The 243,793-nt window shown below is 46.3% G+C and overlaps 3 protein-coding genes, 1 long non-coding RNA gene and 1 pseudogene across 13 annotated transcripts; 3 read left to right on the top strand and 2 right to left on the bottom strand.

Moving 5' to 3' along the window:
* Window positions 1-446: 446 nt before the first annotated feature.
* R3HCC1 (R3H domain and coiled-coil containing 1) lies at window positions 447-12,033 on the top strand (the record flags this gene model as incomplete). Its single annotated transcript, XM_082403044.1, has 9 exons — window positions 447-458; window positions 1,520-1,633; window positions 2,709-3,154; window positions 4,974-5,111; window positions 5,838-6,435; window positions 7,389-7,561; window positions 8,811-8,881; window positions 10,679-10,774; window positions 11,708-12,033. 9 exons carry the CDS (start codon window positions 447-449, stop codon window positions 11,842-11,844), a joined length of 1,785 nt encoding a protein of 594 aa, XP_082259170.1. The 3' UTR covers window positions 11,845-12,033.
* Window positions 12,034-12,985: 952 nt separating this feature from the next.
* On the bottom strand, window positions 12,986-117,648 carry LOXL2 (lysyl oxidase like 2). The gene is made up of 14 exons (XM_082401959.1): window positions 117,233-117,648; window positions 87,574-87,997; window positions 80,205-80,380; window positions 65,401-65,612; window positions 57,454-57,676; window positions 53,895-54,078; window positions 46,384-46,535; window positions 33,469-33,636; window positions 31,486-31,651; window positions 26,266-26,509; window positions 19,859-19,974; window positions 18,549-18,685; window positions 14,673-14,784; window positions 12,986-13,927 (listed from the first exon to the last, which is right to left on the bottom strand). The coding sequence occupies exons 2-14, from the start codon at window positions 87,926-87,928 to the stop codon at window positions 13,848-13,850; spliced, it is 2,325 nt and encodes a 774-aa protein (XP_082258085.1). The 5' UTR covers window positions 87,929-87,997; window positions 117,233-117,648; the 3' UTR covers window positions 12,986-13,847.
* Window positions 117,649-117,721: 73 nt separating this feature from the next.
* On the top strand, window positions 117,722-131,086 carry LOC309633320. 3 transcript variants are annotated; one of them, XR_014247417.1, is made up of 4 exons: window positions 117,722-120,722; window positions 126,446-126,555; window positions 127,004-127,113; window positions 128,612-131,086. It is a non-coding gene; the product is annotated as an uncharacterized lncRNA (long non-coding RNA). The 3 variants fall into 3 exon arrangements; XR_014247418.1 differs by having other exon boundaries at window positions 128,487-131,086; XR_014247419.1 differs by having other exon boundaries at window positions 127,004-128,748; window positions 130,184-131,086.
* An 8,621-nt stretch (window positions 131,087-139,707) lies between these two features.
* ENTPD4 (ectonucleoside triphosphate diphosphohydrolase 4) lies at window positions 139,708-180,644 on the bottom strand. Of its 7 annotated transcripts, XM_082401961.1 has the most exons (16): window positions 180,424-180,643; window positions 175,488-175,652; window positions 174,294-174,389; window positions 173,856-173,891; window positions 169,813-169,903; window positions 168,425-168,622; window positions 167,729-167,934; window positions 162,218-162,368; window positions 161,369-161,472; window positions 153,193-153,252; window positions 152,756-152,910; window positions 150,974-151,140; window positions 147,672-147,996; window positions 145,929-146,014; window positions 144,852-145,013; window positions 139,708-143,667 (listed from the first exon to the last, which is right to left on the bottom strand). In XM_082401961.1, the coding sequence occupies exons 5-16, from the start codon at window positions 169,818-169,820 to the stop codon at window positions 143,439-143,441; spliced, it is 1,851 nt and encodes a 616-aa protein (XP_082258087.1). In that variant the 5' UTR covers window positions 169,821-169,903; window positions 173,856-173,891; window positions 174,294-174,389; window positions 175,488-175,652; window positions 180,424-180,643; the 3' UTR covers window positions 139,708-143,438. The 7 variants fall into 7 exon arrangements, with proteins under 7 accessions (XP_082258087.1, XP_082258088.1, XP_082258090.1 ...); XM_082401962.1 differs by lacking the exon at window positions 173,856-173,891; XM_082401964.1 differs by lacking the exon at window positions 175,488-175,652.
* Window positions 180,645-227,433: 46,789 nt separating this feature from the next.
* On the top strand, window positions 227,434-233,725 carry LOC309633684 (alpha/beta hydrolase domain-containing protein 17B pseudogene; annotated as a pseudogene). The gene has a single exon. The product of its transcript is annotated as an alpha/beta hydrolase domain-containing protein 17B pseudogene (transcript).
* Window positions 233,726-243,793: the final 10,068 nt, after the last annotated feature.

Genomic DNA, 243,793 nt, shown 5'->3' with positions numbered 1-243,793 from the left:
AAGCTGAGGTTACTGGTAGACGGTTTAATACCATCAAATACATTACACAGATGTAATGCCATCTCAGGTTGCTTAGAGTGAGGAGATGTGAAATTGGGACGTAGACTCCAGAGCTGTGGGTGACCCCGGTGATCCTACCCATAGCAAGGAAAGGCGCACTGGATGGTAATTTAGGGTCACTATGGTAGCAGGGGACTCTAGGTCCTTCCCTTCAAGATGGGACTGTTTGCAACCCCCTGTCCCCTGCATGCAGTCCTTTCATCATCACTCAATCATTCCTCCTGTTTGAGGTAAAACTCTACAGCACACACATAGCATGCTTTTCGAACTGATTGGATTCGTCTAGTTTGTTTAATGCCTGACTTCTGTGTCTGGCTATTGGCCACAGCATCAATTCTCATGACATTCTAAAGATGGAAGATCTTAGTCAGGGGGTGTTCAGGAGCATGGACGTGACGGTCAGGCTAGATCTGGATTAGAGTGAGTTCCAACTCTGCGCGCAGTAGCTGGTTCCTTGGCTAAACCTCAGGTTATTCCCCTACAATAAGGGTAACAATCGCCATCTGAAGGGGCTGCTGCAAAGATTAAATTCATGCCATTTATATGGCAAACTTTGTGTAAATAGTCGTTACCTTCATTTTCATAAGGCTTTACTCTTTGTCACTGATTTGTTTTCAACTTTGTTGACTCCAGTTTTTGCTGCTTCTGTGATGAACACGATTGCCTCTTTTATGTCTTTCCATGCCTCTGACAGTTCGCTTTCATGTCATTGTTGGTTTATCCATTGCGACATGGAAATCAGACTTTCTTTGATTTCCTTGAGAATGTGAAGTAGTTATTAACTGAAATTTCTTCTCTTTTCTCAAGAGAACTTTCCAATATACCCTTGTCCTCTCTTTCCTATTATGCTTTCTTTGTTGTTGTTTGTTTTTGCTGTAGAAATTCTGCATATCCTGCTGCTTTTTGTTCTGCTTGTTTATCTCGGACTGGGCCCATTCAACGCTCACCTGGTATTTGTCCCCAAAGTGTGTGGGTAGATGTGCCTTGATTTCCTTCCCCATTTATCTTGGCATCTCTTGGTAACCTCCACCCACAAGTGGAGGCCTTCGTGCTGATACTTTTTTTTCTGTTCAGCCTCCAAGTTACCTGAAGAGGGTGTGGTGGAAACTGGGTTCATGGGCAGCCTTCCTCTGAGAGCTTTGTTTCTGAGCCTCTCTGAATGTGCTGAAGTCCTCTCTCACGGACCAGCAGCTCTCAAGAGGTGGAGGTATGGCTTGTGTCCTGGGTTTTTGGTTGGTTCCTTCATTTTGGGGAGAGATGGCCACTCTGCTGAGAAAGTTGGGCCTTTGTTTTCTAAGTAGCAAGCATATCCTTCCAGGTCGTGTGTGGTCCATAGCTGCTAGGTGGTCTTGCCTCTCAGCCTCACCCTAACCCTAACCGCCCATCATGGAAGCCTGGTCAGAGAAATGGTACCATTGTGTGGCCCCTAAGCGTTCTCTCGGGCCTAATTCCACTTCAGTTAAGCCAGTGTGGAGTGTGGGTGGGGCTGGTGGAGTCAGAATCCAAATGGGTGTCCCTATTCTTCCTGCTGCCTTTTGCCCTCTACATCCCCAGGGGCCGGATGCCCCGCCAGGCCGGAGGCTGGGGCAGGGGACCTGTTAGGCCTTCAGAATCTCTTCTTAACAACCAGGGCTGAAAAGGAGACCCATGACTCACCTCCCTGAGTTCTCTTTGCACTTGGTGCTGTCTTTATTCTAGATCCTTTTTGTTCTTGAAAAACTATCCAGAAAGATAGTTTTTGTAAATGTGATATAATACCACCATCCTTTTAAAGAAATACTCTGGAAGAAACTGCAAGAGAGCAAAATGCATCTTAATTTTTCTTCATTTTTCTGTTCCCAGCTTTTCCTACCTGGCCTTTTGAGGGACACTCTCCCTGTGACCTTGCCCATAGCCTACTGCAGGGCCCACTCAGACTGTCCTACCCCTGTACTAAAACCTGGGTCTTCAATGCTGTTAACTCAGGGGCCCGCTTGATTCAGAATGATCAAAGGCTTACATTTCAGCACCTTTCAGGGAAGAGGAGGATTTCAACCCTGGTCTCCTAGATTATAATAGCTCATCCTACACTGTCTGATGGGAAGAATTTCAAACCCTATTTAAGGTGGGTGCTGGAGTTATTTTTAGATGTAGCAAGATAGTATAATTTGATGGCCTGCAAATCACCATTCTAGTGTCTACCCCGCCCTGTTACCCAAAGGCTAGTACACCTTGTCAGTGGCCTTTTGGTGTGAGTTGGACCTCTTTGCAGGTTCCATCAATAAGGGTCAAGGAAGGGCAGCGGTGGTCAAAGGGTGATGAAATTCTTGGTGTCCAGAAACTTCCTATTTATTCCTCTTTTACGTTCCTAGGGAGGGGAACAATGAACCGGAAAATCTGGTATCCCCACGACCTAGCATATAGGAGCCACCTCAAAGTATTTGCCAAACATAATTGATCCTAGGAGACAGTGTGCTCTCAGGGTCAAAACAATCAAGAACACGCCTCTGCCGTTGCTGCCATGCCTCCTCCGGGCCGCATGGTGGCGCTGCGGCTCCGCCGAGGCCCGGGTGGTTCTCGGGCTCCTAGGCGCGCAGGCTTCTGGGAACCCTCAGAGCTGCGGCGGCGACGCGCGGGGCGGCTGCGGTGAGTGCGGCGGGCGGGCCTAGGGGTGGGTCGCCCCGCTCGCTGGCTCGCGGCAGGCCTCGCGCTCCCCCCGGACCTCTCGCTTCCGGGCCGGGGAGTGTCGGTCGAGCCGGCTCAGCAGGCCCGAGGCGGCGACGCGCGAGCCCGGGGACAGCGAAAGCGAGCGCAGCAGGGGCCGGGAGACCCCTTGCTGCCCCGCTACTGCCCTGCCTGGCGACCCTGGCCACGTCCCTTCCCCGCCTCGGAGCCCGGCTCCTCTGCGATCGGAGGAGAGACCTTGGCCTTGGTCGAGGGTGGGCCCGGGGCGCGTTCTGATCGCGGCCGTGTCCGTTGCCCCGCAGGTTCTCCCACCTGTCACCCTGGCCCTTCTCTGCTTGGACGGCGTCTTCCTCTCCTCAGCCGAGAATGACTTCGTGCACCGCATCCAGGAGGAGCTGGACCGCTTCCTGCTGCAGAAGCAGCTGTCAAAGTAAGCTGGTGTGATGGTGGCGTCGGGCCCTGGGCTGCCTGCGCCCACTCTGCTGCTGAAAAGGCCAGGGTTCGCCCGGAGCCTCTTGTGCCCCTTTGCCCAGTGGTGCATCCAAAGTAACGGGCTCGCAGCTGGTTCTGACCTTGGCCTTTAGGTTTAATAATCTGCTCTCAGGCCTCTCCCAGCTGCATCTTTCTTTTTCTTAAATTTTTTAATTATTTATTTTGTACATATTAGTGTATATATGTTAATCCCAATCTCCCAGTTCGTATCCCGCACCCCCCTCCCCCCTTGGTGTCCATACGTTTGTTCTCTACATCTGTGTCTCTATTTCTGCCTTGTAAACCGGTTCATCTGTACCATTTTTCTAGATTACACATATATACGTTAATATACGATATTTGTTTTTCTCTTTCTGACTTACTTAACTCTGTATGACAGTCTCTAGATCCATCCACGTCTCTACAAATGACCCAATTTCATTCCTTTTTATGGCTGAGTAATATTCCATTGCATATATGTACCACATCTTCTTTATCCATTCGTCTGTCGATGGGCATTTAGGTTGCTTCCATGACCTGGTAAATGGTGCTGCAATGAACATTGGGGTGCATGTGTCTTTTTGAATTATGGTTTTCTCAGGGTATATGCCCAGTAGTGGGATTGCTGGGTCATATGGTAATTCTATTCTTAGTTTTTTAAGGAACCTCCATACCGTTCTCCATAGTGGCTGTACCAATTTACATTCCCACCAACAGTGCAAGAGGGTTCCCTTTTCTCCACTCCCTCTCCAGCATTTGCTGTTTGTAGATTTTCTGATGATGCCCATTCTAACTGGTGTGAGGTGATACCTCGTTGTAGTTTTGATTTGCATTTCTCTAATAATTAGTGATGTTGAGCAGCTTTTCATGTGTTTTTTGGGCATTTGTATGTCTTCTTTGGAGAAATGCCTGTTTAGGTCTTCTGCCCATTTTTTGATTGGGTTGTTTGTTTTTTTAATACTGAGCTGCATGAGCTGTTTATATATTTTGGAGATTAATCCTTTGTCAGTTGCTTCATTTGCAAATATTTTCTCCCATTCTGAGGGTTGTCTTTTCGTCTTGTTTATAGTTTCCTTTGCTTTGCAAAAGCTTTTAAGTTTCATTAGGTCCCATATGTTTATTATTGTTTTTATTTCCATTACTCTAGGAGATGGGTCAAAAAAGATCTTGCTGTGATTTATGTCAAAGAGTGATCTGCCTATGTTTTCCTCTAAGAGTTTTATAGTGTCTGGTGTTACATTTAGGTCTTTAATCCATTTTGAGTTTATTTTTGTGTATGGTGTTAGGGAGTGTTCTAATTTCATTCTTTTACATGTAGCTGTCCAGTTTTCCCAGCACCACTTATTGAAGAGACTGTCTTTTCTCCATTGTATATCCTTGCCTCCTTTGTCATAGATTAGTTGACCACAGGTGTGTGGATTTATGTCTGGGCTTTCTCTCCTGTTCCATTGATTTATATTTCTGTTTTTGTGCCAAGACACCAATATTGTCTGGATTACTGTAGCTTTGTAGTATAGTCTGAAGCCAGCTGCACCTTTCACTTGTAACCCTGAGCATCACCCGAGACCGAAGGGGCCCAGCACTGGAAGGGGAGTGGGGCCAGTAGCTCCCTGTCGTAACCTCTATTGGCAGGTCCTTTGCAGTCAGCCTGGGACCCGAGGGGGCAGAGGGAGCCTAGTGTTTAAGCCACCGTTAAACTGGGAGTGGACTCGGTGGGGCTCAGGCCTGGGGGCTGCACCTGGAGCCCCTGCTCAGCACCCCTTCCCGTTGCTCCCCAGGGTCCTTCTCTTCCCCCCACTCTCCAGTCGCCTCCGGTACTTGATTCACAGGACAGCAGAGAATTTTGATCTTTTGAGCAGCTTCTCTGTTGGGGAGGGCTGGAGGAGGAGGACAGTCATCTGTCACCTGGACATCAGGTGTGTATCCTGCCGCCTTGGAGGCCCCTCAGCAGTTCTTTGAGCGGGGGGCAGGGGGTTGGGGAGTGGTCGGGCGAGCTGGTCAGTGTCTGAGAGGGAACCAGGGCCGGGAGCCCCCAGGCCGCCACCTCTATCCCCAGCTGCAGTTGCTTAGAGTCAGTGCTGCTTTCTGCTCCAGCAGCGGAGTAGATGTGCCTTGTTTGTGGAATTCCTTTAGCAAATTCAGCTTATGCACGTCGGGCCAAAAGAGAGAAAGAGAGAGTGGTTTAAACAGTGAAGGTGTCTGCCCAGCCGTGCTCTCAGTGAGCTTGTGCCCCGCAGAGGCCACGGAACGCGAGAGTACATCTGGGCTTTCACTCACCTGTTTCCACGTGCATCTTGCAGGATCGTATCATGATGACTATGATCCTAGCTTTTAAAGTTACATATTTTTTTAATAACGCAGTTCCTAAGTGCTAGTACTCACCTTACCCTGTGAGTAAGCGAAGACTCGGCGGCCTCATATTCGCTTTACAACGCTGGAGGGAGAGCTGACTGCTTTGGTCTTGTTCAGCGCATCCAGCCTCCACTCTGATGCCTCGTTAAGGTGTTTCTGAGGGTCATTTTGGCTTTGGTTTTTGCCCAAGGCCGACTTGAGAGCCTCGTGCCTGAATGGCAGGTCGCTCCAGTAAACCATTTTCCTTGGGGCCCAGACACCGCCCTGATGACCGCCTGCTCCTGCTCCAGGTTACCCGGTTCAGATGGGCCCTCTGGCCCCTGCCGCCCTCCTGCTTCCCACCCTAGCAAGTACCGCGGTCCGAGGTCCACCTCAAGCCAGGGAGCGGCTTCTGGTCCCCGAGGAGCACGGGCCGGCTGGTGGCATCGTGGACGCAAGCCGGACCAGGCTTTGTATGTGCCCCGGGCGCTGCGCAGGCGAGAAGAATGGGCGCCCCTCCCGGCCCCAGGGCTTCAGGGAGGTGCTCCAGCTGGCGGGCTCCCAGAAGAGCCCGATGATATCCGTGCTGGGGACCCCACCTCCGATCAGGAACTTCCTGTGTTGGCGACGCAGGCAGCAGAGGTCCGAAAAGGCCGTAGCAAAAGTGAGAAAGAGTCACTGCCAGACCCAGTGGCCACTGAGTCCCCAGGGCCAGAGGATCACTCAGGGACGGGAGACAGGTCGGAGTCAGCCACACGGCCGGGGCCCGGTCTGCAGCCAGACTTGGAAGACGGGAGTGGGAGTGAGCTGGAGAGGAGCCTGGCGGCAGAGAAGGAAGAGGACGAGGTGGAAGAGGAGGGGCCGGGCAGCTGCTCCGAGGAGGACGATTACAGTGAGCTGCTGCAGGAGGTGATGAGGCTCTTAAGCCCGGAAAAGGGAGGGCGGAAGTGAGGTGGGTGTAGTCGAGGGTGGATGGGGGCCGAGGGTCATGGTGTGGAGGGGTGGGGGGCGGGTGCTGGCTGAGCAGGCCTGGGTGTTGGGTGATAGGGATCCCTTAGCAGATGTGCGGGGAGGGACACAGGGGCCTTGCCCCCAGGAGTCAGGACTGACACTGCAGAGGGCAGGAGGCTCAGGGTCTGGGATCAGGGGTGTGGATTTGGGTCCCAGCTCAATCATGTAGGAGCTGTTCGACTGTGGGCAAGTCATTTTCTTAGTCTCAGTTTCCTCATCTGAAAAAATAGCAGGTAATGATACGCACTGCCCAAGGTAACATAGATGTGCACATGCTTCAGAATGCACTGCAGATGTTGGTCATGAAAATCACTCTTCTGCCTGAAGCTTTGTCTTACAGATCTTGTACCCTTGGAACTGTGTGTCATGTGTCCGCCCCTGAGCCTGGCTGCAGTGTCAGTTGGGAGAGCGGGCATCCTGTATCGCTATTTTACAGATGAAGGATGGACGCCAGAAAGCCTTGCTTATTATCACATCATTAATGAGAGAAGGAAAGATCCTGGGCCTGCCCAGCTCTGTGACTTACTGATGGCAACTTGGGGCAAAATTACTTAATTCTTTTGACTGTTTACCCATCTGTAAAGTGGGCCTATAGAATAGGGTTTTCGGGATTCTGTGAAACATAATGTGTGTCCATGCCAGTCACCCAGTGGGGACTCCCCTAAAACTCATGCTTCTCCATCTTCTGGCCCAGTCCGCCATCCTGCTGTCTTTCCCAGACTCCTGCCCGGGATGCTCACCTCCCTATCTACCCAGAAGCCTGCAGGACTCTCAGCGTGTGATTTTGAGGGCAGTCATTTGGAGTCATGTGTGTCAGAGCTCCCCTCGCTAAAGGGTCTGATCTCTCCCAGATAACGGACAACCTGACCGAGAAGGAGATTCAGGTAGAGAAGATCCACGTGGACACATCCTCCTTCGCAGAGGAGCTGCCTGGAGAGAAGGATTTTGCGCACGTGGTGGAGATCTACGACTTTGAGCCGGCGCTCAAGACCGAGGACCTGCTGGCAGCCTTTTCCGAGTTCCAGTGAGAGGCTTCGGGGAGGTGGGGAGGAGGGGGTGCCCAACTTCTGGAGAGGAGCTAGGACACCCCTTTGTTGTGGGGGACAGTTGCCTGCCCCTCCCCCGGTGCCCAGCGATCTAGAAAGAAAGGCAGAAAGTAGATGTGGTTGCTCTGGGCTCCATCCTCCTGGGCAGTTGGCTTGCTGGCTGTGACTTTGTGGAGGAGGAGAGCTGAGGTTTCGGTTGCAGACACTCTCCAGAGGCCCGAGACCTGGTCCTGCTGGCACCGGGCAGCAGATCTCCGTCCCGGCCCCCACACACCCACATGGTGGCCAGGACCCGGCGGGGCCCCTGCCTCCCCTGCTCCACGAGCAGCCACCCGTCGGTCAGTCAGCAGAATGGGGCCGTTTCCAAGCAGGAACTATTTCTGGGGTGAACTGGGCTTGAGTGGCCCTGGGGCAGGGTCTGGTGGAGATAGGAGATGGGGATTTAGTGAGAGAAAGATTTCTCTTGTTTCCCCAAATTCCTTGGATCCAAATCCAATCTTTTCTCCTTTTTTCTTTTTCTTTTTCCAAATGCTCATTTTCTTCTCTCCAGTCCCCCTTCTCTTTTCCTGCTTAGGCTTTGAAAACATCCCTTTCTTCAGGGCCCCCTTTCTGACCGCTTCCCGAGCAGCCTCCCCTTCCCTCCCCGAGCCTGAGCTGGTGGAAAGCTCGAGGGGCTCATTAGCTCTCCACCCGTGCGGGCGGAGCCAGACCGGGGCCACTGGTGGCTTCCTTGGCCGGCGTGGCAGTGCCACGGAGAAGCCGTGGGCCCCGGGACTGCTCTGGCTTCCCATGGGGCCCAGACTCGGAGTGCTTTCCTGAGCAGCAGAAAGAAAGTCGAACAGGGGCAGTTGCATTGACACGCTTGTATTAGGTCCTGTGCCCACCACACAAACCCTTTGCCTCCAGCCTCAGACCCCACGCCCTTGGCCTGGCGTGACGGCACCTGTGAGGAGCCCCCTTCGCCCTTGGCATCGTGTGCTACGAGCTTTGTGTCCTGGCTTCCTCAGTTCTAGGAGTGGGGGGCCCATCCAGCCACGGGGGTGGTGTCTCTTTCTGAGGCTGACTGGTCTTCAGAGAAAGTCTGCGCCCGATGGTCGTCTCCTTCCCAGAGGAGACGGAACTAGTCTTGGGCTCAGTGTTTGAGGGTTGGCGGTGGGAGGGGACTTCCTGTAGCAGGAGGGGTTTTGCCCATTTGCTCGCCTCGTCACTCTGTCTCTTCCCCGGCAGAGAGAAGGGGTTCAAGATCCAGTGGGTGGACGACACGCACGCGCTCGGGGTCTTTCCCTGCCTGGCTTCAGGTGAGGCGGCTGCACGGTGGGCTCGGCCCCCCCTCTGATCGCCGTTGGGGAGGGCGGGAGCCTAGGGTTCCCTGGGCGGGGGTCCCCCAGGTCAGGGTGCAGGCTTCCTTGAGCCGGCGGACTGGCAGGGTGTCTCCCAGCCCCTCCAGAAGTCCTGGGGGTTGCAGAGCAGGAGCCGGGCCAGGAAGCTCACGGCCTCGCCTGTTCATCTTCGTGCCTTCAGTTCAGAGGTTTCAGATTCAGGTGACCTTTACTGAGCACGTAGGGCCAAGCCCTACGGACTTCCACATACTAAATGAAAACATATGAAGGCACCATTTTTGTTTTATAAATTTATTTATTTTATTTATTTTATTTTTGGCTGTGTTGGGTCTTCGTTGCTGCGTGTGGGCTTTCTCTGGTTGCGGTGAGCGGGGGCTACTCTTTGTTGCGGTGCGTGGGCTTCTCACTGCGGTGGCTTCTCTTGTTGCGGAGCACGGGCTCTAGGCGCATGGGCTTCAGTAGTTGTGGCGAGCGGGCTCAGTAGTTGTGGCTCGTGGGCTCTAGAGCGCAGGCTCAGTAGTTGTGGCGCACGGGCTTAGTTGCTCTGCGGCATGTGGGATCTTCCCGGACCAGGGCTCGAACCCATGTCCACTGCATTGGCAGGCGGATTCTTAACCACTGTGCCACCAGGGAAGTCCCGAAGGTGCCATTTTTATAGGTCAAAAGCATTCAAATACTGGCAGTTTCATACAGTTTGAGCAGATGCATCTCATTCCGTTTTCATTACAGTGCCAAGAAGTAGGTCAGGTGACCCCTATTTTACAGATGGGGAGACTGAGTTCCCTGGATGTCAGTGTCTGGTCAGGATTACTAAGACTCTTGGCGTCAGAGCTGGGGAGGCCAGCCAGCCTCCTGGCTGTAGCTCTGGACGGTGCCCATCCTCCATCTCGGCCACTTTCCTGAGCTGCCCCTGCCACCCCACTGCTCAGTTTGGGTGTATTTGTAAAGAGTTGGTACCCGGCTGCCCTTGGCTGGGCTTCTCACAACAAGAGCTTCTGAACACAGAGCTGGGAGTGACCGTGGCCGGGGTGGGCCCAGTTCTCAGGAGAGCCTGGGGTTTCAGGGACGGGGGGCAGTGTCTAGGCAGCAAGAGGACTGGGGCGAGGTAGGGGCTTCAACCCCAGGGAGGGAGCCACTGAAAGAGAGGCGGGGGCAGGGGGAGGCCCAGAGGCTTTCTGGTCCTCGGAAAGGAGGAACAGTGGGCTAGGCGTGGCCATGGCTGCCTTCCGGGCTCCACCTAGCTGTGTGGCACGGGCAGGCCACGTCCTGGCCCCAGTTTCCTCATCCGTACAGTGGCTTGGACCCGAAGCCCCTCCCAGCTCTGACGTGCCGTGTCTGTTAAGTGGCCTGAGTGCTCCATGGCCTGGCACAGCTTGGGGCAGTGAGGGCACGTGCCCTGGGAGGGTCTTGAGTTGGGGAAGGGTGGCGTTTGTTTTAAGCTCCCGGGCTTTGGAAGGCGGGGGCCTGCCTCTCCTGACGTCAGAACCGTAGGCTCACGTGGCTCCCGACCAGCCCGGGGCAGGAACGTGGAAGCTGGGCTCTGAGCGGGCTCTGCATCTGAGAGCATGGGTGGCCCCGTGCAGGACTGCGGGCTCTGGGGGTGAGGCAAGCTCATGGGGCAGCCCTGTCCCTGAGCTCTGAATGGGAGTAAAAAGCACCTGCGTGGGCCTCGGGGTGACACTCGTGCTCCTGGGTCCTGTGGAGGCCTCAGCAGGAGGAAGAGGGCATGGCTCCAGATCTGTTGTCTTTCCATAGCTGCTGAGGCCCTGACCAGGGATTTCTCCACGCTCAAGATCCGGCCCCTGACGCAGGGAACCAAGCAGTCCAAGCTGAAGGCCCTGCAGAGGCCAAGTAAGGGAGCCGGGGGTCTGGGTGGGAGGGCTGTGTGAGTGTTCGGTTGGGCGGGGCGGGGCCTTCCCTCCGATTCCCTCCCCTCTTCAGTTCTCTGCTTTAGGGCTCCTGGGCTGCTGCGGCCAGTGGGGTGCTTCTCCCCACCCCAGGGGGGCCCATCAGCAGTGCTGTCTGCCAGCTGCTACGGCCCAGGCTTGCCCTCCGCTCACACCTCTTGCGGTGTGGCTCAGGGGGAAGCTTGGTCTTTCTGTACGGCCGTGGAAGCCATGTTTTGCTGTAGGGTAAAAAGCTTGGGCTTCGGTGTGATCCTGGCTCTGGCACTTATTTAAGTTGGCCTTGAGCAAGTCACCTAACGTCTGTGAGTTGGTCTCTTTCTCTGTGAGATAAGCACTGGAGTGAATAAGAAAGCCTGGCACACATGCCCACAGCGGTGAGGGGCACACAAAAGATGCCGTATAAATGACATCTCCTCCCCTTTCCTCTCCTCCTTCCAGAAGGCACGAGGGGGGCTTTTAGAGGCCAGTTTTCCATGGCTGCAAAGCAGCGGCTGGCAAAACTGGCCTGGGAGAAGCCTGCTGAGGCGGTCCACATTCTTGTGGATTACGTGGTCTTTGTCCCAGACTTCTTGGGGACAATAAACATCCTGTCTGTTGATCCAAGAGCTCCAGGTGTCCCATCCTGATTTGCTTTCCCTCTCAAAGGGCCCTACAAAGCAGGGGGTAGACAGGATTAACACTGCCGCCACAGAGAAACAGGGAGGGCGCAGAGGGGTGATAGGGTTAGTCAGGACCCCACGGGGGGCCTGGAGCCCTAGGTGGCCCCCTCTCACCAGCATCTGGCCGTGCACTAATGGCCTCTGAGGCCGCTGTGTTGCTGGGAGGAGAGGCCATAGCCTTGAATTCAAGTCCCCACGCCATGGGGCTTTCCTTTTAGAGCTTCTGCGCCTGGCAAAGGAGAGGCCACAGACAAACACAGCCGTGGCCCGGAGGCTGGTGGCCCGGGCCCTGGGGCTCCAACACAGAAAGAAAGAGCGGCCTGCAGTGGAGCCTCCCCCGACCCTGGGGCCCTGAGAGGCCCAGGCGGCCTGGATCGGCGCCCCCCCCCCCGACCCCGTCCTCAGCTGGGGCCCCAACACCGCAAGCCTTTACACACACCAGAGCAGCCCTGAGCCATCCTTGGAGCGTCACTGTGGGGCATGGGGGCTTTACCTTGGTCTAGTTCCAGAAGTTGAGAAAAAATAAAAATGTAAGAATTGTTAACGTGATTGCGTCAAAATGGGATGGTCTGCCGCGGGACACTAGGGGGCGCTGTTCGCCTCCCATTTGAGACCTGGGGCTGCTGAAGAAGCTCCCGTCACTCTAGTTGACTGGGCTCGAGGATCCAGCTGGGCCTCGGAGGCATTTCTGCGCAGAGCCTGCCGGTTTGGGGGTGCAGGGTACACCTGTTGTGTGACACCTGCCCAGTCTCCCGCAGAGCAGCTGGGGGCTGTTGGCAGTGCTGCAGGCCCCCCTCTTTGGACTGGTCCCAGTGTTACCAGTGGTGCGGGTTACACGGGGGGGTCCTTGTGGAAATAAACATGAACAAGCCAAGAGGCGAAATCTGAAATGCCCGCCGAGTTCTCCCCCCTCACAGGAACGGCGGGGAGGGCAGCTTTGTGCGGACAAGGTCCCAGCGCACTCATCTTTACGGTTTGGGCGGAGTTGGTGCCGAGTGGTCCTGCCTGGCGCTCTGAGGTCATCGTGGACCCCTCGATTTGCTGGGCCACAGTGTGCTGTGACACAGAGGTCCCGCACCTGTGGGGAGACTGATTGGCTCGGGGTCCACCCTCACTGCACCCCGGGGACCCATGATCTACTTCACTGCCCTCCCCCAGAGCCTGAGACTTAAGTCTAGATGTCCCAATCTGGTCCTCACACAACCACTGTGCCCCCGGCACATTTCACTAAAAAACAAGAGCTGAAGAAAGGCTGAGGCCTGTGTTTCTGTTGATTTTCCTGACCTCCTTAGACTGCGGCTCTCGGCAGGAGTCGCCCCTCCTCTGTGGTGTGCGTTGAAGGAGGCCCCCGTGGCCACGCCGGACGGGAGGGGCCCAGGAGCTCACGTCTCTGCAGGAGAGCACATGTAAGGGTGCCAAGCTCCCTGACTGCCCACTAGGGAAAGGAGCCCTGCTGCTCAGGGGCTGCGTGCAGAGGCCCAAATGAAACACACGTGCAGGTCATAAATCTTTTATTCCAAGTTTCAAGTATGTGTAAGTGTCCGTGGTGACACATGGCGATCGGTAAGTGTCCTCATCACCCAGGACCCTGGTTATAGCACCGTTGAATCAGTTACAGAACTGGAAGGACAGAAAGAGGAGTCACTTACACAGCGGGGCTGGTTTTTCTTTCGAGCTATACTTTCAAAGTCCCAGATGCCCAATATGAAATGCCACTAAATTTGTGTTTCAAAGTCTGTGAAAATAGAATATAATAATAGTATCTTGAAAAATAAGAGGACACGGGGGTGTGGGGGGGAGAGAAGCACCAGCTCTGAGCTCACTGAATCAGAAGACGTGTGGCAGCATTATTTATATGTGTGGATAGAAGAGGGTGGAGGCAGTTTGTTTAACTGGAAGAGAAGTCTAGATACTCCAGTTGGCTGGAAACGACCCAAGAGGAGGAGAAATGGGATTCAGCCAGACCTCCTCGGGTTGATCACTCACGTTGCCAGCATGTAACTTGAGAAGAAAATGGCCCCGTGTTATCTGTGCTGAGCCGAGCAGGTGGTGAGACTCGGACCGGACTGTGCTTGGGGTGGGACAAGCTGGTGACAACCTGTGCGCTGGGGTCCTGGTCAGGGTGGCTCTCTGTTGGAACTGCTCCCACAGCCCCGTGGACGAGCCCCAGCCCCAGAGGCCTTCCCAGCCTGCAGGTGTCAGGAACATGCCTTCCTCGCCTTCCTCCTGAGCTTGGCCGGGGCTGCAGGGCATTGAGACAGGCGGGGCCAGGCTGGATGAGGGGGAGCAGGGCGATCCGATCAGTCGTTGGGGAAGACGCGCTGTGGCCCGAAGGCAGGAGGTGACCATGTCACTGCTTTACCGCGTGGAGAGCTGGTTATTTATGAGTCCGCTGAAGTGTTCAAACTTCTTTTCTGTCTCTTCACTGAAGGAACCACCTGAGGGGTGGGCATCAGGGAGACAGGGTTTGGCAAACCAGATGCACAGGTCACAGGGTCCCTGGAGCCACCACCCTCCTCAGGCGGCCACCTCTATGTGACACCCCCGGGGCAGCGACAGGTGCCGGCCATCTCTAGGGCCAGGCCCATGTCAGCTGCTCTGTCAAAGTCGAGTGAAGGAGCGACTAAATCTAGTGCTTTTCGTTTTCTCCTCCACCGAGAGCGAGGCCATCACTTTTCCTGCGGAAGAGAAAGCTCAGCCTCCCCTTTTGGAACCCGGGTTGTATAACGCAAGGAAAAGCTTCTTTACTGGCAACCAGTAGCCACAGTGGTTGACTAGCTTCTAGCTCTCGACAGGAAAACGATACACAGAGCCCGCAAATTGCTGACGCCCCCATTTTTGAGGTCTCATGCGTAATGAGGTCGTGGCCTCAGCTCCGGCCCTGAAATAGCTTTGGGGTCTACGCTGGGCTGGCCCGGTTTCTGTCCCGTCCTTTCTCCTTAGCCAGAGCTGGCTGTGAAAACCCGGTCTCCATCCAGGCCTGTGGTGTCTACAGTGTCCTTCCTGTGTGTGGAAACGCGAGGCTGGCCCCATTCCCTGAAGTCTTTACCCAAGTTAGGAAGCTGCTCTGGTTCCTCGAGAAAGTGGGGCAGCTCTTGCCTGTCTCCTGGAGTTGGGCTGCGGCGTGGGGGGACCTGGCAGGCCTGAGGCGCTGTGCTCCCCAGGAGGGCCCGGGGGCCTTACCTATGTGGCAGTTGTACATCCAGATGCGGTGGCCGTCATAGCGGGTCCTGCACTTCATGACGTTATTGGTGTAGTCAGACTCTGCCACCTCGTAGTTGGGGTTGATGACGACCTGCGGGAGAGTCAGGTCGGAGGGGGTCCTGCCTCGGCCACCCTCCGTCCCAGGCCCAGCTGAGATGCTGAGACCAGGCCTGCCCCCAGAGCCGGGCTGACCTCACGAAAGGGAGCAAGCATGGCCGGTGCTGTGTTCCAAGAGCAGCTGGGTGGGCGCAGAGCTGGTCGGAGATGAGGTCGGGGAGGCAGAGGGGGGTGAGGCCTGGAGGAATGAGACCTCCGCGCACTCTGTCTCGGTGTAATTCACACACACAGGCACACACACACAATCGTACCCTCTCCTGGGTGCGCTGGGGGTTTGGTACAGAGGCAGGAACTGGGGCCTGGGGAGGCCACGGAACGGCTGTTGAGGGCGCCAGAAGGGAGCCGGGGAGCAGGATGTGCTGGGAGGGGTGGGGGCAAGGCCCGGGCGCTGTGGGGAGTTGGAGGGGGGCTGCCCTGGGTGCTGGAGACGACACTGCTCCCGGCGGTGTGACATTGGACATGTCCCTTCCACTCTCCAGGCCTTGGTTTGCTCTAGGGGATCCCGAAGCCTTTCCTGCTCACCAGTGCAGGGCCTGGGCTCTGGGGGAGACTGGGCCCGCCTTGCACCCCTTTCCTCTGCATCATCCCAGGTAAGAGGGCATAGCCCAAAGGAGCAGGGGCAGGAAGACCATCATTCTGAGGGGGCTTCTGAGAGCGGACAGAAAAGGGAGATTTGGGGTGAGGAACCCAGAGGAGAAAGGGGAGGGAGGGGGAGGGGGAAGGGACAGAAGCTGGGCCTGGGGCTGTGGGCGAAGGTATGGAGGACACAAACGAGACTTTTCCCGAGGGCCCTGCCACATGTGGAAGGGCTGAGAGCCCAGGGAGACAAGGGGGGCAGAGCTGCCCTAGGTCAGTGTGATGGGGGAGGGGTAGCCTGCTAGTTAAGGCACATTCTGTAGGTTTGGGGCCCTCAGGACCTTTCCCTCCAGAAGGGCCTGGGCGTGACCCTTTAGTAGGCTGGTTGGGCCCTGCCAGAGCTGCTGTGGCAAACGGGCCAGTGGGGCCCCCAGCCCTGCATCCTGGCCAGTGCAGGCCATTCTGGGGGCCCTAGGCTACCACCGTGACTCTGTGTCTCTAGGTAAGGCAGGTCGATGTCCCACTCTGGGGTGACCTTACTTTTCTTTGATCTCTTTTCTACCCGACAACCTTAGCTGTCCCCTGCCCCAGCCCATGCATGGCTCATAGACCAGGACAGACAAACCCCCTGTACCAAGGCCCGGGCAGCCCCTTGCCCATGGACAGCCGTGCCCCGAGGGAGCCCACCCAGGTGTCCCTGCGGGGTGACCGTGTGGGCAGTAGGGGCTATCAGGGCCTGCTTGACCCACTTGGGTGCAGGGGTGGGGACTGAAAAGAATGGTCTCCACAATCCCATCAGACTCTCAGATGTATGGTTTCCAATCTCGTGAGGATCAGTGGGCAGTAGCTTTAGTTCCTTAGACAAAAGATCTGCTGTGGTTTACAACAGCGAAGATGTGGAAGCAACCTAAGTGTTCATCAACAGATGACTGGATAGAGATGCGATACATATATACACAATGGAATACTACTCTGCCAGAAAAAAGAATGAAATTTTGCAACTTTCAACAACATGGGTGGAGTTGGTGGGTATTATGCTTAGTGAAATAAGTCAGAGAAAGAAAAATACTGCATGTTATCACTTATACGTGGAATCTAAAAAAATGAAACAAACTAGTGAATGTAACAAAAAAGAAACAGACTCACAGATACAGACAGCAAGCTAGTGGTTACCAATAGGGAGAGGGAAAGGGAAAGATAGGGGTACAAACTACCATGTATGAAATAAATAAGCTACAAGGAAGGATACATTGTACAGCATGGGGAATCGAGCCAATATTTTCTAGTAACTATAAATGGAGTATAAGCTAGAAAAATACTGAATCACTATGTTGGACACCTGAAACTAATATAATACGGTAAATCAACTATACCTCAATTTTTAAAAACTTGAAAAAAAAACCCACAAACAAACGAAAAATAAATAAATTGGCAGTGGCAGTGGCAGTGGCAACCTTGTGTTGAAAAAAAGTAAAAAGATCTGCTGTGGATCCAGGAACCTAGTAACGCAGTGAGCCCTGCCTCTGAGCCTCTGTGCACAGGCCCCTCCGGATGGGATGCCACCTCCTCCTCGGCCTGGCTTTCTCCCGCTGGTGCAGCATTACTGGTGCCTGAACTTGGGTCCACATGGGAATGGAGAGAACCGTTGACACAGGCCGGGGCTCTCACACATCTAAAGCTCCACGTCTATCACAAGGGACAGTCTTTTCCATGAACATGCCCCTAATGAGTTAATTTGCTACGTGTATAGTTTAGGAGTTGAGAACACAGAATATGGAGTCAATGTGACCTGGGTTGGCCTGGCTGTGAAATGCGGGTAATGGTAACACCCATCCCTGGGGGATTACATGAGACCATGGGTTCACAGGGCGTAGGCAGGTTCTGGCCCATCGCTGATCTTCAAGGAGCCGCAGTTATTAAATAGACATTGTCAGAATACACGATGCTACCCGTCCCCCAGGCAAAGGGATAGCAGACCTCAAACCTACACCACCACGCATGGAGTACGTGCCCAGAGACATGGATATTCAAGTTTTTAAATAAAGAGCTCTCTGCTCTTCGGTTGGTCCTCTCCAAGTCTGCGGTTCTGGGCTTGTGGGTGGAAAAGCGCTTGGCTGTCTGATTTTCAGTCTCTGAAATTGACCAGGGAAACTTTCAAAACCCCTCTGCGGTCACTTCCCTGCAGGTGTCGGTTCCTCCCAGGACTGTCTATAGGGTGGGGACCGTGACTGGGCCCTGCGCTGGCTGAACGCCCCCTCAGGAAAGCTTTCAGCACAGAATGACACATTTCTGGTCGCCCACCTGCCACCCAACCATCAAGCTTGAAAGCAAGACGGGTGGGGATGTGGGAAAAATGAGAAGGCGAAAGGAAGCCTCCACAGGCAGGAGTGCACCTGTGCACCAGAAGGGGAGACGGTGGGGATACAGTGCCCCTTGGCTCCTCCAGCAGTCAGGGCCCTGGCTGGAGCACGCAGCTATTTGCGGGAAGGTGGGAGGCCAAGCCCTCTTAGTTCCTCCTCAGGGCGGGCCTTCCCCCTGGACAGCGTATGTGGAAGTCCTGGGAAGTCTCCACACAAACAGTCACCGGAAAGGCTGTCTCTAGTCCCTAACAGCCTACCATTATAGATTCATTTCTTCACATTGAAAATTGCCCCCTCTGCAGATCCTCTTCTATGAGGCAAACGTTTCTGGGAGAGGCAAGTCACAAACACTTGGGAGTGAATGGCTCTTTGTGGGATTGCTTTTAGCCTTGACAGCACAGAGCAAGGCAGGGTGACGGCACTGGGAGAGATGGGGTGGAGGTGAAAGTATAGCTCCAAAGGACACAAGAGGTGTAGGTCGCCGTAGAGTCTGTGCACAAATTCCTGGCCTGAGGACCAAATCTGGCCTTCAGATGCATCTTGATTTGCAAGCACCAGGTGTTAACTGAATTGATGTCTCAGGAGGTCTGCAGTTCCCCAGGGGCCTGCATGTCTCACATACCTAGGTTATCTGGGTGACAGTGACAGCCTCCGGGTGTAGGACTCTGTGCACTTCAGGTGGCCTGGCCTCCATGCGTTTTCTGCCTGGGCACCATCAGAAGGAGGCTACCCACCCACTTGCTAAGGCAGAGACACCCCCTCCCATCAGCGGGGGCCTGGAGCCCCTTCTCATGCCCCTCACCTGGAACAGGTAGTCTCCAGGGGGCACGTCGGTGATGTCGACCCACTGGCAGTCGATATCATGGCGGTACATGTCCCAGCAGCCCATGGTGATGCCCTGCTCGCCGAAGTTGGCACACTCATAACTCTTCTGAATGTCTGAAGGCAGGGGCAGAGGGAAGCCCAGTCACCACGCACCCACGACCCCTCTGCCGGAAGAGGCTTCCTCTGCCATCTGTGCCACCCTGCCCACAAAGGGCCCCGGGCAGCCCTGCTGGGTGCGTGACATCCCCAGACCCCACCCTCAGCATCTCTCCGTTCTCCCAAGCCGACAACCTTGGCTTCATCTGGGCTCGGCAGCCCATCCCTTCTGTGCTCTCCTTTTGATGGAATCCCTCCCTCTTTCCCTACCCACAACCCATTGCTCCCTCCTCCACGAAGCCTTCCCTGGCCACTCTGGCCCACCTTGGCCTTTCCAAGGAGTATCAGCCTAGGAATGAAGCGTATGCTTATCTGGGTAAGTTTTTGGTGTTTATTGTTGAGCTTGATGCTGGGGTCACCTTGTCTCCCTCTGGGGAATCTGTACTTGGATGTGGACTCAGGTCTGGCTTGTTTCTCTGACCCTTCCTGGGTCGGTCCATTGTCTGGCATATGGTAGGTGCTCAAAACCTATCTGCTGTGTGATTTCCTGGCATGTCAGGGGCCACGTCAACCACTGACAATTCGCACCCATTTATCGAGAGGCTGCCTCGTCTGGGCGCTACTCTGAGCTCCGGCCATGCTGACAAGGGTCATCGAGTCTCCCCTGGGAGAGCCTGGTCGGGCCAGGATGGCAGGTGCGCGCACAGGTGGTCACGGTGCAGGCGTGGCAGCTGACTAGGGGTGTGAGCGCGGTGCTGCCTCTGCCTGGGGCAGTCGAGAGGGTCTGGGAACCTCCGAGTGAGGGTTTAACTTGAACCTGGAGGTAAGAACCAGTGTGGCGGGGGCACTTGTGTTGGGACCCAGGGAGAAGAGGCTGTGGCAGCCAGCGTGGGAGGGGACTGCGTGTCAGGTTCAAGGCTTTGGGCCTTACCCGGGAGGCCACGTGGACCCAGCCGTGCCCGTCAGCATAACTCTGGGGACCCAGGTGCCTCTATGGCCAGGCTTTGCCTACCCCCCAGCCCCAGGCTATAGTCATGGGATCCCCAGTGAGGACGGTCACGGGGAGAGTCAGCAGTGGCCGGGGTGACACAGAGACCTGCGCCAGGCCTGGGCTTCCAGCCGGGTGGGCGCACACGGGAGCACCTGAGTCCCTCCGGAGCTCCCCAGCACCACCTGCCCCGCCAGAGATACCTCCTTCACATTCCGTGTCCTCCAAGCAGAAGCTGGCCTTGTGGCCCTCTGCCACCTTGGTGCCATTGAGGTTCAGCAGGTCGTAGTGGGTGAACACCTCCATGCTGTGGTAGTGCCTGGGGGCGAGAGAGGGGGCCTGGATGTCAGTCTCTGGAGTGGCGGCCGCCTGCCAGCGATGGCCCAGCCGGCGCTTTCCCACTGGGGACACCATGAGCAGAGCAGCGTGGTCCAAAGTGGCGGCCAGTGGGAGAGGAGTGGGCAGCGACAGGGCCTTCGGAACGGGGGGATGGAGCCAGTAACCGTGGTGCTTCCGTGGGCTCCGGAGGGGCACAGCCCGCTCACCTCCCCAGGCCTCAGCTCTCCCGTCACCTGAATGGGAATGATGATGCACATAACGCGCAGGGTGTTGTGGGGACGAGTAAGATAAACTGATGAGCAGAGGGCCCGGCGTCAGTGATAAGCTCAGCGCATTAGGACGTTTTTGCTAAATGTGTGTAACATCTTCCTGGGTGCTAAAGTGGCTATCACAGCCCTTGCCTACTTGACACATTTTCTGCAGACAAATGCAAGTCACTCTTCCATGTCTTTTGAAAACTTTTAAGGTGGGAGTGTGGTCGGGAGGGAGAGAGGCCGCAGAGGGGGAGGAGGGGTGGGAAGGGCAGGCGCTGATGAGTGGGACCCACGCGTGTCCCGAACCAGGTGACGGAGGCAGAAGTCTGTGCTCCTGGCATGGAGTAAATAGAAAAGGAGGCGAAAAGAGGGCCCTTAGGCCCTGTGGGAGGGAGAGGATGGCAGGCACATCCTGAGGGCCCTGCAAAGGAGTAGAGGGGGAGAGAGCTTGTACACCCCCGTGGCTCTTCCCTCAGCTGAGTGTTTACCTAATGGTGTGCCATCCGGTCACTTGGGAGGAATTGAGAACAGATGCAGATTCTTGGAAAGGCCTGCGTTAGGTGCAGAATAAACAAGGGAAATACGACTGCCACGTGTTGCCGTGGGGCCTTCCTATAGCTCTTGGTGGCCAGGCCCGTCCTAAGCTGCTACACATGTATCACAAGCGGCTGCAACGCACTTATCTCTGTCATTACAGGGACATTTGGAAAATGGGGAGAAACTGAGGAACAAGGTACCAAGGCTTGGGGAACAGAATCACATGTTTCGTTGCCATGCGAGCTGAGTTCCCCCTGCAGGAAAGAGGGCATGATAGCATGACCCCCCTGTCAGGGGTTCTGTAAGGATGCAGTAGGAGAAATCACAGAAATACCTAACGTGGGGCTTGGAACAGAGCAGCACTTAGTACCTGTCAACTCTCTGCTTACTGCTATTACTCCCAGGAGCGATGGAGTCGTGTTTTATTACTGCCACCACCACTACCATTGCTACGGTTATTCCCAGGCCCGGACAGCAGCTCGCCCGCCTCCCGGGCCTCAGGTGGTTGGCCTCAGGCTCCCTCCGCTGGATCAGGAGCAGAAGAGGGGAATTAAAAGGACAGGTTTTCAGAGAGGAAATCAGAGGCTCTTTTCCCTTCTTCCTGTGTTGGGCTTGTGCTAAAAAAAAACGTCAGAAGTTCCTAAGTTGGGCTTTTCCCAGGTCACTCATGTTTCTGGGTAAAAGAATGCTGAGCCAGGGGCCCACAGGGAACAGTCACAAGGATGCATTCTGTGGCAGCTGAAGGGATGACTTTGAAAGAGTCTATTTTGGCTTCTTGAAGGAGCAAGATGAGACAGGAGGTCTGACTCATTGCCTAAAACATGTCTGCCTCTTTCAGAGCCGGGTTTATGTTGTCATGTTTACCGGCTGGAAAGACTGAAGAGGGATAGGTTTATGTTCCGTTGTCTAAACAAAATTCAGACAGAGTCCCCAGATGGACTCTTGTAAGGCTGACCTTCTCCCGCTCCCCCTGCTTCCTGCAGACTCGAGTTAAGAGTCTTTCTCAGTTTTTCCCCTGTGGATATCAGGAGGGAAGCAGCTGGTTGGAGCCTCCCAATGTTAGCTAGCTGAGGGCCGGGAGCCTCTGTGCTTTACCACTGGGGCATACGTGGACATCAGCCCCGGGGCCACGTTTCCCTCCCAGCGGGTTGGCCGTGGAGCCCAGGGGCACCCACCTTCCACCACCCACACACGCATCCCAGGGGATATGGATCGTGGCTGCTGGGAAGGCCCCTGGTGATCAGGGGAAATTTCCTCTTTTCAGGCTGAGTGTCCTGAACTTTGGAAGTCTAAGAGGGGGCCTGATCCATGGGATAAAGATAGGGAAACTCCGATTCGCAAAGAAATTCCGGAAGTCTAAGGCGGGTACCTGACACTAGAGGGAGGTCACTGTAATCTGGATGAGAGGAAGGACAGTCTCCTACCGTGAGACTCCAGATCACAGTATTCTAGGACACGGTACTAGCCGAGGCAGGAGGTGCTGGGTGAACACGTGGATGACAGACAAAGCTAGTCCAGAGCAAGAAGGGAGGTTTGGGTATATTCTCTGTTACCCTAGGTCATCTCGGGCCCAGATAAAACTTTTGATCTAGCATCAGTGCGCGTTGTAGAGATGTTTCACTCTTTTTCGTTTCCCACACCAGCCACGAGTCCTCCGGTGCCTCCAGGATGGAGAGTCCTGGCCGGCACTCAGTCGTGGTTGGGAAAAGGCTCCCATCCCCATTTCAGAGAATTTGGGGGTGTGTTCCAGCCTCAGGAGGTGCGACCACAAAGGGCAGGGTCCCTCCTCCTTGCTCTTCCCTGCCCTCCTCAGGTGCTAGGCAGCCCCTGGCTGGAACAAAGCCCCACGGATAGGACGAGGGCCTAAAATTGGCTCACAGAGGCCGCACTGAATCTGTGGGGCTTTGACCTGATACGGGGGCTGCTCCGCACATGGTAGGGGGTGGGGCGGAATGAAGGAAAGTCCCCCCTTTGTACCCGGGCCATCCCTGACTGGAGGGCTGGCACCTGTGCTGGATGTCACCTCCCAGCTCCTCTCCCGGGCTTCCCCAAGGTGTGAGGGGCAGGGAGGCTGAGCCCTGGGACAGAGCAGGGGCTGAGAACCGGGAGAGGCCGGGTTGCTCTGTGCCCAGCTGTCAAAGCTGTGACATCACGTGCCAGGGGAGCAGGTGTGGTCCCACTCCCTGGGACACAAGAAGCAGGAGGGGGACCCCCATCAAGATCATCAGCCAAGGGCCATGTACATGAGAGAGAATGGTGCAGGCCATTTCCCTCTAGGGCTGGCTGGGGAGGAGACTCCTAAGGGGCCCGTTCTTCGTTTCATCTTAGGGCTTTCAAAGAACATACCTCTGTTCCTCATCATAGCATCAACTACACTGGGAGCTGTAGTTTCCCCCATACACACTGATCTGAGCCAGGGTTCTCAATTTTGGCTCCACAGATGGGCTTCAGTGTCTGTAAATCTGCTGAAATAGGACGTTAAATCTAGAAATAATTTTTTTGAGTGGAGGACGGGCCAGCTTTCATCACACTCCCAAAGGGACCCAGTGGAGATTCAGGCCAGGATTCCTGTTGAAAGGTCCTCCCACAGAGCCTGGAGAACGCCCCTGGAGCTCTGGAGGCCAGGGATGGGGAGTTTCTTATACTCTCTGGGGTCTTATGGTCATAGGTTCTCAGCCATGGTCCAGGAGGTCGAGGCCTGAAGGAACATATGCTTAGCCAGTATGTTCTTTCCCACCCATCCCTCCCAAACCATTGATTGCAACATCTATAAACAAAGAAAGAAAATAGAACACAGGAAAAGCTGGGGTAGGGGTGGGGAGGAAGGGGCCAGGGTCACTGGAACACCAGATCAGAAGGAACACTTCCATGATGTCGTCACGTGTATTCTTAGGAAAAAGACCATTCCTTTGAGGGCAAGCCTAGGTCACAGGGAGACTCCTACCGTGTGATGTCTGGGTGAAGTGCCACATGCAGGGCAGAGATGCAATTACCTTCTACTTGTAGGCCCACAGGGCACCACTTCCTCCATGTATTCTCCGAAGGAAATCAGGCACCCATATGTCATGGCTTTAATTTTACTCTCTGACTTCCTCCCTGCAGAAGACCTCCATGCTTCTATATAAAGACCAAAACTTCTTTGGCTAATTAGGGCTTTTAGGACATACGGATAGTAATTACAGTTGACCTTTGAACAATGGGGCACGGACCCCCGTGAAGCTGAAAATCCAAGTACTGCTATCGCTGCCTCAGAAACAAAGGAGTTGATAAATGACTCACCCGAGGGCAGGAAGCGGAAACCGTTTGGGTAGATTCGGGACTCAAACTCTAATTCTTTTGATTCCACGTATTGTAATCTCTAATCAGACATAAACTTTTCCCCACACTGAGTTAATTTAAAAGCTGTATAGGACTTCCCTGGTGGCGCAGTGGTTAAGAACCTGCTTGCCAGCTCTGGGGACATGGGTTCGAGCCCGGTTCGGCAAGATCCCACATGTCGTGGAGCAACTAAGCCCATGCACCGCAACTACCGAGCCTGCGTTCTAGAGCCTGCAAGCCACAACTACTGAGCCCGCGTGCCACAACTACTGAAGCCCGCACGCCTAGAGCCCATGCTCTGCAATAAGAGAAGCCACCGCAGTGAGAAGCCTGCGCACCGCAACGAAGAGTAGCCCCTGCTCGCCGCAACTAGAGAAAGCCTGCGTGCAGCAATAAAGACCCAACGCAGCCAAAAATAAATTAATTAAATAAATTCTTTTAAAAAGCTGTAAAGTGAAAATGCATATAGTGAGGTACAATATGTATTGAAAAAAATCCACGTATAAGTGGACCCGTGCAGTTCAAACCCATGTTGTTCAAGGGTCAAATATAAAGGAATATCAGCACCCCTGAGTTCTACCATACTCCATTTATTTATTTATTTATTTGGCTGCACCTGGTCTTAGTTGCAGCGTGCGGGATCTTTAGTTGTGACATGCATGTGGGATCTTCCCCGACCAGGGATTGAACCCGGGCCCCCAGCATTGGGAGCACAGAGTCTTGGCCACTGGACCACCAGGGAAGTCCTCCACAGTCCTTTCTTTTGAAATGGGTTAAACAACTCTATCCCCAGACTTGAATGTGACTAGGCCGTAAGTTATGACATGAAAAAGCAGCACAACACAGATTTCTGATGAAGACTGGGCGGAGGTACCAGGAAGAACGCACGCTTGGGAGTCAGAGAGGCCCCCAGTCGGGGTCCCTGCTCCACGACTTCACCTTGGGCTAGTCCCGTGAACGCAGAGCCGCCGTTTCCAGACTCAGGAAAACGAGGGTTCCCCGCTCTGGCACTTAGAAGGGGGTCAGTAAATGTTAGTTCATATGCCCCTAACTGTGATCATCACATTTTAGAGCTGGAAGGATGCCTGGTGGTCAGCCAGACTGGGGCCTCTCAGACTGCTGTGCACACAGTGTCCTGGTGACCTGTTAACACGCAGATTCTGCTGTGAATCTGCCAAGGACCCTGGATTCAGCGCTAACTGCAGATGCTGCCAGCCCGTCGGCCCCTCTCTGAGAAGCAGGGACCTGGTGCAAAAGCTCCTGTGCGGATGGGATTCTGAGCATAGAGACCACACTCCCCGTGCCCAGGTCTGTGGCCCCTCACGGTGGGGGGTGGGGGGGGGCTGCCGGGTTGAATGGCAGGGGTCTCCCTCCCTTCATTTGCAAAATTGTGCTCCCTCTACCTGCCCAGCTCAGGTCTGAGCAGGAAAATGAGAACCATCAGTGGCAGCCGGTTCAGGATTAGGGTAGGAATCAAGGCAAAGGGACAGAAAGAAGGGAGATGAACAGGGAGGCTTGTGTTGGCTCCAGCTAGGGCTGGCTCTGGGACTGCGCTCTGTCCTTGTCCGTGATTTACACAGCACTGGGAACAGAGCCACAGACTGAGGGCTGGAAGGGGTATTAGCAGTCCTGGCTGATGTGGCCCAGCTGGCCTGACATCATGCAACTGGTTAGAGGCACAGCTGGGTCGAGAGACCAGGCCTCATGACTCCCGGGCCTTGAACTCTTGTCTCCACACCCACCGCCTTAGTAGAGATGTTTAAAACTTATACTGGTATTTAAAGTACATTCCTAAACGAACTCAGAATCCAACAACTGCAAAACCCCAAGCACCCTGCAGAGCACGAACTTGCTGTGGACACACTTGAAAACTGTCGACTGAAGGTCAATGGAAGGGCACTGGGTTCTCAAAACAAAGTTTGTCGACGTTGGAGCCAAGAAAGAGAATGGGCTCGGGGAAGAGGAGGTGGACCAGGGCCCCCTGGGAAGAGAGAATGGCGTCTGCAAATGTGGGAGGCCAGTGGGCCGTCCCTCCAGCTGGGGAGAACCCCGCCCCCGGGACCGTGTGGCCTCTCAGCTATCCCTAAGTGACCCTGCGATCCTGGACCCCATCTGGGTGCCTAGGGCTGGTGCAGCCTATGGCGCTGGCAGGGAGGGTTCACCTGTGGCAGTCATGCCAGATCCACGCGTGGCGGCCGTTCTTGGGTCGGAAGTCAGACTGGCCATTGTTGTGGATCTGGGAGGAGAAGCGCAAGAGCCGCCGGTAGCCCGTGGTGGGGTTGGTGTTGGCAGCCGAGGCCGCGAGGCAGTTCTCCTCCATGGCGCACTGAAGCATGAACATGGGTCGGTCCTCCAGGTAGGTGCTCTGCTGCACGATCTCTGCGTTGAGGACCAGGTCGGGGGCAGCTGGGAAGGCAGACACAGGATTCAGACAAGGCCAGAGACCCCTCACCCCTTCCCGAGTAGGTTCCTTCTGATTCCTGAGCTGGCACTAGCCTCCATCCCTGCCGAGCCTCACTGTCTAGAACCGGCTTGTGGTGTCCCCCCTCCAGGTCACCTTCCTTGTGAATCGCTGCCCCCAATTCCTCTCCCCCTTCTCTGAGAGTCCTCCTGGACGCCTCTGCAGATCCCAGTGCATGTGCGCAAAATATTGACAGTTGTTCAACGTGGGTAATGGGTGCACGAGGCTTCGTTATATTATTTTCTCTCCTTTTGAGTGGCTTGAGATTTTCCATAATAAAAAGCATACAAAAACAATGAAATTGTGCTATGCAGAGAGAGAACACTCTTAATACCTTGGTCTTATTCTTCCGGGAATGATACAAATGTATTTTCCACCATGTGTAATATTGTACGTAGATTTATAGTCTGCTAATACTGTTTCCTTTAAAACATAACTTGACATATTCCTTTGTTAATAAATATCTGTCACAACATCCATTTCATGGCTCCATAATATTTAATTCATAACCCTATCCCATACTTTTAGATACAAGGGTTGCCTGGAACCTTTCAGTTAAAGATGAAGCTGTGATAAACATCCTCTAGTAAATCTGTGTATGTAACTTTAATTATTTCTTTAGAATATATTTCTATAAATGAAACTGCTGGGGGGCAGGGTGCATACATTCAAGGCTCTGATGTATATCAGGTTCTACCAGTTTCCACTCGCACTGTTGCTCTACATGAGAGTTCTCGCCCAGGTACCTCTTTTAAAACAAGCTGGGGACTTCCCTGGTGGCACAGTGGTTAAGAATCCACCTGCCAATGCAGGGGACACGGCTTTGATCCCTGGTCCGGGAACATCCCACACACCGCAGAGCAACTAAGCCCGTGTGCCACGACTACTGAGCCTGAGCTCTAGAGCCTGCGAGCCACAACTAATGAGCCCGTGCACCACAGCTACTGAAGCCTGCGTGCTTAGAGCCTGTGCTATGCATCAAGAAAAGCCACTCAATGAGAAGCCCACACACCGCAACTAACAGTAGCCCCCGCTTGCCGCAACTAGAGAAAGCCTGCACGCAGCAACAAAGACCCAATGCAGTCAAAAATTAATTAAGGGCTTCCCTGGTGGCGCAGTGGTTGAGAATCTGCCTGCCAATGCAGGGGACACGGGTTCGAGCCCTGGTCTGGGAAGATCCCACATGCCGTGGAGCAACTCGGCCCGTGAGCCACAATTGCTGAGCCTGCGCGTCTGGAGCCTGTGCTCGGCAACGAGAGGCCGTGATGGTGAGAGGCCCGCGCACCGCGATGAAGAGTGGCCCCTGCTTGCCACAACTAGAGAAAGCCCTTGCACAGAAACGAAGACCCAACACAGCCATACATACATACATACATACATACATACATACATAAAAAGAATGTAAGCAGACAAGAATAGCATTAAAAAAAAAAAAAAAAAAAGTTAAAAAAAAAAAATTAATTAAATTAAAAAAAAAAAAACAAGCCTGACTTACTCAATTAGTGCATTGCACATAGCAGGTGTTAAAAAAAAATCACCAATGGCTATAATCTATGTTTGCTAAACAATTGTATTAGAAGGATTAGCTTCTTTACCAAAGGATTAACTGTAAATTTCCCTTTAAAAGTGAGACTGTATTGACCAAAGGATTAACTGTAAATTTCCCTTTAAAAGTGAGATTGCATTGAACATTTCTAGTGTACTTCAATTCACAAAAATGTTGTATGTGCATCATTTACAAGACCCATCCATCTTTTATTTCCTGACAGGTTGCTTGTAAATTTCTGAAGTGGGTGCCATCTGTGAGCTTTGCTTCACTCAAGTTCACCAATGCCCCGAGCACTCCTCGCTTGTCTGCATCTCCTTCCCACGGTCCCCAGGCTGCACGTGGAGCCCAGTAGATTTTCAGTGATGGGGCCCCGCCGCCTCTAGAGAGCAAATCCACCTGCAGGGACTGGGTGTGGAACCGCAGGGGAGTGAAAGGGCACTCAAATGGGATGAGGGGTAGGGAGGCTCCCATCTGCTGAGAACGATTTCCTCTTGGAGGGCACAGACCGGGATGCAGCACTGCTGGCACTGAGCGTCCTGGGCACACCTTTTTTGAGGGTGTTGTGGTCTCTTATTCATTGTCTGTACACCAGTCAGTACTCACTGGACAGCCCCTCAGCTTCCCTCTGAGCTGGGCAGAGGGGTCTCCACCGGACCCTCCTCTTTCCGAGAGGAGGCCAGCCCTCCCTCCAGCTCAGGAGTCTTAAGGTAACACGGCCTGACTTAGCCGGTAGCTCGCCTTCAGCACCTGCCATGGAATGGGGCCTTGACCTCCCTAACACCCAAAACATCCCCCAGAATCTCATCCGAGGCACGCACTCATCCACCCGTCTATCAAGTATTACAATGAGCACCGCGCTAGCCTCTCTGGACAGTGCTAACAAGGAAGGTCCTATATTACGGCAGGAGAGACAGATAGAGCACATATTCATTACTTAATTATAATTGTGACCAGAGCTTGAGGGAGAAATATGCGGTGTTTTGGGAATTATAACAGGGGACCCAATCTGGGGAGAGGGGTCAGGAAAGACTTCCTTGGAGGTAGTTGCATTTTAGTTGTTCCATGGAGGACGAGCAGAGGTTAGAGGGAACTGTTCTAAGATGCTAATCTCAGTGGCACGTGCCGGGCCCCTGAGGCATGAAGGAGGACCAAGGCCTGCGTGTACTGAGGAGGGGTGGGCAGGGAAGGCGGCCTGATATGAGGCCGGACAACACGTGCCTGTGCAAGACCCTGCGTTCACTTAAGTCGGTGGGAAAGCTTGGACGGGGTTGGAACATGAGGCAGCACAAGCGGGGCACCAGCACTGACTCTGGCTTCAGGGAAGGGAAGCAATGGGAGGTCCCAGGGAGGAGGCTCTGTGGTAACACGGTGTAGAGGATGGACGGTGGGATGGAAGAAGGTAAAGGGAGTTGAGAAGCTATGGAAAGGTAAAAATCCAGATGGCTCGACTCTGGGGGGTATGATGAGGAAGACAGAGTGATATCAGGGAGAACCTCCAGGTTTAGGATGTAATTGGTTGGATGAGAAAAAGCAATTACAAAGGGTTGCCTGAAGAATATACTTTCTCTTTCTGAATAAAGTATTAAGCCAGATCAGTGTTCCTGGCCCCAGTAAACTTTGCCCCCCTGCAGACTCTGACTGATACCTTCAGTCCAAGCTGAGGGGTTCTCTGAGCAATAGCCCCATGAAGGTCAAATTTTGTCTGCCGTGAGGGTATGACGGGCATTGTTGATCTCATAACTCTCAGTCCTCAAAATGAGAAGTTCCTTTTGATCTCAGTATCTAGAATAGTGGACTTCTCTTTGACTCATGGGTTTGTTTCTATTGCATACTGTGAATTATATTAATGACCAGGTTTCCCTCTTCCCTTTGGCTGCTAGGAAGCTCACTGTATGATTACAATAGTAAATGTATATGAGTCTATAGCAGTAAATGTATAGGACTGTATAGTACATATTTTTTATTAACCTCTCTTGGCTCCATTTTGAGCCACTACCTTTTTGCCAATACCTACTTTTTTTTTAATCTGCTTTAATCTTATGCTACCTTGAATCTTATTTAGGTTTACATTATCTTAATTTCCTTTTGGAAAAAATGATATATTATAAATATAAATAAATTATTAAGCTAAGAAAAGTCTCCTGATGAGGGTGAGACCACTTTGCTTGGATGCTCTCCCCTTGGAGGGCTGGTCATCTCGCTCTCTCCTCTCAGGCAGGATACGATAGCTTGTGATGTCTGCCCAGAGAAGCTCGCACTGGAGTTGAGAGTCCTGCCTTACAAGGGTTAGGAGATGCTGAGTGGGTCTAAAAGGGGTTGATGGGAGAAGTGACTGAGTTCAAGTTTAATCTTCTCTCTAGTTCTCCGTGATGGTAAACAACAGTGCATCACTGTTTCTTAAGTGCTTGTGTGTATTTGTTGTCACATCTAATTTCCAGTTTCTAGGAAAAACAACAAAGACTGTGGATTACAGCAGTTAACTAACTTTGCCAAGATCAGCTAATAGTGGCAGGCAGGGTCTGGTCTGGAGTTCTCTGGCCAGACTCCAGGCCTCTCCTACCTCCCAGGTTCACAAGGGAATCATATGATAAGGCAAGGACAGGGGGATCCAGAGAATAACATGCCTGCAGTGCTGTCAATGGGTCCTCTCAGCATGGAAGGGAACATACTGAGATGGTCATTCTGAATCCTGGCTGGGGTGGGGGAGGGGTGGGATGGGATTCCCTTCTATATTGTCAAGCTCTCTAGGATTCCCAGGGAGTCACCAGGAGGCTAAATCACCCCCAGGGTGTGAAAACAGACAGGAAATGATCTTTCTTTTTCTTTTTCTGTTTTTTTGGCCACACCGCACACAGCATGCGGGATCTTAGTTCCCCGACCAGGGATCGAACCCGTGCCCCTTGCATTGGGAGCATGGAGTCTTAACCACTGAACCGCCAGGGAAGTCCCAGGAAATGATGTATGGAGCAGGGTGGAAGGAAGGAAGCTGACACTCACCAAGCACTTAGCTTGTGCTTCACCTGTTAACCCAGAAGCATGCTCCCCAGAAGAACAAGTTCTTAGTCACTAAATTCGCCCTACAGCCACTTAAATAATCTACAGTGACCCGGCCTTTGAACCCAAGGCTCCCAGACTCCCAAGTCCTCCCTCCTGCCTTCCTCTCCACTGTCATCGGGCAAGATTCCAGGCTGCGGGTGCGGGTAGTTCCTCCTGCCCCCGACTCTTCCACTTAACACGAATCCATCTCTGCTTTCCTCTTTTGCTCGGCTCATAGCAGATGCCTCAGAGCCTTGCAAAGAATCATCAGTGACACTCTGATCCCCTACTGGAGCCTGGCAGGGAGGGTGGGCTATGACACCCAGGAGCTCTCACTTTCTGAGCAGGCAACTCCAGCCCCGTGCTGCACCCCGCCCTCGGGGCAGGCCAAGTCCTCTCCGTCGTGGCGGCAGTGCGCCAGGGACAGCTCTGTTCCTGAGCACTTCACTCCGCTCATGACCACCTTGTTGGCGTTGATATTTCCGTGCCAATACCAGGTCTCCTGGATGAATCAACAACAGCAACAAAATGGGCAGTACGTCACCTAGAATCGTCATTTTCCCATAGTCTATCAAATTTCAGCCTCACAAAAGTCCCAAGCCTTTATGATCCCATTATTCAGATGGAGACAGCCAAGGCACAAAGAGTCACTTACCCAAGTCATGCAGCTTGTTGGTGGCAGTGCGAGTGAGACCCTCACGCTGGATTCTGCCCCTCCCCCCTTCTGGAAAGCACAGCTAAGGGTGTGTTCAATGCTGTGTGTCAGGAATGGCAGCTCATGCTTCCCACTCCCTCCCCCTGAGCCCGGGGCAGACATTACTAATCAATCACAGCACTCTCCTCTAAGCCTGACTGTGCTCTCAGAATCCTTCTCAACACAGTGCTCCAGGAATACACTGCCAATTGATCAGAACTGGCAGGAGAGAAGAAATCTATTCACATATGTCAATAGTTAGTTCCATGTTCAGAAATCTCATTGGTTCTGTTTCTCTAAAGAACCTGACTACACACCCTGATCCTCTAGAGAGAAAACTGGGGCCTCGGGAAGGGATAGGGCTTGCAATCAGGGGCGGATTTGGGACTGATATCAGGGGCAGGCCCGTTCACAGCCTCAGCTGTGAGGCCCAGGTGTCTTAGGAACGAGCTGACGGGGAACAGAAATAGCCAGACAGCCACTCTGTTGTAATGAGCACTGTTTTTCGACTCTTCTTGAAGAACCAGAGAGCACCCTGGCTTGTCATAAGCAGTATTAGCAGAAACATTACATGGCCCTGTGAAGCCAGGCTCCCAGAGGGCCCCGGGTACCGGAGGTCTGCCCCTTCTGGATGCTGGTCGGGGGGAGCCACAGGGCAGTGCCTGCTCAGGACTCAGCACCTACCCTGGGCCCTGGGCGGCCCGCAGGCGGCAGTCAGGCTCAGCGAGGCTGCCTGAGTCCTCCCACGTCCCTTCCTAAGAAACCCCTTCCCCGAGCAGGCCACCTGGGCACAGGGGCTGAAGTCAGGGTTAGCAAAGCAAGATGGGGGAGCTTCAGACATTTTCTGGTTCTGGGAGAAGCTGAAGGAAAGCGTTTAGAGCCAGGATATTGAGGACCTGGGACTATTCATTCCACGTCATGGGGAGGAGTAGAAGGGTGGCTGCTTTGCCCCAGATTATTGCGCAGCTGGCTGGTAGGGCTCTGGTTGGGAATAGACCCGGAGCCTCCGGGCTCCCTCTCCTCCGGCCCCCAGCCTCTCTCTGACAATGTTCCCTCGTAGGATGGGGTCCAGAAAGCAATGACTTTTGAAGCCGAAGCGCTACTTGTCTTTCTTCTGACAGGGGCAGGAGCTTAACTGCCCTCAGCTGAGTCCCTCTCTTTAGGGAAGGGCCTGCGGGGAGGAGGGTGCAGCGGCTGTGAAGGGGCCCTGGACGAGGCTTGGGGATTTACCAGCCAACCAAGGAGAGGATGCGTGGATGTGGTCACCGTGGGGAAGCATGTTCTGGGTGAGCTAAGGCGTCTGGGGGGTTGGGCTGGGTGGGCTCCCCTGCCCCACAGGACTGAGTGGCTTCCGTCTGCAAGAGGCACATCAGGACGGCCCGGGAGGAGCCCTTGGTACAGTGTGAATCCCAGCGCGCAGAGCTGAGACCGTGAAACCAGCGTCCAGAGAGCACGTGACCCACCCAAGGACTCGGGGCTGTGGAGAGCGGCGTGGGAGCCAGGATGAGGCTCTTCCTCCGAGCCCATGGCTCTCTGTCTCCTGGGGTTCGTGGAAGATGGGGGCTGACGAGAGATGGGCAGGATCAGACTGGATGGAGGGTTCAAGGCCCTCGGGGATTTCTCACCTGGAAGGCGTTGCTGGCAAACCCCAGGCCCAGCTGCCGGCAGACCACCATGGCCTCCACGATGCCCCAGTTCTCGCCGCACACTGTCCCCCACACGAGGGACCCGTTCCTCTCCACCAGCACCTCCACTCGGCCCTCGTAGGGGTTTCGGCCCCCGTTCAGGCGCAGCTGTGGAGAGAAAGGAAGGCAAGATCGCCACGAGGGGAAGGCAGGTTGACGCCCCGCCGTGCTGCCCTCAGTCCCAGTTTCCCCAAGGCAGGGGGTCCTGCCTGCGACACAGATCCCGCAGCATCGCTGAGAGCCTACTGTGTGCCGCAGGCATCGTGCCCAGCGTGGTCTTCTGTATTCGGTCCCCCGCCCCCGCCCCACCGCAGGCATCCTGGGGCCCTAGAAGCCTGTGCAGCGGGGGAGGCCCACTCACCCCTCTGAGCAGCCAGCAGAGTCTGCTTCTGCTGCCCATGCGCCCACCAGGGGGGCTGCTCTTAGATCAGACACTTGGAAGGATGCAGCAAGAGGCCTTAAAATGGTAGAATCCCCTGACTCTTTCCTGGACCCTTTTCTCCTCGCCACACCTCCTGCCCCCACGTTCCAGCTCCTGATCCCGTCTCCTCCCACAGCGTCCCCTGCTGTCCTCTCCCGCAGAACTCTCTTCTGAGACCCATACAGACAACTGCCTGTCCCACCCGGCACCACGGAGACCCCAAATCTAACTTGTCCTCTTTTCTCTCTCCACCTAAAGCTGTGCTCTACCTCCCCCTCGTTCCCTATTTCAGCTAAAGCCACTACCATCTGTCCCAGGGGCAGCAAACCGTGTAGCATGAAAGCAGGCATCACAATATGTAAATGATGGGGCACAGCTGTGTGCCCATAAACCCATATATACAAAAATAGGCAGAGGGATGGGTTTGGACTGCAAGCTGTAGTTTGCCGATCCCGAATCTATTCTGTTAGACAAGCCAGAAATCTGGGTGCAATCCTCAGCATCGTCTTCTCTCTCATTCCCCCCACATCCCGTCAAAATCTTCCTCCGTAGATTTTATCTCCCAAGTCTCTCTCCGACGCGCCCTCCTCCCTCCAGCTCCATCCTTACCCTCTCGTCCCAGGCACCATCACCTCTCACCTGAACCAGCCCTCCTCACCTCCTGTTGCCTCTCCTCTTGCCTTCACTGACCCATTCTCCACACAGACGCCAGAGTCACATTTGAAAAACACCCAACCGCATTCCTCCCCTAGAACACATCCATGGTTTCCCACTGCTCCACTACTCCCCTCCTCATCCTAATCACATGTCTCTCTCCTCCCTGTTCTCTGACCTCCAAGTGCATGGCCTTCTTTCAGTTTCCATGGCTACCTAACTTTCTTGACCATGTCACACAGTAAGTCTCATTTCACACTGAAGCCTATTATATACAGAGGCCCTTTTGCCTGGCTGGTCCCACTCATCTTTCCAATCCTATACCCAATGGCACTTCCCTGCGATGGGGGTCAGTGCCCACTTACACAGTCTATCACTCCCTCTACATCTCCTTCTTCGCATTCTTGACAATTATAATTAAGCTAATTCACAATTTAACATCTATCTCCTCTGCTAGATTATAAGTGCCAAAGAGCAGAGCTGTATTTGTCTGGTTTACTGGATGATCAATAACTAAGACAGTGCCTCCCACATGTTAGGTATATGCCAAGACTATTTTTGGAATGGATGAATACACGATCAGTCTTACGGAATGAAAGCGTGGACCAACTTAAGTGAGCCCAAGCAGGGAGATCTGGAATTTGGGGAAGGGTTCTGAAACTGCAGCCTTTAATCCAGATACCTTACCCTGCTTTCCTTTATGCTTCTAACAATTCATTCCTTTGAGATAAGGCATAACACTTCCAGGAGTCCTCAGCTGTTTGTTTGCCAGTCCTTAGCAATGGCACGACCCCTAAGTCACAGGTCTTAATTCTTATGGACTTAGGGGCTGGGAGGGTCACTGAGGTCAGCCGACAAACAGACAAGCCGAGGGCAGACATGATGCTCGATCTACCTGCCACGGTTGTTGAGTGGATGCATAAATGAGGTAGTTCATGTAAAGTGCTCAAAGAGGTCCTGGCACCAAGTGAGTGCCGAGAACTATCAGACATCCTCACAGCACTGATCATCGTTAGGGTGGGAGTCCCAGCAGAAAGCAAACCTCTCTTCAGAGGAGCTAGAGGAGGTCAGAGCAGGCAGGAAGAGGGCTGCTGGCCTTCGGGAGGCTGACATTTGTCTTCCTGGGTGTCTCTGGGCTGAAGGAAACCCCGATGAAGCTGGACACTGGACACTGGATATGCATTGTACATCAGCCATGACTAACATATCTTTGGATCTATGTAAAAACACAAACAGATAAGATGGGCAGAGCCATCAAGAAAGTCCTAGAAGGGCCTGAACCTCAGCAGGAGGCGAGTCACCCAGCTCCAACATGCAGGGGAAGGCCAGCAGCCCTTGGACAGGGTGCGCCTTCAACCCATCCGGGATGTCTCTAGAGGTAACTTCAAGCCATCCCCTCTGCTTATTTGAGACCTAATAAAGGCCTGTATTTTACCATATACTTCCTTTATGTGCTTACTGAACTCTGCCGGTAATGCTGGCACCTCCCGAGAGATGAAATGAATTGTGCATAATTCACAGGATCCATTCATTCATCCGGTATTTATTGAGCTTTTACTATATGACAGGCCCAATGCTCAGTGCTGGGAAATTCACAGGCAGACTTTCAGAACACTTAACGTGTCTCAGGCCCTGTGCAAGCTCTTTATGGACATTCGTTCCTCACAGCACCCCTAGGAGGCAGCAGTACCATGTCATCCAAATTTCACAGATGAGAAAGTAGAGTCTCAGATACAGTAAGTGTCTCTTAACTACCATGCTAGACCACCTCCAAACCATGCACATAAGCCCCCTTCTCCAGGGATGCTTTTGTCCCAAAGCAGGGACCACCAAGCCAGAACTGAGGACCGACTCACACTCAGGTTAGAGGATGGAGCACTCCTGCTGGGAGGTTGGGGCCCTGGAGCCTGGGCTTATGTTCTGAGGCTTTTCCTGTCCACTGGGGTCAGACTGAGCCCTAAGGTTTAGGATACTCACTAAGGCACCTAATTTTGTGCCTTGTGAAAGCCAACTCCGGTCACCTCTGAGCGGCTACAGCCTTGGCAAGGAGCAGTCTGCCAGCACCCCACGCATGTCCCCTCTCCCGACCCGCCTGGCCCCCTGAGTCTCCGGCCTTCTGGCCCGAGGACACTCTGTGTCCTGGATAGACAGACAGTGGGGACGTGATGGCGACTGCAGGCCTCTCCTCTAGGCCTCGGGCTGAGCCCTCTAACAGCTTGTGTCCTGATTTAGGAGCCTGGAGCCTCCCTTCTCTTTGGGAGGTCCAAGTCCTTTCCCCTTCCCCTCGGTGTGGTTTCTAGAATCTCACCGCAGAGCCTGGTGGAGCTGCAGGCCAGCACAGGGGCGCACCCTGGGGAGGTGGAGGCCGTGAGTGAGGACCCCTCCCGTGGGCCAGGTTGGCACTGAAGTTTGGAACGCCAGTGGGCGGTGATGATTAAAAGCAGAATGGCGATCGGTTCAAGATGGCAGAGTAGAAGGATGTGCTCTCACTCCCTCTTCTGAGAGCACCGGAATCACAACTAACTGCTGAACAATCATCGACAGGAAGACGCTGTATCTCACCAAAAAAGATACCCCACATCCAAAGACAAAGGAGAAGCCCCATTGAGATGGTAGGAGGGGCGCAATCACAATAAAATCAAATCCCATAACTGCTGGATGGGTGACCACAAACTTGCGAACAATTATACCACAGAAGTCCACCCACTGGAGTTAAGGTTCTGAGCCCCACGTCAGGCTTCCCAACCCGGGGGTCCGGTAACGGGAGGAGGAATTCCTAGGGATTCAGACTTCAAAGTCTAGCGGGACTTGATTGCAGGACTTTGACAGGACTGGGGGAAACAGAGACTTCACTCTTGGAGGGCACACACAAAGTAGTGTGCACATCGGGACCCAGGGAAAGGAGCGGTGACCCCATAGGAGACTGAACCAGACCTAACTGCTAGAGTTGGAGGGTCTCGTGCAGAGGCAGGGGGGTGGCTCTGTCTCACTCTGAGGACAAGGACACTGGCAGCAGAAGTTCTGGGAAGTACTCCTTGGTGTAAGCCCTCCCAGAGTCCACCATTAGGCCCACCAAAGAGCTGTGTAGGCTCCAGTGTTGGGTCGCCTCAGGCCAAACAACAAACAGGGAGGGAACCCAGCCCCACCCATTAGCAGACAAGCAGATTAAAGTTTTACTGAGCTCTTCCCACCAGAGCAACAGTCAGCTCTACCCACCGCCAGTCCCTCCCATCAGCAAACTTGCACAAGCCTCTTAGATAGCCTCATCCACCAGAGGGCAGACAGCAGAAGCAAGAAGAACTACAATCCTGCAGCCTGTGGAACAAAAACCACATTCACAGAAATATAGACAAGATGAAAAGGCAGACGGCTATGTACCAGATGAAGGAACAAGATAAAACCCCAGAAAAACAACTAAATGAAGCAGAGACAGGAAACCTTACAGAAAAAGAATTCAGAATAATGATAGTGAAGATGATCCAGGACCTTGGAAAAAGCATGGAGGCAAAGATCGAGAAGATGCAAGAAATGTTTAACAAAGACCTAGAAGAATTAAAAAAACAAACACCTAGAAGAATTAAAGAACAAACAGAGATGAACAATACAATAACTGAAATGAAAAATACACTAGAAGGAATCAACAGCAGAATAACTGAGGCAGAAGAACAGATAAGTGACCTGGAGACAGAATGGTGGAATTCACTGCCGCGGAACAGAATAAAAAAAAAAAAGAATGAAAAGAAATGAAGACAGCCTAAGAGACCTCTGGGACAACATTAAACGCAACAACATTCACATTATAGGGGTCCCTTAAGGAGAAGAGAGAGAGAAAGGACGTGAGAAAATATTTGAAGAGATTATAGTCGAAAACTTCCCTAACATGGGAAAGGAAATAGCCACCCAAGTCCAGGAAGCGCAGAGAGTCCCATACAGGATAAACCCACGGAGAAACATGCCGAGACACATAGCAATCAAACTGACAGAAATTAAAGACAAAGAAAAATTATTGAAAGCAGCAAGGGAAAAACAACAAATAACATACAAGGTAACTCCCTTAAGGTTAACAGCTGATTTCTCAGCAGAAACTCTACAAGCCAGAAGGGAGTGGCATGATATATTTAAAGTGATGAAAGGGAAGAACCTACAACCAAGATTACTCTACCCCACAAGGATCTCATTTAGATTCCACGGAGAAATCAAAAGCTTTACAGACAAGCAAAAGCTAAGAGAATTCAGCACCACCAAACCAGCTCTTCAACAAATGCAAAAGGAACTTCACTAAGTGGGAAACACAAGAGAAGAAAAGGACCTACAAAAACAAACCCATAACAATTAAGAAAATGGTAATAGGAACATACATATCGATAATTACCTTAAACGTGAATGGATTCAATGCTCCAACCAAAAGACACAGGCTTGCTGAATGGATACAGAAACAAGACCCATATATATGCTGTCTACAAGAAACACACTTCAGACCTAGGGACACATACAGACTGAAAGTGAGGGGATGGAAAAAGATATTCCATGCAAATGGAAATCAAAAGAAAGCTGGAGTAGCAGTACTCATATCAGATAAAATAGATTTTAAAATAAAGAATGTTACAAGAGACAAGGAAGGACACTACATAATGATCAAGGGATCAATCCAAGAAGAAGATATAACAATTATAAATATACATGCACCCAACATAGGAGCACCTCAATACATAAGGCAACTGCTAACAGCCATAAAAGGGGAAATCGACAGTAACACAGTAATAGTGGGGGACTGTAACACCTCACTTACACCAATGGACAGATCATCCAGACAGAAAATTAATAAGGAAAAACAAGCTTTAAGTGACACAATAGACCAGACAGATTTAATTGATATTTAGAGGACATTCCATCCAAAAACAGCAGATTACACTTTCTTCTCAAGTGCGCACAGAACATTCTCCAGGATAGATCACATCTCGGGTCACAAATCAAGCCTCAGTAAATTTAAGAAAATTGAAATCGTATGAAGCATCTTCTCTGACCACAATGCTATGAGATTAGAAATGAATTATAGGGAAAAATACGTAAAAAACATAAACACATGGAGGCTAAACAATACGTTACTAAATAACCAAGAGATCACTGAAGAAATCAAAGAGGAAATCAAAAATACCTAGAGACAAATGACAATGAAAACACGACGATCCAAAACCTATGGGATGCAGCAAAAGCAGTTCTAAGGGGAAGTTTACAGCAATACAAGCCTATCTCAAGAAACAAGAAAAATCTCAAATAAACAATCTAACCTTACACGTAAAGGAACTAGAGAAAGAAGAACAAACAAAACCCAAAGTTAGTAGAAGGAAAGTAATCATAAATATCAGAGCAGAAATAAATGAAATAGCAACAAAGAAAACAATAGCAAAGATCAATAAAACTAAAAGCTGGTTCTTTGAGAAGGTAAACAAAATTGATAAACCATTAGCCAGACTCATCAAGAAAAAGAGGGAAAGGACTCAAATCAATAAAATTAGAAATGAAAAAGGAGAAGTTACAACAGACACCTCAGAAATACAAAGCATCCTAAGAGACTACTACAAGCAACTCTATGCCAATAAAATGGACAACCTGGAAGAAATGGACAAATTCTTAGAAAGTTATAACCTTCCAAGACTGAACCAGGAAGAAATAGAAAATATGAACAGACCAATCACAAGTAATGAAATTGAAACTGTGATTAAAAATCTTCCAACAAACAAAAGTCCAGGACCAGATGGCTTCACAGTTGAATTCTATCAAACATTTAGAGAAGAGCTAGCACCCATCCTTCTCAAATGCTTCCAAAGAATTGCAGAGGAAGGAAAACTCCCAAACTCACTGTATGAGGCCACCATCACCCTGATACCAAAACCAGACAAAGACACTACAAAAAAAGAAAATTACAGACCAGTATCACTGATGAACAAAGATGCAAAAATCCTCACCAAAATACTAGCAAACAGAATCCAACAACACATTAAAAGGATTATACACCATGATCAAGTGGGATTTATCCCAGGGATGCAAGGATTCTTCAATATATGCAAATCAATCAATGTGATATACCATATTAACAAATGGAAGAATAAAACCCATATGATCATCTCAGTACATGCAGAAAAAGCTTTTGACAAAATTCAACACCCATTTATGATAAAAACTCTCCAGAAAGTGGGCATAGAGGGAACCTCCCTCAACATAATAAAGGCCATATATGACAAACCCACAGCAAACACCATTCTCAATGGTGAAAAACTGGAAGCATTTCCTCGAAGATCAGGAACCAGACAAGGACATCCATTATAGCCACTATTATTCAACATAGTTTTGGAAGTCCTAGCCATGGCAATCAGAGAAGGAAAGAAATAAAAGGAATACAATTTGGAAAAGAAGAAGTAAAACTGTCACTGTGTGCAGATGACATGATACTATATATAGAGAATCCTAAAGATGCCACCAGAAAACTACTAGAGCTAATCAATGAATTTGGTAAAGTTGCAGGATACAAAATTAATGCACAGAAATCTCTTGCATTCCTATACACTAATGATGAAAAATCTGAAAGAGAAATTAAGGAAACACTCCCATTTACCATTGCAACAAAAAGAATAAAATACCTAGGAATAAACCTACCTAGGGAGACAAAAGACTTGTGTGCAGAAAACTATAAGACACTGATGAAAGAAATTAAAGATGATATAAACAGATGGAGAGATATACCATGTTCCTGGATTGGAAGAATCAATATTGTGAAAATGACTATACTATCCAAAGCAATCTACACATTCAATGCAATCCTTATCAAATTACCAATGACATTTTTTACAGAACTAGAACAAAAAATCTTGAAATTTGTATGGAGACACAAAAGACCCCGAATAGCCAAAGCAGCCTTGAGGGAGAAAAACGGAGCTGGAGGAATCAGACTCCCTGACTTCAGACTATACTACAAAACTACCGTAATCAAGACAATATGGTACTGGCACAAAAACAGAAATATAGATCAATGGAACAGGATAGAAAGCCCAGAGATAAACCCACACACTTATGGTCAACTAATCTATGACAAAGGAGGCAAGGATATACAATGGAGAAAAGACAGTCTCTTCAATAAGTGGTGCTGGGAAAAGCTGGACAGCTACATGTAAAAGAATGAAATTTTGTGTATGCTCCCTAACACCATACACAAAAATAAACTCAAAATGGATTAGAGACCTAAATGTAAGACTGGACACTATAAAACTCTTAGAGGAAAACATAGGAAGAACATTCTTTGACATAAATCACAGCAAGATCTTTTTTGATCCACCTCCTAGAGTAATGGAAGTAAAAACAAAAATAAACAAATGGGACCTAATGAAACTTAAAAGTTTTTGCAAAGCAAAGGAAACTGTAAAGAAGGTGAAAAGACAACCCTCAGAATGGGAGAAAATATTTGCAAACGAATCAACGGACAAAGGATTAATCTCCAAAATACATAAACAGCTCATGCAGCTCAATATTAAAAAACCAAACAACCCAATCAAAAAATGGGCAGAAGACCTAAATAGACATTTCTCTAAAGAAGACATACAGATGGCCAAGAAGCACATGAAAAGATGCTCAACACCACTAATTATTAGAGAAATACAAATCAAAACTACAATGAGGTATCACCTCACACCAGTTATTATGGGCATCGTTAGAAAATCTACAAACAACAAATGCTGGAGAGGATGTGGAGAAAAGGGAACCCTCTTGCACTGTCGGTGCAAATGTAAATTGATACAGCCACTATGGAGAACAGTATGGAGGGTCATTAGAAAACTAAAAATAGAATTACCATATGACCCAGCAATCCCACTACTGGGCATATACCCAGAGGAAACCATAATTCAGCAAGACACATGCATCCCAATGTTCATTGCAGCACTATTTACAATAGCCAGGTCATGGAAGCAACCTACATGCCCATCAACAGATGAATGGATAAAGAAGATGTGGTACATATATACAATGGACTATTACACAGCCATAAAAAGGAACGAAATTGGGTCATTTGTAGAGACGTGGATGGATCTAGAGACTGTCATACAGAATGAAGTAAGTCAGAAAGAGAAAAACAAATATTGTCTACTAACGCATATATGTGGAACTCAGAAAAATGGTACAGATGAACTGGTTTGCAAGGCAGAAATAGAGACACAGATGTAGAAAACAAACGTATGGACACCAAGGTGGGGGAATGGTGGGGCGGGGTGAGGAGATTGGGACTGACATATATACACTAATATGTATAAAATGGGTAACTAATAAGAACGTGCTGTACAAAAAATAAAATAAAATTCAAAAATTCAAAAAAAAAAAAGCAGAATGACTTTTAATTGGGTTTATCATTATTTTTTATCTCCCTACGGACTGTGCCCTGTCTTACTGACTGCACTGGGGGCTGATAGCTACCTCCGCTACCCCCTTCATAGGCCACTGCCCCCCAAAACTGACTTCATTTTGTTGCCCCAAGGTCAGTGAAAGATGAAGATGGGGGAGCCTAAAGAACCCACAGTTCACACTTTGTCCCACTACCAGAGAGCAGTGGGGCCCCAAGATTAAGTCTCAGTGTGAAGGCTCCTGTCTCAAGCGCTCTCTCTGGGAGGGTCCCTGTCCTTTGTCCTCCACTGCCTGTGCAGCCAAAGTTTGTTGGCCATGTGTTCCTGTCCTAGGTTCTAGAGCCAACAGAAGTCTGATAGGCTCTGGCTGAAGAATGTGCCTGCACACTGACTCTGGGGCAAGGAAAACTCGGGATCACCAGTGGGGAGCTGGGGCTTCTCCTTGAAGCACTTCCCAAAGCTCCAAGCTGTGGCCGTGCGTCCAAGGCTAAGCAATCCTGGAGCAGCCTCCGTAACAGGGAGCAGGGTTCCATCACTCCAGGAGGAATCCAGGCACCTCAAGATGCATTGGGGGCCTTTTCTCATTTTCTAGAAAACTCTGGAGGGAACAAAAGAGGCCAGCCATGAAGTTCAAACTCAGCCCAGGACATAGTTCTCTATTTCCAGGGCCCCCCTCCTGGGTGCCCCATTCTGGAAGTCAGGCTCAATGCTCTGACTCTACCAGCATTGGTGGAACCCCAAGAGGCCTCGGGGTCAACCAGGAGCCTCTGGCCTGCACCCTCTCCACCTCATTACCCTTCAAGGATGCCAGGAGAGGTCAATCCTCCTCCACTGTTTTTTTTAAAACAACCCAAGGCATTTCTTTTTTCCTATTCCCTTGATTCTTGGTGGCAGCAGTATGGGGTTTGAAAGAAGGGAGTGAAGTGCAGGCAGCTGAAGTTTTCTGAGCATGAATAGGGAAAACAAAACACCCACTTCCAGCCAGTGGGGCATGGCGAGGCCGCCCTGTGTTTTGATAACGTTGTGGTTCACCAGTCCCACACCTATTTTTGGAGGTGGCGGGTAGGAAGCGAGGTAACACAACCCAGATGTTAACATGAAAGCAAGCAGGGGCATTCTACAACTCACATTCCACATGTGGGCTTGGTCCTGCTACCCAGTCAGGGCCAGGCTCACAGTTCAGAGGGGAGCTAGAGGTCAGCAAAGGTGCCAGGGCCCCTGCGTGGATTAGCTCGCCTGGTAAACCCACCTGCCAGTCCCAGAGCCTCCCTGCCTTGGCGTCTCACCCCAGCAATGAAAGAAACGCAGCTCTGCTGTGGCTGGATGGACAAAACCACCTGGTTCCAAGTCTCTGAGTTTTATTAGTCATTCAATAGAAAAGTCAATTTCCTAATGAAATGCAGGCTGGAAGGGAAGCTAGGAATCACCTCTCTCACCTCTTTATTTTCTGAGGAGAAACTGAAACCTTAAAGAGATTAATTAAGGAATCAGCTAGTGCATGATTGCTATGAACTGACTTGTGTCCCCCCCCAAATTCATATGCTGAAGCCCTAACCCCCATGTTAGTTCAAATGTGACTCACTTGGAGATAGGGCCTTTCAAGAGGTAACTAAGGTTAAATGAGATCATATGGATGGGCCCTAATCCAATAGGACTGGTTTCCTTAGAAGAGAAAGAGACACCAGGGATGTGTGTGTACAGAGGAAAGGCCATGTGAGGACACAGTGAGAAGGCGGCCGTCTACAAGCCAAGGGGAGAGGCCTCAAGAGAAACCAACCCTGCCGACACCTTGATCTTGGACTTCCAGCCTCCAGACTATGAGAATATAAATTTTTACTGTTTAAGCCACCCAGCCTGTGGTACTTTGCTATGGCAGCCCCAGCAAACTAACACAGTGATAAAGCTTGGGAGTCTTGATTTTTCTGCTCAGCGGTGTTACCAATGTCCTTGGGAGCCCCAAGGCAGGCCCCGCAGAAGCCTGGCCCACTGCCATGGGAGACGGCTCATACAGCCCACAGGGATTTCTTTCAGAGGTGACATCCTTCTTTTCCTTCCCGGGGGATAGAAATGGCAGATCCAGGCGTAAAACTCTCCCACGCCCTATGCTTGAGCAAGGGCTCATCTTTTAGAGCCTAGAGGGCCCATGAAAGGGTGAGGGCTGTTTGTGCTGGGAGTGTGGTGCCCCCACTGGCATGACCGGGCACATGGGCAAGCTCAGCTCCACCCACCATAAAACCCTTCTGGAAAACTTCACTTTCTTTGGTGTAGGTCTTTCCTTTGGGTTGAAAACCCCATTCCACCCAAGTCCAATCTGTCTGAAGAGAATGGTGCCCCAGCATACTGGGACTCTTGGCACGTCAGCTTTGATAGCTCTGTTATGGCTTTCTTGGAAGGCTGCTCAGCAATTACAGGTGGCAAGCCCTCCTTGCAGCTGTGGGGCTGTGGCCCACGCTCCTGCTCACCCCCAAGCAAATGCCTGGCTTGGCTGAGGGCTGTTGGGTTCACATTTTTGGCCCCATTGGGCGGTGAACTGTTGTGGCTGACCAGTTCAGTAGTGCCTTTGACATGCTGGTGCCAAGGTCAAGAATCACTGTCAGAGCAGGCACCTGGCTGGGGAGCCATTCTGTACCCTGATGTGTCTGCATTTGCTCATTTTAAAAATAAGCCTTCAAGAAGTTCTTCCAATGTGCCAGCCCTGTACCAAATTCACAGTTTAGTGAAGAGCATTAAATAGGGTTTACTGGGCCTTTTTATAGGATTGGATAGACGACCTCCTGGCAAAGAGGAGTTCATCCTGTTGGCTACCCCTGTGGGAAAGGTCACCCACACGAGGGGACACGATGCAGGTTTTTAGAGACCCCATCTCAGGAAGGGAGGGATGTGTCTCGGACATAACCCTGTAAAGGTTCCCTTTTCTTTCCCTCTGGAAGCCAAAATACAGTCTTCAGTCCCCAGATATTACCTGTATTGTGCTTAGATCTGTGTGATTTGCAGACCTGCTGTAATGTGGTTCCTCTGAGTTCTTGGAAAGGGCTTTTGCCAAGGGCACCACAGATGCTGTAGACTTTGAATCCCTCGCAGGAAGGATTGAGTTACAATCACCCTGTATGTCCAGCCCCAGTGCAGGGCGTGGCGCACAGTGGATCCCCAACATCTGCCAGTAAGGCCAGTAGAGCTTATCCATGTGTCTTTTCATTTGGCTCCTCCACCAAGGCCAGGTGACGGTCACCAACAGTGAGAGCAGCAGAGCCTGACAACTTTCTGAGCTCATCATCAGAGCACCCTACGACTACCTGTTGGAAAGCTTTAGCCTGAGGCCACCTGGTCTACATTTTCTGGGGCTTCAGTGACCAAAATAGAACACAGTTCCCTCTGGGTGTCCGGGCTCCTTACCCTTTTCTGGAAGCCCATGGCAGGGATGTTACATCTCACACCAGCATCTTCTTCATGGTTGCAGCCCTGAGACTCAGCATTGAACTTGCAGTCTATGATGGACTTCTCGTTCCCGGTGCACTCGATTTCATTGAGGTGGATGGGTCCTATCCCTGGGGATGGAAAATGCACAGAGGCTATGAAAGCTTCTCGGATGGGAAAGAAAGTTCCAGACAATAAGAACATGCCTCTCCCATCCTCAAAACCCTCCCAACCACCTCCTATAATCAGCTCGATGACCCAGGCCTCTTCTACCTGGAGAGAATTTTTTCTTGTCTTGGGAATCATTTCTTCCATGAGAAGAAACAAAAGTTGCTACTAACTTGTGTGACCTTGACCAACTCACTCAGCCTCTCTGAATATCGTTTTCTCACTGAAATAAAGGGGTTGGACTACGGGACAACATTCCAGGCACTGATGAATCTGAAAGGGGTGACTGTCGCTGTGTGGTCAGGCTCCCTGCAGGAAAGAGATGGCATTCTCAAATTGGATGATCTGAGTTAGAGAAAGAGATTTTAAAAATAAAGGTATGGACAGAGCGTGGGGAAATCACAAAATCACAGTGGATAGCCCAGTACTTGTGGGCTGATAACCCTGGGGCACAGAGGCCACCCCCAGGCCTGCAGGAGTAAAGGGAGGGTGCCAATATCTGGCCCAGGAGAGCAAAAAAGCCATGTGGGGAGGCCACCTTTGAAGAGCCGTTACCCTCGGTGGAGGGACACAGTGGCCCACAAGGAGAATAAAGACCTGGTCCCTCCACTCTCCCCACCTCCAGTCTCCCCCAGGGCTCTCAGCTGGCCACACCCAAGTCTGCCTCCCAGGACCCTGGACCATGTGGGCAAGGTGGAGAGTGGAGCTGTAAGGGCAGACGGAAGACGTTCAGCAAGGACCTCTAGGGTGCATGCGGGAAGCTTCCCTTACAGGCACCGGGAATGACAAGGGGGGAACCTCCCACTGCTGGGGAGAGGGAATTCTGTCTGTCCAGCATTCAGCTCAGCTCAGCTCACAGACCCACCTCTCCTCTGTCTAGCCCATCAAGATGGACCCAAGTCCAGTTCTTTCCGGGAGCTCCTGACTGCCTCGAAGCCCGCCTTGGACCCTGTCTTGCCCTGCGTTCCCCTGTCTCTCCTGATTCTCACCATCCCCCTCTGGTTCGGGTCGGTCCCCCAGCACCCAAACATGCTAAAATCTCCCATGTTTACAACGACCCTCCCCTGACCCTACACCTCCCTCTGGCCTGTCACTTTCCTCCCCTTCAGGGCAAACTTCTTGAAAGACTCATCTGCTTTTGTCCTTTCTAATTCCAGCAGGAGGGCCTTCTCCAATCTGTTTTTCCGCCCGCACCGCCCCATCTCAGGGAGTGGCACCTCCATCCACCTGGCCGTTCTCACCAGAACCCGGAAGCACCACCTCCTCCTCCTTTATCACAGGCAAGCAATCCTTCACCATGTTCTGTTCGCTCCCCCCAAATCTCAGTGCTTTTCACTTCTGCCACCACGACACTAGTCCAACCCTGTCATCTCCCAGTAGGACGAATGGAATAGTCTCTAGTCTCCCTCCGGCTTTCTTAGTCCAAAATATTTGCCACGCACAGCCCAAGAGATTTTTTAATGCACATTGAATCACGTCACCCCCTGTCTTAAATCCCTGTGATGGCTTCTCACTGCACTTCAGGGTAAAATCCACAGTCCCCAGATGGTCCAACCAGGGATAGGCCTCCACTTAGCGTTCCAGCTCTGCCTGCACCTCCCCAGCTCGGCCACACCAGTCTCCCTTTGGCTGTTCCACTGAGCCAAGCATTTCCCTCTGCCTGGACTTTCTTCCTCCCTCTCCTCAGCAGCGAACTCCTGCTCATCCTTCAGGGCTCAGCTTTGATGGCACAACCTTTCTGAGCCGCATCTAAGCTGGGTCCCCTCGGGTAGCCTCCACTGAGCGCTTTGCTTCACACTGCACTCAAGTGCCTCCCTGTTCAACGTCTGTCTGCTTCCCCACTGGGTTGGAGGTCCCATGAGGGCAGGCACTATGTCTGTGTGCCTTGTGAATTCCCAACAAGAGCCTGGCAAATAGGAAGTGTTGCAAGCAGCATCTGGATGGATGTCCTTGACTTCACTAAGTGCCTGCTGATGTCAGCCTCTGTGCCAGGTGTTGGGGACTCACAGAGGAATCAAGGCAGGCCCTGCCATGACAAGCTCACAGTTAGTGCCTGGGGGAGGCAGACACTTACTTACACAAAGACTTGTAATATCATGTGGTAAATGAGAAAGATGGAGGTGACTTCCTGTGCTTTGGAGTCCAAAGGAGGGACCCTTGGCTCTTGGTTTCTGGAGACACCTGGTATCTAGGCTCACTGAGCCCAAAAATTAACTTCCAGGAGCAACCCACTGTAATAGGTAAGAGCCAAGTTTCCGTTTCCTTGGAAATTCATAAATGATGAAGCTTCCAATTCCTTGGAATTTTATAAAACTTATAAAAACACATCAGTCACTATGGCTGGAAATATCCAAGGACTCAGAGCGGAAAGGCTATGCAAAATACAGATCCCAAACAGAGACTCTGAAGCAAGCAGGGCCACAGCTCATGAATTAAGATGGGCTCAGAAACACAGAGCAACCTTGGATTTGAGTATCCAGTTAGAGCAGTGGCTTGTTTGATGATTGTGAGAATAGTGATGATGGCGATAATGGCAATGATGACAGTGATGATGGTACTGGTGGTAAAGATGATGGTGTTGGTGGTGGTGGTGATGATGATGGTGGTGGTGATGATGATGATGATGATGATGATGGCAATGATGGTGATGATGGTGATAATGGCAATGATGACAGTGATGATGGTACTGGTGGTAATGATGATGGTGTTGGTGGTGGTGGTGATGATGGTGGTGATGGTGATGGTGATGATGATGATGATGGTGATGATGGTGATGATGGTGATAATGGCAATGATGACAGTGATGATGGTACTGGTGGTAATGATGATGGTGTTGGTGGTGGTGGTGATGATGGTGGTGATGGTGATGGTGATAATGGCAATGATGACGGTACTGGTGGTAATGATGATGGTGTTGGTGGTGGTGGTGATGGTGATGATGATGATGGTGATGATGATGATTACGATGATTATGGTGATGGAGATGGTACCTAATATTTATTGAGCACTCACTATGTGTTGGATTCTGTCCTAAACACATTGTTTATATTAACTCATTTAATAACCCCAACAAAATGGTCCCCACAGGGGACCAAAGATGAAGTAACTGGGCTGATGGAGGAACCAGTATTCAAACCAGGCAGTCTGACCCCACAGCACGATCTTCCTGAGTTTCTGAAGCTCATTCAGGAGAGTCAGGAGAGGAAACCCTCAGCTGGAAAAGAGCAGAGGGTTGCTGTGGGAAAGAGCTGAGCTGTTGGAAGCGCTTATGTTCCCCTTCATCTAGGGGTGCTGCCTCTGCCTCCTGCCCCCTGGAACCCCTCCTCCTTTCTGCCCATCTAAGCAGAGGCCTGCCTTCAAGGATCACTGTGAGTCCTTCCTCCTTTGTGGCTCAGCTTGAACAACCTCACCCTCGTCTGCAGCATTTACTTTTTACGCCCCTCCCTGGCTCACAAGGCAATGGAGCTGGGCGCTCAGCCTGAGAGTGGATGCAGCCTGTGTCTCCTTGGGCAGTGATGGAACCTTTAGGAACTCCACTTTCCTCATCTGTAAAGGGCAATGACAATATCTATCTTGCACGGTTGGGATTATTAGGACTGAATGAGACCAAGTATGTCAAGTTACCAGGGACTCAGTAAATAGTAAGAATTATTATCAGGATTATTTCTTATATACCATCACCTACTTGTTAGTGTAAAAGTGCTTTGATTGGGGTTATTTCTTATTTCTCTCACTTGATGTGACCTCCTGGAGAGCAGAAACCATTACTATAAATGTTTGTGGAATAAATGAATTCTCTGTTCCAGGCTCCAGCCCAAACAGTACTCAATGAACGCGTACGGATTGCTAGACTACAGGACTGGACAGGAGAAAAAAGATTCACGCAAGGGCCTAACACGCTTTAGACTCCAACTAACAACTGGTTAGTCTCCTTCTGGCCTAACTTATGTAAACCAACATCTGTGGCTGTCTCAGACATCTGGGGATGAGGCCCCAGAGGGCAGGGCCCACTTTCCTGAAGCATGCACATTCGTGGCACACCAGGGCAGAGCACAGAGGTGGGAGGACCAGGGTTTCTTACCCTCTTCCCCACACCACCCAGTTCTGCGGTGGGTTGGGCAGGGTGTGAGGTGTCGCTGAAGGACACTGGCCTGGGTGTCCAGCCCAGCCCTCGTCCAGTGGTGTCTCTGGGCTCTTGGCTCCTTTTGTCAAGCTGGGTTTGACCTGCTGCATCCTGACTCCAGCTTTCCCCTCCTCCTGGGTTCTGTACTGTCCTCTGAATTCCTCCCAGTCATGATGCCTCCCCCACCTTCACCTTGGCCTTGCTCTTCCCTCATGTGCAAACCCTGGCCCTGGTGACCACAGGCCTGGGGCAGGAGCAGGATGTTGGGGAGAAGCCCAATGCTAGAACAATGTTATGGACTTGGGACCCACAAACAACTCTGCAGGTTGCCATCAGATTTTGAAGATCACAGTAGAATAGACTAGGACAACGCACAGTGTTTTGCATGTTAAAAAGGTAAGCATTGTTTCCAGAGACTTATGTTTCGGCTTTACTTGCACGTGCTGTCAGTATTTCTGATGGGCGGTTTCAAGCAAAAGGGTCTGAAAGGCACTGCTCTGGAGCTGCCCCATCCAGCGCAGCAGCTGCCACCTCGCCGAGCACTTGGCATGTGGCCAGTCCAGACCCAGATGGGCTGTAAGTGCAAAACGCATCCTGCATTTCAGAGAGTCAGTACCCTACCTGTGAACTATCTCATCAAGAGCATTTATATTGATTACATGTTGAAATCATAATATTTTGGAAATATTATATATAATATTAAGGAAAATAGATTATTAAAATGAAGTTCACCTGTTTCTTTTTATTTGTTCTTTACGTGGCTACTAGAAAATGTTAACATTACATATGTGGCTCACATTATATGTCTGTTGGACAGCGTGGGTCTGGAGTGCTGGCACTTCTTTACCAAGTGTTTGTTCAGCTCACACTACTTATGCAACTGGAACTAATTCATTCATTCATTCCTTTTCTTTGTTGTTGGCCACACCGCGAGGCTTGTGGGATCTTTTAGTTCCCCGACCAGGGATCCAACCCGTGCCCCCTGCAGTGGAAGCGTGGAGTCCTAACCCCTGGACTGCCAGGGAAGTCCCTCATTCATTCATTCTTGATAAAACGAATGTCTCCAGAGCACTATGAGGCAGGCGTGGTGGGAGCCAGGTGTGTGAACAGACAGCTGGAGTTCAGATGTGTACAGGGGATCTCAGCACACAAAGCACAGTGCCTGACTCTGACCTAACATCCATGCTGGTGATAAGAGCAGGTCTCAGAATCCCAGGAGGCTGGACAGACAGAACCTCAGACACCGTGAATCCAGTGAAGGATCTGAGACCCAGAAGGTTGGTTGCTCAAGCTCACCGAGCATGTAGGTGGCAGGGCCAGGGCCAGGACGCAGACTGCCCGCCCCTCAGCCCTTGCCCTTTCACTACCCTCGCTGTGGGTGTGGTCACTTGGTCCACCAGCTAGAGGCAGGGCTGAGGATGGACCCTGGCTGCTCGGTGGCTTGACAGCAAATGTGGACTTTTCCCTTTCTGCCTACCAGAGTTGACCTGGCCAACGTGGCAGAAGATGATAAATCATCCAATGGTTCTTTCAAGGACAGCACTGAAAATGCCAAATGTCTCTTTCTCCCAGAGTCCCGTGGGCCCTGGGAAAACTTTGGCTGCTCTGGGCAGTGAAATAATTAGGTCAAATAGCACACGCCCATGATAAATGGAATGTTTATGTCATCCAGTGCTTGTTTCTTCCTCAGGATGAGTGGTCTTTGTCCTGTAGGCCTGGGGAGACCACAAACCAACACATTAGCCAATTAGTACAATGGACTGTGGGAATATTCGAGATCCAAGGGAACCGCAAAGAGCTCACCACAACAGGGGAGGAGAAAGATCGTCACTGGGGTCACTGACAGCTGGCACGAAGCAACGTTCTAGCCCACGCTAGGCCCTCAAACTTCAGGAGACCCCAGGACGCTTGCAGGGATTGGAGGTCGAGATACTCTGAATGTGAGCGGGCTGAGACGGGTGGGTAGAAGGGAGAAGCCCACAGCTGAGAGTTAGAAGAATTGAGTTTCAATCTTTCTCTGCCACTAACTATAGGTGTGACCTCCGGATCGCTCTCCAGAGCCTCAGATTCCTCATCTGTTGGACGAGATGACCTCTGAGTTCTTCTGTAGCAGCGCCATCTATGATTCCAAGACTGTCTCTCGGGTCCACTGGGCTATTATTCCCTCCAGGTTGGGGCCAATGACCTCACCACACTCCTTTCTGTGGGGCGGTGGTGTTATTTCTGACAGTGTGGAAGCATCCTCTCCTCATGGGATAGGACGGCCCACCCTCGTCTGCAGCCCACTCTCCTCCCTCCCCACCCCCTCCCCACCACGGCAGCCCCCGGTCTGCAGCAGCCTCCCCGGGGGTCGACACTGAAAAGATTCCTGCAGATGACTGGTTTCCTTTGCTCAACACACAAAGTCCCCCTGGGGCGGGGGGGCTGGACGCTCGCTGGGCTGCAGAGTCTGTTTGGGGCAAAGACTCCACCCTCTGCAGGACCAGGGCTGGCCCAGAGCAGTGGTCTTCATGGGGGTCAGGAGGGGAAGTTATCTGTTGTGTTGCCATGTCATGTTTACAACACTCCTCTCAACAGGGTGACCTGCTTGAAAGCCTCCTATACTCTTGTGCTTTGCTCAAAGGAAAGATTTGTTTGAGACACTTAATAAAAACCAGGCCTCTTCTTTTGTTAGCATCTCATGACACTGGGAGCAGCGCATCCTGTTCCCAGTCTCCGGCGGCAGGGACAGAATGTTTGTGGTGCTAACTCAGGGTGGAAAAGTAAGATGACATTCAGGATTCTTTTGTGCCCGGGGTGGTCCATAGCCTCATGAATTCTGAGGTCTTCTCCTGGGGGAAGGACCTGGAAATTCCAGTTTTCTCAGTGGGGCTGTGGGGAGCACTGGGTTAGGAGTTGGGTAGACCTCCATTAGAATATCCATTGGGTGCTAATATGTTGTCTCATCTTGGTCGTTTACTTCCTTCTCTGGGTCTCAGCTTCCAAATCCATAAAATGGGCACTCAGTATTCCCTAAGGCCCTTCCAGCTCCAACTGCCTGGGGAGAGGCCTGGGATTGTCTAATAGAGCAGCAGCTGCTGGAGGGAGGAGGCAAAGCAAGAAGAGCCTGGAAAGGATGAGGCCAGCCAGCCCCGGCTGGGCTCCCTTATGTGACACTTTCCGTGAAGAGAGGCCACAGAACCTCCTCCCCATGCCTTACCTTGCCCCAGCCGGGAGCCTGTGATGGCCTCTTTGGCGCTCCCGAAGCCCAGCTCTCTGCAGACCACGCTGGCGGACACCAGGTCCCACTTGTCGTCGCAGACGGTACCCCATTCTCCGTTCTTGAGCACCTCCACGCGGCCCTCCCCGACGTTGGCACCTCCTCTCAACCGCACCAGGGGTTGCTGAAGAGACACATGGTCCTGCTGAGTGCAGCTCACTCCCCTCCTTTCCCAACCCCTCCCCGCTCCAAACCCGGGCACCAAGCTAGGAGCTGACAGCGCTTGATCTGTGCGTGCGCCCCCCGAAGGGGTGGGGAGGAACGCATGCTCACTCTGCATGGTCGGCTCTGCCGTGCGCTCCCTTTGCAGCCTTCTCGTGGACCTTTCGTCCTGGACCACTGGGGAGCCCATCAGGGACCCTCATCAGCCCAGCACCCCACCCCATACTTGCTCGAGGGCCTTAACGCCAACACTTCCCTCCACCCCCTCACTCCAGAACCTCAAGCTTCAGAGCTACAGAAAGAAGCTCCTACCCCCAAAGTCTGCAGATTCCAAATGGATCATAATTCTATCCTGCTCGTAACAGAGTGCTGTGGTCTAGCCCCGGGGGAGATTCCAGGGCGCTAAACGGACCACACCGCAAGGATCCTGCTCTGCAGGCAGATGAGAGGCAGGAGAGAGAAGACAGAGAGTGAGAGGGCGGGGACCCCCTGAGGCGGCCAAGACTTGGAGATTGGCCGTGGCAAGGGGATGGGGAGCCTCCCACTGGTTACGTCCAACATCGGTCCTGCAGCTGGGCTCATGACCAGTCACCACTCCAGCTCCTGCCACCCCGATTCTACTCCACGTCCAGATCAGCCCAACTCTTCAGAAGACGCAGCCCCACCAGATAAGCAGAGAGAGTAGGTGGTTATAGTTTAGTTACGCCTACTTGCTCACTGACAGCCTGGAAGCCTTAATCACCTTATGGGGCTTATTTAATTGCACAGGAGTAAGACCTACTCTCCACCAGCATCTTAATCCCGTTGGATTACACCTTTCAAGATGGGAGACGGGTCGTTTGACTCCACCCACATACCCTGCTTTGCATCCGTTTCTGTGCATGTGTGTGTGTGTGCATGTGTGTGTGTGTATGTGTGTGTGTGTGTGTGCTGGGGTGGGGAACTCAGAAGGCTGTGAGGCTCTGAGTTATTGCTGATGCCATTTGATTCAACACAGAAGGAGTAAGGGGTGACTGTGCAGCCCTTCTATGTGTGCTGGATCAGACCAGAGTCATTGTTCTGCTCTGGCCTGTGCAGTCCTCAGCCCCGGACTCCCTTCCTCCCACCCACGGATGGTCTGAACGAGGCAGCTCTGGTTGGAGGTGGTGTTTTTCAAGCATTAACATACAGCAGTCATCTCGAGGGCCAAGGCATCCAACAAGAGCTTGTGTCTCCATCCTCCAGCCAAGGTCCCCACCCAGATTTACAGACCTCAGGGACAGACCCTGGCATGAGAGGGAGAAGAAAAGAGGGACAGGGAGGGGTGCAAAACCCACACTGGCTTCAAGAAACTTTAGTCTAGCTTTAGAAAACATGACAAATACAATTGCTGGCCCCAGCCCCTGACAGTTGTAGAACCGTGACCTCTCCCTTCCCCCATTTCCTTTCCCAAGCTCTCTAGCTGGATGTCAGGGTCCCCTTCCCATGGAGCGGACCATCCGTGACTCAAGCGTAAGGCAGAGTCCCAGATAACCCTACCCTATCTGGCAGAGGCCAGGCAGAGTCAGCTGGCCCTGGAGGAAAGAAAGAAACCAAGGGAAAATGTGATGTAAGCCTTGCTTGCTCTTTTTTTTTGAATTGGTTTGGTATGAACTTGATTCCTTTGCTTTCAACCACACAGAGGAATTCCAGAACAGTAGGACCTGGTATTCTGGATGACACATGAGGAAAGCTCAGAGGCTCAGGCTGAGGCTGTAGAAAGGATGTGGCTGTCAAGTCACGCGGCAGAGGCGGGGAGTGAGGGGCTGCAGGCGTGCCTGTGTGGCCTTGCTGCACACGTGTGATGTGCGGTCAGGTCTGTGCAGCTTGGTGGCCCTGGTGGGGATGGAGGGGGACAGGGCTGGCTGCCAGCCGGAAGTGCCAGGAAGACACCCCAAAGAGTTCCCACACCCTCCGGTTGATGCCTGGGCTTGCTGTGTTCACTTCACTCCTTTTGTTTAAGGGTTCTTCTTTTGTCCAAATATGCCACCCCAGCCTGGGAGGGGGCACCCAGTGTGGCTTATCGGCTCCTGCCCAGGTTTCTCGTTTCCAGTGGATGAGTGTTATCAGCCCCTGTCCAAGAGCAGGTCATTAGATGTTGACGGAGAGGAGAGATTGGAGAGGGCAGAGGGGGTAGACAGGGGGAGAGACATGGAGAAGGGACAGTAGACACAGAATGAGGCTGCCTCGGCTTGGGGAGGGGTTGCGACTCCTGCCCTCCACTTCACCCCCCCCACCCGGACCCGCCTGACACACCATCTGCCCCCATCAGAGTTTACTCTCTCGTCTTACCCCTAATGCGATCAGAGCTGACTTGGAACCTGTCCTGGCCCAGGGGACCGATTCCCAAGTAATTAGGTTTCGTCTGATACAGGGAATCAATCCCTACTAAGTGATTAGCTCTCTTTCCTACCCATCCCTCTCCTCTTCCCAGGCGCTCTTCCCACCCACCGGCCCGTATTAGCAGTTTCCAGAGTATGCAAATCACAGAGACCTTTTGTGGATATATGAAAAGAGGAGCGTAGGAAATAGAAAAGCTGCCTAATGATTTTCAAGGGAAGACAGAAGAGTGCACTTTCTCGTCTTCAGAGGAAGTGTCAAGCCTGCCAATGGTTGGGATAGTTCGCTTGTCCTAAGGAATCAGTCAGTTGAAGTGGGGATGTAATTGACGTGAACAGACGTACATTGACATCCCTTGAATACACCCACACGCACACACACTGGCTGGTTCACAAACGTATAACGTGATAACGGGTACAGATAACACAGACGTGGTGATGGCACGTTTCCATTTACTATCACAGTGACAGCTTTTAAAAATTGTTACCCTTTCTGTTGCAGAATAAACCAAAACTTGTTGGAAAGTTGCTGATCTCACGTGCTTTTGACGGTTGGATTGTGTTTCCAAAGGGTCCAGGATGCTTGATTCCTCTAGGAATTGTGCAGGAGCCCCAGGTGGCCACTCCCACCCTTCATGCTGGTCCACAGATAGCACACGGAGCCTGTGACATCAGTAATGAGGCATGTTCCTCTCCAGTGTATCTGTCCCCCGCAAAGGGGACACTGGCCTCAGAACAGAGCAGCAGTGGAAGGACAGGTAGGGGTGCTAATGATTAGGGGCAGGGGCTCAGCTTCTTGTCACACCCTAGAGGTGGCATCTATCGGAGAGGCTGGCCCTGACAGGTGTCCTCTGCCTTCCTGCCCTCTAGAAAAGTGGTCTGCATTTCCTTGCTTTCTCTTGGGGGTCCCTCTCTGCTCCCTTAACCACCAGCCCTCCCCCTCAGGTGCCAAGTGGCCAAATCACCTGCCCCATCCTCACCTCTGGCTTGTAGGCTTTCCGGAATCTTGAAGGTCCATCAGGGCTGAAGACCTGGCCAGGCACACAACTCACCACGGCCGGCAGCCCATTCTCACAGGTGACATTCTTTACGGGGTCCAGCGACACCTGAGGGCCCAGCTTGCAGCTGGAGATGTGGGCCTCCATGCCTGTGCACTCCATGGAGAATGGCCAATAGCGCTGCTTCTTGCGGGCGGCAAACATTCTGCAGAAGGTAAGACGGGGCAGGTGACCAAGGCATCATGGTGCCCACGCCTCCCTCTTCCACAAGTGGGCATTGGACCCCTGCCCGGGGTCAGCCATTGTGCCAGCTGCTGGGGATCTGGTGGTGGAACCAGAGAGGCACGGTCCCTGCTCTTAGGGTTCAGTCCTACTCCAGACACAGCTCTGCAGGGTGCATCTGCCAGCACTCACTGAGCCCTTGGTCATGCTGGGCCTGTGATGGGCACTGGGGAGCAGGACCCGGAAGGGCAGTGGTGGCCTCCTGCCCCCAGGAAGCTCACATTCTAGAAGACAAGGGACTAACTGATTGTAGTGAGATAATACTAAAGCCTACAAATACAAAATGCAGAAAGGGATCTAAGAGAGACAAATACAATGGAATATGAGCCATAAAAAAAGAAAGAAATATTGCCATTTGCAGCAACATGGATGGACCTAGAGATTATCACACTAAGTGAAGTAAGTCAGACAGAAAAAGACAAGATGTTATGGAAAAACCCAAACGAAATTTTTGGCCAACCCAATATTATATGGTATCACTTATATGTGGAATCTAAAAAAATAATACAAATGAACTCATATACAAGACAGAAACAGACTCAACAGACATAGAAAACAAACTTATGGTTACCGAAGGGGAAAGGGGGGGAGGGATAAATTACGATTTGGGATTAACAGATACACACGACTATATATAAAGTAGATAAAGAACAAGGACCTACTGTATAGCACAGGGAACTATATTCAATATGCTGTAATAACCTATAATGGAAAATAATCTTCAGTTTTATATGTATATATGAAGAAAAGAAAAGTTATATATAAATATATATAAAAGTATATATAACTGAACCACTTTGTTGTATACCTGAAACTAACACAATTTTGTAAATCAACTATACTTCAGTAGATAAATAAATAAATAAATAAATAAATAAATAAAAGAGATGGGACCCCTGGTCCCAGGAAACCCCTCAGTCCTGGGCAATCAGCATGGTTGGTCACCCAAACTCTTCAGATATCTTCAACATGCTGTCTTGTTTCCCTTTGTTTCCCTGCCTTTATTTCCCTTTGTCAATGAGCAGGACAAGTTGAGTGTAAAACTCTCTCCCATTGATAGACAAAATTAAAGATGTGAATCCAATGAGAAGCAATGAGAACAGACTTAAATTACCCCCCTCTGCTGAATCAAAGTAGACTTGGTTTCGTCATGGAAATTATAATGGTGATGAAACTCAGCTACAGACCACATCAAATCTTCACCCAGTTTGATCTGCTCTTCTTTTTCTAGTTTCTTAGAGTGAAAGCTGATGTCATTGATTTGATACCTTTCTTCTTTTCCGATATAGGAGTATAAATTTCCCTCTAAGTACTACTTCAGCTATATTCCACATATTTTGAGATACTGTGTTTTCATTTTAATTCAGGCCAAAATACTTTTTAATTTACCTTTTGATTACTTTTATGACAGAAGGGTTATTTAGAACTGGGTATACAGTTTCCAGTACTTGGGAATTTTCTAGATATCTTTCTGTTATTGATTTCTAACATAATTCCATCATGTTCACAGAATATGCTTTGTATGACTTTAATTATTTTAAATTTATTGAGACATAATTTATGGTCCAGGCATATTTTATGTTCTAGCTAGGTTATGTTTTGTTTTAATGTGTACTGGAAAAAATTTTGCATAGTGCTGTTGTTGAGTGGGGTGTTCTCTAAAAGCCAAATAGGTCAAATTGGGTGATAGCGTCGTTCAAGTCTTCTATATCCTTACTTGTTCTATAAATTATTGAGAGAGTAGAACTGAAATCACCAGCTATAATTGTGGATTTGTCTATTTCTCCTTGCAGTTCTGTCAGTTTTTACTTCATGTATTTTGAAGATCTGTTATTTGGTGCATAAACATTTCAGATTGTTATGTCCTCTTGATGAGTTAACCCCTTTATCATTATTAAATTACCTTTATCCTTTATCCTTTAAAAAAAAATTCTTCACCCAGGAGTCCGTGAGGCTGAGGTTGTCTCCATACCATATCCTAGGTAAGCTCTTAGCCTGTCTTGTGTGTTTTTATGTTTTTTTTTTTTGGAAGGCAGAATATGGATCAAGGTGAGTCAAAGTTTTTTCTAAAATGATAACCAACCAGTAAGTAATGAATTGTTTAACAGAAAGGTCACTGTGCCTCAGTTTCCCCATCTCCAGATCAGATGTAGCAATGGGATCTACCTCATCAGATTGTTAGAATAGTTAAATGAGTTTATTCTTATAAAGCGCTTAACCACAGTGCCCAGCACTTGGAAGGGCTACCTAAGTGTCTGTAAAATAAATAAATAAAAACTGTACTGGTTAAAGGAAAAAAAGAAAGATGAGAGGAGAGAGATGGTGGATGACTTCAAGGAAGAGTAGGTTTGAACTGGGTCTTGAATGATGGCGGGATTTGAAAAGGAGGAGGGCGGGGAGGACACCCTGTCCTCTCATGCTGTCCCAGGTCTTTGGGGTCTATGTGCTCATCCCTGATTGGCGGAATCCAGTGAGATGCCAGGGAGAGCCGGACAGCATCACTGCCGGACTGCTCAGAGGAGGGGCCGCCCAGGGCAAGTTGGCCCCAGATGGGCAGAAGCAGGGTCCTGTCCCTGCTGGTCCAGCAGCCCTGGAAGTTTCTGCTTTGTCTCAGAGTGAATGGGATATGAACAGAGAGGAAGGAAAAACCCTACAGATGCTGCTGATATCTTTCCTTAATCAAAAATTGCTACTGGTAGTAATTCTACTGTACCTGTGGGGGCAATGACACAGAATCTTTGGGAAAAAAAAAAAAAAGGACTATCTTGGGAGTTCCCTGGTGGTCCAGTGGTTAGGACTCGGTGCTTTCACTGCCGTGGCCCAGGTTCAATCCCTGGTTAGGGAACTAAGATCCCACAAGCCACACGGAGAGGTCCCCCCCCCAATTTTTCTTTTTCAAAAAAGGACTGTCTTGGAAAATTCAGGATGTGTGCTCAACATAGCTACAGACAGAGCACAGGACTACGCAGGAGGACTGTTAATAATTCCAAGAGCCACTGCCCCTCCCCACTCCCTGGAAGGCCCCTGCACTTGGAAACACAGCCTCCAGCTTCTTTCCCATGACACTCCCACATCAGACTGGAGAACGTGCTCGGTGGGGGGAGGTTACAGCTTGCTATGACACCCCTACCATCGGGTGAGCAAATACACCCAGGGGATATCAGCTGCACAAGGAGTGGGCAGATCCCACTGGACTGGAACATCTTCTAGCTCCCAGCTTTCCAAGACCACCAGCTTCTCCCAGGAACAGATGTACTGAGCTCTTAATATAGAGCGAAGCACCCTCGGCAGACACAGAGCTGCTCCTCTGTCCCCAGACAGCCCCACTGCCCTCTTACATCAGCTCACAGGAACTTGCCCGTGATCCTCCACAGGCTTCCACCACCAGAGCCCACCCCGCCCCCATGATTCACTCCCACAGGCCCCCCGGGACGCAGATAGGGGGATGCAGATATGAGGCGCTGGGGAGGATGCGTGGACAGCTCACTCCAGGCCTGCTGATTGGTGGGCGACTGGAGTTACAGGACAGAGCCGTTGGCCAAGCGGGAAGCCTACTTAAGAAAGAGGTATCTAGCCCGATGGCTGGGTGGCTAGAAAAACACTGAGCTGAACTGATTCAACTAAAAAATGAGAAGTCCTCCTCGCTCTCCCCCAGCCAAGGAGAAAGCCAGACTTCGTAGAGATTCTGCCTGCTATGTGGTTATGTCTATTCCAACTGTGCATTCTGGACCTAGGGAAATAACCACCGGATGGGTTCAGGGGCCCACTGGGCTCACTATGAGTGGACCTGAGCCTAAACTCCATTGATCACCCGACATCCTTACTCTGACTGTGGGCCACAGGGATGTTTGGGCCCCTGGAATCAGTGTCAGTTCAGAGTCCGTGTCCAGTGGTTCCTGAAAGTTCTGATTATTTCCTTGTGCCCAACATACAGTGATCTTCTCCTTCTGAGAAGGCTGGGCCAATGATTAACAGTACACATTTTTGTCAGTATGCCACAGTCCTTCTTCAAGGGGACCTGGCCTCCTCTTCATTCAAGGGCTTCTGGGCCTGTAAACTGGCTCAAGTCTGGATATTGATTGAGAGGCTGGGACTGTTTCTATGATTCAGGTTAGATTTTTGTTCTCTTGACCTAGAACTTTTCTGCTTTTACAGATTAAGAATTGAGTAGGGAATTCCCTGGCGGTCCAGTGGTTAGGACTCTGTGCTCTCACTGCCGAGGGCCAGGGTTCAATCCCTGGCCAGGGAAATAAAATTCCACAAGACTCACAGTGTGCCCCCCGCCCAAAGAACGGAATTGAGGAGGCTTCCTATTTCACTTCTAGGAACACCACGATCCAGCCAACTAGATCAACTGGTCAATACCACAGGTCTGCAGGAGTCAGAGTATTCTGATCTGCTGGCCATTCAGTAGCCACGCCCACCTTGCTTTTGGCGTTGAATGCTGTCCCTTGGCCCCTGCCACCCCCGATCCAATTACCCCCATTGCATTTAGGTTTCCCAACCTGTGGTGACTGTAGCTCCCACCCAGAGGTCTGGCTGACAGAGAAGAGCAATCAGGGAGCTCTTAAGAACGCCAGGGCTCCCCTCACAAACATTCCTCACAGTCATGGTGAGAAGTCTGTCTTCTGGACCCTCCCAGGTTGGAGAGTAGGTCTTTTAGATGTCAAATCCACTCCAACATTCCAGTCTCCCCAAGCCTCTGAACCCCTTTCTCTACATGAAACCAAAGTGGATCCGGCATTTCTAGAATTTGCTGTGGAGGGCCTCCTTTTGGTCCCTGCTTCAGCCAACTCACCAAAGCCTTAGAGCTCTTCCTAACTCGCAGGATGCAACATTAGATGCAGAATCTCTGCTCAGTAAGCTTGTATCAATAAATCAATAACAATATTGCGATCCTGCTTTAAGAAAGAGAAAATGACTACAAAATGTTCCTGGCCCCAGGGATGGGGCCCTGAAGCTTCAGCTTTATCAATTTTGAGGTATATGCACGGCTTCCCAGTCCAGCATAGAAGTCAGCCCACGGCAAAGCAGCCCTTGGTGGGAGCCCCTGACTTCCCTCTGGGGAGAGCCTGTGAGGGCAGAGGCCTCCGGGGGACCTGCAGGCAACCCCGCCAGACTCTTCTGACTTGGCCAGGGGTGTCGAGGCTGGATGGCCAGCAGAGGTTCTGATGAAGAGCTGCAGTCCCGGCCTTGGGGATAATTCTAAGGCCACCAGACCTGCAGGTTAGCAGAGGAAGGCAGGGTGGAGAGGCCATAGATGCTGCCCAGGTGAATTTCCAAGGCTGCAAAGTCCCTTAGGGGCCTGGTGGATGCCTGGAGATTACTAACCCCACCCCAGATAGAATTACTTTGAGAACAATTTCCTTCCTGGGGTGAAGGGCCACCTTCACCTGCCTTGGGGGTGTGGTCAGCAACAGCAGTGACAGACAGGCTGCTGCAGGAAAGGTGAAAGGGAGGTGGGGAAAGATGCTACCAGAAGGCCCAGATGCAGGGACCGTGCAGGGTGTGGCCCTTACTCTGGCTCCCAGGCCTCTGTTGTCCTCAGTCTCTGAGCAGGGCTCACAGATAGCCCTGTGTCCAGGCCAGTGCTGCCCCAGCTCTCAGACTTACCAGCCCGCCGGTGGTGGCGGCCTGTGCAGCGTGGCCAGGCCCCGCCTCTAGGGTGGAGCAAAGCAGGAGCAGGTCTGAGGGTGGAGGCAGCAGTGTGGAGAGCTCCCCTGGGCTGTCCTGCATCTCTGGCAGGAGTGGCTTTGTGACCCCCGACTCCACCGCCCTTCAGGCCTGGGTCTCCTCCTGTGCAGCCCGAGGGCTTGGGCCGGGTGACCTCTGAGGACCCCACATGCCCTGGGACGCCCCGTTTTTCGCTAACAGCTTCCTTCCACCAGCTACCATCTCAACCCCTAACAGCACCACCGAAGCACGGAAACTCTCCCCAACACGCTTTTCTCTTTTGGGGCCCAAATGTCAGCTGCGTCCCAGGGACTAACATACCACGTCAGATACAAGCTGGGACGGAGAAGGTTTTAGCCTAGCCGCCCTCCCATCCCCCAGCCCCGCCCCTCTATACCATCTCCAGCGAGAGGGCTGGACCAGGAGCAGGTTTCCAGTGTCTGCTAATCATCTCCCATCTGGGCTGAGACTACTACTCACCTCCCACCACCTTGGAAGCCTCCCAGACTTAGCAGCCTTTTTCCTGCCCGCATATGAAAAAGCAAAGCCACAGACACAGAGTAGGAGGAGCAGGGAGGGGGTTTTCAAACCCAGCTCGTGAGAGGATCATGTGCGGCCCAGCTGCCAAAACAGATCTGAGATCTGAGATCCTTCCTCAAAAGCCAGAAGAGGACTCCGGTCCATCCGCAGTTGAGGAGGTGGCTTTCAAATGCCCTCTGAACAAGCCACGTGTTGCCTGGCCTCAGGCACCCCATCCTGCTCCGGGCGGGGCTCATGGCAGCCTTCCGGCTCCCGGGACTGGACTCAGACCTACGACAGGCTGGGCGCTCTGGTGGGTCCAGCAGGTAGGAGGCCTCTCAGGGGAGGGGATTTGCTTTTCTTGGCTCCAGTTGGAAGGAAAAGCTGAGAAGGTGTCTCCAGGGAAGGAGATGGCCAGCTGGAGGGACTTCTCCAAACTGTTTAGAAGATGGGGACCACCCTGCATGCCCCCATCCCACCCTGTGCAAACAGGAAGGTCTGGGCCGTGTCTGAGGGCCGCTGGGGGTGGGAATCACCACCATGCTCACCCGCCCAGCCGGGCAGCTCGCCTCCAGCACTCACCCTCCTGGTGGACCGGGGGCTCTGACCGGAGGCGGCCAGGACGAGCCCAGGGAGGGACGCAGCCTACACTGACCCTAGGGATCTGGAAGAAGAGCTGGGGCTGGGACCCCTGTCTCCTGGCTTGGAAGCCACCTCTCTCCTTGGCTTGAAAGGAAAGAGGTAGTGAGTCCATACTCTTAAGGAGTGTGGACCCTGTCGCTGGAGACCTGGGTTTGGATCCTGGATCTGCCACTTCCTAGGTTTTTTTTTTTTTTTTTGGCCACGCCGCACGGCATGTGGGATCTTAGTTCCCCGACCAGGGATCGAATCCGTGCCCCCTGCAGTGGAAGCGGGGAGTCTTAACCACTGGACCGCCAGGGAAGTCCCATCCACTTCCGAGATTTATCACCCCTCTCTGACTTCATTCCCTTAACTCTGAAACAGACCGCTGCTTCCTAGTGTTGTGAAGCTTAAGAGACTAAGAACAGAGCTGCGTGGCATGTAGTAAGCACTCAGTAAAGCCGATTATTATCCTTATTAGAGGAACTAGGAAGACCCCACGACCAGCCAATACACCAGCCTGTCCTGAGCTGAAAATCCTTCACTGGACACCCCCTTGGGCAAATTACTCTGAGTCTCCTTATGATCCACTCCTTTTCCCCCTGGGAGATATTAACTTTGGAAATCCTAACAGCATTGCAAGATTTACTCAGGATGGATATAACCGAATCGAAGCGATCGGTTTCTCAATTTCCTAACAGTTGCTGCAAGGTCCAGATTTCTCAGAATAATCACCTGCTGGGGAGACAGCAGCGGCCCAGGCCACTGCAGAGCTAACTCTACAGCAAGGCAGGGCCGGAGCCCAGCCAGCTGCACTCCCCACAGCCTCCTTACTTGTACACTTTGGCGTTGTAGCTCCTCTCCCCAGGGAAGCCAAACATGCCGCAGACCACGCGGGAATTCTTGGCTGTCCAGTGCCTGTCGCAGATCTGCTTCCATGTCTTGCCCTCCTTCACCTCCACGTAGCCCTCCGTCACCGGCGTGCGCTTGCGGTAGGCGGAGAGGATGGCTCGGATCCGGATGTCCTCCACCTGGATATGCATGTTCTGGGAGGGAGGAGGCGTGGAAGGAGAGGGGTTACTTTCCTGGTCTGGCCGTGGAGAGGTGACGGCAGACTGGGCACTCTGCTGGAACCCCTGCCTCTCCCCTCGGGCCCCCGGGGGCCCCTGGGTGCTCTCCGCGAGCACACAGCACGTGTGTGTGGGAGATGGTCTGGCCGAGGGGACTGAAGGAGGGGGAGCAGGTGTGACCTGGGCAATCAGAGACTTGGAGGACCCCAACGCTCCTCCTCTGTCTTATCAAAATCAGCAGAGGGCGGCAGCCCCCTCCTGCAGGGGTCTCAAAATGAGAGCAGAAGAGAGACCGTGTTCCTTGAATTTCATGCTCTATAGTAAAAATAATTTGGATGCGTGCATTGTACTCCAAAGCATATGTGTTCATGCGTGGGAGTGAGTGTGTGTGTCTCCCCACTAATGTTTCAGTAAAACTGAAGTTTCAGGCAGATAAGCCTCAGATACCCTGAGGCTGGTGGGGCCGTCTTGCACACTACCTCACAGCCCCCAGGCTGGCAGCCTTTAGGGCGAAAATCCCAGGAGAGAAGGGGAGGGCTTGCAGAGAAGAGGGGAGGGGAGGGAGGAGTGGTGGGCAGAGACCCAGGCCGGCCAAGCAGGGAGGAGCATCCTGGGGCCCGGGAGGTAGGGACCACGCAGTCATTCACTGTGCAAAGGAAAGGAAAGGGAAGATTCTGAACGTCTTGAGGCCCTTGGAAAGCCCCCTCCTCAGCCCTCTGCCCACCCTGTTTCTGTGGCAGTGAGAAAAAAGGCAGGACCCTGCTGGGAGGACATGGAGGAGGCTGCGGGTCCAGGGTGGGCTCCCCTCCCCAACCCCTGACACTGAGCTGCAGTGTCCCTGCCCCAAGCCCACACCCGAGCCCCGGGGATTTGGTTGGATAGGGGGCCCCGAGAAGTCAGGGTGGGTGGAGGAACACGGGCCTACCTGGGATTTCCAGTGATACCTCTTATGTTTTTCCAAGGCTCATGCAATCTGCCCCCAAACACTATGGAATCTCCAGAATCTCTCACTTCCAGCCCCTCTTCTTTCTGGCCCAATAGAATGAGGTCATTACAGCTACTGTCATCCCCATTTTCCAGATAAGAAAATTGGTTGACTCCAGTGATCTCCCCAAGACCACGTAGAGGCAGGGAGCGTCCGAGGTGCAGTGTGAGATGCTCTCTGAGCTAGGCCAGGTGGGGCTGGGCAGGGGTGCTGGCAGAGAGGAACCCGGCGCCCCGAGTGCCCAAACCCCCGTCCAGCCAGGATGCAAATGAACCACCAGTTTGAACAGGACCATTATTTGGGTGCCCAGGGATTTAGGTCTCCTTGCCACTGGCTTCAGGGTGCAAAGCCAGGCCCTGCTTCCCCAGTCCTGCGAGGCAGCAGAAAGTATGTGGGCCGGGAGTGGTGGCATTTGGCCCTGGTTCCTTTCCATGCAGAGCGGAAGGAAGGCCGCCAGGGGCAGGATTATGTTTGCCTGCCTGCATCCTGGATCCTTTACAGCCCCCATTCAGGCCACAGGACCCGTGCCATCAAGACACATGGATGGGGGTGAGCAAGAAAGGGCCTGAGGTCTACACTGGCCCATGGGCCAGCTCCCTCCTCTGTCCTCCCACCTCGGGAGGCCAGGCTGGAATTTCAGCATGTAAGGAACACGTGACGCCCAGAAGGAAAGTTACCGCGGTGGCACCAGCCCTGCGGGCTTCACGGGGCAAGCAGGCTAGGCTGACTTTATTAAATTCACAGATCCTCCACCCGCCCCTGCCCTCCTCCACTTCCCCCGACCCCTGGCCTCTCTCCCCGCCCCCGCCCGGCCCCCGTAGAGCATCAGTGCAGCCTCACTAAGGGGAGATATGGAGCGTGAACCCAGAGGGAGGAAGGCCTGGGGGCGGGGGACGCTCAGCAGACCCTTGTCTTGATACAGGTCAGCATCCCCTCAGCAGAAGTATGACAGGTGGGCAAGCCCGGTGGGCTCTCGGATGTGGGAAATGAGGCTCAAAGAAGAGAAAGCGCTAGAACTGATGTCCCTGTCCTTGCTCTCCCACTGACTCACTGCATGTGCGTGCGTGTGTACGAGCGTGTGTGTCTGAGTGTCACGAGTATGTCTGTGTGTGTGTGTCTCTGCACGTGTCTGTGCGCCTGTCTACGTGTCCCTGTGGGAGTGCACTGCTCGTGTGTGTCCGCGTGCAGGATGCTGTGCCAGTGACAGGCCTGTGTGTCTGTGCGCTGTGTGGAGTGTATGTCTGTGCACCTATGTGGCAGAGGAGGATGCAGAGAGTTTTCCTCCAAAGCCCTGGGAGAGCAGTCAGTCAAGCTTCTCATCTGTCATTCCTTCTCCTCTTCTCCCTCCACAGAACCAATTCCTTCCCATCCTCTTGGGCTCAGATCCACCTCATTCATTCATTCATTCCAGAAAATACGGTCTCTCACCTCCATGGGCCCTGCCAGCCTCCCCCTTACACCCCAATCCTGGGGCCCTCTGCTCTGAATCATAACGACTATGAGGGCTCTCATTTATCAAATACGAGCCAATTACACGTCAGGCTCTGCACTCAGAACTTTACTTTCACTCCCTTCCTCAATTCCCATGACAACCGGTGAGAGGGCCAATGGTGTGCCCGTGCTACAGGTGAAAAACGAGAAAACTTGGTGAGGTTTTGCACCTTCTCCAAGCTCACACAGCCAATAAGTAGATAAACAAGGATGAAAACCAAATTCTGACTCCAAGCCTGTGCCCCAGGCTCGTAACCCCGGGCCTCTGAACGGTCCACACCCTCCCACCCTCGCCCCATCCCTTGCCCGGTATTGAGTTGCCCCACAAGGGGCAGGGCCTGGGGCCCAGCCTTCTGGGGGGGGTCCCTTCGGGCTCTGCCCATTCGAAGTCCATATGTGAAGTCCACCCTGCGACCCGCCCGGAGGAGCCGTGAGTCAGGCCAGAGTGTACGTGAGGGGAGAGAGCCACCTCCCAGCTGCCCCTGGACTCAGGCCAGGGGGCGGCAGGGAAACCCTCGTTGGCACGCATTCAGGGCTTGCTGCTGGCTCAGGAGCTCACTGGGACTGCTCAGAGACCTCTGTGTAGGAAAACACACACGTACACACAGAACGGCCCTCCTGACCTCACTGCTGTGGGATCCCTTCCACAACCACAAGGGTTAGGACTTTTTTTCCCCCAGAAGTTCAACTTCAAAAGAGAAGTGAAGATTTGAAACCCTAAAACATATACACATTCTTCTTTTCTAACAAAAGTCTCTCTACACTTGTGAGCTTTACATTAAGCCCAATAGCCCAGAAGCCAGCGATGCACCTGGCACTTTTTAAAATTCAAAGGGAAGTCTGAATGCTGGTCCTCTTGCCTCCCTCCAAGGAATTCACAGAACCTTCTTGACTTGTCCTACTCAAAACTCATCATATCCCCCAGGAGTGATTATCACCGGCTTCCAAGGGGGAAAATAAAGGTGCCTTGAGGCCATGCCCTGCCCTCCCGTAACTAGTGGGTTGGTGGAAAGAAGGGCTAGTGAAGAAGCACCAGGGCTGGTCTCCCAGTCTTGTGCTTGAATGGCATTTCACATTTGCCGCATCTGTGAATGACCTGCAAATTCCACAATGTGACAGCCTGGGGCTGTCGCCAATGAGGAAAAATCACCAGTTTTGAAAGTCTCGTTGGAGATTGCATCAGGGAAAGATACAGGGGGAGGCAAGGCAAGCAAGCCTCTGAGAGTGCACTTCACAGTTTCTCTGAAAGTCGGCACTAAGCTCATGGCCTCCCCGGGGAGGGCACATTTGCAAGGGCCAGATCTTAGCCCAACTATCCCCCTTCCTTCCCTCTAGAAGTCGTAATTTAGTTACATAATTAATTACATAATTTATCAGCCCAGGTCTTCCCACCTGAGAAGTCATCCTTGGAGTGGTGTCGGGTGGGGGCACCGTGATGGAGATATACTAGTCTGCCATCATCCCAACTAGACACGTGGCTGGTTAGCACTGCACAATTGCTGCTCACTTAGCAAGCTCCTTCCCTCTACAGCTAACAGGTTCCTGCATCTTGCTCTCAAAGCCCTTAGCTTTCTTTATTTGGCTGTTTTTAAAAACTGGCCTTCCCGATAGAGATCCGTTTTCCCAGGTGCCATCTTGGCACCTTCCTCAGCACCTCAAACCAAACGCACCCAGGATGCCCTCAGTCTTTCCTTCTTGCAAGTTGGAAGGTGACGCCCTTCCAGCTTGCAGCCCTCAAGCCTCGCATGCCTCCTGCTCCCTCTCTCTTCCTCACTCTTATGGCCCATTCTGCCCCAGAAGTGCTTTTCCTACCCTTCAGTCACCTTCTCATTCCCACTTCTATTGTCCAGGCAGGTATGTAGTGGAAGTAAGAGAACAGCATCACAATTCTGTCATTTCACGGGACCCTGTATCTCTCCCCGGTCCGGATGAATGGCTGACCCAGTCCATCTCACACATGGCTGGCATATCCATCCAACTGACCGCTGTGCCTTCGTGGGTTTGGCTCAAAACCTTCCCGTGGCTCCCCCAGGTCTTATGCTCCTAGTCAAGAGCCTTCCTGATAGGACCCACCTCATCCCCTCCTTGCCCTTTTTCCAGTCTCAAGATGCCAGGCTGACATCACTTTTTTAACCCCAGCATCAAGCTGCTCCCTGCAATCCTTTTTTCCTTCCTCTCTACCGGTCAGAATTCTCCTGACCTTCAGGAACAACCTTGTTCATTCAATCGTTTGAAAAATACCTGTTGAGGGCTATGACGTCCTAGGACGTCCCTCCCCCAGATATCTCATCCACATAGATACGACTTCTTTATTCCTCTAGCATTTGCTTTCTGGGTCCCTCAATTCATTCTTGGCTTATACTGACTATCTTGTACTATCTATCTTTTCATTTTGCCTCCTCATCGGACTGTGAGTCTCTCAAGGACAGAACTGTGCTTTATTCATTCTTGCATTCCCCACGGCAACGAGTGCCAGACACGAGACATCGTGGGTCCTCACATATTCTTGGAACAAACTAATAATCATTTTAAAAAATCCAGTTACAGGAATTCAGCTTAACTAGAAATGTTGGGCTCTCCAGCCAAAAATGTAATAAAGACTCCCTTTATTCTTGGTTTAATGCAAAATAAACAGAGAGGCTTGTTTTTTTTCACAGCATAAGCACTACTTGTGTGACTTACCGATGGACAAGATTGTCTGCACTTTATCCATGCGATCTCTTGTCATCTGAGCTATTTAACACCCTCCCCTTTCCCCTTGAAATCTGAGGCTAATAAATAAACTGAATTAAAAGCTGTTCTGACCCTCAGCACACATTTAGATGGTTTAGCTACGTGGGTATCATCTGTAAACAGTACAAGACATGTTGTACTGGAAGAAGCTGGCTACACTGTAATTATCCCCTTTTGATGATCAAATCAGAAATTCACAGCCTAAGAAACTGCTGGGAATATTCTCTAGCCGGTGATTCCTACTGGGCTACACAGACGAAAGGGAAGTGGGAAGGCAGTGCGGCGATCCCTGTTGCTCAGCTCTACGTGATGGAGACCAGTCTGGGCGGAGGGGGTCGGGGTGGGAGTGGTTTGAGAACTGAGGTCATGCTGAGGCACCAGAGGAAAAAGCCGGCAGTCAGTCTGGGCCCTCCTCCTATAAACCAAGAGCTTTGCAACGCTGCTGGAGAATCAAACGCTCTGTGTTTCATTTTCCAACCTGAAAGCAGTGGGGTGGGTAACAGAGGCTGCTTCTTTGGAGAACAGTCAAGACCTGCGGTCTGCAGGAAGCTGGCAGGACACCTGCCCCAGCAACCAGTCCCTCTGGCCCAGCAGGGGTGCTGAGGCCACAAACCAGGCAAGTCCGTGGGCCTGGCCAAACGGTCCACCACGCTCCCAGGTAGGGCACCTGACCTGATGCTTCTCCTCCCAGCAACCATCACCATGGTGACAAAGTAATGACTTGGGAAATCGTCTTTCTCCACTACGGGACAGCAAATTTCGGGAGGGCAAGACTGTCCTTTCATTTCATCGATCCCTTGATTCCCAGTGCCCAGCATAGAGTCTGGTGCCCGATTAAAATGTAGTGGATGAACGAACGAACAGACACAGCATCCAGTTGCCTTAGCAACAGCCTCATGGGGATGGGGCCGGGGGGAGTCGTTGTCGCTGACCCCTCCAGCATGGCTGAGGTGACTCGAATGAACCACCTGGGCCCTTTGCCACCACCTTCACCCCAGTCACATCAGGAGCCCCACCCTACAGAACAGATCTGCCCAACCAGGGCAGAGAGAGGCTTTCTCCAGCCCAGCTCAAGCCCCTACTTCCTCCATAGAGCCTCCTTCCCACTGATCTCTCCCCACGAACCTCTCCCTTTCCAAACTGCCACAGAATTTACTATCCAATCCACACTGTTCAACGTTGGAGTACATACTGCCATTTATTTATTTCTTCTATAACAAATTATAAGGCTACTTATTTGTTGATTTCATCTAATGAGTGAGTATAACATTACTTATTTCTTCCAACTCACAAACAATTATAATATTTATAATTTTCAGAGGGTTGTGTGTACAGCACCTCGGCCAGGGATAGGGTTCCCAGATCTGCCAGGATGTGCACAATTTCAAATATTCTGTTCTGTTAGCTGCGTAAATGCCCTTTTGCTTTTCAGATGCTGTGACCTATTTTTCGTTGGGAAAACAGGTCACCCTAGAACTACTTCTCTTGTTCCCCTTAGGGTTGGTGGCTGGTGAACCCAGACCACATAGAGGCTCTCAATAAATAGAATCATGGAATGTTAGCACCGGACAGGATCTAATACCTCTTCTTGCCCAAGCTCTCTGTAGGCTGGGAGAGAAAACCCAGGAGAGCTACATGCGATGGCCCAGCTTGACAGTTCGGCAAGTCTGGGGACTGAGATGCTGTGGGCTCCCATTGTGGCCCTTTACTCCCTTGCTGAAGGGTCCGACACAAACTGCCCACTTGCTACCATCTCTCCTCCTGCCACAGAGGGAAGCCGGCCAGCTACCCTGTGGCCTTCGGGGCAAGCAGGGCTATATTTAGCTTGGAGGGACCACCGCCTTCCGAACTCCACAGAGATGAAAACAGGCCCCCTTTCTTTAAACCACCCAGTGTAACACACTGAACATCCTCTTGGGGGGTGTGGTTGTCGAAACTCCTGGCCGGGAAGTGTTTGGACCTTTCTAGAGTTAATTACTCCCTTTCAGGCTTCATGCCTCCACCCCTAAGAGCCCCCCCAGATGCTGGGGCGATAAGGCTGCTGCTGAGGGGAAAACCTTGAAGCATTTGGCAGCTAACTGTGGCTAATAAAAACCTGGACTTCTGGAATTTAAAAAATTCACAGCAGCCTCCATCCCTGTGGTTAAGAGGAGAAGAAAGAGCTTTTTCAGGTCTCAGCGCCCCTCCAGAAGGAGGTGAGGGAGCAGAGGGGAGGGGTACCGGATTCTCCCCACCGTTGGAAGTGAATACCCTTCTCCTGGCTCCACCCTCATCTTCCCTCTCCTGGTCCCTCCAGACTGCCTGGGCTGCCTGCTGTCACAAAGGAGAAATTGGGGCTCCGGGGCCCCTCGGGGGATAGGCCACCCCTAAATCTCACAGCCGGGGGATTTCCAATCAAGTCTGGGAACCTAACTGCTTTTGCAAAAGAGCCTTTAAAAAAATGGGTAGAGTAGAAGGTGGGGGGAGAAGGTGAAGAAAGGAAAAGACCCATATGTTCCCTGACCTGACAGTACACGGCCTCAGCCACGAGCCTTTCTATGAGCACATGACTTAGCAATGTGCAAAAGAGCCAGTGCAGAGAGGGCTGTTCACAGGGGCATCTGGATTTGTAATCTCTCCTTATCTAATGCTTTTTCCAACTTGTCCACCGCCACAGACAGGAAACAAAGTCTCTTGATTTAAGAGCCTCTGAACTCCTGGGAGGTTTGGTTGGAGCTCTGTTTTCTAGGTTTAAAAAAGATCTATTCACTTGAAACTAACAATATTTTACATTTTATTATTTGCTCCTGTTTCCCTCTTTTGAAGAAGGTTTTGAGAATTGGCCCAAGACTCATTTTCCTGCGGAAAATGCTGTTCTACAGTGAGGTGTCCAGAGACCCAAGAAGGGTCAGTCCCTCTGGACATACAGCTGCAAGTCTCAGGCTCCGAGGGGACCAGAACTCAGGGGTCCCGCCTTCCACTCTGGGGTCTAAAACTTAGACCACAGAAAAGGGGAGAAAGGAGACCCTGCTCGGTTAATTTTCTGGATGAAATGAACCCAGGTTGGTGAATCAGCGGTAAGGCGAATCTCTTGTAACACTTTATAGTCTGCAAAGCACTTTTCCAGAAATCGTCTGATTTTCCCCCTTACAGAATGAGTGTGTGCCGTGCCATTCTGATGGAGAAACCACTGCCACTCTGGATTACAGACTTCATAGCTGGAAGGGATTGAATTCAACCCACTCATCTTAAAGAAAAGAGTGGACTCCCTCTGTGCTCTGGCCAACGGGGAGCTCAGGGGCCAAACCTGTGAACTCTTCTTTGGTGGGGTCATTCATCTGAAGAAGAGGCACTTTTTCCCTCCTCTAGAAGGGAATTTATGAAGTGTCAAGGGGCCCCCGAGGATGCCCCAAGCAGATGTAGGAGTCCACGGAAGCACAGTTACCTCATCCAGTGAAATTCCATCATTCAGGCCCCAGGGTTTAGTGACTCATGCCTCTGGCATCCCAGAGTGGGATGAACTTGGTCTAGACGGATGCAGTTTTCTTCCACTCTCTGCTTGGGGAATTCCAGTGTGCTCCGGAGAAGGCACAAGCCTGTGAGGGTCATCTATAATGGTCTGTGATCTGTTCCCAGTCTCCAGGCGTCAACGAGGGTGGATATTATAGAACCCGGCTTCACCTTTTCAAAATAAGGGTGAGAAGAGATGGGGTGTCTCTTCATGACCTTCATTAGCCTAATTGTTTATATCTGGGGTCACAAGACACAGAGAAGGTATTAACTGACACTTCACTCTTGGCTGCTTTTGAATTTATGGGCCCCCAACCGGGGGAAGTTGAGAGGAGTGGGGCTTGAATTTTCACTTTGATGTGGAAGAGTGCGGGTGAAAAGTGTCTTCTTTCAAGGCCAAAGTCATGACGGGCCAGAGACGCGGTAGAGAGAGATCCCGAGCACACACACTAGCTGGCATCCCTTCTGTGTGTGTGTGTGTGTGTGTGTGTGTGTGTGTGTGTGTGTGTGTAAGATGCATGACCCCAATTCACACAATGGTGGGCACTGCCAATAGTCAGCTAGTGTGCACCCCCTGTGTGGGCTGGGTGCGTTTTCATAGATGCAGAGAAACAAGGGATCTTAGAACTTGGTAATCACCTCGTCCTGTGTCCTTCCCATGTTGGGATCTGGCTGTGATATTCCTGGCAGGAGGTCATCCAGTTCCTGCTTGAGCTACTCCAGTGACAAGGAGCTCACCTCTAACAGGTAAGCCCCATCCCCTGTGTTATAGAGTCTTCGGACTGTGTTGAAATGTGTAGCCCCATCACTCAGCCTTAAAGAGTTTTCACACGGAGCTGAAATCTACATCCCAATCCCTTCCCATCCATCTCAGTTCTGGAAGTTAGCATTAATCACACTCTTCTCCATGGTAGCACTTCAATAGTTGAAGAGAACGGACATGTCTCCCCCCACCCCCATATCTCTTTTCTTGACACAGTATCTTCATTTCTTCATATGATGTGGCTTCCAGACCTGTCTCCACTCAGCTTGTCCCTCCTCTGGGAGACACAGTTAAGAGATGACCCCAGAACTGCACTTAGTTCTTGGTCCAAAAAGCAAGGAGTTTAGGGAAATAAGTCTTCCCCCTGTGTATCAGTTTACATTCACTTTTCTAGCAGCCATACCATACCTTTGGCTTATACTGAGCTTTTAGGCAACCAGTTCCCTTCAGGGATCTTTTAAATATAATCAGTGCTTTCAGTCACTCTCCCTGGCTTTTACTCTTTAGCTATTCCCCGCTCCCGCCCCCCGCCCCCGCCATGAACCTTGATATAGGACCTTATATTCATCCCTAACATGTACCAGTTTGGGTCTATTATTTCAACCTCCTGAGGTTTTTCTGAATCTCACTCCATGATGTTTTATCCCAGCAATCTCTCCTAGTTTTGTGTCTCCTATAAATATTATCAGTATACATTTTAATCTCCACGCAAATTTCTGATACATGGCGGAAAGGCAGAGCGGAGCCCTGGGCTACGCCAGTAGAGACCATCCACTGTGTTCACGCGAATTAATCAGCAGTTCTGGGTATCGTGAGTCACGACTCCCCCCCTAGCTGCATGTCCACCAAACCTACATGTCTTCCTGTGGTCCACACACATCTAACAGGGGACATTTCTCTAGCCAAGACGAGTGATTCCATGACTTAAGCTACTGACACGGCTATTACACGAGGTATTTCGGAGAAACTTCTCACATCCCACAAATATTCCTGGTAGGTGGTCTGGGTGGCTCCCTACGCATCGGGCCAACCCTGCCCGTACGCATGCGCTTGAGCCACAAAGTCCTGGATGGAAGAATCTTCTGGCAACTCTCCAAGGTTCTCGTCAGACACCCTGAGATCTAGGCCTGTTGATGACCTACTTTTAGCAGATACCAAAGGGCAGAGATTACAGGGCACTACTCATCAACTGAAAAATTTCCACAGCATCCCTGGCTAGACAGGAAAGCTTCTAGTCTGGTCCATGGTAACCAGTCTGATTCGTATGACAGCAAGAGGGAGGCCTTCTAGGAAAATACAAAGCTTAGAGGCTGCGGAAGTTATCCAGCCCTTTAAACCAGACTCCCCTCAGCTAGTCCTCTCTGGGCTACTGTAATCTCATTTAGGACCTAGGCTCCTTGCCTTGGAATGATCTTCCAACTTTCCCCGAGGCATGCATCTTGTCTTCTTGGGTTATAAGGGTTAGAGGACAAGGGTCATGTTTACTTTCCCCAGTGGTGTCCCAGACCATGATGTGTGTACAGCAGGCCTCCAACAAATGTCTAGAATAAAGGTAGATACTAAGCTTTCCTATCACAGAATCTCAGCCCTTCCAGAATAAGAAAGTTCTCGCCAACATATTTTTTTCCAGTCATTTTTCTGCCTATTCCACCCAATTAAGGTTCTGCTTTCTCTATGACCCATCTTATTTCCCCTTTAAATGCTAAGCAGTAGAACTGGCCCATAGAGCTATTCCATAAACATTTCTCTGTTGAAGTGCCCTTCACAGAGTCCTTTGCCAGAACCTTTTTTTTTTTTTTCTAGTGACAGATGAACCTTTTCATTTTCCCAATCCAAAACCCACAAACATTTTGGCCCACCTTCCTTTGATTCAAGCTATCAGTGACTTTCTGATGCCCAGAAGCCTGGATCTTTGCTTGACAATCCATGTGGATTATCCTGAGGTTGTAGGATGAGCAAAAGCCCATTAACAATGACACACATTTGGCCCTGAATCAAGGCCAGCAGTTTGCTGAAGCTGTTGGTTTCAAGCAGGAGCCTAAAGAAGTGTCTTTCTATGGTCTGTTGGCCGTTTCAGAACTTTGGAAATGTAATGGTCAATTCATTAGAGAGAAACATCTCAGTCATTGGTGATAGATATGGGCTAATATTTATTTGTAGTTGATTAATACTGGGATTCCAAAATTTAGAGATCCCTGATTTAACTTGTTCAGTAGAATTATAATACTGTTAGATCCAATTACTACTAAAAAATTTCTGTGGACTCCCCCCGCCAAAAAAAACCCTCAAAGATGTCACACATATGTTCATTAGGCAGGGCAATACTATGAAGGAATGATTTGCTTCTACGCATTTCTCATCACTGTTTAGTTTGATATTCTATCCTAGGATGTTCTTCACCCAAGTAGAGAATGATCTTTGGTTTTGATATCTGGGAAGAAGAAAATTTGGGAATTGGAGATATTGTTCCCATTAGATACCCAGCATTATTTTTATTGGATACGATGGTGAATTAGATGTAAGCCCTGCCCTTTGGAGCTTCCAACATTGGAAAGATGAGATACCTATGAGTGGGTGCTAATTATTTCATATGAGGTTATAAAGAGTGGCAATGGAAGGTGTGAAACTGGACTGGATAAGGCTACCCTCCAAATTATAAGCTTCATGGTAAAGCAAAGTTGTCATCAGGAACTGGAAGACTAAATAAAGTACATCAACTCTGTAACCATCTCTTGTAGTTATCCCAAATAAAATAGCAGCATTTGAAGAGTGTCAACTAGAGGTGGTCTCATGCTGCCAGCTGAGAGAAGGCTGGGAATCCTTTTCCACACTATCATGCAGGCTTGGATCAGTTCCCAGCATACTCAGTGTGCTCTTGGAGCATATGAGAAAGACTGGGACAGAGTGAGTCATGGGAGGAAAATGTAAAGACCACAGTCTGGGGAGAACTTCCTCTGGAGCCCAAATAGGGCAATTTCAAGAGTCACCTCTCCTCAGCATTAGTCCTGAGGTCAGCTGGAGGCTAAAGAACAGTGAAGGCTCCTTGGCCTGGATTCATGGCAGATCCAACATCCCCTTGGGGCTTGGAGTCCCCTTGAGGAGGGAGTCTTGGTTGCCTCATCTCCCTGTCCTAAGCCCCACATATGTTGCACGCAAGAGGAGTGCATTATATGTTTGTTCATTTTGTTCTCTGGCTGGAGAACTTGTTGAAAAGATCAATCTGAAATTTAGCCATAAATGTACGAGGGTCACAAGTCCTTTTGCCATTCCCAAATGCTGACTTGGGTCAGGCTGGCAACATCAGAATCATCTGAGAGAGCTTAAAAAAAATAACCTGGTCCCAGAGTGGGAGACTCTCATTCAGGAGGTCTGGGACGAAGTGCCAGTGCATTTTAAAAGTGATTCTGGAGACTTCTCTGGTGGCGTAGTGGTTAAGAATCTGCCTGCAAATGCAGGGGACACAGGTTTGTTCCCTAGTCCAGGAAGATCCCACATGCTGCGGAGCAACTAAGCCCGTGTGCCACAAGTACTGAGCCTGCGCCCTAGAGCCCACGAGCCACAAGTACTGAAGCCTGCGCGCCTAGAGCCCGTGCTCTGCAACAAGTGAAGCCACTGCAATGAGAAGTCTGCGCACCGCAACAAAGAGTAGCCCCTACTCACTGCAACTAGAGAAAAGCCCGCATACAGCAACGAAGACCCAACACGGCCATAAATGAATGAATAAATAAATAAATAAAAATTAATAAATAAATAATAAATAAATAAATAATAAATTAATTAATTAAAAAAAAATAAAAGTGATTCTGATCCCCAGCTAGATCTGGGACAACTGTCCTATGGCAGCCAGTCCCCAGGATGAACCCAAATGACCACTACCTTCTGTAGTCACACCTCTGGGTAATCTCCTCCCACAATGGATACTGTTTGTCTGAGTGACCAATAGAATACAGCAGAAATGATGGCCCATCACTTCCAAGATGAGGTTATGAAAGATGCAGCTTCCATGTTTTGCTCCCTCTCTCTTTCTCTTTTGAGTCACTCACTCTAGAGAAAGACAACTGCCATGTCTTAAGGACACTCAAGCAGCCTATTGGGAGGTTGTGTGGAGAGGACCAGAGGCCTCCAGCTGACAGCCAGAAGGAAGCAAAAACCTGTCGACAACCACAGGAGTCAACTTGGGAGAGGAGTCCCCAGCTCCAGTTGACAGCATGACTGCAACCTCATAAGATGTTCTGAGCAGAGTGAACTGGCTGACCACTCCTGGATTCCTGACCCTCAGAAGCTATTCAAGATAATCCATGTTTGTTGCAAAATATGAGGGGGGTGGGATAATTTGTTACACTGCCGCTGCTAGCTGATACACCTTCCTAGTCCAAAGGGCAAGCTCCTGTACATAGCACAGGCCTTTCTAGCTTCATTTCATACTATTTCCACATTCATAGTTTACAGTCTTGAGTGGTACCGACCTGCTCATCCCCAGTTCACACCTCCGTGCCTTTGTGTCTTTGTCCAAGTCGTTCTCTGTGTCTGGAATGCCCTTTCCCCACTGATAGCAGCCTCTTCTCCAGAAATCCTTCCTCAACTGCCCTGGCACCAAATGAAATTGGTTTAGGTCCCCCCACCTGCCACAAAAGTGATCACACACACTTCTCGGAATCATAGGTGAGAAGTGAGATACATGGAAGAAGGAAAACATTCACATGAAGGAGTCATCAAGAGCACATGAACTTGTCAGAAGAGAAAGATAAGTACCACATGATATCACTTATATGTGGAATCTAAAATATGACACAAATGAACCTACCTACGAAACAGAAACAGACTCACAGACTTGTGGTTGCCAAGGGAGAGGGAGGGTGAGGCAGGGATGGAGTGGGAGTTTGGGATTAGCAGATGCAGACTGTTACATATGGGATGGATAAGCAACAAGGTCCTACTGTATAGCACAGGGAACTATATTCAATATCCTGTGATAAACCATATGGAAAAGAATATACAAAAGAATGTATATATGTATAACTGAATCACTTTGCTGTACAGCAGGAATTAATACAACACTGTAAATCAACTACACTTCAATTAAAAAAAAAAAGAGCACATGACTTGCCTCTATGTTGTTGATCAGCGAATTATCAAACTTGAACCCAGGAATTCTTTTGTCACTGCACACCACACCCACATCTTCTGTGTGCTTGCAGTCAGTGACACCCCAGCCATTGGAGGAGCAGGCTGCGAGGGTCCCCTCATTGCCGGTGCAGTAGACGTTGTCCAACCAGATGGGCCCTAAGGAAGCAGAGAAGAGAGAAGCCAAGCTCCATGTCAGAGTAGGTTTGAGTCTTTGGGGGCACCAAGGGCGTACACAGAAAGAGAGTTTTTCCCTAATTTTGGCAGCTGTGTGTGGTCATCAATTGGTCAGTGTGTTGAGATATTGCATACATTTCTAGACCATCTGGATTCCCTTGCCAGAGGGATGTGATTTAGGGATGTGGCAGATTGAACATGATTAGAGCAGAAATCAGATTTAAGCCCGGAAGGCACGTGATATAATGGGAAGAACAGGGACTTTGGATACTAAGCTGTTTGATACGAATTCTGGCTCAGCCACTTAGCTGTATGACCCTGATCAAAGCTCCCTTTTCTCATGGGTAAAATGGGGGATAATAATGACACTCGAATGACAGGGGCGTGTGCAGATTAGAGATAATACATGACATGTGCCTAATTTATCATTGGTCCATAGTTACTCAAAAAATGGTAACGATGATGATGATGGTGATGATTTTACTTATGTTGACTATGGCACACGCTCAGAGAAGGCAACTCATCGTGCAAGGCCACCTTCCTGAACCCAGAACCCTGGTCCTTTCAGCGCTCCTTCCACTTCCTGATGTCTCCCATCCACTGATTCAGAGATGGCCCAGCTAGGCTAACCCACAGAGCCTCCTCCTCACATCAGGTGAAGGCAGGGCTGGTTTCTAGCTGGGCAGTCTGCCTGGGAGGCTGTGGGACTCTGCTCACCTCCTGTGCATTTACCTGATTTGCAGTAAGTGGGGAATTCTGAGTGCAAAGTGCTAGAGGGTTAACCACAATGAGACACGATCTCACACCCATTAGGATGGCTACTATCAAAACAGAAACAACAACAGAAAATAGTAAGTGTTGGCAAGGATGTGGAGAAATTGGAACCCTTGTGCACTGTTGGCAGGAATGTAACACTGAAACCACAGACCACGTCTCAGGGCTCGGTGGAGCTCAGGTTCTTTATGTCTTGGCACAGAAGGAATTCAGCAAGAGGCAAAGTGATAGGTAAGAGGTGGATTTAATAATATAGGACGCTTGTGAGACATACAAGCAGGTAGGCAAGGCAGCGCTGCCCCAAGAGCTGGGTGAACTACATTTTTATAATCAAAGGAAAAGTGGGGAGGGGTAGAAGACCACCTTCTTCCTCATTCTCGAGTAGACATTAGGCTTCCATCATCAGCTCCTCCTCCCCATCGGGGGGTTGGGGGGAGTTTTTTGTCCCTCTGTGGCCCAACCAGGACTGTCATGGCACTATGGAAATTAGCAAAAAAGGTGGCAATCTATGCTAAAATAAGGTAAATCATCTCAGGTTTCAGTATAATGAGGGTCTTCTACTTTGGAATGTCATCTTTCTCCTGTATTTTTGTTTTTAGTGTGTGCAGAGGAACATGTCCTAGGAATCGTTAACTTACTGACCTCAATGGCAGGATACAGGTGTCATTTTCCTACCATTGTTTTATTGTCTTGAGGCCTGTCTCGTGCTTCTATTGCGTGGTTTTATTGCTAAGCAAGCCTGCTTTCTTGAGTGATCATTAACTTACAGGGGTCTCCCAAAGTTCCCTCTCTGTCCATGATCTCTTAGTGGGATTTTTAAACTATTGGATTATCTTACTCTATCCCTATCAAAATGGTGCAGCCCCTGTAGAACACAGTAGGGTGGTTCCTCAAAAAATTAAAAATAGAATTACCATATGACCCAGCAATTCCCACTTCTGGGTATATATCCAAAAGAATTGAAAGCAGGGTCTCAAAGAGATATCAGTACACCCATATGCATTACAGCATCATTCACAATAGCCAAAATGTAGAAGCAACCTAGGTGTCCATTGACTAATTGTGGTCTATACATACACTGGAATATTATTCAGCCTTAAATAGGAATGGCATTCTGACACATGCTACAACATGGATGAAACTTGAGTTCACTATGCTAAGTGAAATAGTCCCGAAAAGGCAAATACTGTATGAATCCACATATATAAAGTACTGAGAGTAGTCAAAATCATAGAGACGGAGAGTAGAATGATGTTTACCAGGGGCTGGGGGAGGGGGGTTGGGGAGCGGTTATTTAATGGGTATAGAGTTTTAGATCTGCAAGATGGAAACGTGTTCTGGAGATGGGTTGCCCAACAGTGTGAATGTACTTAACATTACTGAACTCTACACTGAAAAATGGTTAAGATGGCACACTTTATGTTACGTGTATTTTACCACAATTAAAAATTTTTTTAAATGTTAAGTGCTAGAGGGTTTTCAAGTAGTGAGTTTTATTAGTATTACTACACAATGAAAGGAAACAAAGTCAAAGCTCTCCTTTTCCTCAGGACTCCAGGAGGACTCTAGTACTGCGGTCCCCAACCTTCTTGGCAACAGGGACTGGTTTCGTGGAAGACAATTTTTCCGGGGGGGGGGGGATGGTTCAGGCGGTAATGCAAGTGATGGGGAGCACGCGTAGCAGCGGATGAAGCTTCACTCGCGCACCTGCCGCTCACCTCCTGCTGTGTGGCCCGGTTCCGAAGAGGACACGGACCAGTACCGGTGCATGGCCTGGGGGCTGGGGACCCCTGCTCTATAGTATAATGGAGTCAGAAAACCTAGGTTCAAATTCTGTCTGCCTCAGGCTTGGGCACCACGTGACTGGGTCAACTACTTCACCAAGCCCATTCTCAAGTGAAAATAATGATACCAACAAATAGGTCGCCATGGAGATTCAATGAGATAACATATGTGCCTAGTATGTGCTCACCTTCCCTTTCTCCTTCCTCCTTCCAGTAAGTCAGAAAAACAATGAATTCTGTCGTTTCCATGATGCAAGGAAAAAGCAGATAAAAACACTCCCATTGTAAAGATGAGAAAAACCAAGGAGAATCTGAGGTTCTTCAAGGTCAGAGGGGACCCGGGGCCAGTCTCCTGACTTCGAGGCCCCGCTGAGACATGTCTGCTGCAACAGATGGCTGCTCAGGGCTCAAAGGAGAGCATCTCAGACGCACTGAGGGGAACAAAGGGCTTATTGAAAACATCTGGGCTGAGGTTTTCCAACTGGTTTCTCAGTTTGGCCTCGTTTCCAAGCCATCAAGCTCCACTGAAACATATGCTCCCTAATCGATTGCTGTTTCAACAACAAACCAATGTTTGTCTTGCTAAGTACTAGCAACGGAAAAGACTCTCCATGTTTGAAGCGGGGCCTCTTCTTTGGAACATTCTGTAGCAAAGCTGTTGAATGGACAGAGATGGTGAAAAGAAACAGAGCCCTATTTCCATCTGCAGTGAGAGAAACCACCCTGGCTAAGGAGATGGCAAACAGGACAGCACACAGCTAAAAGCAGCAGGGAGAGCTGCAAAACAGATGCCCCAGGGCCTGCTTTGCTTTCTGATAAGGAAGATTTGAAATTAGCACCCTGGAACGCTAATGGGAACTATTATCCCAAAGAGGTGCTTTCTTAAGAAGCTTCAATTCACCCCCAATAATTCTACCCTCTAGGCATTCCCACCAGTTACTTTCTTAGATAGTGGAAATGTAAATTTCTACTTAGCCCCAGATGCAGGCATGATACACTAACTTGGCCCGATTTCGTGACATTTTTTTTTCCTGTATGCTTAATGCCTAACAACTAGACGGTTCTGATTCCAAAGCAACCAGCTTTTATTCTGCTGTTGGAATGCAGGGTGGTTCTGGACACAGTTCAGTACATGCCGTTTCAGAGCTGCTAGGAAAGTTGCACTAGGGACACAGATGGGGCTCAAACTTTGGATGCAATATGCCAATCCGAAGCAAAACTTCATTTTTACTCTTTCCACTCATTTAGTCCAAGAAATGCTTCCTCTGATGAAAGGAGAAGAGATGTACAAACAAGTTAACAGGCCATTTGGAGGATAAACATCATAAATAAAATTCTATTTGAATGCCAGTATTCCCCAGGGCTGTTGGGGCAATGGAAATCATTCAACTTAGGAGCTTCAGGACCCCACTGTGGTCATCTGCTGGCTTTGTCACTCTGATCTGAAGAACGAGGGGGTGAGGGGGAATCACATCTAACCTCAGATCTGAGGACAGGCAAAGGAGAGCAACCATCTGAGGTTCGGGTGCCCGTGAGTCCATCCAGAAGGTGAGAAATGGGGCAGTTGTCCCCTCTAGAATCTTCTAAAAGGGCCCATGACTTCTCTGAGCTCAGAGATGTTTTGGGAGAAAAGATCTATTGAAAGGCTAGGCTGGAAAACCTAGAAGGTCCATGGATGTTCTCCCCAGCTTCATTACTACAGCCTGAACTTCAGAGGAGTTGATGACGGTGGCACTCCTGGGCGGGTGGTCTCTCACAGGTTCACCTCCAGTGTTTCCAGTTCAGCCACAGAGCTGACTAAACCCCATCGGAGCACACCCCAGGGCACTGGTCACTATGCCAACTGTTTTTAATATTCTTCAAAGTCAAACTGAATCAGCGTCGGTGGTATCGTGGTGAGCATAGCTGCCTTCCAAATCAAACTGAATCAGTTGACTAACATTTACTGAGGGCCCCCCTTGTACCCAGTGTTAAGAATCCTAAACTGATGCTGATGAGATTCAAATACATTTTACATTTAAAGGGTCTCTCATGATAAACCAAGTACCACTTTACATAGACAGCATAATCCTTAAAGTCCTAGAGACATGACAGTTAAAATTTTTAGCATCAGTTTCTCCCTTCCTCTCTTTGGTACTTATTCTCTCCTAAGTCTCGATGGTCTCAATAGCCCCAGAGGGGACCCTTCCAATACTCTAAGTTACTATACCTCCTCCCTCCAATGACTCTCCTCCACCCTACATCAGCTAGCATCCCATGGTCATAGCTTAGACCTTGACATTACAAACAATTGCACTCCCTCCCCAATCTCCATTTCAACACTTCTGCTGTGCATCTGCACCTACAACTCCATCTTTCTAGCACATTCATTCTAGTACTGCAATCTCAACCCACAATCCATCGATCCTAGCAGCTTTCCCCAGTCCTTCAACGGCTCCATGGAGTACCTTCCTACTTACCCAGTGTGGACTTCATGGACGGCGATTTTAATCATTCCCTTGAAAATTCCCTCTACTCCTGTGAACTTTTCTCCCTTCATCATCCTTGGATGGCAAAGTTTGAGCCAGGCTAACTCACCTCTCCAGCCCCCCCATGCCTGCTCCTGAGCAGGTGAACCTGCGATGGGGAAAAACCATATCCATCTTACCTGATGACAGGTAAATTTTAAGTTTGGGTGGAAAGAAAATAAAGATGTCACTAGAAAAACCCCAAAGTCATTGGGAAAAACTTGTTATAAAATAATTAGGCTTAGAGAGCCTGGAATAGAAAACATAAATCTGATGTTACCCCCAGAACACTCAGCTAGCAGAATAAAGGAAGATGTGAAAGGATGGAGAAGTGTCCAGAGTTTTTGTAACAAAGACAGCAAATGGGTTTTAAAACAGCGTATGCTAACTCATCTGTGCTGCTTTTACTCATGTCATAGTAAGGAACTCAGAGCCAGCTTCAGAGAACATTTTACTTTAATTGCCGTGTCTTGATCCTGTTATTCCAAAAAGACGTATTCAATTACACAGAGGTGAGACATGTATGAGATGCTATTTCCTTCTCCTATAATTTCTAGAATAACCAAAAGCAAGGGTTGGAAGGGACCATAAGAATGATCTATTTCAGTGACTCCCAAACCTGGCTACATGTACAACCACTTGGGAGGCTTCCAAAAGTTACAGAGTCCTAGATTCCAGTGCAGACCTTAATTCTGAACATCATGGGATAGCACCCCAGGGGATTCTATGCCGTTGGTGTGGCACTAATCCGTTTATCCAGGATGAGAGTTTGGGCACCTCTGCTTGATTCCAGCAGCCAGGCCTACGCTGACACCTGTGCAGCTGCTTGGCCAGGTGGAAGAGCTGCTTTTGCTTTACTAACCCAAGGAGGGGCACTCCAGCTGGAGATTTTATTTTATTTTATTTTATTTTATTTTATTTTATTTTATTTTATTTTATTTATTTATTTATGGCTGCATTGGGTCTTTGTTGCTGCGCACAGGCTTTCTCTAGTTGTGGCGACTGGGGGCTACTCTTCATTGTGGTGCATGGGCTTCTCATTGCGGTGGCTTCTCTTGTTGCGGAGCACGGACTCTAGGCACCGGGGCTTCAGCAGTTGTGGCATGCGTGCTTCAGTTGTTGTGGCTCGCGGGGTCTAGAGTGCAGGCTCAGTAGTTGTGGCGCATGAGCTCAGTTGCTCCGCGGCATATGGGATCTTCCCGGACCAGGGATCGAACCCATGTCCCCTGCATTGGCAGGCAGATTCTTAACCACTGCACCACCAGGGAAGTCCAGATTTTATTTTTAAATAATGTCCTTGACCCTTATCTACTTTCTCATTTAAAACCACAGACTATGACAGTTTCAAGAGTTCTTAGAGAGCCTAATTTCCAGATTAGGAAACTGAGGGCAAGGAGGATAAATGTATTCCCACAAAGCATATAGTTAGTTAGGTTAACACAGGACTAAGCCCAAGGTTCTGGGCTCCAACACCTGCCCTCCCTCAAAATTACCACCCCCCCAATTTTTTTTCAGTGTATTGACTTAAAAAAGGAGGAAAGAAGAAGCCAATCAAAGTGAAAAACCCAAAGCAACTCAGTTCCTGTCCTGGCCAAGCCTGGAACAGCATGTTGGTATTAAAAGCGTGAACTCTACCGGGACAGAAGGGTGGAAGAGTCAGGGGACACTAGCCTCTGGGCAGCCTTTGTGACAAAGAGCAAAAGGCACTCCTTCCAGGAGGCGGAAGAAAGGCACCGTCTCCCTCTGGCTGACGCAGCCCCAGGCAGGGCACAGGGCTCAAGAGGTGACCACAGACTGACTTCAGCCGCTCCCAAGGGTCACTAACCAGCCTGGTTTCCCAGGACGAGGAGCTTCCCAGGCTGCCAGGCTTTGTGTGCTAAAACCAGGAGAGTCCTGGGCAACGCAGGACCGGTGGTCACTGCCCCCCTCCCTGGCACCCCTCCGCTCCCACCTTCCAGCACAGGCACGGAGGCTGCCCAGGTGACGTATGATCAGGAATTGCCACTTGACAGTAACTGCAGCTCCGTTTGCCAGGCTATCCCCCTAGAAGCCTGTGCCCGGGCTCTCCAGGTGACCCCAGTGCTCCGTTCCCGAGCGCGGAGCGGTTTACCTTCCCCTTTGCCGTAGGAAGAGCTGGCGGTCCAGGACTTGGCTTCCACGTAGCCCAGCTCCCGGCAGACGACGTGGGCAGCATGGATGGAGAAGTCGTCGTCACACACGGTGCCCCACTGCCCGTCGTAGTACACCTCCACGCGGCCCTCGCTGTGCTTCCTCTTCTGGCCCGCCAGGCGCAGCTGGATCTTGACCATGTCGGAGGGCACCTGAGGCCGGTGGTACTCCGGGGCGGGCTGCTGGAAGTACTCGGGGTAGTGGGGCCAGCTCTCGTACTGCGCCAGGCTCAGGGCGGGCAGGAGGGCGAGCACAGACAGACAGCGGCAAAGGCGGGAGCCTCCGTGCCTCCCCATCCCTGTCCTCGGGCTGGAAGACCTGATGGAGGGGGCCACTTGGCGCTCAGGAGGGACGGCAGGAGTTTCCTGGAAGAGAGGAGAGGTTCGGGTTACAGACATCTGGGAAACGGCCAGTGATTTCGTACTCTTTTGCTTAGGATTGAAAGCTCATTCTGGATTCCAACCTCTTCTCTTCTCTCATCTTATGCTTCAGCTAGACAGGTCTGGGAAGTCCTACCTCTTTGCCCACCACCTTCCCAGATCTTTGAAATGCTTTTTTCCAGGATGACTCCTGGCAGGAAACAGAGCACACTTAGACTTCATTTGAGTAGAGTTTTTTTGTTTGTTTGTTTTGTTTTGTTAAATATTTATTTATTTATTTGGCTGTGCTGGGTCTTAGTTGTGGCACATGGGATCTAGGCTGCAGTATGTGGGGCCTTTAGTTGCGGCACGTGGGATCTAGTTCCCTGACCAGGGATTGAACCCGGGCCTCCTGCATTGAGAGCACGGAGTCTTAGCCACTGTACCACCAGGGAAGCCCCCATTTGAGCAGAGTTTTTTTTAAAAAGACTATGTACATTAATGGATAAAGAAGATGTGGTACATATATACAATGGAGTATTACTCAGCCCTAAAAAATAACGGAATAATGCCATTTGCAGCAACATGGATGGACCTAGAGATTGCCCTCCAGTGGGCTACTGAAGCAGCCCCCAGGGACTTCCTTCCAAGGCGGGCTTATAATCTAGACCTTCTCCTCACCTCTCCCAGACACCTTTATATCCCCAAAGAGGTTACAGACTGCTTAGGGGCAGGACTTGTTTCTCATCCTTCTTTGGTTCCTCCAGAGTAAGCATGATAGGTGGGAAGACATGTTTATGGAATGAAAAGGTGATTTGGTTCCAGGTACCCAGTGGCTGGAGAAATGCAGATGTGACAGTGTATGTTGAGGAGGGCTCGGGTACTCCCAGGTAAGGTGGCCTTCCTCCCTCTGGACGTTAGTTGACCTGGATGGAAACGGCATCTTCTGGGTGCTGAGAATAACACTACAAGGCTTTGAGTCTCCACCTTTACTTGCTCACGGGCTGCGCACATACCTGAACCTTCCTATAGCTCTGCTTTCAGGCTCCAGGCCTCCAGACACCCCGACATGCTGCCCACCCACACCCCAGATCTCATTATGTTTTATACTCTGGACCTCAAGACGGCTGAGACCACTGAATGAGGAGGTCAGAGGTAAAGCCCCTTAAACAGCTCTTACGCAGGGCCTGTCCTTAGCTGAACTGTGGAGTAGCCCCAGAGAGCAGTCCTGAGGCACTGCTCTAGCGCTTGGGGAAGCCAACGATACCCAGGCGACAATTCCATCCCTTTACATAGTTTACGTCCCTGAGGGCTGCTGGGGGTTGAGTCCCGCCCGCTCTGTGCACAGAGGGGAGGCATAAAGCCCTTTGTACCAAACAGGAGAGGGGCTGAGTGGCCCATATCAGGCAAGGGAGAGCAGGACAGCAGAGTGAGGGGGAGGGGACCACAGGCTCTGGAGCCAGACAGTCTGGGTTTGCATTCTCATTCTCATACTGACTAGCTGTGTGACCTTGGGCAAAATACTTAACTTCTCTCTGCTGTTTGATGTTTCGTATCTATAAAATGGGTATGATAATTATATCTAGCTCGCAGAATTGTTATGAGGATTAAATGAATGGTACATCATAAGCCCTACAGGAGCATTTGCTAAATAAATTTTTTTAATTTTTCTATTTTCAAGATTGTGGTCACCGTAGCCAGGTGGAGCCTACCTCTAAGAATTCCAGGATGAGGTCCTAGAGCGGGAAATAAAGACTTAGTTCATGTACCTCGATCCTTCCATAATTTAGAGAGCTGGGAAGACTGTCTTAAAGGACTGCAGGTGTGTTTCATGGAAGAGGAAGTAGACTTGGAAGACGGGGCCCCCAAAGGAAACCGGGACCAGGAGGTGAAAGCTACAGCAGCGCAGCATACATTCTCTATTAACCAGGTACACAGGGTTAGGCCAATTGCAGGCCTCAGTTCACGGCACATCACCAACAAGGAAGGACCAGGTAAGTGCCCAGAACACCTGGGAGGGATGATCTAACTTGGACAGAGGCAGTTCCACATCCGTCGGGATGGCCAGGCAGTGCCTGGTCCCATCCTGGGTTTTGGGGCAGAGATGCCACAGCGTTGGGGGGCAGTCAGGACCGAGGACTTCGGAAGGCCCTCTGGTTCACTGGAGATCCAGCCATCCTCATCCTGTGACTCACAAACAAGGCCAGAAAGTTGTGGGGTTCCTGCAACGGCCCTCTTCAGACCACAGCCTGACAGGCTAGTACGTGGCTCTGAAGGGACCCCTCATCGCCTCCTCCGCCCTGGCCACGTTTCATTCCTGTCCCAGCACATTGGTGTCCACGAGCTCATCTATGCCTCACTAGAACCTTGAGACATGGGTGGAGTAGCCAGGGATGAGGATTCTTACTCTACGAGGGAGAAGATCAAGAAGCAGAGAGAGAGGACTTTTCTGCTAGACTTCACCGGGGTTGCACAGTTCGTGCGGGCAGAGCCAGAAGTAGTCAACCCCAAGCTACCAAAACATCAATGATCCACTATCACATATTAAAAATGTCCAAATTCCACCTGGGACACAGATGCCTTTATAAGGTGGAACATACCTACGTTCCTGGCTTCAGTTCCAACACTTCTCTCCTTGCCCTCACTCCAGCCCTTCACGTGTCACCCATCCAACCGTATCAGCCTAGACTGGCTTAAGTTTTCCCACCTCGATCAATGTGCTCCATCCCCACGCCTCCCCTTCCCTCCAAAAAGTGTATGTCACAATCCTTCCTGTTCTTCAAGGAAAGCTTCCCAGATGCTCCTAATCAGAATCAATGTCTTCTCTGATTCTCTTTAAAATAGCATCCTGCTTGTGCTTTACACCAGTGTCATATCAGGCTTCAATGGACCCTCAGTCCCAGGGGCAGAAGTCATCTCTTGTCATTTCCACACAGTACCATGTGTTTTTGGCTACGGCAGGCTAGCTTGTAACAGATAAACCTTCCCACCAAGGACAACTGGAAAAGGTAGGTAAAACACTAAAAGCATGTACTTGAAGACACTGGAGAGCTATCGAGGCAGCAAGGACGCAAGAATCCAGAGAGATGGGAAGTACAGCGAGGTGAGCCTGACACTTGTGTCTCCTTTTCCCCTTAAGCCACTTGCCAATTCCAAGGCAGTTGCCAACAGGCTGGGAAGCTAAGCAAAACTTCAGGCATCCTCCCAGGATTGAGGACACAAAAATTGTAGTTCAGAACCTGCGAAGGAGGAAGGGTCCTGTTAAATAGCCCCAGGCTTTCAGATAGGGGTCCCTGAAGGGCTAAGCTCTAGAAGTTAGGACAGAGTTACGTTCTACGTGTTAGAAAGATCTAACATCTGTATAATTGAAATTCCAAAAGAGGAGAGAGGGAATGTCTGGAAGAAATATTTGAAAAGATAATGGCCAAGAATTATATGAAACTGATGAAAGATATCAAGCCCAAGAAGTACAGTTTACAAAAAAAACCATACCAGGGCACATCAAAATCAGACCATGGAAAATCCAAGACAAAGAGGAAAGCTTACAAGCAGCCAGAGTATAAAAGGAGCATTACCTTCAAAGGAGCAGCAATAAGGTTAACAGTTGGCCTCTCAACAAAAAACAAGGAAACAAAGAAGATAATCACATGACAGTTTCAAAGGGTTGAAAAAAAAAGTCAGCCTAGAATTCTGTACCCCCTGGAGAGAATAAAGGTTTTCACAAAAGTGGAGAGAGGACTTCCCTGGTGGTGTAGTGGTTAAGAATCTGCCTGCCAATGCAGGGGACAGAGGTTTGAGCCCCGGTCAGGGAAGATCCCACATGCCGCGGAGCAACTAAGCCCGTGCACCACAACTACTGAGCCTGCGCTCTAGAGCCTGCAAGTCACAACTGCTGAGCCCACGTGCCGCAACTACTGAGCCCACGCGCCTAGAGCCCGTGCTCCACAACAAGAGAAGCCACCGCAATGAGAAGCCCGCACACTGCAACGAAGAGTAGCCCCTGCTCGCCACAACTAGGGAAAGCTCATGCGCAGCAACGAAGACCCAACGCAGCCAAAAATAAATAAATAAATACATAAATTTATTAAAAAAAAAAAAGTGGATAGACTTTGTCATCAGAGTTCTCCAAGATGAAAATACTAAAGGGAGTTCTTCAGACCACAGGACAAATCATCCTAGATGTGGAATGAAGGAAATGGAAGGGGGAGCTATGCAGGTAAATCTGAATGAAGATCAACTGTGTAAAATAATAATGTCTTATGGGGTTTAAAATACATGTGTCATTAAAATACCATGGTGAGGGCTTCCCTGGTGGCACAGTGGTTGAGAATCTGCCTGCCAATGCAGGGGACACGGGTTCGAGCCCTGGTCCGGGAAGATCCCACGTACCGCGGAGCAGCTGGGCCCGTGAGCCACAACTACTGAGCCTGCGCGTCTGGAGCCTGTGCTCCGCAACAAGAGAGGCCGCGATAGTGAGAGGCCCGCGCACCGCGATGAAGAGTGGCCCCCGCTCGCCACAACTAGAGAAAGCCCTCGCACGGAAATGAAGACCCAACACAGCCGTAAATAAATAAATAAATAAAAATACCATGGTGAAAACAGCACAAAAGGTAGAAGGGGATTAAATGGAAGTGTTCCAAGGTTTTTGCACTATCTGGGAAGTGATGAAAGTACTCTTTTCTATTAGACTTCAGCAAATCGTAATAGTCTTAGCTAGAGGCATACTGTAGTTGTTATATAATCAGCATAAGAAGAGAAAAAAAGTAGAATGAACATGGCAATAAAGGGGAGAAATGATGGAAGTATTTTTTTTAAAAACCCTGATTAATCCAAAGTTAGAGCAATAAAGCAGAGAAAAAGTAACATAGAAGAGCTGTCACAAACAGAAAAAATAGTAAGATGGTGGATTTAAAACCAGATATATCAGTAATTTCATTAGATGAAAAAAAATACTGCAATGAAAAGACAAAGATTGTCATAATGGATTTAACAAAACAATATTTTCTATTTCCTATGGAAGACCAAGAGGTTTAAAGTAAAAGGGTGGAAAACGATTTACCACACACACATTCATCCAAAAAAAGTTGGTACAAAGTAAGATAAAGTCAACTTTAAGACAAAAAATGTTACTGAAGACAAAAACTTATGATGATCAAAGAGTCAGTCCATCAGGAAGATATTAACTAACTCTTCTCAGTTTGTATGTGCAGACTCCACATGTATGAAATAAATATTGACAGAACTAATAGGAAAAAAATGACAAATCTGTAATCAGAGTGGGAGATATTACACACTGTTCATCAGGAGAAGCAGACAAAAAATCCTTGTACTAAAGAAGTGAACAATATGATAAACAAATATGACCTAATTGACAAGTTTCTATCAAGTGGACTCAGAAGACAGACTTGCTTCAAGTCCACATGCAAGATTTACCCAAATGGACCCTAAGCTGGGTCATAAAGCAAGTCTCACCACATCTAATGAAATCACACACAATGTGTTCCCTGACTACAGTAGAACTAAGCTATACACCAATCATAAAAGAATAACCAGAAAATCCCCCAATATTTGGAAATGATGTAAAAGGAAAAAAAGTCTATTTCTATTAATTTCCATTGAGGTCACAGAATCAAACTGATTTACTCATTCAACAAACATTCACTGAGCTGCTGCTACACATTAGGCCTCATGTGGGTAAAGCAGACATGCTCTTGCTGTTGTTCTAATAGGAACTGACAGGGCATTCATGTTCTAGCTGTGGTTTGCCTACGGGAAATCAGTGAATATTCATGGATTGAACCACCTGAGCCAGGTGGCCTGACTTTGAACTTAGGAAAGTTTTTCCTCTTGTAGCCAGTGTCTATATCCTCATCTGGCAGAAGTTTAAGACAGAAAGTCCATGACTTGCCAAAGGTCCCACAGAGTGACAGAGCTACAACCAATATGAAGCTAACATTATAAAGTGCCTCCTCTGTGCAGGCACTGTGTATGAATCATGCCTTTTTATTTTCTGTATTTCTGCTGATTTGATATCTGGGGTCTATGCTGACTCTGGAGAAAGACTACTCAGAAACTATGCTACCCACCTTCTGGTTAATTCTTAGAGATGATAAAGGACTCACCCACAACTGTACTCTGCATGTGCAAACCAATCAGTCCAGAGCTATACATTCCCAACTACTTCCATTCTCAAGATCTCACACTCTGGGCCACTAACCCCCAGCCCTAATCACTCTAAGACCAGGTACCAGATAAGTAGAGATGGTCCCTATGCCCCAGAGAGGGGTGAAATTATTCAACTAACCAATCCTTAACCTGATTAGCCTGCTGACTGTGACAGTCATAGTAGATGCTCTTGCCCACATTTTCCTCTCACTCCTGCCTCTGACCAACCCTGGTGCTTCTTCATGTGGCCCTGCATGATGTGCCAGACCTCCTTGTTTCTAGGGATCTGTGACTATAATCTGCTTCCTCCATGACAGTCATTTCTGTGTCTGTGTCTTTCCACACCTGATTAAAACAAATCTTGGGTACATTTTTAAATGTACACATGATTTAATGTTTAAACACATGATTCTCAACATTCTGCTGTATTAATTCACTTAATGGGGCAAACACCATTATTATCAAGGCACAGAGAGTTTCAGCAAGTTGCCTCAGGTTGCACTCTTGGTTAAGTGGCAAGGCAGGCTCTGAACGAGGGCAGCAGGCTGACCTGTGTCCTTCACCTTCACCTCTGTGCTCTAACAGCCCCAGTGCAGCATTTTCTTACCATGTCCCAAGCTCCCCCTCACGCGAGAGCTTACAGAGGCCTGCAGATTGTCTATTCACATCTCAAAAAGAAATGGAAAAAGTATGTGGTTCTGTAATTTTTTAAGAAGAAATCGTAATCTCTGGATTTGCATATCTATAAACTGCTCCACCCATCTTCTTGGACTCTCCAATCTGTGGGAATGGCTAGTGTTCAACTCTTAAATCTTTCCTACAAAAGTGCTCCTGAATTTTTGCTTCCTTTGTGGGGCTTCTACTGCTCTCTACTCTGGGGAATTGTAAAATATTAGACCCAGATGCTTCTCTTTTCTTTTTAAAAATAACTTTTATGGTTTTTTCTTTCTTATTGCAAAAGTTATACAACCTGGTGATACAAATCTGGAGAACACAAACAAGTGAAAAGTAGAAAAGAATGTGCAAGACCCCTATTGGAGAGAATGATTGTCAACACTCTGGTGTACACCCCCTTTCCAGCCTTTTTTCTGTACATATATATTTCCTCTTAAAACTTAGAATAATGTTCTACATACTGCTTTGTAAACTGCTTTTCACATTTACCAGTGTATTGCAAACATCATGCCTCACTGACTTTTACAAGATTTTTATTACATAGTATTCAATCTTATGTATGCACCATAAGATTGAATAATCTTACCAGAAAATTTTTTACTGCTATTCACATAGTTGAAATGAATATCCTTGTAGCTAAAATTTTCCACAGTCTTGGGATAAATTCCTAAAGGCAAAATTGCTGGGTCAAAGGGCTGGTAAAAAGTGAACGCTTCTGCAAAACTACATTAACTGCCTCCAGAAGGACTGTGCTAGGGTACAGGTCAGGCTGAAGTATGTAGATTTCCCCACAACCTCAAAATTCTAGCTATGACCATGCTTTCAGACCTTTCTCCATCTGATAAGCAGGGGGGAAAAGAGGTATTCTGTTTTAACCAACGTTTCTTTTGCTACTAGTGAGGTTGACCTTTTTTTTCTTCAGGCTCTATTGGCCACCTGTATTTCTTTTTTTTGGAAATTATCTCTACATGTTTTGTTTTGTTTTGTTTTGTTTTTTAATTTTCATCTCCTTTTATTGAAGGAAATAAAACTTGTGCTGCAGAGGCAGTAGTACCTCAAAGTATGACAAGGTAGCCATTGGGGCTGACATGACAAGCCATAATGCTGGCCAGGGATCCTACCATAATGGGAGGACCAAAATCACAAAAATAGCAGGAGGTAGCAAACATCCGCAACACCCAGTGCAGGCATTTCCATTTGCAGAGAGCTTGGCCATGTATTGTAAAAACGGGGTCCCCTCACAGGTGGCAGACTATCATCTCAGGCCAACAAATCCATCCAAAACTAACACGTAGTCTCAGATTTGGAGATCTTTCCCTTTGACCCAAAGATTCAGGCCATCAGAAGATCTGAGTTAAACTTTTAGCTCCTTATTACTGATTGAAAAAGAGGCTGAGTTCTTGAAACATCACATAGGTATAGCTGGACAGGTGCTGATGCCCAGCCTTGTTCTAAAAGCAGCTAAAGTTTTTTGTCCTGACTTTTCACACTGCTCTCACCCAGCATGTGCCCTAGGAAACCTCTCAATGTTCTAAACAAGGACAGAATGAGGGCAGCAGCCTAGGGGGATTTAGGGAGTCGAAAGCTGCTACATAGCCAAGACCATTTCACAAGAAATAGTGTGGGGAACACTATTGGGTCAAGATCCTCCCAAACAGCTGCTAGAAGCATACACAAAGAAAAATGTGGTAGCTCTCCCTCCCATATCAGGATCAGCTGTGCCAAAGTCATGGTCCAGAAAAAAGAGTCATTTCATGTCCCTGGAAGAATATCAACCCCCATGGCATTCCTCAAGCTATTCCAATTTTCAAGTACAACAGTGTGTTTGGGCAGTTTTGAAATAGAAAAGCAGGTGCTAAAGAAAAAGGAAAAATCTCAACCGACTGCAAATTGGATAATGTTATAAAGCCAAAAATTTATACAGTCAAGAACTGATTGGTGGGCGGAAGGATTTTGCTACGTAGAATAGCATTTTTCACATTGGCATCCATCCAGCCCTCAGGAGGGAAAAATTGCCAACGTCCAAAGCAGAGCTGCGGAGGATGGAGAGCAAAATGCCCTGCGGCTCCACCCACCGCCGACCCCCTGACCCGAGGCGGGCTGCCACCCCCTGCAGACCAGAGGCCTCGCCCGCTCCTCCCAGGCGCCGGTTTCCGTTCTGCACTTGAACTCGAGTTCAGCCCTTTCTCCGCAGGAGACTCTAGCTGCTGGGGGCGAGGGTGGCCTGGAGGGGAACCCGTCCAGGGTGGTCCCCCTGCTTGTGGCCCCCGCTGCAGCGCGTCCCGTGACAAGACTGTCGGCAGCCTGGTGATCCGGTTTAGAACCGAGCCCCACCGGGCGTCCCCAGTTGCGGGGACGGGGACCGGCGCCCCTCCCGGGAGCAGGCAAGTGACTCCGGGCTGGCGGTCCCTTCGCGATCCGGCCGCCGCGGCGCTCTGCGGCCCCGCTCCCCGCCCTTCCCAGCGCCGGCGGCCGCGGAGCCGGGGTGTCCTCAAGCCCAGGCGGCGGCCGCACGCGGCCCGGGGTGGGGTGGGCGGCACACGTGAGCCCGCGAGGGCGTTTCGGGTGACCAGGGTCCCTGAGCGGGGACCGTGCGCTGACTCGTCCGCCTAGGCTTCCCGGCCCCGCTGCAGCGGCGCTGGAGCCGGCGCCTGGGGCCCCGCGGCCTCCCCTTGAAGCAGGCCAGGCTCCGTAGGAGCGGATGTCCCCTCTCTGCTCACATCGCTCACGCGGAGCCGGTGCTGTCGGTGATGGGGGTCTCGGCTGGGCCCCGGGCCTAGCACGGTGCCTGGCACATGTGGGCGCTTATTAAAAACCGGTTGGACAATAACAAGGTAGGATAGCTCAAAGAACACCCATCCTCAGGATGGTTTAAAATAAGCTCTACTGCTTGATCACAGGTCAAAGGGCTATTAAAAGAGAAGTGGATGGATGGAGGAGGCCCTTGGCTTCCTCATCTTCCATTGTATAGGTCTTCTTGCCTCTCAGCAACCCTTCCTCCGGGTACCTATTGGCACCATTGGTTCCCTGGAGAGATGATGTTGGGTATCTTGGAGTCAGAACATAAGGGCCTGAATCCTGACTTCACCACTTCCAAGCTCTACAGATTTGGGGGTACTTTTGGAGCCTGGATTTCCTCTTCTGATCATGGAAATAACCTTCCTTGCAGATGTATATGTGATGATTAAATGAGATAACGTGGAAATCCCTGGCACACAGCACGGCTTCCTTCACATTCGTTTTCTTCTTTCCTTCCTGCCACTTCTGAACCCCTGAGCCCTGTTCTCAGTAGGTACTCAGCAAATATTAATTGAATGAATAAATATAAATTCCTATTCAAATCATCACACCTTCTCAAAACTGCCTTTTCTTTCTGACCTAATTGCATAAGAAAGCGAGCTGAGGGCTTCCCTGGTGGCGCAGTGGTTGAGAATCTGCCTGCCAATGCAGGGGACATGGGTTCGAGCCCTGGTCTGGGAAGATCCCACATGCCGCGGAGCAACTAGGCCCGTGAGCACAATTGCTGAGCCTGCGCGTCTGGAGCCTGTGCTCCGCAACAAGAGAGGCCACGATAGTGAGAGGCCTGCGCACCGCGATGAAGAGTGGCCCCCACTTGCCACAACTAGAGAAAGCCCTCGCACAGAAACGAAGACCCAACACAGCCATAAATAAATAAATAAATAAATAATTAAAAAAAAAAAAAAGCGAGCTGATAAATCCATTCCTTATTAATTTATTGTATTAAGAAATTTAACACATGAAGGAGTAAACTTGTGACTTTTCTATGAAGAGGGAACTTTTATGTTTTAGCAGGGAAATTCCTAGATATGAACTTTAATAGTTGAATTTTACATATTGTGCAATGTTGGAAGTAAGGGCAATAGGGTTTTGGTGAGTAGGTGGACCTTCCACATGCCCTTCAACTCTGCTGACCTGGGTGCCTCTGAAATGCACTCTGTGTTGTAAAGGGGGTAGGCAGAAACTGGGGTACTTTATGGGAAGTGAAGATCCCCTGGGATCATAAAATCTCACCCCAACACAGAATCAATGCTTGTGTCTAGACAAGAGTCATGGGTTATAAGGTTGGACCTAGTAGAGGCAGAGTGAGGCATGATCCCAGCCCAACACAGCTGATTTCCTGGGAGATGCGCCATCTCGCGACACACGCCAGTGTGTGCCCAAAAGGATGAGCCCCTAAACCCGGGCTGGACACTGCCTAAGGGCCCATCAAGGCCCAAGGCAGTGAGCACTGCTGCTACTCAGGGGGGAGAATGGGGGCCCTGCGGTGTCTGCAAGGTCCACAGGGCAAACCCACAGGGAACAGGGGTTCCTCAAGTCCCACTTCCTCTGAGAAGCCCGATCCAGCGACTTCTGCCCTCTCGGCTCCCCTCCGACAATGCCTGCAGCTGTGCTCAGGAGGCTACAGGGGCTGGTCATCTCCTCCTGCTGCAGGTGCACAGGCAGCCTCGGCATACTCCACTGCCCCTCTGAGGCCATTTCCAAACAGACACCGGCCGCAGGAGGGCAGAAGGAAGGCTTGCGGCTTAAGAGGCTCCATCTTTCAGCAGAACAGTATCTTAGAAGGTGCTGGGAGGCAAATGTGCTTTACTTTTGGGGGTCTGGTAGTTTTATGATGCGAGAACTGTGGTGAGCCCTTCCACATAATTCCCCCCACCTAGGACGTAGAGACTTTCTTATTCTATACCTAATTTATGTATTCAACTCCCCTCCCCTCCCCCATTCTAAAAGGATGACCTGTGCTTTTATGCCACAGCCTGGATACCACATGAGCTGGCCATGAAGGTGGGATTCTGTTCATGAGAAAGTTAGATTTTTTAAAAATCCTATATTTATTGATTACTCATTCTGTATCAATGACTGTGTGAAAAGTGCTTTACAGGTATGAACTCGTTTAATCCTCTAGTCTAGAGTAGCGTTTCCCAATAGAAACATAATTCAAGCCACATATGTAATTTAAACTTTTCTGATAGCCACATTAAAAAAGTAAAATGAAATGGGAGAAACTAAGGCTAAAGATATATTTTGTTTAACCCAATATATCCCAAATATTATCATTTCAGTATGTAATCGATTTAAAATTATGAATGAGATATTTTTCATTCTTGTACGAAATCTTTGCAATCTGGGGTGTACTTTACACTGACGGCACATCTCAATTTGGACTAACACATTTCAAGTGCTCAGTGGCCCCATGTGGTCGTGGCTGCCATACTGGATGGTAACAGCTCCAGGCAACCCTCTGAGAGAGGTACTATCAGCATCTGTATTTCCCTGAGGGAAACCCAAGGGACAGAAAAGCTATAGCTAAAAAGTAATCAAGCTGGGATTTGCACCCAGGCAGCCAGATACCAGAACTGCTACCTTTATTGACTAATTGTTCTTATCTCTGTCGCTGAGCAAGCACACTCTGGTATATCAAGTGTTGCCCAGGACCAATTTCCTTGAGAAAACTGCTTTGGGTCAAAGGATTTGAGTTTCATTAAGGTATGTACTAGGATCCAAAAGATTAAAAACAAAAGCAAAGAAAAGCTTGAATCTTAATTTGAATAAAACAAAAAAAAACCAAAACAAACAAACAGAAGTGTGCTATGTCTCTTATCTTTTTTGGTGCCTATTCATAAACAAATATGGTAAATTCTCCCTCTACTCTTCGGGACATTTGATGACATTTGGATTGATGGAAGTCACATTTCCCCTCTTCACACCTGCTCTATCAGTTCTCAGTCAGCGATTTTCATTTCACTAAAGAAATCAAAAATTCTGGTGGAGACATCTAACTGATACCATAGTTGGGAGAGTTTTTAGATGATGGGGAGATCTATTCTCAGCTTTCACCTATGAACACCTCCAAGGTCATCAACAGCCCAAGAGTCTACGCCAGTGAGGTTGCATCACCATCCAACACAGAAACTCTGGGAACATCCTCTACCCTGAACACAAGCCAACTGGGTCAGCAGAACATTTCTGTAGCTGGTTCACACATACCAAACGAAGCCCAGGTTTCACCAACCCTCTGCAGGCATGCAGAGTTCCACAAGAGGATGACCAATCTTGCAGAGTCTTCTGTTAAAACTGCATGTCAGTGAAGTCCAGGAAGGACTGCGGCAGATGGACTTAATCCTTCACATGGTTTAGCTGAGGAGTGGGTCATGATTACAGGGGTCAAGGCAAGATGCCCAAGGACCTCAGTATTTGACTAACAAGAATAAGAGTGCTAGAAGGAATCAGCTGTGACCGTGGCTTATCAGAAAGTGGTAAGTTATCTCTCCTGATATTTTCTCACTGGGCTCTTGCTAAGCAGTTGAGGACATTCTTACGTTCAATTCAATCCATTTAAGGATACAAGTTCACACAGTTGATATTAGTGTAAGCTTTGCCGACAAGAAGCCCTGTGGCACCCAGGGGGTGTCTGGGAGACATGGGGAAAGAATTCCTTCACATCCCCAGGACTTAAATACCAGGCATTCCTGAAAACCATCAGCCAGAATCAGCTCACCTTCCCCAAGGTCCTCGAGCACCCCCTACATTCAGCGTCCCCTTCAGGCAGCTTGCACATTGATCCTCTACAAAGAATGGGCTGGACGTGCCATCACCTCCCATTGCCACTAAGCAGCGTGGCTCAGTGGTTTAGAGTCACACAGAACTGGGTTCAGATCCCTCTTCTATCAGCTATTAGCTCTGTGACCTCAGGCACACTTAGATTTTCTAAGTATCAGTATTTCATCTATAAAATGGAAACGATACATACTTAAAAGCAACTTTTTAAAGGAAAAAACAAGAAACACCTTCATTTCAGGACTCTCTCAAAAAACGAAGATCATGTTTCTTAAGTTCCTGAACCACAGTAGGCGGTCCCCCCAAAATCAGGTAAAATATTTGGGTTCCAACAGGTGCTGCCTGCTAGATTTGAGTCAGGCTGTTCAAGTGCCAACTACAGTTCTGGTTGATGCTAAGTTGTATAATGTAAGTGGTTGTATTTAATTTTGTACTTCGGATTTCCCCAAGTGTTATTTGGGGAACTGGGAACTCCCGAGGATGAGCTTAGGTACTTCTTCCTGGATCTAGCTCTTGCAAGAACTGACTTGAAAACTAGAGACAGACATTTGCTCCAAAGAATATACAATATTGGAGAAAAGTTTAGTTACCTAGATCTAAAAGTGTGTTCACATGTGCTATGTAAACTATGCAGGTGCTAAATTGTGCCAAGTTCCATGGGAGGGTGGGCTCCAGGGAGTCTGCAATGCCTGCAAATAAGACTTTTAAGCAGGGCTGATGTCAATTCTCTTGGTCTTGCTGGGAGTTGGGGCTGAGGGTGTGGTCAGAGGCAGAGAAAGAGTTCTAAGCCTGGATCTTGCTCGAGTTTCTCAGTTCATCATGAACAGTGCTCCTTCAGTTGTCTGATACACCTCATTTGTTGGAGGACATCTTTAACTCCAAAACATATGTCACCCCTGAAACTTTCCAGTATATTCTAGAAACACTGATTTTTATATTTTATTGAGATATAGTTGACTTACAATGTTGTGTTAATTTCTGCTGTATAGCAAAGTGACTCAGTTATACACACACATACACATTCTTTTTTATATTATTTTCCATTATGGTTTATCCCAAGATATTAAATATAGTTCCCTGTGCTATACCATAGGACCTTGTTGTTTAGCCACTCTATATGTAATAGTTTGCATCTATTAACCCCAAACTCCCACTCAATCCTTCCCCCATCCCCTCTCCCACTTGGTGACCATAAGTTTGTAGAAACACTGATTTCTATGATTCTAGGCATGGCATTGTACTGATAATGGATGAATATTTGAAAATACTTTACTTAATTTTGACCCAACAGGGCTCCAAAAGGAAAAGGAGAAAAGCTGTAACTAGAATTTCCAGGGCCCTTTTCTTTTTTCTTTTTCTTTTTTTTTTAATATTTTGCCTTCTTTTCTTTTTTAATAAATTTACTTATTTATTTTTGGCTGCGTTGGGTCTTCGTTGCTGCATGCGGGCTTTCTCTAGTTGCAGCGAGCGGGGGCTACTCTTCGTTGCGGTGCGTGGGCTTCCCATTGCGGTGGCTTCTCTTGTTGCGGAGCACGGGCTCTAGGCAAGCGGGCTTTGGTAGTTGTGGCATACGGGCTCAGTAGTTGTGGCACACGGGCTTAGTTGCTCTGCGGCATGTGGGATCTTCCCGGACCAAGGCTCGAACCCGTGTCCCCTGCATTGGCAGGCGGATTCCTAACCACTGCGCCACCAGGGAAGTCCCCAGGGCCCTTTTCTTAAGCTGCTCTTTTGACAGCTGAATTATTCTGCTTGGGAAAGAACATCAAAGGCCTACTCCAAAAAAATCTCTGAGTCTCAAGATTTCCTTGGGGCTACTTAAATGTTTCTCTTCCCCCCAAAGCAATCCCATTCGAATGACTTCATCGTCTACCTGAGAAAAGGCATTCTGTGTTGTAGAACTTGCCGGTGCAAGAATATTTTCTGAAAAGCCAAGTGGCTTTGGACTACCCCAATGCATTCTTAAAGAATACGACAGACCTCGGCCTCTTACCACTGACACCTGAGTGTCAAAAAATGCCCAATATGACCAACTATTTCCTAGTCAATAACAAAGACATGCATAAGGGGGGGAAAACACATTGTAAAAATTGTACACCATTTGTGCATTTAGCGCCTTTAGCAAAAAGCACTGCTCTGGCCAAAAGCTGATCTCCTTAACTCCTCCCATCCACCCGCCAACATGACTGTCCCGAGCACAGAACCTCCTAAAGCGGGCCTCCCTCAGGCTCCAGCTTTGCGTGACTGGCCTCACCCTTTCTGAGGGCCCTGGTAGGTAGGGAAATGATTCCTTCTGCCCAGAACTTGCTCCACATCTTGTGCTCTGGAGCCCCCAGTAACTGGCCTGCTGACCCAAATGAGAAGCATCACATCAGCGACCATGCGGCTCCCCAGCCAGGAGCAGTGGCCCTGGATGCAAAAGCCACTCGCTTAGTGTCATAGAACCGTGGAGCGTAGAATTCAGCTGGATTCTTTCACCCAGACAGAATGATCCCCTTGATGTCTCTGCCAGATGTCAGCATTCAGCTATGGGGTCAGGGGAGGGATGGGGGCTCTCTCCTCCATCAGACACTCCCCCTGCCGCCTGCCAGGGGATTCCTGCTCGACCAGCAGGAGTGATGAATGGTCCTCATTCACGGCCCAGAGCACACGGGAGAGGCTACCCCAGCTGTGGTTGGACGCTGCTTGTGGCCGCACACGGAACACATTCCTTTTTGGAGGAAGGCTGTCTTGGGTGGATGGGTTTGGTGCTCAGAGAATGAGGGAAGCGGGTGGAGACAAGGGGGCCCTTCTGAACCACCTCAGACAAGAATGCAGACTCTGACACCACACTTGGCCAGGGCTGGTCCATTTGGCCCCTGGCCAAAGATTCCACCTTGGTCCTGTCTATTTCTGGCCACAGAGTGGGAATGTTCAGGGCACGGTGAAATGGCCAGACGTAGACATACAAAACTGAATTTTTTTCAGCCTCCAGAAAGAGACCTTTGTCAGGCATAATTTGTTGTGACCGATTGGGGTTCCCCACGGTCCATCGCTGCCTCTGGGTGGAATCTCATTCTGACCAGGCTGTTTCCTGGGGAGGATGAAGGTACAGTTTCAAACACTTTAAAATGTGCCACTGGAGACTCTCAGATTGAATGGGAAAGCAAAAGCCAAATAAATATATAGTGTCTGTAAGAGACACATCTTTTTTTTTTTTTTAATTTTATTTATTTATTTATTTATTTTTGGTTGCATTGGGTCTTTGTTGCTGTGCGCGGGCTTTCTCCAGTTGCGGTGAGCGGGGGCTACTCTTTGTGGCGGTGCACGGACTTCTCATTGCGGTGGCTTCTCTTGTTGCGGAGCACAGGCTCTAGGCACGCGGACTTCGGTAGTTGTGGCATACGGGCTCAGTAGTTGTGACTCATGGGCTCCAGAGCGCAGGCTCAGTAGTTGTGGTGCACAGGCTTTGTTGCTCCGCGGCATGTGGGATCTTCCCGGACCAGGGCTCGAACCCGTGTCCCCTGCATTGGCAGGTGGATTCTTAACCACTACACCACCAGGGAAGTCCCCAGGGCCCCCAAGAGACACATCTTATCTCTACAGCCTGTAGCCCATAAAGAAGGGGCAGGGGAAATCCAAAATCAGTGCTACTGCTTGAAGGCAGAGGAAGCACAGTGAGGCAGGGATGCCCATCGGGTTCAAATTAGCCACCCCCTCCCCAAGCCCTAAAAAAATGGAGCTTATGGTTTGACTACAGGATAACATATAGTAATTGAAAGAACATGGTGCTGGTATCTGAGAGTGGTCCCAGGTTCAAATCTGGCTTCTGCAAATACAGAAGGGTCTCAGGGTTTTAGAGCAGCAGTCCCCAACCTTTTTGGCACCAGGCACCAGTTTCATGGAAGACAATTTCTCCACAGACCGGGAGTGTGGGGGATGACTTCAGGATGATTCAAGCGCATTACATTTATTGTGCACTTTATTTCTATTATTATTACATTGTAATATACAATGAAATAATTATACAACTCACCATAACGCAGAGTCAGTGGGAGCCCTGAGCTTGTTTTCACTTGCCACTCACTGATAGGGTTTTGATATGAGTCTGCAAGCAACTGATTTATTACGGTCTCTGTGCAGTCAAACCTCTCTGCTAATGATGATCTGTATTTGCAGCCACTCCCCAGCGCTAGCATCACCGCCTCAGCCCCACCTCAGATCATCAGGCATTAAAGTCTCATAAGGAGCGTGCAACCTAGATCCCTTGCATGCGCCGTTCACGGTAGGGCTCGTGCTCCTATGAGAATCTAATGCCACTGCTGATCTGACAGGAGGTGGAGCTCAGGTGGTAATGCGAGCGATGGGGAGCGGCTGTAAATACAGATGAAGCTTCGCTCACTCGCCTGCCGCTCACCTCCTGCTGTGCAGCCTGGTTCCTAACAGGTACCAGTCGGTGGCCCAGGGGTTGGGGACCCCTGTTTTAGTGGGTTCCATAAAATGTATCAAGTGCCCAGGACAGTCAGTGACTGGCTCAGCCGTGTTCAATGAGTGTTAAGTATTATAGTTATAAAATCCGCAACAACCTGGAAAAATACCAGGAGGAGTGTCACTTAACCCATCAACCACTCTTCAACCACTCTTTTTTTTTTTTTTTGGCCACACCAGGAGGCTTGTGGGATCCCCAATCAGGGATCGAACCCTAGGCCCCCTGCAATGGAAACTTGGAGTCCTAACCAGTGGCCCACCAGGGAATTCCCACCCATCGACCACTCTTAACATGGCACTTGGGTAACAGGTTTTAACCATCCTCCCACCCCTCCCTGACCCCCAACACATACACAGTCTCAGACACACTGTTTCTCAGAGCTAACAGTCGGTAGCCAAATTGGTCCGAATTTCTGTGCCACTTTGAAGGCGATATTAAAATTCATAAAAGGCAGGCAGGGGAGGAGAACAGAAGTCAGGGCCAGAATGGTGTACAAATTTGTCAAGTAATCCAATCACTGCATTGTCTTGTTTCCAGGGGAGGAACTGTACTTGGGGATGGGGCCACTGCATGCAGGTCTCTGGAGGGGGGGAGTGTTGAGGGCTGGTCCAGGCATAGACACTGAGGTAGAGAGGGGCTCAGACAGTTGGGGGTAAGAGGAGCATACGAGGGGGGGGAAGTGGGGGGAGTCCTGGGATGGAGGGAATGTACAAACCAGCTTTTCTTTAAATTTTTTTTTTTGGCTACGTGGTGCAGCTTGTGGGATCTTAGTTCCCAAACCAGGGATTGAACCTGCAGAGTGGAAGCACAGAATCCTAACCACTGGGCCACCAGGGAGTTCCCCAAACTAGCTGTTCTAAGAGATGGATCCTCAAAACGGCCAAGGAGCTCAGTTCTTAAGAGACATCCTCCCCAAGCCCTCCCTATTTAGCTTCCTTCATGCCTCAGGGAGCGCTAGTCACAGCAGGACTCAACCATGGCTTTAGACACCTTCTGTATCTCCAGAAGCTTCCAGGCCAAGCTCCCATCCAAGCAATGCAACCTGAACCAACAGCCAGTTCTTCAGGCCTGAGCCCCTTCAATGAGAAATAGACCCCAGGGCCCAGTGAAGGAAGGAGCAGCTGGTACAGAGCCCACGGCCACATCTTTGGCTTGTCTAGAAATGTCTGGTGACCCAGGGGAGGGGGCAGGAGTGCTGTTCTAAAGTTTGTTAAGAGCCTATGATCTGGGGTTCAGCTGTCCATAGAAGCATTGGAAGCCCTTCCAGAAGCCCAGTGAGTAATAGCAGCAGGTAACAACTGCCACCTCACCAACACTGGCCAGGCTCAGCTCACAGTGCCAGCTGGTACTGTGTGAGGATACTAACATCCAGGGGCTTCCCTGCTGGCGCAGTGGTTAAGAATCCGCCTGCCAAGGCAGGGGACACGGGTTCGAGCCCTGGTCCGGGAAGATCCCACATGCCGCAGAGCAACTAAGCCTGTGCGCCACAACTACTGAGCCTGCGTGCCACAACTACTGAAGCCAGCGTGCCTAGAGCCCACGCTCTGCAACAAGAGAAGCCACCGCAATGAGAAGCCCGTGCACTGCAATGAAGAGTAGCCCCTGCTTGCTTCAACTAGAGAAAGCCCGCACGCAGCAACGAAGACCCAACACAGCCAAAAGTAAAAATAAATAAAATAAATAAATTAAAAAAAAAAGATACTGACATCCACAGAGTAGTGGCATATACACAGAGAGCTTCAAGTTCTTGCTCTTACTGAGGAGGCAGACTTTCTCAGCTACGTTTGGAGCTGATCCATGTCATTGGTGCTGATCGCAAGCCTTTTCTGGACCTCCTTCTAGAATGATTCTAGTATTTTATTGCATCTCCAAACACGGCATGGCTCCCACTGGCAATTACAGGGTGCCTCCACTTTCCTTATCATGACATCCACTAGCTTCAACCCTGTGTTTAAGCATCTACTCATATGTATATATAAAAAATCCTAAGGAATATATTAAAAGACTATTAGAACTGATAAAAGAATTCAGCAAGGTTATAGGACACCAGATCAATATACAAAGATTAACTGTGTGGACACACCTTCAAAGAACAATCCAAAAATTAAATTAAGAAAATAATGCCATTCACGATAGCATCAAAAAGAATAAAATACTTAGGAATAAACTTAACAAAAGACGTGCAAAATTTATACTCAGTGAATGATAAAACATTGTTGAAAGAAATTAAAGAGGATTTAAATAAATTTTTCAAATTCCATGTTCATGGATTGGAAGACTTAATATTGTTAAGATGAGAATACAAATTGATCTACAGATTCATCACAATCCTTATCAGAATCCCAACTGACTTTGCCATGGAAATGGACAAGCTGATTCTAAAATTCATACGGAATTGTAAGGGAGCCAGAACAGCCAAGACAATTCTGAGAAAGGAGAACAAAGTGGGAGGACTCACGCTTCCCGATTTCAAAAGGTACTACAAAGCAATGGTAATCAAGACAGGGTGATACTGGCACAAAAACAGGCATATAGATCAATGGAATAGAATTGAGAGTCCAGTAATAAACTCATATATCTATGATCAATTGATTTGGACATGGGTACCAAGACCATTCAATGGGGAAAGAACAGTCTTTTCAAAAAATAATGCTGGAGTAACTGCATAGCCACATGTAAAAGAAAGAAGTTAGACCCTTACCTCCCACCATTTACAAAAATTAATTCAAAATGGACCAAAGACCTAAATATAAAAGCTAAAATTGTAAAACTCTTAGAATAAAACACAGGGGTAAATATTCATGACGTTGGGTTTGGCAATGGCTTCTAAGATACGACACCAAAAGCACAGGCAACAAATTGAAAAATACCTATATTGGACTTAATACAAATTACAAACTTTTGTGCATCAAAGGACACTATCAAGATGCTTCATGAACTAGAGCAGCAGCAGTGGAGGGCAGATACGTCTCTGGATCCCCTGAGCCCAGCACAGAATAAATGTTGAGTAAATGTGATGTGAACCGAGAAAAAAAAATATCAAGAAAGTGAAAAGACAACCCATAGATGTGACAAAATATTTGTAAATCATATATCTGACAAAGGTCTAGTATCCAGGATATATAAAAAGTCTTAAAATTCAATAACAAAAAAAAAAAGAAAAAAAAAAAGAAAAAAAAATTCAATAACAGAAGACAAGCAGTCCAATTTAAAAATGGGCATAAGACTTGAATAGACATTTCCCCAAAGAAGACATACAAATAACTGACAAGCACATGAAAACATGCTTAAAATTATTAGTCACTAGGGAAATGCAAATTAAAACCACAATGAGCTACCTCTTCACACACACTAGGATGGCTATAATTTTTTTTTTAAGTGGGGAAAAGTAGGTGTTGGTGAAGATGTGGAGAAATTGGCAGCCTCATACAGTGCTGGATGGAATATAATGGTGCAGCCACTGTGGAAAACAGTTTGGCAGTTCCTCAAAAAGTTAAACAAAGTATTATCATATGATCCAGCAATTCCACTCCTACTTATATACCCAAGAGAAGTGAAAACAAATGTTCAACCAGAAATTTGTACACAAATATTCATAACAGTGCTGTTCATTATCATCAAAAGGTAGAAACCACCCAGATGTCCATCAACAGTGAACAGATAAACAAAATGTGGTGTATCCTCACAATGGAATATTATCGGGTCATAAAAGGGAATGCAGTGTGGATACATGCCACTACATGGGTGAAACTTCAAAACATCATATGAATTAAAGAAGCGAGACAAAAAAGACCATATATCATATAGTTCCTTTATATAAAATATCCAGAATTGGCAATGTAGAGACAGAAAGTAGATTAGTGGCTGTTTAGGGGTGGGAGTAGGGGGAGGGGAGGAGGAAGAGGCAATGGCCAAAGTATACAGGTTTCTCTTTGTGATGGTTGCATATATCTGTGAATATACCAACACCCATTGACTTGAACACTTTAAATGGGTGAACTGTATAGTATGTGAATTATATCTCAATTAAGCTATTAAAAAAAGCATCTATTTAACTGACACTTCAGTTTAGTAGTATCTACTTACTAAGCATCTGTTACATGGCAAGCATTGTATTAGGCACTGGAATTCAAAGATGAATCTGACATGGGTTCTGCCCTCCAGGAGTTCACAGTATATTTAGAGAAGCAAAAAGAGTACAGAAATAGGTACAGAAATAGAACTGGGAAGGCAGTGATTACAATTAGAGATGAGGAACAGGGAAAGCTTTAGAGAGTTGACACCCGGGCAGGTTTCGAAGGGAAGTAGGAGTTTGACAGGTCGCTGGTGGGGAAGGGAGATCATTCCAGGCAGGTCTGAAATAACACAGGATGTTCTGAGACCTGTGTGGGGTTCAGAGTTGCAAGATGAAAAGTGGAAGGGCTGGCAGAGTGGGTGGGGTGAGGAGAGGTGGAAGAGGTGAGCTTGGAGAAGCAAGGAGAGGGCCATGAGGAAACTTGAATACCATGCCAACAAATGTTGAGTTTTCATTTTGGGGATGAGGAGCCAACAATAGGTAAGTGGGAGGGCAAGGGGGGAAGATTTGTGATTGAAAGCAGGAGTCAGTGAACTACAGCCCTTGGGCCAAATCTGTGAAGTTTTTAGAAATAAACTTTTATTGGAACACAGCCATGCTCATTTCTTGTTGTCTATGGCTGCTTTCCCACTAAAACAGCCAAGTTGAGACAAAGATCGTGTGGACCCATTAAGTCTGAAATATTGGCTATCTGGCTCTTAGAGAAAAAAGTTTACCAACCTCTGCACTAGAAAGATCACTGTGCCTATTGGATAAAGGATGGCTTCCCATGGGTTAAGACCAAGGGAAAAGAGTCCAGATAGGAAACTAGCAACTCTCCAGGCAAAGAAGATGCTGGGGTACCATGACGTTGCAACATCATGACGTTGGGGTAACAGATGACATAGGGGGTTGATAGTGGGGTGGGGAGGTGGGCGTGGCTTTGAGAGCCTCCTGAAGAAAAAACACCTGGGGAATATCAATTTAAGAAAATTAACAGTGAAAAGGATAAGAGAACTCACGGGGTTTCATGGACGTCTGAATTTTAGTTTTTTCTTCTTAAATCATTAAAATGGTCCCTAAACCTCACGTTTAGTTGAGGGCTCTCAGACAGAGCATCTGAACTCAAGGCAGCTTACAAGTTTTAAAAAATGATTCTTACAATTTGGTTATGGGCATGCTAGAGCAATTCCAGATCACCTGATGGGCTGTCTTCCCCGCTTTGTGTGTTGCAACAAGCCCAAACTCCACACATTCTTTGGCTATGCTCTGAGGCTGCTGTTGGCACCAGGTAGGCACCATGGAGTTGGTTGCCAGGAATCAGAATATCATTCTTGACTGATGATTTATTTGTAAATGCACATGTCAAATATCATGTCTTACTCATTTTTGTCTCTTACAGAGACTGGCAGAGTGTCTGGCAACTAGAAAGTCACCCATAAATCATTTTAGTTAAGAGAGAGCACCAGGTGGGAAGGGAAGGAGGAAGGAAGGAAAGGAGGGCAGGAGGGCAGGACGTGGCCACAGAATTTTTCACTCATGGATTGAAACTTGTGATCCACGGAGTTCCCTGGTGGCTTAGTGGTTAGGATCCCAGGCTTTCACTGCCGTGGCCCGGGTTCAATCCCTAGTCGGGGAACTGAGATCCCACAAGCCATGTGGCAAGGCCAAAAGAAAAGAAAAAAAGAAACTCATGATCCAGCAGAAGCTGACAAAAGAGTAGGAGTTCTCCAGGTGGATGCAAACCTCTTCAGCCCAGGGAGAGCCTGGAAGAATAATACTTAGTGGTGATGTCCTAATATAGCTGCAACTGCAAACCCCAAATATGTTGTATTATCTTCCCTAGACATTTTAAGGAAAGAGGTTGCTTAAATCTCACAACTAATCTTGCTGCCTCTCAGATTATAAATTGTGTTTTTCAAAAATCTCTTCTAAACCATCTCACGGTAGACAAAATGAACATCCACTCCCAAGACCCTGAGGTGTAGTGGAAGCAGCCACATGCAGGCATGAAAGGTATTTGTAATCTCCTGCTTTGCCTTTAATTCCGTGCCCTCTAGGTAATGTCCTATTCTTGATCTAGGTGCTTGTTACAAGGGCATGTTCATCTTGTAAAAGTTCATCCAGAACAGGTATTTGTACACCTACGTTCATAGCAACGTATTTCCAATAGCCAAAAGTGGAAGCAACCCAAGTGGACAGATGAACGAATAAACAAAATGTGGTATATACACACAATGGGATATCATTCAGCCTTAAAAAGGAAGGAAATTCGGACACATGCTACAACACAAAGTTGAAGACGATATGTTAAGTGAAATAAGCAAGTCACAAAAAGACAAACAGTGTATGATTCCATTTATATGAGGTATTTAGAGTTATCCAAATCATAGAGACAGAAAGTAGAATGGGGCTTGCCAAGGTGGTGGGAGAATGGAGGGTCAGTGTTTAATGGGTGCAGAGTTTCATTTTTGGAAGATGAAAAAATTCTGGAACAGACAGTGGTGATGGTTGCACAACAATGTGAATGTATGTAACACCCCTGAACTGTGCACTTAAAAATGGTTAAAACGGTGAGTGTTATGTTACGTATATTTTACCACAATAAAGCGAAACGAAAGTTCATCCAGTGTCGTATACTTAGGCTTGGTGCCATTTTACTTACGTCTGTTATTCTGGGGAGAGGGGTACTTTAAAAAGGTACTTTACTCAAATTTATCTTTGTGTTTGTTTTAGAAGAGTTTTACGTTTATGTTTAGAAAAATATCCTCCTTACTAGGTCATGAGTCATGCAGGCACTCTGGAAAGCTGTGCTATGTTTATCTCGGGACATCCGTGGTGCCCCAGGGACAAGGCTGGGGGTGGGGGATGTTCATGGACCCAAGTTCAAGAAGAACAAAGAAACGGAGCAAATTAGAGCTGTCCGCAAGTCGTCGACAAAAGTTATCTTCTCATAAGGCATATGCTATATAGGAAAGTGGCATTATTTTTTCAGAAGATGCTCTTAGCATCATGTTGGCGACGCATCAAAAAAGACATATGGGAGCCATTGCCATGGGACAGCCCTGGGTGCAGCTGCGTCTGCTTGTCTATCAAGTTCCGACACGAAAAAACTAAAAAGAAAATGTTATCATCATTCGCGTACCATATTATAATACTATAGGTGTTTCAAGTGAAGGGATCAAAAAGCCTTGGGCAAGGAGAACTTAGTAACTGTGATTCTAATCACATCATCATCTGCTGACTTCGTTCTCACTCTACACCCATATGTACCACACACACTTATCTGGGTATACTCTTTCTGCCAAGGGAAGTGCAAAAGAGTTTTTAAAACTCTGGATGGACGTCTTATCTGAACTGTCACCATCATGCTTTATCACCCTTGAACAAGTGCCTATTCTGAAAGGCTGGTTCTGGTGCCTAAAGACATCTCTGATGCTGGTGGCGGGGGGAAGATGGGCCAGCACACCTGGCTGGGCTGGGCTCCTGGCGGGTCACACACACCTCCTGCAGGAGGACAGCTCGAATGCCTAGGATGAGAAGGTCTGAAGACTTGCTTCAACCTAGACAGGGCAGAGGCTTAGAAGGTAAGTAGTGCATTGCTGCGGATCTGTCTCTCTGGGCATCGAGTTGGCTCTCCTTTTGCTGGCCCACGATTGCCATTCCTGCTGGTTCTATGGGTCTGGAGCAGGACAGGCTGCAGCTACTTCATCTGAGGTCTCATGGCCCCCGGGTCTGGAGTACAGGTGGGACTGTGTGACACTGACATGCAGACTGACCACAATGCCCTTCTCCAGAGGGAAATGAACAATAGTCATTACAAGCTGTCCTTCTGAACCCAGGCAACCCCAGGAGAGGGAAACTATACCTCCTAAAGCTCCCAAAACTGTAAAAGGAAGAAAGCCACAGCAGCTGCTGACATGGAATCACCTAGAAATTCTACCCCCATGGAGACAGCCTTTTAGCTGAGGGGGAAGAGAATTCATGGATGCCAGAGGATGGTGTGGTTAAAGGGTAATGCTTTGTCCCTTTGGAGTTCCTACGGTTGAATAATGGGTTTGGAGCAAACAGTTTCTCTCTCCCTAACTGGCTGTTTTGTGGAAGGTCTGTTTATTCGATATCTGTTTCAGGGCAATGAACATGAGAGCAGAAAATCTAGGCATCAAGAAATAAGAGATTCCTTTTTCCCACACAGCCAGCCAAGGAAGGAGAATTCCAATTCATGAGTCTCATTAATAAGATGTAAAAACGACTTCGTTATCACCCCTTTCCAAAGCAAATAAACACAAGTAGTAAAAATGCTAAAAGTAAAAAGTTCTGGTGTCCTATATCCTCATCAGACAACAGCAGAATAAACAAAGTTGTCCATAAATGAAGAACCTCAGAGGGGAGCCTCTCCTCTGCTATAGAATTTAGCTGCCTCCAACTAAAGATGCCAGCTGCCAGAATACTTGGGCAATGATCAGTGAGAGGTAATTGTTCTCAGTGAGATTTCTTTCTGGGCCCTTTGTCTCTTCCAGGAATTCCAACTCCAGTCATTTGGCTCACCCTACTTTCAGAACTAGGAGCCAGAGAATGGAGAAGGATGACGGCTCCTAGTTCAGAGAGGGGCACCCTGAGTTCTCGAGAGGTGAGTTGCTTTCCTACAGTTTTACAAGAAGCTGGGAAATAAGCCCAGGTTTCCTGACTTTGCAGCTGATTTACCTCCAGCACCAAATGGCCAATTACTCAGTATTTACACTGGGATTTCTGATAGCAGGTGTATAGGAAGTGATAAGCCCAGGATGAAGCCAGAGCCAGGATGAATGCGTCAGAGCACAGCTTATATTCCATGACAGCACCGAGAAACAGAACCACCATTGCCCAGGAATAAGGCTGCTGGGTCAAGTCCTGGCTAGGCCAGTCACCAACTGTGCCATCTGGACAGCTTATCTGTTGGCCAGTTTACTCAACTGTAAAATGAATTCAACAAAACCCACCTCGCTCTTTAGTGGGAAGTTGTAAGAATCAAATAACACAGTGACAGAAAAGTGGTTTGAAAAGAATAACATACAATGAACATAAATTATACAAATCAACAGAACTCCGGTCAACTGTAAAAAGACATTTGGGGGAAAATTGGGAAAAAAAATTTGAATATGGACTAGGTATTAGATGATACCAAAGAATTATTGTTTATTTTCTTAAGTATATTAATGGCATAATGGTTATTTAATATTTTTAGAGGTCACACTGAAATATGTAAGAATGAAATGATTTTATGTCTCGGATTTGCTTTAAAATACTTCCCTGAAAAAGAAATAAGAAAGGGGTAGATGAAGCAAGTGTGGCAACATGTCAATAACTGTTGAAGCTGAGTGAGAAGTATATGGGGGCCTTCTCCCTACTATTGTTTATATTTGAAATTTTTCCGAATAAAAAAATGATGTTTAAATAAACAGTGTAGAATTTTCTAGGACACTAGAAAGCTTCACTAATGGTCACCGCCAGAAGCACAGAAAATCTGTCTCGTTCACAAGGCCCTTGTACATTGGTCATCCAGGGGTCAGAGGACAAGAATTTGGGAAAAGGCCAGGAGAGGCCAGGCAAGGAGCACAGCTGTAAAGGAGGTAGATGAAAACATCTTCGTAGACTCTCCCGTCTGCCATGCACCAAAATGTCAGCCAACCTGTACGTCAAGTGGATGCTTTGTCTTCAGGCTTAAGTTTCCTATTCAACTTTGCCACTTAATGGCTAAGTGGCCTTAGACCAAATCACTTTTTAGCACAAAGTCACGGAGAGGCACACACATGGGTTTGATGGTCACTCCAGGGACAGATACTAGGGACCAGGAAGGAGAACAGGACAAAGGGGGGGGCGGGAGATGAATAATTTAGCTAAGGGAGAGTCCAGGGAGTCAGTCGTTCATCTGGGAACTGATCAGGGAAATGAGCACTTCGACTTCGTCCTAAGCCCCATCCCTGACCATTAAGTACACAATACACCATAAATAACGAAATAATTCCACCAATGGTGAAGAACGGCCTTTTGGGGGTCCGGGACAGACAGGCTAGCGGTGGGGTAGGAGCGGGGTCTGGAGGAGGGGATACGGATTCGAGTCTCCACCCCGACTAACCTAGAAGCCTTGAGCTTCAGCACTTTTCCCTTTTCGCAAAAAGAATCCCTTGGACCGATTTGAAGATCTCCGCAGTTCCAAGATTTCAGGGGACGAAATTAATTTGGGGCATGTTTCTGACTTTCATTCCTCTCTCTCCTCTCATCAAGACTCGAGGTTTCCTAGCCAGGAGTTCAGTCCCCTCCCCCGTGGTGTTTCGCCGCGTCCCCTCGCCCCACCCTCGCTGGCTTTTGGTGGTCTTTCCCGGGCTGGGTGAGGGATGACGAAGTAGGAATCTCGCCTGTTTCTTCCAATCATTTCTATTCCGGCGCTGATTTACAGCGACACCTCTGGCAGGCAGCTACTCCAGAGGGCTCCAGATGGGGGGTTGGCTGGGCGGCGGGTTGGGGGGTGGGGCGGGGCGGAAGCGCGGTGTTCAAAGCGCCTGCGTAAAAGTTGCGGGCACTGAAGACAGAAGGAGTATCTGCGTAAAACCAGGATTAGCCCCGGGGCGATCCTGCGTGGACAATCCATGGGTTCGCCTTTGCTGGCTCTTTTCTACTCCAGGACCTCCCCTTGATAATCGGCGGGAGAGGTTTCCTGGTACCCTGACCAGCCAGGAATGAATACCTGAGGTGCGGACCGCGCCTCTCCGCCCACCGGACTCAGGGCGCTCCTACATTCACTAGCCCCCATTCCCCACCCCCAGCCCCGTGCGCTCCACATCCCCAAAGCCACAGCTCCGGAGATACCCCAATGCGCCCTCGTCCCCCGCGCGCTCCGCATCCTCAAAAGCCAGAACTCCTGGCACCAGCGCAGCCCCCGGTGTCCGTGGCTCCACGCTGTACCCTCCTAGGCACCTAGCACGCACCGGGTCTCGTCTGACTCTGTCTTGTCTGGTCGCAGGCGTCCCTGGCGAGCCACGAACTGAGCGCCCAGCTCCCGGGGGCGCCCCTGCTCCGTGCGCTCTCCGGATTCAGGCGAGGTGGGGCTGGGTGGGTCCGCCCGAGTCGGGAGCGGGACCCGTTAGCCTGCACGTCCTCGCGTCTCCGAGCAAGGAGCCTTCGCTCTGTATGCCCGCCTCTCAGCTCCCGGGAACCCCAAGCACTGCTGAGAGGCGACGCGCGGGGAGCGGAGCCTGGAGAGCCCACCGGGACCCCCGCTTTCCCGCGAACCGCCGTGGGGAGGGGGAGGCGCAGGCATTGCTCTTACTTGTCAGCAGGGGTGCGCACTCGTTCGGCTGGGGCCAGGCTCTCCACGGTGGCCCCTCTCTGCGCCCGTCGCCGCGGAGCCCCTTTCCCGAGCAGAGGGGGGCGAGCCGACTTCTCCGGCCGTTGGAGAAATCTGTCTCCAAGTTTAGGAAGCCGCCGGCTGGAGTCGCTCCCCAACCCTTTTCCCGGCACTTTTAACCAGCGTCGGACCGCAAACCCCTCCCCGGACCCACCCCCTTCCCTGAAGGCGGCCACCGCAGCAGGCCCGGCCTCCTGCCCCTTTTGTTGTAATTCGAGAGCGGCAGCTCCCCTGCCCGGGGGGGCTGTGCGGGGGAGGCTGCGTGCCTGCGGGGCAGCCCTTCCCAGGCTTTTCTCGCCCAGGTTTCCGGCGCCTGAGAAGCTACGGAGAGGGCTTTTCCTCTGAGAGATTCCTCTACACGCCCCCCCACCCCCAACCACCATTCCCGCCCCGCCGCCGAGCTCCCGGAATTTAACCCTTCGGTGTCCTTATCCACCAGCAATAGGGTTCGTGCCTAACCCATCTCCGTATCCAGAGAGCCCAGCACTGCCTGGCACGTAGTAGACGCTCAATAAAAACTGATGACTGAAAGAGTTCAGATACTTTCATCTACCTCTCCTGGGTTTCTCCTCTACGGGCAAAGCATTTTCTGGAGGCGACTACAAACAGCCCCCTTTCTTCCAGCAGATCGAGCCTCTCTCTCTGAGAATCCGTTTTCTCCTTTGTAAATTAAAGGCTTTGGATTCAGTGACCTCTAAGGTCCTTCCCCACCTGGCAGGGCCGGGGTTAGCAAGCCCTGCGATCAGGGGCCTGAACCCGATACAGCTAAGGGTGCATGTCGTGCAGAAGGACATTCCATGCCTGGCTCTGAGGCTCACACTGGGGGCAAAGTGAGGGGGTCATGCGGGCTGGGGGAGCCCTCTAAGGAGATTCCCAGGGCTTCCTAAGCAAGAGCAAGGTTTGGCCGGGCAGGAGGCAGCCAGCTGTAAAACAAGGCACCCGTCTGTGGGCCTTTGGGCAGGCAGAACCCTGAAGAGGACTTACGTTAAGGATGGCGATCCTCCTCCGGGTCCTTCCTCAGTGCCCTCCTCCCACTCCGCTCCCTTCCTACAAACCGGCAGCTCCAGCCCTGATAGGTGGGGACTCCCAGTCTCAGCCTCCAGCTCAGACTTCTCTCCTCATCCCTGGGCTTGTAAATCCATTGGTCTCTAGGACGTTCCCATAGCCACAGCTAACCTAGCGAGCCCCAAACTTGGCACCCCAACCCCTGGGACCCCTCTTCAGCCCTCCTCCCTACCCTCCACACTGAATCAGTCCCCTGGTCTGGTAGGCAGTGGAGGGAAGGGCCAGGAGGGAGGTGGGTGTGATTCTAAAAGGGCAACAGGAGGGATCCCTGTGGTGTGGAACTGTTCAGTATCTTGACTGCGATGGTGGATACAAGAAGCTACACAGGTGATAAAATTGTATAGAACTTAATATACACAAGCACACACACACTACACACACACAAAGTATAAGTAAAACTGAGGAAATCTGAATAAGATCAGAGGATTGCATCAATGTCTCCTTGTGATATTGTCCTAGAGTTTTGCAAAATGTTGTGGGAAACTGTGCAAAGTGAATGAGGGCTCTCTCTCTATTATTTTTTACAATGACATGTGAATCTACAATTACTTCAATAAAACTTTCAACTGAAAATAAAAGCTCAAAGTAACTCCAGGGCCCTCAGGATGCGGCCTGAACCCCTTGATACAGCTGACAGGGCCCCTCTCAAGGGCATTTCCAGCCTTCCCATCTCCCAGCCACACTCTCCCCTCTCCCCCATAGACCTTACTAACTGTTCTCCATGACTGTTTCTCACCCCAGGGCCTTTGCACATGCCATTCCCTTGCCTGTCTGCTGAGCAACACCTAGTTCTTTGAGATCTCACTTAGCTCTCACAGTGAGCACCCTACACAGTGCCTGCACACAGCAGATGCTCAATAAATGCCAGTGGAACTGAGCTCTCTCCTCTTCCCCTCACACTTTCTCTGATCCTTCTTCGAATCCTACCCTTCCTATAAAGAATTAACCAATAAGGTATAAAATGAAACACTTCATAAATGCTGTTTTGCCTGATTATGAAAATAATGCAACCTCCCTGTGGAACATTCAGAAAATATGAGAAAGTATAATGAAAAAAACTTTCACCCTGGTGTCCTCTCACCCACAGAGAAACGTTTAACATTTTGGACTATTTCTTTCATCATATCTTTTAAAACCAAATTGTGCAAGAATTTTTGTATCCAGCTTTTTTTTTTGTTAACTATATTATTTTGTGCACATTTTTCAATGTCCTTCTAAATGGCTTTAGACTATTTCAGTCTCTAAAACGACCATGTCCCCAGTGTCATTTCTCTACTCTTAGACATCAAGGTGTTTACGATTGTTACTAGCGTGAATTACACCAAGACAATATTGAGCAGCTACTATGCGGTTCCTGCTAATTGTTACAAATGAGAAGGCCAAGGCTCAGAGAGGCTAGGTGATTTCCCCAGAGTCACAGAGCTGATAAGTGGTCAGGCTGGGATCACTAAAGGGTACATGACCCCCCTTGAAAGTTCTAAGTGGCTGCACACCGGAGGCTTCAACAAATCCACCTGTGCTTCACTCACCAACCCACATTCCCAAGAGAAAGTGAGTATTTGAAGCTTGCACAGAGTAGTTCACTGATGCACTTCTGTTGAATTGGACCAAAGACCTGGGAGGCCACTTCAGGAAGAGAGTAGACCCTTGCTCTAGATGAAATATGAAGGCTATGTGCTTTATGGCTCTAAGTCAGTATGTGCCACCCTCATGTCTCTGGCTCTGTGCTGCCCCACAGGCAGAGCCACCCAACAGATTCTGAGTGCGTTTCTGCAGTCAGAGGACCTGGGTTCCAATCCTGACTCCGCCACTTCCTGCCCTGGACGGGTGACTCCTTTGCTTCGCTTACCTCATTTGTAGGAAACACTTCACTCAACACCTCCTAGAGGAATGAAAGGTCTGGATGCACAGTGGGTGCAGAACAGTCCCTGCCGCGTGACGCTGCACCACAAGTCGCTGTGCGCCACGCACTCCCGCCGGGCTGCAAGGCTGCAGGCGGGAGGGCACCGCACTGCGCAGACTCCCTGCCTGAGCCAATCTGTGAGGCAGCGCCTCCCGCCAGACCGCACCCCGCAGGCGCCACGGGAATCACGTTCCCAGGGCGTGATGAGGAGTCCAAGGGCGTGGACTGTTTTCTCTTTTTTGTTGGCTCTCGAGTTCTGTTGCCAAATCACCTTCCTAATCATCTGGGCGTGTCCCATCCCGGAAGCACAGCCTGAGACTCAGTGGAGGCCCGGCTGATGTGCTGGCCAGTGCGGGGAGGCTGGCAAGACACACACTGCTACATCGAAACAATGAAATATGGGAGTCAGGAGGTGGCCAATGCTCCGGAGAAAACCGAAGCTGAGTAAGGAGGAGAAAATGTGAGGGAAGCACGGGTGCTCTTTCCGCCCAGGGCGGGGGAGAGGGGGGCCGGGGGGCCCAGGAAGACGCTGCCCTGCGAGGTGGCACAGGCAGAGGTTCAGAGGCGGGAACGAGGAGCCCTGTGGGGTGGAAAACTCGCATTCCTCTGGGCTCGATAGCACTTAACTTGCATCATTCCTGTGCTATGCATCACTTCCTATTTGTGTTATAGTTATTTGTATATTCCATTTATCTCTCTTAGAAGACTGTTACAAGCACAGATACCTTGTGCACAGATACCACGGGTCCGTGTCCTCTTAACCTCTGTGATCAGCAGCGCATATCACGGGCCATCACTGATTGTTGAAGTGAATCAGATTGAACCGAAACCACTTGAAAACCTATAAGGCATAATTAAAGTAGAAATAATTTTAGTGGATATTATTCGTGATTACCCATACTAGTAAGAATGGAGAAACCAGTAGTTTTAATCTATAGAACTGAAGAGGCTCCACCTTGCCTATTTGTTAAGTCACAAGGGAAGCCAGCAATCAATCAGGCAAACACTGGTCCAGCCATTTGAGAAAGTGATTTGGAATGTGTGTCAGGGGGCCAGGATGTGGGTCTGGATCTGGCCCTCCAGGAGGAGATTGTGGTTAAAGTAGTCAGGTTGGTCAAATATTTCACGTATTCCAGTGGTCCTATGTTGGCCAGATATCTATCAGGCCCTCCTATCTGGCTTTCTCAGATTCGGAAATCCGCAGTGTTCTATCACAACCACTTTTGTTTTATTTTATTTTTTTAAATTAAGGTATGGTATAGGAAATTCCCTGGCAGTCCAGTGGTTAGGACTCTGCGCTTTCACTGCCAAGGGCACAGGTTCGATTCCTGGTCGGTAAACTAAGATCCCCGCAAGCCCCCATGGAATGGCTGAAAAATAAGTAAATAAATTAGTTAATTAATTAAGGTATGGTTGATTTACAATATTATATAAGTTTCAGGTGTACAACATACTGACTCACAATTTTTAAAGATTATACTCCACCTATAGTTAGTATAAAAGACTGGCTATATTCCCTGTGCTGTACAATATATCCTTGTAGCTTATTTTATATGTAGTAGTTTGTACCTCTTAATCCCCTACCCCTATCTTGCCCCTCCCCCCTTTCCTCTCCCCACTGGTAACCACTAGTTTGCTCTCTATATCTGTGAGTCTGTTTCTTTTTCGTTATTTCACTAGTTTGTTTTATTTTTTAGATTCCACATATAAGTGATGTCACACAGTATTTGTTTTTCTCTGTCTGACTTATTTCACTAAGCATAATACCTTCCAAGTTTATCCTTGCTGTTGCAAATGGCAAAATTTTGTTCTGTTTTTTGGCTGAGTAGTATTCCATTATATGTAGTAGTATTCCATATATATATATCTACATATAGAGAGAGATATATATAGATAGATAGATAGATATTTATTTATATATGCCACATCTTCTCTATCCATTCATTCATCTGCTGATGGACACTTAGGTTGCTTCCGTATCTTGGCAATTGTAAATAATGCTGCTATGAACATTGGGATGCATGTATCTTTTTAAATTAGTGTTTTTGTTTTCTTCATATATATACCCAGGAGTGGAACTGCTGGATCATATGGTAGTTCTATTTTTAGTTTTTGGAGGAACCTCCATACTGTTTTCCACAGTGGTTGTACCAATTTACATACCCATCGACAGTGTACAAGGGTTCCCTTTTCTCCCCATCCTAGCCAATATTTGTTATTTGTGTTCTTTTTGATGATAGCCGTTCTGACAGGTGATATCTCATTGTGGTTTTGATTTGCATTTCCCTGATGATTAGGGATGTTGAGTATCTTTTCATGTGCCTGTCGGCCATCTGTATGTCTTCTTTGGAACAATGTGTCTTCGGGTCTTCTGATCATTTTTTAATCAGGTTGTTTGTTTGTTTGATTTTGAGTTTGTATGAGCTATTTATATATTTTGGATATTCATTCTTTATCAGTCATATTTGCAAATATTTTCTCTCATTCAGTAGGTTGTCTTTCAGTTTTGTGGGTGGTTTCCTTTGCTCTACAAAATATTTTAAGTTTAATTGGGTCCCATTTATTTATTTTTTTGCCTTTGTTTCCTTTGCCTTAGGAGAAAGATCCAAAGAAATATTGCTACTATTTATGTCAAAGAGTGTTCCACCTATGTTTTCTTCTAGGAGTTTAATGGTTTATGGTCTTACATTTAGGTCTTTAATCAATTTTGAGTTTATTTTTGTATATGGTATGAGAAAATGTTCGAATTTCATTCTTTTACATGTAGTTGTCCAGTTTTCCCAGCATCATTTGTTGAAGAGACTGTCTTTTATCCGTTGTATATTCTTGCCTACTTTGTCATAGATTAATTGACCATAAGTGCATGCGTTTATTTCTAGGCTCTCTATTCTGTTCCACTGATCTGTGTATCACCACCACTTTTCATGAATGTGGACACTTTATAGGCAAGAAGGTGGGGAACACCTTCTGCTTCCTCCTAGGAGGCAGCGCCCCCTAGTGGTTCACATCTCGCACCGCCTTGAGCTTTTGCAGTCTCCAGCGCCAAGTTGTAAAGCCAAAGGGTTTTAGAGAACATCTGGCCCAAGCATCTTGATTTCAGACATGGAACCAAAAACCCAGAGAGCTGTCAATGGGATCACCGTCCCTCGGCAGGTTAGCAGCAGCGCTGAAACCGGATCCAGATTGAGGTCTTCTGAGCCCTAGAGTCACAAATCTGCTCAGAAAGCACAATTGTCAAGAGTGGCTGGGATACTTCTGCCTTTTCTCCAGGGTGCACATATTCACATATTCCGGTGGTCCTGTGTTGGCTGGATATCTATCAGGCCCTCCTATCCTGGCTTTCTCAGATCCAGTAGTTTTCTATCCATATACTGGTTTTATATTTTAAAAGTATAATTTCATTCATATAATCTATTTTCTAGGATGAATAATCATTCTTTGTCCCACGCTATGGACTAATCCCTCCCTCTCCTCTAACCCCTGGCAACCACTGATCCTTTTACTGTCTCTATGGTTTCTCCTTCTTCAGAATGTCCTATAGCTGGAATCAGATAATATGTAACCTCTTCAGATTGGCTTCTTTCATGTAGTAATATGCATTGAACATTTCCCCGTGTCTTTTCATGGCTCGATAGCTCATTTTTCTTTTATTGCTGAATAATATTCCATTGTCTGGATGTATCACAGTTTATTTATCCATTCACCTGTTGAAGGACATCTTGGCTGCTTCCAAGTTTTGGCATCTATGAATAAAGCTGCCGTAAACGTGTGTGTGCAGGTTTTTGTGTGGACATAAGTTTTCAGCTCACTTGGGTAAATACCAAGGAGCACAATTGCTGGATCACGTGGTAATAGTATGTTTAGTTTAATTGGTTTATACTTACAGTGGAATATTACTCTGTCTTAAAAGAAAGGAAATTCTCGCATATGCTACAACATGGATGAATCTTGAGGACGTTATGCTAAATGAATAAGCTAGTCACAAAAAGACAAATACTATATGATTCTACTGTATGAGATGCTTAGAGTGGTCAAAATCATAGAAACGGAGTCTAGAATGGTGGTTGCCAGGGGCTTGGAGGATGGGGAACAGGAGCCATTGTTTAAAGGGTATAGAATTTCAGCTTTACAAGATGAAGGAGATGGAGTTATGAGATCTTATAAGGGAGTTATGAAGATGGATGGTGGTGAAGGTTGTACAACATTATGAATGTATTTAATACCACTGGACCGTACACTTCAATGTAAGTGTAAATTTTGTGTTAGATGGTAAATTTTGTGTTATGTGTATTTTACCACAATAAAACACAATTGCGGGAAAAAGTCACATAAAGCACAGTAATTGTGGGGAAAAAAAAGAGTACGTTTAGTTTTGTAAGAAACTGCCAAACTGTCTTCCAAAGTGGCTGTACTATTTCACATTCCCTCAGGCAATGATGAATGGGAGTTCCTGTTGCTTCACACCCTCACCAGCATTTGGTGTCAGTGTTCCAGATTTTGGCCATTTAAATAAGTATGCAGTGGTGTCTCATTGTTGTTTTAATTTTTATTTCTCTGATGACTTATGATGTGGAGCATCTTTTCATGGGCTTATTTGCCATCTGCCTATCTTTTTTGGTGGGGCGTCTTTTCAGGTATTTCCTCCACTTTTTAATTGGGTTGTTTGTTTTCTTATTGTTGAATTTTGAGTTTTTTGTATATTCTGGAAACAGTCCTTTATCAGATATGTGTTTTGCAAAGATTTTTCTCCCAGTCTATGGCTTGTCTTTTTATTTTCTGAACAGTTTTCATAAAGCACCTAGAGTTCCATCATACCTTCCTATCTCATGTGTGTGTGTGTGTGTGTGTGTGTGTGTGTGTGTGTATGTGTGTAAAATGGCTAGGATTTGGAAGAGGGATGGTTACTAGGAATAAATAACATTCGATGCAGTTCTTGTACTGGGCTTATATTGTGATTTGGAGCTTATGTTGTGATTTGGGAGTGAAAATCACATAAACATTAAATAACCAGACAAAACAGTATGAGATTCAGGTCAAAATGCCTGGCACTATGTAGTGAGCAGAGATCAGAGAGATTGGAGAGTCCCAGGCAGGGTGGGGGCATGGAGTCTGGAGGGGCTGCACAGGTGGGGCAGGGGCATAGGAAGAGAGTAAGGACTAGACAGGCAGGGAAGAGGCTGGTCCAGGTGGGAGTGGCAAGAGAAAGACACAGACCTGGGAAACCAGCTTAATCCTTGTTCAGGGAGGAGCCTCGGGACATCTGGGAACAGGTGGGGTAGGGCTGGGCATAGACTGGACCCTGGGAATTTGGCAAAGCCACAGAACATGGGGTGACAGGTTCTGAAGACCAGCTTCTCCCACATTATAGTTTTGCTGCTCCGCTCACTTCCCACATGCCCCCTCCACCCGAAAGTCTCCTACTGAGAGAAGATGGAGACTTTCACCTCACCCAGTCATTTAGAGGAAAAAAAAGTTAAAAAAAAAAAAATTGGTCCAAAACTCATTCCCAGACACCTGGCTTCTGCCAGCTCAGACCACCTTGTCTCAAAGGTGCAGCTAAAACAGGGAGCGGAAGGGCCAGACAGAAATGGGAGCTCTTCTGCCCCACGATGGGCTGGCATCTGGCAGGGCCCCTCCTCTGGCCGCAGCCCAGCAAAGCCCTGCCAGCTCCCGGAGAGCTCGGAGTGGCCTGCCCAGGTTGCTCAGGGTTGGTTGAGGACACAGCCTGACTCCGTTCCATTCCAGCCACTGGTATTTATAAGGCTCTTGCATGCCCAGACCCAGTTCAGCACCCCAGGGGAGGGAGAGGAGGTGAGAATCCAGCTGCCGCCAGCCCCCCACCCCTGGGGAGAAGGTCCCCACGAGCCCGCAAGGGCAGTTGCTTATTTGAAATATCTGGGGAGGGTGGGAAGTCATGGTTCAGAAAAAAGGCCCAAACCCCAAGGGCTAGCTTGTCACCACGATGGCAGGAACACTGCTGCGGACTGAACTACATCCCCCTAAACTCATATGTTGAAACCTAACACCCAGTGTGATTGTATTTGGAGATGGGCTTTGGGAGGTGATGAGGGTTCAATGAGGTCACAAGGGCGGAGCCCTCAGGGTGGGATTCATGGCTTGATGAGAAAAGGAAGACCAAAGCCCTCTCTTTTTCTCCTCCCACCGAGTTAAGGACAGCAAGAAGGCTGCCGTCTGCAAGCCAGGACGGGGGTTCTCACCAGGAACGGAATCTGCCAGCACCTTGAGCTTGGACTTCCAGCCTCCAGAACTCTGAGAGGTAAATACCTGTTGTTTAAGACCCCAGTCTGTGGTATTTTGTTACAGCAGCCTGAGCTGACTAAGACAGCCTCCTGGTCGCAGCTGGCATTGGTAACACCGTGACCCTGGGGGTTTTGTCTCCATCCTCTCCGCTGCAGTTACATTCCACATGTTACTCTGAGCCCCCGCTGCCCTCCCACCAAAGGGATCTGCCCAGTAAATCGAGGCACCCTAAAGATGTGGGAAGAGTGTTGTGTCTCCCCAACACCACCTTCCCCAGGTCACTGCCCTGCCTTTCCTCCAGGTGACACCCATCCCCCACTTGGCCACTAGTGCTCTAGGCTAGCTGTGTTTCTCAGAGTGTGGGCTGGGGACCCCTGGGGGTTCCCAAGACCCTTTCAGGGGGTCCATGAGGTCAAACTATTTTCATAATAAAACTAAGATCTTATTTTCCTTTTTATTCTTAGTCTCTGGAGCTGGCGATGTGCCAGCAGCAGCCAGAGCACTTCCTCCAGGCTGATGGACGTGTACGGTGGAGACCTCCAGGAACATCAGGCAACTTGGACCCCAGCCCCAGGTTTTCTCCTCAGAAAACGAGGGGTTGAATTAGATAACAAAGGCTACTTGTTCTTTTTTCTCTGAATCTTGGTGGAGGAGCAACACAGGGAAAATCAGTGCAGTCAGAGGCCCGTCTCCCGCTACTGCCCTCCTTGGTTGCTAAGAGACCATAGCAGAGATGCTTAAGCCAGTGCAGCACCAGTCTTTGAACATGGCCCCTCGCTCCTTGCAGTTTCTACCTTGGGAATTGGAATTATTTTCCTTTAAAGGATCCCTCGAGCTCCTGAGCTGTTGTAAGAAAAGAAAAAAAAAAAGAAAAAAGAAAATGCAGCTCCCTATGGCTCAATATAAATAATTTATGGCCATTCAGTCTCATTCTCCTAGTTTTTCCTTATTAGTCCAATATCTATCTGCCTACCTATATATCTATTTATCTATCTATCTATCTATCATCTGAAAACTTTTCAAATTATGGAATATAACCTAGTTAAAAATTTATATTTTATACACAAAAGTACATAAAATATAAATATGAGCATAATAACTAATACAAAGCAAACACCCATATAATTACCATCCAACTCAAGAACTGGAATATTACTGGCATCCCAGAAACATCCCCACAACCCACAGGCTCCTTCCCCAAACTGCCTCCCTGCCCTGAAGGTAAACGCTACCCCCCCACCCTTTTAATGGTAATGACTTGCCTGCTTGTCTCTCTCCGACCTCTTAATGCTTAATGTCATTGGAGGGCTCCAGGGCTCAGATTTGGGGGATCCCATCCAGGCTCCTCGCCTTAACTACTTCTATGTGCTGCCCATTCTAGAATGTATATCAGTAGCCTGCCCCTCTCCAAAACTCATCAGACTCCTGTGTACAACTCACCACTGGGTATCCAAGTGACACCTCAACTGGGTTGTGTCCCAAACTATGCCCCTGATCGTCTCCCCAAATCTGCCCATGTCTCTTTTCCTTTTAACCCCCAAATTCACTCCAAGTCCTGTTGTCTGCCTTCTCTGGATCTCCAGAAGCTGATCACTCTTCACCTCCTCTACTTGTCACTTCTCATTTAGATGATTGAAATAGCCCAGCTGATCACTTTGCTTCTACCTTGGCCCCAACAGGCAATTTTTGAGCCCACAGGCCAAGTAATGCTTTTAAAATATCATTCAGATCCTGTCACTCCTCTGTTCAGCATCTTGCAGTGGCTTCCCGTCACCTCGAGGGTGAAAGCCAAAGTTCTTACAACAGCCCAGGAGCTGAGGCACACAGAGGTTATTTGGCAGAGACTTAAATATGTATACTCCCTTTCTCAAATTAACAGAAACCATCCTTTTTAGGTGGTAGAACGCTACCTGGCGAAAATACTACATTTCCCACCTTCCTTTGCAGATAAGCACAGCCACACAACTAAGTTCTGGCCAATGAGATGAAAGCAGAAGTTTGCAAGGCATTTCCTTTGGAAGTCTCCTTAAAAGGAAAGGAGAGTGTCCTTCTTCATTTTCTCCATTCTGCAGCTTGGGATCTGGATGTGAAGGCTGGAGCTCTAGCAACCATTTTGGATCATAGAGATGAGGGCCACACTCTAGGAATGGTGGAGGAGACAACCTGAAGGAAGCAACCTAGGCTGCTCACCTCCAAACTGCTTTTAAGTGTGAGAGAAATACACTTCGATTTTGTTTAAGCAAAGACTTAGGGGGTGTCTGTTAGTGGTAGCTGTATTGGGTCATTGCTGATACAAGTAAACTATTCAAAGTCAAATAGCTCAGAAATGGCTGAGTCAGAATAAACCTGGTGGTTTAAGTCTGGAGCCTGGGGTCTTTACCACTCTGCACCCCTCTGGTGAGCACTTGAGAAACATGAGATGATATCATTACCATCATCATTACATAGTAGCAGAGAAGGCTCCTTCTTAGGTTACCATATGTTAATTGGTCATAAAATCAATTTAGTGTGTCATAACTATCATTAAAAAAAAAAGAAATCTAGTAGAATGAAACAGAAAATACTAGGGTGAAAACTCTAAGACATTGATGAAAGAAACTGAAAATGACACAAATAAATGGAAAGATATTCCATGGTCATGAATTGAAGAATTAATATTGTTAAAATTTCCATACTACCCAAAGCAATCTACAGATTCAATGCAATCCCTATCAAAATTCCAATGGAATTTTTCACAGAAACAGGACAATCCTAAAATTTGTGTGGAACCACAACAAACCCCCAATAGCCAAAGCAATCTTGAGAAAGAATAACAAAGCTGGAGTCATCATGTTCCCTAAATTCAAACCACAAAGCTATAGGAATCAAAACAGTATGGTACTGGCATAAAAACAGACCCTCTGCCCACCAACCCCATGCCTCTCTGACCTTGTCTCCCCTTTGATCTCTCTGCTCCAGTCCCACTGCTGTTCCTCAAATGCCCCAGACCTGCTCCTACCCCAGGGCCTTTGCACAGGTTTCCTTGTGCTAGAACTGTCTTTCCCTGGGTCTCCTTGCCTTCTTTTAGGCTTTGCTCCAATGCCATCTTCTCTGGGAGAACTTTCTTGACTGTAATATTTTCACTTCCATCCCCCACCCCTCTGGCATTTCCAATTCACCTTCTCCATGTTTTATTTCTACATTTAGCCTTTAAACCTTGGAGCATACTGTGGTACATTATTCATTTGTTTTCTTCTCCACTGGAATGTAAGCTCCACAGCAGCAGAGCTTGCTTTTTTATTTTCCTTGTTTTTTTCCACTGCTATTTCAATACCTTTGTTTAATAAATATTTGTGGAATGAATGGCTGGATTTCTCTGAGGCCAGAGAGTCCTGAGAGCAGGCACAAAGCTGGCCCTGCTGCCCTGCGTGGCTCCCCAACCCAGCATTCTCTCTCACCGTCAGTTCCTGACTTCTCTCCTTTTGGAAAATCAGAAGTTCATACCTCTCTCAGTTTTCACATTTTTACAAACACTTTCACTTGTTCCCTACGAAGTCAGGGACAGTTCTGTCAGTTTAGTTGAGGAGCAGAGAGAGTAGAGAGAGTACAGATGCTATTCAGGGATTGGCTGTATTGCGGTAACTGCAGATTTTTTTTTTTTTCAGAGTCTGTGTGTCAGGGGTTGTTTCATAAAGAATTTGTCTGGTCTTTGTCCCTGGTTCTGGACAGGAAGCCTCTAAACCCTTGGAATCTCCCCAGTGATAGGAGTGTCTTTGTTGTTTATAGTCGGTCCCTCGGCCACACCTGAGTTTATGCTAATAAAGTGACTCATGGTTTGCCCCTGGCTAGTTTCAGGATGGGGGCTGGCCATGCCAGAAAGACCAGTTATGTGATTAGAAGATTGGGGTTTGGGGCTACATGATATCAGTCTGACTTCCCAACCTCTGGAGAAAGGGGCTGGAGATTGAGTCCAGTTATGTAGCCAATGATTCAACCAATCATGCTGATATAATGAAACCCCGATAAAAACTCTGGACACCAAGACTTGGTGGCACTTCCTGGTTAGTGATGCACATCTAGTTGCCTGGAGTGTGGTGTGTCCTGAGGACAGGAAAGCTGCTTGTTTAGGACCTTCCCAGACATTGCCTTATATGTTTCTTCATTTGGCTGGTCCTGATGTGTATCCTTTATAATAAAACTGTAATTGTAAGTATTGTGCTTTCCTTAGTTCTTTGAGTCATTCCAGAGAATTATTGAACCTGAGGGTATTGTGAGAAGCCCAGAATTTGTAGCCAGTTGGTCAGAAATGCAAGGGCCTGGGGACTTCAGAACTTGCAGCTGGTGTTTGAAGTGACGGTAGTCTTGTGAGGGGGACTGTGCCCTCAACCTGTGAAGTGTGGCCTAATTCTGGGGAGGTAGAATCAGAATTGCATTGCAGGGACTTCCCTGGCGGTGCAGTGGTTAGGACTCCACGCTTCCACTGCAGGGGGCACGGGTTCGATCCCTGGTCGGGTAACTAAGATCCCGCATACCAAGTGGCACGGCCAAAATGAAAACAAAACAAACTTTTTTTTAAAATAAAAAAATTAAAAAAAAAAAAGAATTGCATTGCAAGGGGGAAACTCTATAGTCATCAGTGCTCTTTTAATTGCAAGTGGAAATGGCAAGCTCATCAACTTGAGCTCTCTTAGGCACAAAAGGAAGCATCATGGCTCATGAAATGGGGGGAGTCCAAGGGTAGAGTGAATTGAAGCCCGGATGGATCCAGGGACCCAGATGGTCAGGCAGGGCTCCTTCTCACTGAGGCTTTTCTCTACAGCCTTAGTGGGGAGCCTGGCCCTGCCGACTCCTTTGGACTTCTGGCCTCCAGAACACTGAGGCCAACAAACAAATGTCTGTTGTTTTAAGCTACCCAGATGTGTGGTAATTTGCTATGGCAGCCACAGGAAATCCATCTACCTGCGATTCCAATGTGTGGGTTTGAAGGGAATTTCTCCCTACCTGCCACTCACGCCTCACCACCCCAGCTTAGGACCCACGTGTGAGAGTGAGGGGTGAGTCTGCCCTGCTAGACCTCAGCTCTCCAGGCCTCAGGCCACCCTCTGCTCTGGCGAGCGGGCAGTGGAGACGCCCAGAGGAGGCGCCCGGGGAGACACAGGTGTGTCCTCCAGGGAGCACCTCTGGTTTCCCACTAACAGTGGACTTAGGTCTCTCTCACTTTGTACAGTTCACATGACATTTCTGGACTTACACGGATAAAATGACTCCTTTTAGCTTGTGATTCTGTTGCAAAGGATACATTGCTTCTTCAGACGGGCAGTTCAGGTCCTGAGAGAGCAAAAGAGAGAGAGAGAGAGCGAGAGAGAGCGAGAGAGAGAGGGCGAGAGAGAGAGAGCAAGCGAGCGAGAAAGAAAGAGAGCGAGAGCGAGAGAGAGCGAGCGAGAGAGAGAGAGCGAGAGAGAGAGAGAGAGCGAGCGAGAAAGAAAGAGAGAGAGAGAGAGAGAGAGCGAGAGAGAGAGAGCGAGAGAGAGCGAGAGAGAGCAAGAGCGAGAGAGAGATGAGGGTTAGAGCATCCACCAGGTGGCGACATCTCTTTCCGCAGCGGGACAGCAGGTGGACTTCAGCTCCTGCTGGGGCGGGGGGGTGGGGGGGGGATGCCCCAGACCTGCCAGTGGGGCCCCTGATCGAGCTCGCAGGGGAAGGTATCGAGATAGGATGACCGAGGCTGCGCCTGGAAACTTATATCCAAGAAAAATGATGAGTCTGATACTTGACTGGTGAATATTATATGGAGAGAGAGGGTGATAAGAAAGAAGTCTAGAATGCCACGCAGGGTTCTGGCCTGAGTTACCAGGTAGTGCTCAGAGGAAGGAGGTCTGGGGGAGGGTGCTATGGGGCATCTAAGTAGCAGCTGCTAGGACGTGGAAATGATGGTAACTCTTGAGCGGAAGGAAATGAAAGGCGGAGGATGGTATCTGGAGGCCGGACAACCCTCCCTAACATGAGGCCCAGCACAGTGTAGTGGTCTAGAGGAGGGGCTCGCAGACACTGCCCATGGAATTGGCCTGCCACCCACCTTCTGCAAAGAAAAATTGTTTTATCGGAACAAAGCCACACCTCTGCATTTACGTATTGTCTATGACTCATTGCACACTGCAAAAGCAGAGCAAAGTCAGTTTTGGACAGAAGTCATATGGGCTGTGAAGCTAAAATATTTCCTGTCTGGCCCTTTGGAGAACAATTCTGCTGATTCCTGGTCTAGAGCAGCACTGCTTAACTTTCAGTGTGAATTATGACTGACCTGGAGATGGTGTGAGATGAAGAATCTGCTTCAGGAGGTCTGAGACCAGTCCTGAGATTCAGAGCTTCCATCGGGCCCCGGTGCTACTCACGCTGCTGGTCCAGGGACCACACTTTGAGAAGCAAGGACTTAGAGCAGCGCTGTCCAGTGGAAATAAAATGTGAGCACGCAAGTAATTTGCAAGTTTCTAGTGTCCACGTCAAAGAGGTAAAAAGAAACATATGACATTTAAATCTACTATTTTATTTAACTCAATATAGCCCAAATATATTATGTCTTATGTAACCAATACAAATTGAGATATTTTATTTATTTTGTGGGGGATACAAAGTCTTTGAAATCTGGTGTGTACTTTGCAGCCCATCTCACTTAGGACTGGCCACATTTCCTGTGGCCGGCAGCTGCCATACTGGACAGCCAGCTCTGGAGTAGACTGGGGCCAGGCTGCCCGACGCCAAGTCCCAGCCCCACCACTGACTAGCTGTGTAGCTGTGGGCAAGTGGTATCACCTCTCCATGTGTGTTTCCCCACCCTATAAAGTGAGAATAATAAATGCATCTCCTCAAGATGTTGTCTTCAGGATTACGCGAGGTGATAAAGTGCAGCCTGCCTTGCACGTCATGATCTGTTCCTATCAGGATGATTCTGTCCAGGAGGTACTTTCCATCCAGTAAAGGAAGTCCTCTGAGCCTGCTTTCCCTCCCCCATGCCCCAGGGACAGAGGGTAGAGTTAAGCATACACACTTCTCAGTTCTTAGCCCAACCCCTTCCTGCAGGGATCTTCTTTTCCTTCATCCCACAAATGTTTATTGAGCCTTTTTTGTGTATTAGACCCTGTGCCGGACACTGGGGATCCAGCACTGCAAGAAACACATGAGACCCTCCTGCCCCTGTGGATTACATTCCAGTAGAGGCCTCACAAAGAACATAATGAATAAAGAATATGCTAGGAGGTAGTACCTTGGGGAGAAATTAGAGCAGGGTAAGGGGCACGGAGAGTGCTGAGGAGGGGTAGATGTGTCAGCTTTAAGTAGGTGGCCAGGTGGACATCCACAGGACAGGAAGTCAGGGAAGGTCCTGAGGCCAGTGGGGCTGGAGCAGAGTGAGTGGGGAGAGAAACAGATGTGGTTAGAGAGGTCTGGAGTCGGCGGAGGCATATTGCGTAGGGCCTTACAGGCCATTTTAAACACTTTGGTTCTTCCTTGGAGTGAAATAGCCAACTGGATGGGTTTTGCCAAACAAATGTCATGATATGAATTGCATTTTTCACGGCTGTCATGTTGAAGAGAGACTGGGTAGGGATGGGGCAAGAACGATCCGTGCGGGCCCGGAACTGAGGCTTCACTGGGATGTGAGAACCAGGGCAGACCTGGGCGAGTGGGTGTGGTTGGTCAGCCTAAAACCAGAAGACCAGTTTTTCTTTTTTTAATTTTTATTTTCGATTGGAATGCAGCTGATTAGCAGTGTGGTGTTAGTTTCAGGTGTACAGCAAAGTGATTCAGATATACCTATACCTGTATCTATTCTTTTTCAAATTCTTGTCCCATTTAGGTTGTTACAGAATATTGAGCAGAGTTCCCTGTGCTCTACAGTAGGTCCTCGTTGGTTTTCTGTTTTAAATATAGCGGTGTGTATGTGTCAATCCCAAACTCCCAATCTATCCCTCCCCCCGCTTCTCCCCTGCTAACCATAAGTTCATTCTCTAGGTCTGTGAGTCTGTTTCTGTTTTGTAAACAAGTTCATTTGTATCACTTTTTTTAAGATTCCGCATATAAGCAATATCGTATGATATTTGTCTTTGTCTGACTTACTTCCCTTAGTATGATAATCTCCAGGTCCATCCATGTTGGTGTAAACGGCATTATTTCATTCTTTTTAATGGCTGGGTAATATTCCATTGTATATATACCACATCTTCTTCATCCATTCATCTGTCGATGGGCATTTAGGTTGCTTCCATGTCTTGGCTATTGTAAAGAGTGCTGCAATGAACACTGAGGTTCATGTATCCTTTCAAACCATGTTTTTCTCCAGATATACGCCCAGGAGAGGGATTGCTGGATCATATGGTAGTTCTATTTTTAGTTTTTTAAGGACCTCCATACTGTTCTCCATAGTGGCTGCACCAACTTACATTCCCACCAACAGTGTAGGAGGGTCCCCTTTTCTCCACACCCTCTCCAGCATTTATTATTTGTAGACTTTTTGATGATGGCCATTCTGACAGGTGTGAGGTGATACTTCATTGTAGTTTTGATTTGCATTTGTCTAATAATTAGCGATATTGAACATCTTTTCATGTGCCTCTTGGCCATCTGTATGTCTTCTTTGGAAAAATGTCTATTTAGGTCTTCTGCCCGTTATTTTTTTTTTAACTTTTTATTTTATATTGGAGTATTGTTGCTTAAAATGATGTGTTAGTTTCAGGTGCATAGCAAAGTGATTCAGTTATACATATGCATGTATCTATTCTTTTTCAAATTCTTTTCCCATTTAGGTTGTTACAGAATATTGAGCAGAATTCCCTGTGCTATACAGTAGGTCCCTGTTGGTTATCCATTTTAAATATAGCAGTGTGTACATGTCAATCCCAAACTCCCTAACTATCCTTCCCCTCCACCCTTCCCCCTGGTAACCATTTTTTGATTGGGTTGTTTGTTTTTTTTTGATATTGAGCCACATGAGCTGTTTGTAAATTTGGGGGATTAATCCCTTGTCAGTCTCATCGTTTGCAAATATTTTCTCCCATTCTGTGGGTTGTCTTTTAGTTTTGTTTGTGGTTTCCTTTGCTGTGCAAAAGTTTTTGAGTTTAATTAGGTACCATTTGTTTATTTTTGTTTTAATTTCCATTACTCTAGGAGATGGATCGAAAAAGATATTGCTGCAATTTATGTCAAAGAGTGTTCTGCCTATGTTTTCCTCTAAGAGTTTTTATAGTATCTGGTTTTACATTTAGGTCTTTAATCCATCTTGATTTTATTTTTGTGTATGGTGTTAAAGAATGTTCTAATTTCATTTTTTTTACATGTAGCTGTCCAGTTTTCCCAGCACCATTTATTGAAGAGACAGTCTTTCCTCCATTGTATAGTCTTGCCTCACAAGGAGACCAGTTTTATCTGCTGTCCTCCTTTCGTAGCCCATCTGTGTCCCCCATCACATCCATTTCAATGTATAATAGTCGAAACATGCACACCCTCGTAAGACATATAGTGTTGTGGGCCTCCCATTTCCGTAAATGGCGTTATGCTACCAATCTCGTATCTTTCTTCAGTATTCAGCACTGTCTTTAAGATCCATCCACCCTGCTGTACTTACCTCGAGTTGTTCCTAACGGCTGCACAGTGCTCACGGCACACACCTGCCACCTTGTACTTAAATAACACTGCTGAGAGCGTCCTCCTGGAGTTCCCTCGTGGACCCAGGTAGGAATGTCTCTGGGGAACGCTGGGTCTTGGACGCGTGCACAGCTAACTTTAAAGTGCTGCCAGCTTGCTTCCCAGAGCGCCTGAAGTAGTTTCCACCACTACCAGCAATACTGAAGCGACTGTCCCCACGTCACTGCCGACACTTGAAGTTTGTCAATTCCAGGGGCGCAAGGTAGCAGCTCTTTATTTCCATTTGCACATCTCTGGCTCCTTCAGTTTCTTCCTTGTTAGTCATTCAGGTTCACCCTTCTGTGGATCACCCATAAACCATTTTTCTTTTTTTTGTTTGCACCGCTTGGCTTGCGGGAGCTTAGTTCCCTGACCAGGGATTGACTGAACCTGGGGCCCCGGCAGTGAAAGAGCCGAGTCCTAACCCCTGGACCGCCAGGGAACTCCCCCCATAGCCCATTTTTCTTTTGGATTTCCTTTTTCTTGCTGATTTACGAGAAACCTTGCATAACATATATTAATTCCTTTTCAATTTTAGTCACTGCAAATACCGTCTTGGTCTGCCGCCTGTTAGCTTTGACTGTGATGGCTGTTAACAGAAATTGTTACTTTTGATGCAGCTAAATCCATCCTTCCCCTCTCCTTGCATTTGGTGGGGTTGGGGTTTAAAAGGTGACTAACTTTAGGACGATTTAGAAGGAAAAACAATTCTAAAGCTATGCTTGAATAAGATCATATACAGAGATGATTATTTTCTCCAAGCTGGGCTCGGAGAAAATCCCCATCTTATTTTGCCTCTACACATCACTACCTAATTTGGGGGGTTCTTTTTCCTTTTTTTCCCCCAGACTAAATGGTTAAGAAGTAAGGAAACCACTTGAAGTAAATTTGGTTCTCCTAAGTTTTTCTACATAAAGCTTTAAAATGCTTCACTCCCTTAACAAACTTTACGGTGAGAGGGAAGAGAGAGAGAGGCCTGGGATTCCACCTCACCCTTCACACCACACTGCACGTGGTTTTAAATCTGCACAAAGCTCTGCCATCTGGAAAGAAGAAAGAAGATTGAGAATAAACGATTTGTAAAATATGTGTTTCCCAAACCCTCGGGACCTAAAGAGTTAGTGACTTGACAAAGCAACTAGCTTTTTTTTTATTAGACTACAGATATTTATGAAACACTGGGCGCTATGTGGTGTTTCCTTTGTTGGATTAGTTATAAATGTCATGATCCATGTTCAAAGGGATTCAGGGATGGAACAGACAGACCGATGGACAACAGGGCCACAGAAGGTTGAAGAGGATTTTAAAATGTAATTTGAACGTTATGGAGAACGGTCAGGAGCTTCCAGAAAATTCTGTTTCGCTGCCATGACCCAAATAAAGAACTTTACAAGGCTGGGTGGAGCCCATTGAACGTTGAAGTGACTCAATCTTTTTGAATCTAAAATCTAGGTAATAAATCAAGCTTGTGCCAGGTGGAGAAGATGGACTCTTAGGAGGAGAAAGTGCTTGAGTCTGGTTCCTGGAGTTTAAGTCATGTGCAATCACAGGCAAGAAGAGGATGATTAATCCTTCCAAAATGGCCCACTTCAAACTCTGATTATCAGGAAAAGGGTGGAAGGTGGTTATCAAAATTATCAATTATAAACCTGGGAGGACAGCGAGAAGAGCCAGCCTGGGACTTTTACCGAAATAATACAGTGAAAGAGTACGTCCCACACTGGGAATTAGGAATGCACTCTGTCTTCTGGTGACCTGGCCACAGAGCAACTTTTCCCCCTTCTCCTTTTTTCAGGAGAAAAAAAAAAAAAATCTCCTTTTCCTTCCCTCGAGTTGAGTTTCTGTGTTTATACAAGAAGCCCGTCTTCTGTGCTCATCACCACCACGTTCTGTGAGAAGCTTTCAGCAGTTTTCTCAGGGTGGAAATCTTAAGGCCGGCCTTTCTTGTTTGGGCTTCTTGTTTGGGTCTCTGACACACAACGGGGCTGTTGACAGAACTGGTTAAGTGGCCGTGAAGTCTGGAGCCCAGATGCAATCCACCTGCCAAACAGGATCAAGGGTGATGGCGGAGATGGAAGGCCAAGCAAGCTCTTCGGCCTCAATGGAAGTGTTAACAGAAAGCAGGAGGGGGAGCTAAGCTTGCTGAGGACAAAGGAAAACGCAACAGATCAATCAACTCTCCTTTGTTAAGAGGCAGCAGATCACAGGCTGAGGCCATCAGGCTCCCAGACGAGACGGGGCTGGGAGGACCCTTCGGGGTGTAGCATTTCCTCGGGTGGGACGCGCAGCTCCAGGCAAATCCCCAATCTGCACGTTGGGCTTTGTAAAGGGTGCTCCTGTGTCTTTGATGACTTTCCATGAGAAGACAGTCTGTCTCGGCCAGAGACGACGTTCACTTCCCTGCTCCCAGGCCAGTGAGAGCACCGCAAACCCCTCTGTGCAAACTATTAGCATTTCAGGATCTCAGGAAAAAAAAAAAAAAAAAAAAAAAGATCCACTTGTGCATTCCAGACTCATGGCGCAAATGGAAACAGATGAAAAACAAACCAAAACCCAGAACTGCTGCCTTGCGGATCTGTTAACAGGGGCAACCACTGAAAGCAGGTACTTAACGTCTTCTCTAAGAAATGGAATAAAATGTAGACATCTTTAGATGCCTTTGGTATATTTTAATGTATTTACCCTTAGACACAGAGGCCTATATATTTATTGCATTGCCTCAAAAATTATTTAAGCAGGTTTTCTTTTAACATTATTATTCTTTCCTTCCTGTGGTCACAGGCTGGGGCTCCGCGCTCCTGCGCTCACCGCACACCCACATTCCCATTTGGTTCTGCCTCCCCCGAACCTCCCCTGCTTTTATTTTTGTTGTTCTTAACAGCCAGTCCCCTTCGCTTTCCATCTGTCTCTATCATCTATTTTCAGGTTATGGCTCAGGCCCTTCCTCCTGCAGGAAAAGCTCTATTTATATATTCTCAAATAGCTGAAGAAGAGGGGCAGCGTCTAACGGTTGTTAGCAACACGAACAACGGGATTCATGTTTCTCTAGAAATAAGCCAACGGCTTTAAGCTTAGATCTAATTGCAAAACTGGCAGCAATGCTTTTACTATTTATAAGACAAAATACGTAAGGTTGGATAATTTCTTTTCTTTTCCTTGTACGTATATATATAGTTAACGGGTACTTTAAAATGATAACCTTATAAACAACAGTCTCAGAATGGCCTTTATTGTTGATGAAGGGGTTGCTATTACACCATGGTATATATTTCTCCTTGTGAGATACTTGGTTTCCCTGCTGCAGGACGCCTGGACCCCTCCTTCCACCCCACACACAGCAGACCTTCACTACACGCACGCCAGATACAGCAAAGGCATGGAGTGCGCAGTCAGACTCAGACAATTTATTTGACTGAATGTAGATTCAAGTTCAACTAAGCATTCTAACAGGTAACACGATTCAAACATCAGAGAAAAATCTCTTTAAATCCCAAGAAAGCGAGCTCACACAGAGTCTGTGGGCCACCGAATGAACTTTTTATTCTCGACACTCATCCGTGTGGAGTGTGGCAATGTGAGGTTGCCAAATATAGAAAGTGATAGATACCACAACCATCTCCCGAAGACAATTATTCTTTGAATGGAAAACATCATTTAAATAAAAAACATTTAAAGATGCTCCCTTAGTTTGTATAATTCCTAAACGCAAAATATAATCTCAGTAACAGAACAAAGAATTCTCCTTGGTTGGTCACATCATTCATTACGGAAGGGGAAAATCAATAAAAATCATAAAAAACAAAACCCTGAAATAGAAATAAATAACTGAATAATTTACTCCTAGGTAGTTTTGCTGCATTGCACGTTACCACACAAAATTCTAAAGCTGACTTTTTTTAAAAGCTTGGAAAACACATTTGCCTGTTGGAGTTTCTTGCTAAGTGGTGCATGCTTCTCAGAAGGAAAAGTATTCTATGTAGGCCTGAGTTTCAAATTTAAACACTGGGTAATCTAGAGCTTGCCTTCCTGGGTGCACAGCTGTGATGATGGGAGAGCAAGCGTCTCCCCAGCCCCTGAGGTGGGGAGTGCTGCAGAAAGCCAGCAGTTTAGGGTGAAAATGGGCGGAAACCATCGGTACAGATCAGTCTGTTTGTACTTTTAAATGGATTGTAAAATCTTCGAGAACGTCCTCTGGAGGTTCAGAAAAGAGCAGCACAGATCTGACGATGGAACAGAAGCGTTTACTGGAGGAGTCTTGCCACCAAGAGTTAACACAGAACACTGTTCTTTGTGAGGCTTTTAGCAAGTTCCCACCAGTCCAATTTCTCTTGCTTTCTGTTGCTAAAAGTGTTCAGAGTTTACCGCCTTCTTGGCCAGCCCTTAATTGATATTCTTTGCTTCCTGAGCTAAGCCCCTCTGGTGCTTGCCTCTCACCCCAGCCTGCGCCTGCATCGCTGAGAGAAAGTTCCTGGCCGTCTTCTCGGCCCTGGTGCAGGGCGGGGAGAAGCTACTGAGCCCTCCTCAGGACTGCAGACATCTCAGCACAACACTGGGAGCCCTCCTGAACAGCACGTTTTAAACTTGGGCGGGGGGAAGGAGAAGTATGTTACTTGGTTTATTAGAAAACCGATCTTGAAAAGAATCCAGAGGCAAAGATAAGTGAAATTCTGGTGCATAAACAGCTATTTTGAGATTGAAGTTTGGTCACTTCTCTTGCCCCTCTTTTCGTGCTCACGGGTGGTAACTACCTTCCTGAATGAAGAGGACAGGGCTGTATATCTGTTCTGGAACGGGACTCTCCATGCAGGGTCAGCAGACGTCTTCTGTAAAGGGACACTTAGTAAATATTTGAGGCTCTACAGGCCACATGCAGTCTCTGTTGTGTATCCATCACTTTTTTTTCTTTAATGGCCCTTTAAAAATTGAAAAACCATTCTTAGCTCGAGTGTCTCCTAGATTTTCCCTGTGGGCAAGTTTGCCAGGCCTGCTCCGGGAGTTCTTTGGCAGGGGACACGGCACCGAACTGTGCAAAGTACAAGGCCACTGGGCCTTGGAACCCTAATTTGGGGACTTCTTTTGGAGAGTGAGTTAGGTCCTTGCAGATGGATGCTCCGGCTTGGATCCTCCATGCTGGTCTGTACTGCGCTCCCCCAATGGTACAGAGCTGGACCACGTTAGCATTCTTTATTTAAAAAGTGGCTATTTATCGTAGGAGGTCTTAATTTAGGCCTATTTAGATCTGTGCCTATGCTAGCTTATCCTTGCCTTGATTTGAAAGGCCAAATCACATATTATAGGCATTGGAAAATTTTCATTCTGCAGGTTAGGGCCTTACTACTCCAAATGGCTGGCAGTAGAAAAGCTAACATGTAAACTTACTTCTTCTTCACCACTAATGCCACCCACAGTCCACAGGGTAAACCTCCTTTAAGAAGTCAAGGAGAAGCACGCCAGCTCACTATGCCCCTGGGGTACCCATGACACAGCTCGTGTGTGGCTGCGTCTTGAAAAGGAACAGTGTTTACCAGGGACCAAGCATTTAAATAGCTGGAGACCAGCATTTCAGAAGCTGGATTTTTCAAGAGACATCTGTCTCCATCCTCTCTGAAACAAGTCTCTCTACACATCAGATGCTATACCACCATACAGCTCCTCTAACCTTCTTTATATTTGAGAGGCAAACTTTCTACCAATAATTTTTCCGTTGTTAGAATATTCACTTTGAAGAGCAGAATCACAGGATTTGCATTTCTTTCATAAATTTGTAATTTTAAGTCATCAATATACTGTATGCCACGTTTTTAAGTAATAGACGAGATGAAAATCTAAAAATTTTTTCTAAATTAAATAAGGGCTTCAGAACCTGAATTCTTTCTCTCATCACTGATTTTTTAAAAAAGTAGCTGATGATTCTCGAAATATACGTTTGTTACCAACTAGACGAATTTAGCTGTTCTGGAGTTAAGAAACAGCTTGTTTGTGCGCACACACACACACAAAGAACATCGCCTAAAAAACTATGTATGAGAATTCCCAAAGCTTCTAAACTAAACGAATAGGTGAAAAACCACTAATCTCATACATGCCAATCCAGCTGTCCTTTTTAGGTTTTTGTGTAAAACGTCAAACTTGTTTTCTTCAAAATGTGAGTTGATTTCCTGTGTTCAGTTCTTCTCTTCATTTGGATTTACAGCGGCCCTGCCAGCACCGCCTCAACCGCGACAGTCAAGCTAGGTCTCTAAAATACGAGGGCAGGGGGATACCAGCTTGAAGATGGAAGAAACCGGAGCACGATTAAACAAGCACAAACGAACTACTGAGAAATAAGGACGTGCCTGTCGACAAGCACCAGCTCCAGTTCTAACAACACCGAAACCAGTGAACTATGAAATTTCCAACTCAAAAACGTAGTGTTCTCAGGCCGCTGAAAGATGGCATGAAGAAAGTAACGACCTGTGGTCAGAAGAAGTAACGGTAACGGGGAATGATTTTTCTAAATGAAATGAAACAGTGCATTCTGAAGTGTGTGCTTTTAAAAGTGAAAGCCCTGCACTCCCTCCCTCTCTCCCATCAGTGGTTTTCATACACACACGCGCACACGCACTCTCACCCTCACACACACAAAGCACTCTGGTCATCATTTCACATTTTTCAGGTCTCTTCACTGTCAATTTTAAAAACTGTTACCTCCTGGTGCCTATACCTCTCTATTTTGGATATAAACAGTTTTGATTTTCTAAACCTGCAAAGAAAACAAACAGCAACAGCCCTGAACAATAAATAAAACTGAACATCTCCCTCTTTAGGTTAGTGCTTTCAAGACAGAGAGAAAAAGGGGATGATCAGTCCAGTCGGTATGTGTTCTGGTTCTTCGAACGCGTCACCCCTCGGTCCCACCTCCCCTGACAGAGAACAGCCTGCCGTTTCCCTCCAATATTAAAGTGCATCTGTTTAAAATCAAATATACCTTAGAGAACAACCAAAAACCTTAGTAATTTTTGGCAGATATCCTATGCAGCAAAAATGAAGTGATGTTCCCTTTTCCCTATTCCGCAACTTAAAGCTGGACACAGAACGGCTAAATGCATTGCTTCTAGGACAGCAGAGTTCACGAACAGTGGATTTTGGTTTTGTCTCAAGGAACAAAAAGGGAAAGGAAAAACAAAACAAATGAGAATGAAGAGGAGAAACCCTGAGGCAAAAATGGCTTTTCCTTTAGAGTCTTTCTGGGGCTCGAACTCCGGTTCATAAGGTACCGGCGATCTTCTGGGACGGAAGGCCGTCCTCCAGCCAGACGGCGGTGGCCGGGCCACTGCGCGGGGCCCGCCGGTGAATGCGCCGCAGCCGCAGCAGGTAGAGGAGGATGGCGAGCAGGACCACCAGGAAGCAGCCCGAGAACAGGTAGTGGTTGTACACAAAGGAGAAGCCCCGCCAGTGCGCGTGGCTGGCCCGGAAGGTCTCCTGCTGGATGTCTCTGCCCACGCGGGAACAAGAGCAAACGTGAGAACTAGGCAGGCGGGAAGTGTGATGTAATGATGCGCAGGGCCGGGTGGGAGGGACTCAGCTCTGCAGACAGAAGCTGTAACCTCAGTCTGCCAGACTCAGTTTCCCCTCCTCTAAAACGTAGGATAATGTGGCCCAGCAGAGGGTGGTTGTAAGTATGAACACGATAACGTGTGAAAGGGTATTCTTAAGTCTGTAGCTGTTACCAGCATTATAATTTGGGTAACAAAAGTCAGAGAAAGTGAGCACTGTGAGTGTTTCACTAATACACAGAAGCTAATGTGGAATCAAAGCACATGTTTATGATCAGTAACACCCACTACTCACAAGTTTTGCAGTTAACCCAGCTAAATGTGCTGCTGGGAGATGCTTAATTAAATGAAGGGAAAAAACAAAAACAAAAACAGCTAATACCTCATTTGTTAGTGAACCAGGGTTCTTATGGGGGGGTCAGCTGACAGCTAAGTCTGTGAACTTGAGTGGGAAAAAAGGCGCATCCTTATGTTACCAATCTCTGGTTGTAATGCAGTATTTTCACTGAACGTGAATGCCGACAAAAAAACTATTGCTACTATAGTATCAGCAGAACTAGTGACTCTGCTCCTAGTGAAACTCACAGATCTTTTACATCACATTGTGGTGTTTTGCAGATGCCTCAGAATATCATCAACAGGCATCATTACACTGAACTTACAGGAAGTACGAATTCTGCTGCCAGGTCTTGCTAGTTAAGGTGCTAATAAAGAAGAACGTGTATCACTATATCACAAATTTGTCTTCTGTAATATTTTGATAAATGTACTGCAATACAATGGTTTCCTCTATAGCCTATGTGTTTATATTATGCATTAAAAACAAGATTTTGAGAAGGGGTCCAAGGCCATAAAGGTTAAGGGCCCTGGAATGGACCCTTCTGTGCAGGGGCTAGGGAACAGGCAGCTGAGAATAAGCACTTCTGTGACGCCTCTGCTGGGATGGTGGGCTGGGAAGGGAGGAGGCTCCGGTGGGGAGACCAAGTCAGACCTCCCCGACTCTCCCACTCTGCCCACGGCCAGCGCTAACAGCGCCCCAAACACCCACCGCCACCGCCCACCATGCCTCGGGCGCAGGGAAGCATCTCCTGTTGGGCTCTCGTTACCAAATGCCCAGCCATACCTTAAGGGTAAAAAGCGGGTCCTGTAGAGGATTGCTCCGAGGGTCCACTGAACCTCCTTGTCGTAAACTTGCAAAGCTGTCTTTAAATTTCTGTAGTTGACGGGAAACGAGAAGCCCCTGTGGAACACCTCAAACATCCAGGCGGATTTGAAGCACTGATACCTACAAACAGCACAAACGTGTGAGTGGGACTGAGTCACTGGGTGGGTCCAAAGGCACGTTCGCGGAGTCGGCCTTGCCCTCTGTGAACAACGGGGGTGCACAGGCTTCATGAGGCCTGTGCTCCGAGGGCGAAACCATCCGTATGCATCTCCAGCTGATGTGCTTGCTTTACGCCCTCTGTCCCACACCATTCACCTGTTAAAATCAATTTGCTCATGAAGCTTGGCCTCCGTGTCATTTAATACGTGGCCGCGGGAGATTTTTCCCCTCAGGCCTTCCATCACTTACTCAATTCAGTTCTGAACAAATACTGAGCAAGTTCCACCTTCTCTGGACCTCAGTTTCTTTGTTATAAAATGACAAGCTAGGCGGGTCCTTTTCAGCTCTGATAACCTATGATTTTAAATATTTATCAGAGGGTTGCTTTTTGCAAAGCACTGGGCTAAGCAAGTAATAAGACATCATTATAAATAATGAGATAGCCAATGTGCTTAAATGACTTATAATGAAAGAGGATTTTTAAAAAGTTACAAATAACTATAAAAACAGAATATGATAAACGCCGCAAGAGGGACATAATGAGTGCTCTGGAGACTCGCAGAGAGGGATGGAGCCTAGCTAAGTGGACAGAGGAAGACTCGGAAGGGACAGCATCTGACCTCTGATGTCTGGGCAGGACGTCAACGAGGAGAGGGTGCACAGGGGAATTCCAGGTGGAAGGAAGAGCAAAACTGAGCCCAAAACTGCAAGATACGTTTGAGCACGAGTATTTGCCGTCCATCTGAAAGGAGCCTGGAGGAGATGAGGAGGAGTAGGGACTGATGAGGACGAAAAGGTAGATTGGGGCCATGGTATGGCCAAGACTGGACACACACTTTCTTCAACACACCCTGGGCTCAGCTGTCTACGACTTACTTGAGCCTGTGGAGGTCGGCGTGAGAAGCATACAGTCCTCGGTCAAAGCGTTCCCGCAAGATCGACCACTTTGTTGCGCAATAATCCTGAAAGAAATTTCACCCCAAATAAATCACTAGGAAAGGTTTATTAAATTTTTTTCATTTTAAAAGTTTTTACCAAATTCATATTCATAACAAACATATCCTTCCAATTAGGAAACACAAGCTTGTGTCTGCGTCCCATGAGGACGAGACACACAAACACTCTGTGAATGCTTACTGATGAGCTGAGACAATGCTTGTTCTTTGTCTTAAAATTCAGCCAAAGTTATCGTTAAAGAGAATCTCACTGCCCACAACCGACCTCTTCAAAGCTGCTAAGTTTCTCCCTGCCCGTGACTGCATGTGACAGGCACAGACTACTGGAAAAGTGAAGCGGTCCTTCAGCCAGTTCAGACTGAAAACCTATGTCTGTGGCTATATGGTGCAAGGTTCTGGGAACACAAAGATGATTATGAAAGGCTTTGTCTTTAAGAGAAGGGAAAGAGGTGCCACCTTTTCCTGAAGTTATTTGTAATGTTTATATTAACAGCTAACACTTACTGAACCCTGTGTTGGCACCTTTTCTAAATGTAATGCTTCAAACAACTCCTTGACATAGCTGCTATTCCAACCTCTATTTAAAGGATGAAGAAACTGAGGCTCACAGAGGCAGTGAAACTCACAACAGGGGATACAGAGAATGGCACTCAGCCTGGGGTGAGAGGGTGGGGATGCATGTCAGGCAGAGGAAACACGACGGACGAAGACAGGATGGGAGGGAAACGAACAGCTGTCTGATACGATTAGAGTATCAAGTGCTAGGTGGGGAGATGAGGCTACAGGGTGGGAAGGACACACTAAGGTGTTTGAAATTCATCCCGGAAGCAAGAGAAAGCCACTGAAGACTTGCGGTAGGAGAGCAGGTGGCTGCACTTGGGTTTCAGACAGAACACCTGGGAGTGGTGCGGAGGATGAACTCCAGAAGGGGGACCAGACGCAGGAGGACCACTGGGAGGCTCCTGCATAGTGCAGGTGACAGGGAGAGGCCAGCACTGCGGCAGAGAGGGTAGGACAGAAAGCAGGGAGGGCAGGGCTCTGGGAAAATTCATGACATACAATAACACGCTTGATGACTGCTATTATGGGGTGTACAGCGAGGGATGGATGAGTGACAGGGAGAAGTCTGTAACTCCTGGGTTTGGGGGAGGTTTAGTGATGCCATGACCGAGACACCATAGCAGAACAGAACGGGGAGAAAGGGCAGTTGTCTGGAGTCGTGAAATCTAGCAGGCGCTGGGCAGGCAGATGCAGAGCCTCCTCCTGAGAGGCAGCAGCAAACCACGAACACGGATGAGACCATCCAAGAACCTGAAGGTCAGAGGACCAAGGGAGGAAGTCCGGGATCACCAAGGCTGAGAGCCTAGGAAAGTGTCAGGAAGGCAGGGAGAACAAGAGAAAAGGCGTCCTGAAAACAAAGGGTTGGAAGCTGCGAGGAACTGTCAGATCAGAATTACACTCTTACACATAAAAGACTGTCATCTGGGAGCCACTGATGGCCAGTGCAGTCTCACAGGGGACTTTCTGCTTCTGCTGTGACTATTCCTCTGGCCCAACCAAGGGAGCAGGGTTGCCCAGGTGCCGCAAACAGCCTTCGCCCTCCCCCTTGTCCTGCTCTGGACTTGGGCCCGTCGCCATCTACCCTGGCTTCCTGGGTGGTTACCTTCGCAGCTCTCGTAAACGCGGCAGCGCTGTAGTCTCCCCCCATCCGTAGCACATCCTCAGTGCAGTAGTAGAATTCAGAAAAGCCGTAGAATTCACTGTTCTGGAAGTGAATCGGGGGCTGGTAGACCCCATTGAGGGAGGTCTGCGTCTCGTTCGTTTTGTTCATGAAAGGCTGGATGGTCTCTCGGCACAGGTCAAAGTCTCCCATCCCCCGCAGGTACAGTGTCTGTCCATTCTGCTGGATTTCATCTTTAATGTCCAGGGGTAGGCAGGGGTCCAGGTACGGAGTATCAGGAGTCAGCCCAGTCTGTTTCCCCAGGAGCCTACAGGACAAAGAGAAACTTCGTCATGAGACCAACAGAAAACTGTGTGAAGAAGAAAGTGGCTGCAAGTCAGTGTTTCTCAAACTCTGCCCTATGGAACACAAAAGGGTTCCGGAAAAATTAAGTTGGGAAAACACGGACTCAAGCCCCTCCTGGAGATTCATGATACACACATGCGTACAGCAGACGGCTGAACGGGGTCCAGTGAAACTATGACTTGGTCAGATTACTGGCGCTTTCCGCGCCCTGTGACACAGCCCGGTGCCCATGGCTGCTGAGGGTCCACGGTTAATAAGCACCTGCCGGTCTCCTTCTCACTGCAGCCCAACGCCACCCACTGTGTTGTCCCCAGCCCCGTTTCTGCCACTAGTGCTGGTGATTTTTATTATATACAGATGAAATGCGACTGTGAAAAGAAGTCACTGGTCCAGTTAAAGCTAAGGTTAGATGGCTTAGAAAAATATGATAAAGGCAGATCGCTAGAAAACCAGTGTCAAATTAGGTGTTAGCAAGAGTAAAAGAAAAAAAAAGTTGGGAAAAATTAATAAAAATCTAGACGAAATTGGTATCAAATTGTTTCACAGATGTCTTTAAGGCCTTGGTATCCTTTAAAGAAAGCCAAAATGACATCAAGATGAGTGGGTACAGTGCCTGCCAGAGAAATAGCCTAAGAAATAGCGTAAGAAAAGCCTTTAGTCCAGAGCAAGAGATTCGCAAATGAATACATAAGTTAAAACAAAAGGCTTGGGGTTGATTCTATTTTTATGATTCTCTGTTTTAACTGAATTTTTAAGTTAACCAACTATTGATCCCAACTGCAGCAAATAACAGTTTCTATTGTACTACAGGCTCTGAGAAGTCCTGTAGAAATCTTAACTTGTTCACTGAAATGCCCTATGCTTACTACCTGCCGATGAAATGTCCAGATCTGTCATCCTACTACGTGTCCTCACCATTAAGCAACTGAGAAGTAGAAAAGAGCATACAACAGCTGGAGTTATGTTACTGTTTGATACCAGGAAATCCCATGGGCCTAAAAGGTGTTTAACCATTAGGAAGGCGCCTGAATTTGATATTCAGTCACTGACATTAAGTCAAGTTTTTACCTGCCACTCAACTGACAAGTTGTTTATTCCTAAGATCAGGGCAACTCAAAATGCACTGAAAATGTTTAAATAATTTAAAAAAATCAATCATCATTACTAATGGCAAAGGGATAAATATGCATTTCAAGGCTCAATTCATGACATATGTAAAAAGTGATGACTAACATTTATAATTATTATAAAAGTCCAAGATAAGTCAAATGTATACTTCATGTTACAGTTTTTAGTTGCTCTACATCTAAATTAAAAAGTACCACTGCAATGTCCATTATATAACCTTCCTGACATTAAAACCAATTAGTAAAAATTAGGGTTGCAGAAGAAGTTGTTTCTCCAAACTTCTAATTTAAACATCACTTATAAAATATTTCTATTTTAAGACTATTACTAAAAATAATTATACTAAAGTGTGCTATATAACATACTATTTTTAAAAAGAAACGGGGACTAGTTAATCTCTCTTAACTAACGCTATTGAGTTAACGTCTGGAGCAGACAAAGAACAAGTTTTTATTGCTTCTCCTATTCACACGTGTGAGTTTCTGGAAAATGAGGTATTGAATGGCTCTGACTTGGCCTTTCTTAAAGTTCAGGCCTCCACAGGTTTATTAAGATTAAATTGTAGCCATTATTTTATAATAACTATAAATGGAATATAACCTTTAAAAACTGTGAATCACTATGTTGTACACCTGCAACTTATATAATATTGTACATCAACTATACCTCAACAACAAAAAAGATTAAAATGGATCCAGGAAATACACTATCATTTATTTCTATGAATCAGGATTTTTCTCCTCAAAATTGTTTCGTCAAAACAAAACAAAGGGGCTTCCCTGGTGGCGCAGTGGTTGGGAGCCCGCCTGCCAACGCAGGGGACGCGGGTTTCAGCCCTGGTCCGGGAGGCTCCCACGTGCTGCAGAGCAACTGGGCCCGTGCGCCACAACTGCTGAGCCTGCGCTCTGGAGCCTGCGAGCCACAACTACGGAGCCCGCGCGCCTAGAGCCCGTGCTCTGAAGCAAGAGAAGTCACCGCAATGAGAAGACCATGCACCGCAATGAAGAGTAGCCCCCGCTCACTGCAACTAGAGAAAGCCCACGTGCAGCAACAAAGACCCAGCGCAGTCAAAAACAAAACAAAATAAAACAAAGCACAGTAATTAATAACATTTTACAGAACCCCAGATTTCAGATTTTTTATTCATCCATATGGCTTTTCTGTTCTTATGGACTAATTTCAAATAAATAACTGGTATACACTTAAACTTATAAAATAAATTTAAACTGTTAAAGTGTTTTTGCATATTTTCTATACCAGAATTCTTCATGAACTCATTTTTTAAAAGTTTCACTGCTAAAGAGGTTTAAAATCACTAACTTTGACTTCTAGATCATTTCTTTCTCATGAATAACTTCCTTCACTATGGTCTTATTCACTAAATAACTGCCAGGCTGGTTTCCCACGACACCGCCAGGACATCCCGTAACTCAATGCTATCAGCGCTTCCTGGGGGCCTCCAGGACATCTGAGTGGCCCAGGTGCTGAGTTTCCGCAGGACTTTGCAATCTGGAATAGCATCACCCAGGGTTCAAAAGTATTTTAATATCCTGAAAGTGAAACCTCTAATCCAGCAGGGGAGCCATGGGTCTGAGAGAACGAGCCTTCTTTGGAGGCTGGTGAGCTTGGGGCCAAAGGCAGGACCCTGCTGCCCTTTCATTTCTTCTTCAGCTCAGCGGGCGGGGCAATAAACAGCTAACCGTGCTGATATGCTTCTGCTGACTGAGGTCTCCCTGCTTGGCCTGGATACGTCCTCTGTGAGGACAAACCGTGGTTTCAAAGCGACGGCCGAGCGATGGAAGGTGCTTTACCTGTTCTTTTGAACTGTGCTGGCAAATATTCTGTCCTCGTATCTCTGTCGAGCAGCATTACCACCAAACCCAAGAAACGTGGCCACGTAGACGCGGTACACGTGCTCAGTTTGGTGAACGTCACATCCCAAGTTAAATTCGGCCAATAAGTTCTTAGCTACTTCTTCCTACAGACGTAAGGATCACAAACTTTAGTATTTTAAGCAATACAAAAACAATTACCTCCTGTTAAAAAGAGGGATCTACAAAAATTTTCATCAAAAAGGAGCAAAAATTTCTGCATCTGCATTTCTCAAGGGTCCTTCTAAGCCTCCCTCCTAATTCAATACGACAATCCTGACTTACGAAATTTCAGATGGGCTGCACATTTGTGATACTGATATGACTTTTTGAAAAGGGACGTTAGCAATGTGGTTTCATATCCTCTGATCTAGTAAATCTACTTATGGAATCCTGTGCTTTGAAAATAATCCTAAACACTGAAAAGTCTCTATACACAAAGATGTCCTTTGCAATTCTGTGACAGAAAAAACTGGATGTCATCTATATATACAATTCCAAGTAGGGGTTAGTTAATAATGGTAATAAAGTTTATGGAGGAATATGCTTATGCACTGATAAATAAAGGACAAAAACTGTACAAACAGGAAGATTATAACAACCATATTTTTAAACACTATAAACAGTTAAAAAAGAATGAAAAGAAATATGCCAAAATGCTAACAATAATTTTTTTGGATGATGCATCCATGGGAAATTTTTATTCCTGATTTTTCAGTATTTTTTTTCCAAACTTACTTTTCTATGAGTTTCTTACTTTATTTGAGGGGAAAACATGACTTTGTACAAAGAGTGTAATAGTTTCTAGAGGCATGTCTGGATGGGAAGCAGGAAACACAAATTGTAATACTCGAATTTACAAAGCATTGTCTAAGGAGCTTAATAAATACTTCAATAATGTTTACTGAGCTGACACGAGGTGCCCAGCAGGCCATTAGATATACTATACGCACTACCTCAATCAGCCTTATGCTAACCCTCTGTTAGAGGCACTTGCAGTCACACTTATAGCTGAAGAGGCTTGCTCAAAAAAGCTAAGTGACTTGCATAAGGTCCCAGAACTAGTGAGGGCAGGGTGACGATGCAGCTCGGGCTTGTCCAGCTCCACTCTTTTCTAACCACTCACTCCGCTAGGTATTAATCTAGAGCTGAATGGAAACAGTAATAAAGACACAGAGCAATTCAGGGATGCATCTGGACACCCTCTACAGAAGGCCACCCAGTCTACTGGGCAACTACAGTACCGAGGGGATGTGCAGAAATGACAGAGTAAACCATGAGTTCAGAAACGTGGAAGCAGTGGATACAAACCTCTATCCTTTCCAGAAAAATCAAAAGCTGTCCGAGCCACACACAAGAGTATTTCTCCCAATTATAACTTAAGAAATCTGATACTATTATATTGAGTTTTACAATACCTGTTGAGAAAAGAAGTGACCGGAAACAGAAACAAAAACTCAAGTGTGTGGCTGACATATACACCAAAGGAAAATTCTAGGTAAGTTCAGAAAACAAACCAGCTGACTTCAATGAACAAACACAAACGGCTTAGTGGAGGTTTGCCTTGGTTTCCTCCTGTCTCCTTTCTCCTGGGCTGAGAAGGTGGTACCCTCAGCAAGCACAGTAAAGACGCGTTCAGACTCAGAAAACAAAACAAAAATGGATGGAGACATGTTAAATGAAAATCAAACCAAACAGAAGGAAATTTGTACAGATAATAACCTGCTGTGAGGAGGCAAAGCTTACAGTTTTGGGGACTTCGTATGCTATCTGGGTTGAGACGCCTCCCATGTCGAGAATACCAGCTGTTCTTTTACGGAGAATGGCTTTGCTGCTTTCGCTACCAGGGATGTTAACTTCCACAACTGCCTCATCATCTGGAAAGAACAAGAAACAGCCACTGGAATGGAACAAATGCAGAGAAGCAGGATCTTGTGAAGAGTCACCCTGCTTTGATGGTGGGCTCAAGGCTGTCTAGGCAGACCCAGCTTGCTCCTCCCCACTAAGATCAAGTTTACTGTGTGACACAGCAGCACCTCCCACTCTGCTCCTACACACCCAGCTGTGTCACAACACTCAGTTCCTTTTTTATGCTTTGCATGAAATAGGAAAAGCCATAATTTCCACTTAGATACATCTGTTGGAAACACGATACTTACCATCTTCAATGTGCTCGAATCGTCCAAGGACAAAATTAATGCCGATCCAAGCATACACACCTAGAGACGTTGTAAGAAGAGTAAAGTTTTAAAATATTCTATATAATCCCAGTCATTGCAGTCAGTGCAAACATTTACTTCATTCCCTGATAAGCTGTGAAAACATTATCTGAAAAACTACATTTCTATTGATGTATTACCTTTTCCTAGTGGTTTTCCAAGAACTCTCAGCTTTTAATTTTGTAGTTTCATACCATTTGCGTGGGTTGAAAATATAATTCCCTAGGCACTCCTGTTCCTTTGAAATTTATAGGTTGTTTTGAAATACCGGAGTTTTCACTTTTTATGAGGTTAAACCTATCAAGTACAAGGTTTTAAAGACAAGTGAACTCTCACCCTTCCTTTCTTTTATCTCACACTTTCACCCAGTTCCCAAGTCTGATTCTCTTTTTACAACATTTTCTACATCAGATCTTCACCCATTTTCATTACTGTCTTGATTTAAGCTGGTACAGAGATCTAATTGACTTTCCTGCCGCTACTCTCCCACTCCAACCCATGCTATCCTCTGCTGGGCTGATCCACAGAGCAAAGTCCAAACTCCAAAGCCCGACGATTCAAGACCTGTCCAACTTGTTTTTAATTGAATAAATTTGGCATGTAACATCGTGTAAATTAAGGGATACAGTGTGTTACTTTGATACGTTTATATATCGTAATATGATTGCCCTTGTAGCGATATTATCACATTACATCATTATAGTACAGTATTATTGTCTATATTCACTACGCTGTGCATTAACTCTCTATGGCTTATTTACCCACTGTTACAAGTTTCTACCCTTGAACACCATCGATCTTATCTCCTGACCCCATCCCCTAGTAACCAACATTTTACTGTCTTTTTACACGTTGGACTTTTTCAGATTCCACAAATAAGTGATATCATACAGTACTTGTCTTTCTCTGACTTATCTCGCTCAGCATAATGTGCTCAAGGTCCATCCATGTTGTCAAAAATAGCAGGATATCCTTCCTCCTTTCTCATGGTTGAATAAGATTCCATTGTGTATATCTACCACATCTTTTTTTATCCATCTGTCTGTTGATGAACATTTGGGTTGTTTCCGTATCTTGGCTATTGTGAATAATGCTTCAATAAACATGGGAGTACATGCATCTTGTCAAAATTCTATTTTCATTCCCTTTGGGCATATACCCAGAAATGGAATTGCTGGATCGTATGGTAGCCCTATTTTTATTGAGAACTTATTTTATTGAGGAACCTCCATACTGTTTTCCATAGTGTTGGACAAATTTTCATTCTCACCAACAATGTATAAGGTTCCCTTTTCATCACATTCTCACCAGCACCTGTTGTCTCTTATCTTCTTAAGGATAGCCATTCTAACAGGTGTGAGGTGATAGCTCACTGTGGTTTTGATTTGTGTTTCCCTGATGATTAGTGATGTTAAGCATCTTTTCATGTGCCTGTTGGCCATTTTGACATCCTCTTTTGAAAATGTCTTAGTTCTTCTGCCCATTTTTAAATCAGATTTTTGGGGTTGTTGTTATTAAATTGTATAAGTTCTCTATATATTTTGGATATTAACCACTTACATGATAGATGGTTTGTAAAAAGTTTCTATTCTGTAGGTTGTCTTTTCATTTTGTTAATTATTTCTTTTGCTGTACAGAAGTTTCTGAGTTTGATGTAGCCCATTTGTTGATTTTTGCTTTTGTTGTTTGTGCTTTTGGTGTCATATCCAAAAAAACATTGCCATGACCAATTGATGAGCTTCCTCCTTTCTTATTGAAGTTGTATGGTATTGAGTCTTATGTTTAAGTCTTTGATCCATTTTGGGTTAATTTTTGTGAATGGTGTGAGACAGGGGTCCAATTTCATTGCTCTGCATGTGTTTCTCCAGTTTTCCCAGCATCATCTGTTGAAGAGACTGTCTTTTATCCATTGAGCTTTATTGGCTCCCTTGTCAAATATTAGTTGACCATATATGACAGAATTTAATTCCAGGCTCTGTACTGTTCCATTGGTTGCTATGTCTATTTTTGTGCCAGCACCATACTATTTTTATTACTATGTCTTTGTAGTATAGTTTGAAACCCCGATGCCTGATCGGCTTTGTTCTTTTTTCTCAGGATTGCTTTGGCTATTCGGGGTCCTCTGTGGTTCCACACAAATTTTAGGATTGTTTCTTCTATTTCTGTGAAGAATGTCTTTGGTATTTTCATGGGGATTGCACTCAATCTGTGGATGGCTTTGAGTAGTATGGCCATTTTAACAATATCAATTCTTCTGATCCATGAACACGGGACATCTTTCCATTTGTTTATGGCTTTGATTTCTTTCAGCAAAGTCTTGTAGTTTTCATTGTACAGATCTTTCACTTCCTTGGTTAAATTTATTCCTAAGTATTTTACATTTTTAGTGCTTCTGTGAGTGCGATCATCTTCTAGATTTCTTTTTTAGATGTTTCATCACTGGCATAAAGGAATGCAACTAATTTCTGTATGTTGATTTTGCATCCTGCCACTTTATTGAAATAGTTGATTAACGCAACAATTAATCAATATTTTTGACTGAGTCTTTAGGATTTTCTTTATATATGAACATATCATCAGCAAATAGTGATGATTTTACTTCTTTCCTAATTTAGATGTATTTCTTTGCTTTGCCTAACTGCTGTAGCTAGGACTTCCAATATTATATTGAATAGGAGTAATGAGAGTGGGCATCTTTGTCTTATTCCTGATCTTGGAGGAAATACTTTTGGTTTTTCTCCATTGAGTATAATGTTAGCTGTGAGTTTGTCATATATGGCCCTTATTATGTTGAGGTATGTTCCTTCTACACCCAATTTATTAAGGGTTTTTGCTTGTTTGTTTGTTTTACCATGAAAGGATGCTGTATTTTGTCAAATGCTTTTTCTGCATCTGTTGAGATGAAGTGATTTTTATCTTTCATTTTATTGATGTATTAACATTTATTGATTTGCATATGTTGAATCATCCTTGTATCCCAGGGATAAATCCCACTTGGTCGTGGTGTATAATCCTTTTAAGGTGTTCTTGAATTCAGTTTGCTAATATTTTGTTGATTTGTTGAGAATTTTTGCAGCTGTATTTATCAGGATGTTCGTCTATAGTTTTCTTTTCTTGTGGTATCTTTATGTGGTTTTGGTGTCAAGGTAATGCTGGCTTTGTAGAATGAGTTTGGAGTGTTCGCTGCTCCTTTCTGGAAGAGTTTGAGGAGGATTGATGTTTTCTTTAAATGCTTGGTAGAATTTTCCAGTGAAGCCATCTGGTCCTGGAATGTCTTCTCTTTCATTTCTAACTTGGAGTCTTTTTTTTTTCTTAGTCTGGCTAAAGGTTTGTCAATTTTGTTTATCTTTTCAAAGAACCAGCTCTTAGTTTCGTTAATCCTTTCTATTGTTTCTCTGGTCTCTGTTTCACTTATTTCTGCTCTAACCTTTATTATTTCTTTCCTTCTGCTAACTTCGGGCTTAATTTGGTCTTCATTTTCTAGTTCCTTAAGGTGCAAAGTTAGGTTGTTTGAACTCTTTCTAATTTCTTAATATATGCATTTATCGCTATAAATTCTCCTCTTAGAACTGCCTTTGCTGCATCCCACAATATTTGATACGTTGTATTTCCATTTTCATTTGTTTTGAGATACAGTAAGTCCCCTACCTACAAACCTTCAAGTTGTGAACTTTCAAAGATGCGAGCATGCGTTCGCATGTCCAATCACATAAGTTAATTCACATGTCTGGCATACACTGCCACCTGTGTGCGTCCTTTACAAGTAGCTGTGCTTTTGTGCACTTTACTGTACAGTACTGTATGGAACACAGTAGTGCAGTATCTTTATTTCAAGCCCAGAACCTGTGCCATCAATGTCAGATGTGAGTGAAATTGTAGCTTGCCCTCCGTCTCCTACTGCTGACGATCCTTCAGCTCTACCATCTCCCACCTCCTCTCCGTCCTCCAGTCAGTAACTCTTCTTGCCTGTTCACTCCATGCCAGCCCCTGGATGCCAGCTGTTGTACCATACTACTGCTTTTCAAGGTACTATATTGTAAGATTAAAAATGTTCTTTATTTTTTGTGTTTGTTTTTTATGTATTATTTGTGTGAAAAGTATTATAAACCTATTACAGTACAGTACTATATAGCTGATTGTGTTAGTTGGGTACCTGTGCTAACTTCGTTGGACTTATGAACAAACTGGACTTACGAACATGCTCTCGGAATGGAACTCGTTCATATGTAGGGGACTTACTGTAATTTTTAAATTTCTCTTTTGATTTTGATTTCTTCTTTGACACACTGGTTGTTGAGAAGTATGCTGTTTAGTTTTCACATATTTGTAGATTTTCCAGCTTCCTTCATGTTGTCGATTTTTTGTTTCATACCATTGTGGTCAGAAAAGATAGTTGGTATGATTTCAATCTTCTTAAGTTTGCTAACATTTGTTTTGTGTCCTATCACATGATCTATCCTGGAGAATGTTCCATGTGCACTTGAGAAGAATGTGTATTCGGTTGCTGTTGGATGGATTGTTTTGTGTATGTCTGTTAAGTTTGCTTGTCCTGGTTCAATTCCAATGTTTCCTTGTTGATTTTCTGTGTGGACAATCTATCCATTGATGATAGCAAGGTACTGAAGCCCTTACTACTGTTGTATTTTTGTCAACTTCTCCCCTAAGACCTGTCAGTATTTGCTTAATATATTTCGGTGCTCAGGTGTTGGGAGCATATACATTTACAATTGTTATATCTCCTTGATGTATTGACCTCTTTGTCATTATATAAGGATCTTCTTTGATCCTTGTTATCCTTTTTGTCTAGAAGTCTATTTTGTCTGATATAACTATGCCAGCTTTCTTTTGGTTTCTATTTGCTTGGAATATCATAGTTTATCCTTCCACTTTGAGCCTGTGTGTGTCTGTAGAGATGAAATGAGTCTCCTGTAGACACTGTATAGTTGGGTCATTTTTTTTTTTTTTTGCTCCATCCAGTCATTCTGTGCCTTTTGATAGGTGAGCCCAATCTATTTACATTTAGAGTAACTACTTATGTGTAAGGATTTACTACTGCCATTTAATCTTTTGCTTTCTGGTTGTCTCTCCATTGTTTCTTTTTCCTTCTGTTTCTGTCTACTTTTGAAAGTTCATGGTTTTCCATGGTGATTTGCTTAGTTTCCCCCTTTTTTATGTTACTTATCTCTGTTTGGCTTTTTACTCTGTGGTTACCAAGAGGTTTACATAAAATATCTCACAAATAGTCCTTTTTCTGCTGATAACAATTTTCATTCGCCTGTAAAGGTCCCATCCTTTTACTTTTCCCCTTTTATATTTTTCATGTCACAAATTCTCTCTTTTTATGCTGCAATTTTGTTACCAAGTTGTAGTACCTATAGTTATTCTTAATGCTCTTTTCCTTTAACCTTTATGCTATAATTGTTTAATACACTATTCTAAAAAAGATTTAGTTTTCTAATTCCATTTATCACCTTAATCAGAGTTTTGTGTACTTTCATCCTTTCACTTCAGCTTGAAGAGCTCCTTTCCACATTTTTTGTAGTCTAGTGGTGGTGAACTCCCTCAGCTTTCGTTTATCTGGAAAAGCCTTTACTTCTCCTTCATATCTGAAGGATAACTTTACTGGATAGAGTATTCTTGGTTGGCAATTTTTATCTTTCAATACTTTGAATATGTCATTCCACTCCTGGCCTATGGCGTTTCTCCAGAGAACGCTGGTGATAGCCTAATGGGGTTTTTTTTGTAGGTTATTGTCTTTTTTTCCCTGGCTGCATCTAAAATTTTTTCATCACTGGCTTTGGACAGTTTTAATATAATGTGTCTTGGATAAGGTCTTTTGTGTTGAAATAACGAAGTGTTCCATTAGCTTTTGGACTTGTATATCCAGTTCCTTCCTCAGGTTTGGGAAGTTCTCAGCTATTATATCTCTGAATTCTCTCTGCTCCCTTCTCTCTCTCTTCTCCTTCTAGGATATCCATTCATCTTACATTGGCTTTTCTAATGAAGCCTGATAGTTCTCATAGGGTTTCTCCACTTTTTAAAAATCTTAGTTCTCTCTCCTCTTCCACCTGAAACGTTTCTATATTCCTACCCTTGAGCTCACTTATTCTCTCTTCATCTGGTATGCTCTACTTTCAATGCTTTTTAATGCATTCTTCATCTCATTTATTGAGTTCTTCAGCTCTAGAATTTCTGTTTGGTTCTTTCTTAGAATTTCAATCTCTTTGCTAAATTATTCTGTTTGATAATTTTATTCCTGAGATCACTGTACTGCCTTTCTGAGTTTTCTCGTACCTCGTTGAATTTCTTCCTAATAGCTATTTTGAATTCTTTACCAGTTAGATTGCAATATTCCACGTCTTTAAGTTCAGTTGCTAGAAAAGTGTTTTTCTTCTTTTTGTGATACCACATTGCTTTGATTTTTCATAGTGTTTGATGAAAAGTGCCTCTGTCACTGCATTTGAAGTAGCAAATGACTTTCCTATTTAAGTAAAGCTTTGTTTACTATCATTCTAACAATTCAACACACTGGTCACTAGAAGCCTTTGTTTTGTTTTCTAGAAGGTGGCGCTACAGCACAAGTTTTTGGTTTTTCTTACCTGAGCTGACTCATCACTAAGGTTGGGAGTATGAACATAAAAAAAGCCAGTGGAAAGGGAAAAAAATGGATGGTGACAGAGTTGGGGAGATGTGTGCTTAGCACCTGGGGCTTTGGGTGTGCCATAGTCCAGAAGAGGATCCTTGAGTGGAAGAGGGGGAGTCCCAGAGGTCTGTGGGCTGTCCTCTTGCTAGAATCCCAGGGCAGACAGCAAGAAACTCATTCCTTCAGCTCTCTCTGCCTTCTTCTCTTTTCTTTCTCTGCCCCCAGTTTCTGTGGTCTCTCCTCACAGAGTCCTCCAGCTGCACTACTCAGCCAGGTAAACTCCCCACCCCAGCTTACCACCTTCACCCTCCACTTCTTCTGCCAGAGGTCGTGCTGGCCCACTGCCACCCCTGCTGCTCCTGGCCTGGCTCTGTAGCCTCCTCTGAGGTCCAATCCACCCACTTTCTTGGGCACTGATGAGTTGATCTGTTGGGTGTCCTAGTGTGCTGTGCAGAGGCACTTTTTTTTGGTTATGGGTGTCCAATTAGTTGTAAATCAAAGGGGAGAGAGAAAAGGAACCATGCACGCCACCATGATGCTGACATCACCAAGACCTGTCCAACTTTTAATATTACCACAACCTTTTGAAAGGGCCATCATTCCACCAAATTAAAATACTTTTATTCCTCTGTCCATAGTGCAGCTTTTCCGACCTGTGTTGACTCGAATCATTTCTTCTGCCTAGAATGAGCTTCCTATCCCTCTCTCAGAGTCCTAGCCTTACCATGATTTGGCATGCTGTGTTTATAATTATCCCTTGAGGCCCAGTTCAAACATCACTTTCTCCATGATGCCCCTAGTTAGGAAAAAAAAAGTCTCCTTCTTTCAAATTTCCATGATAGTTTTTCCTTGTCTTCCTTATGGCATCTAAAACTCTGCCTTATATAAGCAGCTAACTGTGTACCTTACTTGTCTATAAACAGCTTGATGGCAATATGTGAATTTTGCCCAATTTTTGGCGAAATGATAGATGATTTTGAAATAAATGCTTTTTGGTCTCCATTTCCAGCAAGCTATTCCCCAAATAATTTCAGTGACTTGCCCTTTCATTCTCAAGTAGAATTATTTCTTTGAAAACAGAACATTTCTTCAGTGTATCAAAGTCAAGAATAATTTCCCCTTCCTAACAAGTAAATCAGTAGAAGGTTCCAACAGTTCAGTCATTATCATAATTCCAGAAAGCTGTATAACTTAGGCAAGGAACACAAAGCTTTTCTATCAAAACAAGTCCAAAATATACTTCCTAAATGTGATGAAGACAAACCAAGTTATTTTTTAATGGCTTAACGTCTGGATTATAAAGACCAGTCAGGTAAGAAACTGATTTTTCCATTTAAAAATTATAATATTTGAAGGCATGGTTTCCCAAATTTTAAGATGTTAAGAGTAATTTAATAAAGTGTACATGAGGAAGATTGGGAGGACTTAAAGGAATAGCTTCCCAAATTTCAAGTTGAAGACTAACATACCAACCTTCTTGTTTCCCTGAAATTACTTCTGCATGAGAGTCAGAAAACAGAAAGTCGAAGTGCACGGGGATGTCGGTCAGAAGGTCTTCTAGAATGGCTTTCTGTTGACTGTAAGACAATTCAAAAATTTACATATCAATAAATTATATCCTGAATTTTTCTGTTTTACAAAGAAAAAAAAAAACCCTATGGCTCTGGTATATCTTATGTGAAAAAAATAAATTTTAAAACCAAAGCAGTTCATTGAAAAGACTGTTAATTTTAAGAAGGAATATTCATGTAAAATAGACAGCTAGTGGGAAGCAGCCGCACAGCACAGGGAGATCAGCTCAGTGCTTTGTGACCACCTAGAGGGGTGGGATAGGGAGGGTGGGAGGGAGACGCAAGAGGGAGGAGATATGGGGATATATGTATACATATAGCTGATTCACTTTGTTATACAGCAGAAACTAACACAACACCATACAGCAATTATACTCCAATAAAGATGTTTAAAAAAAAAGGAATTTTCAGAAGTTGTGTAAATTATGTGATTCCGAGATGTAAAACTACAACTGCAAACAATCCTTAAACTAATAAAATAGAAAATCAGTTTTTTTTATGACAACTTTACAGTTTACTATTTATAGTCATAAATACGTACATTAAAAGATATTTGGTGAGTTCTGACTAAGGGAATAGGTCTGGTACTACCCCAGATTTGAAAAAAGAATTTTTAATGTCTTCCTTTTGATGATGATGATGGAAGAGGAAGACAAGGAGGAGGGAGATGAGGGGGATGAAGAGGGAGAAAACCCACCACAGCCAATACCACCACCAGGCTGGCTGGCCCTGCCCTCGTGGGAAGGATCACCTTTCGGGAAGGATTCTCATTCCAGCTGTGCAGAGAATGTAGAGAGGGGTCTCTTTGTGTTTTGCCCGTGGTACATGCTCTGCAGCGAAGTTCAACAGCGGAGAAATGTAATCACTGACTTTCTCTGGAGAGGTAGCAAACTCCGAAATGCCTACAGAAAAAGGACACTCATGTTAACAAGTAGATACTTTAGCTTATAAGGTATGCTTCTTCATAAACTGTCACTGTTTGCAGATGACATGATACTACACATAGAAAATCCTAAAGACGCCACCAAAAAACTACTAGAGCTCATCAATGAATTTGATAAAGTTGCCGGATACAAAATAAACATACAGAAATCCGTTGCATTTCTATACACTAACAACGAACTATCAGGAAGAGAAATTAAGGAAACAATTCCATTTACCATCACATCAAAAAGAACAAAATACCTAGGAATAAACCTACTTAAGGAGGTAAAAGACCTGTATTCTGAAAACTGTAAGACACTGATGAAAGAAACTGAAGACAACACAAACAGATGGAAAGATATACTGTGTTCTTGGACTGGAAGAATTAATACTGTTAAAATGACCATACTGCCTAAGGCAATCTACAGATTCAATGCAATTCCTATCATTTTTCACAGAACTAGAACAAGTAATTTAAAAATTGGTATGGAAACACAAAAGAATCTGAACAGCCAAAACAAACCTGAGAAAGAAAAGAACTGGTGGTATTACACTCCCTGACTTCAGACTATATTACAAAGCTACAGTAATCAAAACAGCATGGTACCGGCACAAAAACAGACATATAGATCAATGGAACAGAATAGAGAGCTCAGAAATAAACCCACGCACTTACAGTCACCTAATCTACAACAAAGGAGGAAAGAATATACAATGGAGAAAAGACAGTCTCGTCAGTGAATGGTGCTGGGAAAACTGGACAGCTACATGTAAAAGAATGAAATTAGAACATTTTCTCACACCATATACAAAAATAAACTCAAAATTGATTAAAGACCTAAATGTCAGACCAGAAACCATAAAACTCCTAGAGAAAACATAGGCAGAACACTCTTTGACATAAAAAGTAGCAATATTTTTTTGGATCTGTCTCCTAAGGCAGAGGAAAGGAAAGCAAAAATAAACAAATGCAACCTAATTAAACATAAAAGCTCTTGCACAGAAAAGGAAACCATCGACAAAACAAAAAAGACAACCTACTGAATGGGAGAAAATATTTGCAAGTGATATGGCCAATAAGGAGTTAATATCCAACATATATAAACAGCTCATACAACTCAATATCAAAAAAAGCAAACAACCCGATTAACAAATGGTCAGAAGACCTGAAGAGACATTTTTCCAAAGAAGACATACAGATAGATGGCCAACAGACACATGAAAAGATGATCAACAACCCTAATCATCAGGGAAATGCAAATCAAAACCACAATGAGATATCACCTCACACCTGTCAGAATGGATATCATCAAAAAGACCATAAATAAAAAATACTGGCAAGGATTTGGAGATAAGAGAACCCTTGTACACTGTTGGTGGGAATGTAAATTGGTGTTGCCACTGCGGAAAACAGTATGGAGGTTCCTCAAAATACTAGAAACAGAACTACCATATGATCCAGCAATTCCACTCCTGGGTATATATCTGAAGGAAACAAAAACACTATTAGAAAAGATACATGCACCCCAATTTTCACAGCAGCATTATTTACAATTGCCATGATATGGAAGCAACCTAAGTGTCAATCAACAGATAAAGATGTGGTATGTGTATGCAATGGAATACTACTCAGCCAGAAAAAAGAATAAAATTTTGCCATTTGCAACAACATGGGTGCACCTGTAGGGTATCATGCTTAGTGAAATAAGTCAGACAGAGAAAGACAAATACTGTTTATTATCACTTATATGTGGAATCTAAAAAATACAACAAACTAGTGAATATAAAAAAAAAGAAACAGACTCACAGATATAGAGAACAAACTAGTGGTTACCAGTGGGGAGAGGGGAGGGGGAGGGGCAAGATAAGGGTAGGGGATTAAGAGGTACAAAAGAAAAAAAAGTTTTGCTTCTTCAATGAGGCTAATTTGAGAGCAATTCACACTACACACCATACACTCCTAGTTTTTCCCTATCCCTCTGGCAACTCCTTCCACAGTGTCTCGGCTGTAAGTGATGGTGGTGCTACCTGTTCAGTCCTATGCTCTCTTCTCAGTCATCACAGACCTAATTGAGCAACTACTGTGTGTCAGACACTTGGGGTCAACTGCACATGAGCTCGTCCCTGCCCTTGAGAAACATGCCCCCACTGTCCTCAGCAAGTTCACTCACTCCCATGGCGGCCATCACCATCTATCTATGCCTCAGATCTCCAAATCTTAATCACAGCCATCCAGCTCTCTTCCCCAACCTCCAGATCAGTAGGTAGTAACTGTCCACTGGACACAGCCATGTGCTTGTCCTCCCAGCAACATATGCAAACCCACACTCAGCTTCCACTATAAACCTGGCTCTTACTGCTCGTGACCTACCTTAGCAGCCCCAGCCAGTATCCCGGGTAAAGTCCCTCTCCCTCACCCCACATGTGTTCTGGGTTTCACCGATCGCCCATCCTTGGTTCTGCTCACATTATTTCACTTCTCATCTCTGCTGGACACCACCAGCCTCTGCCAGCCTGCTGCAGCACATCCTACTCTCCAGTCCTGGCAACCCCCAACCACTCTCTGTGAAGAGGGTGTCTCTTCCTGGCCTGAGATCCTCTGGTGGCTCCTCAATGCCCCCGAGATAAAGCTCAGCTCTAGAACAGCATAACGTGCCCTGAGCACTCACCTATCCCATCTCTTGCCACATGCCTTCCATTTGGCTTCAACTAGACCACATAAAATTTCTGTAAGGCATCATACTCTGGCCTTAGGGCCCCTGCAGCTCCACCAGGAAGAGGCTTCTCTTTGACTGCCTCCCTCCCCCCACCCCCTTCACCTGGCTGACTCCCGCTCACCCACTGAGCTATGCTCTCTCTGGAAGTCCTCCCTAACAGGACCCTGAAGGCGAGCTCTCATTACATTCCATGCTTACCCCTACCTCTCGGTGGAGCACTCATTCCACCTCATCGAAACTACCTATTTACTTGCCTGTCTCATTTCAACTGGAAGTTTCTTGAGGGCACAAACTGTGTCTTGTTCAAATTTATTCTCAGCACCTGACACAGTCTCTTGGCAAATAGCAGGTGCTCAACAAATATTTGTTGAATGAGTACATAAGTGCATAAGTGAATGACTATTTCCAGCTGTCATTTAGCCTACAACATTAAAGCTGAGGGGGATTTTAGAAGTCCAAAATTTATTTCACAGATTAGGAAACTGTGGACTCAGAAAGATTAAGCGATCTGTCAAAGCAATCAGCATCAAGCAAACTAAAAGCCACATTTTGTGGACTCCACATACAATGCCATTTCAATGGACACCAAGCCCAAAACTATCCAGAATCTATTAAGTAAGGAAATTTCTAGAGCTTTGCTATAATGCTATACACAAGAGCCCATGCTTCAGGACAGAGAAGTACTATAAAAAGGTACCTGAATTTCCACTTCAAACATTTCCTGTAGCATCAAAGAGAATGATATTCAGCCTGATTTTAATGAGATTCTGGTGTGTACCCTGGGATGCTGTCGTAGCTGCCCCTTGTTCTCAGGGGACAACTCCAAGGCGTGAAAGTTTTCACCTTATTCCATGAGAGCAGGTAATCACTGATGGAACCTGGGACGTGAAGCCAGACGAAATGCAAAGTGCTTTACAGAGTTTTATTTTTTAATTTTCTGGTGAATTTATTTGGTCAATATTGCTTTAACTCTGAAAATGTTTCTAGATTTAGAGACACATAAAAATGTAGGAAATGGGAAAATAGAAAACTAAAACTTAAAAGTCATTCACTAAGACTTACAGAGAAAATGATCTTCTATGAATAACTTTTAAAAAATGTTCACGGGGGCTTCCCTGGTGGCGCAGTGGTTAAGAATCCGTCTGCCAATGCAGGGGACACAGGTTCAAGCCCTGGTCCCGGAAGATCCCACATGCCACGGAACAACTAAGCCTGTGCACCACAACTAGTGAGCCTGCGCTCTAGAGCCCGCGCGCCACAACTACTGAAGTCTGTGCACCCTAGAGCCCGTGCTCCGCAACAAGAGAAGCCACTGCAATGAGAAGCCCGCGCACCGCAACGAAGAGAAGCCCCCGCTCGCCGCAGCTAGAGAAAGCCCGCACGCATCAACAAAGACCCAACTCAGCCAAATATAAATTAATTAATTAAAAAAAAAATGTTCATGGAAATGCACTCTGGTATCAAAATAATGCTTATACAAGAGACTCAGAGTAAGTTCCCTCTCTTTAACCTGAAAAATGAGGTAGAGATTTTGAATTTTCTGAGCTATATGCTGGTGCCAAGCTGCCCAAACTTCAAAGAACAGTCAACCTGTCGAGTGTTGCCTGAAGAAAGAAGTGGGACTGACTTATTCACTGAAGAATGAGTAGGATGCAAAAGGTCTACAGTCCTGGTAGACCGTTTTATGAGGACAGGTTTTCTTATCAGTTAAAACTAATCTCTTTTTCACTTATATTTTTGAAATGGGAGATAATAAGCTATGACAGCTATTTTTTGTCAACATTCTCTAATATATTCAAAGATAAATTCTTCAGATTTTTTATTTAATATTTTACTATTTAACACGTTAACTAAATGAAATAAAAGTGCTGAAACTCCATTAAGATCTATGGTCCAATCACATCAGTGATTATCAACCATCAAGACATAAGATGCCTATTTCAAGGTACTCCTGAGATCTTCCATTCCTAACACTCCTGACAGAAGGGTGCTGCCCGTGGAAATGATACAGATAGAGAAAAAGGTTGAGAACCACTGATTTAAATTGTCTAATGAGGAAGGCAAATCCCAATTTTTACATAACACACTGACTTAGAAATTACAGTATCTTTAAAACTAAACATAGTGATATCAGCTCTTCTAAGTTCTATTGTCACTCTTCTTAAATAAGCTAGGTGATTAGAAATGCACTGGGGTAGCAATTTTTAAAAATAACAAATACATACCAATGTATTCCAGTACAGACATCCATGAGTTATCTGAAATTACCTTGTCATTAAGGATAGAGACCAACGGCTACCAACTAGAAAACAATCCCTCCATAATTAACGTCAACTAGCAAACATTTGAGCAGACACCATAAGTAAAGGCACTATGGTAAATGCTGCAGGAGACAAAAAAGACAGACAAGGGTTTAGGCTATTTTATGAAGGTATTAGTCAGCTTATGCAAGATGAACAGAAAAGGGAAAACAGAGGGAAACAAGGAGACCAACTGGGTCCTGGTGTGAGCTCTGAATGAGGGTGGTGACTGCAAGGAGAGCAGGGGAAGGACGTGAAAGCCAGCACAGAGAACGAAAAGGCAGAACCTGGTTACCAATCAGACACTTATCCTTTACATACCGGGTTTTATTTTCATCACCACAGGCTTGCGGTTTTTATCCCGCATCTGCCTGATATCCAGCAGATCATGAGGATTGCCATTGTGCCTTGGCCAGCAATAGACAAATATCCGAGACCCGCTGCTGCCGCAGTCCACCACGATACCATAGTGCACGTTGGGGTTGTTGGTGTCTGTAGCTTCAGTGTCAGTAACGCGTGCCAAGTACCTTGTTTGGAGAAACAAACATATACTTTTAATGAGACAGAGACTATCAATCAGTGATCTCTAAGCTGTGTGGTAGCACCACCGTTAACACTTTTACAACTGCCAAATGATTAAAAAGTCAAAAGAAAACAAAAAAGTGATCGTGATAAAAGTAATCTAGAGCAGATACACATTCATCATTCCTTTAAATAAGTTCAAATAAGCTCTGAAAAGCAAAACTCTATTTCCAAACTATCAACATTAACTGAAAAATCAGCTTAAAAGATATCACTGGAGAAGCTTATGCTTAAATCCTCTTATGATGTGGATTTGGTGGCTAATGACTAAAACCATTTCAAACAGTTCAATTTTTCATGCTATGCTGTATTCGGTACAAAATCTGTTTCCTCCAGCCACCTGCTCCTTAAATTCCATCCAAATCCCCAAAGTCTGGAAGTCAGAACATGAAGGTATGGCATCCCGTCTAGAAAACAAATGTTTTTTCCTCCTACCTTTGAAACTTCTTATCTCTGGAGAGCCGCCCATACTTATTTCGGATTATGACAACAGAAAAGTATAAAAGTGAAACAGCAGCAGCCAGAATGCTAATGACGATAATTTGGCGCAAGTTGGTGTTCAGAATTCGGGGACACCCCACTGGAGAGATGCTGAAATGCCAGGACGCCGGAAAAAGACAGGAGATGCCGATCCTGAAATTGCAAAAGACAGCTTTAGCTAAAGCAGTCTGCTCCAGAGAGGCCTCCCCTCACCTCCACTGATCTGAAAGTTAAGACATTCAGCTTGAGCTGCCCCTACTTCCCTGCCGGTAGGTTATCGGTATACCGGCATCTTCCACATTGCTATTTTGCTATGTAACTCGTTATTATAAAATTACATGAATGAGAATTAAGCCCTGACGACACTTCTGTGTTCCCCCTTTCTGGAGAGTATTAAGTAGTTTTATTTGTGTCCTGCTTTGTTCCAAAAATAGAATTATAGACAGCTTATAAGAATAAGTTCAATAAGATAAATAAGTAAATCTATAATGAAACCAGGTTTAAGGATGCTGAATTTAGAGCCCAGAAACACATGTAATAAGGGAAGCCTGCAAAGGTGGCTGAGCATGACCGCGACCAAAACCCCGCCTGTTACGGCAGAAACATACAAACAGCCCAGGAGGAATGAGACTTTCTAACACTGAATCCCAAGGCCAACCTCTCCCGTGCTGACTGCGTGAGAAAAAGGGAAAAAACAGTATCTTTAACAACATCCCCGCAACAGTCAATAAATACATTTTGTATATCCTGTGTTTTTAGAAATATTCCTGAGATATTTTTGCAAATAAACTTTCTTCTCAGTCTGTCAGGAATGAGAGACTATTATTAGGCTTAAAAAACAAAACAAAACAAACCTTGCTGCCTCTGGGATAAATTCTATTGTTTACTGTTAATTTCTACTCTCTTCTCTTTAAAGAGTGTTTCATGGACTAAAACATCTCGCAGAAGGGGGAGGTATCCCGCTAACCCAATGGGATTTTCTATGTAGTTTCTGGTCTCCGTGTGGGTTCTTGGGCCACGCCATGGAGTTTATCACGCTTCCCACACCTCCGAGGCTTACAGACGGTTATCCTGTGCTTAATACAACTCCTCCCAGATTCCAACATGTGTGCCCCTTTCAGTAAACTACATGAACCCCTGTAGAATCCGCCTGGCATTACCACTTTCCTTCTGTGACAGGCACCCCACTGGGGCCCTGGAAGAACAAAGGTGTTAAACAGAAGTGTAGCACAACTTTGAACACTTTTCACTTGGGATTTAGATTCCTCCCCCCTCTCGAGACCCGCTTCTGTGGCACCAAATCTCGGGTTTTACAGTGCCGGTGATTCGGCACCATCACTCACCTCCCCATGCTGGCAGGTCAGAGGTCAGGCGAGGCTCTGGGAGTCAGTCCTCACACACCATTACAGAAGGCCTCCCGGTGCCAGAGCCCTCCTGTTCCAGGAAGCGACAAAAGTCACAAAGACAGCACAAGCCAAGGAGATGCTATGTTCTTTATCAAGTGCCTGCTTAAATCCAAGCACACATAATCTGGTCTGTGATCCTTGCAGCGGAGCTCTTAGCTCGGTTTATTTTGAGCAACACACTTCAAAGTTAATTTCGTGCTATCAGAGACATAGGCCTAAATCAAAAGAGATAATAACAGTCTGGCATTTTACCTAAATGCGAATCAGTGACGCCAAAATACAGGTCACCAAATAGGTCTTAACCACCTTGCGGTGCTGAATGTTAAGGAAGATTGGGGGTGGGAGTAGGAGGCAGGCAGAATGAATAACCGAATGGGAATGTGAACTCTCCGTTCACCTGATAAATACCTACTAGACCGCTCTTTTATGTACAAAGTACCACGTAAGGCACCATGTTCCTAGTGAGCTCTGTCACCTTCACCGTGGCTGCCACTCCTCCAGCTCCCAGACCTCAAATCACAGGACAAGAGGAGGCCGGGGCCTCCTTCCAACCTGCCGGATCCGAAGGACGCGTGATCCTGGGTCTCTTTCTCGGTCTTGTGGCACCGCTGTACCTCTTCCAGGCCTCTCAGGACAGCTGTCTCCCCTAGTCTGCTTCTTAGCTCTTGAGTGATTCCTTCTCAGGACCCTCCACGTCTAGGCGTTTCTGCACATCCTGTCTGCTCTGTTCCCCAGGTTCCCTGTCTTGGCTCCAATCTCTTCTAACTCTAATCTCTGTTCCTGGTCAACTTCACTTACTGCTTCAATGATCCGATAGCTCAAACTTTCTTTCTCCACCCCAGGCTTCTCCTCTGAGCTACAGACACGTATCTCCAAGCACCTACCAACACCGCCATCTGAACATCGCACGGGCCCACGAGAAACACTTCTAAAGCTGAACCCTTCCACTGTAAGCCTCACCCTGCTCCTGCCACGCTCCTCCTCTCAATCTCAATCCCACCGACTGCTCAAGCAGAAACTAGGGAGTCGTGCCTGACCCCTCCCTCCTCTTCATCCTCCCCCTCCCTCCTCTTCATCCTCCAGAGCCAATTTCTTACCGAGTCCTTCCATTTCGAGTCCTTCCATTTCTTCAACCTCCGTTTCTCTAAAGTCTGTCCCTTTTCTTATCACTTTTGCCTGAGGTGAGCTTCTTATCTCTTACTCTTACCTGGCCTATCAGGACAGCAGCCTAACTCGTCAGTCTCCCACCTGCAGTCTCAAACCAGCAGCTCTCCAGTTCCTCAACCCATAGCTTCAGGCAGATTCTTCAACAGAAACTGACATCCACCCTATCCCTGCTCAGGTCCAGGATCCTGTTAATCTTGTGCTGGAAACCCTCCAACGGCTCCCCTCGCAAGTAAGTAAAGGCCAAAGGCTGTACCGTGAACTCCCCGTCCTACGGGATCCGGACACCTGTTACTGCTCTGACCTCACCGTCCCTCTCCCTTTCTCACTTCACTCCAGCCACACTGGTGTCCACACTGTCTTCACACACGCCAGGCACTGTCCGGTCTCAGAGCCTCTGAATGTGCTGCTCCCTCTGCTTGGAAATAATCCACATGGCTTATTTTTTCACTCCCTTCAGATCTTTACTCAATGTCACCTTCTCAGGGAGGCCTGCCCTGGCCACGCAATCTATAACTGCAAGCTCTCCCCTCCATCCAGCTCCCTTCCCTGGGTTATTTCTTCTCCTTAGCATTTATGTATTTATTAACTTCTTTTTTTTTGCCACACCACATGCATGCAGGTTCCCAGTTCCCCAACCAGGGATCAAACCCATGCCCTCTGCAGTGGAAGCTCGGAGTCTTAACCGCTGGACCACCAGAGAAGTCCCTTTCTGAACTTCTTATATAGTGCTTATTATGTGCCAGGCCCTGCTTAAATGCTTTACAAATACTAATCTATTCTAATCTATTCCTCCTATCAACCACCAAGGTTGGTACTATTTGCATAATATTTTATAGATGAAGCAGAGAGGCTAAGCAATGTGCCTGAGGTCACACAGCTAATGAAACGTGACTAAATAAAAGAGCTGGGATTCAAGCATGTGAATCCATACTCCTATCCTGTCCTCTGACACACTCTGTGTGTGTGTGTGTGTGTGTGTGTGTGTGTGTGTGTGTGTGTGTGTGTGTGTGCATTTCTCTTGCTCATGTGTCTCCTCCTCCAGAATGCCAGCCCCACAAGGGGCCAGATTTAGGTCTGCTTGGCTGCATTCCCAGCGTGGCAGCCCCTAGGAAAGGGCCTGGCAAGAAGTCAAGTTTCAGAGTTCTGGGACCCAAAAGGGTTACAAACTTATACACTAGCGTAATCTTTCCAAAACAAACAGTAATCATGACACCTCCCCACCTCCCAATTTTTTGCTCTCACTCAGGAAAAAGTCCTAACTCCTTAGGATGGTAAAGGAGGTTCTTCTTGATCTAGTCTTGCGCTATTCCATATGGTAGCCATTGCCACGTGCGGCTAAAGTAATTAAAATTAAAAATTCAGTTTCTCCAGACTCACAGATATAGAGAACAAACTAAATGGTTACCAGTGGGGAGAGGAAAGGACAGAGGGTCAAGTGAGGGGTAGGGAATTAAGATGTACAAACTAAATATGTATAAATTAGATAAGCTACAAGGATATATTGTACAGCACAAGGAATGTAGCCAATATCTTATAACTATAAATGGAGTGTAATCTTTAGAAACTGTGAATCACTATGTTGCACACCTGAAACTTATATAATTGTAAATCAACTATACCTCAATAAAAAAAAGAACTGTGAACTGGATAAATAATGATTCTTGTATGTATGTAACAATCTTTATGTATACAGATGTTGTTTTAATGAATGAAATAAAATTTATTTAAAAGGGAGGGAAAAAGTTCAGTCTGTCAGTTGCACAAGCATTTCAAGTGCTCCAGGGCCACACGCAGCTTCTGCATCAGACAGGATTGATCTGGCCCCTGTCAATCTTTCTAGTCTTATCCCCTGACAGACAGACTAGACAGGTCTGTACCCTATACCCCAGCCGTACTAAACACGAGCTGCAAGTCACTGGAGTGCCCCACATCCCTCCTCATTTGTAGAATGGCTCTCTCACTTGGGTCCATCTGTTGGCGCGCCTATGTGTTCCGCATGATGTAAGGCCAGCATGATCCCTCTGGGAGGACTTCCCTAACCTCATGTCGCCAGAGTATTGGCTCAGCACAGTAGTCAGCTATAGGTTACGCTTGTGCTTGACTTTGTCATTACATGGCAAGCCCCTCACTGGCAGGGACAGCCTCTTATCCTTCTGTTTCCCCAGTGACTAGTGCCTGTCACACAAGTGACAAGCAGTTATTGTTGGTTTCATGGGTGGCTGGGAACACGAGATATAAAGATGAGTCAAATATGGACCCAGCCCTTAAAGAATTTACAATGAGGTAGAAGGGACAAAACACACATACACACACAAAGATGTTATTAAGTAAAAAGGATTACCAATGCCTACCTGACAATGGGGAAAAAAATCGCTGTAATTAGTTCAGGTTTTAATATGGTGTACATATTGTACCATGTACCCCAAACTTAGGACAAACAATATTTGTGATTTAAAAGTTCACACAAAAAGGAAAAAAATGTCAATTACCTAGATGTTTAAATATATTTTAATGTGTTTTAATTTCTACCTTTCTTAAGAGAAACACTGGAACAGAGAAATGAGCACGGATAATTGGAGATTAACAGAATAAGAAATTCGAATGGCTGATAAAATCTAACTTCATTGGTATTCAGAGAAATATAAATAAAAACAAGACTTCACCACTATCAGTTGGCAGAGACTAAAGTCTGACAATACTTTGCTAACCAGTGGGAGGGAAAAGGTCAAGAGCACCGTTGGAGAGAATGTAAATATGTACTAACCCTCTGGGGGCATATGGGTAGCACATATGAAAATTTTAAACACGCTTACCCTCTGCTCTACCCATCACACTTCCAGCAATTCGTCCTTAGGAAATAATAAGATAAATTCACTAAATCACATATAAAGATGTTCATCATAGTATTATGTATAATAGCAAAACACTGTTCTAAACTAATGTGCCTTATAGGGGGGTGGGTTACATTAAACATGGTCCATGTATGCAGTGGGCTACGGTGTGACTGTTAAAGGTGCTGACACAGATCTACATTTATTGGCATGGAAAGATACTCATGATAGGTTAAGTAAAAAAACTAACATCATGCGTAGAGAGGAGAAAAACCAAAATGTTAACAGTGGTTAGTTATTTCTGAGTAGTGAGATAACGGATCATCTCTATTCTCTTCCCTAGGCTTGCCTAGATTGCTTAAAGGGCATATATTAATTTTACCATCAGAAGAAACAACAGAACTGTCTTTAACAAGCTACCTTTGACTGATATCTCCAGTTTCCGGCATCCAATCCTCTTCTGGATATATCAAGAAAGCCTATCTTCAAAACCCTTCATGGCACAGGAATTCCAGTCTGAACATTTTAAAAAATCGATAATTATGTGATAGCTGAACTAAGAACAAAAGAAAAGAATGTTTAATTAACAGCTTGAAGTCAAGGTCCTTGGGGGAAGAAAGGCCTTTCATGATTCAACGATTTGTATTACAAAGTGACATGAAGGGCACAGAGGAGTAATAAGACTGACTCCAATCTCAAGGCTTTTGCAGATTGGTAATGGAGAAAATACCAATACCCAAGAAATAATCAAGAGAGTAACAGAAGGCAATGTTAAATTATCTGGACTCTTGCTGTACCAGTTCAAAGAGCACGGTGAAGCCTACATGTTAACAGAAAGATTCCTGCAGGTGGGAAGTAGGCTTTGGATGGGGGAGGAGAAAAGAGAGTACCTTTCAAAGAAGAGGCACTGTTGGGGTGCACCATAGCAAACTTAGTAAATGTTATTTAATCTGGTGTTTGTCTTTTTTTTTTTTTTTTTTTTGAGATATGAGATGACTTTGACAATGAGGATAAATAGATATTTTTTGTAAGTTACAAAATTTGTGTTTAAAGACAGACAGAAGATAGGACAGCTTGTAAGTTGCTAAAATAATTACTTTCATTTAGGACAAAAGTATGGCTGAATATCACCCAGCAGACAACAATACGGTAATGTGATCTTAAAATGTAAACTCCAGCTGTATTTGCAGCTGAGAGTCTTGGCACCAGGGTTTAGGGTGGCAAACTCTTAGCAATATTACATAAAACTGCCATGTTGGACTTCCCAGGTGGCGCAGTGGTTAAGAATCTGCCTGCCAATGCAGGGGACACGGGTTCAATCCCCCGTCCGGGAAGATCCCACATGCCGCGGAGCAACTAAGCCCATGCGCCACAACTACTGAGCCTGCGCTCTAAAGCCTGCGAGCCACAACTACTGAGCCCACGTGCCGCAACTACTGAAGCCCGCGCGCCTAGAGCCCGTGCTCCACAACAAGAGAAGCCACCGCAATGAGAAGCCCACGCACCACATGAAGAGTAGCCCCCGCTTGTCGCAACTAGAGAAAGCCCGCGCGCAGCAACGAAGACCCAACGCAGCCAAAAATAAATTAATTTAAAAAAAAAAAAAAAACCTGCCATGTTTTTAAAAGGCCTAAGTTGTGTGAGGCCCATCACCAGAGAGATGCATTAACTCGAATTCTTTCAGCTGATGGGGCCCCCCTCAGCTGAACATTCTTTAGCAGTGTGAGGTCCACTGGGTCCTGAGTTAAAGTCTTTTCAGTCAGTTTCTCATTGACAGTCCTAAGGAAAACAGTGAAAACAACACAAGTCAACTGCAAAGTGAAATGGCTCCCACGGTGAAAAATGCAGGATGCAGTGATACAGACATTAGCAAATTCTGAAATTACAGGCAAACCAAATCACAGACAAATGAGACTCTGCAAGGGCTAGACCTGAGTAAGGACAGGTAAGATGCCACGAAGGGTGCTTCAAAAAAGAACAATATGAATATCGAAAGATTACAAGAGAACCTGGAAAAATCAAAAGAAGCCCACAAGCAGGCAGAATTCTGCAAGAAATGACCGTCGTGGTGAGAGTGAGAGGCCAAAGTGAAGTGAAGGATGCTGTGTGGCACTCAGTTGTGGGAAAAATACATCAGAACAACTTGATTCGTTTGTTGTTTTAAGAAGAATGCATGGTAACACGTGTTGGCAAGGATGTGGAAAAAGAGGAACCTTGAGCATTGTTGGTGGGAATGTAAACTGGTGCAACCACTAAGGAAGACATTATGGAGGTTCTTCAAAAAATTAAAAATGGATCTACCATATGATCCAGCAATTCCATTTCTGGGTATTTTTCTGAAGAAAACAAAAACGTTAATTTGAAGAGATATATGCACCCCTGTGTTCATAGCAGGATTATTTGCAATAGCCAAGATATGGAAGCAACCAAAGTGCCCAGCAACAGATGGATAAAAAAATTGTGGTGTATGTATACAATGAAATATTACTCAGCCACAAGAAAAGAATGAAATCTTGCCATTTGTGACAACATGGATGGGCCTGGAGGGCATTATGCTAAGTGGAATAAGTTGACAGAGAAAGACAAATACTGTATGATTTCACTTATATGTGAAGTCTAAAAAACAAATGAGCAAACATAACAAAACAGAAACAGACACAAACATACAGAGAACAAACTGGTGGTTGCCAGAGGGGTAGGAAATGGGAGGAGGAGAGAAATAGGTGAGAGAGATTAAGAGGTACAAAATTCCAGTTACAAAATAAATGAGTCACAGGGATGAAATTTACATATGGAATATAGTCAATATTGTAATAACTTTGTATGGTGACAGATGGTAACTAGACTTATGGTGGTGATCTTTTTCGTAATGTACAGGATTATTGAATCCCTATGTTGTGCACCTGGAACTAACATAGTGTTGTAGGTCAATTACGTTTCAATTTTTTAAAATAAGAAAAAAGAAGAATGCATGTAGTTGCATTTATGATCGACATTTTCTTAATATATAAATTTTAAAAGTTTTATTTATTTATTTTAATTAATTTATTAATTTATTAATTTTTTGGCTGTGTTGGGTCTTCACTGCTGTGTGTGGGCTTTCTCTAGTTGCAGCGAGTGGGGGCTACTCTTTGTTGTGGTGGCTTCTCTTGTTGCGGAGCACGGGCTCTAGGCACGCGGGCTTCAGTAGCTGTGGCTCGTGGGCTCAGTAGTTGTGGCTCGCGGGCTCTAGAGCACAGGCTCAGCAGCTGTGGCACACGGGCTTAGATGCTCCGCGGCATATGGGATCTTCCCGGACCAGGGCTCGAACCCGTGTCTCCTGCATTGGCAGGCGGATTCTTAACCACTGCGCCACCAGGTAAGTCTCTAAATTTTATTTTTCAATAGCAAGTCCTAATCAAACCTCTTCCCTACCTCTTACTGTTCATTTGCAAACTTTTGGTCCCCATTTTAAATGATCTTTTTCTGGTCACACTTTTCCCTGCATCCCCTCTGTAGTTTCCCAGATCTGCAACTCTGACTTCCCTCAAGTTTCAGTTCCACATCCTGAGCTTACCCAGTTACCACAAGCTCATTTAGTCTAAGAATGGGCTCCCAAATCTTTTGACACAAACTAATACCACCTTCCAAACTCCCCAGGTCTAAGAGGAGTAACCACGGACTGGGGTCACCTGGTTCTTAACCTTGATTCCCAATTATCTGTGTGTTGCTACTTTATGTCATTCATCAGGTCTTGTCAATTCTTCCTCAAAAAGTCCACACATCTAAAATGACCACAGCAGACATCCTTACCTCAGGATAGGTCTCTAGGCGGGTCACTGACCTTCCGCCTTCACCGTGAACACCATTCTTTGGAAACATTTCTTTGTAAAATGTTACCTTCACAATACAACCAGCTCAAGAAAAAATCTAGAAACAATAAATGCTGGAGAGAGTGTGGAGAAAAGGAAATCCTCTTGCACTGTTGGTGGTAATGTAAATTGATACAGCCACTATGGAGAACAGTACGGAGGTTCCTTAGAAAACTAAAAATAAAACTACCATACAATCCAGCAATCCCACTACTGGGCATATACCCTGAGAAAACCATAATTCAAAAAGAGTCATGTACCACAGTGTTCACTGCAGCACTATTTACAATAGCCAGGACATGGAAGCAACCTAAGTGTCCATCGACAGATGAATGGATAAAGAAGACGTGGCACATATATACAATGGAATATTACTCAGCCATACGAAGACACAAAATTGAGTTATTTGTAGTAAGGTGGATGGACCTAGAGTCTGTCATACAGAGTGAAGTAAGTCAGAAAGAGAAAAACAAATACTGTATGCTAACGCATATATATGGAATCTAAAAAAAAAAAAAAATGGTACTGATGAACCTAGTTGCAGGGCAGGAATAAAGTTGTAGACATAGAGGATGGACTTGAGGACACAGGGTGGGAGGTGGAAGCTGGGTCGAAGTGAGAGTAACATCGACATATATACACTACGTAATGCAAAATAGTTAGCTAGTGGGAAGCACCAGCATACCACAGGGAGATCAGCTCGGTGCTTTGCGTTGACCTAGAGGGGGGGATAGGGAGGGTGGGAGGAAGGCTCTAGAGGGAGGGGATATGGGGACATATGTATGCATATGGCTGATTCATTTTGTTGTACAACAAAAACTAACACAGTATTGTGAATCAATTATACTCCAATAAAGATCTATTGGGGCTTCCCTGGTGGCGCAGTGGTTAAGAATCCGCCTGCCAACGCAGGGGACACGGGTTCAAGCCCTGGTCTGGGAAGATCCCACATGCCGTGGAGCAACTAAGCCTGTGCGCCACAACTACTGAGCCTGCGCTCTAGAGCATGTGAGCCACAACTACTGAGCCCGTGTGCCGCAACTGAAGCCCGCATGCCTAGAGCCCATGCTCCGCAACAAGAGAAGCCACCGCAATGAGAAGCCCGCGCACCGCAACGAAGAGTAGCCTCCGCTCGCCACAACTAGAGAAAACCCGTGTGCAGCAACGAAGACCCAACACAGCCAAAAAATTAGAAAAAAAAAAAGATCTATTAAAAAAAAAAGAACCTTCCAGAGCCTACGGGTCAACAACAGCGTCCCTGTGTGGCATCTGAGACCTTCCATCCGTCAAACGGTCCCATCTTATTTTACTAAACTGTTCTCTGCTCAGCCCCAGATAACATCTCTCTGCTCTAGTGAGGTGGGTCTCTCCTCTCCCACACAAGCTGTTCTCGTTCTTGTCTTGGGCCATTACTTAAGTCACTTCCTACTAAGTAATATGTCCTGTTCACAATATTACACTTCTTTCAAGGCACAGGTCAAGATTTTTCTTTGCCAAGATTTAACTTGTTATATTTCCCAATGTTTCTCCACACTCTGAATCTTCTCCTTATTCATGTGTAGTTGATTTAAAATAAACATGCTGAATAAATATGTAGAGAATATAAATACCTAGATAACTTTCATTTTGTTTCTTCTTTCTAGACTATATACGTAAGGGTTGAGATCATGCATTCCTATTAGGCCTGGAAGGATGTAAACCACAGATTCAATATGCAACAAATAAATCAATGTTAAGGTTAACAATGGAATAAACAAACTACTTACACAAATTAATACTCCATTTTATAATTCTGCTAATGTGTCAAACAGAATGAACAGACCTGATACAAAGACACAATAACATCAAATATAACATAATACAAAGAATATAATTCTTTTAGGCCTCTCCAAGGCTGGAAAATTATTTTCATTACACAAAGCAGAACACAGTAAAGGCTGTAATGTGAAATTAAACTAGGGATCTGAGTCTCTAATTTAGAATTCTTTAATAACCTAGTTTATCTTCCAGCATGGAAGCATTTCTTTTCTTTCCTAAACAGTCTACACCAGCGTTCGTCTAACTGGGGTCTGAGAACCCCTGCGGGTTCTGAGTCAAATTCCAGAGAATGAGCGAACTGTCCCTTTAAGAGGTGTCCACGCATTACTCGAGTTTGTGAAACACTGCTCTTACCATCACTTTATTGCCCAACTAGCTCTATTTTTCCAATGGAGCTAATCAGATTTAGATCTTAGAGAAACCTAAACCATGAAACTTGGTAAAAGCAGAGTAAAGCAAAAACGATGCTGACTTGTAAATGTCACGACAAGGTGGCAGGTAAGATCCGCAAGGTCCTCGGTGCAGCATCCTTCTCCCCGGCCAGGTCCCTCCCCATGCGGTCCAGACCCGCGCCCACTACGTGTCAGAGGGGAAATCCAATGCGGTCACCGGAGCGGGCGCGACAGCACGACTGCCAGCTTTCTCCCGCCAGGGGCTGGGGGACAGCACCTGCCGCCCGGGGTCACGGGCGCTGACGGCGGGCGCCCGGATGCGGCCACGCGGCCCGGGCGGCGGGGAGGCAACGGCGCGGGAAGGGCCCCCGGGGCCGAGCGGCTCGTCCGCGGCCTCGCTGCGCCGTCGGGCCCCGTCGGGCCCCGCTCCAACCGTCCCCGCTTCGGCCGCCCACCCTCCCCTCGTCCGCGCCGGAAAGGCCGCCTCACCTGCTCGGCAGCGTCCGACTCGGCGGTCGAGGTTCCCGGGAGCGGGGACCCGCGAGCGGAGCGCATCACGGCCACCGCGGCGAGGCGGCGCCGGCAACGCAGTCGCGGCTTCCCGGCAGCAGCTTCCCAGTAGCTCCGCTCCTTTCCCGCAGCCGTACCGCCAAAACACCACCCCGTAGCCACCCGCGTCGCGTCACCGGGAGCGGCGGGAGCGCGCACGCCGAGGGGCGGGGCCTGCGCCGCCGTGACTGGCATCCGAGCGCAGCGCTGTTCCGCGGAGCCACGCGGGTGCAGCTGCGCTCAGTGAATGCCGAAAGTGAAAGTGGCATCACGGAAATAACCAGTACTGTGGCTTGGTTACCGCCGATCCTAGGCTGTCCCGCTGGCAGCGAGGCGCAAAGTGCTTAGGACACCGCAGTTCATCTTTTATTTGTGTTCTTTAGTATTATGGAAAACAGCACTTGAAAACTTAAGAACTAGGCATTTGTGCTCGACTCGACATTTCATTTTGCAACTTTGCCAGTAGCTATCCCTATTTTACAAGCGGGGAAACGAAGCTCAAACTCATTCAGTGACTCTCTTAAGGTCCACATAATTAGTAAAAGCCAGGATTTCATCCTTACCAAAAGTTGCATGTTTCAGAGCCTACTCTGGGTTAGAGCACCTCCAACACAGGCAATGGTTATGAGAAGAAATAGTGAGGTGAACAGCACTAGTTCCGGAGAGTGACCCCAAGACCTGATACTTAGCTCAAAGCCCCACTCTAGCTTGACAAAAAAAAGTGCCTTGAAGTCACAGAGCTGGAAGAGATCTTGAGAACCACAGCTTTTTATCCTTTTTTCTTTTCTTTTTTCTTTTTCTAAACAGGTGAATACACTGCTTCCCAGAGATAGAAAGTGACCAGCCAGCCTAGCCAGTTTAAAATATTTTTAAAAATGAGAGTCCTGGGGCTTCCCTGGTGGCGCAGTGGTTGAGAATCTGCCTGCCAATGCAGGGGACACGGGTTCGAGCCCTGGTCTGGGAAGATCCCACATGCCACGGAGCAACTGGGCCCGTGAGCCACAACTACTGAGCCTGCGCGTCTGGAGCCTGTGCTCCGCAACAGGGGAGGCCGCGACAGTGAGAGGCCCGCGCACTGCGATGAAGAGTGGCCCCCACTCGCCGCAACTAGAGAAAGCCCTCGCACAGAAACGAAGACCCAACACAGCAAAAATAAATAAATAAATTAATAAATTAAAAAAAAAAAAAAATGAGAGTCCTGGAAACGTCTACTCCATTACTTGTGTCAAGTAAAACAAGCTTGGACAAAACTAGTAGTTATAAATTTTAAGCAGAATCCTTGGTCCAGCACCAGCTTGGGTTAAATCTCCTTGTGGTAGCATTTCATCCTTGGATTCAGATACTGTTCATGGAAGAAGGCTAGCAGTGACCAAGGAGTCTTGTGCTTTAGAAGTAAATACTGTCTTAACTATTGCTTCATACTAGAATCATAAAGCCACAGAATGTTCGAACAAAGAGACCATAGTTACTATCTAGACCAAACCAGTCCTTTGACTGTTAAGGAACCTGGAAGGAGGAGAGACTGAATGTCTTGCCCAAATGCCCTAGAGGCAGAAGGGGAAGCAGAACCTCTGGTTCTGACTCCTACTTGAGTGCCCTTTTATGGCAATCTGTTGCTATTTTTAAAAAATGACCAGTTTGGATAGCTTACACATTAGAAACCTCTGTGACTTATACCTAAGGTTAGCTTTGAGAAGCTGAAGTAGTTGGCCACTGACATGCTATGATTTTTAGGGCCAGGACCCCTCAAAATTACGTGTGTTTCAAAGTCCTTACCACCTGTGATACTGGTTCATATTATGGTAGTCTCTCTCTCAAGGAGGCCTCTACCAAAATGCCAGACTAGAATTATCACACCATCAGTGTTTCCTGATAATTCATATACAACAATTTTCTGATAAGAGCTACGGAAAAAAAGTATAAAGTATGAAAGCACGGAATATGCTGCATTAGTTTCCTAGAACTGTCATAACAAATTACCCCAAACTGGGTGGCTTAAAACAACAGAAATTTATTCTTTCACAGAATGGGAGGCTCGAAGTCTGAAATCAAGGTGTTGGCAGGGCCATGCTCTCTCCAAAGAGTCTAGGAGATGATTCTTCCTTGCCTGTCAGTTTCTGGTTGTTGCTGGCAATCTTTGGCATTTCTTGGTTTGTAGATGCATCACTCCAATCTCTGCCTTTATTGTCACATGGTGTTCTCCTGTGTGTCTCTGTGTCCAAATTCACCTCTTCTTAAAAGGACAGCAGCATATTGGATTTAGCCACACCCCCTCCCCTCCCAACCAATACAATATGATTTCTTCTTAACATGATTATATCTGTAAAGACCCTGTTTCCTAATAAGGTCACATTCACAGGTTCTGGGTGGACATGAATTTTGGGGGGACACTATTCAACCCAGTACATGAGAGGACCAGCCCGGTTTTGGTCATCAGGGAAGGCTTCTCTGAAGAAGTGATGTTTGAGGTCACACCCGCAAGATGAATAGGAATTAACCAGAAGATAGATGAAGTCTGGGCCTATATGAAGGAGTAGCGCTTCAGGCAGTGGAAACAGCAAAGAGGCTCTGAAGTGGGTAGAAACACAACTGTCAGAGTGAGCCATCAACTTATTCTCCCTTATTAACAGGAGAAATTTAAAAACTAAGCTAATAGGAGACAACACTTACTGCATACTTTATGCCAGGCACAGTTCTAAAAGCATTAGAGAACATTTCAAATAGAATGGTAATGAAAATACGTCAAAATTCATGGAATGCAGCCAAAGCGGTACTTACTGAGAAATTTATAGCTCTAAAAGCTTATTTTTGTGAAGAAAAAAAGTTTGAAATCAAAGTTTCCACCTTAAGAAGTTAGGATAAGAAAAGAAAATTAAAACCAAAGCAAATGGAAGGAAGTAATTTTTAAAAATAAGTCGGACAAAATTAACAAAACCACAAGTTGGTTCTTTGAAAATATTAATAAAATTGATCAATTCGTAGTGAGACTGATCGGGAAAAAAGAAAGAAAACACAAATAATCAAAATCAAGACTAAAGGAAGAACATCCTTACAGATCCTACAAAAATTAAAAAAAATAATAAGAAAACATAATGAACAACTGTATGCTGGTTTCAACAATTTAGATGAAATGGAAAAATTCTTGGAAAAATACAATATCCCAAAATTGACAGAAGAAAAAATCATCTGAATGGCCCTATATCTTTTATGGTCCCCAGAAGAAAATTCCAGGCGCAGATGGTTTCACCGGTAAATTTTATCAACTGTTTAAGAAAGAAATCATACCAATCTTATATAAACTCTTTCAAAGAAATAGAGAAGGAGGGAATATTTCCTAGCTCACGAGGTCAGAATAATCCTGATTCCAAGAGATAAAAAAGAAAGAAAATTACATACACATCAATATCCTTTATGAACATAAACACAAAAATTCTAACAAAACATTGGCAATTCAAATCCAGCAATATCTATCTAAAGAGAGTAAGACAGCTTAACCAAATGAGATTTTTTTCAAGAAATGCAAGGTTGGTTCAACATTTTAAAATAATCTGTATTATTCACTACATAAACAGAATAAAGGAGACAATTCATATGATCCCAATCAGTGTAGAAAAAACATTTGACAAAGTTCAACACTCATTCATGATTTAAACCAAAAAGCTTTCATCAACTATAAAGGGAATGATCTTCCTTAGTTTGTTAGCATATTTACAAAAGAACTACAGCTAACGTGGTTGCAAGGTCAAAGTACGTTATCGCAAGTCTGTGTTTTGAAAGTATTAAATCATTAGAGAAATGCAGGTCAAAACTACAATGAGGTATCACCTCACACCAGTCAGAATGGTCATCATCAAAAAAATCTACAAACAATAACAGCTGGAGAGGGTGTGGAGAAAAGGGAACCCTCTTGCACTGTTGGTGGGAATGTAAATAGATACAGCCACTATGGAGAACAGTATGGAGGTTCCTTAAAAAACGAAAAATAGAACTACCATACGACCCAGCAATCCCACTACTGGGCATATACCCTGAGAAAACCATAATTCAAAAAGAGTCATGTACCACAATGTTCATTGCAGCACTATTTACAATAGCCAGGACATGGAAGCAACCTAAGTGTCCATCGACAGATGAATGGATAAAGAAGATGTGTCACATATATACGATGGGATATTACTCAGCCAGAAGAAGAAACGAAACTGAGTTATTTGTAGTGAGGTGGATGAACCTAGAGTCTGTTATACAGAGCGAAGTAAGTCAGAAAGAGAAAAACAAATACCGTATACTAACACATATATATGGAATCCAAAGAAAAAAAAAAGGTTATGAAGAACCTAGGGACAGGACAGGAATAGAGACGCAGATGTAGAGAATGGACTTGAGGACACAGGAAGGGGGAAGGGTAAGCTGGGAAGAAGTAAGAGAGTGGCATGGACATATATACACTATCAAATGTAAAATAGATAGCTAGTGGGAAGCAGCCACATAGCACAGGCAGATCAGCTCGGGGCTTTGTGACCACCTAGAGGGATGGGATAAGGAGGGTGGGAGGGAGATGCAAGAGGGAGGAGATATGGGGATATATGTATATGTATGGCTGATTCACTTTGTTATAAAGCAGAAACTAACACACCACTGTAAAGCAATTATACTCCAATAAAGATGTTAAAAAAAAGAAAGTATTAAATCAGAGTTTCAAAAAGGGATGTGATGTCTGGACTGCAGAAGCCATCCTGTAACCATGAGGCAACAGTGATGCAGATAAGAAGCCAATACTAAATATATTGAAATAGGAAGAGAGACTTGCCTAGGTCCATCATGGCATCACTAAATCACTAAAATAATACTAGCCACTGATGTACATCTTACTCTTTGTTATGAAAGGAGAATAAAGCCTTTGTTTGTTTAAATTACTTCTGGATGGATATTCCATTACTTGCCATTAGGTCTCAGAAGCAACATGACTTGTTCAAGTTCCTAAAACTGGAAGGGACGCAGGATGATTGAATGTGAAGCTAACTAAACTGGAAGGTGGAAACCTGGATCCCAGTCCCTGCTATGCTATTAATTGACTGCATAAGCTTAGAAAAATTTAGTTTACCTCACTGGTTCTCACCATCCATATGTAACTTTAAAAAGGGAGTGGAGAGGTGGCTAGGTTGACCTCTAAGGTCTGAAATCCGTGATTTCTAAGAGGCAAAAGAGGAGACCAGAAACAAGGTCCTCCCTTCCTCCTTCCCCTCTCTCCCTCCTTCTCCACCTCTGCTTCCTCCTTATTATGAAATCTAACATAAGATAGAAGAGCTCTTTCCTTTTGAAATTGAACTCCACATTCTTTTAAAACTGTGCATGTGGGAATCTTAATGAATGGATTAGGGCCAGTGAAAACCATCAATATTTAGAACCCAAACAGGATTTCCTTTTAGTTGTCCTTCTGGAAAAACTTCCAACATGGCCATAGCTTAGCATTCTGTTGGCTTTGCTCTCCAGATGTTTTAACCCGTCATTCCAGGGAGACTAAATTGGCAAACGGGCCCTCCTGGCAGTCTGTAAGTGTTGGGATGAGGTGACTGTGAGGCACTGGATGTCATGGAAACAAAGGAATCAAGTGACCCTTGGAAACAATGAGTCCTATTGCCCTCCTCCGTTCCTGTTTGCCTTCCAATGCACGCATGCACAGACTGGTTTTTGAGCGACTTGGCTAATAATCCTATATATTTATACAGCATTTGTCTTCAAGAAGATCATAGCACTTTACAGACATGACCTCATTTATGAGCCCAGCATTCCTAAGGCAGGGAATGGGCCAGGAGAATTCTTATTTTATGGTGTTTTGTTATGGAGTGAAAGCACTTGAGATTCAGAAAGAGAAAGGGACTTGGTCAAAGCAGCATCAAAATTCACAGGGTTGGGCTTCCCTGGTGGCGCAGTGGTTGAGAGTCTGCCTGCCAATGCAGGGGACATGGGTTCGAGCCCTGGTCTGGGAGGATCCCACATGCCGCGGAGCAACTGAGCCCGTGAGCCACAACTGCTGAGCCTGCGCGTCTGGAGCCTGTGCTCCGCAACAAGAGAGGCCGCGACAGTGAGAGGCCCGCGCACCGCGATGAAGAGTGGCCCCCGCTCGCCGCCACTGGAGAAAGCCCTCGCACAGAAACGAAGACCCAACACAGCCAAAAATAAATAAATAAACAAATAAATAAATTTAAATTAAAAAAAAAAAATTCACAGGGTTTCCTTCAAACTTTTCTCATCACAGCATGTGACCAACTGTACCATAAAGGGGTCTAGTGGGATGTGGATCATTACACGTACGTAAACATACACACACACAAAACAGGGAGTGGACATGGTTGCTTTTGCTGCCTACAACCACCCTTCTCTTTTTGGTAACAGTACCTTGAATTTCTGAAGCAGAATGCCTGTCTTGCACTCAGTCCATTTGGGTCAGGACATATGACCCTGGCCTGGTTAAGCAGAGTAATTTCATTTCCTGACCCTGTGAGTGACACGTGAGTCATGCTGTTCTGATCAGATATAAGCTACATTCTTCAATATCAGCTTCATCTGCAAAAAAGATGATATTTTCATTTTTGTACAGTTTTTGTTTCATTTCTCAAATCGTTCAGACTTGGACAGGAAGCAGCAGGTTACTTACTGGCTCCCTTGAATCTCAACATTTCTGTGTTCCTTCCTCACCCCAGCTAACATATCATTCTCCTTCCCAGCATCCTTTGTTAATTCCTCATCCCCTCTAGGTTAGAGTTGAAATTCCTAGCAAATCAACTCTGGGAATCAGTGGGGTGATTAGACTTCTATTGACAGGTTGGCCTAATACCCATCTCCTTAGCATGACACCCCAAGACTGTCAGCTTTTTAAGCCTCATGTCATATATTCCCTGTGTTCTTACATGCTTAACTACTTGCTTGCTCCTAAATTGTTCCCTATTTTCATGCCTCTGGGTCTTTACACACATTTCCTATGGCTGGAATACTTTCCTCTTCCTTGACTGACTGGAAAAAAACCCTCCTACTCATCCTTCAATTTGCCCCTTGAAATTGTGTGTTGTCATGTGGTCCCTGACCTCCCCAGGCAAGAAAGTCTTTCTCCTTTATCGCTCAGCACCATTGTTTGGTGTAACTGCTGTTGGTCTTTGCTGCCATCTTATTCCTCTGTGTATTCCTAGCCTGGAGCAAACATGAATTCAATTCAAAAACACATGCTGTGTGCCCACATGTGTCTCTCCCGTTCCCTGCAGAACTGAGAAGGTTCTAGCTACCTTGCCTTCGGTAGAAAGAAATCGATTTCACCCCCCATCCTACTGCAATGGACTTTTGCCCTAGCTCCAAATTCATCCCTGTTTGAAATCCATGCTGCATTTTTTAGGGTAGGTGCTCAGTAATGTCTACTGGAACTTAATTGAAGATTTCATCTTGCTCAACTCAGGCTAAGCTTCATCTGCCAGAAACTTTGGAATTCCTATTTTGTTATCCAACTCACTCATTGTACTTCTTAGCTTTTTTTTTTCCCCTTCATTCCTGACACCTCCCTAAGGAATGTCTTTTTAAATTTTATTTTAATTAATTAATTAACTTATTTATTTGGCCGTGCTGCACAGCTTTTGGGCTCTTAGTTCCCCAACCAGGGATCGAACCCAGGCCCCCTGCAGTGGAAGTGCGGAGTCCTAACCACTGGACCGCCAGGGAAGTCCCTGTCCTTCTTAGCATTGAATAATACTTATTTGCCTAGACACATCCTGTCTCCCATATCCTCTCCCATTAAACTGTGATCTCTTTGAAGACAGGGACTGTCTTAGTACAGAGCGAGGCACTTAGGAGGTGCTCAAAACATGTTTGCTAAGCAATTAGTGAAAGAATGAATGATATTACTTTCCTTCTTGATCAAAGGGAGACATAGATGAAGATAGATAGAGCTTGGCAAAAGAGGTCTCTTCTCTGCTTACCACCTTTCAAATTCACTGAAGAGAGGGGACAGAAAAGGAAGAAAAAGCAGTGGGTGATCCAGAGATGAGCTTTTATCTTTCCTTACAATATTCTGATCCTACTTGCCTTGTGTGCCTAGCAGGAAGTTCTGGAGAATTTCTGGACTTGGATGGTGAATTTTCCACTTGTATGATGCAGGTTGAGCCCTATTTTTACATTTTCTCATCATTTTAGTTGGAATTGGGGATGAGGAGTCAGATGTGTATTTTCAGCCCGGCATCCTTCTCTGGGATGCCTCCTCTGACCCCCATTAACAATGGCAAGCCGTCCCCCTTGGACTCCACACCCTCTACACACACCCCCTGCTTTACTTTTTCTCTGTAGCTTGTATCTATCTGACGTACTACAGGTTTTCTTATTTTGTTAGTTTACTCTTTGTCTCCCTGTATCAGTCAGGAGGCAGAAAGAATATAAGCTATTTAAACAGGAAAAATTTAACATAAAGAGCTGTTAACTAGTAGAAGGCGGTTAATTACTAAAAGGTGTAAAAGAAGAAGTTTCATGAAGGGATGCAGAAGAAGCAGGTGCAGAAAAGCAGCTACTACCTCTGGGCTGGGGCAAGGAGTGGACAGAAAGGAACTGAGGGCCCAGGGGGACATCCCCCAGCCCCCTTTCCATCCCCATCCCAAGGCTGTGGTTCAGAACTTTTGCAGGAGGGTGTGACTACCTAGGATTGCTACATACCACGCAGACTCAGGGCAAAACGAAAATACAAGGCTCTTTGTTCCAAAGTTATTAAGAATTTCAACACAGTGGCAGCAGAACATGAAATCTATCAAAGGCAGGGCTTTCCTGAGTGCCAGGGCCCACGGCTGACTGCGGAATTGTGCAGCTCTGTGGCTACTGCAGGAATGCATAGCCTGCTGGTGGCACAGAAATTTGCCGGAAGGTATAGGCTGGCCTGGATCTGTGGAAGCCGCTGCTGTGGCCTGAGCGTGTGGACTGGCCTGGGCCCCTCTGCTGTGCAGAAATGGGCTGGTGGAGTGGGGAGAGCGTGGCTTAAGGAGAGAGTCAGTTCTTGATAGTTTACCGATTTTCAGTGTTATAGAAACCATAGCTTCATACCCTTGGCCATTTTGTTGTCACAAAGATATATTTTCAAGTTAGAACAATACCACATTCTATTTACTCGTGTGTTATCTGGATTTATAATCTTGAACATCTCTAAACAATACATGTACTCTTACCCCCAGTCCTACAAATGTCTGTGGCGATTCTGGAGGGGAGAAAAGAGAAGGACCAGGCCCCTGGAAAGGGCGACACGAGATAAGATTGCAGATGCAAAGAGAAAAATTAGTGAGGCAGAGGAAAGACTTTTCTTTTTAATTTTATTTAATTTATTTTTTTATACAGCAGGTTCTTATTAATTATCTATTTTATACATATTAGTGTATATATGTCAATCCCAATCTCCCAATTCATCCCACCACCACACCCCTCCGCCACTTTCCCCCCTTGGTGTCCATACGTTTGTTCTCTACATCTGTGTCTCTATTTCTGCCCTGCAAACCGGTTCATCTGTACCATTTTTCTAGGTTCCACATATATACGTTAATATACGATATTTGTTTTTCTCTTTCTGACTTACTTCACTCTGTATGACAGTCTCTAGATCCATCCACGTCTCTACAAATGACTCAATTTCGTTCCTTTTTATGGCTGAGTAATGTTCCATTGTATATATGTACCACATCTTCTTTATCCATTCGTCTGTCGATGAGCATTTAGGTTGCTTCCATGACCTGGCTATTGTAAATAGTGCTGCAATGAACACTGGGGTGCATGTGTCTCTTTGAATTATGGTTTTCTTTGTGTATATGCCCAGGAGCGGGATTGCTGGGTCATATGGTAATTCTATTTTTAGTTTTTTAAGGAACCTTCATACTGTTCTCCATAGTGTCTGTATCAATTTACATTCCCACCAACAGTGCGAGAGGGTTCCCTTTTCTCCACACCCTCTCCAGCATTTGTTGTTTGTAGATTTTCTGATGATGGTCATCCTGACTGGTGTGAGGTGATACCTCATTGTAGTTTTGATTTGCATTTCTCTAATAATTAGTGATGTCGAGCAGCTTTTCATGTGCTTCTTGGCCATCTGTATGTCTTCTTTGGAGAAATGTCTATTTAGGTCTTCTGCCCATTTTTGGATTGGGTTGTTTGTTTTTTTAATACTGAGCTGCATGAGCTGTTTATATATTTTGGAGATTAATCCTTTGTCCGATGATTCATTTGCAAATATTTTCTCCCATTCTGAGGGTTGTCTTTTCGTCTTGTCTGTAGTTTCCTTTGCTTTGCAAAAGCTTTGAAGTTTCATTAGGTCCCAATTGTTTATTTTTGTTTTTATTTCCATTACTCTAGGAGGTGGATCAAAAAAGATCTTGCTGTGATTTATGTCAAAGAGTGTTCTTCCTACGTTTTCCTCTAAGAGTTTTATAATGTCCGGTCTTACATTTAGGTCTCTAATCTATTTTGAGTTTATTTTTGTGTTTGGTGTTAGGGAGTGTTCTTATTTCATTCTTTTACATGTAGCTGTCCAGTTTTCCCAGCACCACTTATTGAAGAGATTGTCTTTTCTCCATTGTATATCCTTGCCGAGATTTTTTTTTTTTATATGGAAAAGTAGACATAAACGTAAAATTTACCATCTTAACCATTTTGAAGTGTAGGGTTCAAACTTGGGAGATCTTCAATCTCCAGAACTTTTTCTTTTTGCAAAACTGAAGCTTTGTATCCATCTCCCATTTCCCCTCCCCTCAGCCTCCTTCAACCAGCCTTCTACTTTCTGTTTCTGTGAATGTGACCACTCTAAATACCACCTATAAGTGGAATCATACAGTATTTTATCTTTTGTGACTGGCTTTTTTCACTTAGCATAATGTCTTCAAGGTTCATCCATATTGTAGCATGTGCCAGAATTTCCTTCCTTTTTAAGGCTGAACAATATTCCCTTGTTTGTACATACCACATTTTGTTTATGCATTCATCTGTTGATGGATACTTGGGTTGCTTCCACGTTTTAGCTACCGGGAATAATGCTGCAATGGGCCTAAGTGTACAGATATCTCTTTGAGACTCTGCTTTCAGTTCTTTGGGGTATATACTCAGAAGTTGGATTGTTGCATCATACAGTAGTTCTATTTTTAATGTTTTGAGGAACCACCACACTGGCTTTTCATAAGGGCGGCACCATTTCGCATTCCCATCAACGATGCACAAAGGTTCCGTTTTCTCCAAATTTTCACCAACACTTGTTATTTTCTCGGTTTTTGTTTTTGTTTTGATAGTAGCCATCTTAATGGGTGTGAGGTGGTATCTCACTGTGGTTTTGAAAACTGCTCTTGTTTTGAAATAGGAGGGAAGGAGGGCAGGATGAGTGAAGAGGCAGAGCTAATCTGAAGTAAATCAGAGGGACGCTGAGGTAGCTCATAGCTGATCTCCATTTTGGTGGCAAGAGAGAGAGGAAGGTGTGGAGCAGGTAAAGGCTGGCGGGGACTGGCAAGGGTTAAAATAGGAGCCAGCGGCGGGGATGAGACAGGTGAGTCAGCTGGTGATGGTTATAAAGATAACTGAGCAGTTGTGGGGTTCCATCTGAGGGCAGGAGGCTTGAATACATCATGAGCCCAATCCCAGTTCTGTGACTGTCTCCCGCAGCCCAGAAGATGGGAAGGGGCAAACAGACGTGGTGGGGCTGCCTAGACTGGTGGCTGAAAATCCCCTTCTTGTCTGTGATGGGGCGGGCGTGGGGTGGAGCTGGAGACCTAGCCATGCTTGCCTTGGGTGTTTGGTGTGGAAATGGCTATTGGAGTTGGAAGAATAAAGAAATTGTGAGATGAGGGTGTTAGAAGCGCCAGTGAGAACCAGGCTTCCTTGTCTTGTGATCAGGGATCTAGGAAAAAAAAAAAAAAAACCTGGGTAGAGGGCCTTCCACAGAAAGCCAGGTTTCCTCATGTAAGACATTGGGAAGAGTTTGTTTATGGAGAAGTTCAGGGGCTTCCCTGGTGGCGCAGTGGTTAAGAATCCGCCTGCCAGTGCAGGGGATGCGGGTTCAAGCCCTGGTCCGGGAAGACCCCACATGCCCAGCTAAGCCCGTGCGCCACAACTACTGAGCCTGTGCTCTAGAGCCCATGAGCCACAACTCCTCAAGCCCGCGCGTCTAGAGCCCGTGCTCCGCAGCAAGAGAAGCCACCGCAATGAGAAGCCCGCGCACCGCAACGGAGAGTAGCCCCCGCTCGCCACAACTAGAGAAAGCCCATGTACAGCAATGAAGACCCAACGTAGCCAAAAATAAATAAATAAAATAAAGAAATTTATAAAAAAAGGAAGTTCAGCAACACAGGAAAATATAGTAGAATGCAGGGTCCCCAGAGCAAGGACGCTCAAAGTGTGATGCCAGGACCAACAACATCAGCTGCATCTGGAATCTTGCGAGAAATGCAAATTCTCTGTCCCACCCAGGCCCACTGCATCAGAAACTCTGGGGATGAGGCCCAGTAATCTGTGTTTTAATAAGCCCTCCATGTGATTTCGATACATGCTCAAGTTTGCATCCTATATCCCAAGATATAGTATAATATCCTAGTAGAGGGTCAGACAGAGTAAAGTGAAGAAGAGAAGGAGTAGAACAGAAGTGCATTCAAATTGAGAGCTTGAGAGGAGGAAACAGAAGTCAGGGACATCAGATGGGCAGCAACTACAGCCCGTAGAGCCACAAAGCCCAGGAGGTTGGGAGATTGGTTGGAGGTGGCACAGTGGGGAGGCCAGAGAAGGCTGTTTTATTGGCTGGATTTGGAAGAATGAGTAGAATTAGTCAGACACAAGATTCCAATGGCAGTGATAATCCACAGGCGAGAAGCCTCAACCAGGATTTCCAAGTCCTGGACCACTTATGAGTTATGAGACCTTGGACAAGTCATTCACTTGCTTAAGCTCCTCTTTTCTCAAAGGCAAAATGGAGATCCTATTCCCACTTAATTTGGGTCGTTGTGAGGATTAAATGAAATAATCCAAATGAAGGGCTAAGCATGGGCCTGGCATGTAATAAGAGTTGATAAAAGTCAGCTGTTAATGCTTTATAAAGTAACTTCTTGTTTGGTAGGAGAAGGTAAATCGAGAGAGAAATGAGATCTCTATAAATGCCTTTCCTAACCACACCCTACCCTACACATAAATGTTGGACAATTAATGTTCATTGATAATGAGTCTCACCTTCACTTTTGTCATGTGCTTAGTAGTTGTTCAGTCGTCATAATTTTCTTCATATCGGTACCATCATAAAAGTGTCTTTGGATAGGAAACTAGTGGTCGGGGCTGTGCCTTCTTAGGACTTAGCTCGCTCGGCCTAGAGCCCAGCACAGGTCCCACGGCTGCAGCCTTTAGGAGGCACTTTAGAAATTAACAAGCCCTGACTTTCCTCGTTCACACAGGGAAACCGAGGCAGGCCCAGGGGTTGTGGCTTGCGCGACACAGACGGTGGCATAAAAATGATGAGTAATGCGGCATCTGCTTCCCCAGTTAACCTCTCAGAGGCTGGGGAGACAGGTAGAAACAGGTGTCGCCAGCCCTCAGGGCCCAGCCTAGTGCAGTGAAAATTTCCCAGATACACAGAGGGTGTCAGATCAGGCTCAAATGTGGCCCCCCGGGATCCAACCTCACTGGAAAGGACCTGTGTGTACAGCTGGATTCCTGCTCCCCTGCTGGGGAAGAGCCTGGCCTCCTGACCTGCCAGGCTGTTGCTTGTTGTGTTTCTAAACAGTATATTCCAACCCTGCTTCCTCAACCAGGAGCCTGCTGCAATTCCTACTCTGCTTCGGGACTTAGGTCTAGAGGTTTATGTTTCTTCCTGGCCTATCCTTTAATATAATGATTATAATTGAAGACATAATTTAAGAAGGTTAAGGAGAATATTTACTACACCCTACCATTGCTTCATTTTTGGGTACATCTCCTTCCACGTGTGTAGGTCATTTTACATTTTTGCAATCATGGCACACCTCGGTCCATAAGAGCAGTAAGTGTACATCTACTGTGGCTCCCATTAATTACTTGGTGCTTGGTACACATAGCATGTGGTCAATAAAGGATTATTGAATGAACGCCATTCTATAATATGCTGCTTCCATTTAGCATAATAAGAATATTTCCCTATTTTCCATAGTATGAATCCTTGTAATTTTTAATGGTTGCCAAATGCCATGGAATAGTAATGTATTCAAGGTTTCCTTCCAATGGAATTTTGACTCTTTGCTTTATCATTGTTGTTGTTTTTACTGTTACAATTGTATTGTAAAAAATTTCATGCGTATTTTATTTAACTTCTTTGGAATTAGTTTCAAATAAAAAATTCCCAAGAAGAGTATGATTGCCTTAAGGAGGTTTGGATAACTTCATGATTCAATGAGTAATTTCTTAAGGGGACCATGCTTCCTGGTAGAGACAATCCATTTGTGCCCTCTCAACAGTATATACTCATGTATCTATTTCCAGAGTGTGTCCTAGTCAATGATGAGAGGCACGGAAGCCATCCCCAAGAGCCCCTTAATTCAGAACTCTGCTGAGGAGTCTGAAGACATTCATCACAGGCTCACTTGGTGGGACAGAGTAGATCTTTCGGTTTCTGAGTAATAAAAGAGATTATTAATAGACATGGTGCTTTTCCCACAGGTCCTGAAACAAAAATCCAAAAAATATGGCTCTGATCAGAGCAAAGTCTCTAAAGGCAACACAGCTCCGGGTGGTCCTTGCTTTGACGTGGAGTGAGACTTTGAGATCTCAAAACCTAAAAAAGGCCCGTATGAGCTTTTCTTTCTCCTCTAACAAGTCCCCATAAATTTAGTGGCTTAAAACAATGCAGATTATCTTACAGCTCTGCAGAAGTCTGACACGGTCCTTGCTGGGCTAAAATCCACAGGGCTGCATTCTTGTCTGGAGACTCTATGGGAAAATCCTTTTCCTCGCCTTTGCCATCTTCTACAGGTTGCCCACATTCCTTGGTTCGGGCATGGCCTCCTTTCTCCATCTCCAAAGCCAGCAACATCACATCTCTCTCAGGTCCTTCTCCCGTTGTCATCTCTCTCTCTCTGACTGTAGGCTGGAAAGGTTCTCTGCTTTTTATTTTTCTTTCAAGGGTTGATAGTGATTTTATTCTGCTACAAGCCACTTTATGTAAATTTGACTCTTATCCCCATTGTGACACTTATGCCACTGGCAAAATTATTTCCAGGTTATCCATCTGCTTTTAAAGAGCTAATGTGATTAGATTGGGCCTGCCTGGATAATCCAGGACAATCTCCCCATCCCAAGGTCCTTAACCTCAATCACATCTGTAAAGTCTCTTTGGCCATGCAAGGATGAAAGGTAACGTATTCACAGGTTTTGGAGATTAAGAGGTGGACATTTTTGGAGGGAGGGATGATTCTGCCGACCACAAGATCTAAAGTGGACATATATTTTAAAATTAAGAATATATGCATTCACAGAACATATAACATTATTCATTCACTTGTATAATGAATGATTAAATTGGGTGAATCAAGTACAAAAGTATGAGCTCGGAGAACCCTTCGTCACCCAGTGGTACTCAGAGAAAATCCTCTGGGACGCCTCTCCCTCACCTCTGACACCAAGGTTACGCCCGCATCTCTGGACCACTGAAACTGCCAGTCTCCTTTCCTGTCCAGATCCAGGCCCTGCACAACTGCCTGCCCTGTTGGGGGGTGGGGGGGTGTGTGGCTGAGGGGTGGGATACCAGTCAAAGAGAAGGGGCAGGGGAGCATGAGGGAGACCCTGAAGGTGGCCCAGTGCCTTGAGAGCCTGCTGAGGATGCCCGTTTTCAAAGCTCTGTTTATGGGGATTCCTTTCGCAAAAACAGCATTTTCTTCCTTGGTGGTCCTCATCCTTTAGCCTTCCCAAGCTGCTGCATTCTCCCCACCTGGATCTTGTGTTTAGGAAAAGTTCCCCTGGAGAGGCTCTCTGATGAATGACCCTGCCAACAGGTGGGGTGTGTGTGTGTGTAGCTGAAAGACTAGATTAACTGAGTTTTTTTTTTCTTTCTCCATTTGTGACTAACATGAATGGAAATACAAGGGAGAGTGTAGAAGGGCATTCCAATTTCTTTTTCTTTTTTTTAAGGAATTCCTTTATTTTTATTATTTATTTATTTATTTATTTATTTTTGGCTGTGTTGGGTCTTCGTTTCTGTGTGAGGGTTTTCTCCAGTTGCGGCGAGCGCGGGCCACTCCTCATCGCGGTGCGCGGGCCTCTCACTATCGCGCGCGGCCTCTCTTGTTGCGGAGCACAGGCTCCAGACGCACAGGCTCAGTAGTTGTGGCTCACGGGCCTAGTTGTTCCGCGGCATGTGGGATCTTCCCAGACCAGGGCTCGAACCCGTGTCCCCTGCATTGGCAGGCAGATTCTCAACCACTGCGCCACCAGGGAAGCCCAGGGCATTCCAATTTCTTTCCAGAAAGCCTGGAAGGTGAAGGTGTGAGCTGAGAGAGGCCTCTGAGTTCAGGGCTATGCATCTGATGGCAAGCGGGCAGCAAATGAATTTCTCTGGGGATGCTACGGTGGTTCTGGACCCACCTGTTACAGCGAACTCTGAATCTTAGCTCTGCAGGGATCCTGAAGCTATGTCGGTCCCAGAGCCTTTTCGGAGCCCTAGAGTGAGGCTTCCGACTCACCACTAGATGGCGCCCGAGCTGTGGCTCACCGCCGCCGCGCCGGAACAGGGGCCAGAACCGGGTTGGTCTGAGGCTCCTCTGAGGAGCTGGGTGATCGATCCCTGGGCTGCAAACGGTCGCTGACGGAGATCCACCTGATAAGACACAACCACTCCTGTCCCTGCATCTATGAATTTCATTTTAGCATTCCCCCAGGAATAACCTAGGCAGTTTTTGCTCTATACTGTGGATCCCATCACAGATTAAAAAATGGTCTTTTTCTTCCTGGGGCTCCAGAGAGAAAAATGAAAATTGAAAACCTATTTGTTTAGTAATCATATTTTGTTTAGTTGTTTATGGACAACATGCAGCCAGAGTGACTTGGGTTTAAGTTTTGGCTCTCATTTTCTGGACAGTCCTTTCTGGGCCTGTTTTCTTACATCTGAAAGGGAAATAGCCGTCCCTGCCTGATGGGGTTGTGTACGAGTCAAATGCGACAAGGATGCAGAGTGTCTAGCACAGCGCCCTGTGCTTAGTAGGCACTTTGCAGGAGGCCCACCCCACTCACCTTAAGACCCCCTCAGCTATCTCAGTGCCTGGGGTGTAGACAGTAGGCGTTGTGAGCAAGTGAAAAAACTAGCTCATGATGAGAGTTTACTCACCTTGATTTTACTCCACGAACCTCCTATTACTGAAATATGAAGTTTTGTCCAGGGTTCAGAAGATTATATCACAAAACTCCTGCCTGCAGATTCTAGCAATCTGATTAAAGGAGACAAGATTAACCAAAACACATTTAAGAGAGAACACAGAAGCTAATAAATGAAAAATTATTCAGAATGTATGATACAGACTGGTTACAATTAAATTTGTAGTTCCTCCAACAGGGCTCAGTTTCTCAAATTCTGACGTTCATGCTAGTTTACATCTGCATTGTTTGTCAATAGTAAGCTGTTTGTCAGATCCCGGATATTTTGCTGGGAAAGAAGAGGACTCATTTTGCAGCAGGGACATTATGTCTAGAAGGCAGACCTGCCTGGGAATCCAGGAGGTGTCATGAGAGCGGCAGGTTCCTGGGGATGGGATGGAGGTGCCTGGAGACAGAAAAAAGGAGTAAGAAAAGGGAAGTGAAAGGGTATCAGAGGCAACATTTAGCCACTGTACTATTTGGCTGACGATTTCTTCCTCCTTCCGAGTATGAATCAAGTCATAGAGTTTAAATCTGGAAGCTACCTTAAAAATGTTCTGGCTAGATCTCCAAAATAGGAGGCTTTATATAATATCTCTGACTAGAAGCATTCAAATCACTGCTTAAACACTTTTAGGGACAGGGAACTCACTGCCTTGGAAGAAAACAACTTTTTAAACAAATTTTAATTTAATTTATTTTTTATACAGCAGGTTCTTATTAGTTATCTATTTTATATGTATTAGTGTACATATGTCAATCCCAATCTCCCAATTATCCCACCTCCACACCCCCCCGCCCCGCTTCCCCTCCTTTGTGTCCATACATCTGTGTCTCTATTTCTGCCTTGCAAACCAGTTCATCTGTACCATTTTTCTAGATTCCACATATACGTATTAATATACGATATTTGTTTTTCTCTTTCTGACTTACTTCACTCGGTATGACAGTCTCTAGGTCCATCCACATCTCTACAAATGACCCAGTTTGTTCCTTTTCATGGCTGAGTAATATTCCATTGTATATATGTACCACATCTTCTTTATCCGTTCGTCTGTCGATGGGCATTTAGGTTGCTTCTGTGACCTGGCTATTGTAAATAGTGCTGCAACGAACATTGGGGTGCATGTGTCTTTTAGAAAGCCACTTCTTCATTAGACAGTTCTACTTGTAATTATTAGCTCAAAACTTTCCTCCAGCTTTTACGCATTGGTGCTGATTCGGCTCTGGAGCCACGTAGATTACGTCTCCTCCCTCTTCCAGAGGTCAGTTCTTCAAATTGCCAAGAGCCGCTGTCAATCACATGGTCCTTAACTTTTTCTCCCCAAACTTCCCCACATCCTTCAGACATTTGCAAATGACCCCTTGCGTCTCCTAGACCACAAACTATACGGAGCTGAAGGAGTGAGCCATCACAGGGAAACCATCTTGTGCCTTGGCTTCCCCTGCTATGCCGTGACACAGCACTAGATGGCGCCGTGGCCAAGGCCCCATTCTGGTGCTCTGGGTATTCAGGACCAACATGAAGATTGCCCACTTCCTCTAAGAGCTATCAGTGCCAACCTCATCATGCCTCATATCCTTGTTTTCCTCAGCGACCACCAGAATCCAAAATGCCAGCCTCTGCAGTTATGCAACATCGCCCTGACCCTCATCCCCATCCTGCTCTGTATGTACCCAATGTGGACATCGTATGTTTGCCTCTCCAGTACCCTGCCCTCCTGCTCTTGATGACAGCATCGCAGTTTTCCTCCGAAGAACCATTCCATTACTTGCCAGCGTGAGGTTCTGGTGGGTTCTGTCCACCGGGGGTGGGCAGTGGACCCAGGACCATGGCCACTTAGAGACACCACCACACTAACCACAGTGGATGGGTCAGGTTGGGATTTCACTGGGGTGGAAGGGAAGAAGCAGGCACTGAGGACCATATCCACCTCTAGCTGTTGGGCAGCCATCTGATGTTGGGTGGGGAGAGGCTGCCTGAGAGTACAGCCAAGAGAGAGGAGAGAGGAGCAGAGAGATGGAAAGGGAGCGCCACACTCGCCTAAGACAGCGAACTTAATCCATAAGTGCTGAGTGTGTTTTCACTGCTCCACCGACTGGCTGTTCCCCTGTATCTCTCTCCTTCTTCTCTTCTCTTTTCTTCTTCTCCTTCTCCTTTCCCTTCCCCTCCTCCTCCTTCTCCCCCTTCCCCCTCTTCTTCTTCTTTTCCTTCTTCTCCTTCTTCTTCTTCTTCTTTCTTCTTCTTCTTCTTCTTCTTCTTCTTCTTCTTCTTCTTCTTCTTCTTCTTCTTCTTCTTCTTCTTCTTCTTCTTCTTCTTCTTCTTCTTCTTCTTCTTCTTCTTCTTCTTCTTCTTCTTCTTCTTCTTCTTCTTCTTCTTCTTCTTCCTCTCCTTCTCCTTCTCCTTCTCCTCTCCTTCTCCTTCTCCTTCTCCTTCTTCTTCTCCTTCTTCTCTCTCCCCCCACCCCCCCAGGCCTTCCTATTCCCTGAGACACAACTATATTGAAATTAGGCCAATTGGTAACCCTACAGTGGCCTCTAAGTGTTGAAGGGAAAGGAGGAGTCGCATGTCTCTTTAAATAAAAAGCTAGAAATGAGTAAGCATAGTGAGGAAGGCATATTGAAAGCCGAGATAGGAAAAAAGCTAGGCCTCTCTGACAAACAGTTAGCCAAGTTGTGAATGCAAAGGAAAAGTTCTTGAAGGAAATTAAAGGGGCTATTCCAGTGAACATACGAATAAGAGAGCAAAACAGCCTTACTGCTGATATGGAGAAAGTTTCAGTGGTCTGGATAGAAGATCAAACAAACCATGACATTCACTTAAGCCAGAGACTAATCTAGAGCAAGGCCCTAATTCTCTATAATTCGATGAAGGCTGAGAGAAGTAAGGAAGCTGCAGAAGAAAAGTTTGAATCTAGCAGAGGTTGGCTCATGAGGTTTAAGGAAAGAAGCCACCTCCATAACATAAAAGTGCAAGGTGAAGCAGCAAGTGCTGATCTAGAAGCTGCAGCAAGTTCTCCAGAAGATCTAGCTCAGATAATTCATGAAGGCGGCTACGCTAGACAACAGCTTTTCAGTGTTGATGAAGCAACCTCATATTGGGAGAAGGTGTCATCTAGGACTTTCATAGCTAGAGAGGAGAAGTCAATACCTGGCTTCTAAGCTTCAAAGGACAGGCTGACTCTCTTGTCAGGGGCTAATGCAGCTAGTGACTTTAAGCTGAAGCCAGTGCTCATTTACCATTCCAAAAAAATTTGCTAAATCTGCTCTGCCTGTGCTCTTTGAATGGAACAAGAAAGCCTGGATGACAGCATATCTGTTTACAACATGGTTTACTGAATACTTTAAGCCCTCTGTTGAGACCTACTGCTCAGAAAAATATTACTGCTCATTGACAATGCACCTCGTCACCCAAGAGCTTTGATGGAGATGTACAACAAGATTAGTGTTGTTTTCACTCCCGCTAACACAACGTTCATTGTTCAGCCCATGGATCAAGGAGTCATGTTGACTTTCAAGTCCTGTTATTTAAGAAATACATTTGTAAGGCTATAGCTGCCATAGATAATGATTCCTCTGATGGATATGGGCAAAGGAAATTGAAAACCTTCTAGAAAGGATTTGCCACTCTAGATGCCATTAAGAACATCACGATTCATGGAAAGAGGTCAAAGTATCAACAGTAACAGGAGTTTGGAAGAAGCTGATGCCAAACCTCATGGATGACTTTGAGGGGTTCAAGACTTCAGTGGAGGAAGTAACTGCAGTTGTGGTGGAAATAGCAAGAGAACTAGAATTAGAAGTGGAGCCTGAAGCTGTGACTGAATTGCTGCAGTCTCAGGATAAAACTCTAATGGATGAGGAGTTGCTTGTTATGGATGAGCAAAGAAAGTGGTTTCTTGAGGTGGAATCTCCTCCTGGGGAAGATGCTGTGAAGATGGTTGAAATGACAACAAGGAACTGAGAATATGACATAAACTTAGTTGATTAAGCAACAGCAGGGTTTGAGAGGATTGACTCCAATTTTACAAGAATTGTGGGAAAATGCTATCCAACAGCATTGCCTGCTACAGAGAAATTGCTTGTGAAAGGAAGAGTCAATTGATGTGGCAAACTTCATCGTGGTCTTATTTTAAGAAATCGTCACAGCCACCCCACCCTTCAGTAATTACCACCCTGATCAGTGAGTAGCCATCAACATCGAAGCAAGGCCCTCCACCAGCAAAAAGATGATGACTCAGATGATGGTTAGTATTTTTTAGTAATAAAGTATTTTTAATTGAAGTGTGTACATTTTTTAGACAATATTATTGCACACTGAGACTACAGTAGTGTATAAATACTGTACACTATACAGTTTAAACACAACTGTATAAACACAACTTTTATACACCCTGGAAACCAAAAAATTCATGTGACTTGCAATATTCACTTTATTGCAGTGGTCTGGAACGGAATCCGTAATATCTCTGAGGTAAGCCTGTATATGAGCAAGTAAATTCTCTTTACTTCTGTTTAATCTGGTTTGAGTTGGATCTCTGACATTTGCAGCTGCAAAGTCCTAATACAATCTCTAACCTGACTCACCCTCCCACCTCTCCCCTCTGGGGGGACATTTCATTGCGCCCTCTAGGAACACATGTTGAGTGGTCGGCACATTCCCCTGGATTCTCACCTCTTCCTTGAATGCACCTCCCAACTCCTTTCATTGGGTGAAATCTGGCGCTCCCTCGGGTCCCTGGTCCCCCCGAACACCCACAGTGCTCTCAGAAGACATTGAGGGGCTTCCTTGGTGGCAAAGTGGTTGGGAATCCACCTGCCAATGCAGGGGACACGGGTTCGAGCCCTGGTTCGGGAAGATCCCGTATGCTGTGGAGCAACTAAGCCCGTGCACCACAACTACTGAGCCTGTGCTCTGGAGCCCATGAGCCACAACTACTGAGGCCCACGTGCCTAGAGCCCATGCTCCGCAAGAAGAGAAGCCACCGCAATGAGAAACTCACGCACCGCAACGAAGAGTAGCCCCCGCTCGCCACAACTAGAGAAGGCCTGTGCGCAGCAATGAAGACACAACACAGCCAAAAAAAAAAAAAAAAAAAAAAGACAGTTGATTTTCCCCCCTCCCCTTCAGGTAGCTCAAGGCATGAAGTGAGTAGGAGCCCTCCTTGATCTCTGTTGCCATTTTAAAACCACTTCTCTTCCTTCTACTTCAAACTCTTCAGTTCTTTGAAGCTCGGTCTCCACCTGTCCAAACTGCTGTACCTGACAAGCTGCTGGTCACTGCCGCGCACTCACTGGGACTTCAGCTCCAGCCTCATGGACTTTCTCTTTGGTCCCCTCCTGGCCACCATTCTCTCAGCAACCTCAGCATCCACATGAATGATTCTTCCAACTCATGGGTCTCCGTCACCGCAGCCGCCTGAGACCTCCTAATCACCGGTAATCAGAACTCATCCCAAACCTCAGATTCATATCCCACTTTCTATCATCTTTTATCCTTACTGCTCGCTTACTCTCGTACCTCCAGTCAAAAATTCTTTGACCTTCTCACTGCCAGTTCATGTGATGTGCATATTCTGGATTCTATGGTCCATCATGATAGTCACTCCCCTCGAAATACCCTAAATCCCTTTATCTGTCTAGTTTTCTGTTAGCCTTATCATGCTGTATTTTTATATTGTGATTCATTTACACTGGGAACTGTGTTTCCCAGAATCCCTTTCTCTGAATAGTCCAGGGTTCGAGTTGGCCAAAAGCAAAGTCGTGTAAGATTTGGGAGGCAGAGGGAAACAGCAGTCATAACACCCTGAAGGTGGTTGTTTAGAGTCAGACACAAAAGTGTCGGAGGTTCTCTCTGGGTCTCTCTTACCAACTGCTGGCCCTGCTGTCCAACAGTGACCCCAAGCCCGCCCCAGACACTTTGGTGTGAACTCATAGAGGCAGTAGCCATGGGGAACCAACAACCGTGCACGGACTTCTCTCCTAGCCCGCTTTGTGATCCTCTTGGCAGCAGCTGGATGTGGCTAGCTTACCGCATTCCTGCAAATCCCTATGTTCACCAGTGCCAGAGCTGGTTGGTGGTTTTTCTCTGATCCTTCAGCTCCAAATTTGGACTTTTCTTTCCCAGATCCTCCTATGATTGTGTAAGGTCTAACTACTATAATAAGCTCCTATCCCACAATGTTTACTTAGCTCAATCCTAATGGCCCACTTGCTTTGAGCTCGCCCCAAAGAGGCTGAATGTTGCTAGAGAAAACACACAGTCCTACCTACTGGTTTCACTTGAATTCAGGACCACATGGTAGTCCTCTGGTTTTTGTCTGTCCAGTATCCTTTCCCTCTTCTTTGGGTAATAACATCACAGATTTGCTGGATGAAGTATCCCTCACGGAACACGGTCCTGGTGACACTTTCAATTAAACCATTGTTCTTTGCCTCCATCTGGCCAATCAGATGCTGTCTCCTTGGAATTTCAACGTGGAGGGGATGGAACTTATTCATCCCAACAGCTGCATTCTAGAACTGCCGTCCATGTCTTCCTGCTATAGAGATCCCCAGGGCTAAGCTAGTCCCTGGTACTCTGGTCCTTCAGCTTTTCCTACAGCCATGTGAACTCTCTCCATTCTTCCAATAGATTTGTCACTTAACGTAGCCAGAGCCGATGGCTGAGGCTCACACAAACCTCAGATGAGCACTCTATTCTGCCCAGCAACCCTGCTACGCTCCCCCAGTCAATATGAATCCTCACTTTCCAAGGCAGTTACTCCGTATCTTTCCTCTCTTCCCAAATCTGCGTTCTGCTCCGCCCAACTTTGGTCTCATACTTTGTTAGGGAAGTGGAGGCATTTGACATCTTCCCGTCACCAAGTCTACAAACCTACCAGGAGTTGAACTCATATTTTCTGTTTTCTTTCCAGTTACAATGCTGCCCTTATAAGCATTTTAAATCTCTCTGCTCCAATCAAAGGCCAAGTCCTCCACCTGTGCTCTGGACCCATCTCCACTGGCCAACTCAAAGATTATATGCCTGCGTTTATCAACCTTCCCTCTCTCCTGATCATCACCTTCCCTTCCCCTATTGGATCCCTCCCATCAGCACATAACTGTGTCCTAATACCTCCCATCTTTTAAAATACAGTTGACCCTTGAGCAACATGGGGGTTAGGGGTGTGGACCATCTTTGCATTAAAAAATCTGAGTATAACTTAAAATCCGTGCTTGATATCCTCAGTTCCTCCATATCTGTGGTTCCACATGCACAGATTCAACCAACTGTGGATTGTGTAGTACTGTAATATTTACTATTGAAAAGTAACCTGTATAATTGGACCCGCACAGTTCAAACCCATGTTGTTCAAGGGTCAACTGTATATCCTTCCTTGACTCTGTGTATATATCATTCCATTCTCTGCTCCATGTTCATGGCAAAACTTGTGGGTTTCCATTTTCAGCACTCCGGTGAAAGCTGCTCTTGTGTTCTGGTAACGAATGACATCCATCTTGCCGAATTTTGTGGTTACTTCTCTGTTCTCATCTTCCTTTTCCTCCCAGCGGCCACCACACAGTCAACCTTTCCCCTCTGTTTCTGTGACACCCCAAACTCTTGATTTTCCTCTACCTCGCTAATTGCTCTTGAGATTATATCCAGCTTTTCACCCTCCCCCCTTTATTTCAGTGTTTATCGTACTATAATTATCTTGCTTATTTTTTTTATATACTAGCTTATTTTCAGTCTTTTTTAACATTCACAACAGAATGTAAAGTTCTTTGAGACAGGAATTTAGTTTTTGTTGTCTGTACTGTTCAATGGACACATAGTAGGTACTCAATAAATGTCTTTTGAAAGATAATCGTGACATGTTTCCCAGACTTTTTATCATCCAGGTCACCTTTCTCCCAGTGCCCTCAAGTTGGTCACTATCCCTCTAAAAATATGGCCCCGTTTGGAGGCCCATATGAGCGTAATGACTTTGGACCCTGACAAAGATTCACTCCTTGATCTAATTCTATTCTGGCTCCTCTGAACCCTCTTCTCAACCAGGCCCTGACTTTTGGGCTTCGGTGTTCATCTCTGCTTAGTCTAGTTTTAGCAAGAAGTCTGCTGTGCCAGTTTAGCGACAATCCCCCATCCTTGATTTCTGAGCAAATTCCTTATCCCCCCCACACTCAATATCTTACCACCTTGGCCTGCCTTTAGCAAAAATTTTGTCAAGTTGGTTTAGCCAGAATCCCCCTTACCCCTGATGTTCCTTCTTAGTAATTTTCCATCCTCTGACCCTGCTCCTTGGCTATAAATTGCCACTTATTGTATTCAGAGTTGAGCCCAATCTCTCTCCCCCTCACTACAAAACCCCATTGTATTAGTCCCCCTTACATAAAGTCTGCCTTATCACCTTTAACACGTATCATGAAAAAAAAAAATTAACAACCCTACAGTTCTATTAACACAGCCAAAAATCACCGCAGGTCTTGGGCAGCCATATCCAAGGCTGTCTCATTGAAGTACATGTAAATAGTGCCCCCTGGAGTTGTGCCACTTGATGGTTCCCTATATTATTACATTGTTGACCAGCACTAAGTGGGGGGAGTTAACTGCATTTTCAATTTTTTTTTTCATAGACATGCTATTAGGTCATTTTTCCTCCTTTCTGTGTACATTTTTTTCTTTCCTTTTTTTTTTTTTTTTTTTTAATTTCTTGGATAGAAAGGAAATCTTCATACTTCTTCCTAGTAGGAGGTGTTTTAGTCCATCCTTGAGATCCATTGAGTTTGGAATCTTGCTTTTGTCATTCAGCATGTTAATTATACGTTACCTGAAATGTTATAAGTCTGCTTTATCCACCGTCATCAAAACGTTGGGCAGGATAGAGTCAAGGGTAGAGACCTGTGACACACCAATAGAGACCTTCCCTCAGGCTGATATGAATAAAAGATCAATCCTCTTTAGGCATTCCTTAGCATATTACCATCTCTTGTACACTTAGTTCTCAAATATACAAAAAACAAGAATGTTTCAGAATAAAAAACAATCCAGTTGATTCACATGTGGAAGCAGCATTGGACCCGAGGCTTTTAGGTTTTTAGGTTTTAGTTCTTATCTTTGGTACTTACTAGATCTATGAACTTGTATAACCCACTCAAATTCTCTTGAATGCAGTGTACCTCATCTGTAAAATGGGGATTAAGTGATTTTGAATCTAGTTACAGGGTGCTGGGTGAGTGACTCTCTTGAGGTACAATAGATCTCTCGAATCTGTATTTCTGTGATTCCCACTGGGATGGAGTCCTTCTCATGAATGTAGTGGCCTTTTAGCATCTGCTTTATTGTCATTTATAACAGTGAAACATTGGGGGGAAATTCCCAATAGCCACCAATAAAATATAGACACAATATAGACACATAGACACACTATGATATAGACCCTGTTTTGAAAAATGGGCCATTTTGCAGTAATTAAAAATTATGTTTTAGAAGGATTCTTAAAGATGTGAAGAAATAAGTGACAATAAGTGAAAAATATTATTTATAAGTATAAAATGATCCCAGAACAATGTGGAAGGAAGCATAGGAAATTGTCAAAAGAGGTTATTTTGGATGTTAGGATTATTAATTATTTTTTCCATTCACTTTATTTAGCTCTACATTTTAACATTTTTATATGAGTATACATTACATATTTTGGAAGAATAAAACTAGAAAGCGCTTTGAGATACCTAATATATGTATAAAAAGTCATAAATGTTTATGCCCTTTAACAATATGAATTCCATTTTGGGTATTCAGTCTAAGGAAATAATTTAAATTACAGAATATACTGCATACAAAGATGTTAATGTGATGTTTTTTATAATAGCGTAAAATTGGAAACAGTCTAACAATATAGGAATGATTAGTTAAGAACACATCATCTAACTGAAATCAAAGGCAGACTTTTTAAATTGTGTGTATAAAGTCTATAATAACAAAAGATTATGAAGTAATGTTCAGCGAGACAGTAGAATAAAATTATACTCTTATTACAACTATATTATTTTTTACAAGGCCAAAAATAATGCACTAATTATCTAGAATACAGGAGGTGATTGTTGCCAGCGGTGAGACTCAGGGTAATTGTAAATGTTATTCTGACTTTTATACGCTTTCCAAATATAAGCATTTATTATTTGTGTAAATAGTAAAAAAAAAAAAAAGTATAATTATTTTAAAGTAAAAAGTAGCTGCTCTAGGGCAGGGAGACTGATGAGCTGAGCTTATCTCTTTCCGGGAGGCTCCCAGGGTTGGGTGGAGACAAGAATGATAATCTGCTGTCCTTATTCAGAGGGCCCCAGGGCTCCACCCCCAGGGCAGGGGCTCCCTGGCCCCAGTCACTCTTTGTCAGATGGGACACATTCCCTCCCAGCCAGGCGCAGCCAGGGCCCTGAAGGTCTAGCCCTGGACGTGGGTCTCTCCTGTGGCTGCTTGAAATCCTCAGGGAGATACGGAGGGGGCCTTCTCTCACTCATTACCCGGCCTGCTCCAACCGGAAAAACCCTCACTTCCATCCCTGTCACCCTCTCCTACTCCTACTCCATGGGGCACTTTTGGTAATGATGGTGCTGCTGGTGGATGATAACATCTTATCAAGTCCCTGGGACACACCAGTCCTGTTATGCAGAGCCCTTCCGTGAATCCTCACAATGAGGTCTGTACCACCTTGAGAGATACATTCAGTCATCCTCACTTTACAGATCAGGAGGTGTGGAGAGATTAAGCCATTTTCTCAAGCTCACACAGCTACTAAATGGCAGATCCATTTAGTGTTGACTATTCCCAGTTCGTGCTCTTACCTGCCGTCTTGATGTAGGTTGAATGCCCAGCCTCTGCTCTAAGCCATACTGTCACCCCTCCTCCTGCAGGGGCCACCCCACTATTTCAGCTGGCGATGGCTTTCTTTTTGTGTGTGTGTTTGTTTTGTCTGACGCTCAATTCTTTTTAATTTTGGAGTTTCAAAACAGAACCAAATTGTACTTATTAAAAAACAAGTTTCCCAAACCACATAAACAAGTGATTCTAAAAGGAAATTTTTCAATCAACCATTTATGACATTTGCCTTTACTCTGTTTTTTATTTTTTGGCTTTCTTTTCTTGTGTCCTTCTCCAAGCATCCTTCTTCCCCCAACTTCCTGAGATGTGAGGCAGCAATTTCAGTAACCTGTGTGTGTGTGTGTATCATAGGTTCCCATTACTGCCCTCCCCCAATGGCATTTATATGATGAAACTGAAGCTATATAGATAAAAGTCATAAGGCTCCAGTGCACAACCAAAATATAAACTCCTGAAGTTGCATAGATTTGTGGTTGCCTACGTAGGTGTCGCATCGTGGGTAAGAATGTGCTTGACTTTTCTCTGTATCAGCCTACAGTGCCCAGTACAGGGCCTGGCACCTCATGTGACTCAATAAAAGCTGTCTGGATAAATGAATGAAGGAAAGAACAAATGAATGTTTCCTATTTTTTTTTCCAGCCACGCCACATGGCTTGAGGGATCGTAGTTCCCCGACCAGGGATAAAACCCGTGCCCCCTACAGTGGAAGTGATGAATCCTAGCCACTGGACCTCCAAGGAATTCCCAACAAATGGATGTTTTAATGACAGCACATATGGCTTCAGTTTCTTCATCTGCAAAACAATTATGATTTTATTCTCGTCTATGAGAATGAGAGCTCTGAAGCATGGGGCATAGATTGTATTCTAGCACCCAACAAACACACTGCCTGGCAGACAGGATATACGCAGTAAAGGTGAGTTGGCTAAAGTGAATTCCCCCAGACTCCTAGCAGGGGTCTGAGAATGGCCGAAGCAAGGCCTAAACATGCCCTGCATATTTCTTAGAGAAGGACATTTTGCTGTTAAATGACAGAAATGGATTGTGTTATCTGCCACTTTCGCAGAGTCTGTGTGCAAATTATACGCCTGAGGCTATAGGAAGTGGTCCCCAAGAGTTGGAAGCATTCGGTGTCCTAGGGTGGCCCCAGGCCAGGCCCTCAGGGAGCTATAAGGGAAAACCGGCTCCTCCACTCCCCCTGGGCTTCAAGACTATAAAACTTGGTCAGACCCAGACCCAGCTTCCTTTGGAGAACTGCGGCTGGGACCACCCTGGGATTCTGCTACTCTTTACTGAGCACCTACTCAGGGTGAGGAACTGGGATGGGTTGCTGCTGCTTTTCAGGCAAAAGCCCCTTTAATTGCTTTAAGGAATCCAGGAGGGTAAAAGGACTGGAGCGGTTCCGACAGGGTTTCTCATTTCTCTGGGGGGAGACTCGCCTGCCTTCCCGCCTGCCTGGAATCTACAGCTCTGAATATTCTTTCAAACAGCCTCCCTTTCCAGCTCCTTTTCCTCCTTCCCCTTCTCGTTTTCCCTCTTCCCTCCTCTCTCCGCAGCCTCCTTATCCACCGCAGGACCTACACAGGGTCACCTCTCAAACAGCATCTTTGAATCAAAAACTGCATGAGCCTCCTCCTTGCCCTCCCCTCCTCTCCCCTCCCCGTCCTCTTCCTGCCCCAAAGTCTCTCTCCCTCTCTCCCCTCCACACACACATTTCCCTTCTGCCACCTTCACCACCATCCAACACAGCAGCTTCCAGAAGCTGGTAGAGTCATTATCTTATTTTGCTCTCATATCTGGGGATTCCTGAATGCTGCGGGCCACCAGGTGGGAGGAGGGCCCCTGGAAAGAGGATGCGTCCTCGGACTGGCTGGGTGGCCTGATGGCCAGCACACGGCCAAACCGTCAGAAGCTCCAACCTCCCCCGCCTTCTCTGAGGGGCAGTTTCCAGCAGGACTGCACTGATTCAATGGAAGGGCTTGATTTCCATCAGTCGGAGAATACACCCGTTTAATTTTAACCACGCATACACCTGTTTAATTAAGAAGGGCTGCAGGGACGTCCCTGGTGGTCCAATGGGTAAGACTCCACGCTCCCAATGCAGGGGGCCCGGTTTCGATCCCTGGTCGGGGAACTAAGATCCCACACACATGCCGCAACTAAGAAGCCCGCGTGCTGCAACTAAAAAAAAAGATCCCACATGCCGCAATGAAGATCCTGTGTGCTGCAACTAAGACCCAGCGCAGTCTAAATAAATAAATAAAAATAATAAAAGAAAAAAAAAAAAAAAAAGAAGGGCTGCACTGGCTGGAGACTGGAGGGCACACATACTCTCCAAAAGCACTATGGTTGGCGGGGGAGGTCCAGAGCTCTATTACCTGAGGCACAGCCGAGAACTCCCCTCCCAACTTCAGAACTCCCTGAAAGAAACTTTGAGGAGGGACAGCTGGCCATAACCACCTCCTGCAAGCGTACAGCATTGTACAGTTTACCAAGCATCTTTGCAGACAAATACCTCACCTGACATTCACTGCAGCCACAGGGGAGAAGAAAGGTTGTTATTCCCATTTCACAGATGAGGAAACTGAGTCCCAGAAAAGAAACGAAGCTTGTATAAGACAGTGGTACAGTTGGAACTCAAACCCAAGTCTTCCGGATTCCAGAGCCAATTTCCTTACTCTTACTCGTTTCCCTCTTTAGTCTGTCTCCAATAAAATGGCAGATCTCTCTGGTTGGATAATTGTGTCACTGCTTAATTACCAGGTGACGCTTTTTCAGGGATAAGCAGAGATTCACTGAGAACAGAATCACACTGTGATTACTCATAGGATTGCCACATGGGAGAGGGCCCCATTTCAGGAATGGGAAGAAACACACACACACCAACCTCACATGTCATCAGGGCCACGCTGCCGGAAACCATTCTCTGAGCTAACTTAGGCATTAGTCCCTACATTTTGACCCAAGAGATGAGATTTCCTCAAAAGTGCCTTGCACCCAATCCATCTCTCTGCCACCGATTTTCCAGAGTGAGAGGGGAATTCCGCCCCCGGCTTTGTCAGCATCCCTCCCACGTCCACCTAGTAGAGTGGCCCACACAGCTGTTCGCTTGGCCTGTCTTGTTTCCATGGAGCCCAGCTGGGCCTCCGTGTGGCTCCCATTCTCCCAAGCATTTTGGTGGAGTTGGCAGCGAGTGACAGGCTGGGGTGCTGGAGGACCCGGCTGCCAGGGGAACATCCATTTCTAGGAGGGGAAATCCCGTTGAGTGGGACCCCTGCCCTGGGTTGCACCCCTCTGTTTGCAGGCGAAGCCAGGTCAACACAGGTCAAGAGTTGTCTAGGAGGGTCATGGGCCGCTAAGGATGTGGGTGGAAGCAAGGAGGGGTGGCCCCACCCATTTTAGTGCAGGGGCTGGGATGCTCACAGATTAATTACAGGTGTATGAGCCTAAGGTCTTCCAAGCACTGGGACCTGGAGTTCTCCATCTCTCCCCACTCCCCTCCCTTCTCTATCAGACTCACCGGAGCTTTCTACAGTCCTGTCAGACTCCCCAGTCTCAGGAGCTGCAGCAAGGGACTGCTTTCCCTGTGCTTTGCCACGTCTTTCTATTACATTTGCATTGTTTCTGCACCTCCCCCGAGTGACCCTGCCTTTGCCCCTACCTAATTACGATGATAAGAACCGCAACAAAAATAAGCTAGTATCTATTGAGTGTATCAAACTTGTTAAACCTTATTAACTCTTCCAAGCACGTGGAGTAAGAATTATCATCTGCGTCTTCTGGTTGGAGAAATGGAGGCTTAGAAAAGTCAAGAAACTTGTCCACACCGTCACGCAGCTGGTGAGCGGCTCCTCGGAGCTCGTGCCTCAGCCACTCCTGCCCACGAGGGCCGGCTTCGCAGTCTGGCTCACTCTTGACAACTTCTCCCCAACCAGCCCTGTGTTCCATCCGTCAGTCCTCCCAATCAGCAAGTGTCTACAAACCCCAATCCGGGCCTGGACCCCTGGAGGGACTCAAAAGGCAGGAAAGCCATAGCCCCTGCCCTGGAGTTACTGAGGAGACAGGACAAAAACACAGAGAAATTCACACACAACCCCTGGCTGACCCCTGCCAAGCCACTTCCCTTCTCTGAGCCTCGGTCTCCTTATCTGCAAAATGAGCGTGTTGCACTGGAAGGCTGCAAGTACGCAATCCTACTCATCTCTGATCACCTGAGTGCACCCCACTTAATTAGAAGGTGGGGACACTGAGGCCCAGGGATTAGGGCCATCCCAGAAAAGAGCTGGAGCAAAGCCAGAAAAGAAAATCACAAGATTTGACCCTTAGAAGAAAATGGCTTTGTTATTAAGAATAGGACTAACACTCAAGAATGGTCCCAGTGGGGGCCAAGAGAGGGGAGATGGGGGCGCGCATCTACTGCTCCATCCTTTTGTATCTGACAAAGCCCGAGAGAGCGTCAGCCGGCTGTGGATTTCCCCTTAGTTCTTGGGCGCTCAAGGAAAAGTAAGCTGGTTGCTTCTGATCCTTTCATTTCCAGGGTACCGCAGGGTGCCCGGAGAGCAGAAAGGCTCCAAATGAGGCATTTCTAAGCCTTTTTCTTATAGGAGCAAGAAATGGTGTTTGAGTGTGGAGGCGTGACCCGGATGACGCACCTCCAGGTTTGGAGATGAGGGGACTGACCCGAACCGGAGGAGGCTGCCTTTCCTTCAGGGCATCTGGGTTAGGATCACACACGGCTCGCAGCGTGGTTGCTTCCCCGGCCATCCTACAGCAGCGGTGGCAGAGCGAGATTCAAACTCGTCTTTTCACTGCCCATCCAGCCCCGTCTTCAATGCCAGGGCATGACGCTCAGACTGCAATTATGGCTCCACAATCAGAAGTCCATCTTTGCTCCACCTCTGAAAGAAGGTCCCTATAAATCACAGTATAGACAAGGTGAGATAAGGACTGTAGTAGGCTGAATAATGGCTCCCCAAAGAGACCCATGCCCTAATCCCCGGAACCTATGGATGCTACTTTATAGGGGACTAGGGACTTGCAGGTGTGATCAGTGAAGGACCTTGAGATGGGGAGATTAGCCTGGATTATCCAGGTGGCCCTAAATATAATCACAAGGGTCCTTAAAGACAGAGGCAAGAAGGTAAAAGAGGAAGCAGGAGATACGAGGATGGGAGCAAGAGGGTGTGTGTGTAGGGGGGGAAGGGGTCAGGAGACAAACACAGGTAGCCTCCAGAAGCTCACCTGGAGGAAACATTCCAAAGCCTCCAGGACTCCTCCAGGTGAACATTTTGATTTGGGTCCAGTGAAACTGACTTCAGACTCCTGGTCTCCAGAACTCCAGTAAGAGAATCAATTTGGGTTGTTTTAAGCCACCAATATGTGGTGATTTGTTATAGCAGCCACAGGAAGCTTATACAAATGCTATTTACCCACTTTTGAGGATAAACTAAAGCATTGAAAATGTATCTTTTCAGATGTAAATAATTTATGGTAATTCATTGTAAGCAGAAACCACGATTGCTTCTCTTGGCTGGTTCTTGGATATTTGGATTAAAAATCATTTTAAGTTAGTGGTTAAAGCCAAAACTATACCCGACCAGACTTGGCAAGGCCTAACTTTATATTGGTGATATGGAACTTTTGTTTACATATTTGAAAGTAAGTTTTAAAATCTCTGTATCAGACTTCTACTAATGCCTCCCCTCAAGGCATCTAGGAAGGAAGTATACTTTAGTATATAGGACACAAAGACTAATATACTAAGCAAGGAGGAAAGAATTAGCAAGTTAATTGCTCTTACTTGTGGGTTCACCTCCATCCTGGTGAAGAATTACTTGTTCAGTTCTGTCTGGAATGGAGGTGTCTACTTAGAAATACGTATCTTTTTGGCAGTAATTTATCATATGCATGTTATAACTAGCTGATAATTCTAGATCTTATAACAAGGCAAACGCACAAACCATTAGCTTTGGGACCAGATATGTAACTAAAAAGAAAATTCATGGTTTGCTAATATTATTCTCCGAGAAGGAGGTAGCATGTGGATTTCAGCTTTTCAGTATGTCTTGGATGTGTTTGTGCTTTTTGTGTAATTGTTATTCTCAAAGATGATGTTTATCACACATATTATCCGACTGGAATTATCACCGACTGTACAAATTACTATCTGGAATAATGACTGTGTTGATTGTAATCCTTTTGCTGATGAACGTGGGCTTGAACAATATAATACAAAAATCTAATCAGCACAGGCTAAGGTGCAAGTCATGCCATAATAGGGAAGAAATTTTGTATCCTATTACAAGTTAATCAGTAAAGGAATGTTGCCTATAAGCTTACATTATACATAATGGCCCGTCTCTGGGAACTCTGTCTCCCAGGTAATGAACATTAAGCTAAAATACCTTTGTTTAGCTCACAGGAAACATCCTGACCAGACCCACCAGCGAATGACTACAAGAAAGAAGAAACTAGCACATTCCCACCAAAGTCTGGCTGGAACCAGGACTTTACCCCCTCCCCTCTTTTAGTATAGAAGAAGCCTGAATTCTAATTCGGAGAAGATGGTTCTTTGGGACACTAGTCCACCATCTTCTCCGTCTACTGGCTTTCCGAGTAAAGTCGCTATTCCTTGCCTTAACAACTTGTCTCTAAGTTTATTGTCCTATCCTGGGGTGCGCAGTACGAGCTTGGACTCAGTAACAATGCTATCATTAGGTATTAACCCGCTTGCTTTCCAAAGCAGCTAGTAAGTATTCACTGGTGCTCGCTGAATAGTGAGTTAAGGACATGGACCGTCACTGGATACTTAGAATGGTCTTTACCATTATTTCCTGGTGACAGGATTGTCAGCTTTGTGGATACACCATGGTGGGGCTCAAAGAAGTATCATCTGCTCTACCCTCCAGAACAACCATAGTAACCTAAATATAAAACATAGAATATAAATCAACTACTTCTGTCCTAATAATTCTGACATGGAATTGGAAGAGCAGTTGGCGACATAACTGAAGAGTAGATGTGAGGCTTGAACCAGACCTTAAAAGAGAGAAAGAAATGATTATATGAGAGGTGGACATGTGGGGTGTATCTGAGGCCTGCAGTTGGATCCTGCCATAAACAGCTTGCATGCTGTTGAAGTAAATTTGGGGTCCCATTAAATATCTTCTTTTTTTTTTGTAAGTTTGTTTTTATTTTTATTTATTTTTGGCTGTGTTGGGTCTTTGTTGCTGAGCACAGGCTTTCTCCAGTTGCGGTGAGCGGGGGCTACTCTTCGTTGCGGTGTGCAGGCTTCTCATTGCGGTGGCTTCTCTTGTTGCAGAGCACGGGCTCTAGGTGTGCAGGCTTCAGTAGTTGTGACTCGTGGGCTCTAGCGTGCTGGCTCAGTAGTTGTGGCGCATGGGCTCAGTAGTTGTGGCGCACAGGCTCAGTTGCTCCACAGCATGTGGGATCTTCCCGGACCAGGGCTCGAACCTGTGTCCACTGCATTGGCAGGCGGATTCTTAACCACCGCGCCACCAGGGAAGCCCTAAATATCTTCTTTATGTTATCCTCAGGGTAGAATATATATAAACACTGCCAGATACTTTTTTTTTAAAGGCCCAGCTGCTATTGCTTGCAGGTGGGCATAGATGTGCACACAGAATGCCCAGGTGTGGTGCTGAGTTGTCATCCTGCAACTCCTGCTTTCCAAGGCAGAGGAGCGCCACTACGGTGTGTTCTTTTACAGCCCAGACTGGTACTAACATACGGGGGTACATTTTAGGATTTGGTCTCTGTGTTTTGTTTGGGGTTTGTGGTAATTTGGGATGAGTGTCCTCGTGGACTGTTTCACATGATATGGTTCAGAACCTGTTGTCTGACCTATCCTGGTCAGTTTCAGCCCAGGATGTGACTTCTGTCTCCCCCTCTGGATTGTGGCCCCCAGGACCACATCTCACTCTTCTGTTGCATCCTCTTCCACACCGTGCCTGGTGTCAGGGCCAGAGGGGTGCACCCTAAACCTGAATCAAATTGCCAAGCCAAACAGATGCCAGTGGAAGGATTTGGTGGGATTTAATAGCAACCTATGAACTTGGGACCCTAAGGAGTAAGGGAGAATGAGTCTTTCCTATTATTCAAATTGTCAGAGTTGCTTTCCGTCCATATTCTTACCTTGAAATCCCTGCTAGAAACCTTTCTTGTCTAAAACAGGTAAGTAACCACCTCCAAACAGACAGGGGTTCTCTCTAAAGCTGCCAGGACCATATGTAGAGTTTTAATGGCAATAGGCCACTGAGACTTTTTTCTTCCATTCCACCTGGGGAAAAATCCCCCAAGCTCACTTTACTCTGAGGCCGATGGACAGATATGCGAAGGTCCACCTGGCAGTGTGGGCTGCTGGAGGGCGGACGTGGCTACTGAGTGTCTCAGCTGACAGCACGGAAGACAGCCCAGGCCTGGCTCTCTCATCACACATAGGACCAGGACAGGTCTGCCCACCCAGCCTGAGCCTCCCTGTGTGGCATCGCCAAGCTGGGGGCTATTTTCTCCCCTGCAGACCTGGAAGCAGTGAGTCTGACAGTGACAGCAACCTGCCCTGACAATCGGGTCCGAGCACAGGTGGGAAGACCGAATCCCCTGCCCCTTCCCGCGAGTACTGGGGCAGACGTGCAGCAGTGACGCCCCTTCCAGAAGCAAGGACGCCTTCTTACCCCTTTGGTGACATTTGCCTCTTGTAGAAGGGGCACTGCCCTGGGAAGGGCACATGCCTTAGATCATACAGTCGCAGGCAGTGGGGGACTCTTGGTCTGTGGCTCTAACCCACAGCTTTGCCCATTGGGCCACATCACCCCCCTACAGCCTGTCACCTGTGCTATCATCAGCTCCAACCGCTCTATGGAGAAAGTACTTCTCTCTCATTCTCCCTTTTCTTTTTTTGTTCCCTGTGTCTATTTGTTTTTGTTTGTTTCTTGTTTATTTTGTTCCAGGCACACTTGTTGGGGAAGTAGACCAGGGAGGCCCCAGATACCTGGGCTGGGTGGGCTGCTATCTCTGGTTGACACATCTGCCTGCAGGGCTCTCTCCTCCCTCACAGCTGGCAGCTGCCGCCACCGGGAGATGGCTGCGGCTTGGAATCTGCAGCGGCCCAGCTGAGGGCTGGCTCCCCGCCCCTGCAGATGGTGGAGATGACGCCTCTGGAGTGCCAAGCATCCCCCATGTCACCCCAGCACACGCAGGGCCCTGCAGCCCATTTCTTCTCTCCTCCTGTGGTTTCTTCTTGCTGCTCTTTGGTCAAGAATGAGAGGAAAGACTCCGAGGCTGCACCCTGTTATTATGTGATAGTCATTTACATCTTCGAGCTCTAAGTCAGGGGTCAGGAATGAACCCGAAAGTAGGCACCACTGGGGAGAACTGAGCACACCTGCTCAGGTTTGGGCAGGGCAGGCGGAGGTGGACGTGGAGCCCGAGAGCCTTCCCTTCCGCCTCCCGTGCCTCAGTTTCCCCATCTGAACCATCTTCTCCAAAACAACTTACTGCTCTCAGAGCAGAAAATTTGGAAGAACCTGAAACATTTAAAGAAAAAAATCACCCACAATTCTGCCATTAGTATCTTGCTGTTTTCATCTATCTTTTTTATATAACTGAATCACCCTGCCTATGCAATTATGGATCCTGTTTTTAAACAATAACCTTTCCATAATGAACAAGTCATACATGTTCATTATGGAACATTCAGAAAATTCAAACACAAAGAAGGAAAATGACTTTTTGTTGCTCCCTTGAGACATAACAAACAGTAATGTTTTGATGTTGTCTTTCTGGTCTTTTTAATAAGCATGATATACCAAAAGGCAAAATAACGCACAGTATTCATACTTTCCATACTTTTGGGCAACTTTTCCTTTTTCCCTTAACTCAGCATGAATAATTTTTATATTATTATATGTTCTTTTGCCTCATTTATGATGACAGAACATACAGATGTGCTATATTTTATTTAACCAATCTCTATTGTTAGTCCTTTGGTTTGGTTCCAATTTCTCCCCATCAATAACAGGGCTAATTGTAGCTAACTGTTTCCCCCAGTTCTGTATTAACACCTCTGAATACCCCAGGCCTGGCACCCTCACAGATTACGGGGAGATCGTGCCTGATAACGTGTCTGAAACTACTTTGAGAAATATGTACATTACTGCACATCTGTGAAGGGTTATTGTTTGTCAGTTAATTCAGGGAGTAGGTGGTGTTGGTGGAAATGGTACATGTATTAAACAAAGAATAATATTAAAATCAGACATTTAACATGGTACTTTCCATGTGTCAGGTACTGTTCCAAGAGCTTCACGTTATTTTTAACGTGTTTAATTCTTAAAACAACCCTATGAGGTGAGTACTATTAATTAACCTAAATTTATTTTTTAATTTATTTTACTGAAGTATAGTTGATTTACAATGCTGTGTTAATTTCTGCTGTACAGCAAAGTGATTCAGATATATATAGATACAGATATTCTTTTCCATATTCTTCTCCATTATGGTTTATCAGAGGATAGTGAATATAGTTCCCTGTGTAATACAGTAGGACCTTGTTGTTTCTCCATCCTATATATATAATAGTTTGCATCTGCTAATCCCAAACTCCTACACCATCCCTCCCCAACCCCACCCCCCCTTGGCAACCACAAGTCTGTTCTCTATGTCTGTGAGTCTGTTTCTGTTTCATAGATAAGTTCATTTGTGTCATATTTTAGATTCCACATATAAGTGATATCATATGATATTTGTCTTTCTCTTTCTGACTTACTTTACTTAGTACGATAATCTCTAGGTCCATCCATGTTGCTGCAAATGGCATTGTTTCATTCTTTTTATGGCTGAGTAGTATTCCATTGTATATATGTGCCACATCTTCTTTATTCACTCATTGTCGATGGACATTTAGGCTGTTTCCACGTCTTGGCTATTGTGAACAGTGCTGCTATGAACATAGAGGTTCATGTATCTTTTTGAATTATAGTTTTGTCTGGATATATGCCCAGGAGTGGGGTTGTTGGATCATATGGCAACTCTATTTTTAGGTTTTTGTGGAAACTCCATACTGTTCTCCATGGTGGCTGCATGAATTTACATTCCCACCAACAGTGTAGGAGGATTCCTTTTTCTCCACACTCTCCCTAGCATTTGTTATTCGTATTTTTTCATGATGGCCATTCTGACCGGTGTGGGGTGGTCCCTCATTATAGTTTTAATTTTCAAAATCAAAATCTCTAATAATTAGAGATGTTGAGTATCTTTTCCTATGCCTGTTGTCCCTCTGAATGTCTTCTTTGGAGAAATATCTATTTAGGCCTTCTGCCCATTTTTCAGTTGGGTTGTTTGTTTCTTTGTTGTTGAGTTGTATGAGCTTAATTAACTTGGCTTTTAGATGAGGAAATTGAGGCACAGAGAGGTTGAGTGTCTTGCCCAAGGTCACAGAACTAGGAAGTGGTGGAGCTGGGATTCTAAGCCAGTCTGGCTTCCAAGTCTCTGCATGTAACCCTCTCTTAAGAAGCCAGTCCCCCTGAGTGTGGGCAACTGGGAAATGGGGGGTAGTGGTAGGGTAGGTATGAACCGTGATTTTAGTGCACCCATGGAGTCCCCCGTGATGGTAATAGGCACCTGACCCAGCATACCTTAAGGGAGCTCATCAGCCTTCAGGCTCTGCCTCAAAGATCAGAGCACTTGGATAACAGCACAGAAGTGATTATTCAAAATGAGATGTTATCTTTTAAGGGCCACTCTATATTTAGGAATAAAATGACGTGATGTGTTTTGTTTGCTTCTAAATAACGCTGGTTGGGGGCAGGGTGGGAGGGGTGCATAATGAACAGATGGGGTGTAAGTAATGCAAAATCAGCTGTGAGTTGAATTTGTTGAAGCTGAGTGGTCTGACTGGTGGATCTATGGGGGCTCTCTCTTCTCTTGCATTTGCCGGAAATTTGCCATGCTAAAACATTTTTAAAACATCTCAAGTCATTAGATAGTTCATGAATGATCTTTGAGGGGATATTCCAACCCAGAGTGTAAAGGTTCAGAGTAGAACATAAAGACAAACACACCTCTTTATTGGGTTTCTTATTTATTATTATTTAAAAATAATTTTCCTCCTTCCTTCCTTCCTTCCTTCCTTCCTTCCTTCCTTCCTTCCTTCCTTCCTTCCTTCCTTCCCTGCTAAGGGGGTAAGGGAGGAGGGTGTGGGTTGTGTCCCCCTGCCCAGGGCTTAGAGTTCCTGAAGGAGAGACAGTTGAGCCCGGAGCCTGGAGAGCTCTCTTCTTCCTCACTCCCATCCTTCCCATCTGAGTGCCCTAGGACTCAGGACTGTAAAAGGGGTCAGGACTCTACGTTTTGCAAAGGGAGACTTACTTTTCAGCTGCCTGAACCAAAGCAAGAAAGCACCTCTCTTTCAACACCATCTCTCATCCTTATATGGTGGCAACCTTTCCGACAAATCTGGCTGCTGTGTATTTTTTCAGTGACTTAATTTGCCAGGAAGGCTAGCAGTGTATGGTATGTACGTAATCTACTCCCAAATGGATTTTACATTATAAGAGATAGATTAATAGAAAACAAAGCCCCCCAAAGGTGAGGTGGGCCGGGCCTACGGACAATGAACCAGTGGAAGAAACATCTGTGCGCTCCGGAAGATCCTAGATCTCTTAGGATCACATGCTCGTCTTCTACCAATGAAAGCTCAATGAGGTTCCACCCTCCCCCACTCCCTCGTCCTGCCTTCTCCCTCCCTTGAAAGAGAGTGTTTAGTTTCCGACTTAACTCACTGTGGTCTATGCCAGGATTTAGGGCAAAACAGAAAACTGAGATCCGGAGCTCTGTAATTAGGCCTCCTCGTGGATTTCAAGCAGGGCCGATCTGTGAATATGCCTGAATTTTCCCGTCTGGAGGCAGCAGGAGAGGGCTGATCAGACGCGGCTAGTGAGGCCCCCAGTTTTCCTGATCTGCCCCCGCTGTTGTGGCATATGACCACAGCTCGAGAGCTGGGTCACCGCAGCCTCCTGCCCACGCTTGCGCAGTTGGCCTGGGGTGCTGACAGCGCTTCTCCGTAGGGGAGGGAAAGGGAAAGGTGAGCCGGGAGGAGGGCATGCCAGGAGTCAGGCTCTCTGTGGATTAGAGAAGCTGCCAGGAGGGTCCGACTGAGGCAGAGCCCAAGGGTACTAGGCGCAGAGTAATTGGGGTCCTGAGGTCCTGAGTTAATTTCCACTTTTCACAGACGGGCACACACGTTGGCATAGACAAGACAGAAATTTCAGCTGTCACTGCTCCCAACCAATCCTAAGAAGCAAGACTGAGAGGGGGCAAAAGCTCAATTTCTCAAAAGCTGTCTACTGCGGCAGAGACCTATGCCTGGAACAAGGCACCCCCCAAAGTGATGCATCCTGGGGTTTCTTCACTGATGGGCAGGCACTCACTTTTCCTGGGCACAGAAGTTTTCGTGGCACCCATAATTCCACAACCTGGATTCTTCCAGTTTTTCCATGGAAAGACCTTTTTTCCCCCTTATTTTTGGCTTTAAAGACTCCTCCCAAATTTCACCAGTCAGCTAGGAGTTCATTTTTACCGGTGAGATCTGTTCTCTTGCTTATGTGAAAAGGACCAAAACTATTTCCTGATGACAAGGCCAAATAGCTGTAGCTTGAGTCTGTTATCTCAAACCTGAATGTAACCTGAGGTGCATTCATTTAAAAAAAAATGCCAAGTAAGGAATGAGGTTCTCCCAACTTACTGCACTGGTCAGATGAAACCTGGGGAATTATGTTAACTTCTGCATTTTACCTTTAAGAGAAACGTTGGCTATTTTATAATACTTCCAGAAGAGAGATCAGGAACTATGTCCCCAAAAGGACTGATCAGGAATGACAAGTCTGTGGAAGATAAAACTGAAGGGGACAGGAGAACCAGCTCCAAAGCAGTGAAGGCCAATGTTGGCTCAGAAGAGCAGAACCAGGGCAAAGGGTGGGGGAGGGGAATGCTGGGAGACAGATTTTGACTTTATAGCAGCCAGAGCCTTCTAATAATTAGGCTATTTAAACATGGGAAGGGGTCAGTGAGTTAGTGAGTCAAGGCCTAGTCAGGCAGTAGCCAAGCAGAGGCTGGCCAGCCACTCCTAGGAGAAGTGCTACAGGGGGATTCCTGCATTGGGCAGGAAAGGAGCTCTAAGATTCTGTTATTTTGTAACTCTCTGAAATGTAGGTCCTATGCATCATAAATTAGATTAGGGGATAGACTAAAAAATTTCAGTTGCTTCTTAAAAACATTTAGAGTTTTGTTTATAGAAATGAAAAATGAAAGTAAAAAAATGAAAACCATGGGTCATTTTTTTAGGCTCCTTTCAGCATTTTGATTTCATGTGTCTTTGTGTTCCTCTTAATTTCAGATCCTGTTTTCTTTCTTTTACTTCACCTATATGTCCTGATATTCTCTCTATCTCTCCTTTTACACAGAAGATTTTCATTTATTCCATGGGTGGTAGGTCTTTGGATCATATTGGAGGAATTTAAGGTCTGGTTATTTGGAAATGATTAGAGTAAAAAATCTATAATATCTCACCTAGCCTGGTGAGTGTTTCTTTGTACTTTTTTCCTCTTCTCCAACCACATCTTTTAGTCAAGACCACGTTTGGGTTTAAGAAAAATCATTAATGCTCATAATATTACGAATAAAGGAAAAGAAAGTAGAATTGCCAGAATGATTCCGGAGGAATACACATGCAAGTACAACCAAACTAATCTTGAAAAAAAAAAAAAAAAAAAGAAAAGAAAGAAATAATGAGGACTTTCCATAAAACTAGAATTGCATACACCATAATTACAATAATTGACATAATACTGGGAAAATGACACTCATCGATTAAAACTGAAAAGTCCAGAAAGAGACTCAAATCAATATATAATGAAAGTCCCATTTAAAATCTGTAAGGAAAAAGGTGACTTTCATGAAATGATTAACTCTTTGGAAAAGAAGAGGGTCTCCCCAAATTTCATAAATAAAACCATGGAAGACACCTGAAACATTGTAAATCAACTATACTTCAATAAAAAAATAATAAAAAATAATAAAACCATGGAAGTACTGGGGAAAAGTATAGGTGAACATTTATATATTCTTTGGGGAAAAGACTCTTAAAAATAAAAAAACACCCAAGAAAGATCTGAAACAAAAACTATTGATACATCTAATTTTAAAATGTCTGTGCGTCAAAACCACAATAAACCATATAGGCAAATAGCAAAACAAAAAGGAAAGTATTAACAACATACATGAAAAAAAGTTAATGTCATAATATATAAAAAGCTCTTACTACTCAATAAGATTAGGAGGACTGTCTCAATGGAGGACAGAGCAAAGCACGAGAATAGTAAATCAACTCAGAAGAAACAAGTGTCCAATGAACATGTGGCAATTGAATCTTGGACTGATGGCAAATTAAAGCTATGAAATGCTATTTTTTTTTTTTTTGTCTATCCATTGGACAACATACTTTTGTTTAATGTAAACATTTAACATTGACTTCAGTTTGGGAAGCAAGACATTCTCATATACTGATGTGTGTGAATTGATGCAACCTTTGGGGCAGCATACTTGGCAATATATCTCAGAAACCTTGAAAATATTCAGTCCTCTTTGACAAAGGAAGTCCACTTAGAAGAATTTTTTTCTAAAGAAATCACTAGGGCTGTATGCTAAGGGTCAGCTGTAGGAATGTTTGTATCGAGCAGAAACTAGAACCAATCTAAATGTCTAATGGTCCAATAGTGACCATTTAATCAATGTTGACATGTCCTATGTAGCCATTAAAAATGTAGAAGACAATAAATGCTGGAGAGGGTGTGGAGAAAAGGGGGCTCTCCTACGCCGTTGGTGGGAATGGAAATTGGTGCAGCCACTATGGAGAATGCTATGGAGGTTCCTCAAAAAACTGAAAGTAGAGTTGCCCTATGATCCAGCAATCCCACTCCTGGGCATATATCCGGACAAAACTATCATTCAAAAAGATACATGCACCCTTATGTTCATAGTAGCACTATTCACAATAGCCAAGACATGGAAACAGCCTAAATGTCCAACGACAGATGAATGTATAAAGAAGATGGGGTATATATATATATATATGTATACAATGGAATACTACTCAGCCATAAAAAAGAATGAAATAATGCCATTCGCAGCAACATGGATGGACCTAGAGATTATCATACTAAGTGAAGAAAGTCAGAAAGAGAAAGACAAATATCATATGATATCAGTTATCTGTGGAATCTAAAATACAACACAAATGAACTTATCTATGAAACAGAAACACACAGACAACAAACTTGTGGTGGTCAAGGGGGAGGGGGGTGGGGGAGGGATGGAGTGGGAGTTTGGGATTAGCAGATGCAAGCTATTATATATAGGATGATAAATAACAAGGTTCTACTGTATAGCACAGGGAACTACATTCAATATACTATGATAAGTCATAATGGAAAATAATATGAAAAAGAATGTGTATATATATATATATATATATATATATATGTATATGTATAACTGAATCACTTTGCCATAGAGCAGAAATTAATACAACATTGTAAATTAACTATACTTCAATAAAATTTTTTAAAAGTGCTGTAAAAGAACATGGAAAGATATTCATAGTGTATGTTTCTGTATATTTCTGTTGCTGTTGTTGAAATAACTGTCATTTATTTATTTTGTTCAAGTTGGTTTGTTTTTAAAAAAATGGTGTACACTTTGAGTAAAAGAAGAGAGATTTAGTCTGGAAGCTTAAAGGGCTGGAGCAGAATTGTGGCTGCAGGGTGCCTTGGGTCTCAATCCATCCTCCTGGACACAACCACAAAGCACTCAGCCTCTGGCCTGGAGAACTTCTGGCCGCGCTCTGTGTTTTGCAAGCTGTGTGTTGGTGTTACTTGGTGCACCAGGGCTGGAAGAATGGACTAAGGGTGAAGTGGAGCCGCTGGCAGCCCTCTTGGGAACTCCTCCCTCTCAGGTGGCTTCTGTTCCATGTCCTCCAAGCCTGGAGCTGTGCAAGGCCCTGGACGGTTAATCAAGTCAAATCCAAGAGCTGTCTCACCCTCTAGTTTACAGTAAACATGCCTTCAGGCTCAAGTGCCCAAGAGCTGGACAGTGACGCCAGAGCAGGCACTGGGAAGCCAGCATCTTTTAGGAGAGGCTCTTGGTTTTCCCCTCCCTTCCCCTTCCCTCCTCAGCCCTTTCCTCTTCTCCCCCTCTTCCCCCTTCCTTCCCACCCCCTTCTATATCCTCCTTTAGGGATAGGCCTGAGGCTAGTACAATTTGGGAGAGGAGAACCTCTTTAAGAAAACAAGTACACAGTTATGAAATCAAATTCAAGTGCAGGACCTTGAAAGGGTTCTGTCTAAGTGAGAGGCCTGAACTTAAACTTCATAAACTTCATGGTAAATCTACCTTTAATCCCGAATCTGGTTTTTATTGTTTGCATGAATTTCCTTTTAGCTTGTATTATGTATGTTTTCCTAAACTACGTTAAATATTGTTTTACATATTTTTAAGCTTTATGTAAATACCATTTATGTAAATGGTATTCTCCATGAAATTTTTATACAGATTGCTTTTCTTTTTTCTTTTTTTAAAATTAATTAATTAATTTATTTTTACCTGTGTTGGGTCTTCGTTTCTGTGTGAGGGCTCTCTCCAGTTGCGGCAAGCGGGGGCCACTCTTCATCGCGGTGCGCGGGCCTCTCACTATCGTGGCCTCTCTTGTTGCGGAGCACAGGCTCCAGACGCGCAGGCGCAGTAGTTGTGGCTCACGGGCCCAGTTGCTCCGTGGCATGTGGGATCTTCCCAGACCAGGGCTCGAACCCGTGTCCCCTGCATTGGCAGGCAGATTCTCAACCACTGCGCCACCGGGGAAGCCCAGATTGTTTTTCTTACTCAACATTACATTTGGGAAATTTATCCATATTGATACGCATAACTTTAGTTTCTTTTAATTGCTATATTCCATCACGTGACTCAGAATGTATCTACTCTCCTGCTGCAGTTTTTCAGTAAAAACAGCAGGTTATAAAACAAAAGCAGGTTGTAAACGCATGCGCGCGCGCACACACACACACACACACACACACACACACACATACTGCAGAGCAAGTAAATCAGTGTAATTTTGTTGTAAGACTAGAATAGAACTAGGTCAAAAAAACATGATTTAAAAAAGAATCCAGAAATAATCCTAGAAAACTGGTATATGATACAGACAGCATTTCAATTCAGCAGGCAAAAATGGACTACTTAATAAATTGTATTGAGAGAATTGGCTATATGTAGACAAAATAAATAAAAGCAAATCTCTAACTTACATGATACACAAAATTATAATTTAGATGAATTAAAAACCTGAACCCTCGGGGCTTCCCTGGTGGCGCAGTGGTTGAGAATCTGCCTGCCAGTGCACGGGACACGGGTTCGAGCCCTGGTCCGGGAAGATCCCACATGCCGCGGAGCAACTAGGCCCGTGTGCCACAACTACTGAGCCTGCGCGTCTAGATCCTATGCTCCGCAACAAGAGAGGCCACGATAGTGAGAGGCCCGCGTACCGCGATGAAGAGTGGCCCCCGCTTGCCGCAACTAGAGAAAGCCCTCGCACAGAAACAAAGACCCAACACAGCCAAAAATAAATAAATAAATAAATAAAAATAATTAAAAAAACAAAACAAAACAAAAACCTGAACCCTCAAAATACAAATTTTAAAGTATTAGGGAAAAAAGTATAGGGAAATATCATTATGATCCCATGGAAAGGGGAACCCTAAATAAGTCATGGAAAGCAAAACTCATATAGTAAAAGACCGAACAATTTAAATTAATGAATAAATATCATCTAAGTTGTAAAAAAAGGAACTGTATAATAAAAGATACCCTAACATAGAAAACAAACTTATTGTTACCAAAGGGGAAAGGCAGGGGAAGGGATAAATTAGGAGTTTGGGATTAAAATTTACATGCTACTGTATATAAAATAGATAACCAACAAGGACCTACTGTATAGAGCAGGGAACTATATTCAATATCTTGTAATAACCTATAATGGAAAAGAATCTGGAAAAAAAAATATATGTATAATTGAATCATTTTGCTGTATGTCTGAAACTAACACAACATTGTAAATCAACTATATTTCAATAAAAGTTTTTAAAAAAATACCAGAAAATTAAAAAAAAGATACCCTAAACAGCATGAAAGACAAGCTGAAGACTGGGAGAAAAATTTGCAACTTATGTAACAAAGAATGAGTGTAACAGATATATGTGGGGAAAACAAACAAACAAGCACCCTTTAGAAAAAAGAGCAAGGGATATGAATAGGCAATTCATAAAAGAGGAAAAACATGTAAGAAGACGCTCAAACAGTTTTTATCAGGCAACTACTAATGAAAAAGTTGAAGAGATGCTGTTTTACACCTAATGTCCTGGCCCCTTGGAAATGTCTGGTAGGTGAAGGGTCACTGAGACTGCTGGGAAGTGGGAACTTCTCGATTCCATTTTCATACTCCAAGATGATGCAGCCCCTTGAGAGGCAACGTGGGCATAACCTTGGATCCACAATTTCTTCTTGTAGGAATTTAGAATCTTGAAATATGGAAAAGACACATAAGACATTTACTGCAACATTGTTGGAGAAAAATTGTTAACAATCCTAAGTATCCACTAAAAGGAGAGGATAATAAGTAAAATATGGTATAGCCATAAAATGGAATACTATTGAGCAGTTAAAACAAATTCACTTGATCAATATATTAACACGATTAGATTTCCAAAACACTGTTAAATTGCAAAATCATACTTATAGTATGATGCCTTTTATGTAAACGCAACACACAAATACATCAACATATTGTACGATTATAAGATTCTGGAAGGAAGCACACCAAACCCCCAAGAGTGGCTGGTCACTTGGACAGAAGGAAAAGTCTGGGATTTATGAGAGGTGGTCAATGACAAATTTAGTTTTATATATGATGCTCTAATTTTGTTTAAAAGGTGCATGTATTTATGTAGTTCTTGTTCAATTAAAATAATTTAAAAGATAAAAGATTAGAAGGATGTATGTTCACAGTGATAACTCTTGGAATGAAATTATAAATTTTACTTTGTTCTTTTTTCTTATCTGTGTTTCCTAAAATGTCCACAATGTTTGCCCATCACATTTGTAGTAAGAAACCAGTTATTGGGAGAAGCCACTCCCGATCGCATCTGGGTTTTTGAGAAGATTCTCTGTTGGTTCGGTGAAGGGCAGAGAAGATGAATAATCTTTCATTTAGTGAGCTATGTTGCCTCTTCTGCTGTCTACCTTGTCCAGGGAAAATTGCTTCAAAATTAGCATTTTTGCCACCTGATCCAACTTACCCACTGGTGTGCGATGAAAGTGGAAGCCGCTGGACGTTACACCCATCAGAACGAGCAGACTGGCAATATCCTTCTAGAGAAAAAGATGCTATTGAGTGTTTCATGACTAGAACCAGTAAAGGCAACAGAATTGCCTGCATGTTTGTGCGTTGCTCACCCAATGCCAAATACACTTTACTCTTTTCACACGGAAATGCTGTTGATCTTGGTCAGGTGATCAGCTTTTACATAGGACTGGGATCACGGATTAATTGTAATATATTCTCATATGATTATTCTGGATATGGTGCAAGTTCTGGGAAACCAACAGAGAAGAACCTCTATGCAGACATAGAAGCTGCTTGGCTTGCTCTTAGGACAAGATATGGCATTCGCCCTGAAAATGTGATTATGTATGGCCAAAGTATAGGGACAGTACCATCTGTGGGTCTCGCTGCTCGGTATTAGAGTGCTGCTATTATTCTTCATTCTCCTTTGACCTCAGGAATGCGAGTCGCTTTTCCTGATACCAAGAAGACCTACTGTTTGGATGCATTCCCAAACATTGACAAAATCTCTAAGATTACCTCTCCAGTATTAATAATTCATTGGACTGGAGATGAAGTCATTGACTTTTCACATGACCTCGCATTGTTTGAGCGTTGCCAAAGACCTGTGGAGCCTCTGTGCGTTGAAGAGGCAGGTCACAATGATGTGGAACTTTATGGACAGTATCTTGAAAGATTGAAACAGTTTGTGTCACAGGAACTGGTAAATTTGTAAAATATTCTGAATATTTGCGTACTGGGTTTTCTTTCTTGCTGAACTGCACTCTTTGGTAAATAACATAAAACCTGAAGGTTTTGTTTGCAAATCATGTCACTTGCCTTCATAAATGTACAGGTAATGATTTGTTAACAGACTTAATGAAGGTTTTAATTACCAGACTAGAAACTGGAAATAACAGTTATCATGCAGTCAGGCTGTGTAATTTATATTTTTTCTGTGAATTTTTTTTTAAACATCAAGATGAGTAGTGTATGAAATTTTAATTCTATAAGATCAAATGCTATGAAAGTATTGCCAAATGCTTTTGCATATCAGAAACAAATTTATAAATAATTTTAAAACATCTCAATGTACTAAATCTTATCCTGGTATACAAATGTAATATTCTTTCAATAAAAAGCTGTATATCTAAAACAATTCAAGTACTCAGAATAAACTGTATGAAAACATGCAAGTTCACTAAAGATGACCTAAACCCTGTTGTACAGGGATAGAGATTTAAAGGTTATTTTATTGTAAAATAAGTGAATTTTCTGTATTCCCTGGTTATCATACATTTTCTCCTTTAAAAAAAATGATGTAAGTCTTAATTTTTTACGCCATTTGTTAATTTACCCACTAGTTATCTTGTAAATGAGAAGTCACAATAGCACTGAATTTTAACTAGTTTTGATTTATAAGTTTGGTACTGTGAGGCAACTACTTAAAATTTTCATTTTAGTAATTTAAAAGGCATTTAGAGATTCAAGAATAATTTTGTACGCAATGTTGTTTTAAATTTTGACTAATCTCGTAGAAATGCAATACTGTCACTATTAGAAAACCTGAAAGTCCATTAGATGTTCTTTAAGACCACAAACAGACTGGCTATTTGATCCCTTTTCACTTTGACTATTTTTAAGAATAGGACCTCTTGTTTTGGATTACTATCTGAGAATTTCCTGGATCTACTCCTGGATGCAGGAGATAAGAAAACGTTTAATTCATAACTTTTATATTCACGAATGTAGTGAAAAAAATAAAGCTCACACAAAAACTAAGTTGCCTTTCCTTGAATGAATCCTGCTTGAATAAAACCATGAAAGAAAAATAAAAATAAAATTAACGGTATGCAGTCTAATTTGTAAATGAGTGAATATTACACACTGTGGAAATAATACACACTGTGGATATGTTTTAAGGCCTTATGTAGTTTTAATTGTTCTGCTTGTTCTGTGGTTATGTTTAAGACTATAGAGTATGATTCTCTTCAAAGTATATCAAGTATTGTGAATGCTTTGGTTCAGATGTGTCAAATTAACAGTAAAACAAAAATATGTCACTCAAAAAAAAAAAAAACCAGTTATTCGTCAAGGATTGCTGGAAGTTCAAAAATTCTTTAAAAATTAAGAATACACCCTTATATTCTTTAAATATACACCTTTAAATATACCCTCCCTGTCCCACCCCCCAGCTTAAATACATAGCACTGTGTTTGGGAAGAGTGGCAGGTTTTATTGCAAAATTAGGCAATTCCCCAAAGTCTGGCAGTGTAGAAGAAGGTTCTGGGAATCGTTTAGCTTGGTTCAGGGGGTTCTAGGGAAAGGGCTCTTGTTTTTTACTCACCGATGTTCCATTAACCAGGACACTCCAGGGACCTGACTTAAGATTTACTGACAGTAAATATTTAACTACAGTTAAACTTAGCTACTGTCTGGGAATGAGTCTTCTCAGATAGCTGAGAGTTTTCATCTCTTTTACATTTTTACATTGTAATGATTTGGAGTAGAAAAATTTCTAGAATGTTTTACGTACTTTTCTGCCTTCTTAGACAGAACACAGAGTATCTAGTTTCAGCTTTCCCAACTTTGCTATTTCTAAAGGTTGCCACATGGCACATTCTCAGGAGCTGTCTATAGCAACACCCTCTTTCCTGCTAATGGCTTTAGAAGTTAACTTCTTGGAATTGTTTGTAAAATAATCAGTGTGCGGTGCTTGTGCTAAGAGGATTCCCTAAGATAAAAGAACACACAAACGTTGTGGCATCTATTTTGGCTGTTTCACACCCCCCCTTTTTTCCCCCCGCTTTCTGGTTTTCAGTAATGTTCTAAATTGCTGGCCTCAAGTCTGGAAGGTGGTACAGGTAGAAAAGAAAGAACAGCATTATTTATTGCAAAACTGTGATCTCTATCAATGTCAAAGCTTTTGCTAATGGCACAGAGCTCTTGCCACAGAACTGAGTTGCCAATGGATGAAATGTGTGAATGACCCTAAATTAAGACAGAAACCGTAACCTTATAGCAGTTATACAGTATCTACTAGAAGATTTTGTGGTTTTACACAAGAATTTCCCAAGATACAGCAGGTGATGATTAATGAAGCCTTTGTAAGTAACAGCCTTATACATCTGAGAAAAATGGGGGTCCAGGAGGGTTTGTACAGAGCTGGGTCTATAATCTCAGGCCTACTCTTTGCAAAACCAGAAGGGGGAAGGGAAGGGAGGGTATAAAACGTAGCCACGAAGCTCAGGTATCACAGATAAGGACTTTTCTTATGCATATGTCGCTTTCTTCATTTTTCTTCCTATTGCAATAATCAGGCAGCAACGCAGAGGGGTGATGATTCACAACTACATTCCAAGGCTCTGAGTGCAGGAAGTTATGGCTCATTTGATGTTATCAGTTAGCTGGGGTGGGGGGTGACCAGATCTAATAAAAACACATAGGACAAAAGTTCTAAATTCCTTTCAGAAGGAGCGCTTTCACTCTAAGCATCGCAGGACCTGTGTAAATTGCTCCTGCAATGTGTCTACGTGAGATAAACTCACAGAAATACTGTAGAAGAGAGAGGGCCTGTTCATAAGTCTCAGCCAGGGCTACGATGTTCATCTCTAGCAGATGCAGAGCAGATGAGGGCTCCCAGTGAGTTGATGTTGCAATGAAGATGTGAAGAGGATGGAGCCAAAAGCATAGGAGTCAGAGATAGACGGGCTGTCTCTTCGCTTCCCCATCTCTGTGTGCCTCAGTCTGTCTTCAATAAATGGGGAGGCTCACCCTTTCCCCTGCCTTACAAAAGTCCAGTCTTATAAAAGTCTAGCCTTAGAAGAGGCAAAAAATAAATGATGCCCATGGAAATGCTTAGAGTTATTTGGGGAGGAAGGAGGTTGTGTTAGATTGAAGTATGGTACTGTCTCTCCTGAGAGGCTTAATCCTCATAAGGGAACAGGACAAAGCTCTGTGGTTTGTCAACTGATCCTCTTTAGGGTAAAGCTCAGTCTGAGGGTTGGTTCCCATTCTAGGAGATTTGGAACACCCACAGCCTTGGGAGGGCATTGTGAATGTGCCTGAACTCCTAGAATATTGGTCCTGGAAAGGGTCCGGAGATCACTTCCTTCATTCTATAGACACAGAAATGAAGGCCCAGAGAGGTGAAGGGGCTTCTCCGAGGTCACACAGCTACTCCCAAATCCAGGGCTTCAGTTGACAAGCCCAGAGCCCTTTTCACAGACCTTCTCAAAGTGGGGTCCTCTGAGATTGCATGTAGCAAAAGAGGACTGCAGAATCACCTGATGTGTATACAGGGGCGCCAGGAAGGTGGCGGTAGTGGTGAGGAGAGTTGTTCAAATGCAGATTCCTGGGTCCTACCCCAGACCTACTGAATCAGAATCTTTGGGATCAGTACCTGAGAATCTGTATTTTAGCATGAAGCTATTCTTATGCAGCCCTGCTTTATTTCAGCAACACCTTGAAGTGTTGCTTCTAAATGACCTATGTAGAGTGGCGACCCTTTATATAAAGTCTCCTAGAGAATATGGAAAGAACACATGCTATTAGTTGCCACCAGACAATGCCATGCCCTCAGTTAGCTACAACACAGTCATACCCTTGAATGTTCTGAACAATCAAATCACATTTGGGAAACAAACACAACTCATGTGGTCCGGTCCCTTTAAGAGCCTCTCTTCCCCTGGGCTCTGGAATGGGTGTGCTCTCCTCGGCAGGTCACTCCCACTTTATCTTACTGTCCCCGCCACCTCTCTGAGACATCTCCCTTCATACACGTGTCTCTGGCCTGAAAGCAGATGGTTTCTGATAGAGGGCTGAACCCACCCCTCCCTTAATCAACCAAAAGTGCTCTGGCAAGTCCATGGGAGATAAATATAGCTGAGATCTTCCCTGTAGGAGCCTCTTGGGAGGTTAAATATGGTATGTGAACAAGTGATGGAATTGCTAGCAACTTCCACTTAATGCCCATAAAGGGCCCTTTGCACAAAGTCATCAACTGTGCCGGGCACTTCCAAGCAGAGTTAATCTGAAAGGGAAAACCTCTGAACACAGCTGGGTCCCTGGTTATTCCATAATGGCTTGAAGCTTAGGGAGGATTTGTCTCTTGGGTGCCCATGCACCCGATTGCTCCCTGTCTGCCTCCTAACAGGTCCTCACCTGGCTCCAGACGGCCCTGCTGGGGTTAGAGCCTTTGCAGCTTCCTCCTCTGCCCAGGCAGCACCAGCAAAGATGGAGCCAGATTTCAAGAGGGGCCCAATCAGGGAGACCCACTCATTAAAAGACAACCCTCACGTCAGCAAAAACCCAAGGTGGAGCAAAAGAGGACTGCAGAGCTTTCCTTTGGTCTGCATTTATTTTTTAAAAAAGGTAGTTTGGGGACTTCCCTGGTGGCACAGTGGTTAAGAATCCACTTGCCAATGCAGGGGACACGGGTTCGAGCCCTGGTCTGGGAAGATCCCACATGCCGCGGAGCAACTAAGCCCATGTGCCACAACTACTGAGCCCGCGTGCCACAACTACTGAAGCCTGCACACCTAGAACCCGTGCTCCGCAACAAGAGAATCCACCACAATGAGAAGCACGCGCACCGCAACGAAGAGTAGCCTCTGCTCAACGCAACTAGAGAAAGCCCGCGCACAGCAACAAAGACCCGACACAGCCAAAAATAAATAAATAAATAAATAAATAAATTTATTTAAAAAAAAAAAATTTATTTTTAAAAAATTTTTTAGGCTTAAAAGGAGAGGTAGGAGAGGACTGTTATTTGAATTTCTCTGCAATTTGCTTGAGAAAACAAAACCAGAGGCTCCAAGGAAGCAGGGGCCAGGTGTCCCCCAAACTCAGCTCAGCATCTAGCAGCTAAGACAGTGCTCAAAAATGATGTGTTAAATGAATAAGCCACTATCTGGGTGTGACCACTGGTGGTACGGTCACTTCTTGTTGAGTGTCATTCATTGACACCATGGTGACTGAATCATGGTCCAGGGTAGACTTCTAGACTCAGAAACCCACTTTTGTTGGCGCCTTGAGAGTATTTTGATTTCTCAGGGGCTGATTCGTATTTATCAGACTCCCAAGATTAATATGTGGAACTGGAATGTCAAGTTACCCAGGAATCACAGAGAGAAATAAATGTGCTGGGGCCTCACATGTCCCCTCTCTGTGCGGCAACCCTCCTGGAAACCAAAGGTGACCAGATGGTGACCTGGTGGGCAGAGAGCCAGAACCAGGGGAACTAGGAGAATCAGACGTTTCATGGTATCAAGATAAGTAACAGGGCTTTATACAGCCATCCAGCCAAAGGCACAGAAATACAGCCCTGCCATCAGCACTCATGGCCCCTGGGTGTCCTGGCATCAGGCAGGCTGTCATAGGAGGGGCCATCGAGGCTTTGCAGAGGCTGCATCTTTCTTCATCTCTACACAGACAGGTGTCGCTGAGGTTTCCATCTGTGACTCTCCTTTTACTTCCAGATTTCAAGACCATTTCTGACCAGCCCATTCTTTTCCCCCCATCCTCCAGTTTTATGGAGATATAATTGACATAAACACTGTATGAGTGTAAGGTGTATGCATAATGACGTACATATGTTGTGAGAAGGTTACCACAATAAGTTTAGTTAACATTCATCACCTCATACGGTTACAAAGCTTTTTTTCCTCGTGATGAGAACTTTTAGGATCTATCTCTTAGCAACTTTCAAATATACCATACAGCAGTGTTAACTGTCGTCGTCATGTTGTACATCACATAACCAGGACTTATTTATCTCCTAACTGGAAGTTTGTACCTTTTGACCCCCTTCCTCCAATTCCCCCTCCCCCACCTCTAGGAACCACAAATCTGTTCTCTTTTTCTATGAGTTAGGTTTTTTTAGATTCCACATCTAAATGAGATCATACCGTATTTGTCTTTTTCTGTCTGTCTATTTCACTTAGCAGAATGCCTTCAATGTCCATTCTTTTTTTTTTCTTTAATTGAAATATTGTGACTTTCAATCCATTATCAGTCAGATTTTAGGAACCTGGACGTCCCCTTCTCTCTTTCAGGTGACAGCCCACCTCTGATGCACTGTGTGCAGACTTTCAACTTTAACACTCAGAAGAAAGCTAAATTTCCCTCATTGCCAAAGTGGTGAGGGTTATCGTTCTGTAGGCCCCCAAGTACTAACTGACAGCAATTATAAATCAGATTTCTAGACAGAAGATCAGTTTAGGGATTTTTGTTTTACCTTTTAACCCCTACCCTCCAGTGCCATGGGTATATTACAAAGAGCTTAGATGGATGATGGTGGAAACCTCCAATGTCAGCTAAGGAGGCCATCACTACTGGGGAATTCACTAGTGGGGACTCTCTGTACTGCCTGAGGGGCCTCTGGTATCATTTAGGAACAGAAATTTTCAGCCTGTGAGATCCAGCACATGGCAACAGACAAAGCACCACCCAGAAGTCAAGAGGAACAGAAAACAGTAGAATCAGAAGGAAGTGACGATCAGAGAGCACATAGGACCATGGTCAGTGCTCGCAGGCACTTGATGTTCGTTGACTGAGGGCCTGACAGACTGAATGAATACCTAAATAATCCCACCGCCTCATTATACAGAGGAGGAACCTGAAGCCGCAGGGGAAGTAAATTTGCTGAGTCACACAGCTGAGCAATGGCACCTGGGCTTACAGGGGACCTGAGTCTCAGCTCTGTGCTCGTGTTATCACAATGATGGCAACTGGACAAATCAAGGAGAGCTGGGGTGGAGAGAAGGAAATAGGGAACCATAAAAGAGTAAAACGATTTAAAATACAGGCATACCTCGCTTTACTGAACTTTGCTTTATTATGTGTCGCAGATAACTGCGTTTTTTACGAATCGAATGTTTGTGGCAACCCTGCATTGTCAGATGATGGTTAGCATTTTTTAGTAATAAAGTATTTTTAAATGAAAGTGTGTACTTTTTTTTTTGACCTAATGCTATTACATACTTAAAAGACTACAGCATAGTGTAAACATAACTTTTATTTTTATTTTTGTTAAATTTTTATTGGAGTATAGTTGATTTACAGTGTGTTAGTTTCAGGTGTACAGCAAAGTGAATCAGTTATACATATACATATATCCACTCTTTTTTAGATTCTTTTCCCAAATAGGCCATTACAGAGTATTGAGTAGAGTTCCCTGTGCTATACAGTAGGTCCTTCTTGGTTATCTATCTTATATATAGTAGTGTGTATATGTTAATCCCAATCTCCCAATTTATCCCTCCCCCTGTAAACATAACTTTTATACGCACTAGGAAACCAAAAAAATTCATGTGACTCACTTTATTGCAATACTTGCTTTATTGCGGTAATCTGGAACGAAATCTGCAGTATGTCCAAAGTATTCTTGTAATTATGGAAGAGGAACCCAACCAGCATCAACCTCAAAGTTTGTCCCTGTCCTGCCTTCACACTCTTTCCTCCTTCCTCCCTTCCATCCAGCCTCTTCCTGGATGAGGCAGCATTTTTAACTTCCTCTTGCTTCCACCTTTAGGCTCTCCCCTCTATATCCCCTGGAGTCGACATGTATGCATCTTGTACTAAATAAAACCCTCACTAGATCCAGCTCCCTTCAAAACATGGCCTTGTTTCTCTTTACTTTTTACCATCCAGCTCCTTAAACAAAAGAAACTAGACGTGCATCGCCCAGTACGGTAGTCACTAAGCTTCATGAAGCACTTGAAGCGTGGCTGGTCGAAACTGAGATGTGCCATAAGTGTGAAGCATACACCAGTTTCAAAGACAGTATGAAAGAAGAATGTAAAATATCTCATCATAATTATTTTGAATAAGTTGGAATAAACAAAATATATTATTAACATTAATTTTCCTCGTTTCTTTCAACATTTTTAACGTGGCAACCAGAAAATTTAAAATTACATTTGTGGCATGCTTTGTATTTCTATTGGGCAGTGCTGGTCTAGACTCTGCTTCAAAGCATTTAAAGACCATCTCGAACACAAAGTGCAATGTTCATAAAATTAAAATGGGTGTTGAGTCTATGGAAGAGGTTGTGTTCTCAAACCATCATTTTCAATAACCTTTTAAGTGAGGAAACGCAGAGGTTGCGTGTGACATGGGAAATCATGATGGAATTAACGTGGTGACCCGCTTGTTAATCAGGGAAATTGACCCTGAAAGGATAGTAGTGATACAGCTAATGTTGGTTCAGGCTTTATGCCTCTCATAGGACATCCTGGCCTTCTTAACATCCTCAGAAGCTGTTTGAGGATGTGCTTTCCTGAGGACAGCTTAGCACCTTCTGGGACCTAACAGGAATGCCCATGGGGGGCATTTGATGCCCCACGGTGGAGGAGGAAGAGTGCGGAGGCAGCATGGAGTTGGTGGAAGACCTGGGCCCAGATGCTAGCTCAGCATGACCTCGTATAAGTCACCAACCCTCTAGGTTTCCTCCTTGGTGCAATCTTTGTGCTGTAGCATAGTGCTTTCTCTGGAGTTCCCATCTTTCTGTTTTACACTTAGAACTGGGGAGGCCTTGAGGAAATGATTGGAGATCTTTAACCCTCCATTTACTGTTTGTAAGATGGAGACTAGGACAGTGCTGTCTTACAGAGTGATGGAGAGTCAACGAGATAATCCATGCCTAGTGGATGCTCAATAAACGTTAAAAACAAACAAAAGCTTACAAACTGAAAGGGATCTTAAAGGTCACCCAGTCCAACTCCCACCCAAACTCAAGGATGCCCTTGTATTTCCCCTGATATTTGGCCTCCCCTTGTTCACTGCCAATGGAGGGAACCTCACTGTCTCACAGGGCAGACCTTGTTTGTTTGTTTTCAAATTTTATTTTATTGTGATAAAATATACATAGCATAAATGTGACCATTTTAACCATTTTTAAGTGTACAGTTCTGTGGCATTAAGTACATTCACTTGTTGTTGTATAAACTTCCCACCATCCAGCTCCAGAACTTTTTCATTATTCCAAACAAAAACTGTACCTATTAAACAATAACCCTCCATTCCCCTGTCTCCCCAGACGCTGGTAACCACTGTTCTTTCTGTCTCTATGAATTTGACTACTCTAGGTATCTCAAGTAAGTGGAATCCTACAGGATTTGTCCTTTTGTGTCTGGTTTATTTCATTGAGCATGATGTCTTCAGGAGTCATCCACATGGTAGCATGTGTCAGAGCTTCTTTCCTTTTAAAGGCTGTATAATATTCTATTGTACGTGCACACAACCTTTTGTTTATCCATTCATCCGCTGATGGATGGTTTTGAAAGTCTCTACCATCAGTTCCTCCACCAAGTGAGCTGAATCGTGCCTTCCTGTGACTTAAACCCATCTGCCCAGCTCTGCCCTTGGGCCAGAGCATCAGACTGGCCTCTTTCCCACGAGAATCCCTGGATGTGAACCACCAACTCCTCAAAGACTAAGCAGTATTTCATAATTTCCAGACCCTTTGCCATTGTGGTTTAAATCTTTAGACCCACTTCAACTTGCTGATCTCCTGTTCAAAAGGAGCCATCCTAAACTGAGTTGATTTGTACTGTACCCTGGGACTAACCTCCCTTATCTTGACCCTACTCACACAGCCTAAGAATGCATTGCCTTTTTTTCTGGCAGCCATATTTCACTGATACCTCTATTGAACACGTTTTATTGGGTGTCTCGTAAAGGTGAGGCAATTCAGTTAGCAGTTTAGAGCTTGAGCTCGGGGGCCAGACCTCCTAGGTCAGAATCTGAGATCCATCCCTTACTATGTGCCATTGGGCCTCAACTTCTCAGGGCCTTGTTTCCTTATCTGTAAAATAATAATAATGGTAGAACCTGCCTCATTGGATGGCTGTGGAGGTTACATGATTTAGTGCCTGTCAAACATGAGAAGAAGGCGTGGCAATCAATAAATGTGCTATTTCTCTGCGTGGGGCACTGTGCCAGATGCTGGGGGCAGGCAGTCAGCCAGGCAGACCAGCTATGGGCTCTCTGTGGTTCCCAGTCTAGCGAAATGGTTGGACAAGCAAACCATTACATGACAACCAGAATTTATTCATGGGCAAACATGTAATTAAAAGATATGTTTTTAAGTAGAAAGAAACCCCAATTACACTACAGTGTATATAGTCTTATGAGGAGAGGATTGCAGAGTGAGATGGGGGCACAGCAGGGGGGCACCTAACTCACCCTCACTTATTCACTCAGTCATTCATTAAAAATAAATTTGTATTGGTGCAGCCACTATGGAGAACAGTATGGAGGTTCCTCAAAAAACTAAAAATAGAGTTGCCATATGATCCAGCAATCCCATTCCTGGGCATTTATCTGGACAAAACTATAATTTGGAAAGATACATGCACCCATCTGTTCATAGCAGCACTATTTACAATAGCTAAGACATGGAAGCAACCTAAATGTCCATTGACAGAGGAATGGATAAAGAAGATGTAGTACATATGTACAAGGGAATATTGCTCAGCCATAGGAAAAGAATGAGATAACGCCATTTGCAGCAACATGGATGGACCTAGAGATTATCATACTAAGTGAAGTAAGTCAGAAAGAGAAAGACAAATACGGTATGATATCACTCATATGTGGAATCTAAAATATGACACAAATGAACTTATTTACGAAACAGAAACAGACTCACAGACATAGAGAACAGACTGGTGGTTGCCAAGGGGGAAGGAGAGTGGGGGAGGGATGAATTGGGAGTTTGGGATTAGCAGACACAAACTATTATATATATGTATGACAATCACTTTGCTGTACACCAGGAACTAACACAGCATTGTAAATCAACTATACATCAGTAAAATAAATTGTTTTTAAAAAGCAAAAATAAATACTTACTGGGTCCCTACCAGTGTTAGGTACTATTGTTGATTCTGGGAAGTAGCTGTGAACAAAACAAAGATCTCTCTCCTGGGAAGCTTACATTCTACTGGTGGGAGATGGACAAAAGCATAATAAATACAAATACATAATAAAAATTAGATTGTACATTAATAATTACAACTCTACTGTCTGTTAGAGGCAGAGCTGGCATGATTCTTGATAGATCATATGTTCTACATGAGCGACAATTAGGACTTTGGGATGAATCCAGGGGTTTTGGCTTGAACAACTAGAAGCAAACCTGTGAAGTCAGGATGGTTCCCAGAGGAAGTGGCATGTAACTGGGGACTGGAAGGACAAACAGCGGCCGTCCAAGTGAAGAGAGCCAGGAAAAATGTTCTGGGAGCTGGAGCTTGTCCCAAGCTGATGGGCAACTACAGCATCATGTGAAGTCTTACCAGTTTAGGAGGGCCTGTCCTGCCTTGCTTGTCCATGAGGTTCAGGATTTAAGGGTACAATTTTATCAATATGTTTTTAGAGATTTAAAAAAACAACCTTGACTTGTAGCCTTCTGAAAAGCTACTCCTCCTAGTATTGCGTCTTCTAAGAGGTTGGTAAGTTTGCATTCCATGACTTTTTCCAGTAGTTGATTTAAAAAAATAGTTGAATTGAACTTGGTCAAGGACAGGGTACTATGTGACACCTCCCTTGCTGATATTGGCCCCATTAATCAACTTCCTTGGGTAGTACAGCTTACAAATCAATCCAACCATAAAATAATATTACATGGCCTGCCTTTCTCCATCTAACTCTGTAATAACAGCCCTAATAATCAAATGAGATAAGATATGAGAAAGTGCTCGAAAACTTTCCAGAGTTCTACAAGTTGCCACTATTTAGTATGACTTGGCCACCAAACTTCTGGGAATGAAGAGACATGGAGATTAAGTTAGGACTCTGCTGTCACAGGACAGGCGATTAAAGGACAGAACAGCCTCTCTGTATTTCCACCTGTATAAATGTGTTACATTGTAATAACCTCACACCTGGGCAAGTGCACAGCCTTTTAAAAGAAACATGCTTTACTTGCACCAAACTGATCAGTTTTGAGAGATGGCTATAGCTCTTGAAGTGACTTTTGTGAATGTGAAGCAAATGGTGAGAATGTGAATTGGTCCTTTTTATGATAATATGGAAAGGAAATCTATTAACTGTAGCAAGTAGTGTTCATGTCCTGATTTTATATACTTGCATTTATCAAAATATTTTGATAAAAATGTTACAGACCTGCATTTTTGAAAAAGAAAAAAAAGAACACTTAAAAAGCAGAATTAACTGCTGTTTAAGAGACAGATCTTTGGTGAACATCAGCATGCTATGAAAAATGTCCATGGCTACTGTAAGAGCAAACAAACATTTGCCAAACACTAACGGGGAAATGACATTTCTGAATACATAAACACATATACATATATAGAGTGCTATATATATTTTCTTTTTTAATCCTGTAATGTAGGAATTAATGTGCCCGTTTTATAATTGAGAAACTAGACTCAGAGATGCTAAGTAATTTTTCAAAGGACAAACAGCTAGGTAGTGAGTAGTAAGTCAGAACGTCTGAGTTCAAAGTTCACCTTTTCTACTATGCTCTGCTTCCTCCTCAATCGATTAAACACATGCCTGTTGCTCTCCTGTTATGTGCAGGAATCTGTGCTAGGTTCTGGGCCTACAAAGGAGCATAAACCAGAGATTCTGCTCTCCAGGGCTTAAGGTCTAGATGGGGGACCAAGGTATGTTCTGAAACAAACTACAATACAAGGAAGTAAATGATAAATGTCAGGTGGGTGAGGTAGTACACACATCCTAGAGAAGTTCAGTGGAGAAAGATGTGTGTGGGCTGTCTGGGTCAGGGAAGGCTTCCTGGAGGAGGGGACATTTTATGTATTCATTTGCATTTATTCAGTCGTAGCCTACTCTGTGCCAGGCACGGTTCTAGCACGGGGACAGAGCTGTGAAGATGTGACACTCAGTGCCTGTTTCCTTGAAACTTACTCTGTGTGTGTGTGTGATAGAGACACACACAGAGAGAGAGAGTGCAAGAGGGAGAATAAACAAACAAACAAACAAAGATAAATTAAGAAAGTAATGGGTGCTATACATTTTTTTAAAAAGTGATTGTGGTACTGGTTTAAATTGTTCTCTCTGAGGAAGTGACATTAGAGCTGGTACTTGCAAGACAAGAATCGATCCATGGACATATATACACTACCAAATGTAAAACAGATAGCTCGTGGGAAGCAGCCGCATAGCACAGGGAGATCAGCTCGGTGCTCTGTGACCACCTAGAGGGGTGGGACAGGGAGGGTGGGAGGGAGATGCAGGAGGGAGGAGATATGGGGATATATGTATACGTATAGCTGATTCACTTTGTTATAAAGCAGAAACTAACACACCATTGTAAAGCAATTATACTCCAATAAAGATGTTAAAAAAAAAAAAAAAAGAATCTATCCATGGGAAGAGCGGGCACTGGACATTCCAGGCAGGGGGAATATCATCTCCATCCTCCTAAAGAGCGCCTCTTCTATGCTCAGCAGTCTATTGAATTGTTGGAAATATGGCAGCTGTGCTGCCTAGAGAATCACGATCAACACATTCTTTTTTTTTTTTTTTTTTAAGAGTTTTTTTTTTTAAATTTATTTGTTTATTATTTTTTTGGCTGTGTTGGGTCTTCGTTTCTGGGCGAGGGCTTTCTCCAGTTGCGGCACGCGGGGGCCACTCTTCATCGCGGTGCGCGGGCCCCTCACTATCAC

This window comes from Balaenoptera borealis (assembly GCF_965194805.1).
Source record: "Balaenoptera borealis genome assembly, chromosome: 8".
NCBI classification, from domain to species: domain Eukaryota; kingdom Metazoa; phylum Chordata; class Mammalia; order Artiodactyla; family Balaenopteridae; genus Balaenoptera; species Balaenoptera borealis.
The sequence above is the reverse complement of the archived record's forward strand: the minus strand, read 5'-3'. Positions and strand labels throughout refer to the sequence as shown.

Excerpts from the sequence above, each read along its gene's own strand:
- LOXL2 (XM_082401959.1), bottom strand. The coding sequence starts at position 87,928 with ATGGGGAGGCACGGAGGCTCCCGCCTTTGCCGCTGTCTGTCTGTGCTC. Across the intron at positions 26,510-31,485 it reads TGGAGTTGCCTGCTCAGAAA|CTGCCCCCGACCTGGTCCTC; the intron begins GTGAGAGCTCCT and ends CTGCCTTCCCAG. Across the intron at positions 14,785-18,548 it reads CTGGAGACTACCTGTTCCAG|GTCGTCATCAACCCCAACTA; the intron begins GTGAGGGGCATG and ends ACTCTCCCGCAG.
- ENTPD4 (XM_082401961.1), bottom strand. Across the intron at positions 167,935-168,424 it reads AGAGATAAGAAGTTTCAAAG|GTACTTGGCACGCGTTACTG; the intron begins GTAGGAGGAAAA and ends TCTCCAAACAAG. Across the intron at positions 161,473-162,217 it reads ATGAGAATCCTTCCCGAAAG|TCAACAGAAAGCCATTCTAG; the intron begins GTGATCCTTCCC and ends ATTGTCTTACAG.